Source organism: Emys orbicularis, chromosome 4 (assembly GCF_028017835.1).
Source record: "Emys orbicularis isolate rEmyOrb1 chromosome 4, rEmyOrb1.hap1, whole genome shotgun sequence".
Classification (NCBI taxonomy): domain Eukaryota; kingdom Metazoa; phylum Chordata; order Testudines; family Emydidae; genus Emys; species Emys orbicularis.
Window position 1 is genome coordinate 121,628,355 of NC_088686.1, and position 264,617 is coordinate 121,892,971.

The 264,617-nt window shown below is 40.6% G+C and overlaps 1 protein-coding gene across 1 annotated transcript; it reads right to left on the reverse strand.

Moving 5' to 3' along the window:
* Positions 1–72,587: 72,587 nt before the first annotated feature.
* OTOG (otogelin) lies at positions 72,588–219,879 on the reverse strand. Its single transcript, XM_065403357.1, has 52 exons — positions 219,795–219,879; positions 219,247–219,401; positions 217,460–217,578; positions 216,824–217,029; positions 215,267–215,397; positions 213,322–213,428; positions 212,231–212,340; positions 211,531–211,656; positions 210,215–210,323; positions 206,428–206,474; positions 205,181–205,326; positions 195,066–195,198; positions 193,925–194,102; positions 191,849–191,973; positions 190,282–190,494; positions 189,093–189,258; positions 186,857–186,931; positions 183,717–183,757; positions 182,114–182,267; positions 164,223–164,330; positions 162,516–162,654; positions 160,792–160,926; positions 158,909–159,055; positions 158,530–158,649; positions 157,485–157,601; positions 156,464–156,620; positions 155,255–155,281; positions 145,022–145,189; positions 142,745–143,023; positions 123,316–123,433; positions 122,601–122,680; positions 118,022–122,028; positions 117,147–117,315; positions 116,226–116,371; positions 114,644–114,733; positions 110,485–110,668; positions 105,973–106,193; positions 103,653–103,791; positions 98,349–98,543; positions 97,802–98,014; positions 96,977–97,081; positions 95,900–96,010; positions 94,002–94,103; positions 93,462–93,560; positions 92,932–92,972; positions 91,661–91,736; positions 89,859–90,037; positions 88,458–88,562; positions 87,883–88,002; positions 84,218–84,263; positions 74,211–74,290; positions 72,588–72,788 (listed from the first exon to the last, which is right to left on the reverse strand). The coding sequence occupies exons 1-52, from the start codon at positions 219,877–219,879 to the stop codon at positions 72,588–72,590; spliced, it is 10,650 nt and encodes a 3,549-aa protein (XP_065259429.1).
* Between the last annotated feature and the right edge of the window lie 44,738 nt (positions 219,880–264,617).

Sequence of the window (264,617 nt, forward strand, 5' to 3'; positions counted from 1 at the left end):
GAGCAAGTTCATGGCTGTGAATCCTGAGTGGAGGGAAGTGCCTCTTTCTGGCCCAGAGTTAGGCACCTAACTCCCTTTGAGGGGCAGGGCTTAAGGCATGCCTCTCTCCTATTGGCTAGTTTAGGCAGCTCACCCTAGTGCTCAGCTGTCTGGTTTTTGTGAATTCCATTCTTTCTAGGGTGCCTAACTCTCCCCACACACTGTATTGGGAGTGTGGGCACCTAACTTGGGGCTGAAGAGTCCACTAGGCAGTACAGCACCTAAATATTAGGCATTGCAACACTCTGTCTATGCTACAAGTACTACAGCAGCTCAGGCTGCACGGCTGCCACATGCCACTATAGCATAGACACTTCCCTTCCATCGCTGTAGTATTTCTCCATCACTGTGGTAAATTCCCCCCCTTCAGAAGAACTCTCCTGTCAACCGAACTGCATCTACAACAGCGGGTTAGGTCAACCTATGTCACACAGTGCGTGAAATTTTCCACAGCCCTAAGCAATGTAGCTAAGGTCAACATAGGTTTTAGGTGTTGCTTCATGAATCTAGCCCTTGATCACTTTTGAAAAATGGGACTTAAGCAAAATATTTTTGGTAAAATTTCGTAAGTGTCTAATACATGACCAGCTTCAACTCAGTCTTGTGGAAGTTATTGCTAATCACAACAGCATATAGGACCATATTCTAACACTCTTGGGCCCTGATTCAGGAAAGCATCCCTATTCAGGCATTCGCTTGAGCACATGTTCAACTTTGAGCCCCATTGCCTTCTCTGGGATTTAAGCACATGCCTAGAGTGCTTCCTGAATAAGACTAGATGACAGAGCTGGTTTGTGTGTTTTCCGGAACAGTAGCCTTACTTTATTTTAGCAGCATCATATTCCATGAGAAATTCCACTGACTGCAATGGGACTGAACATGAAGCAAAGTACCATTGAATGTGAGTAAGGGTATCAGAATCTGGAACCTAATAACTTGCCTAGTGTTACACAGGAAAGCTACGGCAGAGTCAAGAGCAGAACTGACATTGCCTGTTATTTTAGCATACCACCATCCTTCTTCCCTTGAGCCACTGCCGAGTAATAATTTAAGAACCTGGTGGCTGAACTCTGTGACTTTGTCCTCACCCACAACTATTTCACATTTGGGGACAATATATACCTTCAAGTCAGCGGCACTGCTATGGGTACCCGCGTGGCCCCGCAGTATGCCAACATTTTTATGGCTGACTTAGAACAACGCTTCCTTAGCTCTCGTCCCCTAACGCCCCTAGTCTACTTGCGCTACATTGATGACATCTTCATCATCTGGACCCATGGAAAAGAAGCCCTTGAGGAATTCCACCATGATTTCAATAATTTCCATCCCACCATCAACCTCAGCCTAGATCAATCCACACAAGCGGTCCATTTCCTGGACACTACTGTGCTAATAAGCGATGGTCACATAAATACCACCCTGTACCGGAAACCTACTGACCGCTACACTTACCTACATGCCTCCAGCTTCCATCCAGGACACACCACACGATCCATTGTCTACAGCCAAGCTCTAAGATATAACCGCATTTGCTCCAATCCCTCAGATAGAGACAAGCACCTACAAGATCTCTATCAAGCATTCTTAAAACTACAATACCCACCTGCTGAAGTGAAAAAACAGATTGACAGAGCCAGACGAGTACCCAGAAGTCACCTCCTACAAGACAGGGCCAACAAAGAAAATAACAGAACACCACTAGCTGTCACCTTCAGCCCCCAACTAAAACCTCTCCAGCGCATCATCAGAGATCTACAACCTATCCTGAAAGATGATCCTTTACTCTCACAGATCTTGGGAGACAGACCTGTCCTCGCTTACAGACAACCCCCCAACCTAAAGCAAATACTCACCAGCAACCACACATCACTGAACAAAAACACTGACCCAGGAACCTATCCTTGTAACAAAGCCCGATGCCAACTCTGTCCACATATCTATTCAAGTGACACTATCATAGGGCCTAATCACATCAGCCATACCATCGGTGGCTCGTTCACCTGCACATCTACCAATGTGATATATGCCATCATGTGCCAGCAATGCCCCTCTGCCATGTACATTGGCCAAACCGGACAGTCTCTACGCAAAAGAATTAATGGACACAAATCTGACATCAGGAATCATAATACTCAAAAACCAGTGGGAGAACACTTTAACCTGTCTGGCCATTCTTTGGCAGACCTGCCGGTGGCTATCTTAAAACAGAAAAACTTCAAAAACAGACTCCAACGAGAGACTGCTGAGCTGGAATTGATATGCAAACTAGACACAATCAACTCAGGGCTAAATAGGGATTGGGAATGGCTGAGCCATTACAAACATTGAATCTATCTCCCCTTGTAAGTATTTTCACACTTGCTTCTTATCAAACTGTCTGTACTGAGCCATCTTGATTATCACTTCAAAAGTTTTTTTTCTCTTACTTAATTGGCCTCTCAGAGTTGGTAAGACAACTCCCACCTGTTCATGCTCTCTGTATGTGTGTGTATATATATCTCCTCAATATATGGTTCACTCTATATGCATCCGAAGAAGTGGGTTGTAGCCCACGAAAGCTTATGCTCTAATAAATTTGTTAGTCTCTAAGGTGCCACAAGTACTCCTGTTATTTTTGCGGATACAGACTAACACGGCTGCTACTCTGAAATTTAAGAACTGGAATAGAGGTGCTGTATTGCTTAACCTGGTTTCAATTCAGCATAGCATGTAAACACATACTTAAGTTCCATTGACTTCAACAGAACATGCTAAAAGTCCTTGCTGAATTGGAGTGTTATTAATTATTCTAAAGCTAAATCAAGCATCTGTATATCTTATAAGCAGCTTGCTCACTGATATTCAGCCAGCCATAGACTCATAATTATAGCACCTGACTGACAAAGTCATCAGTTTTAGTATGAGTAGTACAGCCATCTAAAATAGCACAAGTCAAAAAGTTCACTGTGTACTTCCCGTGGATTGACAGAGGTCTTAAGTTATACAATAAGGGTCTGACCCAAGTCCATTTGACTTAATGGAAGTTTTTCTATTGAATCTGATGGACTTTCGATTAGACCCTAAGTGAGCATATACAGTGATCGCCCTTCAAAACTTTGCAGTTTTCTCTTGAATGAGATTATATCTCTGTGAACAAGTTATAGGAAATATCTTGGGAAGACTGCAAATACTAAAGTAATGTTATCCAAAGCAATTGAAAAGTTTAAGGGCAACCACAATTTCACTTTTTAAAATAAAATGGTCTAAACCAATGGTTCTCAAACTGTGGGTCAGGGCCCCAAAGTGGGTCGTGACCCCATGTTAATGGGGTCACCTGGGCTGGCTTAGATTTGCTGGGGCCTGGGACTGAAGCTGAAGCCCGAGCATCGCCGCCCGGGGCCAAAGCCTGAGGGCTTTAGCCCTGGGCATCAGGACTCAGTTTACAGGCCCCTGCCTGGGACTGAAGCCCTTGGGCTTCAGCTTTGGCCTTCCCGCTCTCGCCCCCAACCTGGGGCTCGGGCTGGCTCAGGCTTCGGTCCCCACTGCTGGGATCATGTAGTAATTTTTATTGTCGAAAGGGGGTCGCAATGCAATGAAGTTTGAGAACCTCTGGTCTAAACTGACCTTGACGCTAAGAATCACTTCATTTATTTTATTTTATTTTTCATTGCTATACAGTTTCCTAAGATCCATTTAATTAAGCCCCAAGATGAAGTGATGATTGTGATCTTATTGTATAAGTCCAGAGAACCATTCTGCTCCAGCCACTAATTGGTGGCAGATTTGCAGCTCAATTAGTATGCACCTGTCACAAAGGCTTAAAAGAAAATTTGGCATTTCCCACTTTAAGTCAACAGACTTTAGTATTGGGGAGGAAAAGGCAGAATATATCCACAGGTCCACCGACAGCAATTCTGGGCCCCAGGGCAGAACAGTCAATGGGCGCTCTTCCAGCACGGCCAGGGCTTCCACATGCCCACCCAGCTGCCTTCACCACTGCCGGTACTACTCCACACGTGCCTAGGAACCCTGCAGCCTGCCTGGGTGATTTAAAAGGGTCCGAGGCTCCTGGCCAGCGGCAGCGGCCCCCGGACCCTTTTAAATTGCCCAGGCCCCTGGGCAATTGCCCCCTCCCGCTGTGTCGGCAGGCCTGTATATCAATACTGCCCTGGTTCTACTGATGAAATAGACAAAGGGCCATATGAAATAAGAACCCGGTTGGTTCTCATGAAGTTGTTACAAGTAAAGAAAAAATGGTTCTGCTGCAAATTACATGCGGAAGCCATCAAATCTTGTTTACTCATAAGTGTTAAAGATTTAGGGCTTGATCCAAAGCTCATTGAAGTCAAGGGAATCTTTTGAGCAACTTCAGTGGGCTTTGGATCATGACCTCATTGTGCTTATCCAGTAGAAATAGAGAATTCATTCTCCTCCCCATTTTTCTCATTTCACCCTATTTCCCTTCCTACCCAACACACACCTTCATCGCAATGGAATTATGTTGTTTCTACAAAATGTCCAAACAGAAGAGATGCTTCAGGAAAGAAAGGAAATGCAGGTAAAATGGAAAAAGTTCCCTCCATTTCAAACTTCTCAACTTCAAATCTTGACATGCACAGCTAAAGAAAACATAGTAGAGGGCCTACTCCTGCTCCCTTTGAAGTTAATGGCAAAACACCCACTGACTTCAGAGAGAGCATGAAAACGAGCAGACTGAAGTAACTGCTGGGATAAAGAGAAATATTTTGATTAATATTCATAAATCCCCCAGATGAACCTGGTTGTCAAGAAGCATTTCAGCTATTTCCCTATATATCAGTTAGTTTAAACACATATTCAAGCCTATGCAATTCCGATTGTCACCCTGCAGGTACGTGATGCTGTGTTGATCATTTTTAAAGTTGCTTGTATTGGTATAATACTTCCAAGCCCCCCACATCCTGGAATTCTCATTGATAGTCCCCAACCATGGTGATGAAAATAGAAGTCACAACAGAACTGAATGGGCTTTGTGTAGCTCCTCTGTACAGTCCCTCAGTCTCACGTGTCCACAAGCATTTCAAATGCTTGCTACATTAAAAGAAATGAAATTTCATGTAACTGTCATTGGCAGAGCCTTGTGCTCCCAGAACCAAGCTTATGAGTTTAGGTCCAGCTTGGTTCTGGGAGATGGAGATTTTGGTAGGGGCAGCTAATCACCATGAAATAGTTTGTAGTGTTGACCATACATCGCCACCAGGTAAGCCCTGATTCAGGAAAGTACCCCTATTCAGGACAGCGCTCGAGCAGTTGCTTAACATTAAGCATGTGCTTAGGTGCTTTCCTGAAACAGAACATAACGTTTCAGAGTTAATATCCCAGCAGGAGGAATAGAATAGCTCACTCCTCTCAAAACAATTGTTTCAGGCTGTTTGCAGACTCAGGCACAAATCACCACATGATTTACACTCAGTTCAGCTGAGGAAGGGTCTATCTGCAGCTATAAACAGGTAGACATGTTTAATGAACATTTAGATTCTGAAGGACAATTCTGGGGCAAGATGAGTATTCTGTGTCATATTCTGAAGCCAAGGAGCCATTGATCTACGGAGTAACATGAGATGGCAAGTCAGCTTTTAAAGATAAGAAGAAGAGTAGATGCTATATGGATGTTTTATAAAAATGTGATTACTGGTGGCATAGTATTTTGATAAACTTGTCTCACTTTTATTCTGAGAAATTTTAGCTGTGGATTTGCTGGTTTCTTTGCCAGAATGAGTGAGTGACTTCACAGGCCAGATTTTCAAAAGTGCTCAGCTCCTAGTTAGGCAACTGTTCCTGGAACAAATGGAAGCTGAGCATTTTCGAAATCTGGAACCAGTTGTGGATGCTGCACACTTCTGAAATTTGGGTTCTACAAAAATTCTAAACAAAAGGGACGGAAATAGGGGCTGAGAGCAGAATGATTTTCTCAAATCTTTTTTCCTGATTTTCACTGTGGCAGAGAAGCCAAGGAGTCGGCAGCTTAGGGCTTTCCTACACATCAAGTTTTCCCACTTTAACTATACCGGTACAATTTTATTTTACTGGCATAAAGTTAAATGTTGACTAACCCTTCAATTTCTTAGGCTTTTAAAAGGTGATAATCACATCCAGTGTTGTTAAAATGGTGTTAATGAGAGTTTTAAGTCTGATGAAAGTATACCTTTTTCTCTCTTCACAAATCTTGTGACACATTTCAGGGTTTTTAAAAAAGCAAACAAATAAATGAGACATTTGCATGCAAAAAACTCCTAAATACTAGCTGCTCTCACTTAAACTGGCTAAGAAGGGAAACTTTGGTTTGGCATCTGGAAGGTGATGAATTCTCTGAAGAAGAGTGAGATTTCACAGTGCTCACCTTTCACACACTAGTGCTGATACACTGCTTTGTGACACTCTATTTCAGTCGCAGACGTCACCCAGGGAATCTGTGCCATCAGAAACCCAGTCGGATCAAACATCTGACCTTTTTTGTGGTGCATGGAAATGCAGTACCTAACTAAAATAAGTGAAATCTTTGGCCTCACTCATGATGATACTCTGTGCAAAACCATTATCATTAAACAAACCAGAAGAAACTTCATACACTGAATACTGCTTATCCTTTCACCCCCTCAAAATGGCACTTTAGCAAGATAAACAGAAAAATTAAAATGTTGGAAATAAAGAATGTGAAAAGCATGCACCAAATATACACACAGGAAAAAACAGATACAAAAGGGCAAAATCTGCCTTCAAATGTGGACACATACTGCTCATTGGCCCCAAGAGCAGGCAACATGCAGAGGCTTCAAAGCTGATTTTATTATTAGTACTGCTGGTCAACACTTTTTTGACTTTAGACACTTTTTAATGAAAAGTTTCCAAAGAAATTGTGCAGCTTTTTTGCTTTTATTTTTAATCACTCCTAATGACTATTAATAATTATTATTTCTACGAGTAAGTCTCAACAGTGTGACCTGTATAAGACAGAAGAAGACAGTTCCTGCCTCAAGGATCTTACAATCTAAAGTTCAGCGAAGTTAAGAGCCAAATTCTGGACACATTTATACATTGTACAATCTCATTTACTGCACTGGGAGTCTGTATGGGCAAACTTTACATTAGAGGATGATGGCCCAAAGAACCAAATCTGAATATAATACTCGTTGTCAAATGCTTTACAAATACTGTAGCAACTAATTAATCCACCTTCTCTAGTGAAGAATTGTTGTCTAACCTATATGGATGAAACATACAACTATAGTCCAATATACCCTTTATCTCTTCTGAAATGAGTCTGTCTCCTCATGCATGGACTTTGCTTTTCTCCATTTCTGCACCTTTGACCCATCAATATGGATGCATATATATAAAACCATGAGCATTCAAAAGTGAAGAAATGTGCATATTAAAGAGTGCAGAGTTTTTAGAGAGTTTATATGACCATTGGAGTTACAGTAGTGAGGATACAGAAGAGTGAGCTGTGTAGCTTGATATTATTATTCCAAGACATGGGATAATTACTTACTTTTCATGGTTCCTTAGGACCACCTCACACACCATTAGGTCTGGGAGATTTCCTCCAGCAATTGCCTGAATCTGTGCATATAGGTCCTAATTTAGCAAAACAGTTAAGTGCATGTGCTTAAATTATTTTGAATAGTTCTATTGAAGTCAATGTGCTTAAGTGCTGGATCAGGACAGTATAGTATATATGTAAAGATTCAAATAGCAGCAAAGGAAGTTTAGAATGATTCTGAATTACTTTTGATTTTTCTAAGAGATTACTTCATCATTAGAAACATCTTCTGTAGTATCAGTTTCATGTTCTTGCCATTTTTGTGTAAGAGAGAGTTTTAAAAGTGTAAATGGAGATCAAATATAGAGCTAGAATGAAGGATGTCCTTTATAATGATGGATAGCTCAGTGGGAAACTATTGGCTCTACTAAAGCTAGTGGGAGTTTTGCTTTTTACTTCAGCAGGGCCAGAATTTCCCTAAAACATATGAGAGCATCTAATCTCAAACACCTTGGGATGGGATCACAGAGGAGCTGTAACTTTATTATTTTGCAGTGCAAGTCTTACCTTTCAACACTGGATGGAGCAATTCCCCTGGACTTCTTTTAGAATAAACCACATGTGAATATACAATTATGATGTAGAAAGCTACAGTTCATCATCATTTTGCTCATTGATGCATTACAAAAATTCATCACTTTGGAAGATCAGGCAGATTTCTATACAAGGATTCAGGAGCCTAAAAGATTGGGATCCTATTTTTGAAAATCTTGGCCCTAAATACTAAAAATGGATTAAACTCAGACATGTCACTGTACTTCTACTATCCTTATGAAGGCATTGGAATTGAAGAGTGATGGAGCACGATTCTTCCCTCACACCAATTCTACCCTGGGGCATCTCCATTTCCTGCTGTATCCCAGAGATTCGTGAGAAGAGAATCAGATTCAGGTTTCTTTACTTGCAGTAACTTTTTGAAAAAGGCTGTTCCACTTCGGCATGTTTGAGAAAATCACGAACACTGTGGGGGGAAAAAAAAGAGGAAGGGTTCAAATTTACATGGGCATCTATCAGAACCTGAGTGGTCTAATGCCTCAGCAATGGGACATTTAACACGTTTCATGTGAAATATTGCCTCCATCTTATTCAAGTTACAGAGTTACAGGTTACCAGAGAAATGTTCAGGCCACTGTTTCAAAGGCTTTTAAAAAGATTCCACTGTAATCAATATACGGGTGAGTTATAACTATGGCAGCAGCAGTTGGGTAGCTGGCTTACTTTCCAATCCTTTAATCTTGGCTTGGTTATATCAGACAATGCTGCCAACAAATGCCATGCCATAAAAGGTGGGTATTCTCACTTTCCATGATTAGAGCTTAAGCCTACTCATCATGGACTTCCTGAGCGATAATCAGAGTTGGGCAAACTGTCAAGTTTTCATGGTGACATTTTGTAAACTGCAGTCAAAGCTTCTGCAATATAGTGTACCACATAGATGTGAGAGACTGAAAATTCACCATCATCTGGCAAATATCATCAGCCCTGATCCTGCAGGCAAGGCCATTCTGCTAAGAGAAAAAATATTTTTGCTTGTGAAAGGACTCCTTTTGGTAAAGTGGCAGAATCCCTTTTCGTAATAGAAAGGTTTGGTATGGTTCTAGTGATGATTACATGGTACATAACACCATAAACCCAATATTTCTGGCCCAGCATCCAAAGAACTTGTAGGAGTTACTTACAGGGATGCAGAGTGTTTAAACAGGGAATGTTATGTCAAGCTAAAGGAGCTATTTCAGAGAAAAACACATCCTAAAAAGGGGGCTATATTCAGCACACATCTCATCAGTGGAAACAAAAAGCACCTGTTCAGTAAAACTCTTTGTAGTAACATCCACACAACTGGTTTAGGGATAAATTCTACTCTCATTTAATCTCATGCACCTCCATAGTGCACACACTAAATATACACTTGAGTGGCAGGTAAAGTTTTTAAAAAAGACTTTTTAAAAAAAGTGATAAGTGCTAGTTGTTGAATTTGGGATCCTTGAAAATAATATTGGAAGAGCCTTCCTGTAAATGCATTACCCCTGTCAAATTCCATCGGCTAGATCCTCAGCTGGAGTAAATCAGGGTAGCTTCATTGAAGCCACCTGGGGACCTAGCCCTATAGTCACCTTGTATAAACTAATGAAGCTGGTGTGCACATGCAATTTCCACTGAGTTAACTAGAAGTGGATGTGTATATCTGAGGGGGGAAATTGGTCTTTCAGCAGCCAAGCTGTTCAAGCCATTCCGGACAAAATGCTCTGTGTCCTGCTTCTTCTCCTAAAGGACTTTGGCACACATCTCCACAGAGGAACAATTTCCCAATTTAAATGAAAGCTACAATTCATTCTTGCCCATGAGGGGGAGATTGTTTCTCCATCTTATGCCATATATTCTTCAACTAGGAGTTCAAATGTCCATCTTTCCTCACGCTGAGATTTTGCTGTGCGCTGAAAATATTCTGTCCCAAGTTTCCTAACTTGGGGAATGTTCCCCGCCAACATTTCTTCTGAAGTCCTTACACATGTTTGAAGAGAACATTCATTCGTCAATTTGAAACAAAAATCTGTCACCAATTGAAGGTTCAGTTTAAGCAAACAGACTCCTTTACTTTACTATTTGACTTAAATTACCCAAACTCCCCCTGCTTGGGAAAAAGTTCAGTAAAACATACACCAAGCAAGTTTATTTATTGTTCATATGTCCCATCAGGTCAGTACTGAACCAGTGTCCCCAGAGGATGCTAAGCTTCTGAACGTATAGTCGTCTGGATGAGATATACAACTGAGGTCCTGACCACTTATCTTTAAAAGATCCATGAGGAGTGTTAGCCCCAGTGTCCTGGTTTCATCATAGTTGCCATTATTTCCTGCCATCCTAACATTTCTCTATAGTTATAACTGAAATGAATTATGTTTCACTTTTCATCCTAAATTGTTACGTAGTGTTGCTGTGTGCTGCTAATTGGCTTCTCCCTTCAACCCCAGAAACCTACACTTTAGTGGGTGATGAAGTGGTCCCTGGGTATGAAAGGCCAGATTCCTGATATGGGGAAGTGTGCAATGGGAATTTGATTTTGGAAATCACTAGAAGCTTTGCACTGGGTGGGTGAGCTGAAGCAAACTGTCGTTACGGGAAACAGGCTATTCTTGTCTAGCTGCAGCCCTGGCACATTTTCTTTTCCAGAAACCAAGCTCCATGTTACTGTGTAACAAAAGTAAATAATGACTCATTAAGTCTCCATATGAAGAAAAGCTGAAGGCTTGCTCCACTGAAAAGAATCTGCACTAGGAAACTTGATAATGTCACCAACTCCAACAGCAAACGTTACTTGCAGAATTTATGGAACTACTCTCTACATCAAACAGCCAGCAGTGTGCTGAAAGCATGGCCTCACTTGGTTATGTGGTGTGTTCTTGCTATCAAGCAAAAGCAAAGCTCTTTGATTTTGATAGGTAGATTTCTATCTGAAGAAAAGGGAATCCCAACATTATCTGTCCAGAAAGATTGCCCAAAGGTACAAACAGAACATGTCTGCCTCTTCTTACTGTAGAGGATACTATATTTTAAAGATTGGTTCAGTCTTGGAAGGTCCCATTTTAATGTTGCATGAACTTGACTAACAAATGGGAAACTGAGGCACAGAGAGGCTAAGTGACTCGCTCAAGGTCACAAAGGAAGTCTGTTGTGGAGCAGGACTTGAATCCAGATCCTAGGCTAGTTTCTTAACAGACCACACTTCCTGTCTGTAACTCCACAGGAGTTAATTTCTACAAACCACTACCATCTGGCATTGGTTAAGCAAGCAATGAGCTGAGACTTATTTCTGCTAAACTTAATTCTAGGTTTCAGAGTAGCAGCCGTGTTAGTCTGTATCCGCAAAAAGAACAGGAGTACTTGTGGCACCTTAGAGACTAACAAATGTATTTGAGCATAAGCTTTCGTGGGCTACAGCCCACTTCTTCGGATGCATAGAATAGAACATATATTGAGGAGATATATATACATATACAGAGTGCATGAAAAGATGGGAGTTGTCTTACCAACTCTGAGAGGCCAATTAAGTAAGAGAAAAAAATACCTTTTGAAGTGATAATCGAGATAGCCCAGCACAGACAGTTTGATAAGAAGTGTGAGAATACTTACAAGGGGAGATAGATTCAATGTTTGTAATGGCTCAGCCATTCCCAGTCCCTATTCAAACCTAAGTTAATTGTATCTAGTTTGCATATCAATTCCAGCTCAGCAGTTTCTCGTTGGAGTCTGTTTTTAAAGCGTTTCTGTTGCAAAATTGCCACCCGCAGGTCTGTCATTGAATGACCAGACAGGTTAAAGTGTTCTCCTACCGATTTTTGAGTGTTATGATTCCTGATGTCAGATTTGTGTCCATTAATTCTTTTGCATAGAGACTGTCCGGTTTGGCCAATGTACATGGCAGAGGGGCATTGCTGGCACATGATGGCATATATCACATTGATAGATGTGCAGGTGAACGAGCCCTTGATGGCATGGCTGATGTGATTAGGTCCTATGATGATGTCACTTGAATAGATATGTGGACAGAGTCGTCATCGGGCTTTGTTGCAAGGATAGGTTCCTGGGTCAGTGTTTTTGTTCAGTAGTGTGTGGTTGCTGGTGAGTATTTGCTTCAGGTTGGGGGATTGTCTGTAAGCGAGGACAGGTCTGTCTCCCAAGCTCTGTGAGAATGAGGGATCATCTTTCAGGATAGGTTGGAGATCTTTGATGATGCGCTGGAGAGGTTTTAGTTGGGGGCTGAAGGTGACAGCTAGTGGTGTTCTGTTATTTTCTTTGTTGGGCCTGTCTTGTAGGAGATGACTTCTGGGTACTTGTCTGGCTCTGTCAATCTGTCAAGCTGAACTTTGTGACTTTGTCCTCACCCACAACTATTTCACATTTGGGGACAATATATACCTTCAAGTCAGCGGCACTGCTACACCAATATTCCACACAAAGATAGACTACAAGCTACCAGGAACAGTATCCCTGATAATGCCACAGCTAACCTGGTGGCTGAACTTTGTGACTTTCTCCTCACCCACAACTATTTCACATTTGGGGACAATATATACCTTCAAGTCAGCGGCACTGCTATGGGTACCCGCATGGCCCCACAGTATGCCGACATTTTTATGGTTGACTTAGAACAATGCTTCCTTAGCTCTCGTCCCCTAACGCCCCTACTCTGCTTGCGCTACATTGATGACATCTTCATCATCTGGACCCATGGAAAAGAAGCCCTTGAGGAATTCCACCATGATTTCAATAATTTCCATCCCACCATCAACCTCAGCCTAGATCAATCCACACAAGCGGTCCATTTCCTGGACACTACTGTGCTAATAAGCGATGGTCACATAAATACCACCCTATACCGGAAACCTACTGACCGCTATACTTACCTACATGCCTCCAGCTTCCATCCAGGACACACCACACGATCCATTGTCTACAGCCAAGCTCTAAGATACAACCGCATTTGCTCCAATCCCTCAGACAGAGGCCTGGTCTACACTACGAGTTTAGGTCGAATTTAGCAGTGTTAAATCGAATTAAGCCTGGACACGTTCACACGGCTAAGTCCCTTTTTTCGACTTAAAGGGCCCTTTAAACTGGTTTCTTTACTCCACCTCCGACGAGGGGATTAGCGATAAAATCGGCCTTAGCGGGTCGGAATTGGGGTAGTGTGAACGGAATTCAACGTTACTGGCTTCCGGGAGCTATCCCACAGTGCTTCATTGTGACCGCTCTGGACAGCACTCTCAACTCAGATGCACTGACCAGGTAGACAGGAAAAGCCCTGCGAACGTTTGAATTTCATTTCCTGTTTGCCCAGCGTGGAGAGCACAGATGACCACGCAGAGCTCATCAGCACAGGTAACCGCGATGGAGTCCCAGGATCGCAAAAAGCTCCATCATGGACCGAACGGGAGGTACGGGATCTGCTCGCCATATGGGAAGATGAATCAGTGCTAGCTGAACTCCGTAGCAGTAAACGAAATGGCAAAATATTAGAAAAGGTCTCCAAGGCCATGAAGGACAGAGGCCATAACAGGGACGCACAGCAGTGCCGCGTGAAAATTAAGGAGCTAAGGCAAGCCTACCACAAAGCCAGAGAGGCAAATGGAAGGTCCGGGGAAGAGCCGCAAACATGCCGCTTCTACGCGGAGCTGCATGCGATGCTAGGGGGTGCAGCCACCACTACCCCAACCGTGTGCTTTGACTCCTTCAATGGAGAAACACACAGGGAAGCGGGTTCGGGGTACAAGGAAGATGAGGATGAAGATAATGTAGATAGCTCACAGCAGCAAGGAAGCGGAGAAACCGGTTTCCCCAACAGCCAGGATATGTTTATCACCCTGGACCTGGAACCAGTAACCCCCGAACTCACCCAAGGCATGCTCCCAGACCCTGAGGGCACACAGGGGACCTCTGGTGAGTGTACCTTTGTAAATATTACACATGGTTTAAAAGCAAGCGTGTTTAATGATTAATGATTAATTTGCCCTGGCAATCGCGGCCAGTACAGCTACTGGAAAAGTCTGTTAACGTGTATGGAGATGGAGCAGAAATCCTCCAGGGACATCTCCAGAAAGCTCTCCTTCATGTACTCCCAAAGCCTTTGCAAAAGGTTTCTGGGGAGGGCTGCCTTATCCCGTCCGCCATGGTAGGACACTTTACCACGCCAGGCCAGTAGCACATAGTCTGGAATCATTGCATAACAAAGCATGGCAGCGTATGGTCCTGGTGTTTGCTGGCATGCAGACAACATCCATTCCTTATCGCTCTTTGTTATCCTCAGGAGAGTGATATCATTCACGGTCACCTGGTTGAAATGGGGCGATTTTATTAAGGGGACATTCAGAGGTGCCCGTTCCTGCTCTGTTGAATAGAAATGTTCCCCGCTGTTAGCCACGCGGTGGGGGGGAGGGGTGAAGTGATCATCCCCGAGAATTGGGTGTGGGGAGGGAGGGGGGTTAGTTGGGTTTGTGCTGCATGTTAACCCGTAAACCGCAGCCCCTCCTTTTACATTGCAAACCCATTTTAAATGGCCAACCCAACGGGTGCTTGGTATGGGAAATGAGGGCGCTACTGTTTGAAACCATTCCCACATGTTAAGAAGGTTAAAAAAGCCATAAGACTGTGGCTTACCATGGCTGCCTGCAAGCCGAAATCTGTTGCCTGGCACTGCGTGAGTGATCTCTCACACCAAACCGGCAGGCCCTCAATATAAGAGGAAAAATGCGACCTTGTAACGAAAGCACATGTGCTATGTAATGTGAACAGCAAAATTTAACGTGAAAGAGTGTACCCATTGTTCTCTAAACTGTGTCTTTTTTAACCACCTCTCCCTTCTCCTCCACCAGCTGCAAATGTTTCTCCTTCACAGAGGCTAGCAAAGATTAGAAGGAGAAAACGGCGGACTCGGGATAATATGTTCTCGGAGCTCCAGATGTCCTCCCACGCTGACAGAGCACAGCAGAATGCGTGGAGGCAGTCAATGTCAGACTACATAAAAGCACAATATGAACGAGAGGAGAGGTGGCGGGCTGAATCGCGGGATGAACAGAGCAAGTGGCGGGCTGAAGATGATAGGTGGCGTCAGCTTGCAGACAGAAGGCAAGAGTCGATGCTCCGGCTGCTGGAGCATCAAACTGATATGCTCCAGCATATGGTTGAGCTGCAGGAAAGGCAGCAGGAGCAGAGACCGCCGCTACAGCCCCTGTGTAACCAACAGCCCTCCTCCCCAAGTTCCATAGCCTCCTCACCCAGATGCCCAAGAACACGGTGGGGGGGCCTCCGGCCACCCAGTCACTCCACCCCAGATGATTGCCCGAGCATCAGAAGGCTGGCCTTCAATAAGAGTTAAAGTTTTAAACTGCAGTGTGTCCTTTTCCTTCCCTCCTCCCCCACCCATCCCAGGCTACCTTGGCAATTATCCCCCTAGTTGTGTGATGAATTAATAAAGAATGCATGAATGTGAAGTAACAATGACTTTATTGCCTCTGCAAGCGGTGCTCGAGGGGGGGAGGGGAGAGGGGGTGGTTGGTTTACAGGGAAGTAGAGTGAACCGGGTGGGGGGGCGGAGGGTTCATCAAGGAGAAACAAACAGAAGTTTCACACCGTGGCCTGGCCAGTCACAAAACTCGTTTTCAAAGCTTCTCTGATGCGCACCATGCCCTGCTGTGCTCTTCTAACCGCCCTGGTGTCTGGCTGCGCGTAATCAGCGGCCAGGCGATTTGCCTCAACCTCCCACCCCGCCTTAAATGTCTCCCCCTTACTCTCACAGATATTGTGGAGCGCACAGCAAGCAGCAATAACAATGGGGATATTCTTTTCGCTGAGGTCTGAGTGAGTCAGTAAGCTGCGCCAGCGTGCTTTTAAACGTCCAAATGCACATTCCACCACCATTCGGCACTTGCTCAGCCTGTAGTTGAACAGGTCCTGACTACTGTCCAGGCTGCCTGTATATGGCTTCATGAGCCATGGCATTAAGGGGTAGGCTGGGTTCCCAAGGATCACGATAGGCATTTCAACATCCGCAACGGTTAGTTTCTGGTCCGGGAAGAAAGTCCCTTCCTCCAGCTTTCAAAACAGACCAGAGTGCCTGAAGACGCGAGCATCATGTACCTTTCCCGGCCATCCCACGTTGACGTTGGTGAAACGTCCCTTGTGATCCACCAGGGCTTGCAGCAGCATTGAAAAGTACCCCTTGCGGTTTATGTACTTGGTGGCTTGGTGCTCCGGTGACAAGATAGGGATATGGGTTCCGTCTATTGCCCCATCACAGTTTGGGAATCCCATTGCAGCAAAGCCATCCACTATGGCCTGCACGTTTCCCAGAGCCACCACCCTGATACCCAAGACCTGACCTTGATATCAGCAGGTCTTTGATTGCCCTGGCAACTTGGATCACAGCAGCCCCCACAGTAGATTTGCCCACTCCAAATTGATTCCCGACTGACCAGTAGCTGTCTGGCGTTGCAAGCTTCCACAGGGCTATCGCCACTCGCTTCTCAACTGTGAGGGCTGCTCTCATCCTGGTATTCTGGTGCTTCAGGGCAGGGGAAAGCAAGTCACAAAGTTCCATGGAAGTGCCCTTACGCATGCGAAAGTTTCGCAGCCACTGGGAATCGTCCCACACCTGCAACACGATGCGGTCCCACCAGTCTGTGCTTGTTTCCCGGGCCCAGAATCGGCATTCCACAGCATGAACCTGCCCCAGTAACACCATGATTTGCACATTGCTGGGGCCTGTGCCTTGTGAGAGGTCTATGTCCATGTAAATTTCCTCATCACTCTCATCGCCGCGCTGCAATCGCCTCCTCGGCCGGTCCTGGTTTTGCTTTGGCATGTCCTGGCTCTGCATATACTCCAGGACAATGTGCGTGGTGTTCATAGTGCTCATAATTGCCGCGGTGATCTGAGCGGGCTCCATGATCCTAGTGCTATGGTGTCTGGTCTGAAAAAAGTCGCGAAACTAGTATCTGACGGACGGAGGGAGGGATGGAGGGGCGAGTGATGACATGGCGTAGAGGTACAGGGAATTAAAATCAACAAAGGTGGCTGTGCATCAGGGAGAAACACAAAGAACTGTCACACAGAATGGCCCCCCCAAAGATTGAACTCAAAACCCTGGGTTTAGCAGGCCGTTGATTTCACGGAGGGAGGGGGAAGCAAATGAATACAGAACAAATCTATTTTTTACATCTTAAGCTGGCAGGCGACGGTGCAGCATGACTGATCGCCCTCGGCATCTTCTGGGTGCTTGGCAGAAAATACTGGGCGCTTGGCAGAAAATAGCGTACTACGACTGATAGCCATCATCGTCATTGGGAAGGCAGGAGAATATGACTGGGGGACATACGGAGTTTCAGCCACAGCAGTACGACGACGACGGATACCAGTCGTAATACACCATCTTCTGCCAAAAGGCAAGGGGCTGCTGCTGTGTAGCAATGCAGCCCCACGGCTGCCAGCCCCACGTCTGCCAGCACCCAGATCGCCGATGAAGGCTACCAGTCATACTGCACCGTCTACTGCCAAAAGGCAATTAGCTGCTGCTGTGTAGCAATGCAGTACCACGTCTGCCGGCACCCAGATGACATATGGTGACGGTGAGCTGAGCTGAGCTGGCTCCATGCTTGGCATGGTATGTTGTCTGCACAGGTAACCCAGGTAAAAAGGCGCGAATCGATTGTCTGCCGTTGCTCTGACGGAGGGGGAGGGGCCTGACGACATGTACCCAGAACCCCCCGTGACACTGTTTTGCATCATTCAGGCATTGGGATCTCAACCCAGAATTCCAATGGGCGGCGGAGACTGCGGGAACTGTGGGATAGCTACCCATAGTGCAACGCTCCGGAAGTCGACGCTAGCCTCGGTACTGTGGACGCGGTCCGCCGACTTAATGCACTTAGAGCATTTTATGTGGGGACACACACAATCGGCTGTATACAACCGATTTCTATAAAACCGGCTTCTATAAATTCGACCTAATTTCGTAGTGTAGACATACCCAGCGACAAGCACCTACAAGATCTCTATCAAGCATTCTTAAAACTACAATACCCACCTGCTGAAGTGAAAAAACAGTGCTACCCTAATAGAAATATTAAGTAATAATATAAACCAGCATGAGAACAGAATCAGGCCTTTTTATGCATTCCTACCACAAACCGAATGTTTAACTTCACATCCACAGTATTGTAAGTTGGTTATCTTGAAATAAGCCTGTGTGTGTTGTGACGTATTGTCACAATTGTCACAATATGCAATCTCCATTTATAGATAGGCTTGGGCTAGATCAATCCTGGAGAAGCTCCTGCCACCATCTAATGAGGCAAATATAGTCTATTCTAGGTAAAGGATATTGATTCACTTGCAGTACCAACAACCCCATTCTTTGACATCACTGGCAATATGGGTCCTCCATTCACTCCAGCTAAACTTGGATATAATTCCAGAATCCTGTAAGTGCTGAAGTTCTGCCTCTATTTTTAACTGTAATGCTAAAGGTACCGGAAAAGCTTTGCTAAATTTAAGAATTGCTCCCTCTTCAAGCATAATTTTCGCTTTCATATATTTTAAGGATCTGATACCACCCTGAAAGACATTAGCTGCCTTGTCCAAAAATTCAGCTAATTTTAGTTTTGCAGTTGAGTTCACAATTTCTTTTTAAACTTGCAGGCATTTTACGCTTTGTCAGTGAAGCTGAATCTCAGTCATGCATGACCCCCTTACTAGAGATTTAGCATATGCTGTTTACTGTTACAGGTTACCCTCACTGTAAACCCTCACCCCCGAAGAGTGAGGATTTCCCCTCTATGTTTTAGGAACACTGAATTTCTATGCAGTTTCACCTCTTTAAGCCGTCTCCGACAATCCTGCTGTGAAATTACGGAAACAGCAGACCGTGTATCAAGCCCCATATTAAGTCTTACTCCTTCCACTTGTAAAAAAAAAAAATCCAAACATTTGTTTGTTGTTTAAATTAAACTAAAGAGCTGTAGAGAGGCTATAGCAATTTCAGTAGACTCCATGTTGTCAGCTACATACTGATGAATCTGCAGTCCTGCAGTGATATATGCTTCAATTTCTTCCCATTTCTACAGGGTTTGTCCTTGAACCAAGAGTCATTTGCATTGTGAGACCCCACAACGAAAGCACACCGTGAGTGTTGCCCAGGCTGTGCTTTTGGCTTGACCCTCGGTTTATTTATTGCGCAGATCACATCATGCTGTTGCAGATTCCTGGCATCTTAAATAGCTGTCTCCATTGATACAGCAATTTCTAGTGAACGTGTTAGGGTTAAATCAGTCTCAGTCAACAGCTAGTTTATGGATTGCTTCATTTTGCATACTACACTCTAACTGGGGTCCCTTAATCCATCACAAACTCTCTCCAAACTGGCAATGATCTGTTAATTTCCCCAATTCAGGCACATAGAAATTGTTTCTTTTTCTTTTTTATTCCATTTATAAAGGGAGAAACACTCTGCAATCTCCAGTGGCTTTGGAGATGGGTGATTTTGTAGGATTTCCACAATCTCAGCAAATCCCTTGTACGCCAGTTTAATAGGAGCTGTTACCCAATGCAACAGGCTGTATGTTTTAGCCCCCATTACACTCAGTAAAGCCACCACATTTCCCCATCATTTATGCACCATTCCATTCTCCAGTACAGATGGGCCAGTCCTCTACTGAGCTATTAAACAAGTCTATTTTTCTCAAACAGCCAGACATTTTTAACCGTTTAAGTTCTCTAAATGAGCAGGTTACTCACAGTCCTAGTGGCTGCAGTCAGGGCCGGCTTCAGTGTTTTTGCCACCCCAAGCGGCGGGAAAAAAAAAGAAAAGAAAAAGGCCGCGATCGGCGGCACTTCGGCGGCAGGTCCTTCCCTCCGAGAGGGACTGAGGGACCCACCGCCAAATTGCCACCAAAGAGCCGGACGTGCCGTTCACCGCCCCAAGCACCTGCTTGCTGCGCTGGTGCCTGGAGCCGGCCCTGGCTACAGTTTTCTTTTCAGTTTCATTAGGCCTCTGCAGTCAATCTCTGTATCACTGTTTTTTGTGATTAGGAGCCTATCTTTGTCACCCACTGTTTGTGTCTTTTGCACTTTACACAATATACATGTAAAGAAGGAACAAGATGGGCATGGGAGGGTATGTTCCAAATAATTATGTTTGCTAACAATACACACAATATAAGGCTTAGCCGCTGCTAGCTTTGGCAAGGTTCTGGTGGCTTCTGAAACATAAAAGACACTGAGTGCCACTAGAGGGCTCACAAAATATGTAGAGAGATACTATCTCATTCCTATTAAGATGATGTTAAAAAAAATAGTGAACAGAGTTTGAGCATAGAAGTTTCTGGTTATCAGGGAATAACATACAGATTATCGAGGGTGCAAAGTTTGGTTTAAGATGAGATGGCATGAGGAATACATAATCTGCAATATCCCCGATTGGGGGTAAAAGGTTGATGGGTCAAAGTACAGACATTGAGATATGGGGGTATGAAGTTCATAAAGTGGCTATGTTCGGGTGTGGATAATAATGAGTGGATATGATGAGGAGGATGGATAGACCCTCATTTGGTGAGATTTAATGTTCAGGGAGTTTATGGTTCCAGTTCATATGATCCAACGGAGAAGGTCACTTAGTCCCTTTCTTGTAGTGGGAGAACTGTGTCACTCTGGCTCACAGCTCCTGGTTACTACACTAGCCAAGAATCTCCCATAGATGAAAAAACTGTAACTGCAATGGCCTGGAGACCTAGTAACTTCAGGTCTGAGGATTCATAATAACTGGCAAAAATCTGTCAACTGAGTTAAAGAGTTGATTGTGAGTGGTGGATGAAGTAGTGACTATCTGAAAGTGTTTTACACAAGGGTTTTTTTTGGGGGGGAAGAGGGGGAATAAGCTTTGCGGTGTGGAAAGATGATTCATAGATTACATTGGGTGATAATTTGGGGTGACTGAGATCAAGTTACAGATCCAAATTGTTCAGTTTAAAGCTATCTATAAATTAATAACATGGACTCAAATCACGCTTGACAGTGATGCACTGTTAAAACGGAAGACTGCTGTGTGAACAGTCCAGCAGGTCCCTACTAATGGACACTGCCAGACAGAAATGGTTTACATGTGATGGCTACTATTGGTTTGTTTTCAAAGACAACCTCTTCTGAATACATTAGACTACAATCCAGTTCATTACAGTATAATCCTGCTTGATGACGCACTGAAAGGAAAGCAGGACCAGGGAGCACCAGTCTGAAATACAGTGTACCTCAGGACATACCTTTCTCCATGGCAGCATGGTTAGCAAAGAAACATTCATGCTTTGATGATCAAGCCATGAAATAGCACAGAGCCCAACTAAGGGCTCAATCATGTAACCCTTATTCACACATGTAGTGCTTATTTATGTGAATAATCCTGTTGGTTTCTACCCATGGGGACTTCTCACATAAGAAAAACTTGCATTATTCAGAGTTTCAGGATCAGGCCCTACATGTGTTCTCCAATTCAGTTTGCCTTCCGCATGCCCCTTCTTTCTTAGACATGTCCCAGAACATTTTTGTAGCAAAAACTGGCTATTAAAAGTTGCCCAGGTACAATGTACTGACAGTTGGCATATGATTCTCCTGCTATATGCTAGTCTGTATCCGTATGTTTAATTTTCCATTGAATAGAAAATATATGGAAGAATTAGAAAACTGTGCCCATATTACATAATTCTGGTCTTTTATTTTTATGTTTTAACCTCAGTGCTTTGGTCACTGTTTCCATTCAGTTTCACTAAATTACAGAGTATTCTTTCCCTCAACACACAGGCTCATGGAAACTATGCCTCGTATCCCAAGCTCATTCTTTTTTACTGAGATCATATTAAACCTGTTTCCCAAAACAATCCAGCTTTGTTAGAATGTAACTTGTATACAGAATAAAGAAGTTTGTTGTTTGTGTCCTGCCTTTGCTGTCATACATCCTACCACTTGGGCACAGAGGTAAAAGGAAGGTACCTAAGCACTAAATGCCCTTCTAAAGTTACCCTTTCATAGAAGTGAATGAAGCAATGGCAATTTACTCCAGCTAAGGCTCTGCTTCATAGCATAATCTGCTGGTGTAAATTGATTGATTTCAGAGGAGTTGTGCCAATTTATCCTAGAAGAGAAGTTGACCATTGGGGATCTATTGAAGAAAGGCACTTAACATAGTTGATATGGACAGCTATGAATGTCAATCTTCACAATGTTAAAAAACATGATCAACTAGCATGCAAATATCTCTACCAAGGATCCCATCAAAGGTTGAATGATCAATCTTTGTAACAGACAATCCCTAACTTTCATCCGTAGGTTGCTATTTAAGTCTAGCTAAATCTTTCTTGAAAAATGTAGGTATGTAGTATATACCTTAGGTATGTATCTATATACTTAGATGCAGAAAGAGCCTCCAACCCCCAGGAATCCTGCATTCCTTTTCTTTCAGTAAGCTATCACTCACTTAAAGTGTAAGAGAAACCAGCTAAGCCCACATGGGGGATGGAACTATTTTAAGTAATAGTGTCTGACACCAGAGGAGCATGAAATTCAGTCCTGCCATAGCTGAAATACCTAACCTCCTCAAAAAACAACAAAAAAAGAAGTTTATAATCTGAACTTTCCCAATGGCTTTAAAGCTGTAAACCAGTAACAATTGTGAGGTGGAGGACCTGGCTTGCTACTGTAAATCTCAATAAATTAGCCACAGAGACAAGTATAAACAAGTCAATTTCTTTAAATTATATTTTGCCTAAGGATATAACGGTGACATGAGTTATTTCATCTCTTTGCAGGACCATCGCAGTGGGCATGAAATTACCTGATTTACCACTGCATGGTGGGTGGGTACTGTTGCTGAATGTTTCATACGGAGTTACAGGAGCACCAGGAGAAGATGTCTCAGTGTACTGATATTTGCAGAGATTACAGCTGCCTCAGAGCTTTGTCTGCGTGCATGCACGTGTGTGTGTCACCAGGGCCGCCGAGAGCGGGTTCAGGCCCCGGTGAAAAGAATTTTTTCGGGACCCCAGCAAGGGCGGACGGCTAAACAGGGCCGACGAGAGGGGGGGAAGCCGGGCCCCGGGCCCCCTTCCGGACTGCCGGGCCCCGGTAATTTGTACCAGCTTCCCCCCCTCTCGTCGGCCCTGTGTGTCACACACACACAGATCTGGGTCCGACATTTAAATGAAATATGGAGAAAGGGGAAACAACAATTATAATAATTCTTAGCACTCAATCTTCAATGCACCATCCAAACGTTGGGCCAAGCCTAACTCCTACTAAAACCACTTTGTATCACTCCAGTGGCACAAAGCTACCTTAAAGGACATTTAAACAGCTGTGTGGGGATTCACCTGCCCTTGGATCTACATTACCCCTCCCCCCATCCCCAGTGGCTCAGGGAAGGTGGTTGGTCCAGAGGATCTGGACCGTTATTTATTACTTTCGTTTTTTCTGTTTATTTTTCCAGCACCACCCCAAGCTCTGGAGAACAACTGGAACAAACAATACTTGATATAAAAACTAAAAAGTTAGCATCACACTTGACAGATTACCAAGAGCAAAAAAGCCAGTCCTTTAATAAGAATAGCCCATCAGAAGACCCTCCTGGTCAACCCACCTCCTGCCAAAGGGCACGAACGAATGGTGGACTTTTTTCTAATCAATTACTTCTCAGAACAGCCCTTTGAGGTGGGGGAGTAAGAATTATTAACTGGAACTGATGCAGAGATTTAGCCCCTAACTCAATCCAGTACTAGAGTTAGGGTCAGAGCAAAGGAATAGCACCCCAAAGTAAAAGCACTCTGTCTGAGACAGAAAGACGGAGATCACAGCCACTGATACATCCTGAAAGGATGCAGCATGCACTTCCTCCTGCACCAAGCCAGCCCAGTGCTAAGGGAGACAGCACCACAACTCCATCTCTTCCTCCCCACCCCTCTAGAATAGTGCACCAGGACTAGACTCAAGGTGGGGTGCAAAGACCGTGATTGTACTTGGCTCCTGAGGTCCTGGGCCTCTTGTACTATTCAAGTCAATAGATATTTTGCTGTTGGACTTCAGTGGAAGCAGGATCAAGCCCAAGGTCACAGGGCAAGTTAGTGTCAAAGCCAGGAAGGGAAACCAAGTGTCCTTACACCTAGCCCTGCCCTTTAACCACTTGTGCTATTCTTCCCAGTTTAACATCTAATATTCACTCAATGTCTGAGGGAATATATTCAGACTGGTGCACAGGGCACAAATTCAACACACTGTTTAACATTGGAAGTGATCTTTATACTCCATACTAGGCGTGTCGAAGATAGAGAAACCATGTTAAAAATGCTCCCCATTATACAGAAAATAGTACTTATTAGACATGTAGGTAGAGTAAAATTGTAGCCTACTTCAGAGCTATATTCAGCTGATGTAGAGGTCATGAGTCACTGAACTTACTTTTATAAACTGAATGTGCAGTCCATGCATTTTATTACTCGAAGACAAAGGGGCAGGCCCTCAGATGGTGTATATTGTCATAACTCTATTGAGGTAAATGGCACTGTGACAAGTGATACAAGCTGGGAATCGGTCCTTAAACTGTGTGGTGCTATTCATAAAAGTATCATGCAAAATCATTGTACTGAATTTTTCCCTTGTATGTAATTGTTCCCAAACTACAGCTGTTCATACTCGAGAGAGACTAATCTGGGTGCAAAAATAGACAGAGTGAAGCATGTTTTAAAAGTATTTCCCCCAAAATGAAGAAATATGCTGGGGCGGTATTAATTTTTCTGTCCTTAAATACTATTCAACAAATCTATAGACAACAGAATTTGGAGTGCGGGGAGGGTCAATTTTTTCAGTCAATCAACATATAAGGAATTTATGCACATTGGGCGTTACCACCCATGCCCTAAAAACTCCATTGCCAATCCGTGAAAGAAAAGATCTCAAAAAATATAACCTTATCAACAAAACACATTATAGTTATTGGGCCAGATTTTCTGCTGCGATACATTGGCACAACTCCATTGATTTCATTTTGGCACATTCTCTATGCTTATCTGTTTATCTAACGAGGGATTCCTGCATTTTCTGCATATACTGTTTTCTTTCTTTCTTAGACAACGTTCAGCTTTTATACCTATCATGAATCACTCACTCGACAACCAAAAATGGAATATGGCGCTACATGTTTACACACAAAAGATTAGTGAAAACATAATCTGATCATACTTTCAGTCCATAATACATTTATTCTAAAATACAGGCAGTAATGCCTCTGTTCCAGGCATATCTCTCTTACCAAGATCTCAAATGTCTCAGCTTAAGCCTTATTATCCACATAGGTACTACCATAACAGGCACCACATAAATGCGTATAATAATCAGTATATATATATATATTTTATATATATAAAATGAGTGAAGGTATTTTGATAGTGGAATGATGAAAATAGAACTAAGCAGCACAAAGTCATGGGTCAATATTATTTCCTTCAATGGAGCGATGCTGAACTACAGCAGCTGAGGAGATGCTCAATATATTCAGTTTTTAACAAATTTTGGCTAATTTTCCTTCAGCCTTTCTTTCTTGTGAATGCTGGAAATTGGGTCACATTAGCAGACTACTGCTCTAATACCCAACGTCCAGCCCCACCACCACATTCACATGTCAGTCAAATGGCTAATATGATTACTGCTGCCAATAGGAAACAGTACAGCGCTGAAGACAGATGTTTAACACAATAGGAAATGTTTATTTTGCTGTCTCTGTGCTGCGTGTAATTCATTGGGATTTCTACCACTGCCTTCCAAATGAGACTTGAAAGCTTCATGTTTAACAGGTGAAATAATGGATAAAAGCATCTAGAAAGGGAAAGGAAAAGAAAAATCCTTCTGCTTGTTAGGCACAAAAAAGGCCTTGTTGCATTCATATTGCCATGCACATGTCTTTCAAAGTATGCTGTAAATTCAAGTGGGCATTATTATTTGTATTACGGTAGCCCCTAAATGCACCATCAGGGATCAGGGCACCGCTTTGTCAGGCACTGTACAGACATACTGAAGACAGTGACTGCTCCAAAGTTACTTATCAATGAAGAAGCCCTGCATGGAAGAATAAAACAGGTGCTAAGCTGAATATTCACCACTTTGAAAGTTATGTGACATCATCAAAAAGAAAAGAAATTTCACTCAAACCACAGATATGTAGCAATTATCAGTGATAAAACAGCCCGAAAGTCTACACCAAAATTAAACAGCCCCTTAGCCTGAGCCCCACGAGCCCAAGTCAGCTGACATGGGCCAGCCAGGGATTATAATTGCACTGTAGACATAGTGTGACCAATTCACTCGCTCTCTGTTCTTTTAAATTTCCAAAAATGCAAAGAAAGGGGAGAAGCAAAGCAGGGTTTCTCTTTCTGGAGAGCTCTTTTTAACCATCACTTTTTCTTTCCAAAGCCGCCCTTTTTATACCTGTGTTTTGTTCCCTTAAACTCTCTAAACTTGCCCATAGATGGGAATAACTTCAGATGGCAGGTTATATAATGGGAAACGCTCTCGCGGGTTTTTACATGGATGTAACTAGAGTTGGATTCTTTAAGAAAAACAACAAACAACAAAAAAAACCCAACCCCTTTTGTCCAAGAGGCAATCAGAAGAAATCTCCACTTCTGGTCAATGCTCTGGCAGACAGAAAAGTTTGTGGGTTTTTTTTTAATTGGTTGCTTTTGCTTTCGCCTGTTCTATGTAATTGAAGTGAGAAATTATATAGGTTAAAATGAATCATGATGGTTTCCCATTTGTGTAAAGAATTTAACAGTACTTTTGCTGGGAAGAGCAATATGGTCTTGGCCTCTATCTGACAAATGATTTTAAGTGAGGGCTTTTAGGCCCGTGACACTGGAACAGTACTCCTGCTCTGGAACACAGAAGCCATTAGAAAAGTGCAGACCAGTCGGTCAGCATCATGTGCATAAAATAGCATGTACAGTAATATGCAAACCTCTTAGATGACACACAACACTAACATAAGATGAAGGTCAGTCATGGTCAGCAAGGCTGGCATTGAATACACACAAACTCACTTATTGTCAAGTCTCTCCTCCTTGCCCCTCTACATTTCTGAGCAGAGGTTCTCTCTAACTAGAGTTGTATTTGCAAGACCCCAAAACAATTTGGGGCTTTTATTTTGCTTCTCTAAACCAAGTTTTGCTCTGTCTGAATTTGGTCCAAGCGGTTTTGTGATAGGAATGCATGTATCACTCCCTGGCAGGTATAGATTGGCCTACCTCTGTAGGGGCAAATTCTGCCTGCAATTACATCCATCTTTATGATCTTCTAGAAAGATACAGCCTTTTGGTGGAATTTATAAACATACCATACAAAATTCCATTGCAATGATATAACTCCTTAACTGCTACTGAATGGTTTAACAGTTCTAAAGAAGGAACATTCTCTATTTTATTCTATAGGATTTTTTGAGCAATTTCTATAGAATGATTGGCCTCACCCCGGTTGAATGCTAGAAAACTTTCCCATGCAACCTCATTGATGTCAGTAGGGTTGCATGGGTGGAAATGAGACCGTTTGTGGCCTGTATTGTGCTAATCAGTCCTCCTGTGGTTCAAGTATAACACAAAATTGCTACTTACAAGAAGATATCAAAGAAAACCAACAAATATGGTTAAGGTTTCTCCTTCTAAACCCTTCGATACTTTCAAATGAAACCTGTTTCCCTGCCTCAGGACTCAAAGGAAAAGCATCTCTCCCCTACCCCTTGCCTTTTATATATCCTTCCTCATGAGGGAAATTGTCATTAGTAGGACTCAACCGCATTTTTCCATGTCAGGGTTTCACTGTAATCCCTGCAGGGGAGGCAAACACGTCACAAATCCAGATTTAACCCTTCCACCACCAAACCTGGGGCAGGATGATTACCACCCATCCCGTGGTTCCACTTTATTTTGGCTGTTGTGCAGTATTTCAGAGCAGATTGAGTGTACACAATCTGGTGAGGATATTATTTTAAGGATCATACAATGATGTGAGTATGGAAAGGATTTTTAAGCACCCAGTGAAGTATGGTACACTCTAGGTTCCATGCTTCCAAATAGTCTTGCAATAGAAAAGTGTGGTTTTGGTAGTTTGCAGTTTTCAGATAAGTGTTACTTGCTGATTAGCAATGGTCTTAGAGGTGGGACTAAGCATCAGTAGCACTGTAACTCTTAAGTGTTCTTCCTTTATTTCCTATTCAAAGCAGCAGTTCTCTTTCCATGGATAATGAATCATGAACGCAGCCAATGGGACTAAAAAAAGAGAGTCAATATTTATCCTGACTTGCCAAATGTTACTGCCCTAACGTTATCTGTACAGTTGAGGAGCATGAAAATCAAAATAAGCTCTAATGTTATTGAAGCTAGAATTTACAATGTTAGGGCCTGATTTTGCACACAGTGAGATCAATGGCAAAACTCCCACTCATTTCAATAGGAGCAGGCTCAGAGCCCTACCTTCCCAAGTTAAGTCACAAAATTAACTGACTTAGGCACTTTCTTTCCCAGGATTTAACCCAAAGTCAGTGCTTTGAAACTGCCAGTTTCAAATAAATTAATTGGTATTTGAGTTTCTAAAGTTTTCATTGGGGTTACACAGACAGATTTTAACCCTAGAGCAACATTTCCCAAACAATTGAAAGCTGAAGCTCCCTTTAGTAAATGAAACCTATAGTAACTCCTTTCCGTCCTGCCATGAATAGTTAAAGGCCTACTCATATTTTGAAATTTTAAAACTTGTTCCTTGTAACATCTTCATAATATAGGGTGACCAGACAGCAAGTGTGAAAAATCGGGATGGGGTGGGGGGTAATAGGCGCTTATATAAGAAAAAGCTCCAAATATCAGGATTGTCCCTATAAATTGGGACATCTGGTCACCCTATCGTAATATGTTTTCACTTCTAGTTTACATTGTTAGATGAATGGTGAAATAGTTAGCATAAATTACTGGGCAGCAGTCAGAACAACAGCTGTAGGAGGGGACTCCTTGATAGACAAGGTGTGACCTTGGGAGCCCCTCAATGCCAGCTGGCAGAGGACCCACCGTACTGTAACTCATATCAGACCTGACACACTCACTACCCCCAACATTCTGTTGTTATAATATGTATCTAAAAGGTGTCCTTTAAGTTATCAGATGTAAACTAGCGACATGCTGGTCCTGAAAATCATTTCATGATGTATTTGTTGTGTCGTAAATATGTTTGGGAGGCAGCGACATTTTTACTACAAAACTTGCGCAATTTTCCACATCCACCCAGAAAGGAAAACTCACTATATTTTCTTAGTTTGTTTTTGTCTGTTTTGCAAATTGTTAATACTGATTTTTTGTAAATACTGTTCAGCAAATTTCACTGTACACCAATGATATTAAAAGAACTGCTATGAAACAGGATTGATCAAAAACGCATTTCAGTGATACGTTATTACATTCATCAAATTGATACGTACATGTGTCTGCGAAGGCAAGAGGCAAAGAATAAACATAAGGATGAGACAGTTTTCTATATTGTCTTCAATCAGGGCTGGGCCCACTTACACCAGTGATGAATATGGCTGAGAGTCGGTATCACTTACAGTATTTCTGATGCTTCAATAGAATCAAAGGGTTACATCGAACTTTGATCACCATTTTTCCATTTCCTACTGCAGTCAATTTTTCCCAGTCCAATATGCTACCGAGATTCAATTAAATAAACGTGATTTTAGATTTTGAAAAAACTCTGGCAACAGTTTCACAGGACTGGTGCTCGCCTCAGGTCTACAATCAGTATCAGTTTCATGAAATGTGTTCATGTTAGCTACTATCCATTTTTAAAAAGAATGGGTGCGACTCTCATGCAAGGCAGGTCCTATGAGGAACTGCACATGGATAATGCAGAAGGTGGGGGTGAGGCATGGCCCAAGGATGCCCTGCCATATAAATCATCCTGTACATACTTTATAGTGGAAGCTACTTCAACATCCCCCTTTCTAAACACACCTCTGCCCACCACCCAGACCAGATACTTAGGCTGAGTTCTGGGCTAATGGTTTGGGCCACAGTGTCTTAGAGCGATCAACTTCATTAAACAAAACCGTGCCTCTCTCTGCTAATAAAAGGAGATGAAATATTATACCTCAATAAGTGGAGGTATTCTCATTTAACAATTCGCAAGCTCCTGCACTTGCCCCCAGGGCCTGCTTCAGACTAACTCACTGTCACACTGGAGGGGAAAAGCTGTAGCTTTATTTACACACCACAAGGTTACAAAGCATCTTGTTAGGGGAACTCCTAATAGCCATGAACTCTCTAGTCATTCACAAATCATTTCCACCTTATTGTGCTACCAGTAAATCCATGGCTATAAGACACTGCCACACATGAAGCAGCATGGGTATTAATTAGTTCTACCTCATACCCCAGTTGCCAACAGCACAGCCTGGCTTCCTAGAGTGGAATAGCCAGATGTTTTATTTAACACACATTAGAATTCCATAGATCCAGACTGTATCTTCTCCAAATCCATACAAAACACCAAACCAGAATGACTTTGCCATGACCCAACCCCCATTGTACTGCTCTGCAGGTGGCCTGATAATGATCCCTGAATCTATCAGAATGCCATCTGCCAATTACACTAATTCCACACTTTGGAAAGCCAACTGTGTCACAGCTGAGATGGCTGCCGCTTGCTACAGGAATGTGTGATAATCTGACCAAATCCTGCCTGCTACAGACATCTCTCCAATATTTTAACCAAAATGATTGCACTGATAATGTACATTAAAACTTTGTGGAATCAGTGGGCCTGAGTCTTCCATGCTCTGTACACTGGGGTGTCATTTATATCTGAGCAAAGTGAATGCCAAGGCGGTACAAAATATCACCACTGCCATGAAGAAGAAGTGGGCTGTAGCCCACGAAAGCTTATGCTCTAATAAATTTGTTAGTCTCTAAGGTGCCACAAGTACTCCTGTTCTTCTTACCACTGCCCTGAGTGAGTGGAGAATTGTGATTTGATAGTGTTTTACACCTACTTTATATTAGGTGTAAATGACTACATCAGGTACAAGGTACTCCAGGACCAAACCCAGTTTGTTTGCTCTCATGGAAAAGTGTAGGTTTATTTCTGTTGAATTATATTTAGGGATTATGCGAAACACTGTGGAATTGAATAGAGAATTCTAACCTTTCTATAGATTTTTTGAATCCTTTTATAAAAATTATATAAAGCAATATAATTTTCTGTCAAATTATATAGGAGAGTTGAAAAATCCTAGCGAAAGATTATTTTCTATTCAGTTCTGTAAGAGTTTTACACAAAGAAAAATTGAATTGAGAATTTTCCCTACCAGCCCCCTTTTCCAAAGTGATCCTCACATGCATATGACACACAAATGGCTTTAATGATTGCTGTAACTTTTAAAAGTCCCAGGCTAAATAATACAGTCCTTGATCAGGTGAAACTCACACTAAAATCAGTAGGAGTTTGCCTGGTTAAGGTCTAAATCAAAAGAGCAGAATTTGGCCCTTCACTGCTATATATGGAAACTGCCATTAAAATAAATAAATAAAAGTCAGCATTTACAAGAGATTCTACAGAGTTATCAACATTATTTCCTGTTCTAAGTACAGGGGTGGGGGGTGTCATTTCAAGTGTCATGGTGCAGAAACTTGTCAGATGATGGCTTTTTAAGAGTAACCACTTTATTTGCTTCCTTTGTTATTGAAAAATGTATTGCACTAATAACTTTCATTTTACTATAAGAACTTTACTTGATCATAAACCTAAGTCACTTCAGTAATGCGAAATGGGCACTTGTGCACACAAATTGATGTCTGCCTGTTTGTGCAGTTACCCAAATGTGGAGTCTTGTATTCACCACACAATGTGTGTGCATTTGTAGAGACCAGCTGAAAATGGACCAACATGTGTTTAAGGAATCAGGAGATCTGAATTCAATTTCTGTCTCTGCCACAGACTTCCTGTGTACCCATAGGCAAGTCACTTAATGGCTGTGTCTCAATTTCTCATTTGTAAAATGTGGGCAATAATACATATAAGCTCTTCAGGGCAGAAACTGACTCTTTTATATGGTTGTTCAGTGCCTAGCACATTGGGTTCTCTAGACCCTATTATAAAAATAATATATATAATGTGCAGTGTTAACTCACCAGGTGGATGTTCATATAACACAGAACTGCCACTGTATCATTGTTACCTTGTTCATTAGCTCAATTAACAAACTTCATATTTCCCCCTTCACGAGTGTTGTACCAGTTGTAGTCCTGAATGCAGACGAAACAATGTAATTAGTTTCAACAGCACAGTGAATTGACATGTGTAGGTTTTCCCAATAGCAAGCTCCAAGGCTTGCCAGATTAGTAGCCATTTTTAAAACCACAGAGAAGGTGTTCCACTTAATTGCTGCTGTGAAAGCAAAAGCTTTATTTTTATTTGACCTCATGTTATGGAATTAAGTTATTACTGTCTTCAGACCTTGATGTATAAACACCAGCTTAAGTCTTTACTTGAAAAAAAGTTCAGGTAAGGTTGAAGATAACCTTTTATACCTTTCTAAGTAAATTGAAACCAATGTTGTTAGAACCCATTCCCTTGAGACCACAAATTAATCTTTCCACATAGGTCATAGTGATAAGTTAACATTTGCCACCTGTTAAAATGAACAATTTTTATTTTAAAAAATAAGTTTAAGTGTAAATAGACTGTCCTGAAAATATTCCCCTGGCCTGGATTTACTGCCAATATTTATGTGGAAGATTTTCAAAGGTACAAATGGTTAGGTAGGCACCCAGCTCCCACAGATGTCTTTTGCCTTTGAAAGACTCCCCCTCACTATTAAAATAACCTGGAATACACCCTATTATAGACTGTTGGTCATATTCTGCACTCAGATGCATGTGTATGGCTCCCACTGAATTCAAGGACAAAATCTGATCTTCCTTTTTATCAATATCTGTCTGTGTAGAATACCCATTCTAAATTCTTGCTCCTTTTATACACCTGAATACATAGTACTACAACCCAAAAGTTATCCTTGCTCTAGAACAGGTGCATCAAATTCATTCTGGGGAGAGGGCCTAATTATATTTCTAATTCTGATCTGTGCACTAGGCTATATATGTTCTCAACACACAGCGGAGCTCCCATTGATAACAATAGTTGTTTGCGAGAGTATGAAGTACAATAAGTAGCCTTTATGTAGTTACCAACTTATACAGCAGTAGTTTTCAACCTGTGGTCCGCAGACTATATCTAAGGGCTCTGCAAAAGGTGCTTATGAAAATCAAGTTTCAGATCCTAGAAAAGACATTCAATTTTTCTGATCAATCAAAAGTATGTGAATACCCCCACCTACAGGTCAAAACCTGGAAGTGTTGTCTTTACCATAGAAGCTCACAGTTTAGCCCCTTTACTCACGCTGCATCACATGTCGTGTCAAGCATGTGCAACATTTATAGTTGAATTCTGTTCTGTCCGTTTTTAGTCTACGATATCTGTGGTGGGGTCTGCAGACCACAGGTTGAATTTCCAAAGAGGTGCACACCTCCATTTGAAATTTTTTAGGGGTCCACAAAGGAAAAAAGGTTGAAAACCATTGTTATAGATGGTGCAGTAGGAAATAATATGCTGGCCACGTTTGGGTCCACTGCTATTTCTGGCCTTTGTTTGCCTAGTTGCACAAGCAGTTACTAATTTGTGTACACTATTGTGCTGACTGTACAATTTTGGTATATGAAAAAAATGGTATATGCATAATATGCCTTTAGATGCAAGTTTGCACTTCTCTTAGACCTGTTGTTTAAGACAGTCTGCAGACTCAGGAAGAAAACACTGTGTTAGTTACACTTGGAAGGTAATCGTCATAAGCATAAGGATTAGAAACTTTCTTTTCTTTTTTTAAATGACAGAATTTGAATCTATCATGGAGCAGAATGAATACTATCCCAAATGGGACACATCTTACCCCTAGGCAAGGTGACTGAAATCATTGTTTTATAGAGTCTGTTTTAGGTTGGGAGGTGTCCAAAACAGATTTGGGAGCCTAAATCTCCGAAGCCCCTTTGAGAATCCCAACCATAATAACTGGGGGTCCAATTCTGCCAGTCCCAAGAGGGGCTGCTCACAGAGTAAGGTACTTCTCAATGTGAGTAATGCTGGCAGAATTTGGCGCCAAATGTAATTGCATGTATTGAGTTTATCAGATACCCATCTGTCCTCTTATTAAAATTAACCCATTACCTTTATATTCATTTTTTTAAAATCAGCCTGTATTTCTATCACTACATCAGTTATCTATATTCCAGCATAGATGACTGTCTCCTATGTACAAAGGGACATGAATCAGATCACATACAGGTTCTACCTACAATAATGAAAGAATCACACTGGATTGTTGTTGAATATGTTAAAACCACAGCACTTTCTAGCAGAATGCTAGCACAGCCTCTCCGGCCAGCATAAACAATGGTGAACGATATTATTTCTGTAGTAAAGGCATTATCAGCTACAGTTTTGGCCCTGACAGTAGACATATTGTTGTATTTCAAGTGGCTTTAAGAAGCAGCAAATGTTTAAAGACCTGACTGTATTTATGGGAATGGAGCCATTGAAATAATCAGGCATGTGTGTGTGCAAGGCTGTGAAATGCACAGCGAACATGGGAGTTGCATTGCCATGGTATATCTTGAGCTGTGATCAAACCACCCAAGTGGAATTCACGTGCCAATGTCTGCAAAGTCATGCATTAGAAATAATTAGGTAATTCAGGGATGTATTCCAAAGCCCATTGAAGTCAATGGAAAGTCCATTGACTTCAATGGGATTTTTTTATCAGGACCTACATTTGAGTCTTCTGGTCAGGTAGTAGCTTCTGCATTTGAATGGTGGTATCTGGAAACTATACTTCATAACAAATTAGGTAGTTCTGTCAGCTCCAAAGTGCTCTGTTAGCTCTCTTTCACCATATGACACGAGAGCTGCATATAACCCAGGTCCTTCAAGATACATGTTTATCGTGGGACTTTTACCAACTTGGGACAAAATCATCCCTGCTTTAAACTCTGTTAATGTAATGGAGCTGACCTCAATGGAGTTAAACTGGGGGCGAATTTGGCCCATCATCTTTTACACACACACACACACACACACACACACACACACACACACACACACACACACACACACACACACACACACACACACACAAAGCAATTGCCTTTACTATTGTGGTACTTGAAAATTCAGCAGTAAAGAAAATTCCTCAGGAAGGCTGCCCTCTTGAAAAGTATCTTTGCTTCTTAATCCAAGTCAAACTGATTGTTAAAATGCAAGAGAAATTAACATAACCCTGAGGTGGGGGATGTTGCAAAAGAATCTGACAGTGTGATGAATATGTTCCCCTCCCGCATCTAAGCCACATTTACTGCTACTGTCTGGGTCATTAATGTACTGCAAAGAGACCACAAAATACATTCATAAGGCTTGTTACAAAGCAATTTTTAAGGAGTAGCTACATGGTAGCTGTGCAGCACCAGAAATGGACATTGAATTGAATGGGACAAAACAACTTGATTTGTTCAATTGTATCTAGGTATTGTTTATTGCTACTGATTTTCCCCCTAGGAATTTATTATATCCTCTTCTGCTTGGAGCAATTCAGGCTTTCTCAGGGTTTTATCTTCAGCCATGTTCCCTTCAGGGAAAAGTGGATATAAAAACATTGCACCCCAATCCCAGGCTACATCTGAGCAGTAGCGGTAGGTGGGCAAAGGTGGCTCGGGCCAGTTCCCAGCATAAGTCAGAGAAGCCTCACAGCTGCTCTAATTTATACCTGGCTACATATGACCTAAGAAGCTATTCAGCAGTTAGGGATCCCCCAGGAAGTCATCCACTGTCTGTTTAAAGAACAGGAGTACTTGTGGCACCTTAGAGACTAACAAATTTATTTGAGCATAAGCTTTCGTGGGCTACAGCCCACTTCATCGGATGCATGCAGTGGAAAATACAGTAGGAAGATATATATACACACAGAGAACATGAAAAAATGGGTGTTGCCATATCAATGCTAATGAGACTAATCAATTAAGATGGGATATTATCAGCAGGAGAAAAAAATCTTTTGTAGTGATAATCAGGATGGCTCATTTCAAACAGTTGACAAGAAGGTGTGAGTAACAGTAGGGAGGAAATTAGCATGGGGAAATAGTTTTTACTTTGTGTAATGACCCATCCATTCCCAGTCTTTATTCAAGCCTAATTCAATGGTGTCCAGTTTGCAAATTAATTCCAGTTCTGCAGTTTCTCGTTGGAGATTCAAATATTCCTCGTTGTTTTTGCTGATAAAGACTAACACGGCTACCACTCTGAAACCTGTCTGTTTAAACTGTCATTTCAGCTTAATGCTGCCTGGGCTGTGCAAAGCAGCCATAGTAGGCCTAAACACGTGAATCGCTAAAATGTCTTCTGCTGATTGAAGTAACTGAAGAACAGGTGTGCTCAGTTAGCATGGAATTAACCACAGCAACTTGTGAGTATTACCATGAAATAATGGGAGGTTTTATAGAGTGAATGGAATTGTAGGGGATTATTACTTCTGCATGTGCCATGAGTAGCTGTTGCCTATTTTAAAGCTGTGCACAAACTAATAGCTATCATAGTGTTATTATAAACAAGTTCTGCTATCCAAATCTACACTGATTGCTACGCTGCCTAACGGCTACCTATTAGCTGCCTAATCAACAAGTAGAAGTTTCATTCTCAGAAGCCAATGAATATTTTACTTATACAATTTCCAATTAAATATGAAAGAGCAGAAACAGAGAATTGGTTAACCAAGTACAGTGAGCACTATTAAATCTCAGCATTTGCTACTGCAGCGAATAGAAAGTAACGTTGTACTGTAATCAAAGTACCTTTGGCAGGGAATGTTGAGTTTTAATGGTGCCCATTTTACCTAAATATTTCCAGTGCATCAACCTTGGTTTAGTTCTCCTTCCAATTCTTTAAGAATTTACTTGTCTAAATGTCAAAGGGAGATGCACCCATGTGCACAGAAACACCACAAAGTTGGAGCAAATCAGATTCAGATCAGTATGGCCCATCCTGATGTACAGAATGCTAATGGCAAAGGGAATCAAATGCAGATAGCGGGGAGGAGTTAATATTGCTACTACAGTGCAACATAGTTATTCTTTTATCTTCTGTGTTATAAAAAGTTTGATTCATTTTCCCATTGATGTTAAACCTTAGGATATTGACTATCATGTATTAATTAAATATTAAGGAAGGATATTAAACATTAGTTAACTAAAAGATCTGAAGTAGTATTTTTCTTAAAAATAAAATCTGTATTAGCCTTAATTTAATTTACCAAGATAATAAAATCCAAAGAGCTTTATTTTGGCAGAATGGCATAGTTTGGAATAATTTAATTAATCTGATTTTAATAAAATTCAGAATCAAAAGTACAGCTGTTGAACCATAATGTTTCTTGAATCCCAGGAATCACATTGAAAACTCTTCCTTTCTCCCATTATCATGGGATTATCTATCATTTGGGGGAAAGAATATTTTTAAAACCCAGTCAATTACTAATTGCTAAAAATCTCTCAGTATTTTTTAAAGCACAGATAGTTTGTGCTGAAATTCACGCCTTCACTTTCACAAGTAGTCTCTAATTTGTCTCTTTGCTATTTAAAAAGAATCTGGGTCATAAATTGTATGAGGGGAGGGTACAAAAGAAAGAATGTTGCTAAGGAGAAGTTTTATTCAACTCATTCATAGAATTTTCCTTTGAATTAATACATTCAGAATCTATTGTTTTTGTTTCTTGTGGAGGGCCAAAATACACACACACAGAGTGATAAATACCAAATATAAAAAGCTAAAATACACACAACACATACATCTAATTATACACTTTTGCTTTATACGTCTTCACTTCTCTCTGCACAATCCCCATGTTACAACTGCATGCAGAAATGCATTTCCTTTATAGCAGCTTTGAAACAGTCTTCACAGTTTATCTTTATGCTTAATTCTTTGCAGCTGTTGCTGACTGCAGACTGTACATGCAAGTAACAGTATGAGGGACTCCAACTGTACAACCAGAATACTATAGAATCATTTTGTCATTTCTGCCTCTCTCCACTTAATCCCCTCTTCTGGCCACGATCCAATGAGTGCCTCGTGAAAAACAGATGGCAGTAACTGATATGTTTCGTAACTGTGGCCAGTTAATAGCTCAGGATAACAGTGAGATAAGGACCAGGCAAGCCAGAGTTCTTGAGGCCAGCTGCTGCTGTTTTAACCCTTCATAGGGCTGAACAGGGTGGGGTTCAGAAGTTGCATAAATCAAGTTGTTTGCAAGGCTTTTGTGATAAATGTGAATTATTTCAGTTCTCTGTCTTTTTACTATTTCATTTTTCCAGGGCATTGTTATACATAATTAGAATGATTATAATACTTAACTCTTCCTTAGCCCCTTCCATCCAAGGATCTTAAAGTCTCTATAAACAGTCATTAATTAAGCCTCAAGACACCTCATGAGGTAGGCAACTGTTGTTCCCAATTTACAGATGGGTAAATTGAACAATAAAGAAGTTAAATGACTTGGCCCATGTCACACAGAAGTTTAGGACCAGATTCTGATATCAGTTACTGGTGTAAATCCAGAATGACCTGAATTAAGTCAAAGGAGTTACCTCTGCAACAAAGAGGAATTTGGCCTTCTGCAACTAATGTAGACATATAAACTAAACTTCTCCATTCCCAGACCTCTGTCCTGTGCATCTCAGAATTCCAGGGTTGATGAAGAACAGCTGAAAAATAAATTAGTAATACATTTGCATCACATATTTACAACCCTTATTGCAATTTACTGAAATACAAGGGCCTGATGGCTTAAAAAAAAGTAGAGTACAAGTGTTACTGAGAGAAAGTCATTTCAAGTAGGGCTGGTCAGAAAACAAGAATTCCATTTTATGGAAAATGTCAAGATTTTGACATTTGTTTTCATTTCACATTGGAACAAAAATGAGACCTTTCAAAATTTTTGATGAAGAGTGTATGAGACACGCCAATGCCCCCCAACCCCACTGCAGAATAGCCAATAGCCCAGTGGTTAGATGCTCACCTGGGATGCAGGAGACCCAGGTTCTCTCTTGTCTCAAGAGAAGAAATTCCATGCTGGATCTGAGAAGCCTTTCCAACAAGTGTCCAGTTTTCAACCAGAACACCCGGTCGAAAAGGGATTCTCCCTAGCCTGGTGAAAAGGAGCGCATGAGTGAGGATGGGTGAGAGCGAGTGACGGAGGGAGAGGGGATGGAGGGAGCAGGGCGGGGTCTCAGAGAAGGTGCCGGGCAAAGGTGTTCAGTTTTGTGCGATTAGAAAGTTGGCAACCCTAAGAAAGATTCCTGACCAGTTCTAATTCGAAGTGAAAAAGAGTGACTGTCGCTGGCTGGTGCACACCATCCATATATAAGTTTAAGTGTTGTCGGAATCTTCTCATGATAGGGACAGGAAGAATGAGTTTGGAGACTAAAGTTTCAATACTTTAAATATGAGTAACATTACTCAGGTTCGTAGTCAGTTAAAGTCAACGGGACTCAGAAGACGCCAAGGTACTACAGAGACGAAGGACATATATTTAAGTAGACAGTCAGACATAGTATTCACCTGAGTAAAGTTATTACCAAGTCTAAACCTTTGCTGGCTCTGGCTCTGAAGGACTTCACACCATTTGAGACTATAGTCGAGAGCTTGTGAGAAGAAACGCTGATGGGACCCTTTTCAGTCAGAAAACGCAACACTTGCATGGGGCGGGGAAATGAAAAGTTCTGACAAGGTTGAAACATCCTCTATGCAGTCCTGCCTGTGAAGGGACAGCAGTGACAAAGTTCAAGGGGAAGCCTGTCTCTCCAAGCAAAGGTCACCATGACATAAACATTCATTACTAGCTAACACATTCAGTGTTTATTCTAATTAGGGATAAAAATACATCTGTTAAGACAAAAAAGATGAAGGAATAAATATGAAAGAATATCACAGGTTTAGTCCAAAGAAGGTTTCTTGCTAAGTTATTCTACCTATTTTAGTGGCTTGGGTTGAATCATCACCTTCTCACTCATAAGTAGCCTTGGAGAAATCACAGCATAGACATTCCCATTGCAAATGTATACTTTTTAATGTATGTGTAGATTCCTCTCTTTCATCCAGCAGCTATTTTCAAACATGGATTCTCACTCCAATTACTATTATTGTTTTCCGGAGCTCCTGCTCAGAGATGTTATGACCTCACAACTGCAGAATCTGCTGTACAAGAAAGGTCTGATAGAAATATGATGGGAGAGACATTTCCAGGAAATCTTGCCAACATTATTGAATAATGCTGAGAATTTTTGTTTTCAACCAGTGTAGTTAGCTTGTGTAGTTTGGGATGTATTGTAGGTAGTTGTCTGACAGTTACTGTAGCTCTTGTGTATCCAAGGCTTTCTTGATGATAAACTCAGCTTTCCTAGTATATTTAAAAGAAGACATGTTTAGAAGTGTCCATTCTCTAAACAGTGTATGTTTTAGACCAATTTTGGGGGTAAAACATCTTGGTACACGGAGGCCTGTTGGCCTTATTAGTAGTAAGAGAAATTCAGTTTCAGTTCCTTTCTCCCAAGCAAGACTAAACCCAGCTGACACATATTTGCCACAAATAGGCCATTTGTATCAGAGTACACATAAATTATTTCTATTCTTTCCTCCCTATCTGTCTTTCTTGTCACCTATCCTTGTCCACCTCTTCCCTTCAGCCATGGTGGTGAGCAAACTGAATGGTGGGTGCAAAAATAAGGATGTCGGTTTTACAGGAGCTAGCCGACCTGCAGAAGGAGACCTGCCTTTCACAAAATATGACCCTGCATGTCAGTAAACTCAGCACTAAAACCTTTTTTTGCAGCAGCATCAGTTAAGCTAAAGAACTTGTATACTTTTATAGGATCAGCTGTCAAAAGATGGCTTATTAATAGCGAAGGTAGCTGTGTCTGAAAACACTAATACACGAATCCTGGTGCTCTGGTCAATTATCACAGTTAGTATGGTACATTCTGGGATTTCCCCCCCCCCCCCCCCCCCGCCTTCTGAGGCATCTGGGATAGGTCACTACAGAAGACAGGATTCTGGATTAGATATTTCATTGTTCTCTCCTGGCAGTTCCCTATAGTCCTATAACAAACATTTTTAAATATACCAATACATGTAAATATATGCTGCAGAATCAACTGTAATGAAATTTCTATGCTTAAACTCATTATGCTGTCTAAGGAAAGAAATTAGGTGTCTGGCAACAGTTAACAAATACAATACACTCCATTCAGTGTGGAGAGCCACTTTATTGGGAGGTTTTCCTGGGAACCAGTTTAGTCCAAGGAAAATGACTGCCGCTTTACTCAGACAATATTGGTAGAAATTCCAGGTAATGAGGACACATTTGGCAGTGCCAAGGCATTAAATGGTGTTAATCACATGTGCAGTTCAATTCTTTTAACATAGATGTTGCCAAATAAAGACAGAAAGAAAAAAAATAAAATGAATCCTGCTTCTATTGAAGTACATCGGAATTCTGCCATTAACTTTAATGGGAACAAGATGAGCCCCTTAGACAAGAACTCTAACTCTAAAAATGTGGTAAAGGAACATGACATGGAGACTGAAGCCATGGATCTTAAAAGTCTGAGATGTACCATAGTTTTCTCCTCTATCACCCTACTTTAGGTTGTACATTACACTGCAGCGAAGGTTCTGCCCTCGGGTATAGCAGACAACTTGGCTCATTAAAATTACTGAGCTAAATTCCGCAGTTCTTACTCAGGTACAATGTCCATGGACTACAGTTTCAGTCAGATGAAGCCAATGGGAGTGTTGCCTGAGTACAGACTGCAGAATTAGGCCCATTAAGACCCACATCAGCAATGGGAGAGCGACCACGATTTGATGCTTTATCGTACAGGGATTGTAATGATTATACATTTTCTAATCCTCCTTCCTTCTGGCGAAACAATAGATTTACTATGACTTTATAGCCACTGTATGTCAATCAGTTGGGTTTCTATCACCAACATTCTTTCCTTACCACTGACACGTTGCTTCCACTTGGCCATAAGCCGTGCAGTAAACCCCTCCGTGCTGTGTAGTTTGATTCAGACCATACAAACACCCTGCTCACGTGCCCTTCTTGCATGAGCAGAAGGCTGCGGTTGAACATCTTGTTTTTTCATTTGCTATAGACATTTGTTCTTGCAGCTGACCATATGCAGGAGAATTTGCTTGTGTTCCAGAAAAGGACAGCTGCACCACAAATTACCTTAAACCTCCTTGCTCCAGGGATTAGCTGGGTACAGTGAAGTGTGTGTATCTGAGGGCAGGGGTCTTTTCTAACCATAAACACAGTTATTAACCTTTTATTTACCAGAGACATTTATAAACTCAGACGTGTAGACAGTTTTGCTATCAATCAATCACTTCTGGCTGGTAATACATATTTTAAGATGGCCACCCTCAGTCCAAACGTGAGGCCCTTTGGTGTATTTCTTTAGCCTCTGTCTTCCTGGTGGATTAACCCTTTCCCAGCAGAGATTTTCACAGGCTTCCCATATTTGGAGGGAACACACAAGTCTTTGGGGCTCTAACTATGGAAGACTGAGAACTTTTAACCTCCATCCTCACCTCCAAGCCTTCATGAAAAGGTACCAATTTGCCCATTTTAGGGCCTGACCCAACCACCATTGGGAGCCTTTCCACTGGCATCATTGAGCATTGGATCACACCCTGTAGGTCTCCCAACCCCACCAAGAAGCACTCTTGCCTGTCAGAGCACTTTTCCAATGCAGCATCCTCAGGCCTCATCACATATACAGCACTGTGCATCTTCTCACAGGTCTCACTGCATGGAGGATGAGTCCTCTAGACTCAAATGTAAATGGTAGGGAATGTTGGTAGAGTGGAAGCACTCCATTCCTCTCCTGATGAGTATCACTCCAGAAGCAAAGAATTAGCCTCAGACACTCACTCTGGGTAGGTAGAACATTATCCAATGTCAAACAGAAAGCCTGTGGCACAGCCAAGAATTGAACTCAGAACATTTGAATCCTAACCCAGTGCCTTAAGCACCAGACCAACCTTCTTATCAAGAATCAATCTAACAAGGGGGTGAGAGCACAAAAGCAAAAAAAGTATAAGGGGTATCAGAAAGGAGAAATACTTTTTAACAATTTGAAGATAAATCCACTTTCTTGCCTCTCTCTAACATACTCTCCCATGAAAAGCCCTATGCAGGTGTCCCACTCTTTACATAAAGATGTCTTTTCTTCGGATTTATTTAGCTTTGTGTATTACCCTTTGCACCGTCTCATCTCCTCTGTTGCAAAATTCATGGCACAATTAAACACTGAACCACATGGCTTCAGTGGTGTTCCATCTAGCAGTGGTATTGCCCATTATCTTGACTACTTAAAGTTCTAGACAGTCTATTGTACGTTAGTTGGAGCTTCACAGCAAATAGCATTTTGAAACATGCTAACGCATTTTGAGAGACATCCATCTGCAAATCAACCAAGCAAAAACAAAAAGGAAAAGTTGGAAGATGGAATAGAATTAATCCCCATGTGTGGAATCCTTCCTTTTTGATAGCAATTTTTAAAGTATTTGGCAGATTGAAACAATGTATTTCTACCTAGTTTCAGGCAGGATTAACCAGTCACAGGTGGAGTTTTCATAACCTTGTCAACTTTTCCGTTTATTGCTGGATGCCTGCTTAAAAGTTTAAACACCTGCTAGCCAATTAGAATTGGGCATTCAAAGATAACTTGTATGATAAGAAATAAAAATTCAGTGCAGCTAATTGTGATTTTCTCCAGTTCACTCTAATGAGTTATTATTTTGGTAAGCACCAGTCTCATTGTCTCATTGTCATGGTGCAAAAATTAGCACCCCAGCCAGATGTGCGAAGTGGCTGAAAGAGCTGACAGCTGAACATCCCCATGCCCAGCAATTAAAGGCCAGGTTGTGATTTTAAGACAGTTTTGACCTCGAGAAGGTGCAGCACTATCCTCCTCCTGACCTCCCTAGCTAACAGGGGTGTGTGTGTGTGTGTGTGTGTGTGTGTGTGTGTGTGTGTGTGTGTGTGTGTGTGTGTGTGTGCAGGCTGCATCTCCTCCCTGCCACCTCCGGGGGCATTGTGCACCTCTGGGATGCACAGAGGGAGCAGTCTCTGTGCTCCCTTGAGTCCTGCAATTGTATCTGGCCCTTATGAGCCCTCTGCAATGGGCACATGAATTCAGACACCAGCTGGTCCTACACCTCAACAGTTTCACATTTTCAGATGTTTTCGATCTCTGCCTCTCTGCCAGGCCCATCACCGTTGTACCTAGGCTAGCTGGGAGAAACATCAGTGCTTTAGGGGCTCCCGAGTCAGTTATATAGTGTTTTCTTTATTCAATTAAATTTGTGGTAAAATTATACTTCCTTTTTCTAATGCAGTGTTTAAGGGAAGCATCTATTTGTCCCTATTCTACCCTCCTGAACAATGACAAGTCCCAAAAAGATGGCTCAGTCTACTCGTACTTTTGTTGTATAGTTAATAAGGGTGCCAAATAATATGGATCTGAATCAAGTGGCACTGATCATTCTAGATGATTTTAAACATAAGGATGAACTGAAAAACCCGATTCATTCAGACATCACTGAGTGCTGCCAAATTATCCATCTGGTACATGAAAGTATATGCCTGGGGCCAGATTCCCATCCAGTGGCAAAAGCAACTGCAGACCCCTGGCACCAAAGAGTCTGCCTAGAGAACCTATGACATCCACTACATCTGGAGCCCAGAGCAGCTAGCACTCCCCATATAACGGGTGGTCTTAAAACAGAGGGTGCTGGGCTTGGGCACACAGGACTGAAGCTCAAGACAAGAGCAAGTTTTTCACCTGTGCTTAGTGAAGTGAGAGTAACCAGTGTTTTGGATGCAAACCTCGCTACAGTTACCAAGATGCTTCTATAACAAAGTGTTCCTGGCAAGCTGAATGTCTGGGCGTCTGAAGGATATTTCAGGGACTCCAATGGGTGCTGCATATTTCTTTTATCATCTCCCTAACTGAGCTCCATGTTCCACGTACCCCTATTATTAGCATCATCATAAATGTAATGCTTTCCATAGGACTCTGGAGCTCTGGGATGCATTGTTACTCCTGCTGTAACTGTCTGTTTGTGAAGTCACCATGTGGACTAGCATTTCCTCACTCACACTTACCGTTCTGCAGAGACAGAGATCCTTACATTGAACTTTATTGGAGATACATTTCGCAACACAGGAAGCAGAAATAGCCTCATGAAACCTGGAAATGTTGGGAAGCATAATGAAACCTGGAAATATGTCACTATGGCCCAGATTGTACATTTAAATGGATTAACCAAACCAGGAATGAGTTGTTTTTGCGTTCTCCACCTCCTCCCCTTTCTTTTGTTATTTCCTCTCCCCATTTGTTCACTATTTCTCAGACTAGTTCCTGTTTTCTCTCTGGCACCAATTACACCCCCCTCCCCCTTATTTTTATATTATAGAGATTGGTGTCCCCTTTGTATTAGGTACTATGCAAACAAATAGCAAGAGACAGCCCCTGTCCAGAAGACCTTATAGTCTATACAGACAACAGACACAAGGGAAAAGAGCAGCAAAGAGATTTACCCAACATCACACAGAGAATCAGTAGCAGAACCAAGTACAGAACTCAGGTCTTATGGAGCCTGGTCCAGTGCCTTAGCCATTTGACCACACACACTTCCTCTTTATTGGGCACTGTTCACTGCAATATACTACTGTCTCTGGGACACATGACCACCTTCCCTGCTCCACTGTTCAAAATGTGGTTCCAAAAAGGAACCCTTGCAAGCTGTGCAATGTGCCAGTACTATCCTCCCTTGTTTCTGTCTGGCATTACCTTCCTGAAGTACTCCAGTAACCTTCTCTCACTTGCTGTGTATTGTGGTACATCGGACAGATGGGGTTTCCCTTGAGCTGAATGATGGAGAGCTGCGGATGGATTTTGAAAAGGACTGGAGTATAGTAAAAAAATAACCTAATGGAATTATGCATGATAATGATAACCAAATCCCATCTCTCAGGACAAAATCTGATCTTTGCATTGGTCAAGAAGCCTTTTTCCAGCATATACAGCTTTGTACTATTGGTAAGATGCATTACCACTGGTTTTCACCTTCCTTTGACACAATCAGATATTGCCACTGACAAAAGCAACTACTGTACCTGATGGCCAATGGTGTGATCTGGCAATGCAGTGCCAATAGGTCTCGAAATAAACATATTGCATACCTAACTATTCAGATATTTTTATTCTTTTACCACTGTTCTATGCACAGTACTATAACTGGTAACGGCCAGGAAATATTAAATGTATGATTATTTCAAGATCCTTTTTCTCAAATAAACCTAAGTAGGATATCATCAGATACCTTAGCTTCTTGAGTTCTCAAATGCATATTACAACTTCTGTCTAGGAAATGTTCCCATTTGTTTTGAAACTTGTACTCTAAATCAAAGATTATCATCACTTTTAGTCTCATATCTAGGTCACATACTGTGTTACACTCTTGAGAAGCCAAGGGTTAGATATTACTAGTAAAACTATGTAACATAAGTTCCTAAATTGCAACCAAACCAGGAACAAATCTAAAAATAAGTCACTATGAACATGAGCAAATTATCCCCTGTATCTTAAAAAGTAATGCAAAAAGACACCAAACTGTTGAAAGAAAAACAAAGCCACACAGCTCAAGCAATCTGCTAGGCACCATAACCAAAGGGTAAGAATCCTCCTTCAAAATGAGTATTGGATAAATGCAAAAGGAAATATGAATCACTACAGAGATTGTCTACTACATCCATGAAGAAAAAGTAACATCATTAAACAGTTGGTTTTTAGGGGTACTTTGAAAGTACACTATCAGGACTACTAATCCTGAAATTAAATCAAGCAGTTTTTGTTTTGGTTGGTCACATCACATTAAAAACCTTCTCGGCCAGTTTCTGGAATATTCAGATATAATATTAAGTGCAGGATGATTGTAAATGTCAATAAACACCTTGAGCTCACAAGAATAGAGCTGGGAAGCAGAGAGGAGGTACAGATCCTGACAGAAAAGCATGGCATGCACACATTTGCAATCAAACCTAGTATTCTGTGTTTGTTCTTGTGGGTTATTTCAGCAGAAAAACTGGGATTGTAACCATTTTTAAGGGTGATATTTTTCTAATCTGGAGGGATTGCTTTTGATTACGATGTTTAGAGGAAGTATGGGAATTAAATTTGTGACCTCTCAACTTTGCCAGTATCCCTTTAAAATGTAGTTTTGTTGCAATAAAGGACTACGTAAAATTAGCACCTTACTCAAAGCATTTGCTTCCTAATCAGAGCTGTCTACTTTAGATTTGGGTTGCGGGGCAGTTACTACTTTTTACTCCCATTAGCACTGCAGAACCCACACTGCTATGAGAGAGGGAGTTGGATCGAATTCTGGCTCTTGCATCACTAACAACATTGTTGACGAAGTTCTATGGCGGGGCTAAATTCTGTCTTTAAATCACCTATACAGCTCATGAGGGCACAACTGGAAGACAATGGGGTTTGCATCAGTTTAACTGAGGACAATATTTTTTCTGCATAATTTTTTATTACTAGTGATGCTGCACAAGCCGCCCTTGAAAAAGCAAAACAAACCCCTATAAACCTGACTCTGCAGGGCTGTCAATTAGAAAAAAATCCTTTTTACTGTATAATGGATACATTTGAACTGGAATCAGTGAGACACTATAAACAATGCTATTTTTACAGTCACATTTCACACTATCACTGCACCTTAATATCAAGCTAAACAAAGACACAGCTTTTTCATAAGAAACCACTGAACAGGACACTATAATGATTTTTGTCAATCTAATTTCTTCCCATGCCTGGTATGCAAAGTAAAAGGGAGAGTTTCAGGAAATAGGAAGCAGTCAGTGTAACTACAGTAGAACGTCAGAGTTACGAACACCTCGGGAGTGGAGGTTGATCGTAACTCTGAAATGTTCATAACTCTGAACAAAACATTATGGGTGGTTCTTTCAAAAGTTTACAACTGAACATTGACTTAGTACAGCTTTGAGACTTTACTATGCAGAAGAAAAATGCTGCTTTTAACCATCTAAATTTAAATGAAGCAAGCACAGAAACAGTTTCCCTACCCTGTCAAATCTTTTTTTAAACGATCCTTTTATTTTTTTAGTTTATGTTTAACACAGTACAGTACAGTATTCGTTTTTTGCCTTTTTTGGTCTCTGATTCCTGATTGCATACTTCCGGTTCCAAATGAGGTGTGTGGTTGACCAGTCAATTCGTAACTCTGGTGTTTGTAACTCTGAGGTTCTACTGTAAGTAAGTAATACACGGACACTTCTATGACCTTCTTCATGGGACAGGGTTCCCCCTAATGGTATGTTATAGAATTTCCTTTACAGGTTTGCGCATTTTCTTTTGGGTGTTCCGGAAAGATGGAAAGGACGGGAAGTTCCTAATCTTTCTGTAACATCATAAAATAAGATTGTAGCTTTTTGCTTCAGCAGGGAGCACTACATTTTACCCACTCACTGGTGAAAGGGAGAAGGCAGCTTAGAGCAGCTGGAGGGATATGGAGATACCAACACTGATTCAAAAGGAGCCTCTGGGAAGCAAAGGAAAGTTGTTGGATATATTTTTTAATATATCCAGCAGTTTGGTTTTGATTTTTCTTTTGTTAAAAATTTGGAAGGAAAAAGGGAAACAACCGGGGATGGTCTTCAAGCATCTTGGGGTGTGGATCTCACTGGACACTGGAAAAGCCTTTGCAGGGTTGATATTTCAGATGTGTTTATTTCATTAATAAGCCACATGGTGGTAGCAGGGCTTGGGGGCGTATATGATGCATGTGTTTATCTCTGTACTCTATAGGTATATAGATCTGGATACTGTGACGTATCCTCTCCATAGTTAAGATCACAAATGGCTTCCATTATAAAGCTCTATTTTAGCCCTTTTTTAGATTTGGCTTGGAAAATTGGTTTGGCCTGAAAATTTCCAGATTTACTCTAAAGGCAAAGAAAAGTGTTTCTGCAAAGTTTAAAGAAAGTTCATCAAACTGAGTCACACGTCACGAATTTTTTTTTTTAAATCACTCAAATGTGAAATGAAGACTTTGGTTGGTTTCTACCTCTGCTGGCAGACAGCAGGAAATGTCCACTCCCAAGGGGAGGAAAGCCTCTTTTCTCTTCCTCTCCCCTACCCTACTGCAGGCACAGAAAGATTCACTCCCAATGCCCAGCACAGTCTCTCCCCATCCCTTATCCCCTGGAGATGTAGCCCGTCCTTATCACTGACTCTGAGGCACTGGGCTTCACTCTGGCCATTCACAGCTTTGTCTCAAGGGGCTCCCCTCAAAGGCAGCAGAGTATAGCTACTGCTTTACTTCTCTACTGCTGCAATCTGCAACAACCAGCAAGGGGCACATAGTGTTATAATTTTCAGCTCCTTGCAGCAGTATCACCCCTTCATCATTACCCTCAGCACTGAGGAGAAGGAGGAACTGGTGGCAGTATAATTGTTCACGTCCTCCTATGCATGGGGGAAGAGGCAGGATTTTCACACCTGTCAGAGCTTCATTTGATATCATCCTCTACCATGGCAATAGTACTTATTTGATCCCAGTGTGGGGAAGGGAGAAGTCATCAGGAACAAGAAAAAAGGATGGAGAATCCTGGTGCTTATTACTTGTTTTCAAATGGTACCTGTAGAAGTCACAAGTGCCAGAATTCTCCATCCTTAGGATCAACCCCCTTCCCCTCCCTCCCAAAAAACATTTATAACATTATCTTCTCTATTTCTAAATCCAAACAGTTCACTTAAATGTGTTTATGGCACAGGCATTGTTTATGTATAAAACAGCTCCACCAGCAAGTGATCTGACTGCCAGGAAAAAAAATAGTGTTGAAAGAGTTAAAGAGTTTATTGTGCTTCTACACATTTTAAGAGATCATCTTTCAACAATGGCAGTAAAATCAGCATGTAGCCTTAATTTTCTATGGTTGAACCTTGAACGTGAATCATTATATTACAATGTAGTTATTGATTTCAACAGGAAGAGGATTAAGCCCAGAAAATCAGGTTAGGAACCTGAAACTGGACTGAGGAAAATGGAATTTTTCTGGTGCTAAAAACCTTTTAGGTTATGCAAAATACATTAAAATTTTAGACACGACATTTAACCATTTAGAAAATATTCTTAGTATATCAGAAAATAGCAGTCCTGAGACAAGATAGAGGAACTGAAGAATCTGACTCATATCTAGTCCTTTCTGAGTCAAAAATTGTATCACATTATATACACATTGCATAGTCATACTGTCTATCTACACACACATATATAGTGGCTGCCATTCAAAAGTCCTTATTTGTCAACAGTTATCACTCAATGTTCTTAGAAGCACCACATTTCTCCCTGGTCTTACAATAGGAAATAACTGTGATTGAGTGCTACCTGGTGGCAAATGTTGACTTTTTCATGGCAATCACTGTAGATAGTAATTATATGTAAAAAGTTATAACCAGTTGAAAACAGGGTCTTCTAATGGAAATGTCAGGCAAACTTAACTACAGGTGTTGGTATCTACTCTGCCTGTCATAGGAGGATATCATATGGCAATGAATTGAGTGTACACATTTAGGTCCTACATTCATCTACTGTATCAGTTATGATTATTCTTCATTCATTATTACAGATAGAGCTGGTAGAACCACCTATAGTTAAGGTTGCCTGACACTTTCCACTATATGTAGAGTTGAGTGAATCACTTTTTTGTTGTTTGCTGACGGAACAGAAAAATAAATGTAAAAATATTCAGGACTTTTTATTTTTTCAGCAAACCAAGAAAGTTAAAAAAAAAATTTTTGCCTTGACCAAAACATTTTGTTCTACCCTAAATGAATCATTTCATTTAGCTTTGGGATTTTTTAAAAAAATTATAAATGAAATTGAAGTAAAATTCAAAATGAAAAGTCATTTCCAATTGAAGTGTTTGAATATTTTCCTGAATTTGTTGGGTCTCCCCACCCCAGCTGAAACAATTTGGCTAAAGTTCAGCTGGAAAAATTTAATCCAGTTTTAATTAAAAGACCTTGTTTTCAGTGACTTATAACTGTGGCCAAACTTGGGCTGAAGTTGTCCAGGCTGGGTGTCTGCCTCACTCTGGCAGTTTAAATTTTTCTGCTTGTTGAAAGTTTCAGCTAACATGGTTCAGCTGTTTCTGAGAATATGATTAAGAAAAATGCATTATTTTGCCCGTATTATAAAAAATTCTCAAAACCATTTTGCTGAGAAGCTCTAGTGCTTCAGTGCTTCGGATCTGGGATGTGCCTTTTGCTGTTCCCTGTAAAAATTCACCCAATTTTGGCCAAGTTATAGATCTCTGAAAAATCTCAGCTTGCACATGCTCTGTCCCTCTCAGCTCCTACATGCCAAGTGGACTGCACATGATCTATTCCTACAGAGCAACTGAGCATACTCCAGCCGAGAGTTACAAGGGCTGGGTACGATTTTTCTTGCAATTGCTCGGCCCAGCTTTTAGGAGCTACTGTGGTGCTAGGCAGCTGAACAAAGAGCAGAGAGGCTGTCTCTCCTGTACTCTCAATGCTCATCCTGCTGGCACCCAGGCACCATGAAGGAGAAGGAACCACTTGATCTGAATGCAGTAGGAGTGAGAAATGAGAGGAGTGGATGTGGACTGCAGGAGCCAGAGGGTGAGGAGGTTGGATAAGGAGGAGCAGGGAGAGAGGCAAGAGCCCTGGAAGAGAGTGTTGGGTAGGAGAAGAGAGGGAGAGTAGCGGGGCAGGGCCGGATTATGACATTCTGAGGCCCTAAACTATGTCAAGTGTAAGAGACCCCATAACATAAAAAAAAAAAACAACAATTTATTATTTTCACAGAAAGGTCATTGAATATATAAACATGAAAGCTTTATATCTGTATATATACAAAGGCGAAGTTGTAAAAATAGAATAATAATCTAACTAAAACATGTCTTGCAATATGCCTGTTTGCATGATAAAATAATTTTAAACTAACATATTTTTGTCTATGATTTCTAAATTAGTAGATATGAAAACTTTATATCTACAGCAACACAAAAGCAGTTACAGTTACACAGACCAGTTTACTTAATGGAAGCAGTACAACCTGCAGTATGTCTGTTTGCACATCACTTTAATTTTAACATTGACATTTAAAACATTTTCTTTCATGATTTTTGGAGAGCAAAGTCATTGATGATGATCTCAAATGATAAGCTTTTCTTGCAGCATTTTCTAGGCACACATCTCCCTTCACGTTCGCTTCTCTATCCTCTGTCTCCCCGAGGACCACTAATTAATCTCAAGTAAACACCTTGGACACATAGCTATATGTGTGAAAGAGGAAGAAAGAATTTACCAGAAAAAAAGACTGGTAATCTCTAGACAGGCAGTGAGAACGTGAGAAAAACTAGCCTATATTCAAGCAAAGATAATGAATATTATAGGCTTTAATAACCTATAAATCATATATGCACATAGTTTGAAATAACTTGCTCATCAAGTACTAAGAATATTTTGATACACTATGTATAACTTCCTTCACTTCTCTCAAAACCCTCTATTTATCCTTTCATCAGCACTCTCTGATATTTACTGTGAAGGTTCCCGGAACTGACAGAGGGAAGCGAACACAAATTTATCCTCCTCAAGATCCACTCAACCCAAATCCATAAGATGGTCACCTGCAAACTCAATCATGTGAAGCATGGATAGCACATGAAGCAGAAAGTGGCATGTGCACTAAAATACACAACTGTACGTATGTACAGATCAAAGGAAGAAAGAACACACTAACACTTAAAAAGAAGAAAAATAGGAGCGAAGGCACTATATGACTGAGTGTGCTGGACCTTAAACAAAAGGTGGCAGCCTTCTGACTATTACCAGCCAAGGGAGATGCTATACATGACGTCACTCCTAGGACGAGTCCCATTCGAGTATGAGCTTGGCAGGATTGCTTCATGACACTGCCATCTCTGACCTCACATTTTTCCCAATGTTATCAGCAGTGAGATTATTTATTTATTTAAATAAGTTATGAAGGCACACTCAGAATTTTACCAGTAGTAGCTAGCCAACAAAACGCTGCCTTAGGAGACTGATAGCAGACTTACTCGTAGAAATACTAATTGTACAAGTGCAGTTATTGTTTTTTTCTCAGCCCTGGCCTCCTGCCTGTCAATAATGAACAATTAGTGAAGGGTAAGGGTATTTGTGTAGCCAGATGTGTATATTTTTGTCATATTTGAATGAAAATGTCTATATTTAGAGAGAATATTCTTTTCTCCGTATCTCCTTTATTTATCAACCGATTTTGATAAAATTGGAAATGGAGTCACCTTTTTCTTTTTTAAAGGTCCCTCATATTGCAAGGTCCTAAGCTGTCGTTTAGTTATCATATGCCTTAATCCAGCCCTGGAGCCAGGACATGGGGGTTTGTGGCTATGCTCAGAGTGGGAGATGGCAGGAGATTGGATGTAGATAGGTGCAAAGTGGGAAGGAGCAGAAACCATGGTGGAGGATGGTGGACAGAAGCAGAAAGAAGGGGATTGGATTGGACCAGAAGGCAAGTTTGGCAGGGGCTGAGATGAGGGGGTGGATAGGAATAGAAGGGAAACAAAAGCCAGTGAGGGGCAGATAGGAGCAGAGGAGGAGAGAGACAGGCTGGGGTCACAGGGGAAGAACAGTCTATAACTACTAGAGTACATCCACCTCAAAAACCTGGAATTGAACCCAGGAGTCCTGAGTCTCTACATTCCTCTGCTGTCTACAAATAGCGGTGATAGCGATTGGCAAAGTGTGTGTCTAATCACCCTCTAGTGGTTGATTCACATAGAAGATAAGAGCATCCGTTAACCCTGCTGTGGAACTAAAGGTCAAAACCCTGCTGATGATCCAACTTGTGGGTCAAGCAGGGCCGGTGCAAGGAAGTTTCATGCTCTAAGCGAAACTTCCACCTTGCGCTGCCCCCCCCCCAACTCAGCTAACTCCACCCGCCGCCCCCACCGTGGCAGCTAACCACGCCCACCCGCCCCTCCCACCAGAGGAGCCCCCCTGCGGCAGCTAACCCCGCCCACCACCCGGGGAGCCTGCCTCCCCCCCCGCCCGGGGAGCCCCGCCCACAGCAGCTACCCCCCCCGCAGCTAACCCCGCCTGGGGAGCCCCCCCTCCACGGCAACTAACCCCACCCACCGCCCCCTCTGCAGCAGCTAACCCCGCCCGGGGAGCCCCCTCCAGCTCACCTCTGCTCCGCCTCCTCCGCTGAGCATGCCGGCGCCGCTCTAATTCTCCTCCCCTCCCAGGCTTGCGGCGCCGATTGGAGGAGAATTAGAGCGGGGGCTGTGTGCTCAGCGGAGGAGGCAGAGTGGAGGTGATCTGGGGCAGGGAGCGGTTCCCCTGTGTTCTAGGCGGCCGCCTAGTTCGCCTAGTGGTTGCACTGGCCCTGGGGTCAAGATGGTTCCATGTGATTGAATTAGTTTTTGCAAAAAAAAAAAAAATTTTTTTAATTAAATTCTTAGGAAGTTACATCTGAAAAACTGCTAAGAGAATGTTACAGTTGCAAATTCAAGCACTCAAAAATTAGTAAGTGCCAGACATAAGGTTGCCTGGTGCAACCTTAATTTGGCCCCTTTGTGCATATGCACTATGATACAGTTCTTTCCTAGAAACCTAGCCTCTTGTAGAGAATCAGTATTTCTTTGTATCCTCTTCCTTCAGTGTCAGTTTGCTGGGTTTGGATGGTATGCATTAGTCAAGACCTGGGGGCCACACACTGAGGGGGGAACTTGCTTGACTTTGCAACTTTAATTTTCTTTTAGCAGCTTTTAAAATGTAATTATTTATGTTGCAGAAGCTCCCAGAGGCCCCAGTCAGGATTGTAGCCCCATTACACTTTGTGTTTTATAAACACTTAATTAAAAAGCAGGTCTAACCCTGAAGAGCTTACAGCCTAGGCCTTCACAAGACAAGTTGCTACTGTGGTGTGTAATAAGCAAGAGGAACAAAGAAGGAGAAAAGTAACTGTAAAAAGAATGCAATTACAAAAGCTAACAATGTGCAAGACTTGATTGTTCCAAAACACGTACACACACACACATCAATCACCACTGACTATTGTTATATTTGTGTGTGTGTTTGAGAGCGAGAGAGAGAGAGAGAGAGAGAGAGAAAACCACTGCCTGCTTCTGTTTTTGTTTTGTATTTTAAATCTCTGCTGTGTGTGTGCGAATATAATTTCTTTTGGAATCTCCGTTGGCAGGCTATCTACTTGATGATGTTGGACATGGTTTCATGAACCTGTGACTTAAAACAAAGATCTGTAAACTGGCTCTGGTGCTGGATATGCACCTGGCACCACTTCCCAATCTGTCCCCAGGCACCTCTCGCTCAAGTAATTAAGGTAGGATTTTGACCTAATTCCACATATTAGATGCACATCTTAAATGTTCTTGATGAGGATTTTCTTAAAAGGGAGAACAGCAGTATCTTATTTTAAATAATATGTTGTAAACATCTTCAATTATTTTGAACTTCAAATGACATTAGTAAAAATAGACTGGGTGAGCAATGAGTGAGTCACGTACTTGGTAAACATGTAACTCATCTAGGTTTCTAGCCTACTGCAGCTATCAAGATCTTAAGTTAACTGTATCGGAGAAGAGGAGAGGGAATTCACAAAACTGTAACAAGAGACCAGGGTCTTTGGCGACATATGGGCAAAAATAGCGTCTCTGACAAAACTATCTGGCTTTTATTTGATTTGAAGAAGACTTTAGATAAATGGAGGAGGTTGATTTCACAACTGAACACACCACCACTTGAAGGAATAGCCACTGCATCTCTTTAATCATTTAAAGTCTTGTTGGGCGCTTCCATTTTACTGGCAAGTGTAACAGTCCCAATGTAGGATTTGCCATACATTACTGTTGTTTTTCTTACGACTTGTGTTATGCCATCACCTCCAAAACTCAGCTAATATCAGGATCCCACGGTGGCAGGTGCTGTGCAAATGCATAAAAACAGTCCTTGCCTCAAAGAGCTTGCAAGCTAAACAGACAAAGAATGGAGGAAAGGAAGTCTTTCCCTTCAGCTTTACAGATGAAGAGCTAAGGTAAAAAGAGATTAAATGATTTGCTCAAAGTCATGTGGAATTTATCCCAGATCTTTTGAATCTCCATCCAGTGCCTTTACCACAACGCAATGTCTCCTCTCATTCTAACAAATCCAGTATTTACAGCCATCTCTGATAATGAAGGTAATTTCCCCCTCTTTCTGACCACCATCTCTAGTCAAACTAAAGGCTAAATTATAGTTCCCCTGTGCAGGAGATGTAGGTTATGTCTACACAGCAACTAGACACCCACAGCTGGCCTCTGCTCATGGGACTCAGGCTGCAGTACTGTTTCATTGCTGTGTAGACTCCAGAACCCTCCCACCTCATAGGGTCCTGGAGCCCAGGCTCTAGCCCAAACCTGGAAGTCTACACAGCAGTGAAACAGCCCCACAGCCCCAGCCTGAGTCAGCTGGTATGGACCAGCCACAGGTGTCTAGCTGCTGTGTAGACATACCCTTAGGGAGCAGGTAGAGGCCTTTGCTCCAGTGCATCTGTGGCAGAGGCAGCCATTATATGGCGGCTTAAAATTCAGAGGCCTAATGTTCAGCTCAAGGGTAGGAATAACTGCCATTGAAGTTAATGGGAGTCACTTGTACTAGGCAGACAGATAATCAGGTTCCTAAATGGCAAGGAAGGAGGTGGGATAGCACCATCTGCTGTAAGCATCTTACCTGTATTCTGTTTCACTGAACTCCCTTTTCTTGATTTTGCAGCTCAAACCTCTAGTGAAATAATTATGGTGGCAATGAGTTCCTTGTGGAACTCTTGATCCCTTTGGACAAGGATTCTAGTCTGAAGAGAAAAGCTGACACTAAACTTTTCCCTTGGGCTGCGATCCCTCACCAGCTGATCACTAACCTAACAAGAATTTTAATATTTTTTGAAATTCTATTTACTATATAGAGATTGACCCAAAACAACTCCCGGGAGCTGATCACCATCACAGATTTGGGCACAAGGTGACATTTGCAGAAATCTGATCTGTCTTTACAACAGCCAACACACCTCAGCTCCTCCCAGACCTAGACACCAGCCTCACCCAGGTAGACCCTTTCCAAAGGTCACCAGGCTCCAGCAGAAATATCCCCCTCCCAACCACATGGGTAGCAAACCTCAGGGGCAGAGGCATCCTCAGAAACACCACAGACTCTCTGGAATTCACCAGAAGCAGTGGTAAAGCAGGGTGAGGCTCAGTCTGGATCCCCCTGATCCTGAGACACAGACACCAGCAGAGAGCCTTTCTCTGAGGTCATGTCCCTCTGCTCTGGCCTCTGGGCATTTCCCCTCCTCCCCCAGGCCCATGGCCATAAAAAAAAGTACCTCAGGATGCCAGTGATGACAAAAAATTCTTCCCTCTATAGCTTCATCTGTGAACATTCTTCTCCCTCTGCTGATTGCCTTCCCCCTAACTTCCTTCCTCATCTCACCTTCCAACTCAAGTCCTTCACCTGTCAGCCTGACTCCCTCTGCACCCCACCTTCCTCCTCCTTCTCTTTCTACCTGCACACCTCTCTACCCTTTCTTCCTCGCTACCTTTTATCCTACCCCCTGCTAACTCATCCCCTTTTGTCATTCCCTCCAGATGTTCCTATTACCACTGCCAGGACTTTGCCTTTATAACACATCCCTTTCACACACCCCACCCTTCTCCTGTTTTTGGTAAGCTCTTCTGGGCAGGGTGTCTTCCTAAACATCTGTATCGCACTTTTGGGCGTTACTATTCTAAATAAATAGTAATAGATAAATCCAGTTAAGAGCTAGATTTTTCTCCCCTTTCTTACATTGTGCAGGTCCTTGTTCAATGAACACTTCATCAATGGGTCTATTAATCAGTAGGACTATTCACAGAGTAATATGCAATTGAACATGAGAAAGGGTAGCAGAATGTGGCCCTTAACAAGGAACTACTATAGAATTCTTGGTTTTCTTTCAACATTTGATTCCAAGGCGATCGATAGGATCTTGGATTCAAAGTTTTAGGCAGCTTCCATTTTGTGCATGTGTGAAATGTTTCTGTACTAGGTCTAGCTTTAGCCAGTGCCATTAGCCCCCAGCATTCATGAGCAGCTAATATAATTTAGAAAGAAAAAAAGGATAGGATAAAAAATACTTCCTGGTGAGATTTCGGATAGATACAAGGCTCTCAGCTAATCTGCAATGTCCTCCCAGAAATAATAATGATTAACCACATCATATAATGCAAATATTTCAGGCAGATATTAAAATAAACATAACAATAGAAGAAAAATTTCTACCCAGAGAAAAATATGTTCATATCCAGTAGCAGATTTGATTTATACAAATTGTAATAATAATTCCTTTGTTTTTAAGTCAAGGCATTTTTGATACTTGACAAAACCCAGAGACCAAGACAAATATTTCAGTTTGATATGTACAGTGTATTAAAAATACAATGGGAGAAATTGCAAAGCCAGAGAAAACATCTTTATTAGAGCGCTCCAGACTCCCTAGGGCACTGGAAGATTTCTTAACCTCAATAGAGTTGTTTAACAGTGGACTTGATCATGCATTGGACCAGATGGCATTTTTTCCCTTCTACTTGTTCATAGCAAACACCATCCCAAGAGTGAAAGTTTCAGGCAAATCAATATTACATAAAAGAGTCCAGCAGAAATTCCACCCTACTGTCAGTCTGGACAAATATGTCTAATTCTATAGGATTATGAGACGTCACTCACTAACTGTTTAAATGGATTAACTCCACCATACACTGCTCTACAGCCAAAATGCTTCTGAAATAAATGTAGTCAAACTTTACTAATTCTGGGTCACTGAGAACGAAAATGATGCTTAAAATTGTTGATTGGCTCTAGTTTTCAAGATATGCTATTGGGTCAGTATATACGACCCTTGACTTGGGGATGGCGGAGGATAAGTGAGTTATAAAGGGAAGGGATCTCAATTTAAACCAGAAATGACTAAAATACATCTTTGACTGGATCTATGAATAAATCTATGACTGGGTTTGGACAGTACTTGCTTTTTAGGCAAAACAATGAATGATGCAATCTGAAGCTGGTATTGCGTCATACATGATATGAATTGCATCATGTTATTCCTAGAAGTCATGGATGATGCAATCATAACGAAGCTTACATCACTCTGCTGAACAAATTGCCCTATATCACCTCTAGAAATCATACAGTGTCGTGCTCTCTTATTTGTCAGTGTTTGATTTTGCAAAGGGACACATTTCAGTTTAGCCAAAGTGAGCAGAGATGCCTCGTACTTGTGTGAACAGTGCAGATAACTTCTGCTATGTTTGAGGTGAAGTGACTTTTGCATCACAAAAGCGCAGTATAACCACTATGGTTAAGAAAGCCTATCACCTTTATTTTGGCTGCAAAATTGGAGATCAGGACAAGAGGTGGTCCCCACACATATGCTGCAACACTTGTGCAACAAATCTTCGCCAGTGGTTGAACAGGAAAAGGAAATCTATGCCTTTTGCAGTGCCAATGATTTGGAGAGAGCCAACAGATCATACCAGCAATTGTTACTTCTTCATGGTGCCTCCAGTTGGGAAAGGTGTGTCAAAGAAGAAAAAGTGGACTGTGCATTATCCAAACATTCCATCAGCTATACGCCCAGTACCCCCACGGAGAAGGACTGCCGGTTCCTGATGCACCAGAATCATTCTCACTTGAGTCAGACGAGGAAGAGGATGAAACTTCTGGTCCTGAACCATCAATGTCACAGGACCCACATTTTCTCCCATCCTCCTCCTCTGAACCACACCTCATAACACATGGTGAACTGAATGACCTTGTCCGGGATTTGGAACTACCCAAGAGTAAGGCAGAGCTGTTGGGCTCCAGACTACAGCAGTGGAATCTCCTGGCAGGTGATGTTAGGGTTTCCATGTTCCATGACCGTCAAAAGGATCTTGTCCCATTCTTCTTCATGGAAGGTGATCTTGTAGCCTGCAACAACATTGATGGTGTGATGGCAGCCCTCAACATCGTTCACAATCCAGATGAGTGGAGACTGTTCATTGATTCATCGAAGACGAGTCTTAAAGCTGTTTTACTGCAGAATGGCAATGTTTTGCCATCAATTCCAGTTGGTCATGCAGTCCATATGAAGGAAACCTATGACAACATGAAACAACTTTTGAGGTGCATAAACTATGACCAACATCAGTGGCAGCTTTGTGGCGATTTGAAGGTTGTTGCTCTCTTGCTTGGTCTGCAGACTGGATACACAAAGTACTGCTGTTTTCTCTGCGAATGGGATAGTCGTGCAAAAGATTCCCACTACATCAAGAAAGATTGGCCACTCCGACAGTCATTGGAGCCTGGGAGGAAAAGTGTTCAGCATCCACCACTTGTTGAATCAAGGAAGATTTTGTTACCACCCTTACACATCAAGCTGGTCTGATGAAGAACTTTGTCAAGGCCATTGACAAAACACAAGCAGCTTTCAAGTACCTCCGTGGAAAATTTCCAAGGTTAAGTGAAGCTAAGATAAAGGAAGGTGTCTTTGTTGGTCCTCAGATTCGTGAACTTCTTCGAGATGATGCATTTGACCATGCACTGCGTGGCAAGGAAAAGACGGCATGGAAAGCCTTCCAGTTAGTGGCAATAAATTTTCTCGGAAACAACAAGGCAGACAACTACAGGTTGTTGGTGGAAAACCTCCTCAAGGCATACAAAAGCCTTGGTTGCAACATGTCACCAAAGATACATTTTTTGCACTCTCATCTAGATTTTTTTCCACCGAACTGCGGAGCAGTGAGCGACGAGCACGGCGTGCGATTTCACCGGGACATTGCAACAACGGAGAAACGCTATCAGGGCAAATGGAGCCCATCAATGCTTGCAGACTATTGCTGGACAGTGACAAGAGATGCTCCATTTAATGAATACAAGAGACAAGCCAAGAAGCGCCGAGTAGACACTGAATAGGACTAAACTATGTACATAATAGATTTTGCCTTTTGTTTCATAATAAATTTTATTTATATAACGCTTTTGCTCATTTTTAAAGTGTTACATAAACAGGACAGGTGAAATATTATCATGTAAAGCAACCATAAACACATGAAAAGACCTAGGTTTACAATTTATGATTAAAACTCTACTATCTACACAATATACATAGACATAAAATGTAAAAACTTAAATATCTTAGAAACAGTAGCCAATCAGTTGTTTTAATTGTAATATTTGAATTCAGCACATCAAAATACATAATAAATAGCACATTTTATCTCTGAAGCAGACGACTTCTCAAAAATTGTAGACCAGTATTATTTGATTAAAAACTTATTTCCATTGCCTAGCTAATAATTCCAATAACTGTTTCCCATAGACTATATCAGAGATCACTGACTGTAATTTGTTAAATAACATTACCACAAGCCAGGAAGGTTACGAGCCCTCAGCCCCATCAAATTACATAGACATTTGGGAAGAAATCCTGCCCCATTGAAGTCAGTGGTAAAACTCCCTTGTAGAGATTAAAAGCAGATTCTGCCAGGCAAAGTTCTAAGGTCTTTCCAAAGATAAACTACAACGAAAATCTTATTTTCTTTGGATTTTGGTTATCATAGTATGACATGGTGTTATTCACCCGGAGCAGGAGGCTGTCAAAAGCCCACCTGCCCCTCTTAAGTGGTGTATCTTTGAAGTGGAGCTGTGTATGGGGGCCATTGAGGGAAGCCTGGGAGCCACCTGCATATCATAGATAGGGATACCTCTGTGACAGCTCCAAACAGTGGGGACAGGGGAATTGTGGATCCAGGACAGCCTCCAGGTAAGTGAATTCCACTCCCATGGAGCTCCACTCACAAAGCCCAAACATCTGGGCTTCATGCAGGGAGGGGTGAATTGTGCCCAGAAAGTGTACTCTTAAGCATGAGTAGCAGTGCACTGTCCTTAAATTATATGGCTCCAATTAAATATTAAAGCTTAAGGAGGCAACCATGGAGTTTGCCAATAGTTATTTAATCAAGTGTGAAGTGGAGCATCTGAAAAACATTGCCACATTCTGGAAACACAGTGCCCTTATTTGATATCACCGTATAAGCATCAAACTATTTTGTTTTAAAAGCCATGGTAAATTTGTGAATGAAACTGTGCAAGAGGGATTTAATAAGAGATCCACAGCAAGTGTTCAGTGGTCTAGATGTTGCCTGCCACCAGGGTAGCATGAAATCATTTGATAATTACACCATAGCCATGCAGGATTAGTGTACCATAAAATATAGGACTGCATTATTTTTATTTATATAACAGATGGATCTAAGAGAGGGATTTTTTTAAATGAATGCAACGTCATGACAGTGTTGACAGATGATTTAAAAGTGCTACAAGATGGTCAAGCCAAAAACCTAAGAATGTTTCCATTTCCCTTTTTCTTGTGTCAAGGAGAAGAAAGCAGAGAAACAAATGTTGACTAATGATATGAATTCCATCCTGGGGATTGGATGAGGTACAATATTTTGGGGTTTTTTTGTACATAGATCTTTATGTTTTCTTCCACTTGCTATCTATCTTAGATATTACCTAAGATGGCCCCTATTATCATAACGCCTGAGTCCCTCATAAGCTTTAGTGTGTTTATCTTCACAACACACTAGTGAGTTAGGGAAGTAAAAATACTGAATGCTACTAGAAGTGCAGTAAATGCTAAAAGTATATTCTGGAAGTAGAACGGCAATATTTCAAGAAATCTCTGTAAAAACACAGAGGCTTGAGGTGTGTGTTAAAGCAAGGAGAGCTTGTATTTTAACAATTACATTATTTTATTCATAAGCTATTTAACTGTCATATTGCAGAAATCAGAGCCTGCTGTTAACTGCAGCCGTCTGTTCTCTTGTGAAGCCAAATAGCCCCAACTTCCGATATGAAGGTTAACCTTCTTGACCCCTGCAGCCATACTCCACAACAGCTCCTCCGCACACAAGCCCCAGATTTCATTTTTTAATCTGTATCTGAACTTTCTGAACGTTCAGGTGCATTCAGATCTGTCAATGTGATGAGCCACAGGTCTTCATAAACAGGCATTTATCAGGGAAAACAGCACTAATTTACAAAGCAGTCTGCCTTCCATTTTGGTTTATTTCTAGTGACCCCATCCTTTTCTATACCTGCCCACAGAGCATAGCAACATCTACTGGTTGAACTGCATAACTGCACATAAATATTACTACCAGATCCAGGGTTTGACCCAGGCTTATCACTAAAGATATAGTTTTAGCATTATTTTCTTTCTACGTTCAGGAAGTTTTATTGGGGACTGTCTAAAGCTGAAATTCAAAGTGATTTCAGGATTCTGAAATCCTGATTCCCACTTGCCCTCTGAAAATGCTGTTTAAGTGATGCTTAAGTAGTGTCTAGGACTTGTGCTGGTTCTCCCTCCACAGGGGTGGGAGTGGAAACTGCACACAAAGAGGCTGTTTAATTTGGCACATGGCATAGCAAATGCAACAAAATATCTGCACACCTGATAAGCTGACTAGGTCATTTTTTTGAGGAAAAATGGATTTTTGAATTATATGAACTTTTTCTGCAACATTTTTGTATTGCTTAATTTTTTTGAGAAATAAAACCAACATTTTTTTCAGTTTTTCTCTTTCTTTATTTGTTTTAATCTCCTCCACTGTCTCCTTTCTTTTCTCACTCCACCTCTCTTCCTTCCAGTGGAAAGAGAAGGGAGAAAAAGGGGACCTTTTTTTTTTTTTTTTTAATTGAAACAAAATTGAGGGTTTAATGAAAAAAAATTAAAAATCAAAATAATTTAAGGTAAGAGAAAGGGTTTCTTTCCTTTCCAATATTTTCATAGTAAATACAAAATACTTCTAGTCCTACTATTAAGTTTCCCATTTTGTTTCCCATATTCTCCTGAAGACGCCCAGTTCCAGATACTGTTTCATGGGCTCCCAGGGAAACAAACTGGCAGTAGCCAAGCCACACTGTACCCACACACTTTTAGTCTCTATCCTCTCAGTTAGGTTGTTTGAATCTATGCCTGAAGGAATTTTGCTGAGACCATAGTGATTAGAAGTTGTGGGCAGGACATCCTGCCCTCTCACTTGTAGTAAGACTTAGGAACATCAACATTATCGGGGCGTGTTGGCAGTTGAGTGTCTCAGACTCCCTCTGGGCAGCAAGAGGGAGGCTTCCAAATGGCAGAACAAGGCTAAGAGATGGCTTCTATGATCCAGCTCTTAGCGAGCTGGGCAAGTCCCTCAGAAGATAGAAGGAGGCTCTGTCTCCCTCTCTAAAACAACCACAAAGCTTAGTAGGTTTATTAATGGAGAGAGCATTTCCCTCCTCTCACTGTGGTATCTGGGCTCCTCATTCCCCTTCCTTTAGTGGCTGTTGGTGTTTTGATTCCTAGGCCAGAAGGGACCATTGTGATCATCTCATCTGACCTCCTGTATACCACGGGGCCATGGAACCACCCCTCTGAGAGACTCCATTAGATTGTCAGGGAATAATACTTTTAATATTATAAACCCAAGCTTTTAACTTATTTTGTATTTAATGCTTGCTCCAGTTTCACCAGAACTTAAAGGCACCCAGATGTCTAGTAAAAAGATGTAGATTTGTTGATTTTTATAGCATACTTATGACTGAGGCTGCAGTGAGGGAAATGAGTAAGAAGGGATATGATAAATGAATGGAAAATAATAAATGTCATAGATAGGTGAATGGCATCTACCTTTTCTCACAATACCAGATAAGGGGACATGCAATTAAATGGGAAGGCAGCTAATTTAAAACAGATAAAAGGAACTATAGTTTCACACAACATGCAATTAGCCTGTGGAACTCATTGCCACAAGATGTAATTTAAGTCAAGAGTTTAGCATGATGCAAAAACTGACTGGATGTTTATTCTGAGAGCAAAAACGTGCACAGTAATAATTGTAACAATTTTTAAATAAACGAAAGCTTTGAAAGGGATATAAACCCTCAATGTTCCAGGGTAGAAAGGCAGTTTATTCCATAACTGCCTGCTGCAGGGTTTCTTGAACTTTTCTCTGAAGCAACTGGCTGGAGCCAGGGTACTGGACTATATGGACCACTAGTCTGATCCAGTATGGCAATTCCTGTGTCCCTTTGACTGGACTAACTGATATGTCATAAATCCTATCAAGGCTAAGGCTAACAGTCATCTATTACATTAAGGACTAGCTGGCAAATGATTTACTTTCATGGCTGACTGATCATGCTAAATAATTAGCTTTTTAATTTTTTAAAAAGTTCTCTCTACTTGTTTCACAATGACAGTTGCAGGTTTTATTTAGCTATGATTCCTGTACTAGTCAGCACATTGATAACAACATAAACCAAGAAAGCAGGGGTAATGCATGGTTATCAAACCACTCCCCAGTAAGGAATTTCAGATATTCCAGTCAGATAGTTAAGGGCCATCTCTTTTAAAGGGAGAACAGACTGCAGATGTCAGATCTAGTTACACCTCAGAAAAACCTTATGAGAATGCAAATGTCCAAAGACATCACCCTGCACACATCCAGGCTAGAGATCAGGCTTATTTCAAAAAGTACGTGTCTGCCTTTCCCCATTTAGGAAGCAAGAAGTCAACGATATAGCTGTCAATAGGGAATATGGTTCAAAAAACACAGCTGTGGGATTAAGAACAAGAGACCAAGAGCAAGTGTGCTTGAACAATAATCCTTTTTTAAAAAATGCTCTGCACTCCACATTTCATGTTTTAAGATTGGATCTGTGTATTAGTCAGCAAAAATAATTTTATTTAACTGTCTCTGCTGCATAATAATGGAAAAGAGAAACAACTAGCACATGAGTAACATACTAGACAGATCTCACATTGCCAGATCTCTGGGCTAAAGTCAGACATCAGAAATACACAGCCATGTTCCACTGAAGTTGATGTTCATTTCAGGGGTGTAACTGAGGGCAGAATTTGATGTTTGATCGTGACATGGAAAATGACCAGAAAAGGAAAGGCCGGCGTGTGGAAAAGTTTCTGTGCTACTGCATGCTCAACTTGAAGCACCTTTAAAAGGGCTTGATTTTTAGAGGGCAGGTGCTCACCTTTTTCTGAAAATCCAAGCCCTTTTGGGCATCCAGAAACTAAAGCACCCAAAATCACTAATTGCCTTTCAAGATTTAGGCCACAGTTTGTATAATGACGGCCTAAATCCACACATCTTCAAAACCTCTCCAAGCTTACATGCCACAGTGCTTTGGCACTAAATTGACCATGGTCATCTCAGATTTTTCTGTCGGAGGAGGATATACATTGGCTAGAGCTGGCTGAGAGATATTCACTATGATTATTCAAAAAATGTTGGCTTTTTCTTTGAATTCATTGTTTGTGAATAACTATTTTTGTTCTTCAGACAGCTCTAGACACACTGGGGCTGGTTTTGGCAAGTAATTTAAGGTTTTTTCCTGTCATTCATTCAATTATTCTCAAATACATTTTTTCCATTGTTCTCCTTATAATTGGTGAAAACAGACCATTTGATATTAAGTCATATACCTTTGAATCAGGTGCATGGTGTAGTCAAATACTATAATGTAGTCAACTGTTCCATTAACCCATAGGGTGAGAGTGTTTAACTAACCCCCACCACAGACTCATTCAACTAGATCATGTATGTAGTAGGTAGTGGGATATGAGCTATTGGCCGGAGCAGGAGTCAGGAGCAGGGAATCAGACCAAATGGCAGAGGTAGAAATCAGAGCCAAAGATCAGAACCAGAATCAGAAGTCAAATGCCAGAGCCAAGAGTCAAGCCAGAAAACAGAGTTAAAGGTCAGAACTGAGTTACCTGGAGTCAGGGAAGACAAAAGCAGGGCTAGGTCCAAGGCTTGGACGGGGTAGATTAAGGCAGAAGTAGAAACTAACACAGCTGCACTCCCATACTTTGGGCAACCAGCACCCTGTTACTGTTCTTTAGAGCAGGTCTTATAATTCCCTAAGCCAATCAGGTGGTTTAGCCAATGAGGTGGCTCAATTGGGGCCCAGCTGCACTCATTAGACTGCCTGTGGGTTAAGCTAGCAGGTAAGCAGGATACCAGGGGGTCCGTGCTCTTGACAATATGTAGTCAAATGTTTTGCAAGGTCCCCAGAACAGCTGTATCTATTACACAGTGTTGAGCCCTCTTGAACAGATGCCAGATAGATTACATCACAGCCAGCTTTGTGAGATTCAAGAATTGCCCTGGGTGAATCAGCATACAGGAGAGGCTAAATAACATGCAAAAGAAACAAAATCTCTACAGTATGCTTCATGAATGGTAGTTATTCAAATCTCCACCCTCTACCTGTGCTATCTCCATGACTTTGTTAGTCTCGGGCTAAAAATCTACATAAAATGCTACATAAAGATTGACAGTCTGTTAGGTACTGGGCCATTTGGGAGACCAGGACTGGGGTTATTTTTAGCTATCACCATCTGAGTAACAGCTGCCATCTTTTTGAAATTACTCATGGTTAGCCACTTGAACAAGGGGGAGGGATGCTGCTGGGGGGTTGAGGTGAGGGTGGGGAAAGAGTGAATGTTATTTGTATGACTGCATAGAATGCATGCCACAGAGGCTGTCAGGGAGATACAGGATGTTTAACAAGGAAAAACTAACAGAGAGTCCTGTGGCACCTTTGACTGGTAATTCATGTTAGCCTGTGGACTCACCAGTACCATAGTTTTTAGATTAGTCAACATGTTAACTCAGCAGATTGCAAAAATGCTGATCAGGAAAGAGGATGAGAAGCTAGATGGCACAACTCATCAGATATGAGATGATATATTTGTTTTTAATAGACCACTTTGAATTACCAAAATTCATCATGTTCTAGGTTCCCGATGAAAGATCACACATATAATTCCTGGGAATCACTGTCTTCTAAGCATCTATGATTCACTGAAATAATTCAAATAAGAAAAGAAATATAATGAATGATGAAGCAATCAATAACTAATTGAAGAATCAACAATTCTGTATTCAAATAATTCATTAAATGTTTCACTCCTACCTAGAAAACTGGAAGACAATTCAGCAATGAGAGAGCTATTCACTGTACCTCTTAATTCTAAATAAGATAAAGGGACCAAATTCTGTTCTCAGTTACTCTGGTTTTATGGATATGTAACTCCTTTAATAGGAATAGATATAGCTGTGACCAGAATCGGACCCACCATCTGCAAAACAGGGATGAAATCCTGGCTCTGTTTAAGTCAAAACCAAAATTCCCATTGACTTCCATAGGGTCATGATTTCACTCTCAAAGAATATTTTCCATATTAAAAAGGAGTTATTTGATTGGGCTTAAGAGATCAATGAGAAGGATGGGGAAATTGCTTAACCTATTTTATGATGTGCACATGATCCTTGAAGGTTATCATGAGAATTACCTACTCTTATCTCATTGTTCCCAAGAAAACTCAAAAGATCTAGATCAGGGGTTCTCAAACTTCATTGCACCGCAACCCCCTTCTGACAACAAAAATTACTACACAACCCCAGGAGGAGGGGGGGGGGGGGGACCGAAGCCTGAGCCCACCTGAGTCCCACTGCCCTGGGGGGTGGGGGCAAAGCCCAAGCCTCACCACTCCGAGAGGGGGGGCCAAAGCTGAAACTCAAGGGCTTCAGCCCCAGGCAGCGACTCTGTAACCTGAGCTCCGCCACCCAGCAAGTCTAAGCCAGCCCTGACTACCCCATTAAAATGGGGTCACGACCCACATTGGGGTCCTGACCCACAGTTTGAGAACCACTGATCTAGATATTGGTTTTGTTTGATCAGTTTAAAGAGTTTCACTACATTTACTATGTGTGGTAGCACTGCATAAATGCAGCATTGACATATCTACTTGAAAAACAAATAGGAAGAAAAGTAAGTGAGACAATGTTGTCTGTCCTTGGAAGAAACGTGTGTGTCAACATATAAGTTACTCATTAAAAAACAACAACAACAACCCTAGAATCTAAATGTACAGTGGTCACAACTGAAGTCAATATTGCCCCACCATTATCACAGATATCTCCTAAATTTAAAGGAACACGATGTCAGATATCAGAGTGTAATCAATATTTGGCTATAACTGACTTTTAAATAATAGTCACTATAGTTTATATTTTACTGTAAGGGGAAAAGTCTATCAGTTTTCCAGGCACAACCCGCCTTTCCTAGTGATGTTAATGTGTCAGGCTGGCACCAGACTTTTTTGCAAAATTGGCCATTTCTTCTTCTGTTATTTTGTACAAATGTAGGGCATGGTAAATGCAGTGTAGGGGCCTGGATTGCTTTGAACTAACCAGAAAAGAGAAGAGAGAAGCATCTGTGGAGGGATTTAGTGTTGACAATAGGATAAAGGTGGCTTCCTGTGTCAAGCCACTGCTACCATGGATCTTTCCTTTTGCTTTTCTCAGCGTAAGCCCCATGTTTACAAAATCAGAAGTAGGAACTTAACACATTTATTACTTTGCTTTGTCTAAACAAGTGGAAGAGATGACAGAAAGTTCGATTCCTGTTTACAGATGTGCTCAGATTTCTAGCTTTTACTGCAGCTGTAGCATATCTCAGATTTTAACTCCCTTTCCCAATATCTTTAACTTTAGACAGCTCAGTGCTGCTCCAGTTCATGTAATGTTTTCAAAGTCTTTTATGGCTTCGTCCTGCCCTATTGAAGGCAATGGGCGTTTCGGCATTGAATTCAATGGGAACAGAATTGGGCCTTCAGTCACCCCACTTTTTTAACACTTTAGGCTTAGTGATCACCATTTCATATCTGGTGGATGTGTCCCTTGATGGAGAAAAGAAAATTTCCTTTACCTGTCAATGTCTCTTCTTTGTCACTAGATGTCAATTAGGATGTATGATCTTGTGGTGGAAGCACTGGACTGGAACTTGAGAGAGCTTAGCTGTGAAAAGGCTTTTCTTGAAAAGTCACTTAGCTTACCTGTGTCTGAATTCCCAGTTTTCTGCTTGTCTGTTGTATTCACAACCTATGTCTGTCTTCTCTATTTAGAAAGTAGCTCTTTAGGACAGGAAATGTCCCTTTATGTGTTTGTCTGGTTCCTACCACAATGCAGACTAAAAATAATTTCTCCATCCCTAATAAGTAAAGTGTTAAAGGAATTGACTGTACAACTGTTGTACTGTAAGAAAGTTGCTCTGTTTGTTTAGGATAGCATTTATTCATTACAATAATTCTATACTGTTTCACAGTTTGGGAATAAATTGTTTCTGAAGGAAAGATTCAGAGATGGATCCATAACTGATAGCTTTGTCTCTCCAGAATACAGGATTGTCTGTTGGTGAGGATCAGGAGACAAGTCATCTTGTGATATCAGTGAGAAGCAGGGATTTATTTTTATTTTATTTTGAATAAAATGTGAAATTTTTGAAATTTGAATTTTTGGGGATGAAAATATGTTTGAATGATTCAGAACAAAATGAAAACATTTACATGGGAGTGTTTTTAAACCTTAGTGCTTAAACTCTTTTCTTCTACAGCTTAGTATCAGACCATCAGATGCTTGGACTATTAATAGTAACTACAGTAAAAAACAAATGAATAAACAGTGAATACTTCTGAAACAACATGTTAGTAAATATGACATAAAGGTAAGCAGTTGTTAATATTAATAAGGAAACAAGTTCTAACAAAATAAGCCTTCCTGTTGTTTATTAGAGGTTATAGGAATTACATGTACAGTATATAAAAAATGTTAATAGCAAAAATGTTCATATGATTGATTTTAACAAAACATTCTTCTTTGGATTAACTGAACCCCCCCCCCCAGCTTTTTACAATTTATTATGCAACAATACACGTCTATTTTTTAGGTTCCTAAAGTTTAAAATCTTAGATGCTCATGTAACTCTACTTCTTAAAATTAAAGCAATTGGAATTTTGCTGCATTCAGATGGCATGGTTGTGGTGAGGGTTAGTTAACAAAATATTGGTTTCATTATAAGGTCAGTTGTTGCAAGTTTAAAAAGTAATTTTGTTTGTGAACACTGTACTTTACAATTTGAACATTTTGCAACATAAAAAATTCATTGGACATAGGAGGTTACAATTTTTATTGATTTAACTATTTCTCTTTATTAAAATATACATGAGACCAAATAGAATTTTGATTTTCTTTTGTCTTTATGAAAATAATTTAACATGTTCTTTAAAAAGTTAAGGTTCGATGTAAAGTTCATTCTCCTAAACAAACAGTACAAGTCACATTTAACATGTGGTGCACTTTAGAAGGCAAGGGTTTGTTTAGATAAAGTGCATCTATATAATTGTAATGGGAAATGTGTTTTTCATTTGATAAACTTGTATGTTTTCAGTTTACATCATACAGTTTATATGTTGGATAAATCTATTACCAATATCTAATCTGGATAACATAAAACAAACAAAAAATCTATATTTCCTATACATTACACATTTGGCATAATGGTTTTACACTACGATGTAAAATACATTAGAAAAATCAAACTTGTTACCAGGGAATATTATATACAATTATCAGTATTGAAAATGTTTCTCTGGTAAAAATGTCTATAATTTAATTCCTCATGAGTCCCTTATTTTGCAATATCAATTTGATTTTAACTGGATATTCTTCTAATATTTTCCACATAATTTTCTTTCATATGCATCAAGTGTGTTTTCACTATTGTAACACATTCAAGATCTTAGACCACTGCCAGATCATTTTATGTATCAGGTATTTAAAACACCATTGGGTGGCTTTCAAAGAATGGATCGAACCTCTAGAAATAATATATAAAGCATTATTCCTCTGATTGTCTCTTTCAAAGGAAATCCCTTTCCTTTTTATGTTGACACATATCACAAGAACTCTTGAGATGATTCCTAGGAAGTGAACATTAAGATAATTTTAAATGGGTGATGCAAATCCTTTCTTTCAAAATTTAGAAGAATCCAAAATAGCTGTGTTTTTTTAATATTGAACAATGATACTATTCAGTGGATGGATAACTGTATTTTCTAAGAACAAGATATAAAAAATATCTTTATCATACTGAGAATAATTGTATATCTTCCATAGTCGGACTCACTGGCTGCTTTTTTATGAAATGTTGTTTCAAGACCATTGGCAAGAACAGTCTGTAGGTTCTTGGATTGAATAGTTGACCCATGTCGAGTTGCCACTGCAGTACAATTGCACAGTTCGTCTTTGTAACCCAAGTTCCCTGCAGCATTTGCAGAATCTTGCATATGCGTTGATGTTGTAGTTATAAATGCTAGCAGAAGGGCATTTTCCATCACATGAAACAATGTTTACCTGTTAATGAACATTTTAAATGATCATTGCATTTAAATGATTAAAAAACCTGAGTTTGAGATTTTTCAAAGAGGCCTTAAAGTAGTTAAACACCCAAATCTCACTGAAATTCAACGGAAGCTGGGCAGCAAACTACCTTACGCCTCTTTCAAAATCTCAGCCTATGTGAATAATAAAATGACTCAGCTAGGTCCACACTTTGAGGACCTGTCAAATGGAAATTTTCCATTGATTTCAATGAGACTAAGATTTGGCCACTATGCAACATACTCAGCTCTAACAAAAGGTTTTCTGAGATTTAATTGTAAAGAATTCATAATGTTACTTTGGCTAATACACAATACTTGGTGTCACTGGCTGGCTGTAGTACATGATGAGGCCTTTGGAGTTTCTTTGCTACATCAGGGAGGAATGTTCGGGTACAGAAACACTCCCTAGGAAAACTGAAGAACTTTACTCCAATAACATGGTAACAGTTGCTTACAGTAATTTCACCTGGTAGCTCCTTTATGTCCATGGGCTATCCCTTCCATTCAGAACACTTCTTAACCTTACGGATGGGCTCCTCCAACTGCTCAACCATTAACTCAGGAGGGGGAAAGTCCTGTGGCCATGTTGGAATGTCTCTCAGGGACATACCCTCAGTCTAGTGCTTGCTTCCCACATACCCTGCCTTTCTGGGTCTGCTTTCCTGCCCACTCCCCATCCCTGACACACACCTCACTGCCATGCTGCTCAGTAAGGCTGGTCTCTCAGGGGAGCAGCAATGAACAGTTCCACCCCAAGGGCCAATTTGGAACTATACTTCCCATGTTCATTTACTCTTGGAACAAAACATTCAGTTTAACATTGTCTTAGTAAGTGTCATTATAGTCTACGTAGTGAAACACCAGCACCGAGATTATGGCCTCATTCTTCCTACAGATAGTGCCACGGGTGAGCATGATGCTTTTGAAGAATTTAAGGACACATGATCCCTATCCTGTGGTATTTACAGGCTAAATACACTGTTTACTGTCATCACTATTAAAAAGACAGCTCTTTCCAGGGACAAATACTGTAAGGCACTGGGTATCACCTAAAAAGTGCTAAACACCCTCAATTCCCATTGACTTCAGTGGTAGACAAGTGCTCATTGTTTTGAAGGTCTGGATTTGTATTTCCTATTATAAATGTACGGTATAACTGGTATTTGAGATACTACTGCATTGTAACTATTAGTAAATGTTGACTTTTTAAAATGATGACCACTGCATGTGAGCCACTACAGATCGATCTGTGGTACATGCCAATTTCTGCCCTGAGGCTGAGTCAGAAATAGAATGCATACAATAGCAGAGTTAAACTCCCACCACACCTTTTCTCATGCCCACCTTTCCTTATTCCCCCCTTCCCCTGAAACAAATGATGATAGTTACTTACTGGTGTGTTACTTCTGCAGTCATTCTTGCGGATAGTCATCCTAACAGTCACCTTTTTACAAAATTTCCCATCTTCCTTACCTGCAAAGTATGCATTGATTGAAAAACATCAGCTCACAATTCTGAACATTTCAGAAATAGCAATGTTCCTATATGTGTTATGGGCTAAAGGGATACAAAAGGAGATAATAAATAATACATCACAGCATATACCAAAACCTCTTTGACAAAGAGGCAATTTGTATTTAAATCCTGGCTTTTAAAATGTGTAATTATTCCACGTATCAATGACAGTGTCCACTGTCTCTTATGTATTCAATTATATTTCTAATGTATATATTTCTAATGTATTTATTTCAGATATATAATTTTTTAAGGACAAAATCCATAAGCCACTTAAGCAGTATTGTAGCCTCTGTCATTCTGAAAATGCGTTACCTATAATACAATGTTTTCTGAAGGTAAAATGAAGTAACCATTCCTGGGAGAAGACTATTGATAGTACATTTAAATACATTTCCTGCCATAACACTATCAAACTATTGTATTTAATCAAAGTTGCAATTTTTGGTAATAAACACCTTACAACACACGGATTTGCCAACTATGTAAAGCAGGTTTGGGAGCAGGTTTGTGTTTTCATACTTTCTGTGTAAAAAGAGAAAATACTTAATTCCAATTTTTATTTGTACTATCTGTATTTTTTTTATTTTTACAAGAAAAAAGATACAAAACGTATAGATAAAACACATTCTAAAATATCTGTTTATATATAAAATGAACAAAGGGTTAAACATAATTAAAGGGGGAAATATTGAATATTTGAAGAAGAGAGATCATGCAGAAAGTTCAGTGGTTGCAGGAGTGAAAGAATTGTGTCTGATTGCAAAGGAAATGATCTTCTTCCTGCTGGAGAACCCACATCACAAAGGAGATCTAAAAGAGAAATCAAAAGTCCATTCTATTAGTTGAATTACTGCAGTTCTACTGCAGATCCCATACTGCATCATACTGTAGAACGTAGGTCTAGATCCACAAACTGATTTTGGCACCTAACTGCCACTTTAGGTGCCTAAATCCAAAATTTAGATCCTCAGAACCCCAGCCCAGCAGTCACATAATTCTGTAGACACCTAAATTCCCATTGTATTTAAGTTTCCATTGAAAAGTCCCCTAGGCACCTAAAAATCTGCCAATGAGCATATGCTCAGCCACCTAAATCCTGACACTTGGCACCTATCTCATTCCTAAACCCTGGAGAGATTCTCAAATTAGGCGTTCCCCAGGCCTAATCCAGGGGACATTCTCAGGGATCAGGCCCTACACAAAACACAACAGATGGAGGAGGAGGTGGTTGGTGCACCCCTTATAACCATTAGCCCAGTGGTGAGGGCACTCACCTTGAATGCAGGAGACCCAAGCTCAATTCCCTGTTAAACTGACTATTTTGTTATTTATACAAAATTGAATAGCTTCAACAAGAGAGACTGAGACAGCGCCACCTCAGAATATCCAAAAGCCCAGTAGTTAAGGCATTTGCTGGAGAAGTAGGAGACATGGATTCAAATCCCTACTCCACATCAGGGAGAGGGGGGATCTGAACCCCAGTGTTCCACATACTGGCTGAGTGCTCTAGCTCTGACTAAAGGTTCAAATGAAGGGGGAGGAATAGCTCTTTTTTGGGGTGGGGTGGGGGGAGAAGATGCTTAACTACTTAATTCCAGGAGAGGGTTCATGGCTGAGAATCTTGAGCAGAAATAGTTGCCTCCCTCCAGTCCCCAATTAGGTGCATAACTCCATTTGAGAGGCAGGGCTTTGGCCCTGCCCCACTCCTTGGCATTTCCTGTGAACTAGCTTAGGCAGCTCTCCACTTGGAGTGTTGGTTTTTGTGGATTGCATTCTTAGGCACTGATCTCTCCCCATGTATTATACAGGGAGCCTGGGTGGCTAACTCAGGCCTCTAGATTCCAATAGGTGTCACAACACCTAAAGTTAGGTGTTGCAACTCTGAGCCTAAATCGTCTTTGTGGATCTAGCCCTTAGGGCCTCATAATACTTTTCACCTATACATTGGTAGTGCCTTTCATCCAAGAAACTCAAAACTCTATACAAAAGGTGGATATTAATATCCCCAGGGAAACAAAGACAAATTGGTTTGCCCAAAGTCACATATTAAATCATAGCAAAGATTGGATTAGCACATGAGCCCCAATGCTCAGTTCCCTGCTCTAACCACTAGGAAATGCTGCTTCTCTAAGAAAAGTAAATGTAAGTTTTGACAAATAACTGACTCCAAGTACAGTAGAGATTTTTAGAATGTGGATTTTTTTCTAAGAAGATTATTTCCTCCCCTTACTTTTCCAATAAAAAATAGTTAGCTACTGACTATGGCAAAAGTATCAATGAATTATATCTTGGATAGGATAAAAGCACATTGAATAAGCAAGCAATAAGCCCACTAGGCGTGTCAAACAGAGAAAAGATAAAATAACATTTTTTAAAAGAAACAACTCACCATTGTTCCTTTTGTCTCCAAGGAAGTGGCCCCTGGCCAACTGAATCATATCCGAAAATGGTCAGTTGTATTCCTGCTCTTTGCTTCTCTTACCACACTGTAGATGATGCCTGTGGTAGGGAATTCTTCAGGTACAATTATGGCTATGAGTTAATCTTGGCTGCACTGCAAGTGTGTCACTTCTCAGAAACAAGTGCAGAATACAGAGTATTTTCATGTGTGTGTTGACGATTCTTAGTAACACTTACTGACAGACATGCATAGTTTGCCTTAGAACAACTTTCATACAGATAGCATATGACATTGTAGGTAACTATGTACTGTAATGAGATTCTTCTGTACATTCTGTTTGGTTCAAACACGTTATATGAGTGCCTCCAATAGAGACATGGGTACCGTGTAACTATATACACAATAATATGTGCTGTAACATTACTGATGGTCAAATTCTGTTCTCATTTACCTGGGTGTCAATAAGGATGAATGACACAGAAATCAATGGAGTTCTTCCAGACCGACATTAGTGCAAATGAATGCAGAATCTGGCCTTCAGTGATGTTACAGCATATATTATCGTTTATATAGTTACAGTCAATATCACTTGCTACGTAGCAAAGTGTACTTGTGTTTTCACAAGATTAATGTAGTGAAGGTTAGCATTCATACCATGTGTTGTAAGGCAGATACTTATGATTGTTATTGTCTGTCTCCAATTATTTTGGTATATATTTCCAGTATACTGTCCTGATTTCAATAGATTAGAAAATATGAACTGCTTTTTGTACATATGCCACTGAATGCCTCATAATATTCTAAAGAGTTATTTGAACAGTAAGCTTTACTGAGCAAAGCAATTAGTCTCTACGTTCTACAGCACTATAAACATAAAGCGATTAGCCAACTTTCTAAACATAGCAAATACACATGCAGCAAACTAAATACTATGCAAATGCTTACTACCAACAGTACATTGTTGGCTAACAACAATGCACTGCCCATACAGTGCAAAATGAAAAGAAAAAAAAACCAAACATATCTGAGCTGTTCTGAACAATGAGAAGTTAATACTACAATGCAGCTTTCAAACATGATTTGATGACATGAGGCCTGATGCTCCTATTGGGAGTACATTGTTGGAAATCAACAATGGTGCTGGTTGACTTGTTCCTACTGATTTCCAAGAAAATGTACCTGAGTTACAGTTAGCGCTAGCTGTAGGTGTGACTGGACTAACGGGAAATGGGAACAACAATGACATTCCGGAACCTGGTAAGAATATTACATTTTGAACATGTTACACATAAAACAAAAGGCTCCCTCTTATCACTAGTCAACATTTTATGGTCAGACTCACCCATGTTTGAAAAGGGAACTTAAAAAAAGGAAATTGACTTAAAATTTCATTGTGTTATGATGCAGTAGTTATTAAATATAAAATAACTAGAAAACAATAGCAAGAATAGGAGGAACTCAAACAATATTGTTTAGATACTTGTGATGTATTTTGAGCCTATTCTCCCCTCACTTACACCAGTTTTACCTTAATTTTAACTCTGATGACTTCAATGAAGTTACTCCTATTTACACTGGTGTAAGTGAGTGGTGAATCTGGCCCTCGAAGTTACTGTTAGACTTAGGGCCAAGAGATGGAAGGAATGTAATTTCCCACAAGAGTTATTTTTGAAAGTTCTCAATGTTTTTGTGAAATTTCTGTAGATTTCATTACAGGGCAATGTTTTAAACTGCAGTTTTACTGCAAAAATTAGAGAGAGAAATCATAGTGATTCATGAGGATAAGGTATTTCAAATGAAGACAAGCTGCTAGTGATCCTATTCATAAAATGTCTTATGCATTTACTATTGATCATGAAATTCTTATTGCCACAGGTTTTTTTATATTCAGTCTGGGCCATATGATTCATACAATAAATGCTGGATCTACAAGGTTATACAGATATACAATCAGTTGTATTAGGAATATAAATTCTGAATTTATTTTTATCCATTGAAAAATATGAATAGGTATTACACATTGCAAATGCAAATTTCAAAAGTTGTGGCTCTAATTTGCTGGTTGGATTTTGTTTTGGAAAATGACGCCCAAAAGAAATGGCCCTGTTTTGTCTAAATCCACAAAAAGGTTCTAATTTTGGCCCTTCTGGAAGTATAATATCAAATTATTTTACCAGCTGACAAGAAAGTACATGGCTTTTTTTAAGGCTCTTGGAGAGATTGTCTGTCCACTAGCTGATTTAAATGGCAGTCAGTGCCCTGAGGGATAATGTCAGGGGAGGCAATGGCAGCTGGGACTATTGAATGGAGTGCACAGTTATGGGGAAAATGTATTTCAGAACCAGGGACAAGTGTCTGAACCAGATTTCTGGCATGCAAAGGACAGAGCCCACCAGGACAAAGGACCCCAAAATCCTTTCTCCTCTTCCTCTAGTTAACAAGAGTGTTGGCAGAGGAAATTGATCTTCCCTAGTGTGATTTCCAGCCACTACTACCCCAAAAATGTAATTCTTAAATAAAAACATGAGGAACCCTTATCCTGGCTACCCATCTCCCATTGTAGCAGCTCTTCAGCTGGTAACCCCAGTGCAGGAAGACAGGAGGACTGGAATCCAAGGAGGGCAGCCCAGGGAGGTAATGAAGTCCCCTCCCACCACTACCAAAGATCGCTGTGCTTCTCTTCCATGGAGCAGGTGTGTAGCATCTTCATTTCCCCCACCACCACCACCACCCCCACACTGAATCCCTACTATCCTCAGAACTCGTTAGGCTATTATTCCACCTGCTTATGCTGATGTGTGGGACTTTCATCTGTCTTCTTATATGTGGGTCTGGTAGTACCATCAACCATTGTGGTTGGCTGACATAGCACATTAAAAGACCCTGTTTTCAGTTGCCTATAACTTTGCCAAAAGTTAATAATTTGTGCTGAATTTTGCCATGCCAGGTGTCTGCCTCAGAGTAAAGTTTTTTTGGAAATTTTCAGACAAAACATTCAGTGATTTCTGAGAATAGGGCTAAGGAAAAATACATTGTTTTGCCCATGTTACAAAGTTCTGGCGACCTTTTCTTTTAAAAGCTCTGGAGCCTCCAGGCTTTAGATGAGAGGCTCAAAATTTGGCAGGGCAGTGGCCTTTTTGCTGTCCCCATGAAAATCCACCCACATTTGGCTAAATGATAAGCCTTTGAAAAACTGCAGTTCTCACATCGTTAACACAGCTTTCTTAGGTTTTTGTACCTAAATTCCCTGAGGATTCCATCCACACTAAGCATGCTGCAGCTTGGGGCTGTGCAGGACTTTCCCTGCAATTGCAGCTCTGGGCTGCTACAGGCCATGCTGGATCTGGGTCCAGCCACCAAATCTGAGGGCAGGGAGACTGTCTCTCCTGTGCTCTCAATGACCTCCCTGCTGGGCCCAGGCAGTGTAGAGGAAGAAGCTGCCTGATTTTAATGCAGCAGGGACAAGAGCCATACCTGCGGGAGGAGGCAGGGAGGAGGCAGGGAAAGTGGATTGGGACAAGGATCCTTTCAGGGATGGGGGTGGAAACTGGGACTGAGAGGGAAACTGGGACTGAGAATTGCAATAGTAAGGGAGACCATGACTGGCATTTGGAGCCTGCAGTGAAGACTGGGCTTAGGACCGTAGAATGGAACTGAGATCCAGGGTGGAGAGACTGGATCTGTCTGGGCCAGGAAACTGGGACAAGGAGTTGGGGAGGGACTAGGGGCAGGGAAACTGGGAACCAGTGGGGGGGGGCGGGGAATGAGATCAGATGAGTAGCCAGGGAGGATGACTGGAACGGAGAACTAGTGGAGTGTGAGGAAGGAGCTGAGGGGCGGAGTGGAGATAGATCTGACAAGGAGACAAGGTGTGGGGGGAGAACTGGATCTGCCTGGGCAAAGAGACTAGGACAAGGAGCTGGGGGAATGGACACTGAGATTGAATGAGGAGCCAGGGATGGACACTAGGACTGAGAGAAGGGTGACCAGATAGCAAGTGTGAAAAATCGGGACAGGGGGTGGGGGGCAGTAGGAGCCCATATAAAAAAAAGCCCCAAATATCGGGACTGTCCCTATAAAATCGGGACATCTGGTCACCCTGAGAGTCAGTGGTGATGGAAAATATGGGCAACATCTGCTAGAGGTCAGGATGGGAGAGAGAGAGAGAGAGACAGATCAGATGAGGAGTCAGGAAAGGGGTAGAGTGGAGACTAGGACTGGCTAGGTAAAGATACTGGGGATTAGGAGCTGGAAATTAGAAATGGCTGGGCAAGGAGACTGGGACTGAGGATCAGAGACTGAATGGGGAGTCCAGATGGATGAGACTAGGACTTGCTGGGCAAGGAGACTGAGACTGGAATGACAATCTTGAGGAGTGGAGATAGGGACTGCCAAGGTAAGGAGAATGGGACTGGGAGGGGCAGCCTAGTGTGGGGAAAAAGACAAGACTGTGACAGGTTGGATGGGATAGGGTAGAAGAGAACAAGCTTGGGGGAATGGTCAGAAGAGTCTGTGACCACTAGAGCACACCTCCAATCAGGGCCGGCTCCAGGCACCAGGCGACCAAGCACGTGCTTGGGGTGACACCTTAGAAGGGGCGACCAATGTTGGGGTGGTGGGGGGCGCTCGCGGTGGTTTTTTTTTTTGTTTCGGCCGGTGCGGCGCGGGCTTTGGCGGCGCGGCGCTGGGGGTGGGGGGGGGGTTGGGCGGCGCGGCGCTCGGGGGTCTGGGCGGCACGGCCCAGCGCTCCAGGGGTTTGGGCGGCGCGGCGGTCCGTGGGGGGCGGGGGTTTGGGCGGCCCGGCCCGGCGCTGTGGGTGGGGGGGAGTTCGGCTGGCCCGGCGCGGCGCTCCGGGGGGGGGTGGGGGGTTGGGTGGCACGGCACGGCACTCGGGGGGGCGGGGGTTTGGGCAGCCCGGCCCGGCGCTCGGGGGGGCGGGGGTTTGGGCGGCCCGGCCCGGCGCTCGGGGGGGGGGGGGGGTTCGGCGGCGCGGCGCAGCGCTCGGGGCGGGGGGTTGAGTGGCCTGGCGCTCCGGGGGTTTGGGCGGCCCGGCGCAGTGCTGGGGGGGGGCGGGGGTTACAGCGGGGCGGTGCTCTTCTTTTTTGCCTGGGGCGGCAAAAAAGTTAGAGCTGGCCCTGCCTCCAATCCTGGAATGGAACCCAGGATTCCTGAGGCTCATCATTGTTTTGCTATCAGCAAATATCTCTGAAACCCACTGGCAAAGCATCCCATCCCCCTCTAGTGATGGTCCACATAGAAGATGACAATCTACTGTATCAGTTACTCCACTAGCTCAAAGGCAGAGATCTCTGGGGTGGATCTAAAGGTTCCAAACCTGCTGATGACCCAGGTGTGTCAATATGATGCCAAATAATGAAATTTCTGATGAGCCTCAGGAATCCTGGCTTCCATTCCAAGCTCTGGAGGGGAGTGTGCTCTAGTGGGCACAGACTTCTGTTCTGTGGCTGGGAGTCCCTTTCCCAGATCTGAAGAAGAGCTCTGTGTGGCTCAAAAGCTTATCTCTCTGACCAACAGAAATTGGTCCAATGAAACATATTACCTCATGTACCCTGTAAAGATACTATGGTATTCTTCATAATGCTAACTTCAGTATCCTGGCCAACCTGGCTAATTACTCTGTTTAGTTAAAATTCAACTACTTCAAAATTTTGAGAATTTACAAGTTCCATTACATTTTAAAATGTTTCCCAACAAATTCTGGTATGGAATGAGATGCTTCGCAATAAATGTGTGGTATTGCTATATTATAATGTGCAATTCTGCATTTAAGAAAGAAGACTTGAGGACTCTCAGATAATATGTTGATCTATGAGATCATGTGAGCATAGATGAGCTTATAGTGTCGTTACATGGAATCATGGAAAAACCTCTTTTTATTGCCTTAACTCAGGGCTAGAATTAATTGTATTTAACCAATATCCTGTAAAGTATAAATAGCCACCAGATTTCCCTCGTCCTCCTTTTAATCAACAATTTTCCTCCTTCTCAGAAAAAAAAAAAAAGATCATTCGTTTCTAGTTTAAAATTAAAAAAGCAAAATAAGGATAGAGGAAAAGAGACCAAATGTTTATGGTTATATAGTAGAATCTAAAATAACTCTAAATAATATAAATCAGCACCATATTTTGAAGGGAAAATCACTGCTTATTATAATATTTGTTATGTCCCTTTAAACCAATTACGTGTGATAGCTAATGTTTGTGCAGCACCTTGCTCATGTAAAGTACTATAGAAGTGAAAGAGATGTGCTATATCTTAGAAGTCACTGCCATAAGTTTCAAGATTTTATTATACCTCCCAGGCAACTGGGGAACTTTACTGAAGCAGAAGGAAAAAAGGTGGTTCTTCAGAATAAAGATTAAAACTAGTAGCAGTGACTTCTAAGATATGGAACATCTCTTTCACTTCTACAGCACTTTACATGTGCAAGGTGCAGCACAAATATTAGCTAACTGAGCCTCTCAATCCTCTGGGAAGTTTGCTTGCTCCTGTGAGCATCAACACAACTGTGAGGGAGAGCATTTCCATTTTACAGATGAAAAACCAGAGACAGAGAAGGCAATGGCCATATTCTGCCAACCTGGCTCATATTGAGTAGTACAATACCTTACTCCACAAGTAGTTCCATTCCTTTCTGTGGAGCTACTAGATGAGTAAGGCGCTGCACAGCATCAGTAAGGTGACAGAACCTAGCCCAAAGTGATTTGCCAACTCCTCACAGCACGTCACTAGGAGACCTGGGGGTAGAGTTTAGGACTTACTACCTCCTAACCTGTTGGTCAGTCTCCCAGAACATGCTGCCTCTCTTAAAGGTAATCTGCACAGCATTGGACTCCTCAAACTCCATTTTACTTCAGTCAATTGCATATGAGTTGTAAAATGAGTTTAAATAATGTTTGCCATAAACATCTATTTATTTATACTCATATTATATTCAAATTTATATTCATTTACATTTTTACTGGTATGAAGATAGGATTTAAAAATTTATGTTAAAGGAAATACAAATAATTTTATTCAATTGTTGTGACTTACGACAAGAATACCTGAACAGATAAAACACTGATCTTGAAAGATTAAAGTAGAATTAAACACTCATTTGCAGGTTAATTTGGAGAGGATAGGTGTACTTCAAAGCCATCAGGCCAAATACTGACCTCATAAGAGTCAATGGCAAAAACTCTGTAACTTTAATGGAGACTTTGTCTCACTGGATTTTGGAAGTATCATATTAGACCATAAAAAGGACCCTGGGTCTGATCTCACACCACTTTTACTCTAGTCTAACTCCATTAGCTCTAGTCAATATACTTCTGAAAAGTACTAGTAAAGGCCATCCTTCTTCTAGTGTCATTGAGGTCAGAATCAAGCCCTCATGCAACAGTAAGCCAGTCTTGCTCCTATTATAATCACACACTAAATGGACTTTTCTGATTCCTGAAGTCTCATTAGTCACTCACATGTTTTGCAGCATCCCTCTAGAAAGGGCACAACATAACCTCCAATCTAAACAAAAAAGAAAAACAAAAACATTAGAATAATTTCTTAATCGTAGCACCTCCATACCAGTGCTATTAGAGGTGACTTCCCTTATTCTATTCTGATCTACAATTTCATGAAACCTCATTAACTTCAATGGTTTGGATCAGGGAAGAAATTGGCCTTAAATGATCTAACTTGAGTCTATTAACACATGTGAATATTCAGTAGCTGTCATTAATCATCATCATCCACCAACAGTTATCACAGTGGTACCTGAGCAGAACTTAGAACAGAAAACAACTGTGGGATCTCAGATTCTACCATGTGATTCTTGAAATTATATGTTGATTCTTTGCAGACCACAGTTATGGTAACAGAAAACTGATCTTGAGTTAATTCTCATAAAAAAGAAATCTCTGCTCAGCAAAATGTCCATTCTACCCACGGCTCACTGTCTTTGACATTGTAAGATGGAGCACCAACTGGAGTAAAGTAGATAGAATAATTACAGTCTATGTCAAAGCATTCTCAAATAATTTCACCGCGGTACTGGGTCAGTTACAGTGTCCCATTTCACTCCTATAAGCCAGAGTGATCTCTTCAACTTTGTTTCTTCATCAGGTCTCTCACATGGTGATCACCGAAAATATACTGAAACTTTCTTGCTTTCTCAAAAACTCCAAAAGATGAAAGAAGGAGACTTTTCTACTAACTTTACTTTTGCTAAACCCTCTTTGCTCTTCCACATCTGCCATTTTAACGGCTAGAATGGAAAATATCTTCTACCTAACTGGGCCTCTTTTTTCTGATGGACCACTCCACTCCTGTCATCTAGGAAGGGGTATTACAGATGCATAGTTCCTTTAAGACTGTTCCCTGGTTTAGTACCCTCACATGCACACCCCACCACAGAATTAAGAGAGAACTATACAAGATTGCTCCACAGAGTACATTTTCTGGTTACTTTGTCCAGCCCAGTTTTATGCATTCAGACCAATGGAGGTTTCATGACCTCCCCTCCTCTGCAAGACTATACCACAGTCTCATATATCTTACTATTGGGAAGATTTTCCTGATGTTCAGCTTAAATTTTCCATCATTTTTATGAGCTAAATTGCCATATACAGTAAGTCAGTTAGAAAAGAGAAGTCTATGATTGTCATGACCCAGTGCCCCCAACAGCCACACTCCAACCCTCCATCTGGCAGTAGGGTTGTCAGGCATCCAGTTTTCTCCCAGAATGCCTGGTCGAAAAGAGACCCTGGCGGCTCTGGTCAGCACTGCTGACCGGGTCATTAAAAGTCCGGTCAGCAGTGCAGCAGGGCTAAGGCAGGATCCCTGCCTACCCTGGATCTGTGCAGCTCCCTGGAAGCAGCTGGCATTTTCGGCCCCTAGGTGCAGGGGCGATAAAGGGAAGCTCTGCATACTGTCCCCACCCCCAGCGCCGCCTCCGCACCTCCCATTGGCAGGGAACCAAGGGAGTTGCGGGGATGGCACCTGCGGGCATGAGGGCAGCGCACAAAGCCTCCCATGCACCTACGGGCCGGACATAGCTTCTGGGAGCAGCGTGGAGCCAGGGCAGGCAGGGAGCCTGCCTTAGCTCCGCTGCACCATCGACCAGGAGCCGACTGAGGTAAGCGCCGCCTGGCCGGAGCTCGCACCCCAACCCCCTGCCTCAGTTGGAATGCCCTCCTGCACCCAACTCCCATCCCAGACCCTGCACGCCCACCCTCTCCACAACCCCCTGTCCCAAGTTGGAACCCCCTCCTGCACCCAAACTCCCAGAGCCCGCACCTCCTCCCACACTCCAACCCCCTCGGCCCCAGCCCTGATCCCCCTCCTGAACCCCAAACCCCTCATCCCCAGCCCCACCCCAGAGTCTGCACCCCCAGCCGGAGCTTGCACTCCCTCCCACACCTCAACCCGCTGCCTAAGCCCACTCCCGCATTCCAACTCCCTTGGCCCCATCCCGGAGCCCCCTCCTGCACACCAAACCCCTCATCCCCAGCCCCACCCCAGAGTGCACACCCCCAGTCGGAGCCCTCCCCCACCCCAACCCCCTGCACCAACCTGGAGCCCCCTCCTGCACCCTGAACCCCTCATTTCTGGTCCCACCCCCAAGCCCGCACCCCCAGCTGGAGACCTCATCCCCTCCTGCACCCCAACCCCCTGCCCAAGCCCAGTGAAAGTGAGTGAGGGTGGGGGACAGTGAGCAACAGAGGGAGGGGGGCTGTAGTGAGTGGGGGTGGGGTCTCAGAGAAGGGGAGGGGGCAGAGGGTAGGGCAAGTGTGTTCCGTTTTGTGCAATTAGAAAGTTGGCAACCCTATCTGGCAGCCTACTAACAATAGCTTACCTGGGACCCACAAAGTCCAGTTCCAGTGTGAGGCTCCAGCCCTGAGGTCTGATTGGCACAGTCCCAGAGTGGCTGAATGGCCAAGTTGTTTTGCTTAAGCCAACAGCAGGAACGGGAAGCTGTCTGAACAACTGGGTTCCACCCTGCTGTGCACTGTGTGCTTCCTGCTCCCCATCTTGATTTCCTGGCATCCTGAGCTGGCTTGACAAATGGCATATGATTTGTGGTTCCTGATCTCCAGTTTTTGTCCTGCCTCTGACCCCCTGCTATGCTGACCAAGCCAACTCTTGACTCTTATCTTGTGGCTATAGACTAGAGGTGGGCAAACTACGGCCCGCGGGAACCTCCTGCCCGGCCCCTGAGCTCCTGGCTGGGGAGGCTAGCCCCCGGCCCCTCCCCCGCTGTTCTCCCTCCCCTGCAGCCTCAGCTCACTGCGCCGCCGGCGCAATGCTCTGGGCAGCGGGGCTGTGAGCTACCGGGCAGCACGGCTGCCTGTCCTGGTGCAGCTGTAGCGCCACCAGCGCTCCAGGCAGCACGGTAAGGGGGCAGGGGAGTTCGGGGTGGTGGTCAGGAGGCGGGGGTGTGGATAGGGGGCGGGGTGGTCAGAGCGTGGGGAACAGGAGGGTTGAATGGGGGCAGGGATCAGGGGGCAGTCAGGAATGAGAGGAGGGGTTGGATGGGGCGGCGGGGGGCGGGGCAGGGGGTCTGGGTGCAGTCAGGGGACAGGGAGGGTTGGATGGGGCAGGGGTCCCGGAGGGGCGAGAAGCAGGGGGGCGGTCAGATATGGGGCCGGGGCTGGGCCATACCTGGATGGGAGGCACAGCCTCCCCTAACCGGCCCTCCATACAATTTCAGAACCCCGATGTGGCCCTCAGGCCAAAAAGTTTGCCCTCCCCTGCTATAGACTGTGGCTCTGACTACTAGGTCTAGTCACCCACGATCCAGCTGTGACAATGATCAAACCCAGAAGTGCTTTCAGGTTTGGACAGCTGTGTCAGGCTAAGCTTGGCATTACAAACCTGCTTGAAAGGGGGACATATCCTCTCAGAATATGGAGTGTCCCTTACAGTTTTGTAGCCCAGGAAGCTTACTGACCCAGCGAATGTGTAGGCAAAAGTTTTGTATAGTTAGTACTTAGAGCAGTCAACATTTTGCTTTTAAAGATCTAAGCAGACACTATAATTTTTCCCCTTCTTGAGATGATTGGAAGACTTTAGAACTGTCAAAAATAAAATGTCAAATGCAAATATAAACCATAACAATGAAATAAACTGTCTAAAAAACACTGACCTTCACACATTCAGTTTCATTAAAGGGTGGGCAGCTGATGGAAGATGTAATTAAAACTGGTCCTACTGCTGTGGTTGTGCAGTCATACTTCACACAGTTTGAAATCCAAGCAGTACCGGGCTGTTTAAACATTGTAAAATATCACCATCATCAGAACTTGGAACAAGACGTCACAAGTTGTTATTTTTATTTCTGAAAACAATGCACTTAAACACAGTCCTATCTGAATTAACACAAAGATACCTCCTGCAAAATACAATCTAGATGGAACTTTTTGAGCATAAAATTATAGTGAGGATCACTAAAAAGCTTAATCAATATGTAATCTATTTCAGTGATACAGCAAGAGAGCCTATTTTTCTGTTTGGTTTTACATTTTTTTTTAAAGAGGCATCAGTTCAATATTGTTGAAACATAAATGCATTGCTAATATAAGGCTAAATATGTCCTTCAATGCACATGCAATGGGAACCATGCCCAAGTCAGATGTCAGAATTTGCATATAGCATCTAGTTAAGTTTTGGGTCACTTCTCAGTATTTTCAAAGGTAATTTTTTTTTTAAACAAAAACTTACCTTAAAATTGGAGACTGTCCCATTGCTGAAAGTGTGGAGACAAGATACATTCTTACAGTGACCACAGCAGGTTGTTAAATCTTTTGGAGGCTCATATACTTGATTCTGCAAAAATCAAACATGTTAGTCCTGCTCTATAACAAGACAGAGAATAGATATTACAATTGTTTTTAATATATTGATACCATGTTAGTGTCATGGGTTAGATTTTCCAGGCTGGTGTGAAGCTTTTAGAATTATTATTTTACATTTCACTCTACCGCTTATACACTCACTTTTTATAAGATGTTACTGAGCTTGAGCCAGCTTTCACTGCCATCAATGTGAAGAGACTGACTTTGAGAGATGAACTGAGCCCTTTGCAATTTTTAAATAGTGCATGTGACTGCTTAGCCAACAATCAATGTGCTTTTGAATTCTGATGTATTACACATTGTAATCAATATGTATTCAGGAAAATTCATACATTAAAGACAGAGAAAAAGACTTTTGCTGTGGATTAATTCACAGTATTTTGTACAGAGACAAGATGGCACTTTGGTTGTGTGGGGGATGGGGGTGGAGGGTTATATAGTTCATTTTTACAGGATTTCTAGTAAAGTTTTTCTTCATTTTTACAAATATTTAGCTAGATCCAATTTCTAGTTGGTATTTGCGCACCAAAGAAGCTGAGGCTAGAGGGGAAAGTGGGGTAGAAGTGTTCTATTTCTTCTCTAGGAATTTATACCTCTCATCATGATATCTTAGTGTTACACACCAGTACTGGCTCTTCTGAAACCAGAGATGGGCCCCAGTTCTGAGCCCCCTTGCATTCTCTGGATGCTCAGATCATCATCCAGACTTTCAAGCTAAGTCCTACTTCTATAATGGGCCAATGTAAAAACCCTATGTAAGCAGCCCTGAGGAAGTTCAGCTCCAATGTGGATCTGAATTTTGTGGCAAAGGCTAATCCCAACTCAGAGTGGCTGATCCACATGTCCTCCAGGAGTAGAACTGAACAGGGGTTATTCTGGGGTGAAGTCTAGGGTTCAAAAGTTAAGTCTGCTTAGTTTACCATGCATATTCTATGATCCAGCCAGCCACAGCCTCCTATACCCCCAACTCATGCAGATTACTTTTGCAATAATAATGTGCACAGGAAAGCACTGCATAGGTCTAGGCCAGCCAGCATACAGAAGCACTAAGTTTGCTGCATTAATGGGGGCCAGAGTTTGACCTTAAGTTTACATTACTATTAACAGTACACAATTTTAATCAGAAGAGCTACAATAGATCATTAAGGAAGGAGCTCATAGTTGGTTAATCTCAGCACCCAGTTCCTATGAATATAATCAGCGAAAGTCATAGTTTATTCAAGATGACTAAACACAATATGAATGTCTAAAATTCTGAATTTCTTACAGCTTCACACTTGATGACACAGTTTGTCCAGGAGATATTTATCCGATAGTATTTGGTGGAGGGATCAATCATGTTTGTGCAATAAGAAGTATGGCAAATGCCATCAGGTGTATGTTCCATAATTGTCTGTCCAGGACGCAGTACTCCTCTCTCGTGACTCAGACACACCTTGTCTCTCACTGAAACAGTATATAAAAATATACAACACACTCACACAAATCACTTTGGCTTTACAACAGCTAAGCAAAATGTAATGTTTATTACAGAGTGACTAGGAAGACAAAAGTTAATGTGGTGTTTAATATAGCTTTAAAAAAAAAAATAGGGTCAGATCCTCAACTGAAGGAAATTGGCATGGTTCCATTGACTTCAATACAGCGACACCAGTTTACACCAGCTGAGGACCTAGCCCTATAGCTTTAATAAGAATGTTTAATTGCATTCACTACAGCCCCAAAATTGTTCCTACCATAATGATGCCTGATATGTAGAAGTGGATAGAATATTCCATTATTAGGAGCCTTAAAATGACTGCAGGCAAAAGGCCATACAATCAGTGCTTAATTTGTGTGGGGGCCTGCCAGGACTGAGCCCCCGCACCTCTAGGCTTGGCAGTTCATAGCCCCAGCACCTCTGGGTTGCTGCGTCAGTTATGAAAGCAAAAAAATTGCTTGAGCCCCAGCACCTAATTGCTTCAGCCCTGGCACCTCTTTCATTCCAAATTAAGCCCCATATACACTCCTCTGGCTGTGTACATCTGGGTGAAAGGGAAACACATTGAAGTTTATATAATGGAGAAGAATTTCTGACATACAATCTTATCAGAGTACAACATAAGAGTTTGAGGCCATACCCAAAGAACTTCACACATACTGCAGTCTGGAGATCTGCAGGAATTGAAAGTGGAGATCTAACAGATTGCATTTCATGTGCAGTGTTGTGCTTTGCATCTGCCCTGTTTCTCTTTGAAACAGGACTGGATCAAAGCAAATTAACAAACAGTTAATGCGTGTCAGCAGAGTGAATGCAGGCAATAGAGCATGGCAGGCTAGCACAGGATAAAATCACACCCCAGCTTGCCAAGAACTAAATGTTTGTGTAGACAAGCCCCTAGACCAGAAATAACAACATGTCTTTGCAGAAGGTGCCACTGACTCCATCTAGACAGGCACACACCTGCAACCCTTAATAGTGGCTTACTGAGTACCTTGTGTGAATTCCTGCTCCACAGAGCAGCACAAGTCTGAGGCTCTTCTGGCCCCATTCTGTACTTTCTGAGATATGATTCTGCACAGCATTGAGCACTGTGACTTCCATCCTGCAAAGCACTTAAGCACATACTTAACTTGCAGCACCTGTGCCACAGTCTCACAATGGATCAATGGAACTACTCAAGGGCTAGAAGTTAAGCATATCCTTTACATGCTTTGCTGGGCTGGGACTAGTGCTCAGTACTGCAGGACTGAGCCCCGTGAAGAGAAACATGCTGCTTGAATTAGCTGTTCATCAGCATCTCAGCACTGCCTCCAACTCATGTCCCTGATTGCCCTGCTCTGCTCTCCTGCTGTAGGAATTATTTCCAGGTATGCAGGGGGAGGCTGTACACAACTATGTAGTTAGTGAGAGCCTAACATGTACCCTCCTTTTTCTCTGTTTCATCCCACAACCCTATGTGTGGGTATTTCAATGAATTCTCGTCCCTCGGTGCCAGGCTTCAGAAGTGAATGCATGGTCCACAGCAGGTGATATCCCCTACAGTGCTAAGGGTGGATGTTTTTGACACAAACTCTTCTCCGACTTACCGCACTTGTACTTAGTACAGCCACAAACATTTTCTGTGCTGTTCTGAAACTGTTCATCTATCTGCAGTTTCTCCCCCTATCCACACAAAAGAAAAAAAGATAATGTGATGTCACAAACAAGTGTTTGCCTGTTTGATTTTTCTCCCTTAAACTTTCGCTTCAGGGCTAAGTAGCATAGTTAATACACTAGTCTCTTACCTCTGAAGCCTTGAGTGGAATCTGACTTTGGTCACTCACAAGTGAAAATTAGTTTAGTAGCTGTGACTTATTGGACATTTGTTTATGCCTCCAAAGTGAGAATGATTACAGTATAAGAAGAGTTTGAAACTGAAGTGGAAAGGCCATGGCAGGTCAAGACTGAAATCCAGTGGCACACCCGTTAATGGAAGTCTGCCTACTGTATGGGCCACGTCATTTGCTGGGATAACTCCACTGATGTGAATGGAATTATACAAGCAGAGAATATGATCCTACATTTTACATTGGCCAATTTTCTTTCATATGCACTAAGATTAATCAAATTCATCCCTTCCTTCCCCCCCCACCCTACTCCAAACAAACCTCTAAAAACCTATTAATAACAGCTTTATTGTTAGCTTTTTCTAAATAGTTAGACTATAATATTTCATGGAGAGAAAAATACTATTTGTTCATTAAGATGTTAAATTACATTTGTTATTGATTATTCCAAGGATAGTACATTTTTCTGGATAAAATAATCACAGTGAATTCAAAATGTATTCATCCCGCGAAGTAATTAAGCATGTGCCGAACCTTAAGCACGTGAGAAGAATGCACGTAAGCAGTCCCATTGAAACATGACTAAGTGTTTTACTGACTCAGAGCTTGATGTTTAAAAAACACTGACATATTCATCATGACAGGATAGTATTAAATTAATGATAATGTAAGTGTTTAATTTCTGACAGAATAAATGCCAAATCCTGCCCTCTGATGTGTGTATGCAGTTCCCGTGTATGTATATTTCAGGGCAGGATTTGATCTTAAAAAAGAAAAGCAAATTGATACCTGCTAGTCATTTTAGTCTGCATGATATTTTTTTCTTAGATTTTAAACCATGATTCTAATAACAACTGAAATGTTCATGACTAACATTTCAGCTATATTATGCCATAATTATCTAATCTATCCACTAAAGCAATGTAAAAAGAGGAGAAAGATAAAGAAGTTCATCATAATTTACTGACACTTTAAATATTTTTGCTAAGAAAATTCTAAAATAATTCATTTTAACAAGACGGATTCCATACCAGTTTGCACTGAGGTTTAGCGACTGTATCACATTCACACTCTAAAATAAAACAGAAAAACAGAAATTGTCATTCAGAAAAGTATCTTGCCATTTGCATTAAAACAAAAAAAGTGTCAAACAGCACCAAGTAGTCACTACAGAAGCCCTGCTGGCTTTTGAAACATCTCCTGCTGAGCCCAATACTGTGGACACAAATTGCACCTGACTTCTGTTCCAGCCTGACCCCCAATCCCAAATAAATGGATCCTATAGACCACTTTGCCCTGTAGCTATTAGAACTATTTATTTTACGATCTCTCTGAAAAAAGAAAAAATCTGGTAGACTGAGAGATTCCTTGCTTTGAACTGGCTACTCCCTATTTCATCTGCGCACCAGCACCTCTCCATGTATCCAAAACAGCCTGTACCCTGGGCAGGTTAACAGCTGAATAACTTTGATTATTTTGTGGCCTTCAGGCTAAAAGGCCACAGAGATCTTGCCAGCTCAACAGGATCTAACACAGTTAAAATGAAAACAGATCATTTTACCACATGTACGATACGGACAACACTTTTCTGGGCTCCAAACTTCCACCAAAGACATCCCTAGTGCACACTGGAATTTATGGCAACGATAAGTTTCACAAACTAAAAGAAAGAAAAAAATACCTTCAACATGTGGTTCTAAAATTTTTGTGTGTGTGTGGATGAACAGAAACACAAAGCACAGGCAATGAATTGCTCACTCATGAAAAGCTCCAGCTGGGGTGGGGTGTGAGGAGTTGCATTTAAAATTGTTTTACAATGCTCCGTGTTGATCTCGGTTAATCTCCACTATTCAGTGCCAGGAATGACCAGTACCCATGCATGACATAGATGTATAGATGCTGCTTTATGAACATGATATTTTAAACATTATAAGAGTATAGGTTCAGCACTGGAGAGGACAGAATTATATGCCCAACAGGAGAGATATATCTATTCCACCATTTATAGCACTGGACATTTATTACTAGGAAATTCAGTGCAGTGACTCTACTATTTTCATTTAAGAATCACACAAAAAAAAATCAAATCAAATCAACTTACCACACTGGTATGCAGGGCAACATCTATCCGTAGTGTTGCCATCCACGGTAAGCACTTCTCCTTCCTGACATTTTGGTATCTGATCAGAGCAAACCCCACATGCTGAAGAAGACAAAGATTTAAATACAAGAAAGGAAGGGAACTGAAAATGTTATTGAGGCACAGCACACAAAATCTTACTAATTGTAACTGTATTTTGCCTGCTGAGTCACTCAGCTGTCTTACAGCACCCTCAGTCTGCCTGAACATAAATACAGTACACCCTCACCATAATAAACCCCTGGGAATCCAAGCCATTTGTTTGTTATAGCCAGGGGTTCGCTATACTGAAAGAGCACTGCTGGACTGATACCTCAAGCCCTGCAGCAGGAGCTAAGAACTCCTCCAGCCCTGGGGCCACAGCCCGAGCAGACAGCTCTCTGCCCCCCGCCGCAGCCCCAGGGCCGGAGAAGCTCTCAGCTCCCTGCTGCAGTGGCGGGGCTCCAGGTGGGATCCAGGGACCAGGTTCACGATAGCCCAAGGTTCATAATTGTTAAAGGCTTTATAGTGAGGGTGTACTGTATCTTTGATTCCCAACAAAAGGCACCTGTTGTATCGTCTTACTTGAACTTGCAGCAAAAACACAGTATTGAATTTTTGGTATCACAGGCATTTCTACTTGAAAGATTTATGACATCAGACACAGGCAAAAGGACAATGGGTTGTGCAGGAGAAAGCTCCACACTCAACACACAGCTTCCATCCTAACAGAGTGAGCACAGAAAGCTGTCAGCAATGAAGAATTCCTTTGGTACAAATGCATTTAAGGTTTGTCCCAGGTGGAAGTCTTTACTGAAACCCCAGCTATTTGACAGTTTTTCTTTAGTGCCTTAAAGGTTGCATGCGTGCCAGGAAGATTCACCCTGTGCTCCACTGAAATCAATAGAGTGCAGAAACAAAGAGTATACTCGAGGGACACATACAGGAAAGTTTATTGGCTGTACGGCAAAGATCTATACTGCAGCAAGTGGAAATCTTGCATGATGCCAAGACTGTTATTTTATTATTGATCTACACCAACAGTTCTCAAACTTATTTGATCAGGCCCCCCTTCTTTGTGTCTGTAGTCATTTATGCGCCCTTCCCCCCCCCCACAAGTACAGATACCGCAACCCAGTTCTGAAGGCAGCGCCACGCCAGCAGCAGCACAGAAGTAAGGGTGGCAATGTGAATAGTGATATTCATCAATATCACTTTTCACAGCAGACTTAGCGCCACATTGTCACTTCTGCGCTGCTGCTGCCACCTGGGGCTGACAGCTGGAGCCCTGCGCCACCTCCAGGTGAAGAATTGGGGTGGGGGGAGTCTGAGCCCAGGCTGTCTCTTGGTGAGGGAATGGGGGGGGGGGGAAGGAAAGCCCGAGCCTGGGTGGTGAGGCTCCAGCTGTCCCGTTTATCCCTGCCTCACAGGTGTGCCTGGCCCTTCTTCATGAGCCCCAGCCACCCAGGGCTGACAGCCAGAGCTCTTTAAAAAAAAAAAAAAAAAAAAGCACACTGCTTATGCCTCCCTTGAGGCATTCCTGTGCCTCCTTTGGGAGCCCCCTCCCCCTTAGTTTGAGAGCTGCTGATCTACACTATGCATGGCCCCCACTGGCCCAGCCCTCAATCTCCCTTCCATGGAATCCCCAGCTCTGCTACAACAACATGCAGGGCTGTTTTGCAGCTCCCCAAAAAAACGCACATGGGATGGTGTCTTCCGTTTCCCTTGTCCTATACACACAACAAACAGTTTTTAAATGGCATCTGGGCTTTACACTGCTGTGTTGGGTGCCCCACTGTGGCCTTAAATGATACGTGATTATCCAGTTATCCTTGCCTATATGCTAACACACACAGTCACATTAAGTGAAGATATCATACCACATATATAAGATATGCAGCAGGTCCCCTCCACACGAGCAGCAATCAGAGTTTGGTCTTCTCGGCAGTTCTGACTCTGCTCCACTGGTTCACACTTGAATGGGTCACATTCTAAAACAAGCACAAAACATTTTTTGTTAAATGTCAATCTTTGGGCAAAAGTATGGTGCCCCCCCTTGCCTGAGAGAGCAAAGGGGGGAGGCACTATAGCATCACCAAGGCCAAGCCAATCTCAGAACAACGTATCTATGTATTTAGATTTATGAAATAATAAACCAAAAGGCACCTACATCCCAGACTCTGAACTCTTTGGTGTAAATAACATTCTCCGTAACCACTCATCTTCATCCGTTCAACTAAATACACCACAGAGGAAGGTAAGTAGACAACTACATCATGAAAACTGAGTGCAGAAAATAAAGCGAAGGGAAGAGCACAGGAGGAATTTCTGTCTCTTCTTACCTAAGACTGGGAGGAGGAGAGCAGCTGAGTGGGGCTTCCTGAGCCATCTGGGTTGTGCAGGACAGTCACAGACAGAACAGCTCAGGAGGTAGCAAACTCATCAGCACTCTTTACATTTGAACTAAAGAAGGAGCTGCATGCACTAACCTTAATGCCTGCTTCCGGGCACCAGCAGGCAGAGAGGAGATCATAGTCTTGCAACCCCAAGTCACTGGGACATAGCCCTTTAGAGCAGAGGAACACAGCTAGGCATGTTAGTCATGCCCTTGCCTAGCACTCTTCAGAGTGCTAGGTCACATTTCTGCCTGATCCTTGCACAGAAGGCTCCTTTGCCAGTGCACCTGCACAAGATGCACTAGAATCCAGCCCTGGGTTTACAAGTGAAAGAGAGCTCTGTATACAGGCATAATGATGATGTCTGCACTGACATTTTTTTCCTGTGAAACTCAATCCATTTTTGCAAATGGTTTATAGTTTCACTCCAAAATTTTCACACAATGAAATCCTGCAAGAACCTCTAATCTGTAGCACGTAAGAATAAGTTCGAATATTGCAAAATGCAGACATTTCTGCCAAAAACAGTTCTATGTTTTTACTTCTTCATAAAATACCTACCACAAGTGTAATTGGGACAACAGGAATCTTCACGATAGTAAGTGACTAGCTTTTCCAGGCCCTTACATTCAGGGATAAAGGATTCACAAAAGCTCTGATTACAAACTATTAAAAAAAACATACAAAAAAGAAATGATGAACTTCTACAATATTCAGTACAGGTCTCTTATGTTAAATAGAAAACATCAAGTTGTGTTTCTGGTTCATTGTTAAAAAAACCCCCAAATAATAATAAAACACATGCAAAAAGGCTCACTGGAAGCAGAGTTAGGCTAGAGCTGAGCACTTGTGAAAATCCAGCTTTAAAAATCTATTCCCCATGGAGAACTCTTTGCAACAATCTGATCTCAATCTGTCATAGGCATGAACAATGATAGTAACTTGCAACCTTCGCTCTTGAATGTGGGATCTTCTAGAAACGTATGAATATAAAAAGTTTCCCTAATTCTGATATGATTTTTTGCTACCAATTTACTTTGCAAAGAGGGTAAATGATCTCTATATTTCTTCCAAATTAGGAATTATTCTGTTGATTTATTTTTATTCACTAATTAAAAGAATCTATAGACTCTAGCCTATAACTGCTTTCAATAGTTGCTAGATGTACGATTCATTCAAAAAAGCAACAAATCCAGCTGCAAATTCAGATCCACATAAAGAAGCCAGGCAGCCAGTATAAGAATTTTCCTGCATAACAAATCAGCTTTCACCATTCTGACCTCCAAAATAGCATGTGTAGTATAAAAACAAACCATAGCACAAAGGAAGTGGGATATGCCAGAAAGGACACTTCATATTTTCATATACTTTGTTAAGGATACTTACTACAGATCTTTTGAGGACAACAGGTCTGATCATCAGGAACAATCAGGGCCACTTCCCCAAAGCGCTGACAGTCTAAATCGTGAATATCTGAGCAGTTGTATTCCACAGGAATAATGGTCTCATTGTCAACACATTTGTGCATGCAGCATCCGCTAAGGGAGGTTTTCCAAATCTCCCCTACTGCGTGGGGTGCTCCCGAACTGTCTGTGCAGGCTAAATTATGGCAATAGAAGACAGAAATTTTTAATGCTGTTTCAGAGTTGACCATCTTGTTGTTCTATGGCATGTGTATGATTGCAAACTAGTGTCGGGATCTGGGCTAATGGCCAGTGCTGACCACTCCAAATGTAAGAGGGAGGATGGGTGTGAGTCAGCATCGCTGGGAGGACATGCTGCAATGCTGGAGCTGTCACTCCAGAGTACTCTGAGTTAGGCATCATCAGCCCAGCCATCAGATAGGGAACTCCACTAATTAGTGAGGCCTGCTCAAGAATGTGGTCATCACTTGACAGATGGCAAAAATCAAAAAGGGGAGATCAATACATACCACACTTCTCTTCTGGAATGCAGAGAGCGGAGTGAACACGGTGAAGAATGGTCCCCTCAGAACAGACACAGCCCTCTGTCAGCACTGAGCAGGACTCTGAATCCTGAGGAGTGGGCTCACCATTCTGACAAGTGCTTGGAATGTCACAGGCAGCTATACAGGCCTGGTAGGAGGTGTCTTCTGAGCAGGGAAAGGCTAACAAAGAAATAAAACGCTTAAAATAGACCACATTTTGAAGATCTATAGCACATAAGGGTATTGTCTGGTACAGAAGGGCACAAACAGGGCTGTGTGAAATTCCCCTCCGTTACATTGATATGCATTGCTCAGCTCCTATATGCAATCAGAAGTGATCAACAAATCTAAACAAAATTGTCAAGAGCAAACTTTGTAAACAATTTAACTCATTTTCCCTCCCACATAACATATTTTCCCCAGGCAATAGCTAGCCTTTTGGGGGGCAGTGGGGAGAGGGCCAGAGAAACCATCCCAACACACAATTTCTTCTCCCTCACAAACCAGTTCAGATTTTTAAAACATTTAAACATGTAGGTTATCTTTAAATATATTTTTATTGAAGTAGTTTGAATATTTCCCAGAGGAAATGAAATGACAAATATCTTGATTACTGTAGCGTCTGGCACAGGGGTGGCAAACCTGCGTCTCCGGAGCCACATGCGGCTCTTCAGAAGTTAATATGCAGCTCCTTGTATAGGCACCAACTCCGGGGCTGGAGCTACAGGTGCCAACTTTCCGACATGCTGGGAGGTGCTGGCTCTGCCACAGGCCCTTCCCCCACTACACCCCTTCCTGCCCCCTCACCTGACCCTGCCATGCCCTCGCTCCTCCCCCTCTCCCCAGGAGCCTCCTGCATGCCATGAAACAGCTGATCGGGAGGTGCGGGGAGGCGCTGATTGGCAGGGCTGCCGGTGGGCAGGAGGCGCTGGTGGGGGGAGCTGATGGGGGGCTGTTGATGTATTACTGTGGCTCTTTGGCAATGTACATTGGTAAATTCTGGCTCCTTCTCCGGCTCAGGTTGGCCACCCCTGGCTCTGGCAAATCTTTATCAACTACACCAAGTTGCATATGCGGGCAACAAAACTCAACACCTTTTCACCCAAATGATTATGAATGGAACAAATACAATTTAGATGGGGCTACTATAAGGTGGGTGCATAACTGGCTGGATAACCGTACTCAGAGAGTTGTTATTAATGGTTCCCAATCCTGCTGGAAAGGCATAACGAGTGGGGTTCCGCAGGGGTCTGTTTTGGGATCGGCTCTGTTCAATATCTTCATTAACGACTTAGATATTGGCATAGAAAGTACACTTATTAAGTTTGCGGATGATACCAAACTGGGAGGGATTGCAACTGCTTTGGAGGACAGGGTCATAATTCAAAATGATCTGGACAAATTGGAGATATGGTCTGAGTTAAACAGGATGAAGTTTAACAAAGACAAATGCAAAGTGCTCCACTTAGGAAGAAAAAATCAGTTTCACACATACAGAATGGGAAGAGACTGTCTAGGAAGGAGTACGGCAGAAAGGGATCTAGGGGTTATAGTGGACCACAAGCTAAATATGAGTCAACAGTGTGATGCTGTTGCAAAAAAAGCAAACATGATTCTGGGATGTATTAACAGGTGTGTTGTGAGCAAGACACGAGAAGTCATTCTTCCGCTCTACTCTGCTCTGGTTAGGCCTCAGCTGGAGTATTGTGTCCAGTTCTGGGCACCGCATTTCAAGAAAGATGTGGAGAAATTGGAAAGGGTCCAGAGAAGAGCAACAAGAATGATTAAAGGTCTTGAGAACATGACCTATGAAGGAAGGCTGAAAGAATTGGGTTTGTTTAGTTTGGAAAAGAGAAGACTGAGTGGGGACATGATAGCAGTTTTCAGGTATCTAAAAGGGTGTCATAAGGAGGAGGGAGAAAACTTGTTCACCTTAGCCTCTGAGGATAGAACAAGAAGCAATGGGCTTAAACTACAGCAAGGGAGGTCTAGGTTGGACATTAGGAAAAAGTTCCTAACTGTCAGGGTGGTTAAACACTGGAATAAATTGCCTAGGGAGGTTGTGGAATCTCCATCTCTGGAGATATTTAAGAGTAGGTTAGATAAATGTCTATCAGGGATGGTCTAGACAGTATTTGGTCCTGCCATGCGGGCAGGGGACTGGACTCGATGACCTCTCGAGGTCCCTTCCAGTCCTAGAATCTATGAATCTATGAATAAAACTACTGATATGCTGACATACTTAGTAGCTATTGGCATTAATGATTCTGTTGGATGATACATATTGGTGCTGTCTTTTGTATCCAATACAAACTGCTTTTTCACGTTCTTCTCTTCTAACAGCTGCAAATAGGGTTACATGAGGCGTGTGAATGGGTAGTCGGTTTAAATGACAACATCTAGTCTCTAGTTTACAGCAACTCACTTTGATATAGTTCTGTCTGCAGAACACCTAAGATGAGATCCTCAGCTGGTGAAAATCAGTGCTTCAATTTTCACAAATTTACAGCAGCTGGGGATCACTCTTCTTTTAAAATCTCAAATCTTCTATTTTCACTTGCAGTACAAAACAATGTGCTTGCTTTAATCATACTTCTTGAAAACCTTAGGAGAATATCACTCTTCTTTCATATATGGTAGCTCTTTACAGGTTTATCAGTGCTAACGAATAAATGAGAAATTTTATTAAATGAGTGTTGTGGAAGGTCATTGTCCTGCAACGACCAGCTCATAGCATTGAAGGGAGAGATTTTTAGTTTTAATAATGGTCAGTCTCCTTACTCTAATGGTTTCTACGATTATTATGCGTACATATTTCCTAAAGAATCTACAATGGCAAGGCCACTAATGTTAGCCAAAAATGGATCATCATCTTCTTGGTCTGAGAGTGATGGGGAAAGGACATTAGTTCTAAAAAGTTGTGTTGAGGCCCTGCAAGTCTGCAGTCTGATCAGCACAGAGTGCAGCATGCTCACTACACCCCTCGATGTGATGATGCCTAACCCACACAAAGTTGCTAACTGAAATGATGGCCATGATGGGAGGTCAGAACTCAGTTTACAGAGGGAGTGCTTGCTCAGGAATGGGGAAGGCTCAAGTTAAAACAAATACCCTAAGGGTTAGTTTGAAGAGGGAATTGATCTTACTCAGCTCATCACTACCAAAAATACTCATGATACCCCACAGGAAATCATCAGAGATCTACAACCTATCCTGAAAGATGATCCTTTACTCTCACAGATCTTGGGAGACAGACCTGTCCTCGCTTACAGACAACCCCCCAACCTAAAGCAAATACTCACCAGCAACCACACATCACTGAACAAAAACACTGACCCAGGAACCTATCCTTGTAACAAAGCCCGATGCCAACTCTGTCCATATATCTATTCAAGTGACATCATCATAGGACCTAATCACATCAGCCATACCATCAGGGGCTCGTTCATCTGCACATCTACCAATGTGATATATGCCATCATGTGCCAGCAATGCCCCTCTGCCATGTACATTGGCCAAACCGGACAGTCTCTACGCAAAAGAATTAATGGACACAAATCTGACATCAGGAATCATAATACTCAGAAACCAGTGGGAAAACACTTTAACCTGTCTGGCCATTCAATGACAGACCTGGGGGTGGCTATCTTACAACAGAAAAACTTCAAAAACAGACTCCAACGAGAGAGTGCTGAGCTGGAATTGATATGCAAACTAGATACAATAAACTCAGGATTGAATAAGGACTGGGAATGGCTGAGCCATTACAAACATTGAATCCATCTCCCCTTGAAAGTATTCTCACACTTCTTATCAAACTGTCTGTACTGAGCTATCTTGATTATCACTTCAAAAGTTTTTTTCTCTTACTTAATTGGCCTCTCAGAGTTGGTAAGACAACTCCCACCTGTTCATGCTCTCTGTATGTGTGTATATATATCTCCTCAATATATGTTCCACTCTATATGCATCCGAAGAAGTGGGCTGTAGCCCACGAAAGCTTATGCTCTAATAAATTTGTTAGTCTCTAAGGTGCCACAAGTACTCCTGTTCTTCCCACAGGAAATATCCATCATGCCCCTATAATCACAGGATTATGGGCTCTTAAAAACTGGATCACAACACATCTCCATCTAGCGACCAGAAAATATGAAGATGACTTCACTGTTTTTGCCTACTAACGTAGTAACTAACCCCCAGCAGAGGTCACTATGGTATAACAATAAAAGAGGGTGATGTCTCTTCAACAAGTTTCAAATACTTGACTATATTCCAAATTTATTTTGTGAGCTCTATAGTAAAATAATAATTTGCAAGTTAGAGCAGTATCAGTTGAGAAAGTTACCAACCCTACAATCTGCTTTGTAGTTCACAGTTTTCTATACTCAGACTGTATTTTTACTTAAAAATCCTTGCCCAAAAAAACAGTCCCTTTTATTTACAAAGATATCACATATGCCTGTATGAAAGATTTTTATTTGATTTCCAAATATTGTGTGGCATATGTGTGTGTGTGTGTGTGTGTGTGTGTGTGTGTGTGTGTGTGTGTGTGTGTGTGTGTGAGAGAGAGAGAGAGAGAGAGAGAGAGAGCATATATACTGTATATAAAAATATCATATATGTCATGATTTTAAAGTACTGTTTTCCACAAAACTTTCCCTGTTCCATTTCTATTATATCATTCTCCTGGGCCACGCACTCCTTCATCTACCGCACCTACAGATGGTAGCTGTAATCCACGTATATTCATACTGGTACGTACAGACCATATTTATCTCTGAGGCATTCTTTAATACTATTTATGAAGAAGTATTCATTCAAGATCCTCTTCTCTCTCTCTCCAGTTAGTGCCCTTTACTTTCCAAACACCCTCTTATTGCTGCAGTCCTTCCTCCAGCCAAAGAAGGCTGGGTGCAACTTTTTTCAAAGCTCTTTAGTGTGAATCTGAGAATGGGCCAGAGAGGCTCACACCAGAGCAACAAGAAAAAAAAAAATCCTTTCCATTGTTCACTCTCTCCTGCAGATATCTTAGCATGCTACCACCTGTCTTTGTTCTAGTTATCTGTCTAGATTCTAGGTAATAGATCATTCATCACCATGGCATCTGAGCACTTATTAAGCAAGAACTCTGATCCTAAATGTATTGTGATGCTGCAAAGCAGGCAGATCAGCTAATGTGATCTATTTCTATAAACACACCACACTAAAACACATTGCATTATCTTTGACTTGAAATAACTCATGCTTTAAAGAAACCTCATGCAATACACCTTAGAACATAGTACTTACAGCAGTAATCTGAACTTCTCCACTTTATGCAGATATTAAATTTGTTACACATGGCCACATAGGCAGCCAGTGCTACACAAGGATTCTGAATGTATTCCACATCTTGAACCCACAGGTCACAGAATAATTCAGGTGGAACCTAATAAATAATAAATACATGGATTAATGTTGCACAGTGAATGTACCTTCATATCGTGATGCAATAGGGTGAACATCTCCACTACTTTGGGGATCCTATCATGCAATTATATGAGCTAGTGACAGGGAAATCACAAGGTCTGCCCAGCTGGACTGAAGGTACAGAAGTGGCATTGGGCACCCAGCCTTCCCAAGTAAATGAAGAGGATTTATTTTCCAAGGGCATCTGAAAATGAAGATTTCTGAATGTAAAGAGAATGCAGGGAACTCTTATTTTCCCTGAACCAAGTAATTTGGGATGCTTAGGGCAAAAAGTAATACTATTCTTCCCAATGGGAGGCACAATCATTCTTGTCATGACATACCTCATTCTCTGTTTTTCTTCCTTTCCCCCCTGTATTTCCATCTAGACTTTAGCCTCTCATCTAGCATTACCCTCCTATTTCATGTGTGAGAATGCAGGGTATCTAGGTGTAGTCTCCTTTAGAGAGAGACACCTAGAAGCAATGATAAGTTTCCAGAGCCTGCTCTTGGATCAGTGGCTCTCAAACTTTTTTACAGGTGATCCCTTTCACATAGCAAGCCTCTCATTGCGACCACCCTTATAAATTAAAAACACTTTTTTATGTATTTAACACCATTATAAATGCTGGAGGCAAGCAGGGTTTGGGGTGGAGGTTGACAGCTCATGACCCCACATGTAATCACCTTGTGACCCCCTGAGAGGTCCCGACCCCCAGTTTGAGAACCCCTGTCTTGGATGGTTGGGAGAGAATCCAGACTAATCCAGAAGACAGCGGGAAAGAATGGCAGCTAGGGACACAAACCAGCATGTTACCTACAGCTCTCATTGGTTTTCCAATATGTTTCTACCTTGTAAATGATTTCCCTCCACAGTTTGTCAAAAATATGTTTTTGTCTAACTGGTGCATTATATGTTTGTTATTCGCTTTAAGGTGGTGCCATGTGGGGCTATTATGGGATAGATGGATTGGATGGCAGATGGAGTTCAGCTACCAACCTTAAGTATACAAGATCCAATTCACCACTGTGTTACTCTACTTCTACACCAGTGAGACTCCACTGAAATCATTAGTTATGTAAAAAATTGAGTAAGACTGTACTGAACCAGGCTCACCCATTAAAATGAGATCAGGCCTGGAGGTGGCAGAAGGCACCTCATAGGTTTGTTCCTACAGCAAGGCTCCTTGGCTCCCATTGAGGAATGCTCAGCCAACATGGAATAGAGAGCTCAGGTTGCCCTAAGTGCTGGATGTGTCATAAAAGTGTTTAAATTGCACAGTTTGCATAGGTAACATTTTTTAAAGCGCCTATGTCCCATTTTCACTTAGAAATCTAAGTCTCACTGAAAGCCAATAGGACTTAGGCTCCTAAATACCTAAATCAGTTTTGAAAATGGGACTTAAGTGACTGGGAAAATTGTACCTTATGTCATTATGTATCCCATGACCGCTTTACATGCTACCTTGACCAAGAATATTGATTATTATGCTTGTCCATGGCCTGCAACTCAGTTAAAATGTACCAGCACATTTGTTCATGAGTCTGAACAATCATGAGCATATTTCACTCTCTGTGCAATCATTAAATTGGCTGCTATATACTGGCTGACTGTGAGCTGGCAATGTTGGTCTTTAAAACCCATTGAAGTGTAACCGCTAGCTGCATCTGAGACCTATTTGAGCCTCAAACCTTTTCTCCTTTGTCTATATATATTGTATTCTTAGAATTACCATTATAGGACCCACATTTATTGTCTTTCTCTCTCATACCTTTCCGGCACTTTTCGTCATAATCTACTAATCTACTGTCATCTGTTTGATTTTAAGTGGACTGTTTTTGTCTTATATGATGCAGAAACATGAGTGCCTTTACTGGGGTCACTTTCAAATAAAACTGCATTATTAATATTAAACCCATATGGTAGCCACCGATTTTGAATGTCAGCTGCTGTAATGCAAGTCTCATATTGATCAGCTCCATTCTTCAGTTAATTTTCTGCAACAAATGTAAAGCTATAACAGGATGCACAGATATCACTCATGACATTTATGATGCATTATTGCATTTAGCTACATTAAAAACATCATATCAAATAAATAAAGATCTATCAAAAATTAAATCTCTCTAATACAGTAAACCTCTGAAATAATTAACGTACATAAGGATGACAGCTACTGAAGGTCTGGTTCAACACCAAGCTGAAACACCTGGAACAGTCCATGACTGAACAATTAGTTTCCTGGTGCCTGTCTTCTCCAACATACTTTAATGTGCTTGGCACCTGCCAGCTGTCTATAAAATTCGATGGAGCATCAGTTTTGCTTAAAACTGTTCTGTTGGGTAGCATCAGGTCATTTGCTGAGCTTCCATCACAGAAACCTGCATATGATCATAGTAAACAACATGTTAGCACTGCTGTGGGTTGTGCACCTTTTTATCTTGATGCATAACTGAAGTTCAAATAAATTAGCTAACTTTTCTGATTAAAATCAATAAGCACAGGGTTTGTCTACACTCAGTAAAAGATGTGCGGCACTGCCGTGGCTGGCCCAGGTCAGCTGACTCAGGCTCACGGGGCTCAGGCTCCCACGCGGGGAAAGTCTCAGATCTTGGGCTCCAGTCTGAGCCCAAATGTCTACCCTGCAATTTTATAGTCCAGCAGCCTGAGCCTACAAGCCCAAGTCAAGACCGGGGCTCTGAGACTCATTGCTGTGGGTCTTTTATCACAATGTAGACATACCCCAAGTATTGAACTATATACACAGCATATTAGTATTCGAGTCTAACAAAATGTGGCAGATTGCTAGTAGGACCAAAATGCACAACTATTCATCCACAAACAAGTTAAGCAAAGTGAAGGAAAGGAAAAGAAATATTATTTTTGAAATGTAAAGGATGGAAGAAAGAAGGGGCACAAAGTAAGAAAAGGCAGAATTCTGCTCTGTGTACCAAAGATGGGTGAAAGCAGATGTATTGCATCTAGAGCCTCCAGAAGGAATTCTCTACCTATGAGTTCTTAGGTACTAAGGAACTTAATATGGCCCCCATTAACATAATAACTTTGTGCCTCAAAATCTTTGATGTATGTAATCTCACAAACCCCTATGAAGTAAGAAAGTACTATAAGAATTCCTCATGGATGCTCCTGGCATGGACTTCAGAGCAGGAATTATGTCACCACCCATACAGAAGGTGGAACATGTGCCCTGCTCTGCAGCCAGTGAACTCTACCACCATTTGCTGGCAGTTAACTCTATTGCCATGCACATGAGAACTTCCATAAGGATGTTAGTAGAGAGCTGGGACTAACACTCCACACCCCCAGGAGTTTTGTCAGCCTCTGTGTAAAGGTGAAAGAGGAGGAGCCCTCCAGAGTCTGGCCAGTTTGCCATAATGTACTGCAGCCCAAAGGGGGCATCTGCCTATAGCATAAACCATCCATCCTCAACATAAACTGGTATAACTGGTAGTCTCTGCTCAGGAGAGACTCACAGCTGGAATGGCATGAAGATTGAAGGGAGGGATGCACTGATCCTTTGGAAGAGCTGTTTAGGGCATGCCCATGCTCTGAGCACTCAGTTTCAAAAGCACTAAACAAAATTTCATTAAAAAAATTAAAAGGACATAAAAGCAGCTCTCTGTTTAACCGACAATGCAAAAAGGGTAAATGTCATTGTGGTATAAGAAGGCGTTCCCGTGAAATACCTAGACATACTTATCTGACCCTGTATTAACTTTTACACACACACACACACACCCAAACATGCTGCTACCTGTGGGCTGAGTCGAATACCTATAGGCTTAAGAGATAGCATATTGAAGTGTAGCTTTTGGCACCCAGAGAGACATTAATATCACTCCTCAGCTGAAAAGAACCACTCTTTTCTACATTCATTGCTCAGAAAGCAGCATCACATTTCATCTCTATTTTAAACTAAAATAGTTGGGAACCTTGAAAGATCTTGGAACAGGGGCAATATTGTGGCAAGGCGGGAAAGATTATGGCAAGACATCTGGTCAATATAAAGTGGCGGGGTGCTCCATCAATCACCTCTGGAAGCTATTTTTTGGGCCATCAACTATAAAAGCAACATGATGGACAAATCCACTATCCCTTTTTTCTAGGAAGCACTGTTTGTTGCAAAGGGCTTTTAGAAAGTTCCTTTTTCTCACAGTCTCTGTACTTATATGGACTAGTTCCAAAGCTATTTGTCCAGTAATTCAAGAGGGATTTAATCCTCTCTCAATGAAAGGGGAATTGGCTCGATTTTATCATTTTTCACCCATACGTGGGGCCAGATTCTTCTCCCATTGAAACCACTGGCAAAATACCTATTGATTTCATTGGTAAGAACAGGCCTTTGGAGAGAAGAAATCTTTTGGAAGCTGCAAATAGTTCATGGGGGAAACTTATTTCCAGCTGATGCTTTTGTCAGCTTAAGGAGGCCTTGTGAGGAGATGGAGTTTATGAAACAAAATGGGATGAATATAATGAGACTCTCAAAGAGTTACTTTCCACAGGACTGTTGCCCAATCTGGCAAGTCTCTCCCACCTTTATATCTTGCACAGGTGGGGAGTAACTCCCATTGTAAAAGAGATTTAATAATAATAAAAAATAATATATGGAGATATGCCTATCTCATAGAACTGGAAGGGACCCCAAAAGGTCATCGAGTCCAGCCCCCTGCCTTCACTAGCAGGACCAAGTACTGATTTTGCCCCAGATCCCTAAGTGGCCCCCTCAAGGATTGAACTCACAAACCCTGGGTTTAGCAGGCCAATGCTCAAACCACTGAGCTATCCCTCACTGAGGTGGTCATTTACTTTCACCACAGTTCTGCAGACTGGCCAGGCTGTGTGGCTCTGAAACACTAGTGTAATTCAGACCCAGCCTTGCCCCTCATCCCACAGCCAGCAGTCTGTGTTTGGGAGGGTCGGGGATGAAAGTGGGTCCTCTGTATCCTGTGCTGGGGTGTAGTCTCCCTGATCCCAAAGGAGTATTGGAAATGCAGCTTTCAGCAGCAAACAGACCGAAAGATCTTCCCTCCTAGGAAGTTAGGGTATGAGGGCAGCTCATCCCATTGTGACCCCTCCAATTCTGAAACACATGTTATTGAAAGGCTCCTATTGAGGCACCCAAGTTCCCACTATCTTCCTGTCTCCTTCAGGCAATGACCCTCATGATCCTCCCCAAACCCATGATGCCTCAACAGCTACCATTTGTTTGGGGGGGGGGGGCAGAGGGTTCTCTACCTGAGCCCCCTATTGGCCAATTCCCTGTTGTCTATGCTAGAGCTTGTTCCAAGACAGATACTTGTTGCCACCAAGCAGGAGCACCAAATAGCTCCCCCATGTGGGTGAAGTGGAGAAATCAGGAGCCATAGGGGCAAATCTGTCAGGAAAATATGGAGCAACCCTCTGCAGAAGAAGGGCTTGAAGCACCAGCCTAGAAAGAACATATAAATGTCTTGTAACGTTGTTAACAGGCAATGTGCATTGGAAATGTATTACTGAGTTCCAGGATTCTCTCTGAGATAGCAATCAGGCTAGTAAGACAAAGAAATCCTGCAGGCTAAATATAATCCTAGGCCTATTGAAACATTTTATCTTTATCTTCTTGATTCTGTTTATTCTAAGTAAGATGGACATTAAAAAAGGATTAGGACTAAGTCAGAAAAAAGAAAGAAAAAAACTCAGAATAAAGTGAACATAATAATCAATTTTATACTGATATTAATTTCAAGCTCTCCTTCTCTGGGGCATGTTACTGTCTGTAGGACATGGAGCTTGACTGAGCTATCATTGGTATTTGATACTGTGCTACACATATTTGCCCTTTCTGAAATTGGCAAGATAGTGTAATGATGAACTTTGTATTCCTGATTTCAAGCTCTGCTTTACAGCAGAGGATAATTCAAATGTCAGAGTGGAGATTTATATCAATGAATATAATGCTATAGACCTAACATCTCATCCATACAACTTCCAGAAACAATGAAACCATGTGTACATACCATAGAAATCTAATAGTGATCATAATTTAAAAGTTATTAGCATATACGTGTGCACACACACACACACACACACAAAACTCTGAACTAATTCAGCAACAACATACATACATACAACTCTGAACTAATTCAGCAACAAGATCAATCTAGACTGGTTCTATGAAGTTAATAGCTATCACTATCCCTCCCATTAAATAAATACAGACCTTTGGAAAGTGAAAATAGCAGATTGTATTTCCTATCTGATGGATAGCAAACACTAAATATATTAATGACCTCATTTGATGCCAAGGGTGGCTTAATGTAAGACACATTTCATCCGTATGACTAGGCTATCTATTTGGACATTACTTCAGTGTTTGTGCCTGTGATTCAAATAGCCTAAATCCAAAGGTATAATTCCAAGAAAAAATAATTGCACTTCAAAGCTGGGCATCAATCAGCATTTCAGCAATTTAGATGGTTAACAACAGTTTTATATTTACACTATTTTAACATTCACAACTATCTAAATTGTTCTATGATCATCCTTTTAGGTTCCATACTGACACGTGTAAGCCTGAACCTGCTCATGATATTATTTGTAACCAGGAAAAAGCTTCTCCCTTCTTCAGCAAAGCATTTGAACATTTGAATGCTTACAGTACTCTCTACTTACCACATAGTCCCAAGACTTTTGGTTCACTGGTTGTATTTGACTCTATGATCACCATACCAGTGCTGTGAAACCACTGAATCCTGATATTTGTTGGTGTCTCAATTACGTACATGAAGCCAGTGTCCTCAATTTTAAATCCATATTTTCTAACTGTAGGCCAGGCATATCTTGAATTTACAGTTATCTAAAAAGATGGTATAAACAAAGGCACAGCAGTAATCTGAACGCTTCATTATACTGGAAGCTATTCTTCTACTTTCTGTGATCGCTATATGTCCATGAAACTTTTGGAATGAAACATGAATTGGTTTTGTTATTCATTGGAAACACGGTCCAGGTTTTCCAAAATGCCCTGTGAACATGGTCTGACTTTTGAACCAGCCTAGTCCAATTTATGGTTTCAAGAGACAGGCATGCAAAACCTAGTCAACTCTTTTACCACGCAAAACTCAGCTGTTGCCATAACAAACTTTGACCATTTGTACAAAAGCACTCGATGAGGGGGCTAAAATGAAAACATTTGATTCTTTTCAAACAACTTTTAAGTCACTGATCTTTTGAGACTGCCCCTATGATTTCTTCATACAACACTGGCAACATATTTGGCTGTAGTACAGGGTGAGTCCCAGGTTCAAAACTAAATTTTCACAACTGGGTTTCTTCTTTTTAAAAATATACTTTGAATATATACACACACAAGAAAAAAGCTCCCAGTTGGTTGCTATTGAAATGACCATCCTATCACTAAGGGGGATCACCCATCTAGGATCAAACTACTGGAAGAATTGAACATTTCAGATAATAAAAAGCTATGGTTTTATGGAAATATTTTCTGTAATAAGAACAAAACAAGGAAAATTATGATCGATAAAATTGTTTCTAAATGAAATAAAGCTATTCAAAACTTCTCACACACTTCTCTTTAAGGGGAGATGATTGGAGCTATAAGGGCACCCCTAGGACAGTGAGGTATGTCCAGCATGATTGTAAATGGGAAGCATTGTACAGGATACATGAATGAATTAAGAGCCTTACTAAAGATTCATGACTCTCATTTGCTCTGTGCTCTGGTTCATAAATAGACCCACCCATTTCAATCTGTTGCTTCAATTTTATGAGTTACTTTCTCAAATTTCAAACTGCTGGTATTATAGAAACTCCATTGTGCATGCAGAGAAAAAGACCAATGAGCAACTGTGTAATCCCTACTTGGAGGCACCGGAAAATTTCTGACAATCTATAATGTTAATAATTAAAACAATATATAACAGGTTTATTATGCACCTTACACAGCTATCTATAATGTGTAGGAGAAAAAACTGTGTGATCATGGGCGACTTCAGTTTGAATAACATATGCTTGCGGTGCTCATGCTGCCAGTACTAAAACATCCTGGGAATTTCTAAACATTACAGATGACAATTTCCTAACTCCAAAAGAGTTGCAGCCAGGATGGGGGAAACTATATAGTAGACCTTCTCCTAACAGAAAAAGAGGAACTGATCACAGAACTAAAAGTTAATGGTAGCTTAGGTGCAAGTGATCATGACTTGATCACATTTATAATGTGCAAGCAGAATAAAGTCCAGAACCATAATATATATATACTTGGTGATTTAATAGGGCCAATTTCACAAAGGTGAAAACAATTCTGAGCCAAATCAGCTGGAAGGAAGACTTTAAACAGAAAAATGTGAATGATAATTGGGAAACAATTAAGGACACTTTATCAGATGCCTGTAATGGGGTCTACAAACCTCATGCTGAGCAGAGTCAGAAGGGGGAGGAGACCCTCTCCTGCCTACAGGCAAGAAGCTTGACCACACCCCCACAACTGCCTGTCATGGAGGCAGGCACCCACAGCTGCAACCAATAGGGAAAACAAAACCTGCTATAAAAAGAGAGAGCTCAGAGAAGCAAAGGGAGATAGAAAGGTCTGGGACAGTGAAGGGGTAACAGCCCTGCACTAGGCTGCCTCCAGAGAGGCAAAGAGACTGAAGCAGATCACTAATTAGAGGCCAGGGGCCAAGAACTCTCCTGACCAAGAGCTAACCAAAGAAAGCCAGTCAGGGGCAGTAGAAACCGTTCAAAAGACCACATCAAGGACTGGTATGAATGCCCCAAAAGCCATAATCCCACAATTGAGGAAGAAGGTTGTGCTGGCTAAAAACAACAACAACCTGGTTTAGAGCAGTGATGGTAAAAAATAAAAAAATCATTTACAACAAATAGTTATTAATATAAATCAAAAGTTAGGAATTGTAGAAATTGATAAGGGAAGCTAAGGGACACAAAGAGAAAGCTATGGCTAGTAGAGTTCAGGAGAATAAGAAGTTATAAAAATATATTAGGAAGAAAAAGCATCCTAACAATGGTATTGGTCCATTATTAGATGGAAAAGGTAGAATTATCAATAATAATGCAAAAATGCAGAAATATTTCTATTCTGTATTAGAGGAAAAAGAGATGATATAGTCTCATCATATGGTGATAACACTCTTTCCATCCCACTAGTATCTCTGGAGGATATTAAACAGAAGCAATTACAGTTAGGCATTTTAAAATCAGCAGGTCCAGATAACTTGCATCCAAGTGATTTAAAAGAGCTGGCTGAGGAGCTCGCTGGACCATTAACATTGATTTTCAATATGTCTTGGAGTACCGAGGAAGTTCCAGAAGACTGGAGAAAAACTAATGCTGTGCCAATTTTTTAAAAATGTAAACGGGATGACCCAGGTAATTTTAGGCCTGTCAGTCTGACTTGGATCCCAGGCAAGATAATGGAGCAGCTGATATGGGACCTGATTAGTAAAAAACTAAAGGAAGGTAATATAATTTAGAAAATCAGCATGGGTTTTTGAAAAATAGATGCTGTCAGACTAACTTGCTATGTTTTTTCCCCATGAAATTACAAGTTTTGTTGATAAACAGAATAGCATTGACATACTATATTTGGCATACTTCTGTAAGGCATTTCACTTGGTACTTCATGACATTTTGGTTAAAAAACTAAAACAATACAAAATGTACATGGCACACACTAAATGGATTAAAAGCTGGCTAAGTCATAGGTCTCAACATATAAATGTAAATGGCGATTTGTTATCTGTTTCCAGTGCGGTCCTGTGGGGATCAATTCTTGGCCCTACTGTATTTAACATTTTAATCAATGATCTGGAAGAGAACTTCAAATCATCACTGATAAAGTTTGCAGATGACACAAAAATTGGGGGAGTTGTAAATAATAAAGAGGACAGGTCACTGATTCAAAACAATCTACAATCACTTGGGAAACTGGGTGCAAGCAAACAATATGAATTTTAATATGACTAAATGTAAATATGTAAATCTGGGAACAAAGAAATTAAGCCAAACTTAGAGGGTGGGGAATTCTATCCTGGGAAGCAATGACTCTGAAAAGGATTTTTTGGGGGTTGTTCTGGATAATCAGTTGAATATAAGCTCCCACCAGGGCCAAAAGAGCTAATATGATCCTGAGATGCACAAACAGGGGACTCTTGAGTAGGAGTAGAGGGGTTATTTTACCTCTGTATTTGACAATGGTGTGACCGCTGCTGGAATACTGTGTCCAGTTCTGATGCCCACAATACAAGAAGCATGTTGATAAACTGGAGAGAGTTCAGTGAGGAATCACGAGAATAATTAAAAGATTAGAAAACATGCCCTATAGAGATAGAGTCAAGGAGCTCAATGTATTTAATTTAACAAAGAGAAAGTTAAGGGGTGAGTTGATCACAGTCCGCAAGTACCTACATGGGGAACAACTATTCATAATGAACTCGTCAATCTAGCAGAGAAAGGTATAACACTATCCAATGTCTAGAAGTTGAAACTAGACCCATTCAGACTGGAAATAAGACATAATTTTGTAATGGTATGAGTAATTAACTTTTGCACAATTTACCAAGGATAGTGGTGGATTCTTCATCACTGGAAATTTTTAAATCAAGATTGGATGTTTTTTCTAAAAGACATGAATTATTTGGGGGACGCTCTATGACCTGTGGTGTACAGCAGGTCAGACTAGATCACAATGGCCTTAGAACCTCTGACTCTATTACGGGAAAGTAAAATACTATGTAAATAGCAAGAGTGAACCAAATAAATAAATAAACAAACAAAATCCCCAAGAACTTACTTTTCTGTTTAAACGATCAACGATTATTTGGTTTGACAAATAGGTTAAATTCAGCATTGCCAGGCACAGTGAAGTCAAGTTTAAGTGACCCTGCAGAGAAAGCAAAAATTGTGAACTTAAGTTAAGATGTGAATATTTTTTACATGCTAATTATGTAGTATTTTTAAGTAATGGGACACTAGGGGCATTTTTGTATGTTCAGTTTTTGAAAGAGGAACACATCTGCTGAATGAAGTTTATACAGATTAACTAAGAACTCCTTCTTTCTTTGTATGAGCTATGTTTGTGGGATAACGTTCATTTGAATAACATTTCTTCAGGATGTCTACATTAAATGTGTCAATATATTATGTTCTGGAAAACTGTGTTAAGACATCACATTTCAAAAAGCTGAAATACAAGGGGTTCATACACAGCAACGCCACTGATTGGGGCATGGAAAAGAATGACATGAAGAGGAATTGAAAAGATTCAAACTGTTTTCCTTAGGGTAGACACAAATACGAGGGGCAAAGATAAATATACACAAAATACCAAGTTTTCTAGAAAAGTCGTATCAGGAATGTATGCATAATTCTATTCACCCAAGAATTAGGGACATTCAATGCAATGGATAGGTAGCAAATTCAAACATCATAAATGAAAATACTTTTTCACACACTGCATAATTAGCCACTGGAACTCATTGCCACAAGATATCATGGAGGCCAAATACTTAGAAGGGTTTATAAACGAGTCAGACATTTATATGGGTAACAAGAATATCCATTTATAATAGTAAAGATTGGGAAGGAAACACAAAGAGATTGGGAAGTACAAACTCTCATTTTCAGGTCATAAGCCAATGTCTAAACTATTGGGGATCAGGAGAGAACTATCCCGGGGAGGGGCGGGGGAGGCAAGTTCTCCAGTAACTGCTTCCTTCAGGGTTTCTTGCACTCTTCTGTGAAATAGCTGGCACTGGCCTCTTTTAGAGATTAAATACCGGACTAAATGGACTGCTGGTCTGATCCAGTCTGGCAATTCCTATGCTGGTAGCCTGCAAATATATGATAGGGTGAGAGCCCAGGGGGAGTTCAGGTGTTAATTATCACCCTGCAAGACTTTATACAACAGAATGTAGAGGGGATCGCTATAGTCTGTTTAATTCTAAGTACAGGAGTTTCCCCACAGTAAAGCCACATAAAGAAAGATACACAAAGTTGGCATTTACTCTACTGAAGTATTTAACACATTATTATAGACCTGGATATTTGTGTGTGTGACATATATGTGTAATCATTTAACCTCTCAATATTTCAGTTTTGCCATCTATACTATGAGGTTAATACTGATTAACCAGTAATCTTGCAGTAATGTCATGAGGAATGCTTATGCAATAAGATGAAAAAAGAAAAGCACTATACCCTTTTAATCAGAGATATTTAAAATGTATTTTAATAATTTGTAATTTAAAAATCCCATATTACTTTATGTATAAGCATATACAATAAAAACTTTGTAGAGTATGCTTTTATTCACTGTACTGTTTAACCTTGTTTAGCAAGCGAGGGTCATAAAGAATAAAAACAGAGTTAGTTACCATGTTGGTATTTCTGCAGTCAAAGATATGGATGGTTATCGTTTCATCTTGAGTTTGGCTAACAATGTAGGCTGCCTCTTTAAATAAAGCCAAATGATTCCCATCAAAGGTTAAAAAGCTCAGATCAGAGAAAAATGTACAACGACCTGGTTAAAAATAAATAAAATAAAGGCATTTCCTAACTTATTTCCTTGTTTTGTGAGCAATATAAAGCATGCAAATAAAATAGCATAAATGTTTGTATGATTTAACCTTATTTCCTCTAAGGGTTTACTAACTCGGCAAAACATTTTCAGCTATTTTTTGTACCCACTAACTATCAGTTAACTACAAATGGACAGTAAAGAACTAAATTCTGCATGTTTCAATAGGAGCCTCTTGCAGGCATCCAAGAATAGAATTTGACTCGTGACTAATACAGGTATAGTCTGTGGATTTTCACGGACCACAAGCTACTAAATGTTATGGAGGGTAGGAGTCACATTGGACCTTGAGTTGCTTCCCCTTCTAGTCTTGCTCCTGGATGGGGAGCTCTAGTGGAAAGTTAGCTTCCTTTTCAGTCCTACTGCTAAAGCATTTGTGCTTCAAAGGGCCCAGAGTTCTATTCCCAGTCATTACAAATCAAAAGACCCTAAGTATTTACTTGCATTGCTTGTCCTTGCACCAGTTGTTTGCTACTATGAATCTAATGCTGTTCTCACTTAAGTCAATAGAAGTTTTGCTTTTGACTTCAGTAGAAGTAGAATTAGGCTTCTATGCTGAATTAAGCAATGAGTAACCTGGAGAAGATGTATATAAGCTCCATCTTCTATTCCTACTCCAGAGTCCAGAAAATAGAAACTTTAATTCTTAATCTTCTTATAAATTCAATAATTTGTTATAAAACTGAATTAATGTAAGTACTGCATAAGTAAAACTTACATGCACATTCCCATTTTGGGCAGCATTTGTCACCATTGATCTGAACAGCGAGCCCTAGAACTCCACAGCTGGGCTGAGTTGCATTGTAAGGGCAGTTCTGTGACTTGTTAACTTGGATTAGTTGTCCATCCAAGCAAATGTGTTTTATGCACTCATTCTCTGTAATTGGCTAAGGCATATTTAAAAGACATAGGTTACCATTCTTATCAAACTAAAGATACAACATTGCAGAATTCTTACTGAAAAGACAAGTAGGCCTGATTTTCAGAGACATTGAACACTCTCAAACCCCAGTGAAGGCAATGGAAGCTGTAGGTGCTCAACACTACTGAAAATTAGACAATTTGTGAAAATGGTGCAAAACCATGGTTCTGTTCTAAATTCCAGAACAATATTATTAATTTTAGACAATACATCGGGCAGAAATACAGAAGAGAAGTATGCAAGGATCATAGAGATGGCGAAGATGGCTGAGTAAGTTAAAGGAATAGTCATTACAGGAAACAATCTGCCAGAAAAGTGGTAGATTGTGGTTCAAAAGATCCCTTCTACTGAGGAACATGAAATGGCACATGGTGCCAACGGTATTCCATGAAAAATCACCCCTTTTGGAAACTGAGGTCCAAAGCAGCATTACATTGCAGTAATTATGAAATCCACTAATTGCAATGGAGTTCATCCACATTTACCCACATGTAATTGAGATAGGTATCTGGCCTCATAGTTTGATAGATATTTTTAATATTGAATACAAAACATATGGCACATAAGTAATTATTTCAGCACTAGTGGTAAGGGAACTTATCCATACATAAATCTACATTCCTGTCTATTTACAGAATGGCAGAGAGATGACCATGAACAACGTTACTCACTACACAAGTTTGGAGCGTTGCTGTTTCTCTAGCTGGCATGAAAACTGATGCTGTGACTCCTGAGATAGCTTCAGCTGTTGTTAGTCCACCAGAATACTCTGTAGCAGACTCATAAAGTGGTTTGGTAGATAAATAGGCAAATGAAGGAACTGATGCAGCCATTGTAGCATTTGAGTGGGTTGGCATCATTAACAACGAACTCTTTGAGGGTGTGTGGACCTCAGTTACAGACAGTGTTCCAAGTTTTGGAGTTTGACTAGTGGTGCCTGATGATGCGGCACTAGAAGTGGCAGTTTTTTGCTCAGAGGATGAATATATGGTGGACAAAACTGATACACCTAGTTTAGGAGGCACAGCAGTTATATTTGTGAAATATGGAGAATGAAATGTCTGTGTTGTTTTTAAGGTGGGGGTGATCAAATCTGTGACGCCTGGCGTATGAAGAGACTGTGGTTTTGTAACCGGTACTGGCCCTGCAGGCTCTGCTGTTTCAGAGGTGATGGCTTTTTCTGTTTCTGAAGCAACAGAAAAATATATGGGTTTCCCTGAAAACAATGAGGTGGTGAGGGCTTCTCTTATTGCTGCTGTTGTCCCTGAAGTAGCTGATGCTGTAGTGATGTTTTGCGCTGTTACACTACTTCCTGATGAAGGTGCTAAAACAGTGGCTGTAGTCGAAGAACGTGTGGTAGCTGGTAACACTGTTCCTGCTTGGAATGTGGATCCGTAGGAAGTAGTTGAAAGTGGCACCTGCTTAGACAACACCACAGTCTTCTCTGTAGAACTTTTGCCCATTGATGTGGATGCTGTTGAGATCACTGGTGTTAAAAGGGCACCTGCTAATGACTCCTTCTCCGTTGTGATGGGAGTTTCTGATAGAATAAGTGATGGAGATGTTAACTTCGATAAAGGAAATATGGCTATAGAGACTGTAGGTGTCTGACTAGAAACTATTGGTTCAGTAACTGCTGTCTGCTTTGTGGATTCGAAACTGGAATCTGACTTTTGGGTAGGAAATGATGGAAATTCTTTTTTCATTGTAGCTAATGGTGATGAAGTTGTAATTACTTTTGATGAAAAAGAGAGGGGTCTTGTGCTGACAGTCAAATCCATTTTTTTTCTGGTTGAAGTTGGAAGTTTTGTCTGCAAAGCTGAGGCAGTTCCCTGTACGTAAGTCTGTAAGACAGTATCAGTTAAGGATGACTCTTTTTCAGTAGTCAAAAGAACTTTAGCTGGAACTACTGAGGTAGGAGATAACGTTGAAATAGCCACTGCAGGTCGGGAGGTAGTTAGGAATGGGTACAAGGTGGTGAATTCTCCTATAGATTCTGTTGTACTAAAGAGAGCTTCTGGATGAATAGCGGTGGTCAATATTTCTGTTGGAGGCTGGTAAATTGTGGTACTTTTTTTGCTTTCCAAATAAGGTTTGGGAGTTGAAGGAACATGTTCTATTGTCAATTTGGTAGTGAAACGTGGTACAGCAGACTCCTCTCTGATCTGTGGAGAAACCATCGCTGCTGATGAAGTTTGAACAGAGGAAGTTGTAGCAAAGGGGGAGTAATCTTTGATTAATGATATTTGAGTTGTAGATGCTGTTTGTTTTACTGTTTCTGCGACGGTTTTAACTGTAGGCTTTGAGACTGTGGAAACTGTTTCAGTCTGTACTGGGTGCTTTGTAGTGGCTGGTTCCTTAGGTATTTTTTGTGTTAAAGTGTATAGGGAAACCGATGTCTCTGCCAGATACTGAGCGGTAGGGAATATGTGAGGTGACTTTGTTAATGGAGATGTAACAGAAGTGCGCAAAGTTGACCTTTCTTTGACTGCTGTCACTTTTTTACTAGTTATTAGTCTGCTGCTGAATTCAGAGTATGGGGATAATGTGGCATCAGTAATATTCAAAGTGACTTTTGCTGGCAGTTCCGCAGGTGATGGTGATGTTAATGAACTTGGTTGCTCTTCTATAGTGGATATGGTTGAGGCAGTCAAATGGGGAGTCTTTCCTTCTGTTGAAAAAGTAGATTTTACTACTGATGTTCTTGGGTATAAAGTAATGGTCATTGTAACAGTAGCTTCAGATGATGTGCGCATAGAACTAGTGGCTGTCGTTGATATCTCTTTTCTAAATGTGGATAGTGGAAGCAGAGTAGTGAAAGGTGGTAGGGAGCTTGCTGGTGATGAAGCAAATGTAGTTGGCTTTCTGGTATGTACACTAGTAATTTTTTCTGTTTGTGCTTCATCAGGACGGACAATGATCCTTGTTGTTTCAGTCTCACTAAGAGTATATGGAGATTCAGTGATGAATGTTGTTTGCATTGTTTCCATTTGTTTAGTTACCAATGGAATTGTAGGGACCAAATCCATGATTTCTTTTGCTAAAGCAGATGTTTTTGTTGCTGATGTCATTCTAATAGTGTAGGGTTCAATGCTCATCTTTGTTGTATTAAGAAATAGAGGTGATTTGTATTCAGTAGATGTTCTTTGTGAGAATGTAGTTGGCTTTGCTGATAATTCATAGGGGCCTGTTATTTTAGATGTTACTTTTGTGGACAAAGGAATAGCTCTGGCAGTATGAGATGAAACAGGATATTTAGTGTATAAAGTAGTCAGGGTTTCTGTCATATTTAGAACTATGAATGATGGATATTCAGTAGTTGATGCTGTTTGCAAAGTTTCTTTTGATTCTGCTAAAGCTGGAGAAGCAGCACTTATATCGGACAGTGAAGGCCTTTTTGTAGGAAGAGTGCTGGGTTTTGCAGTTGTAGCTGAACTAGAATACAGTGAATATGGAGAAAAATATGAACTTGATGGCTGCTCCACACTTGTGGTTGCTTGTATTATTTCTTTTTCACCAGTTGTAAATAGGAAGCCAGTTATTCCTGAGGATGATGATGACGACAACAACGGCGACATCTCTTTAGTTTGCAGAGTTGCTGTCTTTGCACCATGAGTTGTGGCAAGGAATACCCCTGCACTACCTGTCAAGTTTTGAACCATATATGTAGGAGTTTCAGTAACTGACAGTGTTATATGTAATAATGGAACAGGGTGTGTAGATAGTGGGGAAAATGTGGTCTTTATTTCTTCTTTGGTTAAAGCAACTGTTCCTTTTGTTGTTTCTGAAGTCATTGGTGGCTTCAGTGTAAATAATGTAGTAATCAGAGGAGAAAATGAAGTTTCAGTGACATTAGCTATTGTGGAAGAAGTTTGTTCAGTACTTGGTTTTGTTCCTTCTGAAGTTCTTGTTTTATTTGCTGTTGGTGCATAAGAAGAGGTTTCCAAAGATGGTGACATAGTGTATTTGGTGAAATATGTAGTTGTTTGTTCTGTGGCTGATACAAAGTAAGGGGCTATAGTTTTTTCTGGTTTTAGTTTTGTTTCCACTGTGGGACGTATCCTAGTGCCTATTTCTGATGTTTCCGATATTGCAGTAGTTGTGACTGGTGATTCTGTTACTCTTATTATTGACGATGTCCCAGTTAAAATAAAAGTAGAAGTTGGTTTGCCTTCTGTTTCAGTGATTTTAGTCATTGCATGTGTTGTAGTTACAGTCTCAGGCTCTGTAGCACTCAAAACCTTAGGAGTGGTACTACTCGTTGCTTGTATACCTGTAGAGATTTCTGTAGTGGCAGGAGTTGTTGATGGAAAAACATGAAGTACTGAAGGGAAACTTATATTAGATTTTGGTGATTCAGACATTGCAATAGTGCTTTTGCCAGATGATGTAGCTCCAGTTGAATATGCCGAAACATTTGGTGATATAGTTGTGGTTAAAACTGTTGTATTTGGAATAAGAACAGTTGAAAATTTAGTTTTTTCTATGGTTGCACTGAATTGCCACTTTGATGCACGTGTTGTTTTTGTGTCTTTTGTTTCAGGTATAGGGGATGAAGTTACTACTTTACTCAGAACTGCTGCAACCGAGACATTGAAAGAACTGGAAGTTACATGTGAAAGAGTTGGTGTTCTCATAGTGGATGGTGAAGGTCGAACATCAACTGAAGGCTCAATGCCTAAAACCAGACAAAAATAGATGTTAGTTTGTGAATCATTATACTAGAATCATTACGCTATTAGAGGTGGAAGGGATCCATATGAAGTCATCTAGTCCTATCTTATTTTTTTCCCCTTTCTTCAGGTTTTTAATATTTTTAGAGCTTCTAAAAAAAAAAAAGATGTTAGGGAAGGCATTGACTATATATTTAATGTTACTGAAACTTTTATGGAAAAGGAACCTCTTAATTTTCTTTATAATTTGTCTTATATTTTAGGAAAAAGAAATTTGTTTTAACTGAAAAGCATGTTAAATGATAACTCAAAATGTATGAACTTGGGCATCTAAAGTTAGATATGTAAAAACTGCATTGGGTCACTTAAGTAAGAGGCCTAATTGTCACTGATATATTGCCAGGGCTCAAAATCTCTGAAAAATCAGGCCATTTATGTGGGTCCCTAAATATGGACTTAGATGTCTAACTTTGGACACCCATGTTTGAAAATTCTGGCTATACTACTTTAGATATCTAGTAATGTCATAAGTTAAATATCAAATTAAACATAATAAAGTGAAAATTTTTGAACATACAATCTTCAAAATACACGCATCTTTGAGTGACTTCATCCAACACCATATGGAGAGGACACATGGGGACACATCCTTCCACTCTAAAAGAGAAACACAACATTAACTATTCAAGCAGTCGGTTATAGACAAAGTATTTAATTTTAAGAAAGCATTCTACATTTCTAAATAATTTAAGGCACAGGACCCTGATAATGGACCTTTCTGGTTCTCATCAGCTCAGGACATTTCTTCAAGATGCAGCTGACCATGTTTCCATTCCTGCAGATCTGAGCTAACATGTGAACTATGTAACTATCTTTGGAATGAATGTCGGCTTCCAATAATAAAGACTTTCATTTAGAAATGCCAGAGAGCCATTGCCCTCTGGAATAAAATTTTGTTCAGTAGTTTTGTTAGGGACAGATGTGGTTGCTGCAATGCCATCATGAGAGGAGCAGGGCCAGAACTATTTGACATTAGCTGACTACCACATCTTTTCAATGATACTCTTAATTTAGGATACCCACTATCTTGAAAGATTACTGCCATTCAAGGGCATCACTTTAATGTAGCTACCACAATGGCTACAATTCCACCACTTCCTCCTTCACTGAATTTTGATTAATGAATATGGTGCCATGGCACTGAACTATATCCAGTGCCGTATGTACTTATCATGCTATATAAATATAACTAGAATTATATACTTTTATTCTAGAAAAATGCTGATACTTACTTTGGTACATCCTGACAGTTTTGTCCCAAAGGGTCTCTGCATGTTTTGAAACAAGGGCTTGTACAGGCATCATAACGCCACTCGCATGTAGAATGGGCTGGAAACTTAAATTTGGCATCTGGAAGAATACATGATTTATTATACAGAGACATATATACATACCAATATGCATATGCATTATATATATATATATATATATATAAAATACACACACATGTACACACTCTATAGTGAGCACACTTAAAAGGTTCATTTTGGTTTTAGAAATATTACTATTTCTATTGACTGTATTTAAAATGGGGGATATCTTTGAAATTTTTACTATCTCTGAAACTGGAATGAACATTAAGTGTATCCACTGTATATTACACATGCAGAGTAATGCATATGCAAACTATTTTACACTATGCAGTAGAAAATGTGACATTGTATTCTAGTTGACATATCTATTTTCTAGTGCATACTAAAACAATTTGAAGACTGACAGTGCAGCAAGAAATAATAGACAATTCAGCAATATTTTAAAAACAATCTTCATAAAAGAATAAACTATATAACTTTTCTGATAACTCTGGCTGAACTGTTGTGAATTTTCAGTGGGGAAACAACATGAAACCAATGTGAGTAATGTTGATTCAGTAGGATCATTACTATGAAAGACTTAGAAGAACATGCTACTTTATTTAATGTGCTACTTTAATGATATTTTTAAAAGAGGTTGCATCAGCAAGAGTGGTTTATTTGGTGTGCAAAATTAGGCAACACAAGGAGACTTTCCAGAAGGTTTGTACAGTGCAACAGCTTTTACTTTAGAGGAAAAATGAAACACCATTTCAAACAAGCAAATAATCAGAAATCATTACATTTAATGGTTGATCTTTTCAGAAACAATAAAAGGCCAACATTTTAAAAGAGGACCATAACTGAATCAGAGAATAGTTTTCAGACTCAAATTATATGTGCCCCTTAATGTCAGAAGCAACTGAGCTATATGCAGGAGTGTAGTATAGATTTCTCCTATTTATCATGACCAAGCACCACTCCAAGAATTGGAAAACTACAATCATAGTTCACACGTCACTTTAAAAAAGGGTGTCCTGTTAAATGAAATCGATACTATGGTGAATTTAAAAATCACCTGCATCACCTTAGTAACATCTTTGTGGAATAGTGTTTATTAAAAGGTATTAAAATCACAAAATTGAAAAACAAATAGCAAAAGCAGTTAGGTAAAGTGTGAAATTCTTGTGCCTGGACCAGAGAAGAAAATTGGGAACTTTTCATTAATAAGTAGTGTCTTCACAGATTTATTAAATAATGATGCAATTTCATAGAGGAAGTGTTAAGAAGAAAACAAATAAAAAGTGACCTACATCTCAGGGGGAGTATAAACCAGCAACCTCACATCAGCTGTGTGTGTGTGCACACATGCACACAAGGATAATTGAAGGCCAGTGCTTAATTTGTGCCAGGGCTGAGCCCCAGCATCTCTTTCGTTACAAACTTAGCACTGCTTAAAGGTCTCCTTTGCGCTAGCCTGATCCTGCGCTATCTGTTTGCACGCAAGTCCCCCTGTGCCATGTTAGATGAGCCTCAGGGCTCCTCAAAGTTCTGCTAGACTTCAACAACTATAGGGAACCAAAAATGTATCCAGGGGTCAGCATATCATTCTGGTGTCCTAGCCCAAGCCCCTTTTCTCTTGTCGCACTGGCAGTGAGAGCAAGGAAAGAGTGCATTATATGAGCTTTCCTTAGCAAGTTAGGGTACGTCCAGACTACCCGCCGTACCGGCGGGTAGCGATCGATTTATCGGGGATCGATATATTGCGTCTCGTTAAGACACGATATATCGATCCCCGAACGCGCTCCCTGTCGACTCCGGAACTCCACCGGAGCGAGCGGCGGTAGTGGAGACAACGGGGGAGCTGCAGCCGTCGATACCACGCCATGAGGACCCAAGGTAAATCGATCTAAGATACTTCGACTTCAGCTACGCTATTCACGTAGCTGAAGTTGCATATCTTAGATCGATTCCCCCCCCAGTGTAGACCAGCCGTTAAAGTGGACACCAGGCCAGATTATGCCACCTAGGCAACCTGATGCAGAGCAGCTGCACCACACAGAACATTTGTGTTAGAGATTGGGGAGCAGTGTTTATTACTTGAAAATATGTTTTGCTACCATGATTATATTTTTAGGGTGATAGTCAAGACTTCTGTCCTGAAAAAGCTCCCACTGATCTTAGTTTCAGTGAGGAGTGAAGTATCAGGCTCTTTAATTCACTGCTATTTTACATTTGTTTAGAGACATGTGACTCTTTTCCAAAAGACGTCAGAAATTTTTTCCCTCTTCAGCCTAGGTACATCTGCACTTATGGGTAGTTGTTATACTATTACTAGTAATACAAGTCCCCTCTTGCTTGATAAAAATAATAATTCTCATAGAGCAGAAGAGAATGTGTAAATCAAGTTTTAATAACTTCCCCATTTTCTATATTAAAAGAGTGTACCTGTTGCCATCTAGTGTTATCCTCTAACAATGCCAGTCTGTATAATATCCCTGAATTATTATTTCTATGAGAAACACTGGTTTTATTGTAGTAGCAAGTGAATTTACTAAATTACCTTTGCTATAAATTATTAAGCATGTGTATCCTGTTCCAGTGGGAGACTCTGCAGTTGCTTAAATCTGATAGCGATGGGAGGAGGGAATACTTTACATACAATTTTCACCAAATGCGTAGGTTTTTATATTCTGTGTAACAGAGTTGATATGCAGGCAGGAACCATGAGGTGGAAGGATACATGGCATAGAGACACAACAGATATGGATAATCTGAGGAGACCATAGAGGATTATTTGTGCATGTATAGAAGATCTCTGAAGTTTTATTTCTTGCTTTATTGGAACTATCATACACTTGGAATAATATGCCCTTCAATCCATTTCCCGCCAAGTAAAGTAAATGAGAAGAGGGAAGAATCAAAATAATTGATATTTGAATTTTTCACCATCTCTTTCTTTACTATTAATAGGCTTACATTTCCATTGTTAGAATGCGTACAATACAATAGATAGTCCTAATCCTGCAAAGAGGCTCCATGTGAACTCCATAATCTGCCAGTGTGATTCTTTATACAAGACCTGGGCCACTGTAACCTTCTTTCATCCAAGCACAAGAGTTATATGTTCTACATTCAAAATTAGATAAAAACCAAACAGATTGGGTCTGATGAGCACCTACATATCCCAGTAACTTCAAACAGAGTTGCAAGCATTCAACACTTCTAAAAAATCAACCAGAGTTCTTTAGAAAGCATATATTTCTAACCAAGTAATGTATGGGTTTCATAGCTGTGTAGTAAACCCAATGCCCCAGGTTCATAACCATGATTGCTATATAACTAGGCTTGGCAGAATTCAATTTTTATTATTTTATAATTTTGACAGATAATATAGATGTATTGTAAGCAATATTTTTAAATGTTTATATATTTAAATGTTCACAGTTGCAGGAAATTATTGAAGGGATGTGTGTCAGACAATAATTATTTAATGACAGCAGATGTTGAGATCCAAACAGTTAAAGCTTTATAACCATTAAAACACAAATTGTCAACATCAACATGTCAAAATATACAAAGTAAATATCCTTATAAGTTCTCAAGCAGCATTTTTCTTACTTTGCATATGTGTTAATTTCAATTATCATCAATGGAAATATTTTCTCATTGGTTTGTGTGTACAGTGAAATCCATATTTACTGACATTTACCAATAAAAATCTAATTCTTCCAAGCCTATATATAATCCAGACATGCTCACATAAAAAAAACACATCCTGACTGAATTCCCAGGATGTTTTCATAATAGAAAGCCCTGAATTATATCCCACCAATCTCAGCAAAAAACATATCAACATACTAAGCAACTCAACCAAAAAAAAAGATGTTATTTCCTGTTTTAAGATGTTCATGAGCAAAGTAGACAGACACAGTGTGTGCTTGAAATATTCTATTAAAACAGTAACCATAACTGGAGAAAATACCTTAAATATTCTCTTATTTCCTATTTCCCAGAATAAATATTTACTTATTTTTCCTGTGTTTCTGCACTTTATAATTCCAGAATGGGACAGACATTGGAGCTTTTCCGAAATTATTAGATACTCTAGATTAGTAGTTCCCTGGGGGTCCGCCAAGCAGGGCCAGCATTAGACTTGCTGGGGCCCAGGGCAGAAAGCCAAAGCCCCACTGCATGGGGCTGAAACCTGAGGCCCCGAGGCCTGCCACCTGGGGCTGAAGCTGAAGCCTGAGCAACTTAGCTTCACTGGGCCCCTGTGACATGGGGCCCCAGGCAATTGCCCTGCTTGCTGTCCCCTAACACTGTCCTTGGCTTTTATATGCAGAAACACAGTTGTGGCACAAGTGGGCCATGGAGTTTTTATAGCATGTTGTGGGAGGCTCAGAAAGAAAAAGGTTGGGAACCCCTGCTCTAGATGACTATGAGCATTTATTTACCCACATTTTGCAGTACTTTATTCTCAAATCACTCACAAGAACACCTTATAACACTAAAGAGACAAGTCGGGGGAATGGTAACACACATGCTTTTCTCCCTAGTAGCTTTAAGTTGCATGCTTTCTCTATGTGTAAAATCTGGAGAATTGAGTACTTGAGGGCATGTGCCAAGTGCCTCATATGCACGACATTTTCAGACAGCGTCTAGTAATACAGGGGTGCATGTCTATGACTTCTGTTCTCCATTTCTCAGAAAACATGGGTAGGTAGTGGGTGAAGTTATGAATGTTGCTGAGTAAACAATTAGCAAAGAAAAATTGTGTGGCCACTGGAGATCTTCCATTACAGTCAGGGAATTTCAGACAAATGAGAATGTTAAACTGAGCGAAGCTGGATTTTTGTAAGTGTGTAAATTACAAAAGGAATGCACCTAGTCACTCATGTCAGCTACTAAAATGCCTCCAGAGGGATGGATGAGAAGAAGGATATACCTTCCAGTGATCAGAAAGCAATATTATAGTTATCCCTTGGGAGAAAACTAGATTAACCCAAAAAGCTGTATGAGAGTAGAGTACCGAAGGAGATTATGTGCCAAAATATCTGTGTGTATTTTCCCATAATTTTTCAATGCAGTTTGCCCGAGTCACAGTTAGGGACAGATTGTGAATAGCACTTGTGCAGAAGTGTTGAGGGGAAGCATGTATCTATCTACGTACTTGTACTGGGTCCTAACAGTGTAATATGTGAGCCTTCCCCCTTTATTGTGCACACCAGACAAAGGCCAGTCATAATTGCAGTCCTGTGCACACATTAATAGGGGACAAGTCTTTTCCCACCTATAACACAATCCATATAATGGGCCAGTCACACCAGGGAAAAGCAGGGTACATCATCCTAATGGATGGTGAAGCCTGTGCATCCCTTGTCCCCTGCACACCCTGAAGCTCAGAGAAGGATTAGGACTCCTTGAGGCTCTAGCCTTCCTGGGCTCCAGCTGGGGTGGTGTGAATTCACCACTTCTCTTATTCATTGTAATATCATCAGATGTGACTCCTACCTGTCTAGGGCATTAACCTGCATATCCAGATCAAATGACTTCTAAATATAACATTGCTGCAGCCAATTTGTGTCATAAGCTACAAGTCATATTTTGGGAGCCCTTGTGCCTTAAGATTCATTAGTACTAGGGCTGTCGATTAATCACAGTTAACTCATGCGATTAACTAAAAAAAATTAATCACAATTAAAAAAATTAATTATGATTAATCACAGTTTTAATCACACTGTTAAACAATAGAATACCAATTGAAATTTATTAAATATTTTGGATGGTTTTATATTTTGAAATATAATTATTTCAATTAAATCACAGAATACAAAGTGTACAGTACTCACTTTATATGATTATTTTTATTACAAATATTTGCACTGTAAAAATGATAAAAGAAATAGTATTTTTCAATTCACCTCAGACAAGTACTGTATTTCAATCTCTTTATCATGAAAGCGCAACTTACAAAGGTAGATTTTTTTTTTGTTACATAACTGCACTCAAAAACAAAACCATATAAAACTTTAGAGCCTGCAAGTCCACTCAGTCCTACTTCTCGTTCAGCTAAGACAAACAAGTTTGTTTACATTTATGGGAGATAATGCTGCCCGCTTCTTATTTACAATGACCCCTGAAAGTAAGAACAGACATTCGCATGGCACTTTTGTAGCTTGCATTGCAAGGTATTTACTTGCCAGATATGCTAAACATTCGTATGCCCCTTCATGGTTTTGCCACCATTCCAGAAGACATGCTTCCATGCTGATGACGCTCATTAAAAAAATAATGCATTAATTACATTTGTGACTGAACTCCTTGGGGAAGAACTGTATGTCTCCTCCTGTGTGTTTTACCCGCATTCTGACATATATTTCGTATTATAGCAGTCTCAGATGATGACTCAGCACATGTTGTTCATTTTAAGAACACTTTCACTGCAGATTTGACAAAACGCAAAGAAGGTACCAATGTGATATTTCTAAAGATAGCTACAGCACTCGACCCAAGATTGAAGAATCTGAAGTGCCTTCCAAAATCTGAGAAGGACGAGGTGTGAAGCATGCTTTCAGAAGTCTTAAAAGTGCAACACTGCAATGTGGAAACTACAGAACCCGAACCACCAAAAAAGAAAATCAGCCTTCTGCTGGTGACATCTGACTCAGATGATGAAAATGAACATACGTCGGTCTGCATTGCTTTGGATTTTTAATCAAAAAGAACCCATCATTAGCATGGACGCATATCCTCTGGAATGGTGGTTGAAGCATGAAGGGACATATGAATCTTTAGCGCATCTGGCACAAATATCTTACAACGCCGGCTAGAACAGTGCCATGCGAACGCCTGTTCTCACTTTCAGGTGACATTGTAAACAAGAAGCGGGCAGCATTATCTCCTGCAAATGTAAACAAACTTTTTGTCTGAGCAATTGGCTGAACAAGAAGTAGGCCTGAGTGGACTTGTAGGCTCTAAAGTTTTACATTGTTATATTTTTGAATGCAGTTATTTTTTGTACATAACTCTACATTTGTAAGTCCAACTTCCATGATAAAGAGATTGCACCTCAGTACTTGTATTAATTGAATTGAAAAATACTATTTTTTCATTTTTACAGTGCAAATATTTATAATAAAAATAAATATGAAGTGAGCACTGTACACTTTGTATTCTGTATTGTAATTGAAATCAATATATTTTAAAATGTGGAAAACATCCAAAAATATTTATATAAATGGTATTCTATTATTGTTTAGCAGTGCGATTAATTGTGATTAATTTTTTAAATCGCTTGACAGCCCTAATTAGCACCATTTCCAAATGAGTGCAATAAATTCTCTACCAGGTTTTATCCCTGAGCAGCTAATGTTGCAACTTGAGATGCTACATGTTTTCTTGCCAGGCACATCATGCTCATTTTCTCTGGGTTTTTGATCACTGCATTGCATTATACAGTTTTTGACATTTAGACACTATCTTACTCCTGTGTCTACAAACTGATGGCCAGAACCTACAGCAGACTTGAGCAACTGGTGGAGTCAGCACAGAGCACCTTCAGTTACCACTGACTGCAACAGGAGATCAGCGCATTCTATGAGTGCTCAGCAGCACCTCATAAGACTAAAGCACACGGACAATGAGCCCACCTACTATATCCACACCCTGTATGTTACCACAGCAGTAATTCATGGTGTGCTTAAGCCAGGCACATCATGCTCATTTTCTGTGTTAAGTGTGTCTCAGTTGTAAGTCACATAGGGCCAATTAAATTTCTACGTTTGTTTATTATTAATTATTATTATTTGGAGTGTCTAGAGGCCCCAAATCAGATTAGGGATCCATTATGACAGGCACCATACAAACACAGTAAAAGACAGTCCCTGCCCCAAAGAGCTTCCAGTCTTAATAGACCAAACTTGGGAGGGGAAACAGAGGCACAGAGAGATGAAGTGACTTGCCTGAGATCACAGAGCAGAATTCAGGTCTCCTGACTCCTAATCCAGTGCCCTCTTCACTAGACCACTATGCCTCTCTTCACTTTGCCACTGCTCTATACAGTTTATGAACAGTAATATTGATAAGGATTAAGGAACACCAGGAAAAAAAAAAATCAATAAAGTCACTTATACACCCATTTCTGCAGCCTGGTACAGATACTTTTCTCACTCTCCTATATCAATTATAGAAATTAAATTCCACAGTGGACTTAGACTTTTATTGTCACTATAGCTACTGTTCTCCCATAATAGAAAATGTAACTTCTTTATATGTGCCTCTGGCACTGTGGATTTCATCTGTGTCACAGTACCAGCACTTTATGTTGCCATATGACACTAATCAGCCATTTCCATGTCATGCTTCCGATGTTTACAGTGCTTACAGTCTTCCTCTAACATCTAGCCGTTTATTGTATTTTGGGTGATACTGCAGTTCACTCACAACAAAGTAGTGATGTTCAGTTTACTGACAATGAGTTAAGCTTTTTACATCAGAGTTTTTATACGTTTCTCTATCAAGGATTTGTCATGGCATTTGAAGGAAACCACATATCTTCTGATGAAGTCTATCATAATTTGCTTTCTATCCAGTGAAATGATATATCCTTAACAGAATAAGGAGTTATTCTCTGGATGACAATCATTCCAGTTTACATGCCAACCAAACCCATGTTTCTACAACCTGAGGAAGAGCTGAGCACCTTAGTATGTCAGTCACAGCTGATGAACGTGTTAGTACAGAAATTTCTAATGTGAATCAGGGCATATACTTTGCAGTATTTATATATATTTTATCAAACACCATATTTAGCTCTGTCACAGCTGTTTGGATATTGGAGAAATACTGTGTTCTCTATACACGAGGCCCTAGGTTTTAACATATTAATTCCCTTCTTCCTGACTTTTGAAATTAATTCTTTGATAATAAGTATCCTACTATTTTTTGATATTCTGACCTAGACAATAAATAATGACACTGAGATCCCAGTTCTCCTGAGACCTAATCCTATCACTGATTCACCTGATATTCTCTTGTCATTTAGACCCACATTTTTCAGTGTTCACTAATTTTGAGTATCCAGCTTAAGTCAAGTAGAGACTGATGTTCAGAGGTGCTGTTGAACCAACATTCTCATTGGCTTCAACCAGAATTTGGGATGCTCAGTACTTCTTAAAATCAGGCCCTAGGTGTTCAGTACTGGGCACCCAAAAACTGAAACACTCAAAATATGTGTCCTCTCTTCAAAATTTGACCCTAGTCTCTGGGCCTCTATTTCCCATTTGAAACAGGGATAATAATATTAATTTATCTACCTCATAGGAGGCATTGAAATAATTAGGGAGGGGAGGCAGCACACAGGAGTGATTGAAAGTCAGACCAAACTTGGATCTAAATGTGCAATTTCATGACCAAATATATTTACATAAATCACAGATACAAAAGTAAGCTGAGCTCTAGGACTTAAGTGCTGCAGTGGGAGTTGAGGGTGCTCAATACATGGAAGGATCAGCTTGCCTCAAGCTTGCCTACAGCAATCCATACACCAGTTATATGCCTGCTCTCTTGGTCTGCTTCTATTACAATTTTTCTGTTGCACACATAAGAAGGTAAAATATAGTCAGAATTGGTCAGCAATTGACTACACTGTGTGACTTTATAAATATGCATCTAACGCACAGTCTCGCTTTACAGGGGAGCCCATATCTGATGCAAATGCACTCACATGAAACTACAGCATTACCTTGCTTTGCTAAACACTGGCTTGGCCTAAGCAAAATCCAAATCCAAAAAGCCCACAAAGGGCAAAAGTACATAGGAAAGGGTACTGAGGATCAGGCAGCATCTGAAAGAACTGAACAGGCAGGCAGGAAGATTGGAGGAAGAATGGAGGTAGTGGGAAAGCAGCCAGAAAACCTCACAGGAGGCACATGCCGAATTGTTATAATGATAATTATTTTTCCATTAGTCTAGGACTCACTGATTCACATTCCTGCCCCTATTTTCACATGTGTAGATAATGCCTTCACTTTGTTTTCAGGTTTTCAGACTCTTTCCTTATTTCTTTTGCTTTAGATTTTCCACTGTGCAAGGATACATTTTGCTACTGTTGGTTTTCATTTTCTTCTCAGAATCCAGGCAGTGCTAGTCATGACTATCAATTTATAACAGCAGATCAACACTGCTCCACCACTTAGATTGGCTAGCTCCTCAGATACATGCTAAGGAGCATGAAACTCTATCTACCCACTCACATGCAAGCACCAACAACCTCTGCTCATGTACTTTAAACTCCTGCACTGAAGCATGTAGGCAAATAATACTGGCAGAATGAACTGCTTCCCCGATCAAAATATAATCAAAACCAAAACATAGTTATCTAGCTCTCAGGTATAACTGTCTTAGCTACCTCACAGCTGGTGATGTGATTTTTGAGGCATATACTGTTGCTATCACAACCGATTAATCTCTTCTTGCTTATTCATACAAATACAGGAGGTCAAATGCCCATTTGTGATATAAATAGCAGAAGGTTCTGATGCCACTGTGAAGACAGCTTGATGCTGACAGATGCTGAGAACCTGCAGTTCTCATTGACTTACTTGGGATTTGCAGGTACACAGTAGTTCTTCAGCATCAGGCCCAGAATAATGATCACTTGGACTTAAACAAAACAGAAGAGCTCAGTGTAAACTCAAGAGTACCTCATTATAACTAAAAAAGGACATTTAAAAGTATGCTCTATACAGAGGGATATTTTCCATTGTTGTGTGACACTGAGTATGTTTCCCAGACCTGAAGAAGAGCGCTGTGTAAGCACGAAAGCTTGCCTCTTTCACCAAGAGAAGTTGGCCCAATAAAAGATAATACTTCACCCATCTTGTCTCTCAGAGGGAAACAGACAAAGATAAATGAAATGAAAACTGATAGACTGTATGTACATTTTGATAAAACATAAAAGATGCTTTTATCAAAAAAAGTAATTTTATATCTTAAAAATCAATTTAATTTTTAGTTTTGTAACATCCTTTCTTGGTGTATAAGATACAATCATTAAAATTAACTAAGAAAGATCCAATTCTTGTCTCAAACAGAAATACACACAACTCTCATTGACTACATTCCATGCATATGTCTGAGTAATTATTCAAAATTATTATTTGCAAAAATAACAAATTGTTATCAAAGTGAAGTCTTGTGCACTCGGCAAAAGTACAGCACTCAGCTCTTCTGAATTCTATTCTGGAATTTCCTTGTGAGTTTAGACAAGTCACTTAAATTCTCCGTGCCTCAGTTCCCTCATCAGTAAAACGAAGATATTACTGCTTTCCTCACAGGGGTATTAGACAGTTAAACACTGTGACAAAGTTCCTCCTCTATCTTTAAACCTCTCCAACGCATCATCAGATCTACAACCCATCCTGGACAATGATCCCTCACTTTCACAGACCTTGGGAGGCAGGCCAGTCCTCGCCCACAGACAACCCGCCAACCTTAAGCATATTCTCACCAGCAACCACGCACCGCACCATAACAACTCTAACTCAGGAACCAACCCATGCAACAAACCTCGATGCCAACTCTGCCCACATATCTACACCAGCAACACCATCACAGGACCTAACCAGATCAGCTACAACATCACCGTCTCATTCACCTGCACGTCCACCAATGTTATATATGCCATCATGTGCCAGCAATGCCCCTCTGCTATGTACATTGGCCAAACTGGACAGTCACTACACAAGAGGATAAATGGACACAAGTCAGATATCAGGCATGGCAATATACAAAAACCTGTAGGAGAACACTTCAACCTCCCTGGCCACACAATAGCAGATGTAAAGGTAGCCATCTTACAGCAAAAATACTTCAGGACCAGACTCCAAAGAGAAACTGCTGAGCTCCAGTTCATTTGCAAATTTGACACCATCAGATCAGGATTAAACAAAGACTGTGAATGGCTATCCAACTACAGAAGCAGTTTCTCCTCCCTTGGTGTTCACACCTCAACTGCTAGCAGAGCACCTCACCCTCCCTGATTGAACTAACCTCGTTATCTCCATACTGATTTATACCTGCCTCTGGAGATTTCCATTACTTGCATCTGAAGAAGTGAGGTTCTTACCCACGAAAGCTTATGCTCCCAGAGGGTACTTATACTTATACTTCTGTTAGTCTTAAAGGTGCCACAGGACCCTCTGTTGCTTTTTACAGATTCAGACTAACACGGCTACCCCTCTGATCCTCCTCTGTCTTGGTGGGTCCTGCGCTTATTGGCGGATTTTCTTGCCTCAGAGATTCACCATGTGGGTTGGGGAACAGCCCAGAGACCTTCCCCTCTGGGAGAACCCACAGTCCAGGTCAATTGGGAGGTTTGAGGGGAACCCGGGCCCGCCCTCTACTCCGGGTTCCAGCCCAGGGCCCTGTGGACTGCAGCTGTCTATAGTGCCTCCTGTAACAGCTGCATGACAGCTACAACTCCCTGGGCTACTTCCCCATGGCCTCCTCCAAACACCTTCCTTATTCTCACCACAGGACCTTCCTCCTGGTGTCTGATAACGCTTGTGCTCCTCAGTCCTCCAGCAGCACACCCTCTCACTCTCAGCTCCTTGCGCCTCTTGCTCCCAGCTCCTCACACTCGCATCACACACTGAAGTGAGCTCCTTTTTAAAACCCAGGTGCCCTGATTAGCCTGCCTTAATTGATTCTAGAAGCTTCTTCTTAATTGGCTCCAGGTGTTCTAATTAGCCTGCCTGCCTTAACTGGTTCTAGCAGGTTCCTGATTACTCTAGTGCAGCCCCTGCTTTGGTCACTCAGGGAACAGAAAACTACTCATCCAGTGACCAGTATATTTGCCCTCTACCAGACTCCTGTACCCCACTGGTCTGGGTCTGTCACAACACCTAAATTAGTAAAATGCTTTAAGATACTCAGATGAAAGGCTATTTGTAAGAAATTGCAGTGTCTTATTAAGAACAAAAGTTTGCAGAACACAATAGACATATCTATGAAAAGATTCTGATTTCCTCACATTTATTTGTTATTCAAAAGATTCAAATGTATTATTCTATGGATTGACTGCTATTATTTGACATTTGATCTGTGCATTTAGATTTGATTTGTCAGGTAAATCTCAAAGATTTATTTCTTTTACTCAATTGGATGAGCATGCATCCACTGCTAGTGCAAATTCTGGCATATGCAAATTTAAATTTTGTTTTCCTGTGAACACGTGTGCACAGAATATTAAAATTCAATGAACAACATGACCACTCAAACATTTTCAGGAACAGGAGCAGCAGACAAATACGAGCATGGTTGAAGCAACTTCATTTAAAAATTCATGTGGTCATTTGTGGAATACTGCAATACATTTTTCATCACATCTGTTTAATTTATATCTAATGCATTTCAATACTACAGTATTTATTGCTATGAAACTAGAAAGAGTGACACTTCAGCAGACTTCAGACAAATATGTATGTGTCTATTGCTGTGGAAATTGGGTCATTACAAATTCTTCCTTCTGAATGTGCGTCATAGAACATGAAGAGGACTCATGAAGAGTTTTCTGGCCAAGGGATTTAGAGGGCCTATTATTCTCCTCCCAGTATTTACCCTCTGGTTCCTCAGGAATAGCAGTTCCCAGTTGGAAAGTTTCTGATCTAATATGCAAAGCATTTACAATAGTCAGCAGGAAACTCAATCTGCCTTTGCCTCTGCACTCTGGAGCTGGTGTAACTTTTCCATTAACTTAAACAAATGCTGCTGTATTTTTAGACCATGTAATTACCCTACATCAGCAGACTGAGCCCTGTGAAAGTACGCTGGAGAAAGATTCGAGCCCTGTGTTTCTCTGCTTATAAAACTCTGAAACCCAAACCTTCGGATGTGGTGATTAATGAAATGCCTCTTGATCATTCGATCTGATCCCACTTGCTGAGGTAAATTGTTTCAGTTTTCCATGAGCATAGATAGGATTTTTTGGCATAATGACTGGAGGGCAAAGACTTCACACTTGAAAAGACATACCACTCTGCATTAATGCATGACCACTGAGAATTGTAGCACTTTTTAACTTTCTCCATTCCCCGCTCAAAGATAAAAGACCAAGGAAACATTTTTGTTATGTCCAAAAAGAGGCCTTTGCTTGAGATGTTTTATGAACGTTCTGGTAATAGCATTAGCTCCATATACTCTGCCATTCAAAACTTCAGCAGCTCTGTGATTAAAGGCATTTGTCAGGAGGCAACAGGCATTTGGCAATGACAAAATCTGTCATTTTTCATGAAGTTGGAGTGTGCCAGTCAACAGCTGCATTAGGCTGTCATCATAATGCACCGCAAAACATGGGCAGATTCACAATGCCACCATTAACACTTTAATTCAATGTTTTGATAACAGGGTGCTCCATAAGGCATACAGTTGGTCTCTTCTGTCATATAAGTGAGTGCCTGTTTCAGATTTGTCTGTGCCTAACAGTAGAGATTTATAATGGTAACTGTACAACACAGCCAAATGATGCCTCATTTGTTGCAATATTTCATTTTCCTCCTTTGCTTGCAAAAGCTATTTCAGAGACAGACGATGAAGGACTGATATCACATATTTGCACTTCAGGGATATCTGTGAACATACTCCTACAACAAGTTACTGATCCATTTAAAATTATAGCATAAAAATCCTTACCATATAAAAAATAATGTACATTTTGTAAATGACTTTAGAATACCACACAAGCCATCATGTTGAGGAAGCAATAATTGCCACTGAGGTCCACCAAGAATTTTTGGATTAAGCATATTCAATATAACTGATTTGGATCAAGGCAATTTGATGCTGAACTAAATGTTACTTCATGAACACACAGTTTTATTTTATTTTGCAGGCCAATATAGCTTCTTATATCTCGGTAAGTTGTTATAAGGTCCCCTGTATGTAATAGCAGCTCCCAAGTATTTTAAAACAGTTACAAATAATGATCTTTCTTTGCCTTCCAAATCTACAGGAGAAATAGGTAGATTAGTTTATAGGGGTTTTTGTTTGTTTTTTATCAGTTCTAGTGGGAGTAATTTCCATAGTCTAGATCCAGCTCTTAAGGTCTCATGTCTCCTGTACTCATGGTCGCTACTATTCAAGAATTCCATTCTTCCATTACAATATAGATGTAATTGGAGGTCATGGTCATAGAAGAAGAGGTGATCTCTCAGGTAGCTAGGGCCAGTTCAATGGAAAGCTTTGAATATCAGAGCAGAGACCTTAAACTGGATTCTGTACAGTGGGGAGCTGGTGCAGAGAGCACAGCACCAGATGGATGTCTTCACAGAAACCTGTATTGCTGAGAAGACAGGCAACTGCATTTCATACCTGCTGAAGCTTTTTTCAGGGTGTGTGGCTGAAAGGACTTTGTGACTTTGACTAATCAGTTTGTAAATTAGGTCTGATTAAGGAAGTTAATAGTTACTAATGTAAAGTGAACCATATTTTCAAAATAAAAACCAGGACACTGATAGCTGCAACCACAGGGGGAAGAAGTGGGTGTTGGTCGGTGAGGAGGAGGGCAGCAACTACAGGAAGCAGAATTATATTTCACATAAAAAAGGCAGAATCAAGAGACAAACATCATAACCAGCCAGGGCTGAACCTAACTGAATTCTGTCCCATCCATTAAAAAAAAATTACAACTCATTATTTATTACATCAATTTTTATATTAAGTACAAATATTTAAAAAAATACTTTGCCTACCTTGCATTGTTCTTTTGCCTTTCCCTTCACTCTGTTTTTTCTTTTCTTCCCCTATGTATTTTACCATCTTTTCCTGTGTCTTTCACTCTATTTTCCACTCATTATAATTTTCTATAGTATGTAATCTTTGTTCTCTCATTCTCTTCTTTTTCCTATATTGTGTTCTCTTCCTCCTCCTGAGTTTCCAGGCTCTCTCCCCAACACTCCTTCCCTCTCAGTTCCCCTTCCCAATCTCTCTGTACTATCCCCACCATCATCTTCTCTCATCCACCTTCTTCCTGTCTCTCTCTCTAAAAACTCTCTCATATACATTTTGCACCCTCCAAATCTCAAAGATCTCAAAAATTTGTTCCTGGCATTTCAGTACAGGCATTCAGCATCAAATCCTGGCCCTACACATGTATGCAGCATAGAGATTGCAACAGTTTACAGTATCAACAAGATCTGTAACTGCCTAAGAATCACCTACAGAAACAGACACATGGGCCCCAAATGAGAAATCTGTGTCTCTATCCCTCCCCTTCCCTGTCCCAATTGTCACGTAGGGCAGCTGAAGAACTGAGGGATGACATCACAAAAGGCAGAGCCTCTCTGAGATCCCAGTGGGTGGGGAAGGGGCAGAGGGACAGGTTCTCCTTCAGGGCAGTCATAGCTGATGATAACGAATGGGCTGTGTGATCCATAGCCAGTGTCCATAGCACTGCTTGGCTGACCCTTCTGAAATGGAATGGTCGTCAGGGACTGAAGGATGGGAACAACTGGGCAGAAGATTCACCATCCCCTATGGCAATCACAGGACAGCAGAATGGGAGAGACCTCCAAACACTGTTCTCTCAGTGACACATTCAACCTTTCTCTCACTCTCCTGAAGCAGTTCCATGGGGTTTACAGGATTTATGTATTGTTATTTGGGGCAGCCATTGTGTCCATCTGCATGAGCTCCCTATACCCCTGAGCAGCTGCACACAATCCAAGGAGCAGATACCCTCCACAATTCCTTGTTCACTAGGCTGAACAGCCTCAGAACTAGTTGGCGTGGCATACAGCTAGATCATGCAAGAGGTTACTGCCACATAACACAGAACCAGGGTTTAGCCTTCAATGCACAGCTCTGTGAAAAAGCAATTGGGCCTGATTTTTAGGGAGCCTAAGTATCTGTAGTTACCAATGACTTCAATGGGAGTTAAGGGCACTCAGCATCTATCAGAAAATCAGGCCCATTAAGCTAACAGCTCAGAGTTTAAGTGATCAATAAATAACTCCTGCAGAGAAAATCTTGGCAGAGGGGAAAATAAAACTTTTACTCTATCACACATTTCTTTGTAAGAACCCTCTAGCTTTTTCAGAGGAATCCCCTCTGTATTACTAGTGCTGCTTCATTCTTTACTCCTACCTTTCCACAGAAATAAAATCATTATAGGTACATTTGATATGGGCCTAAACCAAAGCTCTGGATCCAAACACCCTCAAATCTTTTGGGTAATGGGGGGTGGGGATGTTGAATTCAGGATCTGAATTTTACAGTTGAGGCCCATCTATAATTTACAAAATGGCAGTACAAATCAACAGAGACAAATGCAGGGTGATTACCTTCTTCCTCTTCTGAAGTATCTAGCACACAAGCTGATGAGATACTGTCTGTTCTTTAAAGTGGCATAGTTGTGTACTTGAGTCTTGGCCAGCAGCAGTTCCTTCACAAGTTACTCCTACAAGTGTGAATACTCCCCGTGTGAGTGCTATTGCTGAGATGGGTGCCCATACAGAAACCTGTGGACCACCCCAACAGGTCCCTCTGGAGCTCCTGTTCTGCATGACCTGTGGAAATGCCTCACCATAATTTCTGCAAGGAGCCAAAACCAGTGTGGAATAAATTCTTTGGTGTCCATGGGATTTTGGTAGGTGTCTAGGCACAGGACCGTACCAGAATTGGGCTAATAATGTCATTTTCTCTACCATTTCTTAGTCTCATTGCTGGTTGTGGATTGCTCCCATGAGGAATGTGCACTTGAGTTCAGAGAGTCACCCAACTCATAGAAGGACGTTAAACTAGGCTCCCTCATCTAAAGCTAAAATCCATAGGCCAGATCACCCCCTTCCCAGAGAAATTTCCTGTGGAAGGGGAGGGACAGAGTTTCACCTCATGGAATTTATTGGGAAGCACCCCCCCACACACAGTGAGAGATTTGGGAAGCATTGAAGTGTGCAGGTGGAAAAACACCTCCCAGACTCACAAATCTGTAGAGACAGGAGCTTACCAGACAAACATCCAACCCTCCACATGGCTCCCCTGACCTTCTGCTCCCTTGGCAACATAGCTTCTATTGACTGGGTCCTCCTCTGCCTGCTTAAGGGCAGCCACTGTGGGGACCCAGAGACAGTTAATACAGTTCCAAGTCACATTATGTCCTGACTGAATTTCTGCATAGGCAGGGTCTGTAGGAAACAATTCAGCAGAGTGTAGCCAGTCCTCTGCTCTGCCCCACTTATTCCTTGCCCATTTTGAACAGAAGCCTTTTTGTCCCAGGAATAGGAGCAATGCTGTGGAGATCTATCTTCAGAGAGTCCCCTCACTGACATACATGAAAAAGACACTAACCACTACCATGTTAAAGCCCAGACTTTCCTTTAGACCCAATCAAAAATTTTCCAATGAAACTTTTTTCCACTTGAAAATTGGGGTTTCAGCAAATGAAACATTTTCCTCCATTTTTTATTTTTCATGGAAAAATCAACAACTCCCCCTCACCCCCCCCCCAAAAAAATTCTGTTTTTGTTTTTTGACAAAATTCATGGTTTTCTGCAGAAAAAAATTCTGAACTCTACTACTCTTCTTTATCAATTCAGGTTGTATTGATTTAGGCTTCATGAACAAGGTTGTACTTTAACCTCAACTATGACATTAGAGCCATGTCAGCCTAAACAACTTTCCACAAAAATCTATTCAGGAATCTTTATGCAAAAAAATAAATAAGAAGATTCCTGAACCTAGAAGGAAATGGAAAAGGAAAAAAAAAACTTTTCTCCAGGGAAACTCAACATGGTGCCTCTTCACTTAATCTTTCTAGATTCATCTTCACTGTAATCATTATCACAATTTGGTTCACATTCCTTCAGCTGCTTTATTTTCACATTTATTTTTTTAATCAGTATGTCTATGTGTGTTTTATTATACCCCACTCTGCAAATGGTTCTCTTTATTCCACTTCTCTCCATAGCAAGTGTGACTATAAAATAATCTGTATTTTACAAGCTGTTGGATGTAAACAAAATAATCTTCCCCACTGCTATCATTACTATACCACATCCTCCCTTAAATTTCAAATTACTGTATGCTTCCCATTGTTTATAATGTCAAACAACCCCTGATTTTCCTCTTACTTACACTGGTTTTATACAAGTGTAACTCCATTAATTTCAACTGAGTTATTCCTAATTTGCAATGGTGAGGAAGAAGAATCAGACCACAAATTCTCAGTTATAATCCAGTAATTCCAGTGAAAAGAGTAATGCTGGATGATGCAAATGAGGGCAGAATTTGGCCCACAAAGCTCCCACACTTTCAAAATGTGGTTAAAGTAGTAAATTATAGTTCATAAAATATTAATTTTAGTACCTACCTACAAGTTTAAAAAGAGTCGACAGTCTGAATTTCTCTGAATGCTTGTATTTCAAAAGATCAACTGAAGAAGCTGAAATGTGGATGAAGAATCCTGGCTTTGCAAATGACTCAAAGGAACTGTATCCTGGGAGCCATGTGTTCTTGTGGATGGCAAAGGTTGATCTGTTATGGAACTCTTCACTTTCTTCCCATTTGGAAAGAAGCAGGGTATCATTGGAAGCCAAATGAAGAAAATAATTTGGTCGGTCAGCTGCTTCAAATGAAACCAAGTTGGGATCTGAAAAAACACAACAACATATTCACTGGACTAAGCAGAGTGGGCCAGATTTATCTTTGGTGTAACATCACTAAAGTCAATACCACAGTAAGGATGAACTTGGCCCAGCTCTTTTAAGGAAAAATATTAAATATGCATACATGTTGCTGGCTTTACTCATATTGAGTACCTGGTAGCCCCAATGATTTCAACGGGACTATAATGCATGGTATGGTACTTGTCAACATGAGGGTGCAGTAATCTAGCCCACAGTGAGCATATAACTTCAGTTCACTACCTTTGTTAGCCTTATTTTTATCCAAAATTAAAATACAGTCTCACCAGTTTTACAAAGTTATGCTTGCCCATTTGGAAGTTATAGCTCAAAAGCTCAATTATTCATTTAAAATGAAGTAACTAAAATGCATTTTACATTTAGCTTGTAGGGTCATGTTTTTCAGTTTCCAAGCAGTCAGCTCTCCAGCTATCCTCAGGACAAATAATGTTAAAAACAGAATTGGAATGTGCCTATCCTTATACTAGTAACGGCTCTATTGTCGCAACCTTATACATGTGGTCATTACTTTGCCACTAAAACAGTCCCACTGATTTCAAGCAAACTTCTGTGGGACCACTTGCAAAGTAAGGTACTGCTCAATGAAAGAACCGAGTCCATTATGAGCACCTGTTGCTCACAGTATTACTTCATTTTATTTTTCTGTAAACTGTGGTATTCTGTTTAAAATAACCATAGAACAACTGTAAAATCAACTATCCCCTGAGGACTGGATAATATTTCTTTTAAAAGAGGGCACAGAGAACAAATAATCTCCATTAAACAGATGTTTTATTATGCTCTGTACCATATTTCTGGAGCACCACTTATCTTCCAAGTATGACAACATTTATTTATTTGAAACATAGAATTGCATGGAAGAGAGTATCTTTTCTATTACTGGCTGTAGCGGGTACATTGGCAAGGCAATTTGTATCACCTACTCTGTATACAACAGTTACTTTATTACCAAAAACTCCCCGTCTTCTTTTATCACTGGTCTGAAGCTAATAAAATTTACCCATTTTTCTGGGATACAATTTACTATCTAATTTATAAAACTACAAATTACATATCTATATGGCTGCTGTGGATAATCATGAAGGAAATTCCAATATAATTGGGCTGATGATACAAAGAAATTGTTATACAGATTTTGTAGACTCCTCCAAGGCCAGATGACTAAATGACATCCTCTTAATGTTATAATGGAGTCTGCAAATCCTGGTTAGGCAGGGTAAAGCTTGAACAGAAGAGGTCTGTGCATGGCTGGAAAAGGAGACAAAACCTTTCTCCCCAAATCAAAGGCAGGATACCAGGGCACTAGTATAGAAAAACTGAGATTCCTGCTACAGACTAAGAGCAGAAGTAACAGCCCTGTCCCTCTGCACTCTCCTACATGTAATTTTGAGCCAGTTCTACAGTGGAGCCAGACTCACTAGTTAGAGCCCTGCAATTCCCTCAGCCAACCCACAATGACCCATTCTATGGTCCCACACAGAAAGCCACAGAAAAACATTGCTCTATGGCAGGCAGGAGGTGCAGAGTCTACTCCTTACAAGCTCTCTAGGGACCTGATCAGCAGGATCAGACATTTCTGGTGCATCTTGGGTTAAGGATCATTAAAATATTTATTATAACAAACTTTTCCCCTGGCAGTGAAATTGGATGCACAAATAACTGCAGTATTTCATCAGGATCACAAATATGGAGGTTACAATGTTGTTTTGAAAAAAGTATTTATTTATAAAGCTGGAATCACCCAATTAAAACCCACGGAGTGCAGAGGTTGGCGGACATTGTTAAAGTTTAGAATCAGCTGATAGCTGCAGAGGAAAGGTCTGTGGGCAATTCTGTCCTCAGGTGCAGGACTGTATTTCAAGGGCAGAATTTGCTGTGTGTGTTCACTCCCCACTCTGTCTTTGTCTTTATCTATGTTTATTTTCAGGTTGCAGTGACTTTACCATGTGCTTTGGGCTTATACCATCCTGAAGTCAGCATAAAGCTCGCGGCATCTCCCGGAACAAAATCTTCTGCTCTCACTGGGAAAACATAGCCACCCAACAGTTTGGCTGCCATTGCAACTTCTCCATCCCAGTAGCTGACCAGTTTGTAGGGACCCTTTCCCAGAACTGTTGAGAGAGAAGCCAAAATTAACTTTCATGTTCAGTGTCACAAATGCTTGAGCTCTCATATATTATCTTAGGCAAACTCTAAACAAGAACAACTCCAGCCTGAAAACTATTCCAGGCTTCATGTGCTAAAATGAAATGGCAGTGCCTTTCGAAGCAACCCCCACCCCGCAAAAAAACAAAAACAAAAACAAACACTTCCACCTACTAGCTGTAATTAGACTGCACAAAATTTCCAACTTCATTTCACAAAGATTTGTGAGAACTTTCCCCTTTCCTCCCTACCTCCATATCCCTCTAGGTTTCATTTTTAATTGGGTTCAACTAACATAAAATGTAGCTGACACCTCAGTTGTGCTCCTGGTTATGTGCCCAAACATAAAAATTTGCATGTGGACAATAATCTCGCAGGAGACCAGACTAGATAATTACAGTGATCCCTTCAGGCCTTAGAATCTATGGCTAGATATGGATAATAAGAATGAACATATTATATTTAGGCTTGGAAGGATTAGATTTCTACCAGTAAATGTTGGTAAACATCGATTTTACTGTATACACACAAACCTCAGAAAAAATATTTCTACTAATAATCAAAATGTACAGCTAGGCAAATTAAGAAAAAAGCTGCTTAAGAACTTATTACAGTCAAAATCTAATGATTTAGACTAGACTTGTTACAAATGGACTAGCAAATGAATAGTAAACATAGGTATGATTTGTTGATTTAAGGATATTTATTTGGCATATTTTGACACATAGTTTTGACAGTTTGTGCGTTAACCATTTATAAAGCTTTAACTTTTTGAATCTCAATGTTTACGGTTACTGAATAATTGTCTGACTCCCACCCACACCATAATTTCCCTCAACTATGAAAATTTAAAGGTCGATAAAAATCTAAACAGGCTTAACATAAATATTAATATTATCCATCAAAATTACAAAAAAACATAAAAATTGAATTCTGCCAAGCCTAATTATATTACCTATATCTACATACACACAATGCTGAAGTAGTGTGGTATAAAAAAGTCTTATCAGCCTGAATTTGAAATGGGCGTATTATCCTTATACATATGTTCTGAGGTTTTGCAAAGATTCACACAGCTTCCTCTACATTTGAAAATTAACTATTTGACAGATGCAAAATAATACAAACATTTTTTGCAACTGATGTGATTTATTTAGCATATGTCTGGTAATACCTTATAGCAAATATATATTTAAATGCTAAATAGCTGTGCTGAAATATAGTGAACATTTATTAGATGATTTTCAGCTATAGGATTAATATATTTGTATTATAAGGATGCTACCAGTAGCTCTCAGTAAATCACAGCATTATTGAAATCACATTATAAATGCCTCTGTTTAACAATACTCACTCTGAGTACCTTTCTCAGAGCTCAAGATCAGCTCTTTGTAATGTCAAAAATGTGTCTCTTTCACCAATAGAAATTGGTCCAATAAAAGATATTACCTCATCCATCTTGTCTCTATTTAACAATAGTCATCATGTATAAATGAACTTCTTGGATAGTAAGAGTGCATGTATAATGTTATCTTTTTGTATACATGTGCACACAGTGGTGTAGTAGTGTGATATAAAGGTATTATCAGCATGAATTTGAAATTGGGTCTCTTATTCACAAGTGATAAAACCGAAGGGCGAGTTACATTGTGATCAAACACATGCTGATAAATACTTCCTATGATGTCACACCATCACCTATTTGATTATACCAATAATATTGTAGAAAAACATATTTTTAGGATTATTTTTTTTTAAATTAACTGGGACTATTTTTTGTATCCTTCTGCCTTAAAGCCAGGTCTCTTAGTTCCCCTGCATGGAAAGTAAAGGGTCAGAAAAAGCCATAAAATGTCCTGAAATGGCATTTCTATAACTAATAATTATCATGAATTAAAGTCTGATATCTCAGGCTCTTTCAAGGCATGAATTATGCACTGAATCCCATTAATAAATTGGCAATATAAAAAGCATCTGTTTCCAGCTTTGGAGGGATATGAGATACACAGCTCTAAGGTCAGGACATTGTTGTTCCCAAAAAGCCCATCACTGGCCCAGGACTGGATCTTAGCCTTCTTGAGCCTTAGGTCAGGCTAATATTTTGGGGAGAAGGAGGATGTGTTTTTGTGGCAGGATGATTTTTTTTTAATGGCAGCTGTTTGGCCTATTATAACAAGTCCTTATGAGATGGATTAGCAGGTAAAGAGAAGGTGAAGGGGGTGAAAGTTATATGACAAATGTATTTATCACATGGCTATTACTATCAGAAATGTAGTGGATATATAGGCATATAGATATACACACATGCATACTCACACTTACAGTAATTATCCACCCACAGCTTTTAATAACAGTTAAAACTAACATCACAATTTGAAAATGTACCCCTTATTATCTAATTTTACTTTGCTACATCCAGGGTTCATTAGAATCATTTTTCATAGATTATAAAGCCAGAAGGAACCATTGTGATAATTGAGTTTTGCCTCTGGTGTAAATCAGACTATCAGGCTTCCCCAAAATAATTCCTGTTTGAACTATAACATGCCTTTTGGAAAGACATCCAATCTTGATTTAAAAAATTTCCAGTGATGGAGAATCCACCACAATCCTTGGTCAATTGTTCCAAAATTTTGGAGAAAAAAAATCAGGTCAGACCAACACCAGCATTTTTCAAATTTTTTGGCAAATTGAAAGAAAAAAAATAATTTTAAGCTGAACAAATCATTTAATTTCAGCAAAACCTATATGTTTTATTTCAATTTGGATTATTTTCAAACATTTATGATTGATTTCTAATACAATTAAAGGTAATTTTGAAACTAAGTCATTTCAAACCAAAAAATGTGAAGCATTTCCTCTTGAAAATGTCAAAACACAACATGTCAAATATTTAGAATTTTTGTTTTAGGATTGTTTCAGTTGAAACAATTCAATGAAACTGATACAAATGTATACAATGCTTCAGAGTGACTGAATCTGCATTTTTCACTGAAAAAAGTTTCAGACAAAAATTTCACCCAGCTCTAGTTAACTACCCTCACTATTAAAAATGAGTACCCTATTTCCAGTCAGAATTACTCTAGCTTCAATTTCCAGACATTAGATCTTGTTATACTGTTGTCTGTTAGATTCTGTTAACAAATTTCTGTTCTCCATTTAGGTTCTTATAGACTGTGATCAAATTACCCTTTAACCTTCACTTTCTTAAATTAAACAAATTGAGCTCCTTGATTTTATCACTGTAAGGCGTGTTTCCAGTCCTTTAATTTTGAACATTATACTTTCAAACTTCCAGTCATTCAGTCATATGGTACTTCATTTGTGAAAAAAAATACAAAAAAGAAATTATAAATGGCAATAATCCCTTATTACTGCATTTTCCTGTATTTAAATTAAAATATTGAAATAGCAATTTATCAGTTAAAAACCTACTATATAACACTTGTCTGAGCAGTTCAGCTCAAATTGAAAACACTTTCAAAAACCCCTATCACCAGGCAAGGCAAATCCTTTAGTCAGATTTTCTCTGGCCCTTTCGTATGGGGGCGAAGAGGGTAGAGAGGCACAAGTAGCCTCTTCTACTGGAGGCCCCATCCAATCTCCCTCTGGAGAACTGACTCCATTACAAGCTCAATGCAGTGTCTGGAGCCTATCCAAAAAGAAACAAACGTCTTCATAGGTTCAACAGGCAGATTTACAAGGTACCCTGAATCCTGAAAGTTGTTCAGATCAGACTGTCTTAGGCCTGGTCTACACTACGAGTTTAGGTCGACTTTAGCCGCGTTAATTCGAATTTAGCCTGGACACGTTCACACGACGAAGCCCTTTCTTTCGACTTAAAGGGCCCTTTAAACCGGTTTCTTTACACCACCTCCGACGAGGGGATTAGCGATAAAATCGGCCCTAGGGGGTCGGAATTCGGTTAGTGTGGACGGAATTCGACGTTATTGGCCTCCGGGAGCTATCCCACAGTGCTTCATTGTGACCGCTCTGGACAGCGCTCTCAACTCAGATGCACTGGCCAGGTAGACAGGAAAAGCCCCGCGAACGTTTGAATTTCATTTCCTGTTTGCTCAGCGTGGAGAGCACAGGTGACCACGCAGAGCTCATCAGCACAGGTAACCGTGATGGAGTCCCAGGATCACAAAAGAGCTCCAGCCTGGACCGAACGGGAGGTACGGGATCTGCTCGCCATATGGGGAGATGAATCTGTGCTGGCCGAACTCCGAAGCAGTAAACGAAATGGCAAAATATTAGAAAAGGTCTCCAAGGCCATGAAGGACAGAGGCCATAACAGGGACGCACAGCAGTGCCGCGTGAAAATTAAGGAGCTAAGGCAAGCCTACCACAGATCCAGAGAAGCAAACGGAAGGTCCGGGGCTGAGCCGCAAACATGCCGCTTCTACGCGGAGCTGCATGCCATTCTAGGGGGTGCAGCCACCACTACCCCAACCGTGTGCTATGAGTCCCTCACTGGAGAATCACACAGGGAAGCGGGTTCGGGGTACGAGGAAGATGAGGATGGAGATAATATAGATACCTCACAGCAGCAAGGAAGCGGAGAAACCGGTTTCCCCAACAGCCAGGATATGTTTATCACCCTGGACCTGGAACCAGTAACCCCCGAACTCACCCAAGACCCTGTGGGCACACAGGGGACCTCTGGTGAGTGTACCTTTGTAAATATTACACCTGGTTTAAAAGCAAGCGTGTTTAATGATTAATGATTAATTTGCCCTGGCAATCGCGGCCAGTACAGCTACTGGAAAAGTCTGTTAACGTGTATGGGGATGGAGCGGAAATCCTCCAGGGACATCTCGAGAAAGCTCTCCTTCATGTACTCCCAAAGCCTTTGCAAAAGGTTTCTGGGGAGGGCTGCCTTATCCCGTCCGCCATGGTAGGACACTTTACCACGCCAGGCCAGTAGCACGTAGTCTGGAATCATTGCATAACAAAGCATGGCAGCGTATGGTCCCGGTGTTTGCTGGCATGCAGACAACATCCATTCCTTATCGCTCTTTGTTATCCTCAGGAGAGTGATATCATTCACGGTCACCTGGTTGAAATGGGGCGATTTTATTAAGGGGACATTCAGAGGTGCCCCTTCCTGCTCTGCTGAACAGAAATATTCCCCGCTGTTAACCACGCGGTGGGGGGGAGGGGTGAAGTGACCATCCCAGAGAATTGGGTGTGTGGGGGAGGGGAGTTAGTTGGGTTTGTGCTGCATGTTAACCCTGAAACCGCAGCCCCTCCTTTTACATTGCAAACCCATTTTAAATGGCCAACCCAACGGGTGCTTGGTATGGTTAATGAGAGCAGTACTGTTTTAAACCATCCCCACTTGTTAACAAGGTTAAAAAAGCCAAAAGACTGTGTCTTACCATGGCTGCCTGCAAGCTGAAATCTGTGGCCTGGCACTGCGTGAGTGATCTCTCACACCAAACCTGCAGGCTCTCAATATAAGAGGAAAAATGCGACCTTGTAACGAAAGCACATGTGCTGTGTGATGTGAACAGCAAAATCTAACGTGAAAGAGTGTACCCATTGTTCTCTAAAATGTATCTTTTTTAACCACCTCTCCCTTCTCCTCCACCAGCTGCAAATGTTTCTCCTTCACAGAGGCTAGTGAATATTCAAAAGCGGAAGCGAAGGACGCGTGATGAAATGTTTACTGAACTACAGACTGCCTCCCACGCTGACAGAGCACAGCAGAATGCGTGGAGGCAGTCAATTACTGATTTTAGAAAAGCCCAATATGAGCGAGAGGAGAGGTGGCGTGCTGAATCGCGGGCTGAAGAGGAGAAGTTGCGTGCTGAATCGCGGGCTGAAGAGGAGAAGTGGCGTCAGCTTGCACACAGAAGGCAAGAGTCGATGCTCCGGCTGCTGGAGCATCAAACTGATATGCTCCTGCGTATGGTTGAGCTGCAGGAAAGGCAGCAGGAGCAGAGACCGCCGCTACAGCCCCTGTGTAACCAACAGCCCTCCTCCCCAAGTCCCATTGCCTCCTCACCCAGACGCCCAAGAACACGGTGGGGGGGCCTCCGGCCACCCAGTCACTCCACCCTAGATGATTTCCCGAGCAATAAGTTTTAAAGTTTTAAACTGCAGTGTGTCCTTTTCCTTCCCTCCTCCCCCACCCATCCCGGGCTACCTTTGCAATTATCCCCCTAGTTGTGTGCTGAATTAATAAAGAATGCATGAATGTGAAGTAACAATGACTTTATTGCCTCTGCAAGTGGTGCTTGAAGGGGGGAGGGTAGGGGAGGGTGGGGTGGTTGGTTTACAGGGAAGTAGAGTTAACCGGGTGGGTGGGGGGGCGGAGATTTCATCAAGGAGAAACAATCAGAAGTTTCACACTGTAGCCTGGCCAGTCACAAAACTAGTTTTCAAAGCTTCTCTGATGCGCACCGCGCCCTGCTGTGCTGCTCTAACCGACCTGGTGTCTGGCTGCGCGTAATCAGCAGCCAGGTGATTTGCCTCTACCTCCCACCCCGCCATAAATGTCTCCCCCTTACTCTCACAGATATTGTGGAGCGCACAGCAAGCAGCAATAACAATGGGGATATTCTTTTCGCTAAGGTCTGAGCGAGTCAGTAAGCTGCGCCAGCGCGCTTTTAAACACCCAAATGCACATTCCACCACCATTCGGCACTTGCTCAGCCTGTAGTTGAACAGGTCCTGACTCCTGTCCAGGCTGCCTGTGTACGGCTTCATGAGCCATGGCATTAAGGGGTAGGCTGGGTCCCCAAGGATCACGATAGGCCTTTCAACATCCCCAACGGTTATTTTCTGGTCCGGGAAGAAAGTCCCTTCCTCCAGCTTTCGAAACAGAACAGAGTGCCTGAAGACGCGAGCATCATGTACCCTTCCCGGCCAGCCCACGTTGATGTCGGTGAAACGTCCCTTGTGATCCACCAGGGCTTGCAGCAGCATTGAAAAGTACCCCTTGCGGTTTATGTACTCGGTGGCTTGGTGCGCCGGTGCCAAGATAGGGATATGGGTTCCGTCTATCGCCCCACCACAGTTTGGGAATCCCATTGCAGCAAAGCCATCCACTATGTCCTGCACGTTTCCCAGAGTCACTACCCTTGATATCACCAGGTCTCTCATTGCCCTGGCAACTTGGATCACAGCAGCCCCCACAGTAAATTTGCCCACTCCAAATTGATTCCCGACTGACCGGTAGCTGTCTGGCGTTGCAAGCTTCCACAGGGCTATCGCCACTCGCTTCTCAACTGCGAGGGCTGCTCTCATCCTGGTATTCTGGCGCTTCAGGGCAGGGGAAAGCAAGTCACAAAGTTCCATGAAAGTGCCCTTACACATGCGAAAGTTTCGCAGCCACTGGGCATCATCCCAGACCTGCAACACGATGCGGTCCCACCAGTCTGTGCTTGTTTCCCGGGCCCAGAATCGGCGTTCCACGGCATGAACCTGCCCCAGTAACACCATGATTTCCACATTGCTGGGGCCTGTGCCTTGTGAGAGGTCTAGGTCCATGTCCATTTCATCATCACTCTCGTCACCGCGCTGCAATCGCCTCCTCCTCGGCTGGTCCTGGTTTTGCTTTGGCATGTCCTGGCTCTGCATATACTCCAGGACAATGCGCGTGGTGTTCATAGTGCTCATAATTGCCGCGGTGATCTGAGCGGGCTCCATGATCCCAGTGCTAGCTATGGCGTCTGGTCTGAAAAAAGGCGCGAAACTAGTATCTGAAGGACCAGGGGAAGGAGGGAGGGAGGGAGGGGCGAGTGACGACATGGCGTACAGGTATAGGGAATTAAAATCAAGAAAGGTGGCTGTGCATCAGGGAGAAATACAAACAACTGTCACACAGAATGCCCCCCCCCCCCAGAGATTGAACTCCTAAGCCTGGGTTTAGCGGGCCGTTGATTTGACGGAGGGAGGGGGGAAGGAAATGAATACAGAACAAATCTATTTTTTACATCTTAAGATGACAGTGCAGCATGACTGATAGCCCTCGGCATTTTCTGGGTGCTTGGCAGCAAATACTGGGCGCTTGGCAGTATGATGATGATGGATACCAGTCATAATATACTATTTACTGCCAAAAGGCAAGGGGTTGCTGCTGTGTAGCAATGTAGCCCCACGTGTGCCAGCCACATGTCTGCCAGCACCCAGATCGCCCTCGGCCTCTTCTGGGTGCTTAGCAGACAATACTTGGCAGAAAATAGTATACTACGACTGATCGCCATCATTGTCCGACGAGGACGGTTACCAGTCGTAATAAACCATCTACTGCCAAAAGGCAAAAGGTAAGGGGCTGGTGCAATGCAGTCCTACGGCTGCCAGCCCCACAGCTACCAGCATCCCGATCGCCGATGAAGGCTACCAGTCATGCTGCACCGTCTACCGCCAAAAGGCAGTTAGCTGCTGCTGCTGTGTAGCAATGCAGTCCCACGTCTGCCGGCACCCGGATGACATATGGTGACGGTGAGCTGAGCTGAGCGGGCTCCATGCTTGCCGTGGTATGTTGTCTGCACAGGTAACCCAGGTAAAAAGGCCCGAATCTATTGTCTGCCGTTGCTGTGATGGAGGGGGAGGGGCCTGACGCAATGTACCCAGAACCCCCCGCGGCACTGTTTTGCATCATTCGGGCATTGCGATCTCAACCCATAATTCCAATGGGCGCCGGAGACTGCGGGAACTGTGGGATAGCTACCCATAGTGCAATGCGCCGGAAGTCGACGCTAGCCTCGGTACTGTGGACGCGGTCCGCCGACTTCATGCACTTAGAGCATTTTATGTGGGGACACACACAATCGGCTGCATACAACCGATTTCTATAAAACCGGCTTCTATAAATTCGACCTAATTTTGTAGTGTAGACATAGCCTTAGTTAGTTAGTTGCTTGTTTGTGGCTATCTCTTGAAAGTTAGCTACCTCTTGAGGCTTCCCAGATCATTTAGCAATCAGTACTGTTGTCCTAAGTACTAAATACCAGTTCAATTTTTAGGCACCTTTAGAGGTCACTAGTTTTGGGAAACCCACAGTAAAAATTATTCCAGATTATACTCTGCCTTTGGTAAAAGAATAGATTTCTTAGGCTCAGATGTATGTAAATCTGTTGTTTTTAAACTATGAAACAGTACTGAGGGACCTCATATTATATGGACTGTTTTCCTGTATGATACAAATTAACCAACTCTGTTTCAAAACTGGGTATGGCATAGAACAAAATGAACTGTAGATTATCTGTATATTTTCCATATATTCTCCTTTAGCTCTTCTTCCCTGATCTTATGTATAGCTTTCATTAATTTTATTTTCATTTATTTACAATGTGGGCTAATTATAACACAGTACACCATGTTTGGTGGTGACTGCATCATCTGTCTTGGGAAAGAGAATTGATTCTTAAACTACATCTAGGATATTATGACCTCAGTGTTTCCATCATATTTTCTTTTATCAATATAATCTTTCAGTGTTTAATAAAAGACATTACTATTAAAGCTATTATCACTTTATAATGTAGTAAACTAGCCCTTGACTAGCTGTTCTTTTATTAATAAACTATAGATGGATCTAAACCAAAATCTTGACTCTGAACACCCCTAACTTTGGAGTTGGATTCATTTCCACAGTACAATAGTTTTCACTGGTTACATTTTTTAAACCACATAAGAGAAATTGTCAACTATAATACTAATATGATTGGCTGGCACAAATTCTATTGTATAAAATATGCCATTAGTTACTTAATGAACAGTTATTTATTTATGATCTTCAAACATTTACATTAATTGTAAATAAGTTATATATTAGTGAAGTAGGTCTATGTTCAATATGAAGTAGATTCCATGATTACTAGCTCTTGGAAACAGCAAAGCAAACCTGCAATACAGTAACCTGAACATTAAAACAATATAGTGTTTGCAACTTCCATTTCTCTTCATGAACATGGATCCAAAGTTTCTACTTTTATTCAAAATGATAATAATTATACACCATAACAAAATGTTTTCTTGCTTTCTTATCAACTCTTCATCATTATTGTAGGACTTACCTTTATTGAAATATTCACAGTCATAAGCTAAAAAAATATAAAGGAAAGAAACACTTAGATACAGACATTTTGCAGATTTGAAATTTAGAGAAAAACAAGTTTTCCTTTAACCCACTAATGAATGGACAAACAAAAGCGGCTCAAAACCAAATGCCAACTAAGTTAGATTTTGTACAAAATTTTATTAATTGGCAAAGCATTTATTATAACATTTGAGTAAAAATGCACTAAACTCAGAGCACACATTCACTGCAAACACATAAGGTTATCTTTTTGTGACCTCTAGTGGTCAAGACTCAGCTTTACAATCTTTCCTTGCTGACATTAAAATACCTGCGTATAATCTACAATGTCAGAAGCTATTATGTAGCTTCCCCACTCTACCAGGCTCCCTGTGTGACCTTAGGCTACTCACGTAATCTCTCTGTGCCTCCCTTCTCAATTGTAATGTACAAATACTTCCCTTCTGCCACCTTTTGTATGTCTTGCATTCTTAGACCATAAACTCCTTGCAGCTAGGACTATCTTTTACTATGTGTTTGTGATGGGCGCTGTACGATTGTGCCTCAATCTCAGCTGCAGCCTCTTGTCAAAACTGTATTAACAAACAATAATATAGCAATATTTTAAATCCTGAATTACACTTGTTCAGAACATTCTTTAATCCTTCCCCACCTCCACATTGCAGGTGAAGTGTTGTAAAGCATGTAAAGGTGTTGTCTCCTGCAGGGGGACTCTAAGATTTGACGCTTGCAGCTCCTCTTATCTCTTGCACCCAAAATAATTGAGTTTGGACTTGGCCTATGCTGTGATTATATGCTGTACAGCTAGCTTCATATCAGCTATTTTGGGGACACTTCACATTTCCAGAGCAGTGAAAAATCCACACAAGTGACTCCATCCACATCCCATAGGATATCTTGTGCTGGGTCTCCAGAAGGTAATGGGAAAAGAAGAAAATGTGGGTGTGTCACCCACAAACATAGACGTGACCAGCAGTTCTCACACAGTGCAAATCCCATGGCCCAAATTGGGAATAGAAGCCAAGCAGAGGGCTGCATCTACTTCCAACCAACAGCTCTGCTGCCATTGCTCTGACTTTAAAAGGGATGTGCTCATGTGATTCAAACTTTGGTTACTTTTTCAGAACTTGATCCAGTGTATAGACTGGCAATGTGCTGGGCCCAGTACTTGGTTGAGAAAACTTACGACACACTCTGGGGGACCTCCAGTCTACTATGACTCCATGCTGACAGCACTGATGTGCATACGCCGATACACTTGTACAGAAACATTCACAATCACCTCCTTGGTTACAACCACATGTGTCTGTCAAGCAGTTTGAATAAAACCAGGTGACGTCAACCTGAAGAATATAAATGTTATTGTAATAACATAAAATAATTCACATAGACTTTGACGAGTGATCTCAATACAGAGCTATCAGACTTTGACAATTTAACAAGTAAGACTTCAAGATATGATAGGTGTCATTTTAAGTGTCTGCCTAAAACACAAAGCATCATCATAGTCATGAGAAACTAGTACACTGTTTAGTGGTACAATTGAATTAATCAAGTGATACATAGGAATCAGTGCAGTAATATGATGTTTATGTTGACTTGAAGTATGGGACAGGGTAACAGTGTTTACTTGTAATTTAAACTTTAATATTTCTATTTTTTAGTTTATTAATTTCCTCAAATTAACCATAAATAAACAAACTTAGCAAGCTTGTTAGCAACCACTGGACACACATCATTTAATACGTGGTCAAAAATGTGGTTAAATTAGTGATGAACTGTTCTCCATATAGACAATTTCATAAAAATAATTCTGTGATTTTTTTCCTCTGATTGTCATGAAGTCTTGTTGTGTGTGACCAAACTTAAAAGAAAAATCAATTATTACCAGTGCTAAGTTTTCTCATTGAAATATTGTAAAGTGCTCTCTACATGGGTCTACACTGTAAGAGTTGCACAATCAGGCCCTAAAGTATATCTAGTTAGTTAAATGTGTCTAGATGAACTGGAGATCAGCTGAGAGCACATGATCATTATGAAACATGCAAATGAGCAAGTGCTAATGGATCGGAATCAGAACAGATATGGGTCACGTTTTCTATCTCACTCTGTCATGTTAGATAAGACTGGGATTTAAAGTGATGTAAGGTTTCTTTTTAATCATATACACAGAACTTCACATCATTTTATTTGTTATCACTACTCACCACTGGATGGCAAGCTTCAAACATTTCATTTAACAGTATCCCACATTCTTTCTTGGCAAATGGCTCTCTAAGTGGGTTCAAACTGCATGGATTTCGAATGTCAGAGCTGTCAACACACTAAACCAGAAAGCAAAATTGTCACCCCCCAGAAACTTGTTTCACAACCACTATGCTATCTGAACTTTCAAAACCTAACCTTTTTTAAAAAAAAAATTAGGTTTCAAATAATTCATGTGAGCACAAATCAAATGCATCATTTCTAAAGCACTCATTGTAGGAGTCAAGACAACCTAGGACTTATTATTAAATAGAGGAAGGTAAATCTGTGAAGACGGAACAGCCCATTGTGGAAAAATGTTTCACTTGTTCTGAGGCAAAAGGAAAAACAAAGCCACAGTTGTATACATTCACTTTGTTGGGGTCCAAGACTTACTCTCACGTGTAGTCCTGCTTGCTTGAATAATAAAGATGACTCATATAAGCAAGCCTTGAGTTTTTTCATTATTTAATGTTTTATTTTAAAAAGTTTCAATTGGACTTTTGAATAGCAATCTCAGAAGTGCATATGTATTTGGTAATGCATGGTTTCCTTCTGCTAAGCTAAATACTCAACATTAATTCATTTAAAATAAATATTTATATAGATACTGCATATAAAATATTTAAAAGTACACAAGTTTTTAATTACAGCGTTTCTATAGTGCAAAAGATGGGAATATTTTAGAGGGTTGTTTCTCTAAATGTTTCTATTACTCTTTGAGCAATGTACTAAATTTAATGAAAAACGGCAGTACATTTAGAACAAACATAAAACAGAATACTGCACATCAATCCTCCATATATCAGTGCTTTAGGAAGAAAAAACTTCCTGTCCTTTTTTCCCCACTTCACTTTAATTAATTATTATAATAAGGTCAGTAGATATTGTAAATACGGTTTGCAACCGAGGGGAGATTCCAGGAATGGAATTATTGGCTCTGAGGCTGATGAGCTATAAAGTGTTACACAAGGATTTACTAGGAAAACCATTTTTGTTATTATTTACCTCTACAGCTGACCAGCTACTTCCAAACTCTTGAGAGTTTGTTAACTCAAAATTTTCTGGAGTCCTCATTTCATTTATTGTTTTCAAGTCAAAATTTCCACATAATCCAGTCAGTTCACCCTAAAAAAATTATATGTATTAGTCAGTGCTACTAGCCTTACCCATTATTAAGGTTGCCTGTCATATCCCATTTTCAGTTGCTTATAATTTTGCCAAATTTTGATCATTTACTTCATATTAATTCAATTACTATAGAATTGTTTGAGTTGGCAGATGTGTTTGATAGATCTTCTAGTCTATTCTCTGAACCATGGTCAGATAGTTATGTTAGTCTTTCAATCCTGTACAAATGACTTTAAGTGTGTTGATCTCTGCTTACCTGCCACTGAGGTCCAGTCTGTATATGAATAGTTGTTCTCTGATCCCACAGAATGGTGATGTGTTCATTAGGAAAATGAACAAGTGTGAAAAATCCAGCTTTCCATAAGTGTATTTTTTGTAGTTTGTCTATATAACTAGATGGACTCTGTTCAAAACAAAATAAGCCATCACATAATATAAGTAAAGTCTTTAAAAGGTGTCTGCTTGTCAGGAAACAGACATCAATAAAATGAACGATGGGGATGATTTGAAAATTTGTCCCAATACTGAGTGATTACCACAGAGGAATAAAGGGGGGATTTTTACCATGATTAATGCTGGATTTGTTGTGGATTACCTGCTTTACATTTTTTTGAGTGTTTGGGGTTTTTTTAAACAAACATCTATGACTTTTCACATTTTCAGAGTCGATGAGGAGAGTATGAGTGGGTAGGATACTAAAATGCTGAACAGGTGCCTGAGTGTTGCAAAATTAAACTGAATTTCTATTGAACTCAACAAGACTTAAGCATGTGCTTAAGTACGTTCCTGAATATAGATTAATGTAATCATATATTTGAGTGCTTTCTTGAACTATATAGGGACAGAGTCTGCCATCCTTTCTCACACAGAGTAAAGCTTTTATATATTAAATTTATTAATTATTATTATAAATAACATTCTGTATAAAGATAGCAGAATCTGACCTAGAGTAATGAAAAATCAACCCAAACCATGGAGCACACTAGAAACCGGCACGTATTTTATGCAATTATATGGAAGTATTCTGAAATCCAGATTCATAGGATGAATTGCCACTTTAATGGGTGGGAGACTTGACTGGATCCACAAAGCGCCAAACAGCTTTAGAATTAAAGGGGAAGAGTACACAGAGGTAGGCCCCTCCTCTCCCTGGGTGTGGTGTTGCCTGTTGGCTGGCCAGAGAGAAATGGGCACCAACTGGTTTCTTGCTCCGCACAATCATTAATTGAAACCATTGCCTGGGACCTCTCAATCTCCTTGCCCCACTTTAGCTGAACCCACCCTCCCTCCCCATAGTACAGGAACAGTGTGATTTAGGATACTGTGGGTCCAACTGACTTTCTGTTTTAGGGGTCAGGAAGGAATTTTTCCCATTGCAACCAGATTGTCTGAATCTGGTAGTTTTTTTCACCTTCCTCATAGCACCATGGATAGGAAAGGATTTAGAAATTTTATATTGGAAATTGTACAAATGTTTAGCACATCATAAATTGCAGCCGGCATCCAGTGTGGACAAAAAGGGCCAGTGCCGAGAAATAAGAGATCTGGTATTTCTCTGATGGGCCTCAGGCCTAAGGGAAAAGGGGAGACCTGGAGTCTTCATAGAAAAACGTTCTTCTTTAGTACCTTTTGTGTCCTTTGTAGGGGAAGGGGAAGAGGATTCAGCAGAGCATATAGGCTTTATGATAGGAGCCCTATAAATCCCACAGTGGATCCACCTAAATGCCTGTTATGGGAAGATGGGGTAGAAAACACCAAAAAGGGACACTAAGTTGAATAAAGTTGCAACCTGCCTCCTAAAGCCCATCCCTGTGTCTGTCCTCATGCATTTGTGTGTCCTGATCAGTGAAGTTAATGGCAAAACTTCCATTGACTTAAATGGGGCCAGGATTTCATCCATAGATTTTAAGGTCAGAAACAAGCATTATGATCATCAGTCTAATCTTCTGCATAACACAGGCCCTAGATTTCACCCAATGATTCCAATGGACTAGCCAAATGCAATCAGCATTTAGTGTATAAGAGATTCAAGGATTTGCAGGTTAATTAGTATAGTTTTAAAGTATTTGTATATAAACAAGACCATCCAGTTCCAAATATACATTTTCCCTTTTTTCGGGGCTAAAAAGTGAAACTTACTGGATTTCCAGTGTCATCATCAAATGTTATAAAAGATTTTCCAACATTAATGGAAATATACTTTCTGCAAATTATTCCAGTATTAAAGCAGTTAACGTTTTCTGTAATGACTGAAAAACTAGTAATTGAAGTGCTCTGCAGAAAAAAAAAAAAAATGTAAACTGAATCAATAATACACTGCTATAGTTATGCATGATTATTTTGTTCTTTTCCATAGCAGTAACCTCAATGTGCTATAAGTATATTTCACCCTAGGCACTCCTGTATTCACACCCTACACATGACAGCAATAATATTTGTACAAAATATGCCTTGTGATGTACCATATGAAAGCTAATAACATGTTGGTTATTAATATAACTGTAAAATGCATGTGTTAACCTTATATGTGAAGTTATGAGTTCCCCTCTATATGATGTTACAAGAACATGTTTAAGACAAAGACAGCCTAGGCTAGGTAAAGGTAATAAACAGGTCTGTCATACACAAAGGAATGTGGGTTTACCTCAATTTACATATTAGCAGTAAACAAAGCCATCAAGTTAAACCAGCAGGGGTTATCTAGAGTCTGAACTCTAGAGTCAGAGAATTAACATGGCTCCTGCGCCCCAGAGAGACACAGGAGACTGAATCTGCAGAAGGCTTTCCTGACTTGTAAGGCAAAGACAATTTCTTTGGTAATATAAGGGACAGAGAGAGACTCCATCTTTATCCTTCACTGTAAGGAAACAAAGGAAGCAACCAATTTGATCTCTGTGATGGGTCCTGGCCAGGTCATCCAGTGAAGAACTGGAAGGGAGACTGTGGGTGAGAGAAACCATTTTGAACAAAGACCGGATCTTGCTAGATTATGTTTTAGATGCATGTTTTTCACTTTTATGTGCTTGTAAGCACTTTTATGTGCTTGTGTCTCTACCTTTATCTCTTTTACTTGGTATCACTTAAGCCATGCTCCTTTGTTAATATACTCATTTGATTTAATTATAAATCAATGATGCTGCATAAATTCAGTAAAGTGTGTGCTTCTAATAAGATGACAAGTTGGAATGTTACACTAATACTTTTTCTGTGAGGTTCTAGTGAGAGGATCTGGTCCCTGCAGTAGGATGATTTTGGGGCAAATTCAGGGCTGGAAGGGTACTAAGGTCAGCCTGCAAGAAGTAAACAAGTTGGGCAAAGCCAGGTTGAGGCTTGTGGGCTGTTGGTAGGCTGTTGGGGTAAGAGTTCTGGACCAAAGCTGTACAGCCACAAGATACCCAGGATTATAAGGCAGATGTTGACTGAACACCTTACTGGGCTGGGTGAGCCTCAAACCATTCTAACTAATTCATGGTCCAAAGTTTTAGCAGCGACAAAGTTCATAAAGTGACAGGTGAAACATCAACTTAATGTACTGGTAAGCAGGAGGTGGAATGGAAGCTGAATTGTACTCTGCATGCATGTCATAGAAGCCTGGAGAGCCTCAGGCCCCATCAGCTTTCATTTGTTTCCAAAAATGTGGCTGTACATTTTGTCTTTTCCTGCTGATATGTTTTGTTCAATATTAGCGTATAACACAAAAAGAAATTATTTGCATTATAATGTTAATCATACAAATGAAACAATAATGTGATATTAAATAAAGTGAAGATTTTTGAAAAAGTAGCAAAAAAATCTTTGTTGCAGATATTTCACCTATTTAATTTTTTATCTGGATTTGGGGAGACTTTAAAATAAATTCTCACCTTAACTAGATGAACCTTACAAGCTCCAATGAAGTCAAATGTGAGTCCATCAAATGTCCTGTAATGCCGATCCCCGTACACAGTACACATTGATGGGCAGGGATGGAAGGTGCATTGAAATGACCCATGCTGGCAGATACTGAAAAAGTATGATCAATAGTGGAATATCAAGTGTAGAAACTGACAAATAATAACAGTTATTTTACTGATAATTTTTCAAAGATTAGAAATATTAATAAAAAAGCAAACCCCAGTAAAATATAGTTCTACAAAGTGTTAGGAGTGTGGATAGGTTGCAGACTGAAATGTTATGTAGTAATGATATCAATAAAACCCACCCTGAAAAAATATTACATGTTGAATTGATACAGTTTGAAATGACATCCATTGAACTGTATGTTGAATCTGTAGGTTCCATAATGTACCAGACACCGGCATTTCTTATATTGAACCAGTAAAAAGCAAATGGTCTCACATCAATGTAATATGTTACATAGTAGTTCACATCAATAAAAAATCAAATACATGTAACAAGGAATAGCTTGCATACAATATAGTTGTTTGAACAGAGGCTGAATCTTGGAATCAGCTACTGACACATGCGTAGTCAGTCCAGTTCCAGCAGTCCTTACTCCGTCCTTAATTTAAGGGACTTTTGCATGATAGAAAAAAAAAATCAGATTTGCCTAAGTGATTTAGGCCCAGATCCTCAAAGGTATTTAGGTGCCTAACTGAAGATAGGCACCTAAGAATTCAATTATGTGAGCCTTAGAACCTAAATTCCATTTTCAAAGGTGACTTAAGCATATAGAAGGCTTTCAATGAGACTTAGGAGCTAGAATCCCAAGTCTCTTTTGAAAATGGAACTTAGGCACTTTGGGAAATTTTTCCCCCAAAAAAGGCCTTCGGGACTCAGCCCCTTGATATAATTATAGCATAGCAGTAACAGTTACACTAAATATAGTATGTTATATATTTTCTTTTTCTTAATATGTATCTATGCCACATGTAATATATTTAATTTGAAAATGAATAACTCTGATATACCTGTTGCTTAAATGAATGGAAGTCTCATTTCCTGAATAAACTATGGTTGTATTCATCCTGTGAAATATCTGATACAATAGATATTACTGTATATGGTGACTAATCATATTGAATTATACTGATTCATATATTATGAACTGAAGGAGTAGAAGTGAATGGTTTTAACAGGAGAAGCAATTGTCAGGAAGGTAGAAGTGGGTGCAAATGAAAGCAGGCTCCATTTCTCCTTTATTTTGCACGCTTGTTAGTTGCAATACAGTCTCCCTTTCTGACCCCTTGGCATGTAACTTATACCAATATATACCCATTTAGACTGTCTTACCAACGTGCAACTTACGCTGCCATTTACCTCACCTCTCAATTTGGCCCTATGTGTTTGTGTTTTATACAATGATATCTAATTACCTTGGGATACTGATAGTCAAGATAATGATTCTTCTAACGCCTGCCTATAATGCGACTCCCTTTTTCCAAATAACCTGCTGTTATTCAGTCACTTGGGAGTCTCTTGTGACAGTGTTCCAGTTCTAAAAAAAAGTTCTATTTTTAACATATATTTGAACCCAAATGTAAAAATAAAATTACTGGAGATGGAATACTAGAAACTGGTTTGAAAAATATAGTCAAGAACAGTAAACAGCCAGATAAATTTCTGCTTACCAGGTATGACAGGAAGAAATGACTTTGTCACCTGGGAAGTACTCCTTTCCTTTCCATGAACATGGGCATTCATCTGGCTCAAAGCATGCATCACCATGTTTAACAAGGCTGTCAAAAAAAAAATCAAGTATGCATTCAATGCAAATATATTTTTCAGATCTATACATTTATAAATCTTTTCACTGCTCTTTTAAATAATTTGTAATTAACTCCACAACATTTTTCTTTAAAAAGCAGCAGCAGCAGCAGTATTTTAAAATCTTTTTGGGAACTCAAAAATACATTTTTTGTTCCTAATACAAGTTTGTTACCAGTACTTACACATTTCCATTCACAGGTATCTGAATAGTCCATCCTTAATTAAAGTTAAACAGTGGAATAGAACACTAAGATCTAACTCCATAAGAGTTATTCGTAGATGCATAGATTTTAAAGCCAGAAGGGACCATTAGAACAATCATCTAGAATGACATCACAGGCCATAAATTTCATCCAGTTACCTTTGTAACTTGTGTTTGACTAAAGCATATCTTCCAAAAAAGCATCCAGTTTTGTTTTGAAGACATCAAGAGATGGGGAATCCACTACTTCCTTTGGCAGTTTGTTCCAATGGTTAAAACCCTCATTGTTAAAAAATTGTCCCTTATTTCTAACTTGAATTTGTCTGACTTTAACTTTGATCCACTGTTTCTTCTTTCTTTTTTTGCTAGATTAAAGAGCTCTTTGATACCAGTATTTTCTCCTCACACATGCTTAACCTCCTGAGTGGCTCCAGTGCCTTCAATGGTAAAGTTAACCACATGCATACATATTTACAGAATCAGGACTTACATTTCTTACTCATGATTATAAAAGTAATAACTGATGTAATAGATACAAAATTGGAACTTCAAGAAGCATATGGGAAACTATCTGGGGATTCCAACAACATATGAAGAAAGGGAGAATTCTTGTTCACCAGCACAAAATATAGCAACAAATACAAAATTTAAAATAAAACCCTGAAACCAACATACCAGGGATAAATAAATGGAGATGTGAAACAGGAAAGATGGACTTAATACATAAATACATGGAATTATTTAAATTTACACAAATACTTGGAAAATACACAGTAAATGATAAATGAACTGTTAGAACAGAGTAACAATTATCCAATGAATCCAACATAAGTTCTGTGTAAATTTTTTTCTTGTGCAATTTGATGTACTATTTGATGATGGGAATTCAAAAAGGTCCCGAAGACACATTAATGGATTTCAGAAGTTTCAGCTGTCACCAGTGAAAAACAGATTTATAGAATGAGAAATGAGAATTTTTTTAAAATGTGAATCTTTAGTTAGATACAATAGTAGGAAGTAGACCCTTCGTTGCAAGCCTTATGACTCCAGCTTGCATTGAGTTCTACTAGTGCAAACTCCTATTCCTGTGCAGAAATTGTGGAAAAAAAACATGCTAATTGGATAGAAAAAGGGAGAGGGATCCCTTGAAAGCCCCATAACATCTAAAATTATCTTAATTTAAAAAAAAAAGCCAAGTTTTGACTTTTACTCTCTTTGGGCAAGAAATTATCGTAAGTATTGCTGCCAGGCTGATGTTGGTTTCTTTGAAAAGTAAATAGATTTTAAGAATAAAAGTTCTTCTCTACTCCATGCGTGCAAAGAATTTCTCTGAGAAAATCCACTAGACTAGTCCAATTTACTCAGAAAAGTCATATCTGTTGCTCACCATTATAATATGTGTGTGCTAGATTCTCTGAGTCAGGGGAGCAGCTCATCATTGACAGTCATATCCTGGACAAACTGGTTGGTGTCCCCATTTTTTTCTCTGCAGGAACGCAGAGGAAAAATTAAATTATTGCATCAAATGCATTCAGCACAGCACTTATTCTTTGTGTACACTGGATGAATTAGTGTTTTGTAAACCAAGTTATGTGATTATAACCTAGACCCCAATTCAGTATGAATTAAAACAAAAAACAACAAGAACTTCTCCACTCTGGGGCTCTTTTATTGGGAACACGGTAACAATACCAGGAAAACATGAAAACACTAAAATGAAAGACTGTAATTTTCTTTAGAGTATTTGAAATGTCCTTTGTAAGTTATACCCATTTCAAGTTTTCTGTCACTTATTGAACAGTTTAACTACATGACCAAAATTCCCACTGGTTTAAGCTACAAACTGAATAGGCCACATTCAGAGACAAAGAGCATCACGTTGACAAGCTAAGACCAAATGCAAATTCCCTCTCTGTAATATTACACTGGATAAAATAAGTGATAACAGCTCTCTCTCTCGTAAAGCCAAAGAACTAGGCTGATTTCAATGATCTAAGAATTCATAACAATATGCCATCTAGAGATGCCCAGAACTTTCCCTTTTCTTCTGAAGTATCAGACATTATTTCTAACACCTATTTATGTGCAACCTAAAGATCAGTGCTAAGGGTATACTTATTTCTAGCTTCCTTCATCAAACTCAACCTGTACTGAATCAAATTCACTGCCACCTTATTAGGCTCCTGCATTCATTTAAATAATGTCCATGGGGGTGGAGCAGAGAATTATTAGAAGCAAAAATGGCATTTTTGAGTGAACAAAAGCCTAAGGGATAAATGTTTCTCACTTTTGCCAAGCTCAAGTACCTGGGCTTGAGAAGTAAAGAATCATCTCCGCAGGCTGCACCAGCAAAAGAGTCACTTCATAGTCACTACCACAGTGTTGGGCCTTCTGTAGGCTCAGTGCATGGTGCACTCACTTCCCTCCATTATGCAAAGTCATATGGCCAGTGAAATTCTTTGGCCCCACCCACAAATTTGCCTCTGGGGCTTCTCTCACCCCCTCTGCAAACTCCTCAGATTTTGCCCACAATGATACGCCCATGATGCAAGAGGGGTATCAGGAGGGAGGGAAATTGCAAATACCAGTTATTGTGAGTGTACTCCAATGCCATGAATAACATCCTTACTAGCTGATAGGAGACACAGAAGCACAACAAAACTGCTGTACCCTGTGCTTATTAGTAGTATTACTGTAGCATCTAGTGGCCCCATTGTAGAGGAGTCACTGGCTGGCCTAGTGGAGTTAATCTGTTCCTGGAGAATGTTCCTGCTGGCGGAATTATGCTGTTGTAATATTAATAAATTGTCAGGGCACTTTAGAGCTCTTGAATAGTCAACTTTTTACTATTGGTTGACAGGGTTGCCAAGTGGCATCTTGCGCAACACTCCCATTTTGTATCTGTAATGGGGGGACTCACCTGTTGAGTGACTCCTAGGCACTGGGTGTGGTACCACAGTCCTTTTTTCACCCCTGGCGCCCCCTGTGGGTTACTATCCAATCTTGGTGGGTTTTGAGTGGCTTGGCTTGGTTCTTCTTTTTAGCAGAGGTCAGGTTGTGGCTTTGCCTTGCAGCTTTGTTTTGATCCCATATCATTGGACCTAGGGCAGGGGAGTTCTGAATTGCATCAGTCTGTGGTCCCTGCTGGCTCAATCCATCTTTATGATGCAGTGATTGCACTCTGCATGAGTCCAAGCCTTTTTTCAGGATGGCTACTTCAGCCTTCCCAGGTCTTTAACTTTAGCCATGCTGGACTTCAGCCCCAGCTGTACCTTAAGCAAAATCTGAAGCTTAGTCAGGTCCTTCTGCAGAAACAAACACTGCTGTTCCATGATGTCTTTTTCAGTTCTGAGATGGGCCAGGTCCTGTTCCTGCAGTATAGCTTGGGCTAAGATCTGCTCCCTTGAGGAGCGCTTTATTTGTGTTCTTGTAAAGCCTTAACCTTTTGGACCTGTAGCATGTGCATTTGCACCATTTCCTCTTTGACCCTATCCACTGCCACAATCCTATCTTCTACCTTTTTCTATTCCAGTAGGAGTTGGGTTTGTTGGGTAGCCATAAAAGCTACTACAAATACTGCAGCCTCCATAGTAGACACAACTGTCGTAATAGTGGCTGTCAATACTAAGTCCTTCACTGGATGGTGAATTCACACCCTTATACCATCTTCCTGGGTGCTTGAATCCTTACTCCATTCTTCTATGGGGATTTAAGTTTCCTGGTCAGCAGTCACTATGCTTTATACTTCAATGTCCATGCTTTTACGTTTGTCATACCTCTCTGCCCTCTCCTGGACCATCAACCTCAGTCCCCTCAGTTCCTCCATTTAATCCAGGAGGTGGTTGTTGGCTCGGACAGACTGATCCCACTGTCCTATGAGCATCTCTTCGTTCTGCTAGTGTGCTCCAAATTTACACCCCAGCTTGCTGTGCACTAACTGTTCATCCAGACAAGCCCTCAGAAAGTTAGTGACTGCTCAGGAGTGTTTCTTGTTTGGAAATTGTGTTGATTAAACACATTGAACTAAATTCTGTCTTTACACACCAGCCACACTATTGCCTTGTGTGAGTTGCATGTATGTAAACCGAGGGCAGAATTCAGCCCAGAGTTTAGCCAGAGTCAGGATTTCAGTGAGGGTAAGGTGTGTGTGAGAGAAAAAACAGAAAAAACTTCTGTCATTCATGTCTGACTGAGAGGATAATATTAGATTTTCCTGAGCTGTGGTTGTCTGAACTTTCTAGTCACATATAATTAATCGAAAAATTAATCATGCTTTTCTTTGTATGAATGTGTGTATATGTATATGTGCCAGTTGAAATATTCTTGGATTGTGTAGTTTTTAACCTGTAGCATAGCAGAATAACAAGTTACTGCTAAATGACCAACCTCATTTTATGGTTGAAGTAGTTTTCAACAAGGAGGACAAAGTTAGCAGATCACTAGATTCACCCATCTTTGCCAGTTAATAAATAGCAGCTGCTTTTTGGATTCAGATCAAACAGCTGCCTGCTTTGTACTTTGCACAATGTTAGCATAAGAACCATCTGAACTGAACTCAACTACATTCACAGAGGGGGGAAAAGTAAAACAACTGTAACTATAATAACTGTAATATAATATATATGTTTCCTGCTGTTAGGAACTACCTTCAACAAAATGAAATGTGTCACTTCTGAAGTAAAATGACCTTTAGAAGATTGTAGGGGTGATATTGTTATGCTAGGGGCTGGGAGCAACCTCATTGAAGCTGGTGGATATAACAACTATCTTCCATTTAGGTTAAATGAGGGAACATTAAATGCCCCTTCATTTAGAGAGAGCTGAAAAAATAGGCCATCCAGAATATATGCTACATGTAAGGCCGCTCAAAAATCAAACTGTGTGGGTAGAAGGGTTTCACTGCATGCTGAATGTAAATCCTGAGGTAGGGGATTGATTTGATTGCAGCTGTGTGTCTGTGTGTGAGAGAAAAGGGGCAGATGCACCACAGAAGCGCACAGAGAAGGCAGGAAAAAGCCAAGGACTGCCAGTGAACAGCTTGTAGCATGATCCTGAGAAAAAGCTGAGAGCTTTTCGCGGAAGTGTTGGCTGGAAAGACACTTGGAACTGTGAGCAGAGAAACTGCCTCCTGACATTTGATCCTGCTGTGTTCAGGAAACAGGACAGTTTCTTTGTAAATAAAACAGGACTGAACCAAAGAAATAACTGACCATGTCATCAATTTCTCCTCCTAATGGAAATAACTTGCTAGACCCTGAATTTTGGCTAAATGCTGGGGTCAAAAGAGGTAACAATATAATACATTGTAACAATAATATAAAGCACTGTAATGGTGGGCATTAAAAAGTCAACATTTACAATCAGTTATCAATCAGTAACACAGATATAATATCTTCCTACTCTCACAATGGGAAAGAAATGTGGCTTCTCAAATTTCTGTGTGGTAAGTGTTGGCAAATGTTGACTTAAATGGTGATCACTGTAATAAGTTTTTAAAAAGTGTAACCTGAAAATGCAAACAATGTATTTCTAAGTCTCAAAATGTCATTAGAACAGGATATGATGTAATGGTAAGTCTATCTTTGATATATTGCAAGCATTTTCTGGAATTCATTAGTACCCCTTTAGCACGACTAGTGGGAAAGAGGTGCTTAGGAAATAAACAGACCTGGCATTTGGGGGAGATCCAGAAGCACTGCTGCATGTTAGAGAGCAGCAAATAAATACAGCAAATGGTATGAGAAACAAAGTATTTACTTATGCTTCTTTAAATATAGCACTAGAGGCACATTCAGTCTCAAGGAAACAAAACGAAGTCTCCTTATGTCCTCTTCCTTGTCTCAATAGCGTACTATCCCTTCAGTCATCCTATAACAATACCAGCAAACAGCACTTCACCAGTATGAATATCAGATCTGGAAGCACCCAACTGGAGGTAGTACTTCAACAGATGTTGATTCAGCATATGTAATAGCATAATGATTTAATGGGCAGGTAGTGGGGTACAGAGCCAAACACGCCTCCAACACTTAGGCAGACAGGTATCCACTTATCCTGAGGAATTCAAGTATTTATGACTGACCATCTCACATCTCTGTTTAACCTAAAAGAACAATGAGGGGGGAAAGATTAATAAGGGTGAATCATCTGGGAGTTTTGGGGGTACCAGTTAACAAAGAGGTAGAGTGCATATTGTTTTTAGTTTTTTCGCATTAAAAATGTAAAATTAAATGCTCTTTCCTTAAATCCTGTGTAAATAAAAAACATGAATAAGTTATTTGGAAAAGAAGATATTTTGACATGTACCAATAGGAGAGGACTTACAACTGAGCTTTGAGGATTTATATCTTATCCATGGTGCAGTGGATATGATCACCGTGACACCACTCAAAATCATATTTGTCATAAAAAGTGGCTTTATAAAATGTTGGAGACAAAATTACATTCCTCCTACATTGTTAAATTTATCTGGCCATAGACAGATATTTTTAAGATTACATTAAATGCATTGTTTACTTTGTGCAAATTAAAAAGTGATGATTTTTCTTTTTAAAAAACCTTTCAGGAATTCATTTAAGCTTCTTACATGTTATTTGATCTGGTATGCCACCTGTTTATTACAAAAATACAATAAGAAGGAATTTCTTATTTTTGGGGGTGGGAGGGAAGCAGGCACAATATTTCTGGATGGATTACAGCATCTCATTACACTTGGAATGCTGCAATTTTCAGTTGACTTAATATCGTCTTTTTCGTGGTTCTAATTTATAAGAGCAAGCCTAAGCCTAAGAAAAAAAAATGCCCCAGTTGGTTAACTTTGCCCAATGTTAGCCATAGAGACTAAGGAAGAGTGTTCTCCAGGGCCATTTTTAAATCTCTCTCTCCAAAGGTGCAGAGCAGGCCTTGCCATAGTAGAACGCATTTCATGAACTGCATTCTAGTCTAGAGTGGAAAAAACAAAAACAAACCCCTCACGACTGTTTAATCGATGAAAAAGTGTGATCTGGAAACACTCATGTCAAAGCATAGTACCATGAAACTACAGAATATCTTATTGATTTTATGGCTAGGTGCACTGTAAGTCAGAAAATAATTGTTTGGGGATTTATACTACCAAGAAAAATATATTCCAAGTTTGCTTCTTGTACTATGCAAGTGCTAAGCATTGTCACCTGCATTAGGGCTGGTTTTAACCAACATTTGACTAAATCATTTTGTGGATTATTCCTTGAGGACTTGCTTGAATGGTCATTGGGCACACTGGTCCCGGTTTTTATCTCTTTTACACTGGTGTGAAGCTGATGGGCATAACAGCTACTTTCCATTTAGGTTAAATGAGGGAACATTAAATACCCCTTCATTTAGAGAGAGCTGAAAAAATTGGCCACCCAAAACACAGGCTACATGTAAGGCTATCTTAGTATAAATCTGGAGCAAATCTGTGGAAGTCAAGAGCAGGTAAAAGGTGTGACAGCCTGTCCTATGGCCTGCCAGGACCCTGTTGCTGCAGCCAATGTGGTCAGGACCTTTAAAGGGGGGAAATGTCATGGACCAGCATCAGTACCATCTTATCCATCTCTGTGTGTGAGGCTCCCTAAAATAGACACCTAACTAGAGGGCCATAGCACAATGTATTTAGAATACAAATATAAATACCTGACAGACTTATCTCTTGCATGTTTAAAAATATGATTTATTTCAGTCTTGCAGGTTATTATATACCAATGGGGGGTTGTTTCCAAACATAAACATGGATAGTCTGTTGCATGTTCCTAGAAATAACATTAGTGATGTCTCTGTCCATTAAATAAAGTCAGCTACAGCAGTGCTGGGATCAGACGATGAAAGGTCCTTCTTTCCCCCTAATGTACTCTGTAAGAACTAAGATTAGTGCAACCACCAGGTCCATAGTAGTTAGTCTACACTTACTACAGAGAGAGACAGAGATTAGTAGCAACATGATGTTCTATAATGCTACATACCTATTATAATAATGATACCTAGCTCTTATATAGTGCTTTGCATTGGTAGGTCTCAAAGTGCTTTACAAAGGAAGTCAGTATCATTATCGACATTTTATAAAGGGGGAAACCGAGGTACAGAGAGATAAAGTAACTTGCCAAAAGACACACAGCAGGCCAGTCACAGAGTTGGGAGTAGAAGTCAGTTCTCCTGAGTCCCAGCCCAGTGCTCCATCTACTAGGCCACACAGCTTCCTCTTTATACCAACATACATTTGTTTAGATTTTTAGGATTATTTCTGCACAAGAAAGGGCTATGCCTCTTAACCAAAGAGGATCACAATAACAAGGCAATTCTTAGAAGGTGAGCACAGCAAGAAAAGCAAAAGAATCACAGGCAGACTGAGCTTTTTAACTGTATATAACAACACAATGTATCATGAAAATTCAGGTGTTATATCAAGTAATAGCATGTTCAGGACACAAAAATGACACAGATTCTAGAATCAGATGTTTCACCTTCCTTTTCTGATATATTTCAGAGTGGTAGCCGTGTTAGTCTGTATCAGCAAAAACAACGAGGAGTCCTTATGGCACCTTAGAGACTATTTGTTAGTCTCTAAGGTGCCACAAGGACTCCTCGTTGTTTTTGCTGATATACAATCCCAGCTTGCTTTCCTTTCCAGTACCCTTTTGTAGTATCTCACTCAGAGAGGTCACTCCTACTAATCCTTCCAGCTAAATTTTAGTAACATAGTAGACCTCTAGATGGTCAGCAAATAGCGCAGAACTAAGAAAGAGTCAATTACATATCATATGATTGGAAACACAGAAGTCCTATGAGAAAGGGATGAGTAGCAGGACTACCGGTGGTAGTTATGAAGAAGGTGACACACACCTTTGTATGAACATAGATCACCATTTGTCTCCAACTTCCAAGACCAAGGGCTGAGGTTTTTCACTTGCATTGCTTAATTGTGAGATGGTAGATGATGATCCTATCGGGATCCATTGATAACACAATCACTAGTAGCAGCAGTTGTGTGACAGTTCATTTTTTGAAAAAAGATTGATCCCAAGATTAGTGGCATGGAGAAATAAGGGATGGAATATCATTACAATGGAAAAAATGACAGCTAACTTTATACAAGGATCAAGCAGATTTCATGATGTCTGGTTACCATTTTTGGAGCTTGAACAAAATAAACAAACAGATAATGATGAGGTTGATCAAACACAAATGGATGTTGTAAAGGTGACAAATATTCAGAAGAAGCTGAGCAGGGCAAATTATTCCCATATGATGGGACATATACACCAGCTGATTATGACTTAAATGATGTAGAGAGGGAAAAATAACAGAAGGGAAAAGTTTCTGGAAGATCTAATAAATAGGTACAACCAAGCAAAGAAGATGGAGTGATATTATGGACACTGCAAACTACTGACTACACCTTCTCAATTGTGTTTGTGTTATTGCCATCAGAAGGCCTGCGGTCCTCTTGATTCTTCTCAGATTAAATAAAATGAAATTAGTATGCAAGGTATATGGAATTGTGTTATGGCTCTGGATAAGATTCATTATACTGCATGGAAATGTGAATTTACTAGATTAAAGTTATAAGAATAAACACCTGTATAAAGTAAATTATTAGGTTTTCCCAGCTCATCTGTGTTAATAACGATAAAAGTTAAAATCACCTTTTTAAAAAAATAGATGACCCTGTTATTCCTGGTCCTTGTCGATCTTTCCAATATGAAGTACTAGAAAATGGATAGTCAAAAAGGAATATGCAGTGGGAATATCCTGATAGTCAATTCTCTCTCCTGGAAGACATGAGCATGTGTTCTCTCCTATGAGCACATGCTTATTTAAAATACTGAAATACCTACAAAGTGTTCCACAAAGCTCACCTGTAAGGAAGAGTGAAAGCTCTCTTTATAAAGGAATACTTATCTATTTGTCTTCTTTTCATAGTGTCAGCAGGGATCAGAAAACAAAGACCAGAGAATATCTTGGCTGTTCCCAGCCTTCTTGTTCAGTTTATAATAGCGGAGGTATGTTTGTCCTCTATTTAAATCTTTAAGTGCTGACAGCATCTGACATATTTAATCAAGAATAAAACATTGAGAAGAAATATTTAATTGGCACAGGTATCTTGAATACCTGGGTCAAATGATTTGGGGTATGCAGCTTATCCATAATCATCTACCCTATACTGCTTGGAGCATGCATAAAATTCTGCTGGCTATATTGCATAGGTATATGGCAAAGTCATTCAGGTTTAGTGGAGAAGTTAGAAATTTCATGAGGTACAGAAGTTATGATCATGCTTCCAAATAAGTTTGGATCTACAGTCCCAAGTAAAATAATGGTGCCTCCTCTGACATGGTCACATGTTAAAAACAAAACAAAACAAAAAAATATCCTACACACTACAACTTCCCTTTGCTTCATCCCAAGGCCCCTCTATTAAGATGTGGGAAGGGAGCTTCTTAGACAATGTGGTGATTCTCTTCACCTGAAGCTGTTTTCATTATTTTCCCCTTGTAGTACCAGTTAAATCTGCATGCACCAAGGTGCATAAGACTGATCACGACCCCATAAGTCAGTGGTGTTCATCCTTTTTGACCTACGGGCCAAACATGTTATTTCAAAAAGATCAAGGAGCTACAAATCAATATTTTGATGCAGATTTTCTCTCCTGTTCCACTCTCTTGTGTTGCTTGAACAGCACAAAAAGCAGAAAATATCTACAATTCTATTGACAGGGATTCCCCTAGCATGGGGGAATCCCCAACAGGTGCAAAGGCAGAGTAGCCAGTTCCTCCATTGCCCCACAGCTCACAGTGCAGTGGGGCACAGTGGGGGTGTGATGGGATGTCAGGGACCAGGACAGGGGGCTGAAGCTTGCTGCATTGCTATGGCCATCTGGTGTATGGGGCCTACAACATTGTTTTCAGCTGGTACAAGTTAGAGGAGCCCCCTCGGTACTCTAATCTATGCTGTGTCAGGGAAGCAGGCAGCCATCATATTGCTGATTCTATTCTCCCTTCTCCCAGGCCGCCTTGGGTAGCTGTGTGAGGGAGGGAAATCATCCTTTGTTAGATGCTTCCTTAGGCTCAGGCAGAGCCTGGTGAGTCTCTATCCTTGCCCCACTGGAGCACCAACAACCAAGCAGGCAATGGAAAAGCCAAAGCTATTCATGAATTAAAGGGGAGGCGCGTTTATGTAAAAATATGTACAACATGTTCAGAGAGAAACTGGAGAAACAGAATATATGCACATGCACACAGAGCAAGGGAAAGCTTCCTTTCTGTTCCACAGATCTCTTATCAGTGATCTGCACTTCCCTTACATATTCTGTACAAGGAGCTTCTACTTGCATGCGTGGAAATTCTGCCTGAGAAATGACTAAAGAATGTACACAGTGTAGACTGGAAAGGAGAATTCTGCTCTTCTGAAGTCATAATGCAGATATCCATAGAGGTACTTTCTATTCAGTATCTTTAAAAATAAATTGAGAGAACTGAAGGAACACACATCTCTAACAGAGAGGAGCAAAAATTACTGTAAACGTAAAAATACAATTTACCTTTAGTTAAGTCTGCTGTGTGCCATATGGGAAAATTAATAGGAAGATTAAATTATTGCTGTGTACAAAAAGCTGCTTTAGGGGAAAATGAAGGACTAAACTAGGTCAAGTTTCTTTGCAAACTTTGGAATACAAAGGCTGTCTGTCTAAGAAAAGGGAAATAATTGCATGCAAAGCATGATGATGGCCTCTTTGTTGCATTAATATCATTAGCCAATTCCTGGGCATGCACACACACAAAAGTTTCCCTCTCATATTTTTTAAACTACTTAAAATAGGCACTGAAATTCCAGTTAATCCTCAGGTTTCATTCTGACAAAATCCGCTTATAAATAGTTATTCATGCTTTAAGACCCATATCTCCTGCTCCCACTGAAGCTAAAGCCTTGATGCCAGAGGGAAAAAAAGGGGAAGTTCTTTTAATAAACTAGATGATAACTTATCTCATAGGCAATAGGAAGAATAGGTTTGAAGTCATAATAAATGAGAGCTTCCCTTTTCCAGTGAAGATTATGGATCTGGCCCATCCAATGCCTGTTCAAGTCAACAGAAAGCTTGCAATGGATCAGGGTCAAAACTGTATTATGTTAAACTGGGACACTTAGCAGCTGAGGAGTACAGAAACATACTATTGCTTTCTGCCTCTATATTCTGATTAAAGACCATATAAAACTGTTGGGTTATGCTGAGTTATATCTATTCTTCAGCAAACAATTGGAGTTTTAGTTTGAAGAATCACAACTAATTGCGTTATGAACAGGACGTTATTTTTCCCTCCTGTGACAGAGCATGGATGTACAGAAATATTCAAATAATCAGAGAGCGAGAGGAGAAAATCTTGATGTTAAAAATTCTGAGAAGATATTGGGTCATGAAAACTATGGATGAAATATTTCTTATAAAAGGAGCAGGACCTAAGTTTGCCAGTGAAGCACAAGGTATGGCAACATTACATAGACTGTATTCCTGGAACAATTTTCCTCCCGCAGTCATACTTTTAAAAATGGGGGGAGAAGTGTTATTTCATATTGTCCTAACAGTACAAAATTTCATATTGTCCTAACACTAACTGATGTAAACAGATTGAGATACTGAAAATGCAGGTACTTTATACAATCAGCTATAATAAACCACTCTCTTATTTTATATGCCTCTTAGATTTCATGTTGTACTATTTGATCAAGAGTTCTAGCAGAATGTACTCTGAGCGCAACAAAGAAAGACTCCTAGAACAAATGATGTTAAGTTCTTGCCTGTCTGCTAGGATCTAAAATTATTTTTAAATATATTTCCAGCTCTTCACATACTGCATCAAGAGAGTCTCTGTGTTAGATGAAGCCAAGTTTAATGTTTTGGCCAATTGTATTAGTGAAAAAACTGAAAGCAGCTTCAACCTAAAATATACTTGCTTTAAGTAATACCAGAACTTGTTTATACTAAGAAAGTTACACCAGTTTACTAAATCAACTCAAGAATATCAATCTAGTTAAACTGATACAAACTCCTAATACAGACACATTTAAATTAATTTAACCCTTGTTTCAATCACATTAGTTTTTAACAGTAAATTACCAAATTAATCTAAACCAATTTAAGTGAAACCTCACAAAGATGATGTCATGGCTTGAGTAAAAGTAAATGTATGTCTTGGATCGTAATAGAAGAGATTTAAGAACAACCCACTTCCTTCCTAAATTGACTTCAATTATGAACATCATATGTATGTAATATATGATCATTTTAGAAGAATATGCAAATTGTCAGCATGCAAATAGCCCTATATAATATGCACAACTAAAGACATACCTCAGATAATTCAGTTTGTGCATGGGAATGATTGATACTGGGATTACTGTTCAAAATCCCAAACCATGATACTTGAGATCACACTACTATTTCATCTTTAAATTTCATATATTTTATTAATTTTATAAAGCAATAGCCACACAAACATACACAGCAACCATAAATCACAACAAATAAATGCCAGTGGGTAGCTGAATAATGGCTTTATGAAAGAAACCAAACAGATATGCAAGAAATTTTAACTAAATAAATAAATCTGGTATCATGTAAAATTCTATATATGTACTGTGAGAACCATAACACAACTCTGCATTCATATAAAAAGAGATGAGTGATACTGAATCAATTAACAGATTACCTCCTTAATGGAAGGTATTTAATACATCTCCCTTATTTTTTCAACCTTGCGACATCTCCTTTCTTTTTGCACAGTAACTTTTTCATATTTAATGACGAAACAAACTACATTCAGACAAAGTATGCAGGAGCTTTGGGAGAAAATCCTATCAATTATTTAGCATTAACTTGGTTTGTCAATACAGTAAAGGCTGACATATTTACCATTGTCAGACTGGTAATATGTATGGATTCACTTACTTCTTGGACTGACACAATATTATCATGTCATAAGATATGCAGTTGTAAATTAAAAAGACAATTTATACTGATTCCTCCTTGGTGTCAGAGCTCACTCTTATTTTTTTTTTTGTTCAATAATCCCCTTGTTTGAAGGCTTTGAATGATGTGTTTTTTCTTTTGTTCAGGTAAAAGGTATATAATTCCCATCTATTTGCCCCCTCCGAGTTTTAACTGCTTAGTAAGGCTCAAGGTCTGTGTCACACATTTAACATTCATCTGCTCCCTCTACAAGGTCAGAAGAGGATGATTGCTTTTTTACTAGTATTTACTCTAATTTATCCCCATGACATCTTGTCTCCTAACCTCTGCTCGTTGCAGCAGAGGAAACTCAATGTTTAGTGCATGTTCCAAAAGTGCATGTCCCTACCATGTTCAGTGCATGTCCCTACCATGTTCAGTGCATGTCCCTACCAGTATGGAGAAAAATTACTCTGACCCCAAATGTAGTGATCAGTCTATATGTTGTACTTCTACTATTGCAGGGAAAGAACATTCCAAAAATTGATATTTCTCTGAGGAAAAAAAATAGTTCTAAATTTTGTGGACTGATCTTTAATTTTCAGGTGTGTGCATTTGTTCTCCTTATATTATTAGATAAACTAGATCTTCTCTATATTCTATAAAATTAAGCTCCTCTGGCTGTCATTGTAGCTAAGACTGCATGTCTTTATAAAGGTCAGTAGCTCTTGTCTTAAAGATATTTATAACTCATGTCTACAAATCTCTATTTTTTCATTTTTGATTTATGACCAATATTTTTCTGCATCAACTTTAACTGCTTGAATTTTTGGACTTTAGGAAACAACTGTTATGGAAAAGCCAATCAGGATTTCTAAGTCAACACTCTTATTTAAAATGTGGGAGTATTAACAGAACGAATTCTAACATAAAATCATTTTGGGGGCTGCATTCAGACCAACATTCAATTTCATAGTTCAGAACAAATGTTCTGGCTCAGTTTATATAAAGTGTAATACAAATTTAAGAATGTTATATCAGTACTTCTCCCAAAAAATAAGAATATTAGAAACACTACTTTGTCTAATTCACAGAACAATGTTCACTCTCCAGCTATCCTGGTCAACTCAGCTGGGCACCAGTAGAGATACTGGGCCAAATTTTCAAAAGTGGCCTATAATTTTGGGTACCCAACTTTACATGCTACAGCCTAGTATTCAGAACTGGTGATCACCCACTGCTCCAGATGACTTCATCTGGAAATATTTCTACATCTAGGGGGATAGAACTAGGGGAAGAACACAATTGCATCAACCAATCACTTTTAAAGCAAGTGTAAAGATTCTTCCTGAACTCCACAGAAAATAATATTCCAACTGTAGCTCATGATAACCGCAATCTATTATATCCATCTAGTTTTAGTGACTGATTCACTGAGGCAAGACAGCAGAATTCATGTCCTGTCAGCTTTCATTTATGTTTATAGTATGCTCCACTAAATCAGAGATGTTTCTCTGGCACAAAGAATGAAGGTAAAATCTCTCCTTAGCTTTTCTCCACAAAAAAAGAGGTGTCAACATGCTTAATTGTTGATGAGTCAAAGTTATTCTCATTCATCAGAATAGAGAGTTTTGGGGAAAAAATATACTACTAACATATTGAGTACTAATGTGGTTCAGATGGTCCCATTTCCTGTCATGGAAATAACTGCAGAAAGCTTCCCTGTGCATAAATAATTTGACACTTTAGATGGACTTCACATCCACCTGCTGCAGTAATGTGTCTTGCTGACAGCCAGAATTGCCAATGAAGTCTAAGTCTTTCTATCTGACCAAGTATTCATTTTTGGCACCTAAGAGACATTAGATATGATCAAGTGCAAAGTAGGATTTTGTGCCCATATTTCAGTTCAAATGACTTCTTGCAGAAAGAGAGCACTTGCATTTGCCAACTTCCCATCTCGACCCATTCCCCTCCCTCCCCCCTCTTCCCCATCCAAATGCTACAAGGTAGGCCAATAGGCAGACACTGTAAAAAGCTTCTATTTTAACAGACAGGGAGGAATGTAAACGGAGACCACATATATATATCAATTATGGATACAGAGGGCACAACTTAGTGCAAGAAGTGTTGACATTGCAGTGTGTCTTGACTTTACACACCTATAATTTGCAGAATGTGTCACTGCTTACAGAGATTAAAGAGAGATTAACTTTCAAAAACAAAACCTAGCTTCCAAGGCTGTGTAACCTGAGATTTTGGCACCACATTGAGTCAGCTGAAGTGACACAAGGCAGTGAGAGCATTATAAATGAGGTGTCCACTTCACTTTGGCTATTTATAGAAATGCCCACTGTGGAAGGGACCAAAACACAAGCCTTTGCAGCCAGGTTGAATTTCATAAGAAAAGATTACCAGGGCGCAGAAACCTGTTTTGCTGCCCCACAGGGGGTTTCACAGAAATAGTATGTAACCTAAGGGACTGTAACAGGTTGGCAGTGTTTGCCTGAAACATCCAAGCCATTAACCAGGATCTAGCACTACATTTTTGACAGAGAAAATATTTAAGTATTTTCTGTCAATTCTGCCTTATCAGTACAGCTTGATATTTTCAATGCAAATCCTACTCCTGTGATATCATTTCATAACTCTGTCCCTTGTGAGCCCATCCTGTGCGCTGAATGAGGCAGGAGTCCTGTGGAAAAAAATACTGTGTGATTATGCATTTTCACCCCAACTAAGCTCCCCAAATCTACTGTGGGGAAGGCAAAAAAAAAAAAAACCCACTTCACCTTGGCCAAATTCCTTCACAGCTCCTCAGAAAAAGAGTAACCAGCACAGTGTCCACAGCAGATCCTGACAAAACCCAATATTCCATCATTTCCATGGGTGGAAGGGTGGCTGCTGCTCCTCTTAGTCCACATAAAAAGAGAGCTTTTCCTGCACCAGCATGGGCCTGTATAGTCCCCCCCTGTCTTCCAGTCACCTGGGGGAATGGGTCAGCATCTCCAGACCTGATCTGCAGCAGAAAGTCACTCCCTAGCTCTCTAGCCCTTAAAGGGGCGCACACCTTTCCCAACAAGCCAGACAATGGTCCCCATCACTTAATGTGCGGTGAGATCATTTCAAGTTTAGACAAGCCCTAATTCCCATTGAAAGTTAATGGAATTTGGGCACCTAACTGCTAATCATGCCTGTGAGAATCTCCTTCTTTGTCTTTTATAACAGCTTTCACTCACACACCAATATGCCACATTTGATGCCAAAACTGTTGAACACATTTGTTGGTGCAGTATCAGAATAAGCCCCGGTTGTGTTTGTGAACCCCTCTGGCCTCGTCCTTATTATGAGGTATTAGAGATTTGACACCACTCGTCCATCTTAGGCCTCCAAAGGATCGTGCCTTTTGTCTGGTGAGTCTTTAAGAACAGAACTTGCTCCTCCTTGACATCACAAGTTCTCTAAGTAGTAAGTATTGTGTCTTTCACCACTATAAAAGCAACCCAAAGCAATAAGCTATTCAACTGTCACTACTGAGAGTACACCCATCTTTGCTGGTGCAGTGAAAGGCATGGGTGCTTTGGACTTACCCTTGTGGACAAACACATCCTGAAAGACAAGGAAGATGTGCTGAGAAGGTGAGATTTAGCAGCTGGTTCTCACAGGTTCTCTCTCTGCTAAGCTCCATGTTAGCTTGTGGGTTACTACAGTTAACATAAATCTGGCCCGCTGGGCAGTTGTGTACTGGAAAACAAAATATTGCAGATGTTCATCATTCCTAAAATTTCAGATTTGGTAGAAAGCTTTCAAAATTAATAAGTGCTGATTTAAATCAGAGATTAATTTGACCAATCATGGGGGTGGGTTCATCTATAACTCCTGGTCAGACAGTTAACCCCATAGAGCCGCTATGAATCTGATCCAGTTGGAAAAGAAGAAAAAAGATAAATGTATTCTAATGAACCTACTTGCTCATTACTGTGCACTGTTCCCTTCAAGTTTAACAACCAGCCCAGGGAAGGTTCCATAATCCCCCAAGCACAGGAAAGTGCAGTACTACCTGGCTCACGAGGGAGCCAGAGCTGCATGTGAGCAGAAGCTGGGAGCTGGCTGTGGAGGGAATAGTGGATAACAGGTAGCCTGAGAGCTGGACCTGAAGGCCCTGACAGCTGGGCTGAGATTCCCCTGTTGCTGGCAGGGGTCCAGTGGCAGTCAGAGCAAGAACACAGGGCTGTTGACTGCAGGCAAGTGATTGGTGCAGCTGGGTTACACAGCAGCCTTTTGCTTTATATACCCCTGGACCTGCTCCTGGACACTGGGTTGGGAACTGTTGGTTTTATCTCTTTTTTGTTTTAACCACTAAGGAAATTATTATCTGAGGAAATTATTATATTATTATCTGAGTGTGGTATCAGACATCTAGGAGATTGCTGTAGTCCAACACTACTTGCAGTGACACCCTGCAATGCGATCAGCTACACTATTCATAAGAGAGTCAAGGACCCGCAGTTTCAAAATAAACTGAAACATCCTGCACCTCACAGCAAGTTAGTTTTTTTTTTTTTTATCTGAAATGAAAGGGAACATTTTCACAAAGTCCAGTCCTTAACCCCTCAGGATCTGCTAGTCAGAGTAAAGATACTATAATACAAGAAGCAATTGTTATTAATGTTTTCCTTTTACTTAGGCACCCACACAACATTATAATTCTTATACCACTCTGGGGAGAAAGTAAAAACTGATAGTACAGAAATAGTACTTAGCTAGAACTGGGAGGGGAACAAAATCTCAGTTTGTAAAAATATTGGAAGTGTCCAGTTTTTCCAACAACATTTTGTGAGACAAAACTAGCCTATGTTTGTTCCATGTGAAGATCTGCTGTTTACATTACATAATAAACGTAGGTTGCATTATCAATCTGAAAACATTTCACTATACTAAAATATTGATAAAAAGCATTTTCTCACAGGTAGCCAGTACTTTCAACAGAGCTTCTATTGTTTTTCTCTAACCCTACTTTTAGTTATACCATAGGTTAAATTTCTAATTTAAGGCTCCAGTCCTGCCAAGTGATGATTGTATGGACCTTTATGCCCTCACAGAGTCCCACTATAATCAATGAGACATCATGGAAGAAGCGGGGTCTGTCTACGCCATCTCTTTTCCATACCTTAATGAGTCTCTTTCACTTACCAATGTTGTTCTCACAACTCATCATTCCATCTTTGCAATGGCTGCAACAAAAATATATGAAGCTGTAATTAGAACCAGGAAGGTCTGAAATGTTACCATTCATCTATACTTGAAAAAAATGTGTAAAATATTACTCAAAATAAAAGAATTATATAAATGTGTATGCATGAAGATAACCAATAAGGGAGTTTGTGTTGTCTTGTTCAGAAGGTTCTTAATATATAATGTATTAACAAAGTAGCCTATATTGCTGCTTACACATCCATTAAAAGAAAAGCACAGTCCTTGTAATAAACAAACATTACATAATACAAATGCTAAGTTTAAAGAATAGAGCCCATGGAGGACTGACACAAAAATATTATTACATTACTAGGTCAAGTCCTGTTACCACTGATATCAATGGGAGTTTTATCATTGACTGCAATGGTAGCAAAAGCAGACCCTGTTGTGAAACAGTATCACATGTATCTTACATTAAACATTCAAATATGTAACTACAGTAAAAAAACAAAACAAAAAACCACATACACAGCTATAGCAAGCTATTCATTAGACTTCAACTCTGAGTAAGAGAAAGCCCCTTCTAAATAAACACAGTAAACTATTACTCTTTACAAAAAATCTTTTGGTTGACTATTGTAAATATTCAACTGATTGATTTTTCTCATTAGAAGCCCAAAAAGCTGCTGAAGAGTGAACTGGCGAGTCAAATGAAAATCCAAATGACTCCAAAGATAGCTCAAAACAGTATCAATTCCGTAAGATAAAATGCTGTGCTGTGCAAAATAAAATCACTGGACTTCACTTCCCCAGCCCTGCCACCATAAGCTACTAAAGCAAAATTTAGTCAAGGCTGAAACACAATGAAAAAGTCACAGTGAAAGCTTCTCCCATACTATTGAGCTAATATGGTGGGGCTAAAGGGGGGGAGGCGCGATTGGTTTCATGCCTCTGCCAATAAAACCAGTGCAAAGAAAACCAATGAACTGCTTAAACCCAAAACATAATTGCAGCAAATATTATGCAAAGCAGCACTGAATACTGTGGCACTTTCTGTACCTGTCTAACTCCAGCCAAAATAGTCTACTACTTTATAGAACAGTAGCAAATTTGGTAGTCACTCAGTCTCCGGGAAGAAAAAATAGTATTGGCTCTAATTCAGATTCTGTGCTATACTGAAGGAGAATTTCAGCCAGTGAACTTTAGTCCTATTCATTTATTCTTCTGTGACAGTTGTGGTCTCCCCAGTTCACCTCTGCTAGACAGCCAGTAAATAAAATATCAAAAATGCCTCTGTCTGTGCTATTGCTGATTTAATATTGTATTTAGAGCAACATATATTTCACACAACTATCCAAATTCACTAAAGGTGGGGGGCTCTGTCTTATGGAGTTTGCAATCTAATTCAGAGAGGAAAATATGGAAAAACAATACAGGACAAAAATGGTGAGGGAGAGTACTGTTGTGGATGTGGGACAGCATCACAGTGTAAGTGGGGTTTTAAGGAGGTGGTTGAAAAAAAGATAGCTAGAGCACTTGGCAGAAAGTTAACAATAAGAGGCTGTTTCAAGTACGAAAGGAACTCAAATCTAAAAGTGGGAGGAGACTAAGGGAACAATTAGGACAAAGAGGATTGGATGAGCCTGATAAAGACCCTAACCATTTTTAACAAGTACATAGCAGTGGGCAAATACATTCTGTTACATTCCGCAGTTTTGTTAGTGATCTCCCATATACATAGATATTATTACCCTAAAATGTCTCTTAGATCTGACTAGTTCATCTAGACCCACTGTCCATATAGTAACTCGTATGTAAGACAGGCTCTATATCAATTGACCTGCATAAATCCATGTTAAAGTGTAGCCAGAGAAAATCATGACTAACCAGAAGGTAAGCAAGATAATCTTACAACTGTCTAAGAGGTCTACTCACAATGTAGACCAGTGTAACTCCACTGAAGTCAAGGAAGAGATGAATTTGGCCTTAGAATTTAAAACATTTCAATCAGTGGATCTCAACCATCTGATAATTCCAATATATGCACAGAGAGGCAAATCCTCAGTAGGAAATATTAATGTCAAAAAAGCTCTCATAAAACCAGGGCTCTGCACCCCTCCACTAAATTCGGTGCACTTCTTTCTTTTGCATGCACAGTAGAACTGCCCCAGCTCCATTGCCAGGGTACACTCCCCATGGGCATGAAGTCAGAGACAGTATTGACCCCAAAGTGAAGACAGGCTTAATCAAAGAACAGTTTATATATTTATCTGGGTCAGTGTACTTGTTGGTGCAAGGGTGCATGAGAAGGACTGGCATGTATTCACACTATACCATTGGGTTTCTGCCAGTACTGATGCCTAGTCAGGTAAATGGGAAATCAGACTTTAAAGATTAACTGATGTGTTTTATTAACTAGCCAGATTTTTCCAGAGTCAAAGCTATCTGTTCTGCCTGTAAATAAATGCAGTGAAAGTAAAATAGGATGTTCGATACAGGGGAAGGGGGTTGAAATTTGACCCATTCCTTAATTTACCTTTGCCAGGCAAAATTAATGGGTGAAAAGGATGCATCTGATAGCATTCCGAATAGTTTAACAAGTTTTCTTCTTTAATGTTGTGAGTATAATGGGAAACAAAGGGCAACTGTGAAAAATAACATGCACCTTGCCAGTGAGAGGCACTCATTGCTCATTACGGTTTACGGTTATCCATCTTCAGTGGCTCAGGAATATAGGCCCCCTGCTCCCTGGCCCTCATCTGTGCCTGGATTGGAGTTCTGACTCCCTGATCCCAGGGGGGGTTCAACAAGGTTCTAGTCCTGCCGAGTTGGAAGAGGAAGGCCAGGGAAAGGGTTGGGCATGCCAGGGAAGTCCTCAAGGTTCTCTGCACCATTAACTTGCATGCCTATCTACTCAGTGTTGTGGAGCCCACTTACAGGAGGCTCTGAGGGTAAGCACAGCAGAGGAAATTTCTGGAAGCATGCATTTCACAGCAACAGTGCTGTCCAAAGAAAGGCAGAAAGTCATGGACATTTTAAAGCTAGTTTACAGAATTCTCAATAAAAGATTAAACAGGATAGTGCAAATGACTTGACAGAGCACAGGGGGAAAAAACCAAACAAGGTGCATGCCCTACCATTTGCCCAAAGAGGTGATAATATTTTCTCCGGGTGGATATTCAATTCCTTGAAAATAACAAGGGCACTCATTCCTACAGAGGAGAAAAACAAATAATTTTGATCATATGGGAACATGTACATCATGAATTAGAAGATAGACATGAGGAAGAAAAAAAACTTCACTTTAACCAATAATTACTGCCATTCAAAAAGTTGATCTTATTCTGCATGGTGTATTGGTCTGGATCCTTAGCACGGTATTGTTACCATGAGGGCATCGAGATGTATCTCCATGAAGGTAAGGTCAGCAGCTTTCTGACACTATCTATTATGCAAAGGACTAGTTCATAAAATAGACAGCAATATGAAAGAAATCTGGAGTAGCTACTTCAGACAGTAATAGAGGAGTGATAATAATCCATCATCATCACTTTAATATACTAGTATTTTTAAAAATATCATAGTTTATACACCTCTACCTCGATATAATGGTGTCCTCGGGAGCCAAAAAAACGTACCGTGTTATAGGTGAAACCGCGTTATATTGAACTTGCTTTGATCTACCGGAGTGCGCAGCCCCCCCCCTTCCCCCCGGAGCACTGCTTTACCGCGTTATATCTGAATTCGCGTTATATCAGGTCGCGTTATATCGAGGTAGAGGTGTACTCTAAATTACCTCTTTTAAAAAAAAAAAAAAAAAAAGAAGCAAAGCAAGTCTCTACAGCCTATGACATGGAAAAGTGGGAACACAGCCACAGGGAATGCCATGAGAGTGACAAATGAGACCACCACTTTTCCTTCCATATAAAATCTGTACAGCTAGTTGGGCTGTATGGAAAGAGATATAGCTGGAGCATGGGGGAGAGGCATTCTGCACTGCATGTTCCCTCTCCTAACTCCATGTTCATCAGGAATTAGTTAAAAATGTATTAAGTGAAATTAAGAATCCCCTTAGTTCTGTGTGACTCCCATCAGAAGACAGACTCTAGGGTTCCCATGTGGTCACTTTTTGTTGGTGAAAGAACTAGAATGCATGGAGGGTAAGACTCTCTACGCATCCAGACGGAGATCCGTGAAAACCTATGACTGCAATCATGTAAATTCCTGGCTTCCATTTGTTTATTATGGTCCTGATTCCCCAACCTCTGAATGTTCTATCTCTCTATTGGTCCCACAGTAGAGAAGCGTGAATGTTGCACCAGTTCTCAGAAGCCACCTGGATTATTTTATTCCATTCTATAGGTGAAATCCTGACTCTACTGACATCAATGGGAGTTTTGCCATTGACTTTAATAGGGCTAGGATTTTACCCCATATGTTTTTTTTATGCTGAAAGAAATATATGGCAGTATGATCCCAGCTTCACCAGTGTAAATCCCATGTAACTCACTGGAAGTCAAGGGAGTTATTCCAAATTTACACCAGTGTAATTGAGGATCTGGCCCAGTGTCTCCAAGTATTGTCAGCAGTCATTTATTTAGAAGATTAAAAGAACTCATGCTAATGTTTGTAGGAGTGGATGTGGTCTCAGGACTGAAAATGCCCAATTTTGGTAAAGCTGATAGATAAAAACAGGGCACAGCACTGTATTCCTTACCTATCTGTCTATCTAGGTTTCATAGTGATGCCCCTCACCATAGCATAGGAGTGCTTTCCACATAAAACCAATAGCACTAGCAAAGTCCCTACCCTTTTTACCTCTCCGATATTCAAAAACAGCTAGCACGTAAAGACTGATCATCATCAGTACGACGTTATAAAACCTGGAGCTTTACAATTTCAGCTTTCCAGGGGACTGTCTGCTCTGCAGGGGGAACTCTATTGAATAACAAAAAGGCCCCATAAATAAGGCATTCCCTTCCTGCAGGATAGGTGAAATGTTAAGGCACCAGAACTGTATGTGGAATTCATTGATAAAGCAATGATGAAATTCAGTGGAGACTATAATAAAAACTGTCTTTGGAAAGGAAAGAACATCTTTATCCCAGCTTTTTGCACTGCTAAGAATTAGCCTTTCAAAACAGCACACCAAATTGTGTAGGCTGAGTTTAAGAATCAAAGGACTGCAAACCTCCTGATTAACATGATTCTGTGTGATACTAAAAACCTGCCAGATCTAGAGGAGATGTATATTGTTCTACAGAATACACAAAGCACTCATAGTTTCTAAACTCTCTCTTTGATTTGAAAATATAAATATACACATTTAAAGTGGTACTTAGACTCATTGTCAACGCTGCAAATTATACCTACCTCTGTACACATCTTTCAGTCTTGCTGTTCAAATACATTCCAAGAGGACAAGCACAACCTTCAACACAATCACCGCTGCATGTCTCTGGCATAGAAAATGTTTGGCAAGTTTGGCCACAGGTAGATACACAGGTACTGTACTCCTTTGTGTCTTCACATGAAAGAGCTATCCAAATGAAATAGATCTCTCTAATTACAGTGCAAGAGATTCAAGTACACTCCAATCTCATAAGTCTTTTTAGGGCAACACTTTTTCTGATAAAACATCATTATTTCTTGGATCCCAGTTACATTAGAATTGCTATTATAACACCATGGGATATAAATTACACAGATTTAAATCCAGTGTCAATCCAATGAAGTCAGTGCAGTTAATCCAGATTTACACTGGTGTAACTGAGATCAGACTTTGGCCTTTTGTCTTTATAACTCTCAACATGCTTGGCTCTCAAATAAGTGCTTTGAACAGTGCACAATATCTTAAACAAAAACACAATGAAGCAACTGATTAAGATGTTGGTGCTTTACAGCTGTTGAATCACACAATCTGAAATTTTGTTTGCATGCCCCATAAAACAATAGTCAAGAACACATGCAGTCTAGTGTAGTTCCACTAACTGAGGGATTGGCCACAATTGCCACATATCAATGGAAAAAAAGAGACTCAGGTTCTTGAAGAATTGTTGGAGGATTTCAAATCTTTCAAATGTGGATTTCTGCTACCTTACATTAGCTATGATATCAACACATTAATTCATCAATGAATTAGTTTAAAAAATCCACAGAGCCCTACTCTGATTAGCGAGAACCAGAAGCTATTTATCCATCCCATGAACTGCACCAATACAGACATTTGGGATGAGATATTCAAAGTAGCCTAGGAGATTTAGACACACAGAAATAGTGGAAGATGTGTCTTCCCTAGCCTGTTTTGAAAAAAATTCATCCTTGATTCTCAGATTAAGAGAATTATATGTTATGATGTGTGAGTGGGAAAACAGAGAAAGAGCTATTAGAAATGACCTTCTGATAAATGACAGCATTTATTCTGATTTGGTGAGAAAAGGACCTAGTACCTAGTATAAAAAGAATGGACTATAATTCATTGGTCCCATATATGGAATAGGCAACATCCCATTTAGTTTGCTCACGACCATGCATAAAACCTATGAACTGAAAGACAACTTACCACAGTCTGGGATGCTAGACCTAAAATCTATTATCACTCCATGTCTTCGGCATTGATGAGCGTAATTGGCTAAAGCAGAGCACAAGCAAATCTGGCCACATTTGCAGGTGTCCCTTCTGCAATGCTCAAAATAGGAAACAGGACTCAGATAGGTGTGGCAAGGGGCAAAGAGTTCTTTTGTAACGATGCTGCAAGCTTCTGATGCATAAGAGGCTGTTAAGGTAACACATTAAAACAAACATATTTTAGCTCCAAAACTATTAACACTTGGTAGAGGTCTTAGAGGAGGAAGTAGTATTGTTTATTGCAGCTGACCATAGCAAGAGATTTATGAACATATTTTACTCTATAGTAGATCTGTATGTGCAACTTCCATTGCTATCAATAGAAATTGCACTGATGACTGGAGAAGCAGTCAGGCCCGAATCCATAAAGGGACTTCAGCATTGTGATGCTGAGCCTAGAAAAACACAGGAATAACACTACAATCCACAAAGCCTAAACTAGCCAATGGAATATGCCGACAAGAGGGATGTGTCCTAAGCCCTGCCCCTCTCACAGAGATAGGCACTAAGCCCAGGCTGCAGGGAGATGCCTATTTCTGCTAATCATCCACAGGGAACCCCTCTCCTGGAGTCAAGCAGCTTACACACCCAAGTCATTTCTTGTGAGAATGCATTAGGCACCTGCCTCACTCCACATCAAATAATAGGAGGAGGAGAAGTTGGTAGTGGTACCTGCCTAACACCACACAAAATGGGTGGTGGTGATGGTACCCAGTTTATAACATTTAACCCAGTGGTTAGAGCACTCAACTGGGAGGTGGGAGACCCAGGTCCCCCCTTCTGCCTGAAGCATGGAAAGGATTTGAACAGCAGCTTCCCACCACTGAGGAGTGTGCTGTAACCACTGAGCTACAGGATATTCTGGTGTGAGGCTCCCACAATCTCTCCTGTTGAAGCTATTCTGCTTTGGATAAACAATTAGATAGTCATTGGAGATGGGGAACTGGACCCTGGCTTTGCCACCTCCCAGATGAAAGTTTTTACCACTGTGCTAAAAGTTATAGGGTCAGCATCACCACCACAACAATTTCGAATGGGGCCCAATCCAGAAGGCAGCCCTTGAGTACACCTACTGGATCAGCCCCTGTACGTGAGTTAGGCAGACAAATGTCTCTTCTCCTGCAATTTGTGAATTGCTCTGGGGCATAGGTATGAGAGAGGTACCTGGCGGCCTAGAGTACGGCAGCAGTGCACATGCCCAGAGGCAGAAACACAGGTGCCTACAGGATTAGACAATAGCCAAGCAGGAGTTCTATGGATCACAGTGGAGCCCCAAACTGGAACTTAGACACCTAAGAAACTTTGTGGATCTGGGCCTTAATGGGTATGTCTATACTGCATCTGGGACCAAGCCTCCCAGCCTGGATCCACACACTTGTGCTAGTGGGGCTCGTACTAGTGCACTGAAAATAGCTGTTTAGCTGTTGTGGCTTGGGCTCAGAGATACAGCAGGATGAAACATTTTGGTGTCAAATCAATAATGATTGATCCTTACTGCTCACCTGCCTGTAGGTGGATATCACATGGGTCCATTGGTGAATGGTCATACGCAGGGGCACATGCGGATGAAGTTTTCCAGGAGTTTCCAAACAGCTGCGGGGTGCTTTCAGGTACTCCTACTGGAGATCTTTTGCAAGACAAAGGTCAGTCACTGACAACATCACAAATTTACAACATAACTGCTCAACTGCATCACATCCCACAATGAAGTTGGTCAGCATCCCTGTTTCATTGCTCTCTCAGGCAGTGCTCCAACAGAAGGGTATGTCTACACAGCAGTTAAACACCCACAGCTGGCCTGTGTCAGCAGACTCGGGCTCAAGGGGTTCAGGTTGAGGGACTGTAAAATTGCAGTGTAGGGGGCAGTCTGGGCCAGGACTCTACTGCCATAGGCATGCACACACCCACTCTCACTAGAGCCTCACCTCTGTATGATACCTGTATGTTTTTCTGGATGTCATGCCATAATTGACAAATTAGAATGGTTTTTAAGGAGCTTTTATCACCGTGTAAAGCAAATCAAACAGGTTTGTAACTGGTTACAGGTTAATTGGGGATGGTTGTGGGTACATCTATGCTGCAATAAAAAACCCACGGCACCAAGCCTCAGAGCCTGGCTCAACTGGACTCAGGTTCTCACGGATCAGGCTGCTGGGCTAAAAATTGTGACACTCGGGCTTGGGCTGGAGCCCAGGTTCTGAGACCAACCCCCTTCGCTGGGTTTCAGAGCCCAGGATCCAACTCGAGCACCTACACAGCAACTTTTAGTCCCACAGCTAGAGCCCCGTAAGCCCAAGTCAGCTGACTCGGGCCAGCCATGGCCGTGTCACAGGTCTTTTATTGCCATGTAGGTTGCATAACCAAATCATGTGCTTCACACAGTGAGAAAAGACTCTTAAAAACCATTATAATTTGTCAATTATGGCATTAGATCTCAATTATGGTTTTATACTTAAACACTGTAATCTTCCAGTTGTGGTGCAGCTGTCACATTTCACTCATTTGTCACCCTTTTGGACAGCCTGTGTTACACATGGGCAGGTTTGGAGATTGAGAAGGGTGTTGCAAACATCTGATGATTGTGAATTAAACTTTTAAGAATGTAAGAATATCTTGGCATCTTGTAAATACCGTTGGCAAATTTATGGCACATCCCAGTGTGATCTAGGCAGTTTTACCTGATGATGATTCTTTGTATCTTTAAAATAAAAAGTAGAGCTAGTTGCACGGGGGAATAGTTCTAGAACTTTTCAAAGAAATTAGGGACATTTTTGTGTGAAAAATGTTCCCATTTTTCTACCAGCTTTAATAAAAAGATTTCAGTTTAATTTAAAAATTAACACATCTTTTCTTTCCTTCTGACAGGTCAGAGGAATGTCCCTTCCTGCTCTAAATGGGCTCAACCCCTTTCTGCTCTGTTAACTCCTCTTTATCCTTTTTCACTCCTTTCCTCTTTACTTTCTCCCTTCTTAGTTGACTGTTTCTTCATCCTGAAGCCACTTCACTGTGCTGGGTCTGCAAGACTGCACACAGACTTCAGAGCAAAATGGACCAGATTGAATATGTTTCACTGTGGTGCTCATGCATCTCTAACTGTGTTCCAGTGCATTCACAGCAAAGTGAAGCTCAAACAACAGGCAAATTCATTTTGAAATCTACTGCTGGGCTGCAAGACTCAGCACAATGGGGACTCTGTTGGAGAAAGGAGATTAGAATGGTAGTGGAGACTAGGATCTGGAAAGAGATAAGGAAAGGCTTGCAAGGAAGCAGAAAGTCCTTCAGGAAGGAGACATTTTCAAGCACAAATCTCCAAATAAACATCTGGGAGCTTGTTTATATTCTAGTGTACTTTTATATGATTATTTTCATTTTAAAAAAGACATCAACATCAATGCGGTTTATAGTGTCTTAAAGGTTTCCCCTTCTAGCAAACCAAAACCAACTTCTCAGTTCCAGCATTTTGAGGGGGGGAAGGGGGAAATATGAAGTCAAACTCTTGGTATCTGTCCAAGAATCTTCAGCATGTATATTTTCTATACCACTCTAAATATATGAAAAAAGACGGTAATCATTCGTACAAAAAGTCATCCTGCATGTTCCCATTGAAGGTTCCACAAAGGCCCACAGTATCATCCTTCCATCGGTCGTCAACTTGAAGATAGAGCCTTAGCCCCTGCCTGTCATATAGTATCTGTAGTCCAATGTTGGTCTTTACTTGCAAAAATACAGAGGAGAGCTTCCTGATTTCAAAAGAATCTGGTGGGGAGGGGAAGGGGAAAAAAGATAAGTTGAAAGAAAATGGTTACGAACCTTGTTCTAATTTATGTCCGTTACAGTTTCTATATTCTGAACCCCCCAAAAAGCAATAGTGATGTATCATTAGAGGATAGGATGTATTTTACTGTCTCATAAGGCAAACTAAATGTTTGATACATTCTCTCAAGTTGTGTAAAAACACAACAGATCACTGGCAATTTCATAAAGAGTAAGTAGAATCAAATAGTTTTAAAAACACAGTTTTTTCAGATAATCAGCTGTAGGCAGGTGGCATCATCATGATGGTGGCAATGTACTGCATGAAGCATAGACATTTTGGACAGTTCCCATAGAGCCTGATCCTGCAAGATGCCGAGTGTCCTTAAGCTCTCACTGAAGTCAACACAGATCCTTGCAGGATGGGGCTATGGTTTAATATGCAATATACTTGTCTCTCCCAACAATGATATATTAAAAATGCACTGAGTTGAGGCAAGAAAATATGAAACCCAAACTTAAGGCAGAACTCCTCTGGTGGCTCCCAACACCATTATGCTATGTAAGTAGAGCAAGAAGAACTCCCACTGACATTGCTGTGAGTTCTGTCTGAGTAAGGAGAGGAGAAAAGTCAGAGTCAAGACATACAATGATGATTGGAGAGAATTTTGCTTTTAGGACAGAACTAAAGGACCTTGTAGTCTGAGTGATAGACTATGGGCCTGTCAATGGTACAATTTACTTTATCTTCATGTAAGAGGCTTCTGGCATAATACTAATAATTAATATTTTTGTCATCAAGGCATTAAATACCACTGCAGTTAGTTAGTGAAACACCAATTGGTGCCATCCTATGGGGAATTAGCAATGTGTCAATGGCAACAACATAATTCATATACATGGTTTTAAAAATACTGCTTTGCTGCTTGATATGCATTATTTACTTATGTATTTATTATTCCTTACCATCCGAATAGGGCAGGCTAATTTTGTACTGATCATATATCAAAACATCTCCTGAATGAGTCAGAGTCACTTGCCTCTTGGGATCCTGATTAAGAATCAGATTGACTGATTTGGTACATGATCCATCTTGGTTCTGCAAATAGGAGTAAGAGAAACATTTTGAGTTGGGTTAAATGTTAAAGCAGAAGTATGGAGGGGGAAAACTGTAAATAATTTTCAATTGTATCTTGCCTCTTTAGAAAAATGTATTTGTAAAATATGTGGTTTCAAAGTTCAATTTAAAACAAAGTTAATATTGAGATTTTAAATATAGATGTTTGAATACACTTGTAACATATTGGACAAATACAGCTCAAAAGTAAGAGACATAAAAACAAATACAGCAAAATCTTTTTATAGGGCCTGATACAAAGCCCTATGCAATCAATGGGACATTACATTAACTTCAGTAGGCTTTGGATCAGGCTCATTTATTTCCGGAAAAAACTTCATTGAAAGTTGCTGCTTGTAAATAAAATTACATTCTGCACATTATAATGCAAAGAAACAATTTGAGTCAGTCGTTCCATTTAAATGGAAATGGGTTTTTGCCATATCTAAGTTATTTCTAAACATTTTAAACCTAGAATGCTTTTGAAAGCAATAGTAATATATGATATATATAAAAAGAGGTTTCATGGTGTACATGATTTTAAAGTATATTTGGGCTCATTCTTGCCCAGGCAAGAGATCTGAAATCCACTGGCCTACCCTATTTGCCATGTGTTACAAGCAGTCCTCTTATCTAGCTGGTTAAAGCTCATCTCAGAACCACTCTGCAGACTCACTGGCAACAGGACTTTGATGACACATGCCTGCTGTGCCACTGTATCCAACCACATACTTATTGAACTAAGACAGTGATAAGAATGACACAGCCAGGACTACATATAGGAGGATACTTGGGAGTTGTATTGGTTCCCTATGAACACTAGCTAAATCTTACACCAAAGGAAGGAACAAAATCATTCTAAAACAATCTAATGGACCCCTGGAAGTTCCTTGCACTCAGGTCAGTGACACCCAGTGATCAATGGTATAAAAGGCAACCAAAAGATCTAAATAATCAGACTTTGCATTGTAAGTGATCACCAGGACTCTGTAGCAGAAACCTGATTCAGAGAATTGCGTTAAATCTAATCTAGGAAAAGGAACATGCCATGTGCCATACCTGGTAAAACCAACCAACACCATTCAAAGTTCATAAATTGAATATTTGAATTGCAGAAAACTAAGTGCTCTGAAATTGAAAGACCAATAATTATTCAATGAAAATGTTGAACAAATAATTTCAAATAACTAATAAATATGACTATATTGTAGGCAGCTCATGAATACTTTGTGAACAGAAAAAGAGGCAAAATTCATCAAGTACATTATTTACTGAATATTATTCTCACGATTCTATTGTGCAATGTTGTAACAGGTTGGGCTTTATTAAAAATTAATGTTTGATTTGGTCACATGTTTTTCAGGGTTTCTAGTAAGCTTCTTTTGGAGCTGTAGTATGCATGGATAGTCAGAAAACTTTTCCCAGACCTGCAGCCTTTCATTTTGGACTTCAAAATATGTGCTTTTGGCATAAAAATTGTCAAAAGGAGGCAGTTCTATGCTCATGCAGTGTACACCTGTGGCTTGTTAGCAATGGCCTTTGCAATGTGAAAGATTCCCATGATCCAAGCTAGACATGCAAAACCTACCTGGCCCACATTTTGTAAATTTGCACAAAGAAACATAGCCAGATAAAGAAACTAGATGGTGTAAGAAAAAACCTAAAGCAAGTAGTGAAACCACTTGGTAACTCAATCAAGTATTGAGCACTTAATATTCCAGCATGTTTTATATTACAGTAGAGTGAACTACAACTAGATACCACACCAAACAGGTGGAAGGCAGTATGAGTTCAAGATTCATTGAACATTGAATTTTTCCAATGTATCACAGTTACAGACACATGTGCTAAATAACCTGGCAACTATCCACACAGATGATTCAATAGCTATCAGAGTTTCCAGACAAGTACCTCTGTCTTTGTGAGTAGCTGAACCCATTTAGCCTCCCATTCAAAGAAATAGCACTGGGAAAGGGAAAAGAAATGCTTGATAAGTCAAATAGAACTAACAGACTTTACTTGTTAGAATAAAATTCAGCAATTGGTACTTTTGTAACCAGATAAAACCCTAGAAAATGTACGGTAGGGGCCAATCCTGCACTGGAAGTGAAATGGAACAGACGACCTGCAAAGGCTTTTCCATCTTTGAATTGTGGTAACAAAGTTGTTTGTTACATTTTTAAATACATATCTGAGCAGCACAGGAACCAGACTGTGAAGCAGGGTCACAATTTGGTTTCTGCTGTTTCTTTGCTCCAGAATGGGAGTTATCTGTATCACGCCTTTTGCCAGCACAGATTATTTTACTTTCTGCAGTGGCTCCAGTGAACAGGCTGGGGTGTTTGGGGACCAGCAGAGCTGAGATTTTGCCCATTCCCCACCATCTACACAGGAAGGGAAGTTGCAGCCCACAGGTGCTGCTCTCCCCCTGTGCAAACTCTGACAATGCAAGTAACCCACTCAGGAGAGTAAGTGGACTCTACATCCTCTTACTCTCCTATGCAGGCAAGTAGGAGGACTCACAAATGACCCCAACATGACCAGGTCTATCATGTTTGTTCCGTTTTTTTCTTAATGTATTATGTATGTATCTATTTTCATAGACATTTCTTCTTCTACAACAGAACACAATGCCAAAGAGAGATGTTTGAAACCTTTACCATTGGCCTTAGGTTCATGTAACTTGATTAAACTTCAAGTGTTGAAGATACAGCACAAGCATGATGATGCAACAGAAATCTGGCAAATCATATATTAAAAACCTTCAGTGTGAGGCAGGCATTGCTGCAATAGCTGATAAAAGTGTCTCACTTGAAGTGGTTATAAGAGACTGTAGGAAGGCAAGAGAAATGTCCCACAGTCACAAGGGTGGGGGTTTGAGAGACAGCTGGTGGATCAACCACTGACCACATCATCCCACAGATCACTACATGCAGAGGGGAAGCACAAAGGCTGTGGAGGATACTTCAACCCAGAAGCTAGGGTGGCAGATATAGAGAAGCTCTCCAGTTTCTCTATCACTAGGGTAAGAAGGATTCTGTCCCACCAACACTTCCTACACATTTTCCATGGAAAAACCCAGCATCCAACCCAGCTACTCAGGCGGGGCACAGGGAAAGGATTTGGGTCAATCTGCAAGCAAAAAGTGAGTATACACATAACACTTTAAGTGCTGACTTCTAGCGGATCATGGCCTAATTAAACTTGAAATTCAGTGCAGATGTAGAAGCAAATCTGATGACCTCCATAAAACCACAGAGAGGTTGAAAGACAAACTGAAAACCATATAAGAAGAGGTTGCATTCAAGACATACCTGTGGCTAAGCAAATGAAATCAAGAGTATGTAGGCTGAATATTACATAGTATTTTGTTGTTCGTCAAGAGTTCTATGGTACTGTCTGATTCATTTAAGATTTTTACTATACTTGACTCTATGCTTTCTTTCACATATAGTGCCACTTCCCCACCATTGCAACCTGCTCTGCCATATATATTTTGTAGCCTGGCATTACCATGTCCCATTGATTATCATTGTTCCACTAAGTTTCTGTGATGCCTATTATATCAATATCCTCATTTAATACCAGGCACTCAAGTTCACCCATCTTAGTATTTAGACTTCTTGCATTTGTATACAGCACTTATAATTTTTGTCAATATTTAGCTGTCTGCCTTCATGTAATGTAACTGACTCATTTTCGTTTGACTAGGTCATGAAGAAGCTTATTAACCAAACATGAACAGATGCTGAAAAGTTGATTATAAAGTTGCAGTCATGAACCAGGACCCCATTGTACTAAGAACTGTACAAACACAGAAATAATTACAACAAATCTAAGGAGCCAATGATATCAGAAATAGTGCCTGAAAACCAGTGCAGAAAAGAAAGCTTGCCTAGACATCATTTAAATGGACAGAACTATTTGCAAAGTTTGTTGCAACTATTATTCCACCAAGTACACATCAAGCGCTACAATAATGCACACGGAATTCATATTTTCTAGATATACAATCCAGACAATGTTCATTGCAGACATTATTCAGTAAACGAACTTAAAATATTTACATCAGTGCCTAGGTGTCCACTGTTTCCTCCTACAAATAGCAAGGCAGAAGTCAGGGTACTGAATGTTAAGAGGTTACTAGAAAAAGCAACTGACAGTAACTCACATCCATAATTTGTTTTATGGGGTCATGCAGCACCATTAAAGTGTAGATTTGCAACAGACTCATATGGAACGCCAATTGAATTCAAGGACTTCCCTGTATCACTAAAAAGCACCAGCAGTGATATTTTACCTAAAAGAGGCCGTTAAAAAAAACACAACTGCTGAAATATTTTTTCAGATCTACCAACTATTTGGATTACTGATAGAGACATATACTGGTCTCATATTTGTACACACAAAAACATGCCTCTGCACAAGCAAATTAAATACCTGTGCACAGAACAGCTGATTTTCCAAACATAGTTCAGTATTTGTACATGTTATTTCAAAGCCTGACTGGCTTCTTCATGTCCTCTTGTTTATAAGAGTGACTCTCATCCAATCAAGAAACTGAAACAATACCATATTGCTTATGTGACTAATCAGCTAACCAACATGGCTAGAATCCCGAATATCAAGTATTGAATTATCATAGCCAATTGTTTGAGACCTATCCAGAATTTACAAATAGCAAAAACTTTATCAAGTTATTTCAAACACAAAAATGATTTGCTGTATATTGTTTGTTCAGCTGTAAATGTGTAACCTAACATAATATCAACTTCTTCTAATCCAATTGGCAGTTAGATCCTAGCACCCATGTGGAGTCCCAGTGACTTCACTGGAATTCTGCATGGGTACTGGGCCCATCCATACAGAGCTCGTTGCAGGGGCCATGATTTGTAAACAGAACAAAGAGAGTAATTTGAAAACAATATGTTTTAAACATTCTTCCTTGAAAGGATAGAGCTATGTAATGTGCTGCAGAAAACTACTGGTGGAAAGAAATGAATGGGATATTCCAGCTAGTGCAGTACTGATAAGCATGTTTAAATGATAGTTAAAGTGGATGCATTGAAAGCAGTCTTTCCCTTTTAAATTATACTGACTTGGCCTTTCAGAATTCTATCTTCCTACTTTTAAACTTCTATTTTTATTAAAACATGTTAAATGCATTTCATGACTGAGTTATCTAACTTCTTTTATAAAGAGGTTCAGAATGGGCTCAGTTTTGTAGGAACCCCTTTTAAGCCAATATAGATGGTTTGCACTGATTACAAAGTGTTTCAATAGCATGGTCATGGTGACAGCATTAAAATTAATATTATTGATGTTGACTTATTGATAATAGTCATTGAATTAATAAAAATGTATTCAATAATTTTTATGTTAAGATCATGTCATTTAATGACTTTGTGTTATTTACTCCTTTACATAACACAAGAACCAAGGGTCACCCAATGAAATTTAAAGGCAGCAGGTTTAAAACAAACAAAAGGAAGTACTTCTTTATACAATGCACAGCCAACCTACAGAACTCATTGCCAGGGGATATTGTGAAGGCCAAAAGTATAACTGGGTTCAAAAAAGAATTAGATAAGTGCATGGAGGATAAGTCCATCAATAGCTATTACCCAAGATCAGTGGTGGGCAACCTGCAGCCCGTCAGGATAATCCACTGGCAGGCCACGAGACAGTTTGTTTACATTGACCTTCCGCAGGCACGGCCCCCCCGCAGCTCCCAGTGGCCGCGGTTCACCGTTCCCAGCCAATGGGAGCTGCAGGCGGCCGTGCCTGCAGATGGTCAATGTAAACAAACTGTCTCGCGGCCCACCAGCGGATTACCCTGACAGACTGCGTGCGGCCCGTGAGCCGCAGGTTGCCCACCATTGCCCAAGATGGTCAGCAATGCAACCGCACGCTCTGGATGTCCTTCACCTCTGACTGCCAGAAGCTGGAAGTGGATGAGAGGGGATGGATCACTCAATGATTGCCTGTTCTGTTCATTCACTCTGAGTGGCACTGGCCACTGTCAGAAGACAGGATACTGGGCTAGATGGACCATTGGTCCGACCCAGTACGGCCATTCTTATTTGTGAATGTAAATTCAGAATGTTGCACATGAAAATGGCTGTGCTATAAAATCTTCAGGCATATTTTCAGAGATTGACTCAACACTTGGCCCTAAACTTGCAAATAATGCCTTCCAGCTTCTACGTACAACAAACTGTAGCCATATAATGTGTTAATATTTATTAACTATCGAACATTGTTCTGCAGAAGGTTTGCTATCTCCACCAAGGATTTTATAGAAGAAATTTTACCTGACAATAATTCTCTGTTTCAGTGAATTGTTTCTTTCATAACATTGCCTCAGCCAACTATCAGCAGGTGTTTTCACATGAACTGCTTTCTCTCTCACTAGACACTTAACAAAAATTCTTATATTCAGAATCCTTCATCATACAAACTACAAAGCCAGTGATGTTGTCACTTGAAACTCAGATAAGGTTAAGCTGTGCTGATCACTTTCCTGAGTCGCTTTCCAAAAAGTGCTTAAACAAAATTTCACATCATTCTGAAACCACTTGTTGCATGCTGACTATTTATGTCACCAGCTCTAAGGCGCTAGCTGACTAGTGTCTTTGTGATTCAAAGGGCTGGAATCTCTTCAGGTATTTTCTTTCTTCATTTTTTAATCTGCTAGAATGTGATGGGACTGATCAGTGAAAAAAATGTAATAGTCATTAAAAAAAAAAAAAAAGACCAAAAATCTCAGGCCACTGAGAAATAAGAGCTTCTGTAACACACATCTTTTAGATTACAATTCAGATTTATTTCTTATAAGGGAAACACATGCTGGATGTTCCCTAGTGTAAAGCAGTTTATCTGCCAAGCGGGGGCCACATATTTAAGCAAATTAATGGATGCTTCACACCCCTACTCCAGTGGTGTCTGGATTAACTTCAGTGAAAGTACTCTTGATTTACACCACATATGTTCTGATTTTCCAGTGGCCTCCATCTTCAGAACGCTCCACTCACTTATACCTGCAGTAGAGTTTACACTCACTTTGGATTCATGGAAACAGATCCTCTGGTCTAGACTCAGAACAAGACACAAGTATGTGGGAGTGATCCTGATCTTGGGTCTGGTTGTGGGTCCCAACATATACTAGAATGGCCTGATGGCTGCTCCAATTTACACCTGGCTGCTTACTGCCCCAAGAGGCTATTCTGGCACCTAGAAATCACCAGGCCACAGAGATAAATTAGGCACAACCCCTGTGTCTTCAGTCAAGAAGAGGGTGAGAACAGCTCCCACGGCTGTATGCAGTCTGAGGATTACCCCAGAAGGTCAGACACATCAACATTATGGTCACATTACAAAGCAGAAGCAGCACAAAGCCACCGAAGCAAGCAAGGCCCAAGTTCTTGTTTATTTTGCACAGAGGCAAGGGAGTGCTGAAAGGGAGTGGAGAATAAGGCCCATAATGAGCATCTTGCATATTATCATAACAGAAACTTGAACCAAGACCTTCATTGTCTATTGGCAACATCTTTAGAAACAGCTCCCTCTAGCCAAGACAGCGTAAACTGGCCTAATCTTGCCTCAGCCTCTGTAACCCACTGATGAGCGAGTGTTATGAGTTTCCCTCTCTGTCCCAATACACAGAGGATGAGAGTTGTTTCACCCCCCAATTATAGAGCTCAAGCTGTAGCAGTTTATGACCTGATAAGCCAGCCAAGAGGGAGGCCATCACACCTCAATTTGCTTAACTGAACTGCTGACAGTGTTTCTTCAGGAGATCCCATTTTGCTAGCCATTAGTCCAGCAACACAGGACACAACTGAAATATATCCCTCTTTCTCAAGTTTGGCCAATTCTACAAACCCTGTAGAAGCAGAAGTATGTAAACTTTAATGTTTATGTTCCTATTTTTTGTTACACTCCTTTTTTTAATTGCACTAAAAATGAGGATTGAGCTTTCTTTCAGACTATAATACTGGAGTCAGCAACACCTCAGGATTTACAGAAAGTAATCAATGCAGCCCTTCAGGGGTGAAACACAGTGACTATTTAGAAATGCACATCAGTTTTGAATAGAAAGCGAAGGAGAATACTATAGGCAAATGGAATTACAAAGGAAAATAGAGGGAAGAGGATCTGATTGTGATCTCACTCAGTCAGAGGTAACTCCAGCGGACTGTAAGCTCTTCAGGGAAAATGATTGTCTTTGAACAGTGCCAGCACATTGTCGGAACTATCAGAATACAAATAGCAAATAATAATAAAGTCTGTGCAGTTTATATAAACTTCAGAGTCATCAGTAGAGTTGCTACTGATTTAAACTAGTTAAGTGAGATCAAAATCAGACTCCGAATGTAATTACCTAAGTTGGAATCTGGCCAGGACACAAAGTTTAACCTGTTCTACTATTAGAACAGGTGGCCAGCAGCTCCGTTTTTTATCTTGTCTCAAACATGACAACTGCCGTAGCACTGTGATCCTGACATAATATTGGAGCATTAGTTCAGAACAGATGCTAAGTACTGGACAAATTCTGCCCTGGGGTGTACATATATAGCACCTATTGAAGTAAATGAAAAGGCAACCATCCAAAAAAGGAAGTTGGACACTCAGAAATGTGGTGTATTGAGGACTGTGTTGGAATTACAAGCTATCACTTGAAGAATGTGTGGTGGTGGCGGCAAGGGGTTCATGATCCCATTTGCAGGCTAGAGGGCTCTGTAGTAAAGTGTGTGACTGGAGTCAGTCTGAAAGGAGCCAGCTTAAAGCAAGGTGGGGTGAGTTGTGACTCTCTGCCTTAAGGAACAGCCTTTTTACTCTCTCTCTGTTTTGGGGTTCTTGTGTATTATTGTCATAAATTCTAAGCAATAAAGTAGCATTATGTTGCACCCTTCCAGCAAGAGTATTTATGTTTTTATCTAATATATTTTATGTGTGCTGTGACCACTTCCCACAGCAACTAGGTATTCCCTGGAAGACTAGTACAGACCTGACCCAACTTTGCTTACATTGCAAGGTCTAACAAGGCCACAACACAAGGTTAAATGCTCCAGCTGACTATATCAATCAGGGTTGTATTAGATATCATGAAGGTAATAAAAACCTTGTCCAATATACTGTATTCATCAGCACAAGTAATGTTACAATGATATACATACACACAGGACTGGCTTCACACATGTAGAAGAGACACGTAACTTTTGTATGTGACTGCAGACTGATGGGCAGATGTTTGCCCATTTGCCTAAGACAGCAGAACTCCTAGACTCAACTATACTTTACATACATACACACACATACACACACACACACACATTTAGAGAGAGTTCACCACCATCAACACTCTCGACGGGTGTACCCAAAACTTTATGCAGCTTTCCAAGCACTACAGCTAAAATTCTTTACAAGTTACAAGAAGCAAAATGAGAAGCCCCTACACCCAATGCACTGAGAATGGCAATAGTGTTCTGTGACTGCTATGTTATGTTTGCTATGTGCTTACGGCAGACCCAAAGAGAGAGAAGAGCCCACCACACCCAGAAGCCTCCAGGACAATCAGATACCAACGTTTATTTTTCAGAGTAAGCTCATCTTTTCTATTTTTTCCCCTCACCCAGGGCCTGATCCAATGTCCATTGAAGGCAATGGGAGGCTTTTGATTAACTTTAATGGATCCTAGATCAAGATCCCAAGGCACAGCTCTTCCTCTCTCTGGATGCAGATGTATGAGGCTTTCTCTACAATCCTCCTCAAAAAAATCTATTTAAATGCCTTTAAACATAAATTAATTAAAGAAAATCATTGCTACGGTCTTATTTTTAAAGTGTTACATTGTACAGGTAGTTGGTTGTGGATTTTTTCCCCTCATACTGAATGCATTTTTCTGACTCCGGTAACAGAAAATAGAAGATATAAGATATAATTAGAAAGCATTAAGCCTTACCGGTCCACAAGGAGCATTTTGCAGAGACACTGTAAACTTGCCAGATCTGTGGCTTTTTGCCAGAATATATTGGCAGGTAGCTTGGAAAGTGTATTTGCGCCCATCAAATGTCATGAAGTTAATGTCTCCTGAGACAGAGCATTCAGCTGATATTAAAAAAAGGATAAAGTCCTTTATTACAGAGCAAAAGTGTTTGTTGTAAATACTCTACAACTTCTATTATTACTGTAAGATTCAAATACTCTGGTATGGATCGAACAACTTTAATGACTGATTAACAATGTTATTCATGTGCTGTACTCAAGTGTTAGTGACAGGGAGGGAATGCATTAATCAAGCCCACATAAAGCAGTCAGAATATGAACACTTGATCTTAGAAATTCTCCTGGGATCCACTGCAAACTAACACTCTGAATATTGATAATCACTGCTCTATAGATTTGTCAGGCTATTAACTGTTGGGACTTAGATACCACAGTGGTGAACATTATAGAAAACCCTAAGACAGGTGGATAATTGGATGTGTAAAATTTGGATTCTTGATTATTTTTATTTTTTTATATATTATTGTACACAAAAAAATGGTGTTAAAGGCCCATTAAGGTTGCAAAGTCAAACATTCAAAAGTTAAACGCCAGCATTAAGTTAAGGTTATCTGTTTATAACTCAGCCAGATTTGGGATTTTTTTCTTTCACAGGAACAACAAAAATTTAATTCCTGACACCAGGACAACCCCCACTGCCAAAGGTCAAGTCTTTTCTCCAAAGCAAGCGGTGCTAGTGATTGGCAATGAAACAGCTATAAGAATGTGGTCAAAACAATGTATTTTTCCCTACTCTTGTTTTTGGAAAAACAAATCATCTGAGGAAGACATCTGGCATGAAAAATTTCAGCTCAAACAGTTTAAATTATAATGAGAAGTGTTGACCAACATAAACTAAAGATGGTGCCGCCAGTTCTGCCTATAACAACACTCAACTAATGTACTGTGAAGGGCATTATCTAGCTGAATAGAAAAATGAAGATGGCTGTTATGAAGGTCATTGTAATACCTATTACAATGTGTGTATAGGTGTGTATGTGTATATGTAGTTATATAAAGAGACACACACACGTTGTACAATAGGAAATCTTGTTAAAATATGTCTCAGGGCAGAATTTGGCCTTAAGTAACAATTGGCTATTATAAACTAACATAATGTTTTGGAATCTATGAGGTACCTGACCCCAGGTCCTTTACACATACCTGGACAGGTAAGATTTGTGCAGGTCCACTTTCCTCCAATACAAGTACTGAAAGAAAAATCAAAAGGTGCATATTAAAAAAAATTCAAACATTGTCCATCAGCTCCACCTCCTGGTTTTCTGCTCCCTGGAGACATCACCAAAAGAGTAAGTGGGATGAAGGGGTACAGCAATAGCAGAAGATGGCCAGACCCAGATATTGTGGGCAATGGTTGGACTTGATTATAAGTGGGGAGGTTGCTGAAAGAAGTGCCATCTGTTAGTTTGCATAGAGGCCCACAAAATCTAGGATTAGTCTTGCTTTTCTCTCATTAGTGATCATTATAAAAACTAATGATGAATGAACCTCAAAAGGTCAGGGAGCTTTAGTTTGGATCGAATCACTTGAAAACGTGGATGTTTATCCAAACTTTATTTGAACCTGTTGGATGTGCTTGATACAGAAGTTCAGGTCAATTCCTTTTTTTTTTTTTAATCTGAACTTGATCACCTCTCCTTAGTAAAAGAAAAAACAACATGGAACAATTCTGTTAATAAAAGGACTGTATTGTAGAGGGCTGAGTTTTAGGGAAGTCTCACTTTCTAAGATTTTTGTTCAGACTCACTCACAAGATGTTTCTCTGCAGCATCAGAACCCCTTAAATATTTATACGGTTAGACTTTTCTGAATATGTAATGAGTCTGAAGAAAAAATGGAAAGTATCAAATACTTGTTTGTTCTGCAACATGCCTTCCACTCTTCATAAAATAGGAAGCCTTGCATCTTAAATGCTATTGCTATCATGGTGCGCGGTGTATCCAGCATCATTGATCTCTCTCTTAGAAATTTTTTCTCAGTACAGAAAACAGTAGTTGGTGCAGTTATGGAGTGTCCACATCAGAATAGCATTTTTATTATTACAGTTCAGAACCATCCCGTTTTTAACTCATGAAGAAGCGGGGGGGAAGGGAGTCACTTTGCAAGGCCTATGGTATGCAAGAATATGACCAAACACATTTAAGTACTATTGAAATAGAAGTTCTAACAACATTTTTAAGGACAGCAATCTGTAATAACACTAAGCAATAAGGGGGAACCAATGTTAAGGCAAAGACTGAAGGTGTCTATTTTCTGTAGCAGAGGTTTATAAAAAGAATAGAAAGCTGTTCAATTTTTCATTTTATTGAAATGAAACCTGTATCTATCCTGCTCAGCAGAACAATTTGATCTTGTCAAAGAGAGAACATCTTCCCTTTGGCCTTGAAGGTAAGATATGCAGTCTATTTAACGCTTCTTTGTGGAAAAGCATATTCAGGGTGTACTGTAACTATAAGAGTGGTGTGGCTCATATCTCAAACATCTACATCTCTACAAGAATGAAGGAAGGAAGAGATCCCTGAGCACAGATCTCATGATACATCACCACTTTGCATTGTCTGCTCACCAGACATGTCTTTAAGACTCTTCCACCTTCCAGACTACAGCGCACACAAAAAGACAATGGTTTGATTTAGTGTTGTTGCTTTCAAAGTGTGTCAGATGTAATTCCCATAGGACCCATGAAATCCGGCCATACCAGAGCATCCAGAACAGCAGAAACAAGCTTCTCTAATCAGCCTTATTAAAATGCAGTCTCATATTTTTGCGCTCAACACCACAGAACGATCTATTTTATTGGTGTCCAATCTGTGGCTCTTGAAGCTCTAAATTGTGGCCCTCAAGTTTCACAATGTTAAAATATGGTCTTGATTATAAACTGAAAATGCATTCCCCAAGCCAGGCCTTGCAATTATTTAAATGAAACATCTGAATCAGCTTTGTCACTACAGGAAGGAGCTAGGGGACACTGCCTCCTCAGCTGACTTCCCACTCCTTCCCCTGCATCCCAGAAGCAGCTCCGTTATGAGCCGGAACTTCATGAGCAGCTCCTGTCCCTTCCCTGCTGCAGCTGTTCAGCAGTTCCCCCACTTGCTGCCTACTGGATTGCAGGGGAAGGGGAGTAGCTCTGGTTGTGTCACGGTGGGGTAGTGGGCAGCCAGACCTAGTGGTCAGAGACAGAGTCCACAGTCATGAGACAGAAGTCAAGTATCAGATGGGTCAGGATACCAGGAGCTCAGAAGCAGGAGACAAACTGGAGATCAGAACCACAAGTCAGACACCAGGAGTCAAGCCAGGGGAACAGGAAGCACAAGGCACACAGTCCAGAACAGGGTGGATCCCAGTTGTTCAGACAGCTTCCTGTTCCTGCTGCTGGCTTAAGTAGGACCAGCAGGCCAATCAGCTACTCTGTCACTCCACCAATAGGACCTCAGGGGAGGAGCCTCAAACTGGAGTTCATGGGTCCTGGGTAAGCAGTTGTCAGCAGGCTACCAAGTGGCGGGTTGGAGCATGGCTACTCCTGTCCTACAGACCCAGATTCGAGGTCCATGGGTTGCTCCATTGCTTACTTACCTCACAGGTTGTGGGAGCCTGACGAGGAGCTGACAGAAGCTGAGTTGGCTCTGCCTGAGCCTAAAGGAATATTTAGCAAAGAGTGGTTCCCCTCCCCTACACAGCCTTGGCTGGGGAGAGGATGAAAAACTGAGAACCAAAAATAGTTATGGCTCCAGTTATGGCTCCGAGTCCAGGTTAAAGTAGCCTGGGGGCTGCTTTATCTTGTTCCAGCTGGCTACAGTCCCCAAGGGACTATACACTAAACGGGGATGACCAGAGCGCAGCCTGCACCAGAGGCTGTAGGGAGAAAGAGGTGAAGGAACCAACTATACTCAATGAGTGTCCAAGGAGGACTCCTCCGTACCTAGAAATCCCCTGCAGGAGACATGGTTTCCACTCCATTTGTGCTTCCTGAGTACACAAAGGGAAGAGAACATAGGGGATTTTAGGGGAGTTGAGCAACTGGAGCTTTCATTGACTTCATTTGGAGGCATGGGTACTCAGCAGCTCTGAAAAATCCAGCCTTGTGTAGCTGATTAATAAATCACCAAGTACAGGTCATGCAATTGGTAAATGCAGAGGGCAGCTGCGAAATGAATTAATGATCACAGTAAAGAATGGTGAGCCCAGAATAAGTGTCTGTGAAACTTTAAGGATTCTATAATTATATAAATTTCTCCATCTAAGATTAACATCTGATCCTATAAGTAGACTCTTTCTGATATTATCCTAGCAGTTTCACTATCCTAATATTTGATCTACCATCCAAATTCAGATTCTGCCTGTCCCTAGGGAATTTCTAGATTCAAAGAAGTGTTGACAACACCATGGAAATTAAACAAGGATACCTGAGAAGAAGATTATTTTAGAGTCTAAAACAAGATCTCTGATACTTATCTTGAGTTTCCACCGATTATCTGAATTTGGGTTTGAGCTAAATTTTATCCCAGTATAAATTAGTACAACTCCACTGAAGCCCTAGAGCTGTGCCAATTTACACCAACAGAAAATCAGACACAATTATGTAAAAATTTCTAAGTTTATTTAATTTGTTAACATTTATCTGCTTTATTTTTCTGATTTGCCTTTCATAAATGAAAAGAAAAGTGCATTCACTGCCCCTCCATAATCAGACAAAATATGTTATATACAAATTGATTGTATTTTCATCAGGGCTTTGGAGTGGAGCCCGGAGCTGGAGCGCGGAGCAGCTCCGGAGCAGTGGAGCTGCAGGTTTTTGCCTGGAGCTGGAGTGGAGCCAGAGCACAGCTCCAAAGCCCTGATTTTCATAAAAATAGGGGATGTAAGAAAGGGCTTTTTGTCTCATGATCAAATGATTAATCAAGTATGCAGTACAAAAAGGGAAGTTACTAACCAGTTATTGCACTCCTCATGAACCACAGAGCCTGTTCTATAGGAATTTCCATGATAATCACATGGGCATTCTGTAGGCTTGACACATAATTCATTTTCATAAATTAGACCTAGAAGGAATAATCCAACATGAAATAAATGTGAATGAGCTTCATTAATGGTGGCTGGAGCTTTGTCTACCTAACTAGTACTTCTAATAATAAAACTAATGGCCCTATGGAGTAAATTTTTTAGAATAGCTTGAAGTTTCTTCCATCTTGCAGAAAAAAACTATATCTAATTAAATATTAGATTTAATCCCTTTATTGTTGGAGATACACTGAAGTCACCGGGAGCTGCTGGTTAAAGTTTAGTATCTTTGGAAGTCACACTGCTTTATTTAAGTGCCTTATGGATCTGGGAGCTTAATGTCAAGCACTCATTGTTTGACACTCTTGGCCTTTGGCCATACATTTTATTCACTGTTTGCTGTGTATTTTGTTCCTTTAATAACTAATTTAAATTATAACTATTTTAGTACTAGAACCCATAGCACAATAGCCCACTGGAAACTAAGCAGATAACAGAGATGATTACACTTACATACCAGCAGAGAATTACTGAGGGGCACCACTTTTAAGATTCATGGAACATCACTACTCTGTTTGATCCGTCCCTTTCCAGACAGTTATATATCCAATAACTGGCAGTAGCAAATGGAGAATAGGGACAAGATTTTGTATTTACGTCTGTGCACAAGGCTAAGTTAAGAAATACACTCTATACAAATAGGGACACATCTAGGACCCCAGCTCCCAGCATCAGCAGAATCTCAGCTTTCATTTAAAAAACCATAACTATGTATGTTTCTAGCCTTCATGGTTGCAAAAGAGAGCTTGAAAATGTAACTTGAGTGTAACCAGTGCCATGATGTCTGCCTGAGTCTGCAGACGCCTCTAGCAGAGAGATGAGCAGCAGCCACTAGAACTAGGGAGGAAACTGCCTAACCCCAAAACCAACACCAGAGCAAATCATTGGCTCTTGCCAGGGGGTGGAGCTCTGTTGCTTCTGTGGTGGTTCCACCTGGCTACTGGTTGCAAGAGTGGGAAAGGCTCAATCAGTGCTGGGAGAAGGGCTTCCCCAGTACTCCCCCTGTTGAGGCAGCAGCCATGATGAGTCCCCCTTGCGAGTGTGTGCCTAGAATGATCCCCAGCTTGCCTCCCCAGCCTGGTGCCCATTAGTTTCACCAAGGCTCACACACATATCTGAAGGCCAAATTTAGCCATAGGATAAGTTTAGCCATAGATAAAACAAGTTTGAGAAATAAGGCTGTGTTACCATCTGGACAGTAGCATCCATCGACACAGGGAAGTTCACTGTCAATACACTGTGTTTTTTGCTGACATGAAACTGGGCAACAGTCGATACATTCATTGTAGATTAAAGGTTCTTCACAGGTAATAACTGAAAAATGAAACAAGCTGAGAAATGAAAAGGCATTATGCTACCACCTCAGTGGAAGTTAATACTATTCACACTGTTTTCATATATTTTACTTTTTTTAAATTCACGTATCAAATCTGACGTACTGAATTGCGAAGGTTTATCCAAGTGCTACTTGAATAAAACATTTTTAAGTCCTTGCAAATTTTATATTTCAGAAATCAAAGGAGTATTAATCAATATCTGAGACAGCACGTTTACAAAAGATAAGATGCACAATCTTCTCAAAAATACCTGCAATGTTTCTAACAGGATGATTTATTTTAAAACATTTTCAAGTTATTAAAAAACATATGCTTCATAATTTAGGACAGTCTTACATTTATATAGAACCTTTCATAATGAAATTTCCTAAGTACAGACTAAATGTGCAAAAATTAGACATAGTGAAGTTCATCTAGCACTGAAGTGCAGTCAGCTCTATGTTGTCTCTGGAAGGCACATTGAACCACAATAGAAAGAAAGATGTGCAGAACTGTCTCATCAAAGTTCAGCTATTGGGTAATATTTTCAAGTATGTGAGTAGCCAACATACCACATTGCTGAAAGTGCGTCCGCCATCCATGAAGGGGTTTTCCTGCTTGAGCACAGGTCCTGGCATATTCAGTTAATGCTCGACACCAAGTTGCATGATCAGCTGCTGACCTTATACAAATAAAAATTGGCATGACCTTACTTTCTCCGTATAATCATATAACTTCATAAATATTTTGCTAAGTCTTGCATTGTTTCAACAATATGTATGTTCTGGTATTTGAATTTATATTAATAAGGAATAACATTTTGAAATACTGTGTTGGTTAAATAACCTAAAGTTCTTAAATGAATAAAACATTCTACCCTGCTTGGGAGGCTACTTATCAATATACATGGTGCCTGATTCTAATATTAATCATACTGGTATAAATCAAGAACAACTCCATTACAATCAATGGACTTTTATAGCAATGTAAAAGTAATGAGAGTGAGATTAGAATCAGGTTCTTGATTTTTAACAAAGAGAAGAAATTCTCTCAGAAAAGTTATTAAGCTCAAGGGAACAAGAGGAAAGCATTAAGAGTGCCATCAATGTGCTCAGCATGGTACAGGATGCAAAAGGCTATCTTTGCCCCAGCAATCTTACATTTTAAATCACAGTCAGAACAGTTCAGACAAACAGTGCATCAGGTTGCCAGATGACAGAATAATATTCAAGGAGTGTAGATTTTTAAAAAATCATTGATTGTCTCTGTTTGTCAGACTAACATATGTTTTGTGGAAGATTTTTTTTATTTGTTTGTTGATCCAGCAATCCTGCACCATTAGAATAGAACATACTGATTATAGCATAGCATATACAGTAAAATACATACACACTCAAGGATAGATAAATTGGGTAATTTAAAACTCATTGAAAGTTACTGGGCCTGAGGCTTTTCTCACGTAAACCAGAGAAACTGAGAATAACTCCACTGAATCTGTGATGGTATGTGGGTATAAAGCCAGGCCCATTTATTACATCACAAGAACTGTTAGATAAAAAGTGTTATGCAGAAAAGACATGCATTGAAGGGTCAGATATATTTTCTGAAGAGAAGAAAATGTGTTATCTACCAGCTTTTGAATTATCAAAAAATGCTTACTTACATGCAGAGGTCATTGGTGCAACTAGCCATGAAAGGAAGAGGACTCACATAATCATGACATTGTTCAAATGGAGGCCATAGTAGTGTATTACACAGAGCATATGCCTTCTAAAAAGAAAGAGATTGCTGTTGTGAAAGTAGTGTTCTTAAAAACATAAGCAGCATAGCATATGGTGCAAAAGCAAAACATGTGGCGTGCTCATTAAGTAACCTCAGGCTAGGAAACAGTTTCTTCTCAGCAACTAAAAGCAGTTGCCTGTAGCATATTGCTCTCCATCAGGGCTGACTAGAGAAGGAAGAAGGGAGTGAGGTGTCAATTGTTCCAAGGCCTTAGTTCAGGGTCCCCCCCAAAATTGCCTGTAACTGAGGTGAAATGGCAGGGGGCAGCAAACATGATGTACCGGGACCCCAAATTTCTCTCAACATCCTAAGCTTGTCACAACATTGACTCCTCAGTGCTGTCTGTTATTGTCTGTACAATCACTGGATATGGACCAAGATGAGAACCTTAGACTCTGTGTTAGAGCTCAATCTGAATGCTCTCAAAGTTGTAGTCCATGTTCTGATAGGGCCCATTCTAAGCTCAGTGCACGTACTACCACAAAAAACTTCTGCACACTTTAAACATTTACCTGTCATCAATAAAGGCTTCAAACACCTCCTGCCCTGAATTGAGAGGACCAGCCAACCTCTCTCAAATATACCTTCAGGCTTCACAACATGCCCAAGGGTCAATACACTCTAGTTCTGTCAGCCTAGTGGGCAAGTTCCAGCATCCCCTCATTACAGACACCCAGCATGTAGGTCAATTAAAATATACAATAAAATGCATCACAACCAAAATGTGACCTCTCAAGTCATCTGTCACTGGCTTCAGTACAAAATATTTCATCTTGGGGGGCTTCCCCAAAGCACATCATGTAGAGGGGGAAAATATTGGAATTGGGGTGGGCAAAAGGGGTGATAGCTAAACCCTTGTTGCTGCCACTTAAGATGCATTTTATTTCTGTCTTCTTAAGGGATATTTGCCTAAGGAAGGATTCCAGCATTGGCCCTTTGGTTTGCAGCATTTCACTGATACAACTTGAAAAAATATAGCTCAAGAATGTCACCGAAATTTTTCTTCCTTGGTTACAGAGATGAAATTTTGGTCCCCAGTGCCAAGAGAAGTGCTTTAATCTCTTTAAGCAGCTGTTTTGGCACCAGATCTAGAGGAAGCTACTGGCCTGGTTTCCAGGCTGCACCTTTACTTATGATGAGACAGCAGAATGTGCCAAAAAATCAAGGACTACATTACAAACTTAAAAGAGAAGGCAGATGAAAAAAGCACAAGAATGAACCAATCCATCAACCACTCCAAACCCCTTTCTAACTAAGCATAGTCTATGTCTTTGAGGCACTGTCAGGAAAAAATATGCAACTTGGAACTAGATGACACTAATCAAAGAATACTAACATAATCATCACACCTGGTACTAAAGGTTTTTGACTAAATCCTGCACTCTGAGTATTAAGTGAGGGAAAGAAGATGGTAGGAGAAGCAATTGTCCCCCAACCCAGTACTATCCCCCACCCCTCCCATAGAAGTAGGAAGGCAGAATCTCGCTATAACACTTGAGAGTTGAGAAAAGCAGACATTTAAACACACCAGCCTGGACTGCACACCATATCCCCGAAAAAACATATCTAGCCCTTCAGCCAGCTAGTAGATAGGCTGCAGTGAGCAGTAAGCAGGAATAGCAAATCGGGATTTACAGTTTGCTCCTGCTTCACAGTCTCTCTTCACCCCCTTCCTCACAGCCTGCGGGGAGGAGTCCTGCTCTGCACCACAGCATTCCTATAGCAAAGGACACACTGGGCAGCATCTCTATTCTCCCTCGATGCACTGACCAAGACCCTATAAGAATTACAGACTGTTAATTTCTCTTGTTAATTTTGATTCACACCTGTAAAGAGTCTTGGCTTTGGGTCAAACAGGGTGGCTCATAGTTAAAAGAGTTATCCCAGTCAGGTGAGCCCTGTGGACGATTTTCCCTCCAGCTCTCTACAAACTCTGCAATGTCTTCAGTCAATTTTCCTAAGAAATATACACAAATATTAAAGCATCAATTTGACACAGAACAACAATAACCGCATTTGTATAGGCTCTTCCATCCGAGAACCTCAGATCTTAACAACCATGTCAAAGGATGACCGTCTCTTTAAGAGTTGGGTCAGCCCCACTTGTGACTAACCAGTGGCCTCCCATCTGAGGCTGCAGGGTGAGGTCGATAGCCTGAAGGTCCATATCATGACCAGCAAGGTCTCAGCTGGTTAGGGAGGCCCTGTGGTAGGCCCTGGAACTCTGGAAATAGCCCAGCTGGTTGGTGTTTCCCAGGCAAATGACCTGGAAAGTGAGAGCTGCAGGGAGCAGGAAGGCTTCTACAGAAGACCATGGATTAAGGGAAAGAACCCAGTTATATGAAACTCCCAGGAAGGTGGCCTGGAGAATGAGAATAACAAGGAGTCCCTGGGTCAGGGCAAGGACTTGGAATGTCTGAGAGAGGTGAGGGAAACACCTGTGGAAACTATAGCCCATGTTCGGCACAGGAAGTATTTTATATATGTTTTTTGCCTACATTTTTGGTTTAACCAATAAAGTGTGCCCTGAGGCAAGGGCTGAAACTGACTGTGGCATAGCATTCATTCTTCCTGGGTGAGGGTAATTTAAAGGGCCAGCTGGGAGAAGGCAGCTAAGGGCTGCACTCTGCAATAAGCCATTAAACTTGAAAGCCCACTTTAAAGGTACAGAAATAGTATCTTCATTTTTATTTTTGGAGAAAATGAGACACAAAAAGCTTAAGGGCAAGAATTTCAAAAGTGACTAGTGATTTGGGCTCTCAGCTTGAGATACTTTAAAAAGGCCTGATTTTCAAATAGCACTAACCAACCACCCTCTCAAAATCTGGACCCTCTCATGTCTCAGGTTGGGTGCCCAGAAACTGAGGGTCTGAAATCACTAGTGAAAATCTTGGTTGAAATGAAATGACAGATTGGTTGAATTTTTGGTGGTTTTCTTTAATTACACGTTAAAGTTTAATTATATATTGACTTATCCTCCCAAAATAGTAGTGGTATTTTCAGGTTGCCAGAGACTCCTTGTGCACTTAGAGAGAGAGGAGGGAACACTGTCAAGTGTAAAAAACCTATCTACTTTTTAGGTTCCTAGAACCCAAAGTTTGAGTACAGTTCTAGCTGGGTGCTGAGCCAAATGTTTAGTTTATTTTGAAAGGGATCCCTAACCATAACCCTGGAGCCCATATTGAACCCAGATATCCTTACAGATAACACCTGACAGAAGGGTTACAATATCTTATTTTAATTTCAAATACAGATCTACTTTTAAACACAATTAAGATTACCATAAAAACTACATTGAAGGGAATTAATTTTTGACCAGGAAAATTAAAGTGAACTGAAGCAAACCTATATTAACATCATAACAAATATGTAAAAATACTCACCATAACTAGTCTCAAGCTCATCCTGCAGGATAGCATTGTTGTTTCCACATAACCCATGTGTTTTGCCCAAGTAGTCTGGTGTCAACTTTATATAGACTGCAGATGTACCATCCCAAGCCAGAGTGAATGCATACCGGTGTCTAACTAGGATGTATCCAGATAGTTTTTGGATGTGTACATTTCCTATAGCATGAGGTAACTGAACTCTATGAAGCAAGCATAATTAAAGACAAAAGAGCAAAGAATTTTTAAATGAAAATAATCTCCATGTAAAGGAATTATTACTCAGTGATTTAATGACTTCCCTATAAACTTGAGGGAAACTGTGCTTTGAGTAACACTGATGTAAATCTGGAGTAACTTAATTGAGGCCAACAGAGTTATATCAGATTCACATCCAGCTCCAAACATGAATGCAGAAATTTTATCCTCTAATACCACAACATAGTTTAAATATCATTCTCCTAGTGCACTACTTTGTGAACTGCAGAAATGTTACCATCAATATGGATGGCATATTTGCCTTTTAGCTGCCAATAAGTGATGCTGCTTATATGTACACTGATGTAAACAATGTCATGAGAATTGATTCAATGTAAAAACAAAACATACCACAATAAATGTGAATGTAATTACCCAAATCCTTTGTAGATGACCTCACTGCTCAACTTTATTTCTTCATCTCCAGAAAAAAATAGGCTAACAGACCTTTTGCAGGAATAGGGTGAAGATTTGCATTCTGGATCATTATTAACCTGCCAAATGATATTATTGGGGAGAAGTTACATTTTAATAACTTTCTCAACATTCCCTATGCTGCCCAACTAATACGTTCTGTCCCAATCATGACTTTTAGCAATGATCTCAAGGGGCAACAGGATAGTTTGGTCACCATGGCTTCAGTCCTGGGTTTCTCCAAGACTGCCAACAATTGTGATATGCAGCAGTATAGCTATGCCGCTTTAGTGTAGACACTTGCTATGGAGATAGAAAGAGTTTTTCCATCAACCTAGCTGCATCTATAGCTACATCTAACTATGTTGCATAGGGTGTGAAATTTTTCAGTCTAAGATTTAGGGGTAGACCCAGTCTAATCTGGCCATCATCTTCTCTCCAGACTCTGAGCCTGATCATATCCTCCTAATTTTGCAGTGTACAAAGCAAATTCTATTTAAGATGCAATGCTACTAACAGGAACTGGTGACTATACGAGTTGCAGTTGACAAAATGATGCAATGAAAGTTACTGCTTTCCCTAGAGTTTAGCCATTGGAAACAATGGCAATACACTAACACAGAAAAAGAAGTACACAGCAGTGACATGCCTGTGGGGGAAGGAGATCAAAGGTTGGCATCATTGGCAGAGCATAAAGGGCAGGGAGAAGAATAAGGGAGACCAATCAAAGATGCAGGAAAAAGCAGAATGAAGTAGGGTGCTGCGTGCAAGGACAAGAAGTTTGAGCTTGCTGGGCAGTGCAGTGGGAAGCTGGTGAGGTGACTCAGCAAAGGGCAGGGGATTAGATGGCTGAAATAATGTGTGGGAAAGACTATTTAAATTTTTAATATATAAAAATAATGCATCTGATATAAATTAAGAGACTACGTTAGAAATTATGTATTTGATGGAACTGTTTTTGAAAGATCGTCAATGTCTCAGCTTCTTCTATATTATCAGTAGTAGCTCTATTGCCATTAAAGATGAGTTAATATTCAAAATTTTTGATATTTAAAAAAAATGCATTTCATTGTTATGAAACTATGCTGCTTACATACTGCAATGACAGGCACTACAGAAACTCTAATACATAAATATTGTAGAATTTAAAATGAGTTCGATTATCTGGTATTACATGGCCTAATCCCAAGAGGTGCTGAGTACTGAAACTGGAAGTTGTGGGAACTCACTGAGCTGGGCCAAATATGAGTGAGTGGAATTATGACCAGGCACTTTAGCTGTGGTTCATATGTTCAATTGCACCCACAGAAATCATGAAACCACGGGTGCCAAACCTGAGTGGCATTGCAAGCCCATGCACCAGGTCACAATACCCAGAGTGGGGATCCAGGCCCAGCCCCACAGGACAGAAACTGCCACTGTGGGATGAGTGCAGGGTGCTCACTCTCCAGTTCCCCCATCCTTCCACACTGGGCTTGGTTGGGATTAGGATTGTGGTGATAGGGCAGAGGGTGCTGCTGCAGGTCGTTGGTGCCCCTCTGGACTATAACTCAATATCATGTCCCAGAAGAATTTAGTATAGTGCCCCCATTGAATTGGTGCTCAGCACCTCACCTGATCATGCCTATATATGTTATTACCATTGATAACCTTGTAACTTGTCTACAGATTATTTTTCCACTTTAAACTCACAAGTTATTTGTATGCCTGTGATCGTATGAAACTGACTTAAAAATGCAGTCTCCCACCTGTATAGAGAAACTCTGTTCATCTATTTCATTCTGTCTCACAAGTACATATGTGGATTTCCCAGAGAAATAATAGTAGAGTCCATCAAAGGTTTCAAAATGGTATTGGCCCCACGTTCGGCATATGTTATCCCTTTCAGCACCTGTGTTGTGCACTAGGCAGACAAAAGGAGAGCAATTTGAAAAGCATTAACTTTTTATTTTTTGCTTGAACAGGAAAGTTTAAGAAACACAATGCATTTGTGCTTGGGATTGCAGTCCCACTGCAGGATACCTGCAATACTCAGGGCGGAGGAGATATGAACGAACACTTCCAACTCTTCGGGTATGTCTCAGCATAACTCAACGCCAGCAGGATAGCAAGTAGTGGCTGGGAGTTGTGCAACTCCAGCTCTGCTAGTGTACTGGCTGTCCCCAGGGCAGGGAGTGACGATGAGGTTTGATGTCTTTTGGCAAAGGAAGGATGTCCATGTGGCTGTGGAGCTTGTATACTCATAACCCATCCCTGGACAGATTGCATTGTAATAGAGAATCTTTTTTCTACACACCTGTCTGGCATCTTGATCCACTTGCATTAAATCGACTGCAGTCACAAAACTCTCTGTGCACACATTCACCTCCATTAAAACACATGACTGCATCTAAGTGAAGAAACAAGGCTTATTAAAAACTAAGTGTGATAATAATTTACATTAACAAGGCCCACTTCTGCCATTGAATGTAACTTGCATGTGAGTCAATGGGTATTAGCTGTGCATCTGAAGACTGAATGGGCTGACATCTTTCACCTGAAGGATCCCAAAGAGCTTCACAAACAGTATTCATACAGGAATAACTTCACTATTGGAATGCAGACACATATGGCATGAAGGACTGCAGCCAAATGACCAGCGCAATACACTACAATTCAGGCATGCCAAATTCACCAGGGAAGATCTATATTCTGATAAAAAAGGCTATGGCATCTCGAGGCACCCGTAACCCATCTATCACTGGAATATCTGGGAGTCAACACAGGGATGGCAGGATACCTTAGTATCTAAAAGACCCCGAACACTAAAATGGATGAAGAGCTAAGTCAGCCCTGCCAAAATTCAAACCTGTTAGTCCATGGAGTCCAGATATTTCTAACTGCTAGGCCACTAGTCACTCCCATTCCTTCTGATAACTTGTAAGGGTACCAGTCACAAATCAATCTTACAAATATGGACCTGAATCAGAGCAGAGATTGACGCTTTCGTTTCCCTAGATACTCTCCAACTTTTCAATGTAAAATATTTCTATTCATAAAGTACAATGAACCTACAGTATAGAAAGCAGAAACATTTTGATTTGTAATGACAATTTTGGTTTATCCAGAGCGGATCTCTATCAGAAGCTTTTGGGCCAAATTTTCAAAGTACGAAGTATGATATATGACAAGCAGAAATATGCATTTAACTACCAAATTAGCACCTTGAAATGCAACATTGGGGGCCAAAATATCTGCATGGGCATTTTGATGGGTTTGCCTATTTTGCCCATCTTTATCCTTTAAAGTCTGAGCTTACTTGGAAAATCACTGACTTTTAGTAACCGTACATAACTCCAATTACAAATCTGTCAATTTTATCTCCACAAGTATACAAAGTAGAAATATAGTTTATAATATCCAGAGAAGAAAAGCTTGAGAACATATCTGTTTTATGAAAATAAATGCATCATTATCATTTAAAGACTGGAGCTAACCAGGCAAGTTGAACTTTGAAAGAAGTAACCTCAGGTAGGTACAGCGTTTGGATTTGGCCTTTTTTTGTTTTACTTATTTTTTCTCTAAAAATACTTCAGTCTTTAGATAGAAGCATATTTTTGCTCACACAATTCTTGAAAAACAAACCATAACTATAACTCACAAGTCGTGTACAGAAACACAATACAAGGTCAAGGTTTCACTGGAAACAGGTACTGTTTTCTTCTACTTCTAGGGAACATTAATGTTTGAAATGTCAAATCACAATCAATAGTGTGTACAGTGAAATCATGGAGTGTCCTGATTCACTTCAGCTTTTGAAAGGGACGACTATGTTATTTAAAGTTTGAACCCTGAAAACCTACATGCAAGTACTGTGATTGGTTTCAATGGGCTTGGGCCCGTGAGTGAGGCTTCAAGGATTTGCACCCATGTTTTATGATGCAAAGTCATCTCCCATGCATTATGTTTTCTTCCAAATATTGGCATTCCCTGCACATAAATACAAAAAACACAAAGACCACCATAAGCTCATTCTGAACTATTTTACTAGAATGGCTGAATTCTATTTCCTGTAGACTAATTTTAAGATCACAAATCAAAATGTTTTGACAAGCCAGGAAAGGAACATTCAAAGGATGCATTCCTATTACTTTACTGCGGCTGTCTTTAGCAAGATAGCAAGCTAAAGACTTCAGCAAGAGTAATTTACCAGTAAACTTAATTTCAAATGCTATTTTCCTGCTTCATTTCCTGTCCTCAGATAGTTCATTTTATTGATATTTTTCATTACCAATTTTATACAAACACCTGCTATAGCAAGTGCTCAGTTTGTTATGCCAGCACTGGAGAACTTCATTATAGATAAAATGAGCCATATAGTTCTTCCTTCTAAAAACTTTAATTCCACTAATAAAAAATAATCTGAAGTAAAGCTGAGCATTGAAAGGTATCCTGTGAGAGTGATCCAGCCAAAAGTAACTGCAGCTTCAAGAGCAAAGAGAAATTAAAAAATTTCAAGTTTAATGAAAACAGACTATAATGTCCATATTCATTTTAAAACTCCAATTGGAGTTTGATCTGATTTTCAAATGGGCCTCAAAAATGACACCCAGAAGTTTTGCATGGGCACCCATTTGCACACACTAGTGCCTTTAAATGCAGACATCGGCCGGGTAACTGTGCATCACCCACTATAATTCCCATGAATAACCCTTCTAAATAATGGGATAAATGTGGGATATATTGAACTATGACTATACAGGGATTGTCCTATGAGAGCATAACCAGTCTGAATCCTACCTTTTAAAACTGCATGGAGTTGGTTTATTGATCACGGTACAGGTTTCACTATAAAATGCTCACACTTCAAATTTCTTCTGTTTAGTAAGATTTTATCTTCTTAAGAATTAGTCCCTTTGCTTAAAATTGTACCTATGCTGGCACCTATAAGATTTCTCAGCACAGGAGAAACTTTGTCCAAGATTTTTAAAAATAGGTGCCTAGATCCATACTTGGTAACCTAAGTAAGTGGTCTGATATGCAAAACCTGCTGAGGACCTAGCAACTCCCATTAACTATAATTGACTTCAATGGGTGCTGCTAGATACTCAGCACTTTTGCTAATTAGACACCTAAATCTATATTTAGGAGGCTAATTTAGGCTATTATTTCTGAAAATTCACATTCAACTGCAAGTGTTTCCACAATATCTTCACAATTAGTCTACAGAAAGAAGCTGTGCTTTTTCCATATTAGGCACAGTGACTTTCATAAAGGGGACTCTGACATTTCAGCCTACATGTATGTAAGGTAAATGTCACCTTATCTAGAAGTTCTCATCTGGGGAATTAATTTTAATATAATAAATATGTTATATTTATATAATATAAATAGATTTATATTGTTTCAACAATATCTGAATGCAACACTTTGACATTTCCAAAGTGAAATATTTAATTCCATTGAAAAAAAATCACGATTTTTGACTTTTTGTTCCAAACTGGGACAAATACAGATTTCAAAATCTCAAAAATGTTTGCAGGACAGAAATTCCATTTTCCAACCAGATCTAGAGACAAGAGACAGTGATTAAGAGGGTGTATATATATATATATACACACACACACACACATACATGGAACTATTTCAATTACAAATTTATTTGAGACGTATATTAAGTGGCAAGGCAGAACAATGGGTCAGCTCCCTAGTCTCCCATTTCTGGATAGCTGGATTCAAGCCCTGGTTAAAATAATTTCCTGGGATGCTGCTTCTGCACAATACAGCTGCCCTTGTCACAAAGGTACCACTCAACAGGCCACAGAGTTCAGCATGACTGGAACACTGGGATGTGACCGGTCAGAGTTGAGAGGCACTGGGAGAGCTTTTTGGGGGGTGGAAGGCAAGCTCTACAGGCTGTGTATTGTGCTGCACTCCAGCCTACATTAATAGTCAGTCTTCCACTTTAATCAAGCGGCAAAGTTAACAATCATTTGGAAAAAGGGGTAGTTATGGGTCACCAGCTTGCCTAGATATATAACCTGCATTAAAACTGTTTGCAAATGAACATCTGGCTGCTGGGTCAGAATTATCTTACATCTCCCAGTAACTTGCCCCATCAAGCTCACTTTTTTCCAGTCAAATTGACAAAAAAGAAGGCTGCCGAGGCTGAGTGCTCAGCCTCCCCACTTTGTTCCAAAGCCAGAGAACTTGGTTGCTCTTCTTCTTCTTCTTCTCCAGCTCCTTGGAATTGCTTGCGGAAGATGAGCAGCTGGGCTGAAAGGTTCTTGTCAATTTTACCTGTGAAATTGACAAGAGCCTTCCCGGGTGAAGCCAAAAAATTCCGTTATGGTTCTCCCCATATGGATTTTTTTCCTGAAAACCTCCCATTTTTTATCTTTCATCCTGTGCGGGGACGATTCCCCCACCCGAAAACATGAGCTTTTTCACCATTTTCCAACACTTCGCCCATTAGGAGTGAGTAAAGACCACTGAAAACACTTGCCAGGCTGCAAGCATCACTGGCAAGACGAATGCAGTGGGTAAATTGTTTGCTCATTATCATGACATATGTTTCAAACAAAGACAGAGGCCCCGGTTCTCCATTGCGTATGATCAGCTGTTGTGGACCGTGGCAGGCACGGGAAGCTGCTTGTGACTCACCGAACCTTAGATGCCCAGCCCCTGCCAAACTTAGAGCAGCAGGTGGCCTAATCTAATTTCCCTGGTGGAAACTCCATAAAGAGTTTACAATAGCAGATCAGCTGTAGTGGAGCTCATCTCCATTACGCCCCCTCCTGCCCCCCGCTTACATCTTTCTCCCCCTTACCCTGGGGATAGGGTGAGCATCAATCATAGGTAGTAACTACACCTCCTCTGCTAGCTTTACCATAGTGAACAATCCCCCTGCACAAGAGGAATTCTCCTGTGAACATTTTAGCAAAGAGCAATTTGGCACTGGAAAATACAACCCAGGTTATTGAAAATACACATAAATCAAGAATGATTTAGATAATGGCATAATTAATCCCTTTTGCACTCTACAGCTGCCTTCCTCAGTCTCTCCATGTGAAAATTCACCCCTATGCATAGGACCTGTGAAACACCGACATACCCTGGTCGTCAGCGGGCGGGATCGAATCTGGGACCTCTGGAGCTTAGTGCATGAGCCTCCAATGCATGAGCTAAAAGCCAACTGGCTGTTAGCTAAGGCTGTAGAGCAGACTCATTTTATCTTTCTCTCTCTCTAAGTGGTCTCCGTGCCACTAGATAGGACAGCACACCACACCCAGAATGTTTGTGGGTTACACCTGTACAAGGCTTTTGTACCACGTACCCTTTTTGGAGAACTTAAGTGGTGCATAAGCCTACTAATGGGTCTCTGAAGTAGGATGAACTTTATGCATAATAGCCTGGCACCTTTCATTCCTGGTCCTGCCCACTGTCTCCCAAGATTGGGAATAGAACTCAGGAATCCTGACTCCCAGAATGTTGCACTAGCCAGTGCCTTTAGCAAAGTGGTGAGCTACTGCCTTCAACAAGAGTAATTTAGCCTTCAGTGTGAAAGTCATTAGGCATCTGTCCTTCTAGATAAGCTAAATGAAATGCAAATGTCCACTTTGATTGGGTTGTCTGAATTGGTTGAGGTGCTGCTGTGTTCTGAAAATTGAGTGAATCTCCAGATAACAGTTTACGCTGATAACAAAACTAGTCAGGTGATCTGACAGGCTTCAGATTGTCCTTCCTTTCACAAGAAGGTGCATATATATAGAACCCTGTGTCAGTGTAAAGCAGTTAAGTATTACCAGTGAAGTACAGCCTGATTTCAGTCCTGCTTCACTGGGTCGTCACTCAGAAGGCCTGTGATAACGTGCAAGTGGAAACCTGGGTTACTTTAATTTTGTTGCACCTATCAAGTAGTTCTTTAGGCTTTTACTGAACAACCTCTCATGCCAGCATTCAGCTTCCTTTCAATTTGTAATCATCTTAAAAACCCCAACATATTCTCAAGCCAAATGAATCTTTTCAAGCTGGAGTTGAGGGTGTCATCTCAGCATGTATTTAAGTGTTTCTGGCCCTCTCCGAAATCCGGTGCTAGAAATTGCACAGAGTGGGATAAATTGGGTTTGGATTTTGCCAGTGTTCAAGTGACACAAATGTGTCACTCTGATTTCTCAATAGCAATGCAATTTTCAAAATAGCCCATGGCAAGACTTTCAAGACAAAGCAACCTCCTGCATTTGGCAGGCAGCTTTTTGATTGTGTGTGCCTGGAAGAGCATTATACAAAATGGAACAGAAAGATGGGAGACCCTACAAAAGAAATTACCCCTCCCTCTTCCCCACACACACTACACATACCCACACATAGACACATGATTCATCAATCAACATTTCTTACTAACAAAACTCTGTGTGTCTTTGGGATATTCCCTTTGAATAAGTGGAAGGATTTTCTTGCATAAAAGCAGGAGGTTCTATGCTACAGGATTCAACAACTAAATCTCATATGGTATTGTGTTGTGAGCTGTATATTCTCCCAGGCTTTGGAGTACCTCTGAATAAAGCAGGTGAAGCACCATCACGTTGAACATCACAGGTGACATCCTCTCCTGTGCAGAGGACTACGGTATGCAGCACTTAAGTCCCACTTGTAGATCTAAAGTGAAACTTAAATGGTGCATAGATACTGTGTTGGCTCTCTCCTCTCCACAGGGGTGAATTTCATCCTGTTTAGACTATTAATTCTCTGGAGCAAGGATCTTGTCTGTATATTTGTGTATAAAGAATCCATATTACTATACTTCATGCTCTGTATAAGTAACTGGCTTCATTAAGAGGGCAAAAATAATCACAATGAGGATTGAAAGAGAATTCAATTGAACTACACTGATTTACGCCAGCTGAGGACCTGGCCCATAGTTTTCACATGCTAAACGAACAGTTCATCCTCAATGAGATGCTACCTTGCTTATGTGTTTCTCCAGAGTTTCAAGACACAACAATATCTTGTAACTCGGTTATTGGCTAACAGTACTGACCAAAAAATAACGGGTCATGGTGTTTTATACACAATCAGAGAGATGTGCAATGGCGAATGGTGACATGCTATTTTTGTTACTTACATATTTATGCTAAATGTTATGATAATGAGTCCAAGTCCTGCTCTGTCTTATGCTGGTTTAAGTTTAGAGTAAGTCCACTCAGTTCAACAGAATCCCTCCAGATTTACATTACTGCATATGGGAATAGAATATGGTACCACCGTGTTTGAGAAAACAAATATAATTGAGAAGTAAATATTCCATTCAAAAAATAGCATATGGTAACATTGGATATTGCAAAATATATACATTGCTCACAATGGGATTGGAACTATAACAAGGTTTGGAGAATTAAAACTGTAACTGGGGATTATAAATAAAATTTAATTTAATAACTGGGTAATCATTATTTTGAGAATTACTATGCAACTACCTCTACTTAGCCCTAGTGCTCAGTTACAAAGCACAAACTCTGAAAGACACAAAGCCTTTTTAGAATATCAATTTGTGAAAAGCATAGTAGAAAAAGCTGTAGAGATATGCTATTCAAAGCAAGAATGTCCCTTTGACCTAATATACCTACTGAATTTGTAGACTTTTCTTAGGCACTCTGGCACTCTGATAGATTGTGTTCTCTCATCTATTAATCTCAGCACAATAAAAAGTGAAGCCATTGAACATTTGATTTTTATGTGATGGAAATGTGCTGAATCATATATTATTGTTATACCCCATATGCTTCAGGAATATTTATAAAGCAATGGAGCTAAATCAAAACATACACGGTACATGAAAGATAAATGTCTACAGAAGGAATTGGAGAGTCTCCAAAATAGATCCTGCATAGAAAAACAAGCAGACCAGAACAACAACCACCCAAACCCAAACATAAAATGGAAGACCAACAGTTGTTACAAAAAGACTCAGAAAGTAGTATCAAAAAGAAAAACGTGAACTCAAATTAAAATAATGTTGCTTATAACATGCAAATAAATTACAAATATATACCATTATGAGAACAGTTTAGCCACTGGTATAAACAGGCAGAATTCCTTGGGCTTTAATGGAGTTGAAGCCAATTATACCAGTGGTGACTTTGGCCCATCATGAGCCCAATTCTAAGAAGGGCCAAGGGCTCCTCAGCTCCCACTGCAATCTACAGAAGTCAGAGATGCTCAGACGCACCCAGGAGGCGTTCAGCATTTTACAAGACAAGACTAGAGAGAATACTTGATGATAAGGCTTGATGTAAAGGATTTATTGGCATGTATTTGAGATAGTCACATCACTTATGAGTAGCAATGCCACTGCAATAGTGATGCAGATTTGGATCCCAAATGAGCAACAGTAAAATACTTCCATCACCCCATGCCATTATATATTGTATAGATGTCAAGTGCTTCATACATACTATTTTTTAAATGGTTTAAGAGTAGAAATTTTTAAAAATTGTATTAGGGCTATGGCATTCCTTTGCTCAGGAGTCTGAGATGCTAGAATAAATCCCAGTAAGATGGTTTAATGGACAGGTGATGTGTTCATAGACATGCTTTGATAAATTGCAAAGGTATGTGATCATTTATTTATGACATGCTTGTACAATTTATCACATGGGTATCTTAAAAAGAGAGAATGAATGGAAAACCCCACCCATAATGAATTAATCTTGGTTTTGTGTGATGACTGAGCTTTTCTTTTTCTTTACTAGAATTATGTCTTTGATTTTTAAAATTATCCTGACAGTTGTTTTTCTTTTTAATGTGCTCTCCCCAGTTTTTAAGACTTTAGGAACACAAATATTGCCTGGCTCTTCATTCCATATCCATTACTCCTGTCTTTCCTGGACCCTGCAAGAGTGTATTAATAATCCATGAGAACTTTTTATATTTATAAAGTTTCAAAAAGTGATGCTTAATAGCCAAAAATATTGAGTCTGAGATATTACAGACAACAAATAATTGTAAGGTTTCAGAGTAGCAGCCGTGTTAGTCTGTATCCGCAAAAATAACAGGAGTACTTGTGGCACCTTAGAGACTAACAAATTTATTAGAGCATAAGCTTTCGTGGGCTACAACCCACTTCTTCGGATGCATATAGAGTGAATCATATATTGAGGAGATATATATACACACACATACAGAGAGCATGAACAGGTGGGAGTTGTCTTACCAACTCTGAGAGGCCAATTAAGTAAGAGAAAAAAAACTTTTGAAGTGATAATCAAGATGGCTCAGTACAGACAGTTTGATAAGAAGCAAGTGTGAAAATACTTACAAGGGGAGATAGATTCAATGTTTGTAATGGCTCAGCCATTCCCAATCCCTATTTAGCCCTGAGTTGATTGTGTCTAGTTTGCATATCAATTCCAGCTCAGCAGTCTCTCCTTGGAGTCTGTTTTTGAAGTTTTTCTGTTTTAAGATAGCCACCCGCAGGTCTGTCAAAGAATGGCCAGACAGGTTAAAGTGTTCTCCCACTGGTTTTTGAGTATTATGATTCCTGATGTCAGATTTGTGTCCATTAATTCTTTTGCGTAGAGACTGTCCGGTTTGGCCAATGTACATGGCAGAGGGGCATTGCTGGCACATGATGGCAAGCAAGCTTATGCTCTAATAAATTTGTTAGTCTCTAAGGTGCCACAAGTACTCCTGTTAATTGTAAGGTTGAAAATTAATTGCTAAATATATATCCATCTAAATAAATCATAAAGACAGTAACTGCACTTAAAATAAACTGAGATTTTAAAAAGTTGAGGGCACTAATTCTAAAATAGACATTAAACCCAGCAGAATATCAAATACTAATTATAAGGCTTTGTGGTTCTATATCACCTTTAATATGAAGAACATGATCAGTTTATGAATTCTCCTAATATCTCTGTTAGGCAAGAAAGTACAATTCAAACAAGTAAATAGAAGCACAGGGAGGGCAGGAGACTTGTCAAACATCAGGAAGGAGGACTAGCCAAATTCTGCACTGGAGCAGGGATGGCAACAAGTGATGGCCTGTTTCTTTAGAGCAAGAAGCAGGGGTGGATTGGTGCAGGAACTTGGTTGGCAAGAGATAGAGCATGGTTCAGTGTGGCAACAGGGAGGATTAAACAGATCTGGGGCACAGGTCCATGGAGGCGGGGATAGGGGTGGTCTCAGTGCTGGGGTTGCAGTGTTGGCACTCTAGTTAGTGTGAATCCCTGTAACAAGGGTGAATGTCACAAGCCTCTCTTTTTAATGAGACATATTGAGCACTTTGCTACCTTGAAGAATGTGACCTCCTTGTAATTCAGGGTAGGGTCTATGCCCTTCTCTCTCTTGGCATTATGCCTCTTTAGCTAGCTAATGAGACTGAGGCCTGGTCTACACTACCCGCCTGAATCGGCGGGTAGAAATCGACCTCTCGGGGATCGATTTATCGCGTCCCGTCAGGACGCGACAATCGATCCCCGAATCGACGCTCTTACTCCACCAGCGAAGGTGGGAGTAAGAGCCGTCGACGGGAAGCCGCGGAGGTCGATTTTGCCGCCATCCTCACAGCGGGGTAAGTCGGCTGCGATACGTCGAATTCAGCTACGCTATTCGCGTAGCTGAATTTGCGTATCTTAAATCGACACCCCCCCCCTGTAGTGTAGATGTAGCCTGAGTGTCCTGTACTGAGGCACTAGTTTATGGGGGTTAGAGGCAGTGGTGAGCTGGAGCCGGTTCGCACGAACCGGTTGTTAAATTTTGAAGCGGTTTTAGAACCGCTTGTTAACTGGCTTCCCTGCGAGGGAAGCTTTGATGGGCTCCCGCCGGGAAGCGTGTAATTCCTCCTCCCGGCTGCCGGGGGGCGCTGCACTGAGGGAGCCACGTGGGCTGCCTCCTGGCCCTGTTGCTGCTGCTGCTCCTCGGACCTCTGGCCCCGGGGCTCCTGCTGTTGCCTGGTGGGTCCCTGGCTGCTCTGCTGGGTTTGGCCTGCGTCCTGCTGCTCCAAGCTGCTGTCCCTGTGTGAGTACCCACCACGCTGCCCGCAGCCAGCCTCTGCTGCACCCCCCCTGCCCGCAGCCAGCCCCTACTGCACCCCCTGCCCGCAGCCAGCCTGTGTCGCAACCCCTGCCTGCAGCGAGCCCTGCCCCCTGCCCCTGTCTGCAGCCAGCCCCACGTCCACTGGTGCCCTGCAGTTCTCAGGGCAGTAACCCTGCACACCTGCTTCAATGAGGGGGGCAGGGAGCAGCTGGGACCCACACATGTGCACACCCTAGGGTGACCAGACAGCAAGTGTGAAAAATCGGGACAGGGGGTGGGGGGTAATAGGAGCCTATATAAGAAAAAGACCCCAAAATAAAGACTGTCCCTATAAAATCGGGACATCTGGTCACCCTAGCACACCCCCAGGGAGTGGCGGGGACCCACACATGTGAAACGGAGCTCATTTCTAGTTCAGGCCCATCTTTTTAAAAAAGAACTTTAGGTGAGGTTAACATACATCCATATTTTCCTGGAGATGTCAGGCTTTTTGGTTCTTAAATCGCCGTCCGAGAAAATACGAACGCATGGTAACCCTATTGGTACAAAAAATACATACTGTGGCATATCCCTTAAATCAGAACTTTTTATAGGGAACCGGTTGTTAAGATTTTAGCAGCTCATCACTGGTTAGAGGCATGCTAGTACTTTCGGCAGCGTGACTTCCCTTCAATAAGGATTTGAGTTGCTGCCCTTTATTCTCTTGATTTGATGCTACTTTAACCAGCTGCTCCAAACGAGCCCCCTGTAAACCGGGTATAGCTTTCCTCAGGAACTATTGAGCATGTCCCCAAGAAAAGCACAGTATCTGTGAATCCATTTAATATTTCCAAAGGTAAATTTTCAATATTCTCACCTATGAACAAAAATTGAACTAACAATGCATTAATAGGTTTTATAAAGCAAAAGTAAGTAGGCCTTAGGTGTCTTGTAAAAAAAAAAAAAAAAAAACATTAAATTTTTTAATTCTCTTCGGGTCATTACCATATCCAGCCGTGTGGCAGCCAAGTTCATTGGAAGGATAAATGAAACAAAACAGGTGACTAGCATCTGTGTTTATCACAACACTTTGATGACTAAATAAGTTTCCTGAAATGTGAGAACATGCCAACACTGCATCTTATCTAATAAGCATGTATAGCCCCTCAAGAAAACATTTTAGTAATGAGCCAATAAAGCATGCTTTGTGTGTTGTGCATTCATGCTGGTAGAAAAATAGGACATATTTTTGGTTTAAATTATGAAACAAATCGTCACTATTCTTTCATAGTCATTTTGATGTTATTGTTTGAAGATTTGGGCTTTATTAAGGTTAGCAAATAGTCATTTTGACATTATTTAAGTCTCTGTTGGTTATAGCAAGTTTTTCTGAGCCGTAGAACCATTTAGAAAGGTCACCGGGAAAAGGAAACTGAAAAACCAAATTGCTAGTAGGCACCCTATTAACCCATCACTTTTCTCTCAATCCATAAGAAACCCCACTTTTGATACCAAAACAGTGCCATAGCTATAATGCGATGTAGAACTGAACTATGTTTTCTACCTATTTTGAGATGCTGGCTACTCAGAAATTGGTCAAAAGAACTGGAGAATTTGCATCAACTATTTATTGAATCTTGATAAGTAACAAAATAGTTCAAACAAATGTTTTTACCTAGGTGACTGTTTATCTAAAACAGTAAATCAGTTCTTTAAAAAATGTGTTCCTGCATACATAACTTAAAGCATTAGTCACTCAACTGTATAGTATACTTCTGTTTTTAGTAACAGGTTCCTTACTTGGTACTGAGGAATAATTGTGAATCTATAATGCAAAGACCTTAAACACACAATAATGCTGTATAATCATAGCTCATTATTCTTAATTTCCTGCTGGGAGTGCACAAATGGATATTTGAAAGTTATGAGATTTTAATTTTCAGCTCAATAGGGAAGCAGAACCTTTTTGGTTACCTCAGCTCTTACTATCCTGCATACTTCCAAACTCTGGGATGAAGAGGACAATGCAGAATTAAGAAATTCCCAACACCACTTCATGAGTATAGCATTTCTGCAGGCCACTGAGATCCCTTAAGCCTCAAGCTTTTTAAAGTGTTGCAATTGTATAGAGCTGTTCACACAATGAGGTTTTGAACAATGGATAGTATTAAAAGAGCCATTATTTTAGTACTGGTAGTTAATTCTATTCTGTCCTGAGAAGATCCCCACATCTGATGCTTTTGTGAAAGGAGTTAATAAAATTCATTGTCACTACTTGATAAAACTTTATTCTATGTTAAATTCATAGATTTAACTTTATTATTTGTCATAATCTTGCTTTATTTTACTTTCTATAATTCTTTAATGTAGTTTAAAGTGCATGACTTCAAAATTAGTCTCAATTTTCTTTAGGTAAACAAGGAATCCAATAAACGTGCAAAGAATCTGGGTACGGTTAGCCTTATTTTTTACTTTTGTTTTATGGTCTTTGGATGTAACTGCCCTGTAATGGTGCGAGTTTTCATTTTTCTTTTGTTCTCTGGAATTGTGCATTTTGGCATATTGCAGAGTGACCTCCAAATGAGGATGAAGAACTCTCTGCCACTCAGAGAGTACTTCTGTTAGTCTTAAAGGTGCCACAGGACCCTCTGTTGCTTTCTGCCACTCAGGTTCATGAAGTTTTTCTTCTTCAGTTTCTAAGGTGCACAAGAGTGGAACTTTATTTGATCCCCCCACATCTTTCACCTACTGCCCACAAGTCTCCAGTCAATGGTAGACTTCCCCACTCCTGTGGATCTCTTGAGTTGTGCAGGAGCAGAGGCCAGTTCCTGAGCATGCTATATTGCAAGGCCTCTGTGTCTTCTATGGCAAAGTTGGCCTAAAATATACAGGTCCCCCAGATTCTGCAGCATTTTAGAGTTCAGGAAAGTACAAGTAAATTAAATATGAAAAATACAATAACCCCATGTTTATTTTCAAAAATTAATTTTTTGCTAAATATTCAGAGTGTGTCAGGTTTTTGTACTGAAAACAAAAAACTGCATTGGCGGGAGAGAGCTGGAGGTTTAGATAGCTCAGTAAGGGGGCATGAAGATATAAATTTCTCTATAAATGTTAAGTATTGCAAACAGTTCTAATGCTGTGAGCAAAGTTTCTGGTGAATAATTAATTTACAATGAGTTTATTTTTCTTGGCATGGATTCATTTCTATTCTCCAGATGCATTTTCTTCCACGGAAAAAGTCAGGGATGATCAAGGGTGGCATTTCTGATTTATTACCCTTCCCTTATTATTCAAAAAGCCAATTTGGAAAGCAAAAGTAATCTTAAGTGACATTATTCACCTACTGTATGAAAAGTGGTTATACATGTCTAAGGAAAGACAGAAGCTGAAGAAAGCGATCGGTATATAGATAGGATTAGGGGAAATTTTAACATTCCAACACAATAATTGCTATCATATGAAAAACAGAATATCTATTGTAAGACTAGTATACAAAATGGCTTTAACATGCAGGGGAATGGGTTTCAAATATGCTGTCTTGCCACTGAAGTTGAATCAATTTGAGCTTCAAAGTTTATTGGCACTCAGTAGGTCTACTCTCTGCATTCCATCTTTACAGCCTGGAGCTGTGCTGGGTAATGGCATGTCCTAGGTACCACAGTGACTGACACGCAGCCTAGGATGGATTGATGGATCAATGTAATGACTCATTTCTCAGAGGGCTCTGTGGTCTGGTCTTCTATAGGAAAACAGTTGTTAACTAACAAGTAAATTTAAAAAGTAAAATTCTAGTGAAGATGAGGCAGATTGGTGTTGTCAAGTCAAGGCCACAGTGAATGTAGTTTTAACACAAGTTAGCAGGTCAAGGTAAAGACTAAGGGGAAGCCGAGAGTTTACTTTGACCTGCTAACTTGTGTTAAAACTACAGCCTGCCTGGTCTTCACTGTGGCCTTGACTTGACAACACCATTCACTCAAGTGAACGACAGTGGAGTTGGTCTAGCTGGAGTATGAGCAGCAACACTGCAAAGCCATACTTGAATTAATGAGTCTACAGGGGATACAGCTCATGGGATTTTACTTTGTATTAGTTAAGAACACACCTTTTTCCTAGTGACGATGCAGTTTGTGTGTGTTTTAACTGCACAAGTGTTGCCAAAGTATAAAAGAGGAAGATTACCACTACCCTAAGGTCTGTCACAGCCAAAATCTACCGTCTCCCCTCCTCCCCCCGGGTTTGTTTAAACTTCCCTCATCACTTCGACAAGTCATTTATCATTCCTGATAATTTGAGTAAATATTTCTCACCCACATTTTGGGCTTTGGAATAGAAAAAAGTATCTGTCACATTGACACCACAGTCACTCCCCTGTATTTGGATTATGTTTTTGGTTTCCCAGTTTCCTCCCCTAATTTATGGTCCCTGAGTCGGTCTTATTTTGTAGCCATGTTCTGGAGTAGCCTTCATCTGTCATTCTCTACAAAGCTACTTGTGAGAGGGTTGGTCCAGTGTTCTTCTGAATAGAGAGTAATATGCAGTGTACAGCTGCTACCCCACCAAGCTTCCAGGCAGCTCTGAGGCTGTTTCATTACATTTCCAGACAGGGAAGTATTTGGGATAGCTGATATCTTCCATTCCCAATCCTTCTTTCAATCCCAACACCAAGAACCTTCTAAGAAGAAATATTAAGGTTTACTTGACAATCTTAATGTTTAGTGTACTGTTCCCTGATGCCTTATTATAGTTTAACTTATTATGTTTAACTTTTAAAAACAGGGTTTTTTAAAATACAAATCACTTTTGATTTCTAGCCTGTTTCTCAAGAGCTGTGACTATCCGATACAGCACGAGGGCCTGTATCCCTTATTATTAGGCTTGGCAGAACTCAATATTTGTAAAGTTTCAACAAATATTTTAAACATTTTATTCAGTTTTCAATCAATTAAAATTTTCACAGTGGTGGGAAATTATGGGAGATCAGATAATTATCTAATGACCTTAGATGTTGAGATTCAAAAATTTAAATTTTTATAACGGTTAACATACAAACTGTCAAAATGTCAAAGTTTTAGTCTTAAATCAAACTAAATTTCTCAAACAGCATTTGTCTTACTTTGCTAACCTGTACATTTTGATTATCGATGGAAATATTTTGTCAGTTTGTGTGTAGATGGTGAAATTGATGTTTATTGACATTTACTAATAACAGTTCCATTGCACCTAGAGATTAATCAGGTCAGGCCCCATTATGGTAAGTGCTGTAAAAACATTTTTTTTCCACATGTTGTTCTAATTCCCTGTGTAAGGCTTAATACTCATATCAAACTATTTCATGAGTTGCCTATTACTCTTCTTATTCCAAAAAAAAAAAAAAAGTAGCTTACTGGATGCTTCACATTTCATACTACGAAAGCTTCTTTCCCAGGATGAGGTTGTTGTAGAAGATGAAGAGATATAAACTGAAGTTCCAGGCTCCTTTACAAAAACAAGAAAAAAGCTCATTTAAACAAATTATATTATTGTTTGTTCAAGCTATTTTTCACCTCTTAAAATCCAATAGTAAATTCTGACCTTTTTACTAGGATTCATACCTAGATAATGACTCTGAGCAGTCAAATAGATTAGGGCAGTATTGTGCCATCAACTTTTTAGCAGAGATAAGGATCTTAAAGATTGGAATAAAGGATTCTTATAAAAGAGCCCAGAGCACAGTATGTTCCAGTTATTATACAGAGGATTAAAAAAAAAAAAAAAAAAAAAAACCCAACCCAGACCATAGTAACAACTTCCAAAATATCAATATGAGCTACAAAAACTGTTTCCACACACTCCTCTTTCCCCCACCTCCCAACAATTAAAGCCTCTGCACCTTAATGCTTTTATTTAACAAAGGCACTCAGTGCAAACAATTTCCTGTTTTGGAAATTCTCATCACCAAATGAAATAGTCCAAGGAATGAAAACCTAGGAATTTACTACTGCAAACTCGTTTACCATGGCATGTGTGCTGTACTCCTGAAATAAAATAACCGTTACTAACAGGATACAGTTATGCAAGGTCTTTTCTTAAAGTAAACATATATTCCATTTTTAAGGTCATGGCCTGATCTAAAGTCCATTGAAGTTAATGGGAACCTTTCAATCAACTTCAATAAACTCTGGGTTAGACCCTAAAAGCTTCCTATCATCTGTGTCTCAATCCCTCTCTCCCACTCTGTAAATTTCCATCATGTATTGCTCAAAACTATGGTCAGGTTCTCCTCTTATGTTCCCTTTTTTCTGAATACTTCTGCTGTCATCTCCACTAGGCAGCTAAGCTTTCTAATTTGTCTTGTTGTTTTCCCCCATTCCATGTTTGCAAAGTTACTATGAGTTAGATACCTCTAGATCCTGTTTCCTTCCTTTTCTCAATAAATTACCTTTTTGGCTCTCATTGTTTCTAGTCCATTTCACATGTGTTCTTCTTTGCTGGAATTCCCATTGCTCCACAATTTTCTTATTTTTAGATTCCTTTTACCCTTTCAATTCCTTTTTCTTTTTTGCATTCTTTCAATATTAATCTCTTCAGTTTCTTTCTCTCCCTAGGTTGCATTCTGTCCTCCCACCGAGTAACTTAACTATTCACAATGCAAACAACCCACCGCTCCCAACTTCCATTTACTTCCATAGTGGGCATCTGTATCACATATCTTTGAATTTGAAATGGAGTTGGTCTAGTCCTAATCTAACAATAGAAGCTCGTGCCAGCACTTTAGAAACAGTTTAGGAGTACAGTCTAACCTTTCAGCCCTGGCCATCATTAATCTAACAGCCTCCAGAAAATTTAAAGAGACAACATTCTTTAGGACCATTTAATCAAAGGGGCTTCAACCCACAGTCCTATATTATGCATTTAATTATTTTGATAACTTCTTGAAAGTGCAAAGCCTTGGAGATGTACAGGCAAATATAATTTGCATATGTTGTGGTTTGGTATTTGCCCAATTTATAGGAAAAAAATGTAGCTTGCATGTACAACTAATATTTTTGTATATACAGATATGAAAAAACTGCAGATACAATTTTATCCATTTGCTTTTGAAGATGTGGCTTCTAGTATCTAGATTCCAATGTAATATATGGTTTACAAGGGATTGTCTATATTAAATGGGACAGTCAGATAACATAGTAACAGATGCGGTATCAGTGCTTGTAATGCAATAAAACAAAACACCCATTTTCAGAACCATTAGTTAAACACTATTTTCTGTAGAATTTAGTATAGGAAACAAGGTTCAAAATGACCAACCATTTTTTTCTATTTTCTATTGCAACCCACTATAAATAGTGAATATTTTTATATCAGCTCTTGTAAAAAGTGTGCTTTAATGCACCCATGGCCATTAAGTTTTGTTCAATATCTATTGATATACAAAAGGCATCAAACCTTGTAAAAAATGTATCAAACACTACATTTCAAGGCTAGTATGAACATCAAACAAAGGTGTTCACAGAGTAGAAAATTTTCCAAATGCCAAGTCACTTCTGCCTTAATTGCAAACAATTAAGAGCAATACAGAAGGAAGGACAGTAACAGCATAAAACTATGATTGAGGCTTTAAAAGGTCCTTCAGAACTGTTAAAAGTTCCATCACCCCTCCTACTCAAAGTATCAAATTGCAACCATCAACCCAGCTTTAGTCTTATACTTAACAGAAAAGCAGAGCTTCCTAGACAAATAAGAATTCAAGTGATTATTTTTATTTCATACAGTGCCAGCTACATTGCAGTGTACAGTATGTGCTCATGTGAAGTATAAAATCTAGTTAACCATTCATTTGACATTAAGACACCTGGTATGTCATCTTAACAATTCCCAGTTTCTTTGTTCCAGTACTAACAAGAAGTAGTGCTAGTTAACGTTTTTCCACATTGGCTCATCAAAAGCAGAAACTTATAAATATAATAAGTATCAGGAGGTAGCCGTGAAGTCTGTATCCACAAAAACAACAAGGAGTCCAGTGGCACCTTAAAGACTAACAGATTTATTTGGGCATAAGCTTTCGTGGGTAAAAAAACCTCACTTCTTCAGATGCATGGAATGAAAATTATCTGAAGAAGTGAGGTTTTTTACCTATGAAAGCTGATGCCCAAATAAATCTGTTAGTCTTTAAGATGCCACCGGACTCCTTGTTGTTTTTATAAATATAATAAGTGGCCACTCCAGAGTCAGATCCAGCTACATTTACCTCTAGCAACTTTTACTCAGTCTCTGTCTTAAAAAGATTATTTTTGCAATAGCATTTATTCTAAATATACATTACCACCCTAAACAGTTTCATTCAATTCACTCATTTATTCCAGATCTGAAACAGCAGTTCCTACAGTTTTCTCAATTCAGTGATCTTTTACATATAAATATTGTACAATTTTAATCAAAGAAGACAGCTTTGCAATGTCTATGCATATTATACACCAGTTTACAACATGAGTAATCTTTTTGGAAACTATAGTTAAGATGTGTTGCCAAATTTGTAAAAATTATATTATTCATGAATGTAATGAAAGAGTGACTGGGCAACAAAATGGCATTCAATATTGATGAACTGCAAAGTAATGCACATTGGAAAACATAATCCCAACTATATATACAAAATTATGGGGTGTAAATTAGCTATTACTGCTCAAGAAAGAGATCTTAGCGTCATCATGTATAGTTCTCTGAAAATATCTGCTCAATGTGCAGCGGCAGTTAAAAAAAGCTAACATGTTAGGAACCATTAGGAAAGAGATAGATGAAATAGAAAATATCAGAATGCCACTATATAAATCCATGGAATGGCCAAACCTTGAATATTGCATGTAGTTCTGGTCACCCCATCTCAAAAAGGGTACATCAGGATTGGAAATGGAGAAGGGCAACAAAATGATTATGGTTGTGGAACAGCATCCATATGAGGAGAGATTAAAAAGACTGGGAGTGTTCAATTTAGAAAAGAGATGATTAAGGCAGGATATGAGCGAGATCTATAAAATCATGAATGGTGTGGAGAAAGTGAATAAGGAAGAGTTATTTATCTCTTCACATAACACAAGTACCAGGGGTCACCCAATGAAATTAACAGGCAGCAGATTTAAAACAAATATAAACCAGTAATTCTTCACACAACGCAGAGTCAGCCTGTGGAACTAGTTGCTAGGGGATACGTGAAGGCCAAAAGTATAGCTGGTTTCAAAAAAGAATGAGATAAGTTCATGGAGGATAGGTCCACCAATGGCTACTTGCCAAGATGGTCGGGGTGCAACCCCATGCTTTGGGTGTCCCTAAACCTCTGACTGCCAGAAGCTGGGATTTGATGACAGGGGATGGATCACTTGATTAATTGCCCTGTTCTGTTCATTTCTTCTGAAGCATCTGGCAACAGTCACTGTTGGAAGTCAGGATACTGGGCTAGATGGACCATTGGTCTGACCCAGTATGGCCATTCTTAAGTTCTTAAATATAGTTAATTAAACCATAACAACTATGTCCACATAAAATGACCTTAAAATTTGGTTAACTTTATTATTTACAATATTTCATGCTCAAGAGTTTTAACATTCAAGTCCTTTTTACAGTTTTGTAACACACTTTTAGAAGACTCAAAAGGAGATAGGATAACTACTGTTAATATCACAAGTTAATCAGTATTCCCATCTCAATAATTAAGTGCTGACTGTAGCTAACTTTTTTAAATCTACCAGATATACACAGTATTTCCAACAAAAGGTTGTGCTGAGTGATTTAGGATCAGTAGTCTAACATAGAAGGAACAAAGAGCCATTTACTGTTTCCTGAATACCTTTTTAAACAAAGCCTTTGACTTTATCTGTGGTTGACTTAATTACCTGTTTGTGGCTGTGTAGCATATTTTTCTCTCCACTGAACTTTTCCAGAAACAAACAGTGGAGAGAAAGAAGAGACCAGATTCCCTTCTGGGAACCTGATTAAAGGGTGCAAAATGGGATTTTTTTCCCCCTAATCAAAGACAGAAAAGCATGCAAAGTAATAAGGGAAATTGCACTTCAGCAGCAAGCTGAATAGGATAGTATTCTGTTGCCAAAGTAAAATACATACAAAAATTAGCATTAATTTATTAAAATCTAATGTTGTTAGCTCTGACTTTTATTTAATATTGCAATTAGCTAACTGTTTTGCTTTAGTAACAAAGGGTCCGGATCCATTCACTGTGGGACATAGCTCAGTTCCCACTGAATTGATGACATTCTGCATGCTGTAAGATTATGTTCTAAAGGCTGAAGAAGCCCATTTTCCCCAGAAATTCTAAATATAGCCAATCACTGTTAATAAGAGGTTTTCAGCCTACAGTTTATCTGTTTCCCTTGATTAAACTATTGACATTCTGCTGCTATGGCTGCAACAGGGAATAGGGAAAGTCTTTTAATGCTGCTAGAAGTGTTTGAAGTACAAAAAGGAAGTTTATAGACTCCAAATTTGAACTAAATTAAATTTACTTTTGTTTAATTATGCTTACACTATATCATGTGTTTGAAATCTGTTTGTCAGTCTTATAGACTCATAGACTTTAAGGTCAGAAGGGACCAATATGGTCATCTAGTCTGACCTCCCGCATGATGCAGGCCACAAAAGCTGACCCATCCACTTTCCCTTGAAGTCTTTAAATTAAGTCGCAGAGAATCCTCCAGCCTGCGACCCCTGCCCTATGCTGCGGAGGAAGGCGAAAAACCTCCAGGGCCTCTGCCAATCTACCCTGGAGGAAAATTCCTTCCCGACCCCAAATATGGCGATCAGTAGAACCCCGAGCATACAGGCAAGATTATACAGCCGGACCCTCATTTTACCAGCGCTGGCACGTTAATGCTTAATTGACTAAAATCACGTTATCCCATCAAACCATTCCCTCCATAAACTTATCTAGCCTAATCTTGAAGCCAGAGAGGTCTTTCGCCCCCACCGTTTCCCTCGGAAGGCTGTTCCAAAATTTCACCCCTCTGACGGTCAGAAACCTTCGTCTAATTTCAAGCTTAAACTTCCCCACGGCCAGTTTATATCCATTTGTTCTCGTGTCCACATTAGTACTGAGCTGAAATAATTCCTCTCCCTCCTTGGTATTTATCCCTTTGATATATTTAAAGAGAGCAATCATATCCCCCCTCAGCCTTCTTTTGGTTAGGCTAAACAAACTGAGCTCCTTGAGTCTCCTTTCATAGGAAAGGTTTTCCATTCCTCGGATCATCCTAGTGGCCCTTCTCTGTACCCGTTCCAGTTTGAGTTCATCCTTTTTAAACATAGGAGACCAGAACTGCACTTCTTAAAGAATCATCAGATCCAACAAAATGTTTCAAGTGCACTGACTGATAGTACCCCAGTGAACAAAGTATTACACGGTACTCGCATTAAATATATATATATATATATATATATATAATTTTTCCAAGGCTGGCATCATTTGTGGAAAGCAATGATAATACTCTTCCCTATGCACTGCTCATTAATCCTTGAAGTACTACCCTGTATGAAATGTTGCTAAAGACCATCAATTCAATATGCTTAGTGGAAGAAATATAAAATGTGAACTTTTTCAGCACACATTATTGATTCAATTTTCAAAAAAAAATCTGTTTTCTTCTACAGTTCCCATTAATTTGCACCTTCTAAAATCTTAGTTTGACATAGCTAGCTAGCTTGGCAATGTGCTAAGGAAATGCAGCAGGATTCCCCAGCATTTCAGATTAGAAACACAACCAGAAATGTTTCAGAGTGGTAGCCGTGTTAGTCTGTATCAGCAAAAAGAATGAGGAGTACTTGTGGCACCTTAGAGACTAACCAATTTATTTGAGCATAAGCTTTTGTGGGCTAAAACACACTTCATTGGATGCATGCAGTGGAAAATACAGTAGGAAGATATATACACAGAGGATATGAAAAATGGGTTTTGCCATACTAACTATAAAGAGAGTAATCAGTTAAGGTGGGCTATTATCAGCAGGAGAAAAAAAACTTTTGTAGTGATAATCAGGATGGCCCATTTCCAACAGTTGACAAGAAGGTGTGAGTAACAGTGTGTGTGTGTGTGGGGGGGGGGAATTAGCATGGGGAGAAATAGTACTCATAAATGCTATTTTAGGGATATCTATCATTTAAGCACATTAGTCGATGTACCTGTTCTCTTCCTGATACGGTTCATGCACAATTCCTCTCTTCCCCTCCCCCCACCCCCATCAACTAATCTTTCGATCAATCATAAAGGCAAAGGACCACCCACGGCTAAAGACAACCAGAGCTCACTGTAGGCCTGTGAGAGAACAACTTGTCTAACACAGTTAGCTGCCACAGGCAGACAAGAAAACTGAGTTCCTCTCCCAGATCGGGAGAACATGATGGAATATAAGCGCTGCCCAAGCTCTCAGCGGGTGGACTCCCTTCTCTTACACATGAATAGCTAATTTGTGGCCCGAGCTGCAGCTGTGCACTAGCACGCCCTGCACAGAAGGTCTCCCCCAGGTGAGTGACTGCGCCTCGCCTACCTGCCTTGCCGGCGCAGCAGGATCTCCTTTCCGCGGCCCTGCACGGCTGCCGTTCCTGGGGAAGAGAAGAACAAGGCTGGGTCTGTTCGGCGGAGGTAATCCGCACCTTTACTACTCAGGCGTAACCGTCACACAGCGAGTTTGCGCTTCAAACCTACACGGCTGCGGGCGGCGGCCGTTCTCAGGCTCCAAAGGCGACCCCGGGGGACTGCACCGATGTCCCTGCCACAGCGCCCGCCACCAGCTGGGGGTGGGGGCGGGAAGAGAATGCACCGATGTCCCTGCCACAGCGCCCGCCACCAGCGCCCGGGGGCAGGGGGGGGCGGAATGCACCGATGTCCCTGTCACAGCGCCCGCCACCAGCTCCCCGGGGGGGTGGGGGGGAATGCACCAATGTCCCTGCCACAGCGCCCGCCACCAGCTGGGGGGGGGGGGGGCGGGAAGAGAATGCACCGATGTCCCTGTCACAGCGCCCGCCACCAGCTCCCGGGGGCTCCTCCAGCGCCTGAGTCCACAGGCCCGGCCCGCCTAAGCCACTGACACCCCCCCCCCCCGACGGCTGCCCAGCGTGAGGAGCGCACAGGTCAGATCACAGAGTGTCCAGGCTGTTCCCTGACTAGGGGCTCCTCCTCTAGGGGCTTTTGTGACCTCCTCCCCGCCCTCGCCATGCAAGACGGGGGGAGAATCCCATCTGCTCTTCAGACCAGGCTCCAGATGTCCCTGGAGGGGCAGCAGGGAGGGATGGAACGGGGGTCCCCAAGGCCCCCCCCCCCCAGGGTAGCTGAAGCAGTTCTGGTGGGCGCAGAAGAAAAGACAGCCAGGATGGGCGCCAATAGACCCATCGCAGCAGCCCCCCATTAGAGATGATAACGAGCCAATACATTGAAGCCTCTTACCTGGGAAGCAGAGGGTCCCCGCTTGGCGCGGGCTGCGCCCCGGCGCTCCATGCAGACGGGGCTGTAAGACAGTAGCCAGGGTTAGCTATAGGGCTGCTTCCCCCCGAGCTCTAGCGCGGCCACTTTTCTCTCCCCCGCCCCGGCGCGCGGCTCCATCCCCTACCCACCTGCTGCGCGGACCCTGCGGGCCGCGTGCGCCCGGGGGCTGCCCTGCGGCTCCTCTCCCCCACCGGAGAAAGGCAGCGGGAAGTGCGCTAGCCCAAGGGGTCGGGGGACGAAGCCACCCCCCTCCCAGCAGAGCGCCCCTCCTTTCCTGAGGCGCAGCTCACCTTGGGAGATCCAGACGCAGGAGAGCCCAACATAGAGAAGCCATTTGGGCTGGAAGTGGGGCCCCATCCGATTGGACTGAGCGGGAGGCTGAACTCCCCCGGAGAAGGAGGCAGGTGCTCTCCGGCGGAAAGCGACGTAGTGCCGGTCCGCCTGCTCCCCTACCTGCACGCTGGGCACATCTCAGCGCGACTGGGCGCACAGCACTGAAGAGCGGGGCGGACAAGCCCTCGCTTGCCCTTCCTACGTCTGGCTTTTCTTTTCCCCCTTGTCCCTTCTCCAACGCTCAGACCTCTCCGCAGCACCCCACGCCTGGGGCGCTGGGACTCCTCCTCCAATTACCATAATTCGGCCGCTATCAAAGGCCCCCAATTGGTCCCACCCCCTCCTTCCCTTCGGTGACTCCCTCACAATCACTTGAGACCTCAAGGGCAGTTCTAGTCTGCACAGTGACTCGGTAACATGGGATTCTATCCTCATCCAGTGTCAGTGAATCCAGACTACATTGGCCTTGTTTACCAGTAAAACTACCTGATTTTGTTTTCTAACTACCAGCCAGACAAACACACCTGGGGGGCTGAAAAATATTTTTCAGTAATAAAGAGTCTGCCCCTGTAATTTGAGTATGGGGGAGCTCATTCTCACATAACTTCATTGGCTGTACAGTTCTAACAGGACTAAAATATTTATTTTTGCTACCAAGGTCAGCAGATAAGATTCCAAACAATCATAGAAAAGTAAGAGTAGCTGGAAGGGAGTTAGAGAAGTCATCTAATCCAGCCCCCAAAATAATGGTGTTAGGGTTACATTGTAATATTACGTACTGTATACATTGGGGTGTCTAGAGCTGTGTAGGGGCATCTTCATTATTTAAATCAAAGACATAAAACAGTTGCATAAGATGTTCTTTTATATATCACTGTGACCATAACTGCACTGTATGAAAAGATTCAGACTAGGTCTACACTACCCGCCTGAATCGGCGGGTAGAAATCGACCTCTCGGGGATCGAATTATCGCGTCTTGTCGGGACGCGACCATCGATCCCAGAATCGACGCTCTTACTCCACCAGCGGAGGTGGGAGTAAGCGCCGTCGTCGGGAAGCCGCGGAGGTCGATTTTGCCACCGTCCTTACAGCGGGGTAAGTCGGCTGCGATACGTCGAATTCAGCTACGCTATTTGCGTAGCTGAATTTGCGTATCTTAAATCAACCCCCCCCCCCCCCCGTAGTGAAGACGTAGCCTCAGAGAAGGGCAACAAAGATGATCAAGGGTATGGGTTGGCTTCCATATGAGGGGAGACTAAAAAGATTAGGGCTGTCATCTTAGAAAAGGGACAACTTGGGGGTATATGGTAAGAGGTCTGTTAAATCAGGAATGGTGTGGAAAAAGTGAATAGAGCAGTGTTAGATGAAATTGATAGCCAGCAGGTTTAACAAGAACAAGAGGAAGTACTGTGTCACACAGCTCAAATTACCCTGTGGAACTCATTGGCATGGGATGTTGTGATGGCCAAACATGTAACTGGGTTCAAAAAAAGAAATAAAGTTTGTGGCGGATAGGTCTATTAGTCACGATAGTCAGGAATGCAACCCCATGTTCAGGGCAACCTTAAACCTCTGACTTCCAGAAGCCAGGAGGGAAAGACGGGTGGATCACTCCAACTTCCCTGTTGCGTATACTCCCTCTGCAGCTCTAGTACTGCACACTGTCAGGAGACAGGATATTGGGCTAGATGGAACATTGGTCTGACCTAGTATGGCAGTTCTTATGTTCTGAGATATTTTTCCATCTTCTATATGTTATTTTAAAACATTATGGGATGCTTTGGTTCCAGCAGTACAGAGGAAGACTTCACTAAATCTTTTCAGAAACTTCCTTGTATAAACAGTATCAGAGAGGGAGTATAGTCTAGTGGTCAAACAGGACTAGAAATCCAGTGGTATAAATTCTCTTCTCCGTTCTGCTATAGACTTACTCTGTGACCCTCAGTACATCATTTAGGACCTGATTTTGCATCTGGAACCATGCAGATGCCAGGGCTTGGGCACTAGGAGTTCATGGCAGGAATTGGGGCTTTTAGGGCTCACTCCTGCTCCTATTGAAATCAATTATAGTTTTGCCACTGACTTCAATGGGAGCAGGAGTAGGCCCTTACTTACACCTCCCAGAGGAAAGCAGAGTTTAAATTAATGAATACCGGTAAAGTACATCAAGATCCTCTGATTTGGCACTAGAGATACAAGCTACTGGATAAGTGGAAAGTATTATTAAAGACAAATACATGGAAATAGTAAAAGCTTCCTTGTTTTATGTTATCATGTCCATGATAAAAACTTCCATTCCTTATGTGCATGCGTTCAAGGGTTTCTATGTACCTTTGAAATTAGTAAAAACTTTATCTTGGCCATAGATATCCAATAGCAGGAGCAAAACCAACTAAACAACCCCAACAACCCACTCCAATATACAATACATGTTTATAAATGTATACTCTACATGTAAGCATGAGCAATGAGGGTCCAAGCCTACAGCTGCACTGAATGCAGAATTCTGGGATAAGAATCTTACAGACAAATTGCAGGAGCTACTTAAAGGCCTTAATTAAACAAAAGCTTTGCACTGTGCCCTGAAGATCACCTGATACTAAAAAAGGGCAAAACAGCATAAATTAAAACGAGACAAAAGCTTTGAGTCTTACTTGGAAGGATATCACAATTGTACAGTATTCTGGCAAGCAGTGGGAAAGGCATTCCAGAATCACTGAGAATGGTGACTGAATGGAGATGTCTCTGCTGCCCATCCTTTGTAGATTACACCAGGGGTTGGTCAGCTGTTCTAATCCTACTGATGTCAGATGCCATATGTAAAGGCAAGTACTGTACAAATAGAAGAACACATAGAGAAGTCTTTCTACAAGAGAGTCCAATCACCAGAGCTTTCCTTCATTTCACAGTAAGGACCTGTTGTACAGTCCTAACCCAAGCACAACTCCCATTGAAGGCAACAGCCATATCAGGACTCCAAGATCAAATCCTGTCAGACAGAAGACAGAAAAGTTACATGAAAAATTTTAACACTAGAATCCATCAAAAACTAATAGCTATTTCAGAAGAGATGGATTCAGGCAAAAGTAAATCATATTTGTATATACATGGCTAAGTAGTCAGATAAATTCACTATGAATAAAGGGTTGTGTTCAGGAAGATTTCTATAAAGCTCACAGTTAAGAGAACTGATAACATATCAGTACATTATTCAAATACAAATATTTGATACAACAAGCATCTAGTTACTAAATGGCTACTTAAATCTGGAGCTGTTTAGCTCTGCCAAATTTAAAAGGCCAGTCTCAGGAAGGTATAATGGGAGGGGGGAAAGTTCCTAGAAGAGGGAAACCCCATACTAAAGAAAGAGAACAAACATTGGGAATAAATGAAGATATGGTGGGTTTTGTGTTTTACTCATCAACCTCCAATTCCTCCCACCTAGATATGTGGTAAATTCAGGAAAATGGTTTCTGCTGATGAATTTTCTTTCAGGTTATTCACATTTATTATCTGTTTCATGCTGAGAAATTCCTAATATTTCAGAAATACTTAGCAGTATCATAATTCTGAAATAAGAATGTAATCCTCTGCTGCCCTTCCCCTCTGCACCCTATAAGGGCATACAGCCACACACAAAAATCAAAGAAGCTAGAGCTTGTCATGGCTAAATTCAAGCACCAGACCCAGCTGCTGAGAATTTAGAAAGATCTGCCACTATCACCTTCAAGCAATTGTCACCAGCTTCCAGCAAGTATTCCTCAGGGCTTAATAGAAGGATTACTTATGCTAGCATCAGTATAAAAGTTTCATAGCTGCAAATTTGTCATTGAACATCAAAGTGAGAGAGGGAGAAAGAGGTGCAGAGAGAACAGAGTATAGGTAGGGCTAGGCTGATATTAGTGACTTCCACAGCCTCTGGTAACCCTACTCCTTTTTCATTGTAAACTCACACTCCTGAGCTCCATCTCTCTCATTGCCTCTGTGTAGAAATACTTTTCACACCCACCTGCCCCTCTCTCCTACCTCTTTCTACTTCTCACTCCTCTCTTCTATCTTTCCCTCTTTCCTCTATCATTCCTCTTTTTGATCCCTTCTCTCTGTCTCCCTCCCTTCTTCTTTATTCTATCCCTCTTCCATCTGCTGTCCCCTCACTCCCCTTCATTCTTCAGGTTTGCATATCTTATAACAGAAGCTTTAGAGGCTGCCAGTGCCAGGTGAGAACTGTCTCAAATGAAAAGAGTCCTTTTCTGACTGCTTTAGGAAGTCTGTTAACAGTAAGTCATTAAAAAGATTTTTTTCTCCTTTTGTAATTTGTCCCTGTGGATTGTGTTTCTTGCTGCAACAAGTGTTTCATTTCTACTGAAATGATGGAATTCTTGATGAAAATATCAATCTCTAAACATTGGGGAGATTGAAAGTGAGAAAGACAGACATTAAAAGGTTTCTCTTCTTTAATTTCTACACATTTATTTCTGAATAATCCCAAACAGATATTTTAGGCTGTACACAGCCTTCAGTCCAAGGCAGGACCCCTATTCACCATCTCCTCTTACTGGCCCACAAGGTATACTGACCTTGATTGTACTGACATCAATGGGAATTATGAAAACAGATCAAAAGCAACAGGATCCAGCGGACACAGGCAAAATAGATAATGCAATCCATTTTTGGGACCAACTATAAAAGTATACAAGGTTGTTTTTCACTGAAACCTTTCTACTGGTTGCAGGTTTCAGAGGGGTAGCTGTGTTAGTCTGTATCAGCAAAAACAACGAGGAGTCCTTGTGGCACCTTAGAGACTAACAAATTTATTTGGGTATAAGCTTTCGTGGGCTAGAACCCACTTCATCAGATGCATGGATGTGCATATGCTGTGTATTTATACCTGCCTACTGTATTTTCCACTCCATGCATCTGATGAAGTGGGTTCTAGCCCATGAAAGCTTATGCCCAAATAAATTTGTTAGTCTCTAAGGGTACGTCCAGACTACCCACCGTATTGGCGGGTAGCGATCGATTTATCGGGGATCGATATATCGCGTCTCATTAAGAGACGCGACATAGCGATCCCCGAACGCGCTCCCCGTCGACTCTGGAACTCCACCGGAGCGAGCGGCGGTAGCGGAGTCGACGGGGGAGCCATGGCCGTCGATCCACTGTGACGGGTTAGATCACAGAAACCCCCTTGGGAGCTGCCACCCAATGTACCAAGACTACTCCTGCTTCTGTTTTCCCTGCCAGCTCAGGACTCCAGCACCCTGTCTTGCTGAGTCAGACACTCCTGTCCGGCTCCAACACATACCAAGGGTCTGAATCACTTGTCCCAAAGCTGCAAGTTTACCCAAAAACAGCTCACAGGAGTGTGCTTGTCTTTAGCACTCAGATGCCCAACTCCCAATGGGGTCTAAACCCAGATAAATCTGTTTTACCCTGCATAAAGTTTATGCAGGGCAAACTCATAAATTGTTCGCCCTCTATAACACTGATAGAGAGATATGCACAGTTGTTTGCTCCCCCAGGTATTAATACACACTCTGAGTAAATTACTAAATAAAAAGTGATTTTATTAAATACAGACAGTAGGATTTAAGTGGTTCAAAGTAGTAACAGACAGAACAAAGTAAGTCACCAAGCAAAATAAAATAAAATGCGCAAATCTATGTCTAATCAAACTAAATACAGATAATCTCACCCTCAGAGATGCTTCAGTAAGTTTTTCTCAGACTGGACACCTTCCAGGCCTGGGCACAATTCTTTCCCCTGGTGCAGCTCTTGTTCCAGCTTAGGTGTTAGCTAGGGGATTCTCCATGATGGCTCCTCTCTCTCTCTGTTCTCTTCCACCCCTTTATATATCTTTTGCATAAGGCGGGAACCCTTTGTCCCTCTGGGTTTCCACCCACCCCCACTGGAAAAGCACCAGGTTAAAGATGGATTCCAGTTCAGGTGACATGATCACATGTCACTGCAAGACTTCATTACTCACTTGCCAGCACACACATATACAGGGAGACTCACAGGTAAACAGCCATCTGCAGACAATGGGAGTCATCAAGATTCCAAACCATCATTAATGGCCCACACTTTACATAATTACAATAGGCCCTCAGAGTTACATTTTATATTTCTAGTTTTAGATACAAGAGTGGTACATTTCTACAAATAGGATGATCACACTCAGTAGCTTATGAGCTTTGTAATGATACCTTACAAGAGACCTTTTGCACAAAGCATATCCCATTTGCATTATAGTCACTTATTATCAAATTTTTTATAAAACTATCCCAGTTACATTATATTCACTTATTATCATGTTTTTATAAAACCATGTAGACTGCACAACGTCACAGCGTCTCATTAAGAGACGCGATATAGCGATCCCCGAACGCGCTCCCCGTCGACTCTGGAACTCCACCGGAGCGAGCGGCGGTAGCGGAGTCGACGGGGGAGCCATGGCCGTCGATCCCGCGCCATGAGGACCCAAGATAAATCGATCTAAGATACTTCGACTTCAGCTACGCTATTCACATAGCTGAAGTTGCGTATCTTAGATCGATTCCCCCCCCCCCCCAGTGTAGACCAGCCCTAAAGTGCCATAAGGACTCCTCATTGTTTTTGCTTTCTACTGGTTGTAAGTAATAAGGGTTACATTGTCTACCTTTTCCACTTTCTTAATGATCAAAAAACAACCTCTGAAACCAACAACAAGCCCATTTAGATGTCTCTGTGTGCTATATTTGTTATTAAGAAGGAATTTCTGCCCCAAAGCTAACAAGGAAAAAGCATTGCATCAAATTTTAATATGGTTTATATTTGAAGTAATGTAACCTTCAGAACTATCACATAGCTTGCCAGATCTCAAGCATGCTGTTTCAGAGAGAGAGAGAGTGTGTGTGTGTGTGTGTGAGCGTGAGCGAGACATGTCTTACCAGACCAGACCAATAGGACATCAACTGCATTATCCTGTCTCCAGTGAGTTCCATACCAGATGCTCCAGGGAAGGTATAAAATCTCCATAATACACCTAACGCTGCATTACCACTACTACAGGGAGGAAGCTCTTTCTGACTTCACTTGACCAATTTATTACCTGAAGCATGGAAAAAAATAGCTATTTTATCTTTCAAACTTGTATGTCTAATCCTCTTACAAAAAGATTTGCCTCCATAATATCTTGTAGCTGTGGGTTCTGCAGATAAGTTATACATTATGTCTAACTGGCCTTCTTGATACCTTTCATGTTATTTTATCTATGTAGGAGACAAGGGCAAGATAAGATCATGCATTTTGTGCTTGGAAGAAGTAGCCTTTAAGTGCCCCTTGGTGTTGGAGTTGCTACAGGGAGAAGACAAGGGGTTTGTATGATGGAGTCACCTCTGCTCTAACAACGATTTCTGAAATGGTGCTGAATACAGTTTTCCCCTTGTCTACACTTAAAACTAAAATATCTTCAGCTGCTCCCCTTGCTGATGCAGTGTCAGTGCTGGGTAATTCTTTGTAGCATTGACAAGGCTTTGAGGGCATTGGCACAGTCTAATGACATACAGAAGGAAGTAGATTTGGCTAGCATTGATCTACCAATAGGCAATTTGGCATTATCAGCTGGAAGGATTTAGGGCAATTTCTAAAGGAGTTGAGTAAAGGCATTGCCCACAGAATGAATTTGACTGATTCTCATTCCTTCCAGCTTGTGTATGGTGGTATCTGTTTTATCACATCTATATTTTTATGCAAAATGCTATTCTGTCTACAGGAGGAAGCAAGTAGGCTATAAGTTTTGTTCTCTGACACATGTAAATACAAAATCAGGAGTAGCTCTGTTACAGGGTTACCATACGTCCGTATTTTCCCAGACATGTCTGGCTTTTTAGACCTTAGATCGCCATCCGGGAGGAATTTTTAAATATCTAAAAATGTCCGGGAAAATACGGACATATGGTAACCCTACTCTGTTAAAGTTATTGGAGTTACCCTGTTGTAGTACCAGTGTAAGTGAGAAGAGAATAAACCCTAAATCTGGGTTTCGCAAACTTCATTGCACCATGACTCCCTTTTGACAACAAAAATTACTACATGACCCCAAGAGGAGGGACCAAAGCCTGAGCCTACTTGAGCCCTGCTGCTCCGGGCAGTAGGGCCAAAGCCTAAGCCCAAGGGCTTCATCTCTGGGTGGGGGGGCCTGTAACCTAAGCCCCACCATCCAGGGCTGAAGCCGAAGCCTAAGCCCTGGGCAGTGGGGCTTAGGCTTCAGCGCCGGGCAGTGGGGCTCGGGCTTTGGTCCTGGGCCCAGCCAGTTTAACGCCAGCCCTGGAAACCCCCTTAAAATGGGGTGGCAACCCACACTTTGAGAACCGCTACTCTAAATGATACTAGCAAGGGAAATTACCCAAGACGAGATCAGCCTGAGAGGACTGAAGCAGATTTGGCTTAGGACACACTGGCCTGATTCTGATCCCAATTAGATAATGGAGCTATGCTGATTGGGGGGAGAGGGGGCAGGGGAGAGACTGGTGCAAGCAAGATTGAAATGAGGCCTTGTGGTCTCAGATATACAGTGTTTAAAAATACTATCATAATTATTTCACTTTTAATTGACTATTTCTTTGTGGACAGTGTCACATTTGAATGAGATGGAATTAAAATATATTGCATATCTATTTCTGCATTCTGCAATGAAAATGTCTGGCATGAAAGTTTTTGTACTGAAATACCATATTAATCACTTCTCTACTTAGAAGCTACTTGCCAGTGTGTTGCAATGCATGCTATCAGTTTACTTGGGAGTAGCTTTTCAAAAGTATTTAGGCACCCAAAGATGCACAGTGGCACCTAGTGGGATGTATAAAGGTGCCTAAGCTGGTTAAGCATCTAATTCCCACTAAAATCATTTATCTGGCACAATCCCATGTTAATACCCTGGTCCTGCATACATGAGTAGTCTCATTGAAGGCACTGGGCCTGCTCATGTGACTAAAGTTAAGTATGAGAGAGACAAAGTGGGTGAGTTAAAATCTTTTATTGAACCAACTTCTGTTGGTGGAAGGTACAAATTTTGAGCTACATAGAGCCTTTCTTCATGTTTGGAGAAGGAAGCCTGAGCTAAATACAAGTTGGGACAGATTGTTAAGGAGAAGGGACAAGACATATTGGGGGCAGTCACTTCAAATGAAGCAAGCAATTGGGATCCCTGTATAGCTCAAAAACGTGTACCTTCCACCCGGTTCCTCCAGAGAAGTTGGTCCAATAAAGGATCTTACTCACCTCTCTTACTTTCTAGGACTAATGAAGATACAACCTGCAATAAAGTTAAGGATGTGCATTTTTTTGTTTGTTTGTTTTGTTTCACCCCAGGTTTTGTCAGGGAGTATTCTCTAGTGCTTACAGACCCTTCAACTCCTGTGCTTCCCAACCCTGTCCCTGTCCCAGTCCTCTTCCTTCTCCTCCCCATGCTCCAAATTCCTGTCTTAAACTCTCTCTTCAAGCTCCAGGTCTATCCCAATCTTCCTCTCACTTTGCCTGCCAGACTCCCTCTCCAGGATCCTCATCCAATCTCAGCCTTACACCAAACTTTTCACCCCAGTCTCCCAGGTTCCTTAACCCAGGCTACCCTGCTGCACCTCCAACTTCTTGTCTTATCTCAGTCCTCTAGGGCTTCCAGTCCTAGTCTCCCCTGCCCAGCTCCTTGTCTGGTCTCAGTAGCTCCCAATCTGGTCTCTGTTTATCCTCACCCCTGGCTCCCAGGCTCTTCCACCCAGCCCCACCCACTCATGAAATCCCTGTTCCAGTCTCTCCACTCCAACTTCTGTCTCATCTACTCCCTCCACCAGGTTCACTTCTTGTCCCTTCTGCATTCAATTCAGGCAGCTTTCTTCTCCACATTGGCTGGGTGCCAGTACGGCACAAGACAGATGTGGTACTGGGCATAGGACTGAGAGCAGCCTATCAGCTCCCACTAGCTGAGAGAAGTAATTGCAGGGAAGTTCTTCTCAGCCCCTTCTGCTGTGAGATGGTGCATGCTCAGTACAAGGAGAATCTTCACAGGATTTAGCCATCAAACTCCCAAAGGCTCTAATGAGCATGTGAGAACTGAGGTTTTCAAAAGCTTATAACTTGCCCTAATTTGGGTGACTTTTCATGGGAACAGTACAAGGTGCAACCTTTCTTGCTTAATGTAAAGTCCTTGCTCCAAAGCATGGAGGTGCTGGAGCATTTCAAACAGTTGTAAAGATTTTTTTTAACTTGGACTAAACAGCGTATTTTCTACTAATCTCATTTCTGGAAACAGCTGAATTGTTTTATCTGAAACTTAAAAAATCAGCTTGAGGCATTGAAAATTACAGCATCAATTGTCCAAGTTTGGTAAACTTATAAGCAACTGAAAACAGGGTCTTATAGTGGAAAGTGTAAGGCAACTTTGACTATAAGCAGTGCCACCAGTTCCATCTATAATATAAACTGCATCAAATATTTTGTCAACTCTTTGTGTGCATTTACTCTTCATTCAGCTGTGTGTTGGCTTTCATTAGGGTCAGGCTCTTGTCTATGTTTCAGGAAAATACTATGTGTCTCTACTAAAGATCTGTGGATATATTGAATCTGTCATTCTTGTCCTCTTAAATATAATTAGTAAGAGTCCTAGATCCACATCCTCTGCAGTGCCTGTGTTTTGCTGGTGTAGTGAGGCAGAAGAGAGGGAGCCAGTTACCGGTTTTACCCCAGTCAGGTTTAAACTCAGACAACTTTTAACATCTCCAATAAATTATCTGCCAGCTACATACACACACTGGATGCAGAGGAGGTGGTACAGGAGCCAACTCTCTGACATGCGGTCAGTTTCCAACTCCATTTGTCCTTCCAAAATAATGCAAATTGAGCGCAGTGGGGACCAGAATTTTAACCATAGTCTTCCCTTGGCCTGCAATTTATTCCTGTTAGTACATATACATTATAATTGCACAATTTATATGCATACAGCACATTTCATAATGTATAAGTATACAGTTTGTTTTTAACAAAATGTATTTTGGAGACCATCTAAGTTGAGCTTTTATTTATTTGCATTGCTGTTTTGCCCCAATCAGAATCCCACACCACCACCACCCCTGCTGTCCTGGTGGCTAACATTTATTATAATGTAACTTCCCTGTAGCATTGTTTTATAGAAATGCATATTATTAGGTTATATTTATTAAGTAAATTAATGTGTATTGCTGAAAAACCATCAAAAATGTTTTTTTAAAGTGGGACCAGGTTGAAAGCAAAGGCTGCAGAGGTGAGGCTGCTCTCATATCTGCCTCAATTCTTCCCATTGCTTTAAGGAATTGCATCTGGGGCCTGATCCAAAGCCTGCTGAAATCAATGGAAAACTTGCTATTGACTTCAGTGAGCCTCAAACTGGGCTCCTGACCATGGGCCCAATCTTGCTTTTCTTTTCAGAAGCTCTAGGCCCCAGTCCTATACACATTTAAGCATGTATGTAACTTTACTCACATGGGTAACCACTGTTTTCGGTGGGACTGCTCATCTGAATAAGGATTGCTCTCATAATTAAGATCAGGCCCATGTCAGCTGCAATAATTAGGTACTAAAGGAGGGACTGAAAAATAGCAAACAAACATATCTAAATTCCCTTATTTTGGCAGACTTGTTTTTATAGTTTGTCATAACTTTGCATCTGATTTGTATCGATAGGATGCAAGAAAAGTCATTAAAATTACGCCATAGTGTTTATGACTTGCTCTTTTCAGATGAAAAGTTATTTTATGGCCCAAAATATTTTGCATTTATAAATAATATTGCTGATGTCACCCGTGCTTTACAAACTGTCAACCAGATTGTGCAAGGTGCTGATCCTCTTCACTCTGGTGTGGTCAAAGAGTGGCATACCAAGAACGCCACGATTTAAAACTCAAACGGGAAATTGCCAAGGGTTTTGGTTCAATAAACTCTCACTTGATTCTTCATGTCCTCAGCCTCACCCAAGAGAATTATCAGTGTTGCCAACTCTAGTCATTTTTATCACTAGTCTGGCAATATTTGTTGGTTTTATTAAAGCCTCAGACCCAGGAAAGATGGGCTTATGAGACACTCTCAACATCCATTAAAAAAAATCTTTATTCTTGTGGTAATACTGACAACCCCAAGCATTCAGAAATCATGAATCAATGCAGCCCTAAGAAACAAACAAAAAACTTTGGGTTCTCTTTTATTTGCCTTCTGGTGCTGGAGTGTTTGAGCTTCAGGTATTCAAGTTTTTCTTTATAAGTACAAAGGCTAAAAACTTCTTGTTTTTTATGAAAGCTGAAACGTCTTGAGTATTCACCTAGGGCTTTAAGAAAAACACCAAATATTACAAGACTTGTGATCAAATCCTGAGAGTTGGCAATGCTGTCATGGATGCAGAGAAATGCTTGAAAATCTGGCTGAGTGTACCCTAAAGGTTCAAATCCCCACACCCCTTTCCCACCAGCTCCCCCCCCAAAAGCCCCTTTCAAAATGTTTTTTTTTTTTTTTTAAAGAAAACTCATGATTTGTAAGTCAATATCACGGTTTTGGGAGCCCGATTCGTGTTTTGTTAAATTATTGGTGCTGACCATAGGTCAGTGACCAATTTGCAATAAGCAGCTGCAAGGGAGCAAGTAGAGTCGGTGACTCCCCTAGCCTGGGAAAAGGAAAAGAAGTTACAAAAATGGGTTAAAAGGGGAGGAGGGGAGCTGAGCTTCAGCAGCTCTGTGGTTTTCGGGGCTATCTCTGCTCCTTCACTCTGATTCTTGAGTGTGTCAGTGGTTACCTGCAGGAGAGGAAGGAGACGGAATAGAAGCGGAGGCGAGCCAGGAGGAACTGGCGGTGGAGAGGGGACTGAAAGTGGGGAGCACCCTGCTGAGCTGCAGGTGCCCTGTTGCCGCACCCAGCCCTTCAAGCAGAGCCGCGCCGCTCCCTCTAGCGCACGGCCTGGGCTCTGCACCCCTCGCCTCTCTGTAGGAGACCAGGCGGAGCCGCCGGAGCAGCTGCCCGTGAGCAGGAAACAAGCCCGAGGAAAGCCGCAGCCTCGGGGCCCCCCATTGTCATGGAGCGGAAGGTAGCCAGGGAGTTCAGGCACAAGGTAAGAGAGCAGCGTGCTGCAGCCCCGCTCTGCCCTTTGCAATCGGCAACTTTCTCACCACACTGCCCGGCTCAGTGGCTGCCGCTCGCTGGGAGAGGCGAGGAGACATTTTGCTGGGACTATGGACTCTTGGTATCAGTTAACCCGGATCCTGGGGAAGGGGGTGAACGTGAAGTGCCTGTTGCAGAACAAAGCTTTTCTCCCTGAGCCCTGGGGAGAAAACCTCTCCCGGGAGGACTGGGACTTCACTCCCGGGCAGGGCTTCTAGTTCAAGGCACAGAAAGTTGATGGCTTGATTGAAACTTGCCGGACAAGTTGGCTGGCTCCATCTTCCATCCCTTGAATTTGACCTGGATTACAGGGCTCCCAAACCGGGGCGGTGTAAAACAAACAAGAACTCTACTGTTAATTTGATAAATGTCACTGAAAAACACACACAACATACTCCCTCAAAAGAAGAGAAGACTTTTAAAGTTGATTTTAAAAACCCTTAAGAAAAAATAAGTGTCCCTTGGAAGAAGTGGGACTTGGCAGTTAGCAGGGCTGCGTTTATTAAACAAAAGCTGTTTTGTTTCTTCCATCTGAGTCAAATCAAATCAATACTATCCAGTTCACAATGGGGAAAGTAAACCCAGGCCCGAAAGCTCAAGGCCAAATAATCACCATTTGCAGTAACCAGCATTAATGGCCAATGATGAAGAGGAATTCTGTTTGGTCTTACTTTTATGTGTCCAGTCGGCCATGCGCAATCATGTGCAAATATTCTTCATGTATCTAGCAACCCAATTTGCATGACATGTAAGGTTGTAATCTACCCATGCAAATGTTCATTCAGTGAGGCCCATAACGGTGTGTGCAAACGTCTGTTTTTGAGAAATTGAGTCTTGCATCAGAGCTCAGCCTTAAGCAACTACTTAAAATATCTTTCAAGTTTCCAATGCAGTCCAACCTTTAAAGATCTTCTCTGTCAGGCATCTGATTTTTTGCAGTTCCCCTCTGTGGCTTTTTAAGAGAGGATACATGTATTTTATGTATTAAATATAAAATTGTAATAAAGGCTTTCATAAATAAATTGGCTAGATTGAGGTAGCCGGATCCAGAAGAAGCACCTATAGGGAAACATAAATTAAGGCTCTGAATATGTTTTGATATTAAAATATCCAAATGATTACAAATGTCTAATAAAATGTCTGCCTTGCTAACCATCATTGTCTCTAACTCTGGGTTGGGTTGGGCAACAGATCTGATAGGCCCTGTGTCTCTGAGGCAATAATTATGGTCTTGGACGTTGGACCTATTCCCTTTCATGTTGGCAATAATTTATAAATCATCCTGGGTCCAGTTCTGCTAACAAATATTCATGCAAGTAATCTTTACTCTCAACGTACTTCCGTGAAAGTAACTAGGATGAATGTGAGAGTAACGACTACCCACCTAAATAAAGAGTTTCAGGATAAGGCCTCTTGCTTAAACTGTTAAACCACATGATTTTAGTGATGCAGTAATATTAATTTTAATCTGTTTTGAATCCATAACTTCAAATATTTATTCTTTTGAGTTAGAATATGCCCTTACACAGGTTCTGTGTCTCCTATCAATTAAATGACATTTGTAATTGATTTTGTAATGTTAATCAGTTCTTCCTTTCTACCAGGCAGAAGCTCTAAGTATAAATTATATCCCAACATATTGCCTAGTGCTTCAGTCTCCTCTAACTCTTCTCAAAGGCCAGGGGAAACAAATGGACCCTGCAGTATGCCTTGAAAGTTTAATTATACTGTATTTCAGTTGCATTACAGTTCTTGAGATCACATATCTCTGATATTTTTCATAATCTTTTTTCTACAGAATAAAAAAATCTCAGCTGAATATCAGATTACAATGCACATATAATTAAATTATTTTGTGAGTGATAAATTTTATTAATATTGTAAATTAAAAGCAAAGAAATGTCATGGATTTAAATAGTGTGAAAACAATCCACAAGGAAATTATTTACTTAGTTGTATCCTAGGATTCAAAATTACACAACTGTAGTAAGTATTCCCTGAAATAATGAGTGTATGGTATCTCCATATTAATGGACCCTATTTTGTGACTCTGTCAATAATGTTTTATTTCTTAATGAAAGTGTCTGCATTTAGTTTTCAAAGCATTCTCTGTAACAGCAGCAAGGTAATATAAACTCTAAGACATGTGATCCTGTGACATTTGACCCTTCAAGTAATAGCTCATATATATCCTTATGCAAAGGGCAGTTCTAATTAACTTATGTTAAACAACCAGGCCACAGATGTTCATTGTACCAAGACTCCTTAGAATTTATTTGTTTTCCAGTTTGTCAGAATTTAGAAAGGGCAGAAAATGTCACACTGTTCATTATTGGTTTGTTTGCATCCCTTCTAGATTTAATGGTGCATTTATTGAAGTTCATTTAGGAGAAAGACAAATTTGCATAAGCCATGGCGTGTTCATACTTTCATAAAGTATCTTTTTGTCTCTGCATCACTCTACTAATAATGCATTTGATTTTTAAACCTGTAATGCCTGCACTGATAGTAACAGGAATTGCTAGAATGAATTATACCAATGGTCAAAAATCCTGTCTCTGACAGTGGCCAGTACTAGATGCTTCTGAGGAAAGAAACTCCAATAATGGACAATTATGGAACAACTTGCTTCTAGGGGAAGTTTTTTCCTGATGCCCGCCAGAGGTTGGCCTATTCCCTGAAATACAAGGGTTTATATTCCTTTTGTTTTTTTAGCATCTAATGTAACTGTGGATGTTCTCTTTATCCATATAAACGTCCAATACTCTTTAATCCTACAGGTTTTTGGCCTCAGTGATATCTTGTGGTAGCAAGTTCCACTGATTAATTATGCAATGTGACAACAGTGTTTTCTTTTATCAGTTTTAAATTTGCTTCCTTTTTAATTGCATGGAATTCCTTCTTGTTTTTTGTACAGTATTTTAAGGGTGTAAATTGAAGTACTCAGCTGATCTTCTCTGTATTATTCATTATTCTCTATAACTCTGTCCTAAATCTCTGACTTGGACTCCTAAGTAAGTGAACAGATTGGAACTGGTTAAATCTCTTTTCATATGGAAGTTTTTCCATGCCTTAGGTTTTGTCATCTGTCTCTGAATGCCTTCTATATCTGCTATATCCTTTTGAGATAGGGTAAGCATATAAATAAATTGATTTATACAATGACATTATAACATTTTCAGTATTTTCCTTATGAATCCTGACATGTTGTTTGGTTGGGTTCGTTGACTGCACTGGTTTTCACTGAGCTAATTCTTATATCAATAAATACTATAGGTTGAGTAAGTGTGACATCCTACCAGGGCTGGCTCTAGGTTTTTTGCTGCCCCAACCTCCGAGAGTGCAACTGCCCAAGAAAAGAAAAGAAAAAAAAAGGGGTGGGGTGGGGTGGCCGGAACGCTACCCAATGAAAAACCTCCTCTTGTGGATTGGCAACTGGCTAAAAGTTAGGAAACAAAGGGTAGGAATAAATAGTCAGTTTTTAGAGTGAAGAGAGGTAAATAGTGGTGTCCTCCATGGGTCTGTACGGGGACCAGTTCTATTCAAATATTCATGAATCATCTGGAAAAGGGGGTATGAAGTGAGGTGGCAAAATTTGCAGATGATGATACAAAACAACTCAATATAGTTACGTCCCAGGCAGACTGCGAAGAGCTACAAAAGGATCTCTCAAAACTGGGTGACTGGGCAACAAAATGGCAGATGAAATTCAATGTTGATAAATGCAAAGTAATGCACATTGGAAAATATAATCCCAACTATACATATAAAATGATGGGGTCTAAATTAGCTGTTACCACTCAAGAAAGAGCTCTTGGAGTCATTGTGGATAATTCATTGAAAACATCCACTCAATGTGCAGTGACAGTCAAAAAAGCGAACAGAATATTGGGAATCATTAAGAAAGGGATAGATAATAAGATAGCATATATCATATTGCCTCTATAAATCCATGGTACGCCCACATCTTGAATACTGCATGCAGATGTGGTCGCCCCATCTCAAAAAGTTGTATTGGAATTGAAAAGGGTTCAGAAAAGGGCAACAAAATTATTAGGGATATGGAACAGCTTCCATATGAAGGGAGATTAATAAAATTGGGACTTTTCATCTTGGAAAAGAGACAACTAAGGGGGGATATGATAGAGGTCTATAATATCATGACTGGTGTGGAGGAAGTAAATAAGGAAGTGTTATTTACTCCTTCTTACAACACAAAAACTAGGAATCCCCAAATGAAATTAATAGGCAGCAGGTTTAAAACAAACAAAAAGAAGTATTTCTTCACACAGCAAACAGTCAACCTGTGGAACTCTTTGCCAGAGGATGTTGTGAAGGCCAAGACCATAACAGGGTTCAAAAAAGAACTAGATAAATTCATGGAGGATAGGTCCATCAATGGCTATTAGCCAGGATGGGCTGGGATGGTGTCCCTGGCCTCTGTTTGCCACAAGCTGGGAATGGGTGACAGGGGATGGATCACTTGATGATTACCTGTTCTGTTCATTCCCTCTGGGGCACCTAGCATTGACCGCTGTCGGAGGACAGGATACTGGGTTGGATGGAGCTTTGGTCTGACCCAGTATGGCCGTTCTTATGTTCTTAAAAGCAAGGAAATGTCAATTTATGGGACATCTCTTCACCATGACCTAACACCCACACAATACATTTTCCACTTATAGTCTTCACATCTTTTACCTCCAACAGATAAGGAAACATACTAATCTCCCTTACAATATACGTAATAGAAAACATTAATTACAATCTCAGCAACATTAGCAAATATGCAGGGTAGATATATGTGCACAAGTATGCAGTCTGTGTTGTGTGATTGCGGGGGAAGTCTGAGTTGAACACTGTACTGAGGAAGATGAACATGTAGTGTGTTTCTTTCTCCATTGAAGTAGAAGGAGATTCTTTGTGACCATGCAAAATCCATGACCGTCAGTGAAAACATGATGTGTGGGAATTAGGGTAGTAAAAAGATTAAAAACTGTATGTAGCAAAATCTGTATGGACAGACAGTGTAGCCTTAAGTGTGTGAGTGGGATCTTTTCCTAAAAGTTTTTTTTTTTAAGGCTGATGTTGTCTTTTGCTGCTTCTTATGTCTGTTTTTGTTTGCAATAAAATGTTATTTTACAGCAGCAAATAAAAGCAAATAATCTATTTAATGTTCTTAACAGATTTAGAGCAGATATGCTGTACCTAAACCAAAAAGCAATCAACCATCCACAATAGTCTGACATTTAAAGAACCAACAGCAGAACTACAGTTTTCTTTAATTTTTGTAGTACTGGGCAAGTCAGAAAAATAGTTGCTGTTGGGATTCTGCATCACCTTTAGCATTCAAGCATCTCTTTATTACCCATATTAATGCAGTTGAAGTATAATCTATTGGAATCAGTCAAAATATACAATATCTTGCCATCTGGTGCACAATAAACCAAAAGTTCTGATTTATCTCACTCACACTGATGTTAATCATTACCATAAATCAGCAGAGTTTCAACAGTGTAAAACTGGATTAAGTGAGATTAGAATGTGGCCCATAAGGTCTATTAACCCATATAAATGACAATGTTTCATATAACAAATCATAAGAAATTAAAGGAAATGGGGAATCATCATCCAGTGGGGTCATCGTTATACCAATAGAATAAAAACCAGCAGGATCTTATTAAGAGGGATAAGGCAAAGATGCCACATTTATTGTGAATATAATGATAAAGCAAAAGATAAAAGTAAACAACGTTGTTTAACTACTTATTTCTATCACTACTTATTCCTTATACACACACACACACACACACATATATTCATTCACACAATCATTCATTCAAGTTCTGTATAGATGTTATAGTTACCAGCCTAGAAGTTGCTCATGCCAAGTTACTGACCAGGTATCTTGGTCATGAGGATGGAGCCGAGTCTGTGTCAGGTGCACCTGATGCTCCTGGAGGTTGGCAGCAGAACCAGAGACTCAAAGTCATCAGTCTTGAGAGTCCATTCTTATAGGAATTAATTCCTATGTTAGTCTATGGGACTCCTGGCCCTTTAATCACAGAGGGTGGGGGTCTGTCCTAGGAGCCGTTGCTATTACAATGAAGTGAAAGTCACTTAACGGCTTATAGTGTTTGTTTACATTGTATCAATTACTTCAAGAACAAAGTCAATTAACTTGTTTGTAAGTTTTACATAGTAATAAAGTATCTTTCACAGGATAGATACAATCAATGGTTTCTACAGACAGTAGCTTACAAGTTTTAACAGAAGACCCAAGAGATTTTTGTACTTGGTGAAACTGTTGGATTTTAAAGTGTGGGGGACAAATTATTGGGGGGTCACTGTCACTTGGGGGAACCACTGTTAGTACCTTCTTTAATATCCCTACATCGTTTCTAGTCAGAATTTGTTCTTGGCCCAATGCTATTCAATATATTTATCAATAATCTAGAAGAAAACATAAAATCATTGCTGGTAAAGTTTGCAGATGACAAAATTTGGTGAAGGAGGCAGCTCAGTTCTGCAGAGAGGTCTAGATCGGTGGTTCTCAAACTAGGGCCGCCGCTTGTTCAGGGAAAGCCCCTGGCGGGCCGGGCCGGTTTGTTTACCATCCACGTCTGCAGGTTCGGCCGATCGCGGCTCCCACTGGCCGTGGTTCGCCACTCCAGGCCAATAGGGGCTGCAGGAAGCGGCGCGGGCCCTAGTTTGAGAACCACTGGTCTAGATCACGTGGTAAACTGGATTTACTTGAACAACATATGTTTTTAATACAGCTAATGCTAGGTCAAATATCTAGGAACCTAAAATTTAGGTCACATGTTAGGGGACTGTATTTTTCAAAGCAGTGACTCAGAAAATGAATAAAGGTTATGGTGGGTAACCAGCTGAATATGAGCTTGTAATGCAATGTGGTGGCTATAAGGGAGCAGGTGCTATCCTTGGACATATAATCAGGGGACTATCTATTAGAAGTAGAAAAGTGGGAAGTGTTATTACCACTGGATATAGCATCAGGGACACCGTTCGTGGAATGCCATGCCCAGTTGTGGTGTCCACACTTTTTAAAAAGAATATTGGCCAATTGGAAAGGATTCAGAAAAGAATTAAAGGAATTATTTGAATTCTGGAAAAAGTGATTGTATAGCAGGAGGCTAAAGGTCAATCTCTT

Excerpts from the sequence above, each read along its gene's own strand:
- OTOG (XM_065403357.1), bottom strand. The coding sequence starts at position 219,879 with ATGTGTTTTAATGGAGGTGAATGTGTGCACAGAGAGTTTTGTGACTGC. Across the intron at positions 190,495-191,848 it reads TGATATCCACCTACAGGCAG|CCTCTTATGCATCAGAAGCT; the intron begins GTGAGCAGTAAG and ends TTACCTTAACAG. Across the intron at positions 91,737-92,931 it reads CTAAACCTCAGTGCAAACTG|GGGGAGAAACTGCAGATAGA; the intron begins GTATGGAATCCG and ends TTGTGTGGATAG.